The sequence below is a fragment of the Acanthochromis polyacanthus genome, chromosome 9 (genome assembly GCF_021347895.1).
Source record: "Acanthochromis polyacanthus isolate Apoly-LR-REF ecotype Palm Island chromosome 9, KAUST_Apoly_ChrSc, whole genome shotgun sequence".
Lineage (NCBI taxonomy): Eukaryota > Metazoa > Chordata > Actinopteri > Pomacentridae > Acanthochromis > Acanthochromis polyacanthus.
In genome coordinates this window covers 17115608-17329262 of record NC_067121.1, presented here as the reverse complement: position 1 = coordinate 17329262, position 213655 = coordinate 17115608, and the positions used below count along the sequence as shown (strand labels likewise).

At 39.8% G+C, this 213655-nt stretch overlaps 6 protein-coding genes and 1 long non-coding RNA gene across 8 annotated transcripts; 6 read left to right on the top strand and 1 right to left on the bottom strand.

Moving 5' to 3' along the window:
- Positions 1 to 3525: 3525 nt before the first annotated feature.
- LOC110957689 (leucine-rich repeat-containing protein 30-like) lies at positions 3526 to 5031 on the bottom strand. Its single transcript, XM_022203859.2, has one exon. The coding sequence runs from the start codon at positions 4714 to 4716 to the stop codon at positions 3817 to 3819; it is 900 nt and encodes a 299-aa protein (XP_022059551.1). The 5' UTR covers positions 4717 to 5031; the 3' UTR covers positions 3526 to 3816.
- Positions 5032 to 22436: 17405 nt separating this feature from the next.
- Positions 22437 to 40231, top strand: LOC110963555 (GTP-binding protein Rheb). 2 transcript variants are annotated; one of them, XM_051953475.1, is made up of 8 exons: positions 22437 to 22747; positions 24951 to 25022; positions 27472 to 27539; positions 27636 to 27718; positions 27827 to 27883; positions 27984 to 28031; positions 28669 to 28750; positions 40068 to 40231. In XM_051953475.1, exons 1-8 carry the CDS (start codon positions 22696 to 22698, stop codon positions 40092 to 40094), a joined length of 489 nt encoding a protein of 162 aa, XP_051809435.1. In that variant the 5' UTR covers positions 22437 to 22695; the 3' UTR covers positions 40095 to 40231. The 2 variants fall into 2 exon arrangements, with proteins under 2 accessions (XP_051809435.1, XP_022067672.1); XM_022211980.2 differs by lacking the exon at positions 40068 to 40231 and adding an exon at positions 35467 to 36262 and having other exon boundaries at positions 22439 to 22747.
- Positions 40232 to 40387: 156 nt separating this feature from the next.
- LOC110963556 (gamma-crystallin N-A-like) lies at positions 40388 to 43703 on the top strand. Its single transcript, XM_022211982.2, has 4 exons — positions 40388 to 40652; positions 40885 to 41133; positions 41535 to 41680; positions 43362 to 43703. Exons 1-4 carry the CDS (start codon positions 40632 to 40634, stop codon positions 43495 to 43497), a joined length of 552 nt encoding a protein of 183 aa, XP_022067674.1. The 5' UTR covers positions 40388 to 40631; the 3' UTR covers positions 43498 to 43703.
- Positions 43704 to 46782: 3079 nt separating this feature from the next.
- Positions 46783 to 63985, top strand: LOC110963554 (activin receptor type-2B-like). Its single transcript, XM_051953474.1, is given in 13 exon segments — positions 46783 to 47296; positions 49209 to 49416; positions 53148 to 53263; positions 54633 to 54784; positions 54943 to 55086; positions 55619 to 55762; positions 56600 to 56748; positions 58409 to 58523; positions 59597 to 59735; positions 59986 to 60116; positions 60410 to 60469; positions 60471 to 60494; positions 60496 to 63985. Coding segments are annotated over 13 exon segments (1545 nt in total). The 5' UTR covers positions 46783 to 47244; the 3' UTR covers positions 60607 to 63985.
- Positions 63986 to 65353: 1368 nt separating this feature from the next.
- Positions 65354 to 109466, top strand: LOC110963553 (rho GTPase-activating protein 29-like). The gene is given in 27 exon segments (XM_051953476.1): positions 65354 to 65511; positions 66148 to 66417; positions 66419 to 66457; positions 66459 to 66507; positions 68653 to 68688; positions 87409 to 87552; positions 91258 to 91354; positions 91657 to 91729; positions 91972 to 92032; positions 92622 to 92771; positions 97454 to 97518; positions 98615 to 98725; positions 99137 to 99217; positions 100225 to 100392; positions 100529 to 100666; positions 101392 to 101579; positions 102933 to 103102; positions 103481 to 103615; positions 103969 to 104067; positions 104815 to 104978; positions 105151 to 105339; positions 105519 to 105656; positions 105877 to 106109; positions 106674 to 106974; positions 107610 to 108126; positions 108129 to 108527; positions 108530 to 109466. Coding segments are annotated over 26 exon segments (4176 nt in total). The 5' UTR covers positions 65354 to 65511; positions 66148 to 66237; the 3' UTR covers positions 108781 to 109466.
- A 517-nt stretch (positions 109467 to 109983) lies between these two features.
- LOC110963558 (retinal-specific phospholipid-transporting ATPase ABCA4-like) lies at positions 109984 to 165747 on the top strand. Its single transcript, XM_051953451.1, has 50 exons — positions 109984 to 110597; positions 112257 to 112369; positions 112624 to 112717; positions 112877 to 113018; positions 113147 to 113286; positions 113895 to 114022; positions 114221 to 114418; positions 122427 to 122516; positions 125470 to 125707; positions 126528 to 126667; positions 127267 to 127383; positions 128929 to 129126; positions 130783 to 130988; positions 131831 to 132007; positions 132320 to 132542; positions 132811 to 133032; positions 133447 to 133651; positions 133762 to 133854; positions 134595 to 134798; positions 138929 to 139106; positions 139669 to 139800; positions 140088 to 140227; positions 141435 to 141572; positions 141983 to 142164; positions 142368 to 142473; positions 144336 to 144541; positions 145114 to 145168; positions 145444 to 145503; positions 146428 to 146588; positions 146900 to 147024; positions 147267 to 147365; positions 148157 to 148438; positions 148685 to 148717; positions 148822 to 148927; positions 149009 to 149083; positions 149267 to 149436; positions 150592 to 150769; positions 152368 to 152483; positions 152906 to 153053; positions 156048 to 156171; positions 156478 to 156607; positions 156766 to 156886; positions 159994 to 160056; positions 160450 to 160556; positions 161699 to 161840; positions 162128 to 162262; positions 162554 to 162657; positions 162880 to 162972; positions 163950 to 164199; positions 164992 to 165747. Exons 2-50 carry the CDS (start codon positions 112304 to 112306, stop codon positions 165106 to 165108), a joined length of 6957 nt encoding a protein of 2318 aa, XP_051809411.1. The 5' UTR covers positions 109984 to 110597; positions 112257 to 112303; the 3' UTR covers positions 165109 to 165747.
- Positions 165748 to 198146: 32399 nt separating this feature from the next.
- Positions 198147 to 200017, top strand: LOC127535442 (uncharacterized). The gene is made up of 3 exons (XR_007944296.1): positions 198147 to 199464; positions 199571 to 199700; positions 199787 to 200017. It is a non-coding gene; the product is annotated as an uncharacterized LOC127535442 (long non-coding RNA).
- Positions 200018 to 213655: the final 13638 nt, after the last annotated feature.

Sequence of the window (213655 nt, the reverse complement as noted above, 5' to 3'; positions counted from 1 at the left end):
TCCTTGGGTTTGGTATAAAAGTCATCAAAACAACTAAGTTTCAAGGTGGAAATGCTCATTCAGGACATTGGCTGCTCTTTCCATTCATTATTTGTCTTGTAGCATATAAAAATGCTATATGGACATGTTAATAGGGCAAAAATAAATAAAGAAGAATTTTCCCCAATGGGCGTCTTTTAAGCCTTTGTATACAGTTAACTCAAATACATTTCACAATCACATCATCATTTTTGTTTTGTCACATTAAGTAAGCTGCAGAGACACCACTGACTGTGAGTCTCCAACTCGAAGAGCGGTGATAGCCAAAGTGAAACCCTTGCTATTTTTCTTTTTTCTTGTCATGCAACCTTTCTCAAGCTTACTTTTATCACACCCTCAAAGCAAGACACAGACAAGCTGTGACATTACACTGATTGGATGAGAGGAAGTGCCTCATAAATTGATGCCAGGTCAGGATCAAAAGATTCCATATTTAGGCTTTAAAGGTTGTGAGAGTGGTCTGCTGTTTCAGTGACTCACTGCAGCTGATTTCCAAACAACATCCTGAGTTCCTGAATAGGTAATACTGACATTTCATCATGGATAGCCGCCAGCAGCAGGGAAGAGGCCTGTTGGCCCTTGGCAAATCAAGGCTTTTCATATGTCTTCCTGCAGAGAGAGTTTACATCAGTTAAATAAAAGAATGATGAGTTAAATGACACTTTGTAATTGACATAAGTGACAGTATATTGCTTTGTCAATAAATGGCAATCACCTCACCCTGTGTGAGTGGTCTCAGTGTGAGTGAATAAATCACAGAACTTAAGCTGCACTTCAAGGAAATACTTATTAAGTCTCTCCTCGTGTGGCTTCCAGACAACAGTGGTTTGCCTTTTAATTCCATTGTGATTATCCCATGCCTTGATTGTCAAAAGCTCAATATGACATTGATTAGCTGTCCCTCATTATGGGAAGTCACTGGCTGCTGGTGATGCTAAAATGTTTTCTAAGCTTTAATTTATGAATGCAAAATACCAGCCTGCATTCATCCGTTTGTTTCATCTTGCAGTGTCTCATTATAAAGTGAAGTTATTGGAGCACATAGCAATTAAATAGGATCAGCAAATCCTGAAAAGCCCAGTTACCAAAGTCATGACTGATCCCTGGTGTACATCTGACCACCAAGTTAACACCACTGGCTGTACTGTGGGGGATTGCCAAGAGTCAAAAGATCACTTTAATTTGTTTTCATACTGACTGAAAAATGTATGTGCGCTTTACTTAACAATACATTAGAGACCTTATGCATTCCAAAAATATATCCTAATCTTTTGGAATTAAAATACAAATTGTGTCTGTTAGCTACTGATGGGAAGTGTTTGTGACTATATATAATGTTAACTTGATGGTAAATAAGTGACACTAGCAGACATTGTCTTTGTGTTACGTATCACTAAAATAGTAACACACAACACCTGAATTCAGGTCATCTGACTCACATTGAAGCAATATCTTTATAGGTGCTTTAGTTGACAGCGTGTTCCATGCTAACTATCTAGGACAAAGACTTATTCAGGAGGGGGTCATCTATCATGAATGCAAGGGTTGTGTGTGTTTCTGTGAGTGTGAGCATTGCTCAGCGAGAGAGAACGTGTAAGTGGATAACTCAGCTAGCTCAGCAAACACCTCGACTGTTGTAGTAACAGGTACATACCAACAGAGGTCACTTTTTTGTCTGTTCCATGTCCTTGGGGTGACTGGTTAAATGTGACCTTCTGGAAGGTTATGACATAGTGTACGTGTAAGCTTCATTTGAATTCGCAGCTGTAGGTTGACATGAACCCAAAAACAAACCAGACCTGCACCTGTATGTACTCACTATGTCTGAGTAAACACTACGGTTCAAAAGTTTGGGGTCACCCAGGCAATTTCATGTTTTTCATGAAAACTCACAGTTTTATTCATGTGCTAAAATAACTGCACAAGAGTTTTCTAATCATCAATTAGCCTTTCAACATCATTAGTTGACACCATGTAGCATTAGAACAAAGGAGTGATGGTTGCTGGAAATGTTCCTCTGTACCCCTATGTAGATGTTCCAATAAAAATCAGCCGTTTTTAGCTTGAAGAGTCATTCACCACATTAACAATATCTAGACTGTGTTTTTGATTAATTTAATGTCATCTTCATTGAAAAAAACTAAATTGCTTTTCTTTCAATAATAAGGACATTTCTAAATGACCCCAGACTTTTGAATGGTAGTGGACGTGCAGACCACATTATATAGCTGTTCTGTTGTTGTAGTTCAAGCCGAAGTCACTTTACTACAAACACCTTCATGGTATTGTTGCAGAAGTAGCTGAAGTTTGTCGCCATCATGACTGATCTGGCTCCTTTTATTTTTTTAAAGAAAAGACTAAACGGCTACAGTGATTGCTATTCATTCAGAATAAAACTCTAGTCCTATAACCTACACCACTATAATGCAGAATTACTGACATTTATCTTAATATTTTGTACACTGCAATATGGAAGTTGTATTCAAAACAGATATAAAATAGTCAAAATTATGTTTCTCCAGTGTAAGATGCCAAAATTTGAGCATTCATGTGTGCACATGCAGTTTGGACACTCAGTATAATTGTATAAAATATAACACAATGATCATATTGTTTATCACAAATCATAAAATAACTCAACTTTAAAATTTATAGTTTAGTTGTTGATCTGGTCAGCTCTCTCCTGAACATTATCTGTTGCTCTGTTGATACAGTTTCTATGTAATGAGACATTGCTGGAGAAGAATACTATTTGTGCACAGATTTTCAGCTTTGTGCATTGAGCTTCAACAGTTACAACTACAGTGACATCTTTTCTAAATGCTTCACGTTGTTTTCATGAAATATATAGTTTATTTTTGCTTTATTTTAAGTGCCGCAGTAAGTATGTATTATTCTCTAATCTATTGCAGACCTAACCTCATGATTTAATGCACAAGCTACAAATCAGTCCAAACTCAAAGATCTGCTTGTGAGCTTTTAGAGCTTTAGTGTAGAATGTCTCATTTAAAGCATTTAAAATTAATCAAATTAATTGCCCCTCTGTGCTAAATATTTATTTTATTTTTGGAGTACACAATCATATCATTTGTTTTTTCATTGTTTTTAAATTTTTGCTGTTACAATACACAGTAACGTCAGGGGAGCTGCTGCCCCCCAGCAGCACTTGATCAGATAGAGTGGAATAACATTTAATCAGAGACTATGTCCCTGCTGTGCTTTGTTTTGTTTGATTTTTTTTTTTTTTTCAGATCTTAAGCCCCCCTCCCCCATTTTTTCCACTGACTTTTTACACCTGATTCCTATGACCTGAATGCGACAAAGAAAGTGGCGATCTGTAGCTGAACTTAACCCCAGTGCCCCCCTCACTGCCACTGGGCCAAACAAGATCAACTGGCCAGTAATCAGCACCCAAATGTAGACTTGTGAATTTTTGAGCTGAGAGAGTCGTCCAGACTGGCTTAACAAATGTTTAGACATGACACAGCAGTTACTAGTTGTTTATTTATATCCAAACTTTATCTTTTACATTTAAAAAATGGAAAATCTACTTGTCAGGCACAAGAAATCCAAATGTGACGGAACCATAGTTTGTACCATGATTACATAATAATGGTCACTTGCGTTGAGGCATATCTTAGGCAGGCAGTTTGAGGTAACAGCAGACTCAGAGCATGACTACCACGTGCCAAGGGCTTGGCTTGTGCCAACATCCTCTTACGACACTCACTCTTGTAGACACACACACACAACACACATACACACAGGGATAGACCCTCATGTGGGCTTGAGGTAGTTATAGAGGGCACTGAGTCCTCCCTGCAGCACCTCCTGGATAGGCTTGAGGAGGGGGTTATGGATAATATGGAGTCCTTTATCCAGTGGGTGGCAGGCCAGCCGCCCGAGTCTGCTCAGTAGATACATTTCCACTGGGACACTTTGCAGTGCATTAAAGTCAACATTGAGGAGTTCTAAAGACTCCAGGAAGCAAAGAGTCTTAGGCAGTGTGTGTATACTGTTTCCCTCCACGATGAGGATCTTCAAGTTGACCAGGTCCTGTATCTGGTCTGCAATAGTCTCCAGACGGTTGCAGGCCAGGTGCAGGAAGACCAGGCCCTTCATGCTGTAGACACAGGTGGGGATGTGAACGATGCGGTTGTGACTCAAGTTGAGTTTGGTCAGATTGTGCATGGCTGCCAAGCTGCTGGGGAGGGCTGAGATCTGGTTGTTGGCCAAGCTGAGTACCTCCAGGCAGGTGCAGGAGCCCAGCTCCTCAGGGACCTCACTCAGGCGGTTGCGACAGGCAAAGAGTACACGCAGCTTTTTCAGAAGGCCGATCTCAGGTGGAAGGCTGGACAGGTTATTTCCCCACAAGTTGAGAACCACCAGATTGTCCAAAGCACTCAGAGCGGGAGGCAAAGAGCACAGGCAGTTCATGGATAAATTTAACTTTTGAAGCCCTCGAAGCTCCCACAGCTCAGTAGGCGTTTCGTCAAGCCCCCGCATGGCTAGACTCAGGGTGCTATAACCAAAGTGCATTGTAGCGTGTCTACGGATCCTCTCAGCAGCTGAGGACAGGCTGGGCTGGTCGTCTCTAATCGCACTCTTCCTCCTTTGATTCACACTCACCTCATTCAGCTCCTTGTCGGACAAACTGCGAGATTGCTTCCCACCCATCGTCCTCGCAGTGCTGTTGATTCTAGTACTTATATTGAGAAGTCAGCATGCAATTAGCTGAATCACCAACTCTCGAACATTGACAGGATTGCTAAGGATAATGATTTCTGATTGATCTCCAGGGCTCTTGAACAAGTCACACAGTACATCGTCAGTTCCACTGGCACTATAGAGTCTGGAGGTGGAGAGCTCCTGATGTTTGGCAGCAGTCACTTTGAATCCTGGCTGGTTTTTCTCCCCGAGCTGAGTTACAGCCTGCTGTAACAGAGGACTATGGGAGCAGCGTCTCCCAGACCAACTGCCAGTCTTACTGGATTTCATTCCCCAGCTGGTCCTGTCACTTTTCAAGTCCACAGATAGCACCCTGCTCCCCACCCACTATAGGCGGGCAGGGCAGGGGATAGGATGCTGTGTGAGCTCAGTCAGTTGAGGTCATTGCAATGATCTCATAGCCTAACACACAGAAATACACCGGTGCTCACACATGCTGTCACACATGGTACAAAACCATGTTTATTCTGTTAATACATTCTAAGCTACAGCTGCTATCCTTTGTTACAATGTGTTATTTATTACTGAGAATATTAACATGCTAATACTGACTGACCACAATTCCCTTTCATATCTTTTTGTGTCGGCCTGAGCTTTTATACATGTTTTCCAGTTTTTGCTTAGACATGGCATAAAGCAGGCAGCAATGAAAACGCTGAATCATCTCTCGAAAATGTAGCATTTCCTAGATATATGTGTCTTGCCTCCTGCCAAGTGATGTTGGACGAGATGTGGGATGCATGGTAAACACAAAGAGGCAAACAACCATGTACGTTCACACCTACAGCCACTGTAAAGTCACCATTTAACAAAGTAATAAATGTCTTTGGGCTACTGGAGGAAGGGTGAGCATCCTGAGAGAACAAGGGTACAAGGAGAGCATGCAAACCACAACAAAAGACTCAAGTTGACCAGAAGGTTAACACCCAGAATCTTCATGTTGTGAGATGACAGTGCTAACCACTGCACCGTGCTGTGCTCCTCTAATCAAATTATGTCTTTTATAAATCTGTCTAAAATTTTGTTGCATCCAGTATTTTTTTTTTTGTTTTTGCCATCATTTATCTTTGATAATTTGGGCTAGGGGTGCACAATGTTGCATTTTTGCAGATATGTGATGTTGATATTTCCAACTCATTTGGGCCAATTGTAGATACCAATATATGCATTTTTTACATTTAGTCCCTAATTACAGAGAACATTGAGTCTACCGGGCTTTGCAAAAGTTCTGTTACACTTGTTGAGACATTCACGAAAATGAACACAAAGACTTTTTGGTGCAATAAGATAAAACTTTAGGGTGGCCACATTTCTGATTAATATTATCATTAACACATATATTGAAATATTTGGAAAATAAAAAATTATCTTATTGCACCAAAGCATCCTTGTGTTCATTTTGCTTGCATTTTGCAAGTGTAACAGAACTTTTTCAAAGCCCGGTATAGCAGAATTAATGTATTATTATCCTGACTCTTGTCACAGTGTTCCACTGGCAGTTGCAAAAATATATACATTGTGTCCATGGGGCAAAACAAGAAAATGATCTTAAATTACATATTAAATGTGTCATATTTACATCTATGTAATATTTTCAAACAAAATAGTACATTTTTATCTTGACAGGTGTTATTTGTCTGTCAGTGTTCATTTTGGCAGACACTGATTTATCACTTGAAAGTCTTGATTAGCCGATATCAGTGATGATGCCAGTAACATTATGCATCCCTGCTTAAGGCACATTTTGCATAATATTTTCAATGCAGGCAAATTTGGTGTGATGGAGTTTGTTTATATTGCAGAGCTGTTACTTTTCCTTAAGCAAAGAGTGTGAATGCTGGATCCTCTGGGGAAAACCCACACCAACAGGAGAACATTCAAATTCCACTTAGGTTTCCTGAGCTGGCTGATTTTCAGTCAAGGCCTCCCAACTGTGAGGCAATGATGCCAGTTTTTTAGTGCCAAATTACAAGTCTGTCCCAAAGGGTTCTACTAGCAGGTGACCCTCTCTGTGTTTACTGCATGAATTAAAAAGATGACGAAGACGAAGAAGAAGAAGAAGAAGCAGAAAAAGAAGAAGAAGAAGAAGAATGTACACAGGAAGAGCAGAAAGAGGTCAGCTATGTGGTTGTTGTTTTTTTCCAAATGAATATCAACTTCCCCTATATAAATATTTAAACATTAAATAACAATAAAAGTGCTCAGAGAGTGCAGTACTCCACCAAGGTTGCTTAGTTGTTGTATGATTTCTGACAAATTAAATCTTTAAAAAATTGGTCGTCCGCAGCAGTTGGTTTGTAGTGGGATTGCAATCATGTGATCGTCAGCCGGCAGCTGACATAGTGTTCACATGTAATCATAGTTACAGAGACACCATGCCGCTATCTCACAATGACAATCAAGTGGTGCTTGTGTCATTGCTGATTTTCCCTGAAAATGTCATCCAAATCCCTTAGTCCGTTTTTGGGTAATGTTACTAACAGACAGACAGACAGACAAACCAATGCTGATCGTCACAAAACTCCACCGTGTTCCTTGGTGGAGTAATACAGTTTTTCTCCATCACCTTGGTACCTTTCTCAAATCATCCTCTGCATTTGCAAAACAGTAAGTGCATTTCTCAAAACAGCTCGTAAAAATAGCAAAACACCACGAATTACCTGCAAAAGCCAGTCTCTTGCTCAACATTCTTTGTTTGTCTCTCTAAAGTACAGCTTTAGAAAAACAGTCTAACGGAAAAGAAAAGAAATATCCTTGACATATTCTGAGAACTTGTTCAACCATTTTGCATGTAAAGACTCATGTGATGAACTAATGCCTAAATGTTGTGGGAGGTGAGACTATTCAACAGAGACCCATCATAATATATTTTGATCAACATGACTGGAAAGCCTGGAATTTTCAGCTTCTTCTGCAGACACCCCCTCCCCTTTGAGAAGGGAAGGGGGGGTGATCACCATATTAACAGGACCTTTGACTTGCTAATTAGATCATTACCTGCACTCAGCCCTCTCAGGTGCATTGAAAAGGAAATATGTAGTAAACAGGGTTGGGCAGCCTTTGCCTAAACATAAGGAGAGACCAAACAAAGGACTTGAGTGAACTTTTTTTTTATTTCTCAATGAAAATTATTCAAACTTTTTTTGTAGCATTTTTTTATTAGCAATTTTTACACACAAATGGAGATTCTTTTCTACATTTCCGACAGGTGTACTTGTGGCAAATGGCACATTTCTCTGTACTGAGATTTCTGTTGCAACTCTGACGCACTTGGCAGGTTGTCTTTTTCCCTTCAGAAACCCTTTTCATTTCGTGTAGCGCCTCCTTTCTCTCTTTTTCCTGTTCAAGTTCCTGCATGTGTCTAGTTCTCAGTTCAATTGCAAGCATGTACTGAAACTTTCACCTTGACTCGTTTGATCCTGTACATTTGTTATACAGTACATGTGCATTAGCAGCAGCAATGTCCAGGATGTTATAGAATACAGTGATAGGCCATCTCCGTGTTCCGGTGCGCACTGTGTAAGCACGCAGTTTTTGATCCAGCACATCAACACCACATTTCAATTGGTTGTAGTTTGTAATCACATTTGGTTTTCTCTGCAAATCCTCTTCAAGCTATACTTTCTTATGCATCGTGCTGAGAAGACATACACTTTTCTTCTTTTTAGCTGCATAAACTGTTAGCAGGGCACTGCCAGAAGTGAACACCTGTGTTGAAAATTCTTCACGTGCTGTGGTGTTTTTAACTTGCTCTGGAACTTCCCGTTGAATTTTGTTTATCGTGCCAAGCAGAGTTGTATTGCGCTGTAGATGTCTGTTCGCCAGAGACAATGATGTAAAAAAATTGTCCATCGTGGCAGTCCTGCCTCTGTCCAGAAAGGGTTCCATAAGCCGCTCTTCTGCAGCATGGCGTCTTTTCCTAAATAAGGCATGGCATTGCACATGTACTTCTTTCTTGTCCAAGTCTGCTGCAATCTAAAACTTTATTCCAAACTTGTCCGATTTGGATGCAATGTACTGTAGAAAAAGACACTGCACCTTTGTGGGAAATAAATGTTCATCAATAGTTATGTGTTGCCCTGGGTTGTATGACAACACACAGTTCTGAACAAAGCGCCCCCAAATGTCTGAAATAGCAGCAAATTTGTCCATCTGCAAGCATTCGAAACGGGTGTCCTTGATATCGAAACGTAAATATCGCATCAGCTCTGCATATCAGTCCCGGGACATTGTGGACATGATAACCAGAATGCCGAAGTATTTTGACCAGCAGTCTCGCATGGCACCAGCTCCGCCAGTCACTCCTCTGAAGAACAATACAGCGATGAATGCCATCAGCTCGTAGACACTTGTGCTCCAGTCAGGGTTTGTTTTGCGGGCTTTGTGAATTGTGCAGTCTCTGATGGTCAACAGCATGCTGATGTCAAATAGACAGAGGAAGCTTTTGCAAGCGACTTGTCACTTTGCGTCTTACAATCTCTGTCGGTCCTGCATTGGCGAACGATGTCTGAGTTGTCAGAGTTGTCTGAACGGTGCTGAAGTCCTCAATTTGTCGCTGGACCCAAACAGTACCATCTTTTGCTGTCTCTTCTGCTGGCCCAGCCTAAAGATAAGATGAGAAAAGATTAAAACTCTATTGCCCAAAACGGGGAATTGTTTTGCATTTACGAGCATACAGTATACTGTATAAATAAAACCAATAACATGCTACATTATAAAAGCAAAATATGTAAGTACCTTGGAGTTTTCTGTAGCTTCTTTGCTTTTCTGGGCTTTCTCTTCTTTTCTCTTCTCTGGGACTTCTGTTCAGTGCGCTTGCACTTTTGGGATGAGGAAGACTTTTTTCCAGTGTCCCTGCGTTTTTTGCTCTGTGGCCTTTCTTCCTCTTCAACAATTATTAGGTTTTTTTGTCCGCTTTCGTGTAGGTCTCATGTGAACAGGCTGTTCCAGCTGTGAATCCGTTGGTGCTGGCACATCCTCATCAGAGGAGGAGGAGGAATCTTCTTCACTACTTCCAGAGTCCACATCTGGAAGTGCTTGCAAAATAGCTAAGGCTTCCAGAGCACTGTATGTCTTGCGTGGTCTTCTTGCTGCCATTGCTGTTGACTACTTGACTTGAAGAAGTCATCTGCTTTTATAATCAAAATTTCACTCACACACCCACTAACCCCACAAACCAGATACACGGGACAAACAGGTTTTGGGAGACTGCATGTTTCATTAACATATGTTAAAACGAGTGAATGGCTCATTAAGGAACCATTGTGTCACAACAATGGGCTCTTGGGACCTGAGGTCCCGTCTACTGCCCCCCTCTACTCGAAGTTACCCTGCGAAAATTTTTGCAGGCTCAGGCCTTTTAGTAGTTGATAATGTCGGAAACAGCAGATAATTGTACATAATCCTTTGCATGGATGTACCAAAGCATTTGCAACTTATTCATAGAAATGAAAAACTGTTTGTTTTTTTTATGTGCACAAGTGACACAATGATGTGAAGATTGAACAAGTAGTTTTGAGAATTTCAATTCTGATCTGAGAAATGTACCAAAGCAACTGAGAAAAACTGTAAGAACAATATTGTGATACACAAAAAAACACCTTTTAATAAATCATTTAGAAAATATCTACAGGCTGGTAATAAATGCTAAATAAATGTTTTAAAATAAAGTGTTTTCTAATAGTTGTTAAACCTGTAAGTAATGTGAGCTGTGAACGCACAGCATAAATGGTAGAGGTGTAAATGGGACCTTGGATTTGATCCACTTTCCTCAACAGCCTTACAGAGTCTGACCAGGACTTGGACTGGCTTTAGTCATCATTCTTCACCCAGTCCAGTAATCAAACTATGAGGATGACAGTTAGCAGTGATTTCCAACTCTAGGGACTCGGTCGCTCTGCTCTAAACGTGGCTACATCAGCACTTCTGACTGACAGGTTGAACCATGTATTTGCTGAATTGAACAACAGAGATGTTGAGGTGCATTGCATTGCTTGTGCAGCACCTCTTGTCTGGACATTTTTTTTTTTACTAAATGTTAATACCTTTATATCACACTAAGTTTTGTAAAAGTGGCTGACTGGTAGATTTTCTGTGTGTGTGCTCACAGCGAAACACTTAATCACAAAGTCTTTATACAGCCCTCCCGAAAATCTGCACTGCTGATCTTGTGTGTGCCACGGCTAATTTCACAAACAGCAGGATTGTTATATCTTGACATCTTCTATATACATGAAAAATGTTCCTCACTCAAACCCCAGCTGTCAAATATGCAGAAAATCTTGGCTTCATATACATATCTTTCATCATGGGTTAAATGCAGCATCACAATACCTGAAAAGAACTGAAATGAATGGAGAGATGGAGAGACGGAGTGATAGGTAGCTGGACAAATGGACAGAGACAACAATTCCTGGTTCTCTGACAGAGAAATGTCATCATGATATATTTCTCCTTAACACACCTTCATCATAATCTTGTGAGTGAATCTTCATTAAATGTTCCTCTTTTTATCCTATGCTTACTTTTTTCCAAATTAATCATCCCTTCTTGCAGAGGAACAGATGTGTGGAAACAGCTTGAGATTTGAATTACAAGAAAGTGGGATTTGCCATTCCTTTTGCATTCACACAACACCTTAATACAGAGTCCCATTAGTGCCAAATGAGAATGAGTTATTCACTCTGAGAACAGTTACACCCTCCAGTCCTCGGGGTGACAAAAATGATCTCATTTGAGAAAGCTCATCTGGTTATGTGGCACAATAATGACTCTGGATGAGCCACCTTTAGAGACTCCAGTTCAAGATATATACCATTAGTACTTGTTCATTACTGTAGAGGCTTCCGGGGATGACAGATGATATACTGCCTCATTGCCACAGAATGTGCCGTAGGTGTCTCTGCCCTGTTGAAATGTAAGGCATACCTGCCAAGACCTGGGGCTCTTTAGAGTCTATATTGCAGACGCATTACTCCCTGAAGATAGCAAGCACTCTTATTGAAGAAAATGTTCCCTCTTTAGGCAGAATACAAGACAAGATTAGGTCTGAGAGACAAGAAAAATGCATTTTGCAAGGCTTTTGAGCATTCCAGACAAAATTAGTGCCACAAAATGGGAGAAAACATGTGAACGGTGGTAGCTGGCGAGCCACCTGAGCTGATAATCATCTATTATTCAGCAGGTGTGGATGTGAATATTCACACAACTGGACACTTTCTGCTTTCCATTTGTGCACATGTATGCAACTCCCCCCCCACCCCACCCCCCACCCCCACCCCCACCACCACCACCAGCTAATGGAGTCTGTGGAAATGGTCATGCATTTTGTCAAAAATTGAGGATATGTCACACATTTAAATTGTCATCTGGAAATTGGCTGCAACACTGCTCTGCCCAAACCTCCAGGTGACAAAAAGGATCTACTCAGCAATGCAAATTAGCAGGGAGGAAATTTGAGGGAGCGTCCAACAAGTCTGCTTGAAGGCTAAATAGGAGGCCAAGAACATTTCATTTCTGTGTTTCAAATGTTCATTTATTTACAAGATTGGACACAGTGAAGTTGCCCCAGGCTGATTGTGCAAATTATCAGCATGAAAATAAAGCTGGTCTGAATATATTCAAGCATACTTTGAAGACATGTCGGTGTTTGAAGACTACAAACACAAATTCATAACCTTGTCGGATCTTCTTAGAATATTTTGTGAAACACCTCCACTGTGGACCTTGTAATCTCCTAATCTCCCTCCCCCGGCCATATGCCAGGTATCTGTAGTTAGATCTGTAGTGAAGCAGCCAGATTCATCTTGAGATAAACTGGGACAACATGATGAATAGATAATAAAGGCACCCAGGGGAGAGCACTATCCGGGTTAACTCCACAGCATAAACATACCATTTGTAATGATGGCTGGAATCAACAGGGAGCCACAGTGCGCAAAGCTAACTGGGCTCCAAAGTGACCAAATCAGTCGTGACTTTGCTGATGCAGCAGATGGAGAGTACAAACCGATTGTGGCTGTGACAACAACAAGCGGTTTGATGAAGTACCACTGAGTAGCCTAACTGGGTCTCACCTGCTCACTGCTATAGGCCACTGAGTGCTAAACAGAAATGGTTGTACAGTCAGTGCAGTTGTAGACTCTTCACAGGGAGATAAACTGTCACTGCTTTGCAATGCCAGTGAGACTCGCTGGTTGATCTGAAGTCCACGCTTTGACCTTGTCACAGCAGAGACACTGACAGTGATGAAAGTAAACTTCTCCCTAAAAGATGTGTTAGATCCAAAGCCTGACTCCAGTTAATATGTGTGTGGGCCAGACACCATCCACCATGGGGCAATTCCCCTGCTAGGTAGGCTGCTGAGGGAGGAAAACTTCTAGGGTCAGGAAGCAGCCTCCTTGATGCTTTTTCTGGACAAACCACCTTCAACCACAGCACGGGATTATATAGCATGTTACTTTGAGCATTCTCAATCAAATACTAGTACTAATAATAAGATACTAGATAGATAGATAGATAGATAGATAGATAGATAGATAGATAGATAGATAGATAGATAGATAGATAGATAGATAGATAGATAGATAGATAGATAGATAGAAAAAGATATTACTTGTTGTCTTCATTTTTTTCTGTTCATTTTAAGCCTGGTACAACTGAAGGTACATTTTTTGAACAAATATAGAAATATAGAAATGTAACTTGAGAGTTTAATTGAAGAGCTGATATCTAGTTTTTTTTTTGGTTTTCTTGATAATAAGCAAAAGTTCTTACATCAATAGCTATGGCATTGCACTGCCAAAAACAGTGCTTTTAGGCATTCTATGTTTTCTTTTCTGTCTGTTTTATTCACATGATACACACAGGAGTTAGTACTTGATGAAATAACCATTGTTTCTGATGACTGCAGCTATGCATCTTGGCATGCTCTCCACCAGCTTCTGACATTGTTCTGCCTTCATAGCAGGCCACTCCTGTTGCACAAATTCAAGCACTTTTGCTTTGTTTTTGGGCTTGTGGTTCTCTGTTTTGCATTTGATGATTTTCCAAAGGTTTTCAGTTGGATTTAGATCTGGTTATTGAGCAGACTAAGCCAATGGTTCGAATGTTCTTGTTCTCCATCCAGGCTTTAACTGGCTTTGTTATGCGGCAAGGCGCATTGTCTTGTTGGAAAATCCAGTCATTTGACACAAGGAAAGAGTTTTCCAGCTGATGGAAGACGACTGTTTTCAAGAGTTGCCCTGTACCTGATTCACTGGACCTTCACACAATTGCATTTGCCCTGTTCCGCCCATACTGAAACAACCCCAGATAGTCACTGATCCACCCCTGTGTTTTACTGTAGGGGCAAGACAGTCTGGTTTGTTGGCTTTTACAGGCTTCCTCCTAACCAATAAGTTGGCTGGAGTGGGCATCAACTGAAAACTGGATTCATCACTGAAGAGAACCTTAGCCCAGTCATCAACAGTCCAATCCTTGTGATCTCCAGCAAAGAGTAACCAGGCTTTTCTCTGCCTTTTGTTGAAGAAAGGCTTCTTCTTGCCCTGTGTGACTTCAGACCAGACTTCCTTGTCAAACAAGTCACATTTCTCCACAGTGCCCACTCATTTATAAGGTTCCTGGAGGTTTGAAGACGTTCCTGACACAGGAACGAATGAGTGCACGGTCATCTCGTGGGGTAGAAGGACATTTCCTGCCGCAACCAGCTAGCAATTTGATAGTACCATGCTGGGTTTGTTTTTCTTGGCATAATGAATGACTGTCTTGCAGATCTTCAGTTTTTTCGTTACCTATCTTTCACTCATTCCAATTTCCAGCAGCGCCAAGATGGCTGCCTTTGTGGCTTCATTTCTTTTGTTTTAGGTATTATGTGAGAGCTGACAACTTCTAAGTTGTGCTATGACTTGAATGTAAACAGGAAACCACCCTAGGTCGTTGCATCTGCAGTGCTACTCATGACATGAAATGGCCTCTTATATATCCTGGGAATACAATAAAGCCTAAGCATATCAAATAAAACATAAAATATGTAATCAGCTGCATTTTGTGGTGTTCATTGTATTCTTCATGGTAATATACCTTTAGTGGTACCAGGCATTAAAATGAACAAGAAACTGAAGAAAACAAGGGTGGTCTAATACTTTTTTCCATGACTGTAGATAGATTCACATGAATCCACCGTTTTATTTATTAAATAAGAAGGAAATATTTGTGAAATTTTGATAAATTTTCAAATGTGCGATACTGTTCAAAAGCTTGGGGTCATGGGAAATGCCCTTACTTTTGTAAGGAAAAGCTATTTTTTTCCAGTGAAGATAACAATAAATGAATCAGAAATGCAGTCTAGACATTGTTAATGTGGTAAATGACTATTCTAGCTGGAAACGGCTGATTTTTAATGGAAAATCTACATAGAGGTACAGAGGAACATTTCCAGCAACCATCACTCCTGTGTTCTAATGCTACATTGTGTTAGCTAATGGTGTTGAAAGGCTAACTGATGATTAGAAAACCCTTGTGCAATTATGTTAGCACATGAATAAAAGTGTGAGTTTTCCTGGAAAACATGAAATGGCTTGGGTGACCCCAAACTTTTTAACGGCAGTGTATTTCTATGTCTTTTTATTATAAAAATGTTGTGGTTTATCACAGGTGTCACTTTTTATGTTATTTTATATTAGACATAGAAATTCACAGGCTATTTTTGTAATTTTAATTCATGTTTTCATGATTTTCAAAATTATTGAAAAATAATTCCAATTTTTTGTATATTTTCATAATCCAGGAAATTCATTTTCAAACTTAACTCAAGGTTAAATTTGACTTACAGTATAGGCTTTTTCAGAGCTTTCAACTGCATCGCTGGATTAAAGTGTCTCAGCAAATAATAAAATTATCTTTTTTGAAAGCACATTTCATACAGTCTGGCAGGGCATTGCAGTAGTTGGTAAACTAATTTAAGACTTTCCTAACTTTGGCCGTGGTTTGTTGCAGTTACTATACCAATGGTGTTTTCTGAAAAGCTGCCTGGTGCAGCTGAGCAGAACATTAATGGAACTAAACCATCTGTAGGAACAATTCATTTTACATTAAATACATACATTTGATCCATCTATCCATTATCTATACACCGCTTAATCCTCATTAGGGTCGCGGCATGGCTGGAGTCTACCCCAGCTGACTTTGGATGAAGGCAGGGTACACCTGGACAGGTCACCAGTTTATCACAGGGCTACATGTAGAAACAAACAATCACACTCACATTCACACCTATTAGATGAACACCAATTTAGAGTTACCAATTAACCTGAGGATGTTACTGGACTGTGGGAGGAAGCCGCAGTACCTGGAGAAAACCAACGCATGCACAGGGAGAACAATCAAACTCCATGCAGAAAAATCCCGGAAAGGTGGAGACGCGAACTGGGGATCTTATAGCTGCAAGGCAACAGTGCTAATCACAGAACCACTGAGCAGCCCTGTTGATTCATTGTTACGTAAAAAATTAACAAATTTAAAAAATGATTACAGCTGCCCGGTTCAGGTTCACTCAACTGCTGCAAACCTCTTCTGTTCAGATTGATAATCAGGCTGTTTCTGAAGCCACAATCAGGCTGTTGGCAGTTGAGCTTGCTAATTTAAATGGTAGGGCTAGCAGTGGTGACAGACTGAGTAAGTACTGCACAAGGACAGCAGAGCAAAAGAGAGGAACTTTCACGGCCAGTTTGAATCAACAGCTTTATTGCAGAGGATGTGTTGGATGTTGCACTGAGTGAAGTTTACTGTGTGAGTGCCGCAACTGAGTTGTGTGCTTGAACTAGGCTTTGGTTTTGACCACAAGTGCCAGTACAGAGGTTTCAGGGCTGATGATTTTTCTGTTCATGCCACCAGAACTTGAAACAATAGGATCTGACAAGCTCTGTTCAAGAAATTAGGACGCTTGCCAGACCATCACTGCCAGCAAGCCATAAATGTTTCATGTGGTTCTGATATGGTAATCATTGGATCCCTACAATGACATCTTGTGAGAGTTGGATAACGATGGCTGTCTTTCAGGCCTGTGTGACTCTGGACACAGTCCAACAGCTGAGACACAGCCTGAAGTGTGAATCTGTCTGTTAAAAAAGCCACACGCATCCAATGAGTGTATAAAAGTGTCAGTAAGGTGAATGAAAGGCAGGTGGCACCAGACATTGAGCAGCTATTTACTCTCTGGTCAGAAATTTCCAGAAATGTATTCCTGACTTAAATATGCATTCTGTTTCATGAGGTTTGAGAAAGGGTCCAGGTGCCCGTCGGTGGCACAGACCCAGCTGGAGGATGTGGCTGACTGGTGCTCAGGCTGGCATACTAACAGAGCCAGGGGTGCTTTCACAGTGAGTTGAAAGACGCTGGCGCTGGTGCCATGCACGCAGGGTTCAGAAACCATAGCTCCAGCTGCATGTCCACTCGCTCACATAGTTAAAGAAATTACAGACTGGAAATCTAAACTGACTTTTCCTCAGCCACACTCTCTGCGACATGGCTCGTGATAAGCACACTGATTTAAGGACATTAACAATTCCACAAAACATCATCACCTTCAATGCGTGCAAGACTGTGAGATTTAGGGCTAGCATGAAAAAAGACATTTTTAAATCACCGGGGACGAAGCAATAAAAGGCCAACATGTCTAAAACAGCTTAATGTATTATTTCTCTGAGGCTCATGTAAGCCTTTTATTAAAGTGAAACAATCTTGTCAGACACCTGTTGTTCTTGCAAAGGGTATTTATTGTTGGCCTGTGTCAGCACACTGTAATCCCTGGCTAGAACATGACTGTATTACCAGTGTAACCTATTCTTGGTCATCATAATTTCCTGTGTGTGCGTGTGCGTGTTCGTGTACGTGTACGTGTGCGTGTACGTGTGCGTGTGTGCGTGCGTGTGTGCGTGCGTGTGTGTGTGTGTGTGTGTGCGTGAGTATTCACTGATTGCAGGCACCATTTTTTCTGACACCCAGTGTCATGCAGAACAAATCGCCTATTGCTGACACCAGTGATTTCTTGTCTCTACTGCTGAGAAGTGTGTGTGGAGGCAAAACAGTTGGGTCTTACTGACGAGAGTTGGACATTTCTGTGATTAAGTAGTAATGGGCCAGGACGTGACAGGGAAACTGGGGATTTTATCGGTCGCAGGGCAGGAAAAACAGCACAGCCTTGGGCCTGTGTGCTATTTTTGGGAGCAAATATAATTATTTCAAGACTTTTGCTGCCAAAAGTCTCAACATTAGTATTTAAGCCTTCTGTCTATAAAATGCAGTTTTACAGACTTGTGATTGAATTGAGGAATGACTGACATGCATAAGTAACACTAGACTTTTAAAGCAATGAGGACTCTCATTATCTCACCATCTTTACCACGCCTGCCTTGAATTCCAGTGTCTGCATATGGAGCTTAACCCACTAATTGTGGCCTGAGTTCCAATGGTATTGTTGCATGCCAGTGCTTTGGTTTATGGTCTCAGTTATATTAAGATATGGGTATTTTAACATCCATAAAGGAAAACACTATTAGCTGAGATAATCAGGGATGTGTGTAGTCTGATTTATGTGTGAGGCTGTTGAGGTGGAGGATTTGTTATGTCTTGGTATGGCTGACACAACAGGGTGTCATGACCTGGAAATAAACAGTAATTTGACGATGATGTTTCTAAGGCAATCCAAACAGTTACTGGAGTGCTTATGGATAGATCTACGAGACTCCAAGTGGTTGCTGTGTGAATATAACAGTGTTATAGTGACATCTACTGGTCGATGTTGAAATAAGCAAACGAGGGTTCAAACATTGTAGATCAGCTCATTTATGGGTCATTCCAGAATTTTAGGACATTTGGGCTTCCATCCATCCATCCATTATCTATGCAGTGCTTAATCCTCATTAGGATCTTGGTGGGGCTGGAGTCTATCCCAGCTGACTTGGGGCGAAGGCAGGGGACACCCTGGACAGGTCACCAGTCTATCACAGGGCTACATATACAGACAAACAATCACACTGAAATTCATATCTGTGGGAAATGTAGAATAATCAATTGACCTCAGCATATTGTTGGACTATGGGAGGAAGCCGGAGCACAGTCAGAAAACCCATGTATGTACAGGAAGAACCTACAAACTCCATGCAGAAAGATACCGGGAAGGCCATAGCATGAATTGGGGATCATCTAGCTGAAAGGCAAAAGTGTTAACCACCAAGCCACTGTGCAGCCCACATTTGGGCTTCAAAATCAAAAAAAAAAAATTGTCTTTTGAAATTTTCTGCTATAAATTTATCAGTAATAGGTAATAGACTACTAAAGTCTAGATTGGTTCAGCTTACACATCAATGGTACAATTTTTATTCCATGTTTAATTTGTTGTTTGCTAACCCTACTCTAATCACATTAACAGGGTTGCTAATCCATGTAAATGTTAACTTTTTCTCAAAAGTAGAAGCCAGATATTCAGATAACTGTTACTGCTGACCAAGAGGACAAGCTTACTGATGAAAAAGTCAAGAAAAAATCAAAAGAATTAGTCTTGTCCTGATACTATGCATAACACAGTTCCATGAGGTAGAGTGAGACATTCAATCAAGGCTGACAATGTTATGAAAATATGGAAAATAGAAGAGAGGAGAAATGTAAAATGTTCTCCAATTCTGGAATGACCCATAAACATTGTGATTTTGTAAACTCTTATACTGTTGGATAATTGTGTGTTATGATTCAGTACTGACACATATTATTACTCTGATTTTTCTTTTTGACATATCAAAGCTCTTTAAGGACATTTCTGCTTGTATTTAACTGTTTTATTGATTTAAAATTTTCTTGAGAATACATGTTTTTACCTGCAAATTTTTAAAATCCTCTTTTATTTTATCATTGTATTATAATATTTTAACTTAACCCCTTGATGCCTATTGTTGCGAATTTGCAACATACCACTTTCATTCAAACTGTAGCTGAGATAGCTTATCCATTCCCCCAGTGTCAGTTTGTGCATATTCAAGAAGTACCTTGGAACCTTTTGCAAGCACTGGTTTCTCGGTCGAAGTGAGGCCTAATTATTGAATATATGTTCTATGTGTAACAGATAAATTAACAATCTCCATCTATTTTAGCATCAGCTGGAATCCAAAAACACACAAAAAAATTTTTTTTATTTAATTGTAAATAAATTCAGGTGTCAAGGGGCTAAGTTCATGCACATCTCTTACCATCTTACATATTACTGCATCCTTTAGTTTCTTCTAACTATTGCTCAAAACACTACAACAGTTCAGATTCAAACTCCTCTATTGTCATTCAGTAATTAACATCACAGATGTTATCACAGGACCAAACTACGATGCACTCACAGATGAAAACACAGAATAAAACACAGAGTAAAAGGTGAAGGCTATTAACAACTAGAAACAGATGTTATGAATGATATCTACACAATAAATAAAGGATTTTGCACAATCTATACATACAATAAATATAGGACATATGGAAATGCTACAAGATTTTACGGTATATTGCAATAACTATCAGCCTATACATAACGATAATTGATCTATTAGATACTGTATATGTATACACAGTAAGTAATGAATATTGCATATATAAAGATGCTATCAAAAGCTACAGTACATTGCACAGTTCTATTCTAACGTATTGTATGTAGCTGTGTTATGGTGGCTGGGTAAAAGCTGTCCCTGAATCTGCCTGCTTTGCACCTCAGGCTACACGTTTCTATATTTTATGTAATTTCGAGCTTTAGCATTTACCTTCCAGCTTTTGCAGTGACACAATATTTATAATTTCACCTTATACAACTAAGGTATTACTGTTTCGACTACAACCACTACATTTCATAATTTCTTTGTGTCTTTTAATTACTACTCATGTTAGCGATGCAGCTTTTTCAGACATATGCCATTTCAAGGTAAGAGTGAAACCCAGCAAATCCAAAGATTTCCTTTGAGCAGCTCTTTTATTGTTTGTTTATTGTTTATTGTTTATTTCACAATTTTATTTACATTCATATTATATGTTGTTTTTTAAGTTGTGAAAAATGAACTCCCAAAAAGCTCGCGCTTACAGACAGGGGTCCATGTCTTACGACAGTGGGAAGTGAGAGAGAAACAAACTCTCCTCTCACGAGAATAAACTTCTGACAGAACAAGACTCTGGGACACAGGAATCTGCCTCAGCGGTTTAGAATGAAGGTAAAGGGGAGAGAAACAGGATAACAAAACACTGGTAAGGTTGGAGATTCCAGTAGGGCAGATCAGAAATGTGCAGCTCTGCAGTCAGATACCTACAAGAGATTTTGGATCAACTGAGCATTTTTTGAGAGAATTATTGAAATATCCTGATAATAAGGACTTACAATAGTCCAGCCTAGAAGTTATGAATGCACAGACTAATTTTTAAGTGTCACTGTAAGACAGGACATTCCTGATTTTGACAAGATTGTGCCGGTGAGACAAAGCCTCCCTGGGGACTTGTTTTATGTCTGAGATAGGGGCAATATGCTAAACAAAAAGTTTCAGCTACTACACCATAAGAAAGGCAAAATCTGCCCCCTTTTAGCATGAACACTGCATTGTAATTTCCTTCAATCTAGCAAGTGTCATTTTGCACTACTGTGTTTAAATGTTCTTTTCACATGTGTAAAAATCTTTATATACACTACCATTCAAAAGTTTGGGATCTCCCGGGCAGTTTCATGTTTTCCATCAAAACTCATACTTTCAATCATTTGCCAGCATAATTGCACAAGGGTTTTCCAGTCATCAATTAGCCTTTTAACATGATTACCTAACACAATGTAGCATTAGAGCACAGGATCAATGGTTGATGGAAATGTTCCTCTGTACCTCTATGTAGATATTCCATTAAAAATCAGCCATTTCCAGCTAGAATAGTCAGTCACCACATTAACAATGTCTGGACTGTATTTCTGATTCTTCTAATGTCATCTTCATTTAAAAAAAAACGATTTTCTTTTTTTTTAAAAAGGGATATTTTCAACCCTCTGATGCACAACATGAGTCAAAAGTGACCCAAATCCAATGGAAAATGGGTATCTCCCGACTCACACAGTGCATCAAAGGGCATCAAAGTGACTAAAACTTTTGAATGGTAGTGTACTTGTTTATCTTTACTTATTTTTATTACTATTATTTTTCTCTTCTTCTTTCTATAGTTATTTATTATTCTCTTTCCTTATTCCTAGGGTGACCAACAATCAAATCCAAATTCCTTGTTTGTTGCGTATATACTTGGCCATTAACGCTGATTCAGATTCAGATTTTTCTTATTTTGCTGGATTGTTTATGTCTTTGCTATTTTTAAATCGTCGTGTACAATTACTTGGACATTAACTTGTATTGTGTCATTGAAGAGGTCACTGCAGAATTACTACAGTGTGTGCGCGCGGGGGGCATGCACGTGCGTGTGTACGTGCGTGCGCCTCCTGACCCTAAACGTATGAATGACACTGCACCCGACCACCCAGCACGTCATGAAGCACATTGCAGCCAATCACAAATCCGAACCCGCTTGACGAACTGCTATCTCGCCCAATCAGCGTCTTACAAGAGGCACAAAGGTCCGCCTTTATACTACGTGTAGCCAATCAGGACGGAGCAGTAATTACTAATTCATTACATTGCAAAGGGGAGTGACGCAGTTATTGTAGATCTATAGATACTCCATGCTTATTTTTTATGATCTTAAATTCTATATTTTTCAAGTTTTGGAAGAGGAATTCCTGATAATCACAGCACATAAGAGGGAGTCCGGCTGTTATCTGGAGGCTGTATGACTGCTCTCTGCGCCTCTTTCATTTGGATGCCATTCCGGTTGGAGGTTGCGGTACACCCCGAGGACTAGATGCGATAACAAGAACGAGACATGCCGCAGCCGAAATCACGAAAAATCGCCATCCTCGGGTACAGATCCGTAGGTGAGTCCCGACCAGACGGCGCACTAACGGGCAGGAGGAGGGTGGCAGCTCCGGGGCCTCGGATGGGACGCTGGAGATAGATTTCAGCGGCCTTTCGGGTCAGTTTAAGTCCATTATAAGAGCCGCTTACGCCTCCTGTAATAGATTTAAATATCAGGGAGGAGGATCTGGCAGGGATCACCTCCAAATGGGCGAATGAGCGCGACCAGGTGAGACGTGGCCTTGTGATTTGAGCGCACGAGGGCTCGTATAATGTCTGCGGGACGGATATTTTTGCGCTCTTAATGGACAGGTAAGCATCAGTCCCCCTCCTCACCCCAGAGCCTTGACACCGCGTGAAGGCCTGGATCCAGCTGACGCCCCACTCTGCGTTATTGTATCGCATCTAAAACCGAAGGAGCGCAGCTGGTAAAACGGTGGAAGGATGTTGAGGATGCAAAATGGCACACACAAGTAGACCCAGTGGAGGCCCAGCATGCCAACAGCAGTGGTGTAGGATTCTCTTAGAGATGAGTGTTGTGTTCATGGCTCCATACGCTGCAGTGAGTTGCTATACATTTTCTAAACATCTTGATCATGTGGTGTATTTTTGGATTTTTTTTCTTTATTTCTTTCTTTTTTCCTTACTATTTGACACTTTGATTTAATTATTTATTTTGCTTATATACATCCATCCATCCATCCATCCATTCTCTATACACCGCTTTATCCTCACTAGGGTGGAGGGGGTGCTGGAGCCAATCCCAGCTGACTGGGGCAAAGGCAGGGGAGACCCTGGACAGATCGCCAGTCTGTGGCAGGGCGCTTACATATATATATATATATATATATATATATATATATATATATATATATATATATATATATAGAGAGAGAGAGAGAGAGAGAGAGAGAGAGAGAGAGAGAGAGTTCAAAAGTTTGGAGTCCCCTACAAAAGCATTTTTTTGTAACAAATTATAACAAGTGTAGAAATTACAGAGGTGAAAATGAATCCTTACTGTGAAAATATTTAAAGACATTGAACATTGTGCGATATAATATGTCAACAGCTTCAGTAGGACAGAGTTTGGTTTGGTTGAGTCCTATTGTTGATGCACTGACACAACTTTTATGCACTTTTTATGTAGAAATTTTCTACATTTACAAGGCAAGGGGATAACTGAACCTTCTTCCTTAACAGCTCCCACTTTAGTTTTTGTGCTGTGGTGTGTCATGATTAGTACACAAATGTGGAATTGAATGGGAATTTAAAATAATTTCTACATCTTGGCAAGTTGTAATATGCTATATTGTTCAGTTCCAGTTACCTGAGAGTAAATGTTTTGTGTCTTTGTAGCTAAACTGTGATCAGTAAGTTGTGACGTACAATTGCTAAACCAACGCTTAATATTATTTAAAAAATTAACTTATTTGTTTAAGAAATTTCAGGTGGTTCATAATGTTCTGGAAAAAGATATTTCACAAATGTGAACATTGTCAGATTGTACTTTTTTGTACTAAAACAAAGGGAAAAATTTGGAGTGGTGGTTATTTATCAGTTATTACATTCTGATTTTGCAGGTCAGGCCCACTTGAGATCAAATTAAACTTGGCCCCTGAACTAAAATGAGTTTGACACTGCTGGTCTAGACATTGTTAATGTGGTAAATGACTATTCTAGCTGGAAACGGTTGATTTTTAATGGAATATCTACATAGAGGTACAGAGGAACATTTCCAGCAACCATCACTCCTGTGTTTTAATGTTACATTGTGTTAGCTACTGGTGTTGAATGGCTAATTGATGATTAGAAAAGCATTGTGCAATTGTTGTTAGCACATGAAAAGAAAGTGCACGTTTTCCTGCAAAACATGAAATTGCTTGGGTGACCCCAAACTTTTGAACGGTAGTGTATATATGTTAACTTCTTGTGTGTTTTTATTTATTCTTGTTCTTCTTAATATTATTATTATTACTGTTTCAGTCTGGTACAGGTGCTCAACACATTTCATTGTGCGTTATATTATGTATAATTGTGCTTGTGACAAATAAAGGTCTTGAAACTTGAATTTTTCTAATTCATTTTTTCTTTTTTCACCGTGTGTATGAGGGCACTATAGATACTTCAACCAAAACAGTGCAGCTTTTAGTAGTTGACTTAAACGTTCACAGTAATTTCCCCTGCATCTGAATCACAGTTCTTTTTATTGTTTGTCTGTTGCAGGAAAGTCCTCCTTGACAATTCAGTTTGTGGAAGGCCAGTTCGTTGACTCCTATGACCCAACAATAGAAAACAGTAAGTGGGGATTTTTTGAGACGCCGTTACATGCTGGTGCATATGTTCTTGTGTCAGTTGAGTCTGTGGCTGACAACCAAAGCATTAATCACAGTGAATATAATAGATTTTTCTGTGACATCCTGTCCTCAGTATTGTTTCCCCTATCAATCAACTACAAGTTATTTTCTTTTATTTTCCCATTAATACTCCAATGAATCATATTACCATATCTTACAATCAGTTGTAGTGCTATACTTTTGATTACAATTTAAATATAGATTTTTTTAATTGACTATTTTTTTATGGATTTGAGCAAGGTTCATGTGCACAGCATAACTCTGTAACGACCATCCATTCTGATTCTTTGATTGACTAGTTGAGCATTTGTTGCAGGTCTAAAACAATATCACATTAAATTGATGCCAGTTTTGTTAGGACTATAGTCAACCAGCAAAAATCTTAGTCAACTGGCATCGAATGCAAAATAATCTGCACATTACCTCTAGATGAACTTAACTGGTCAGAGAGCTCTACTTGTTAGCCCTTTAAGCCTAAACGAGTTGTAAATAAATTTCAAAAAGTCTTGGAAGACTTGGAAGAGACCAGTTGTCCAGTATCATGACATTCCTGATAATTGCATGATATCTACTGACAATCCCAGCATAAGAATTATTGAGGAATATAATCCAGACAAGTTAGCCTTTTGTTTTTAGATGATCTGGAAGTTTGCTTGTTGAGCTTGTTCATCCCTTTGATAAACACAGCCACTCCATGTCAATTTGTTTAGAGCAGACTCCAAGTAAATGTTCAATGAAGATAAATGTTACAAAGTAGTCTGTTCTTTATGCTACCAAAAATAAAGGTTTAATCCTGGAATGCTTTTGATGTAGTGGCTTTCTCATGAAAGTAACACTACTGATTTTCAAACCAATGAGCACATGGTTGAATGAAAGTGTGTAAATTCTGATAACTCTAATAAGTAATATTAGGATGAAAAACAGTGAATTTCAAGACTGTTGTTGCCCAAAAGGCTGTTAATTTTTTCATTTATTTGTTAGTTAGGGACAGTGCATATTATTGAACGTCTCTTTAGACAGCAATAGACGTAATATAGAACAATGCTAATTTACATCCGCAGGTAACAAAAAACGTAACAGTGAAATATAGGCCAATAGGTCACAATGAAAGTACAATAGGTCACACTTAAAGCACATTACAAAAAGCACACAAAGAAAACATAACATTGAAACATGCGGTGAAACATAGTACCATAGGTCACAATGACAGGACAACAGGTCACAGTAAAAGCACTTTCCAAAAAGTACACAAAGAAGTTAAAGGTCAATGGTCACGAGACTGGTTCTCTTCCAGCCACTGTTTAAGGTGAGTTTTGAACATTGGTAACATGGGACGCTCCCTTACGGAGAGACTACCAGATCTTACTGGCCTCCACAGAAGGGGCATTTTGTCCAAAGGCTGTTTTTCTGTGTGGAACCTCACAGTCCCCTCTAAAGGAGACCCTGGTCCTGAGACCGCTGTGAGCCCTTCTTATTAGAAAGTCATGTTGGGTGGGGCGGGTCCATGTAACACCTTGTAGAACAAACAAGCAAATTTAAAATTTTTGAAATTATGAAAGCTCAATGCGTTGTGTTTCTCTAAGATATCACAAATATGATATGAAATTGGCTTTCTATCGAAGACCTTTACCAATTTTTTATATAGTGATTCTATGTATTTACATGATTCTGCATATTTACACCTGTCAATGACCGATGTTCACCAAAGGGGTGTGACGTTCCCTCTAAACAAAGGTATCCACACATTCAACCACTGAAGGAAAGAACATCTGAGACACTCTTTGAGAAATTGCCTGGTGTAGTGTTCTGCTAGAATAAACCTTTCTCTCTGATTGGGCATCACTCGTTTGGAGAGGCAACCTTGCTTGAAGGCACTTCCAAATTACATCTTGCTGGACACGTATAATTCATCAACCTCTTAAACACACATAATCCCAAACACTCCCGAGATCTGAGTTTAAACTTTACCTTCAGGCTGTTTCTCTTTTCCCTGATATGTTCGCTCGGATACCACCCTACATTTCTCCAATGTGTGGTCTATGTCTATAAATAATCCCTAGATGGTTAACATAAAGTGAAGCGTCAGCGTTGCCAGCGAGATGCTGCAGGCTGTGCATTCCCGCTGTCCCACTATAGATAATACCACCCATCTGTGGGCAGATATTGATATTCCTTCACTGAATGATCTGTGGTACCAAAATGGATCCATAACCGAGTTGTGTCTCGTATGTCTTGAGGTCTGTTGACCATCAAGTAATGAAGCAATGAAGCTACACTTGACAGGATGGTGTAAATGTGTTGTATTATTTGTATTTGTGTCGTCTTGTGCTGTCTCTTTCCAATTTCTGTTAGTTAATCTTAGTCTCACTGGTCTTTTCTTTTATTTCCAGCATTTACTAAAATGATCACAATAAATGGACAAGAGTACCACCTTCAGCTTGTGGACACAGCAGGGCAGGTTGGTCTCACGGCACTATTTATCAGCCTTCCATTCACTTTTATGTAAATATGTGTTGTTCCGTGCTAATTTCTTCATTTTATCAATCTTTTCCAGGATGAATACTCTATCTTCCCACAGACTTACTCCATAGATATCAATGGCTACATACTGGTCTATTCAGTTACATCTAATAAAAGGTACACTCTCCCCTCCAAGAAACAAATGTCTCTTAAGTTCTGCATAATGAGTTAGACTCCTCATGTTTATGAATGCTGTAAAACAAACATTCCCTTTGATTCTTCCAGCTTTGAAGTTGTGCAAGTCATCCATGAAAAACTGTTGGACATGGTAGGAAAGGTTCAGTAAGTAGTACTGCTTCTTATTTTGCTGTCCAAGTCATTCTAAGATATACGTACTTCATGCATAAATGACAATCTTGCGTTTACTTTTCCTTCAATGCAGAGTTCCAATTATGCTTGTCGGAAACAAGAATGACCTACATATGGAGCGGTATGTCGTAGCACACAACTAAATTGTACATTGCTTCAAGAATTTCTGTACACTGTTTGACAAGATCTTGGCACAAATCCAAAGCTCAACATATCTCTCATATTCTCACTCAGACTTAACTACATATGGTAAAGTTGAAAGAAAAGCAATTTTTTAATGAAGATAACAGTAAATCAGTCAAAAATACAGTCTAGACATTGTTAATGTGGTAAAGGGCTATTCTAGCTATTCTATCTACATGGGGGTATAGAGGCCCATTTCCGTCAACCATCACTCCTGTGTTCTAATGCTACATTGTGTTAGCTAATGGTGTTGAAAGGTTAATTAATGACTACAAAACCCTTGTGCAATTATGTTAGCACATGAAAAAAAATGTGAATTTTTATGGAGAACATGAAATTGTCTGAGTGACCCCAAACTTTTGAACAGTAGTTTAGGTAGGATTTGGCTCTCAAAGCTATTGGGTCTGTAAAACATATCTTTGTCTTTTTGGTGTGTAAAACACAGAGTCAATGGAATAATTTCTTACAAAATCAAGTCTGTGTTTTAGTAAGAGTGAACACTGCAGCTATATTCTTGAATCTTTATGTGCTTTGTTCTGACTGTCCTGTTGTCCCTGTGTTTTTTTTTTCTTTAGAGTAATCAGTTGTGAAGAGGGAAAAGCATTAGCTGAATCCTGGAATGCTGCCTTTATGGAGTCCTCAGCTAAAGAGAACCAGGTAAGAGATTGTTATTAAGGGCTATTCATCTTTCTGTTTGAAAAATACCCAATTACCATAACATTTTAGTCTTCAACATTACTTCGTCAAGGAACATGGCAGAGTTATGCGGCAATCGGCATTGGTTTGTCTGTCTGTTTGCAGCATTTCTCAAAAACAGACGAATGAATTTTAATGAATTTTTCAGGGAAAGTCAGAAATGACACAAGGACAAAGTGATTAGATTTTGGCACTGATGCAGTTTATAGTCTGGATCCATGAATTTGATAAGGACTTCTGTATCATTGCAAGATAGCGGCACGGCATCACTGTAGCTATGACTACAAGTGAACACTGCGTCAGCTGCCTGCTGATGACGATCACGTGATTGCGATCCTACTACAAATGGACCACTGCGGACTTATCAGGACTTGATGGGGGGGTGTTTCTGAGTCCCGTCAATTCCCGCCACTCAATACATATTTAGGTCAGATGATTCGGTATCCGTACATAACATACACATGTGTAACACACACCTGTTCTCACCGCAAGGTCATTTTGTTTGTGGGTATATCCATATTTAATGACTACATTCTATGTTGTCGTAATTTCTGATCATCAATAACTATTAAATAATAGCTGCATTTTCAAACAAAAAAATGCTGCATTTCTCACAATGCCATATGGGGGAATGAACAGCCTTGGCAGAGTACTGAGTGCTGAATGCTTTTCTAGTTTGTTTTTACTTTTAAAAATGTCAACAGGCATGTATACACAGATGGATCCATGGAGTTCAGTTCATTTTAGATACCATATGATTTTCACACCCTTCCCACCTGTGAACCCACCCTGAGGCTCATCAGTTATTCTGTTCATGGCATGAGGAGAGTCAGAGAGTTCTTCAATGTGAATGTACAATAGCAGATATCGTTCACACTGCAACAGACAAACCGTTACATTTTAGACTCAAAAAGCATGTAATAGCTGTTGACAGAGGTGGCAATGATAGCACTGTTGCCGTTCTGTGTGGGTTTCCTCCCACAGTCCAAAGACATTCAGGTTTAGTTGACTGACAACTCTAAATTGCTCACAGGCATGAATGTGAGTGTGAATGCTTGTCTGTCTTTATGCGTCAGCCCTGTCATTACCTGGCAGCCTGTCCATGGTGTACGCTGCCTCTCGCCCGGTGTCAGCTGGATTGTCTGCAACCTCCCTGACTCCCTAAAGGATAAGTGGTTCTAAATAATAGATAAATGGATAGCTACAGAAATGCTTTTGTTAATGAGATAGTGACAAAAGTTTCGTGCAGTCGGCCTGACAAAGAAGCGTAGACTCATGTGAGAGACAAGCTAAATTTCAATGTTAGGACATGGAGATTGAAAGACATTTATCACACAGTGAATGAATCATAAAGAGAGGCTATCAAGATGCATCAAATCAATGATCCAGGATTTTTGTAGTTTGACCTAAACTTAGGACTTAAGGTCAGGATTTTTACCACTGTAGTTGTCAAGTAGTTTGTCTCTCATCTGTACCACCCTGGTGTACTCACATATACACCACCGTACTAAAGTTTGGGATCACTTAGAAAGGCCTTTATTTTTGAAAGAAAAGCATTTTTTAAATGAATAAAGCATTAAATTAATCAGACATGCAGTCTAGACATTGGTAATGTGGTAAATGACTATTCTAGCTGGAAACAGATGATTTTTAATGGAATATCTACATAGGTGTACAGAGGAACATTTCCAGCAACCAGCACCCCTGTGTTAGCTAATGGTGTTGAAAGGCTAACTGATGATTAGAAAAACATTGTGCAATTGTGCTAGCACATGAATAAAAGTGTGAGTTTTCATCATAGACTGTATATAAAGACAGACGTAGCATCTGGCTCCAGAATTGAAGCCAACCCGGAAGTGTCAAAAACTTGCAATATCACGCCGTCTGCTAGGGTTGGCTCCAAAAAGCTTTTGCTCCATAGACCGAAATTCATTTTTGGAAAAAAATAAAATTTGATTTTTCTACAGCTCAGAATTTTTTTCCCGTTAGTTTTCATGGTCAAAATGAGAGATCAGGTGGCCAATCTTAAAATAAATCAATACTGAATTTTAAATAAATCGTTAAAGTTGGCGGAGCCTTCATTGACAGTCTCATTGACTGGTCCTGCCCCGAGTTGCTCTCCGGTCCAGCCTGTTTGATGACGCTTTTTACGTCACTGGCTCCAAAAAATCCAAAATGGCGACCAGGAAGTAGCAAAATCCGGGCTTCATTTTCTCGGCGTTGAAACCAACGGGTGACGTCACGGTTAGTTTACACCTGATTTTCATGGAAAACACGAAATTGTCTGGGTGACCCCAAACTTAGGAAAACTGCTGGTTTATTTGTGCTAAAGACTGATCTAAATTTCTCTTCCTCCTGAATTCATGCACATGCTACTTTGTGTGAAACTAAGGAACCTTTATCCATCCAATTATAACTGCTCTATGCTGCTCTCAAAGGCAAGGAGGCCTGTCTCAGCCAACACTGGGCGACAGATGGGGTAGGCTCTGGGCATGTTGCTACTACACAAGTAGACAAACAAACAAGCACGCTCACATTCACACATACTGCTAGTATAAAATAAATAGTTAACCTAACATGCATATCTCTGGACTGTGGGAGGAACTTGGAGAAAACCCCCAGAAGCAGTTAACCAACCTCTGCTTATTAGGCCACCGTTTGCTTACAGGTTTAGTATGTCAGTTCAAGGGAAAAGGGACATATTTTTTGTGACTGCACGACAAATGATACAGGCAGCACTCTGACAGATTGATAATTTAATTACTTTGAAATGTGCTTTGGGAGGACAGATGCATACAGGCGGGAGGTTCATTTAAATGAGGCAGTGTAAAGTGAGATGTTGGTATTTGTTGTAGATTATGTGTGGGGAACAGACATCTCGAAGCTGCATCTGTTTCTGTTGCAACATCAATCTGTTGTCACATTGATGATTTGGCAATGAAATAATGCTAAAAATGTGAATAAATCATATAAATTTTTCAGCTAGTAGATGAATTTAAAATCAGTATAAAACGTGTCTGAGACAGGAACATCAGTAAGGCTGCCTGCATAGATTTAAACATCAGTGTAGCGCATTGCCTTTTGTCCACAGCTTCTTCACACTGCATGGAAAGCTTTTAATTCAGTTCGTTGAACCTGTGCAGCCACCTGAATCCATCAGGACGCATATGTTGATAAGTCTGCAGCTTCTGATACGAGAAGTGCTGCATCAGAGCACACTGCCATCATGCATTAAGTACTGTGTTTCCATTTATTACCTCTCATGACACCGCACTGCTACAAAGCAATCAATCAATATACACATCAGACTGGACTGTTTATGTGGGATTTATGGAATCACAGCAGTTCATTAGTCCACCTTTGTGTTACTTCCTCAAGTCCGACTTTTTTGAAACACACTGGTGCAAATTTTGTCTTACCATTTCACAACATGATGCGACAGCAGCATAAATAAGACTGAAAAGCATACATGTTAGCCCTCACAACCTGTCAGCCAAAAGAAAATCCAGAAATGGTAGCAAAATGTACTTACTCTTCGTGAGGGTTGCGTAGGGGCTGGAGTCTATTAGGGTGAAGGCAGCAGCCACCCTGGACAGGTCAGCAGTCTATGGTAGCAAAATTCATTCATCCATTCTCTATACACCGCTTTATCCTCACTAGGGTCGCAGGGGGCTGCTGGAGCCTATCCCAGCTGACTCGGGCGAAGGCAGGGGACACCCTGGACATGTCGCCAGTCTGTCACAGGGCTACATATACAGACAAACAATCACACTCACATTTATACCTACAGGCAATTTAGAGTAACCAATTAACCTCAGCATATTTTTGGACTGTGGGAGGAAGCCGGAGTGCCCGGAGAAAATCCACGCATGCACAGGGAGAACACGCAAACTCCATGCAGAAAGATCCCAGGCCCAGGCCGGGATTTGAACCAGGGATCTTCTTGCTGCAAGGCAAAAGTGCTAACCACTATGCCACTGTGCAGCCCTATGGTAGCAAAATGTATTACATAATAACGCTTCATACAATCAACAAATGGTACTGGCCAAATCAAAATGAAGAATGCGCACACTGCACGTTGTATATGTGAGACAACAAGGTAGCAGTGGGCTCTGTGTGCAATTCAACAAAACACTTTAAATCAAAGCTACGGAAAGAAAATCAGGAAATTCAGCCTCAGATTCAATATGCAGACAAATGAGGTAAGGGCTGAAGGTGTGCTTTGTATCTTTGTAACATCACCCAGTTTGCCGGTGACTGCAGTGGTTCCCCTCACGGAGCTTTTACCATACATACACTATCGAGCTGCCACACAAGGAGCTCGCTTGCAATCAGGAGCATCTTCTGCTTCCATGCCTTGCCCAGGGACACTTCCACATGTGAGGGGTCTGGGGATTGAAACAACAGCTTTGCAATGTATGGGTAACCTCCTCTGTCACTTGAGCCGCAGCAGCCTGGGACATATATGAGAATAGGTTGGACTGATGCCGTCATATTAAAGGCTTCTGCAGCCGTTTTTATTCTTGCCGCTTTGCAACAGCCAGACAGCAGTATGAGGTCTTGATTAGAGGCCGCTTTCCAGTTGTTGTCCTGCATCAACACATTCAGAGCAATGATCTCAGCGATGTTTCTGACTGAGAGTGAATTTAGTAATCACCAACCTCTGATTTATACTCCACTTCATCCGTTTGGCATTTTGAGCTGTTGAACCCACATGAACCAGAATAGCAGGTGTGTTTGGAGGCGCCCACACAGTCTGTGTTTCTAAGACCTACTGCTTTGCACAGTACAGTCCAATATGTCTATGTTGTGTTTTCAGCTAGTTAGACAGAAAAAAAAATTTAGTCAATCATGAAGAAAATTTTAACAATGGATACACAATGTATCTATGAGAGTGTTTAGAACACAGCATGGCCTTTTTACTCTTCACAACTTGACCTGCATAAACAACACTACACTACCATTCAAAATTTCAGGGTCACCGAGACAATTTTATGTTTTCCATGAAAACTCACACTTTCATTTATGTGCGAACATAATTGCACAAGGGTTTTCTAATCATCCACACACAATGTAGTAGGCTTGAGCGGTATTACAGTAATACCGTATACTGCCGGTGTTTAAAAATAGCAGCGGTATCAGTTCCAATACCGTCATGAAAAAAATACAATGCTCTTATACAGGAGATAAGTGTTATGAGAGTGTGTGGCTCTGTTATGAAAGAGGGAGAGAGAGCAGCGGGTGTGTGTGAGAGAGAGAGGGGGGAGAGCGAGATGTCTGAAGGAAGACGACAGTCGGTTCGGGGAGGAAGAGTGAAGAGGTGTGTAGCTGCTGGGTTAGCGCGACTGTATGGTTCAGCCACTGTTAATTTACAATAAAGGCTACAGTATTCTTCAATAAGGCTTGGCTCCTGGGTCTTTGCCTTCTATGACTGCTGAGGAAGTGAAGGGGGTTAACCTCGAAGTAACAACAGTGTCAAAAAAACCCACAACTTCTGCAGTTTGGGAGTATTTCGGGTTCCAGGCAAACGAGAAAGGAGAGCCGATAAATACTGATGAAGCAATTTGTAAATTCTGCAATCAAAAGGTGATCGCGAGAGATGGAAACACCTCTAACCTAAGGACGCATCTCCGAATCAACCACCCACTAACTGCTGCAAATATTCAATTTCCAAATGTGAAGGCACAAGCCAGTAACAGTAATAGTCACGGTAATACCGTATACCCTGGGAAAATGTGAAAGAAGTTTTGACGGTATCAAAATTTGGATACTGCCCAAGCCTACAATGTAGCATTAGAACACAGGAGTGATGGTTGCTGGAAATGAGCCTTTGTACTCCTATGTAAATATTCCATTAAAAATCAGCTGTTTCCACTTACAATAGTCATTTACCACATTAACAATGTCTTGACTGTATTTCTAATTAATTTATTGTTATCTTCATTGAAAAAAATGTTTTTCTTCCTAAAATGAGGACATTTCTAAGTGAGCCTACACTTTTAACCCTCCTGTCGTCCTTCGGGTCAAATTGACCCGTTTTAAAGTTTTAAAAATGTGGAAAAAATATATATATATTCACAGTGAAAACATCCACATTTTCACAATTTTTAGGAAATTTTAAAACATTTTTTGATGGAAAAAAACCAAATTAAAAAAAATGTTTAAGAACATTCAGAAAAAAAATCTACCAAAATCCAGTGAATTTCACTGTCAAATTTGGGGATTTTTTATTTAAAAAAATAAAACTTTTGAGGGAAACTTTTCAGGAATTTTCTTCCTGAAGATTTTGCAAATTTTTATAAATTTGGTGAAATTTTTTCTCAATTTTTGGACTTTTTTCAGACAAGGCAACAACATTTTTTGGTAAGGACAACACAAGGATTAAATGGTAGTGTAAGTAAACAGCAAATGTACAACATCTGCATTACAAAACTATGTTTGAATCCCTCCAGTTTTCTGATGGATTTCTTATCATGCAGCAGCTAAGTTTCATGTTCAGGAAGTCACTTAATCGGCTTCAGATGAAGTTAGGAGGAACAGTGCTTGACTTAAAAACAATGACATCTCTGTTTTGGCTTAAGCCTGCGAGGCTGCACTGGAGGTTGAAGATTCAAAGTGGTGTGACTGAGGCATGTGACAGTGTCCTGTGTGTGTTACTTGCTCTGTCTCTCTCTCAGACAGCCGTGGAGGTTTTCCGAAGGATGATCCTGGAGGCAGAAAAGATGGACGGCGGCGTGCAGCCAGGAAAAACCTCCTGCTCCATGATGTAGAGCCGCCCAATCAACACATAGGACACTGCACTGGGATATCCCGTTACTTGAAGGCTAGCTGCCAGTTCTCCTCCACCTCAGCTGACTCCACCCCCAGGGTCCTAAATATCCAATACTTTCTATTTATGGCTCTGATTCCACTGTTATTTATTAGTATTTCCTATTCCCTTTTGTCATCCTTGTTTTTCTTTGTGTGTTTGATAAGAAACAAGGATGAGTGGTGGTTCCTTGTCTTATATTTCCCACAATCCACCCCTCCGTCTTTGTGCTCGGCACTGATGCAAAACACAGAACATCATATGGATGTATCAGAAAAAATGTTTTCTTGTTTCAGAAATGATAACTAAGACCAGAGATCGTAGTGGCTTGATGCATCTTAGCTTCTCGTTATGCAGCTTCCATTTAGGCTACAGGCCCTTCTCTGTTTAAATAACACGAGATAAGAGAATTGTCATATCTGCCATGCATATACCCTGAAAATAGTTAGATAAACACAGACATTTCTTCTGATACATCGCCAGCTGTTTGGTCCCTCCAATATACAGCTCTTTTTCTATTTCATCACCATGCAGTTCTCTCTCCCTCAGTTGGTTTTCATAGCAGTTACTGTCAGCCAAAAAAAATCTACATCCATTTTCTAATGTTGAAAATGTTGTACAAATGTTTTTGATTGTAATCATTAAAGCAAAAAGTGGTTATGTAAGCAGGCTGGTTTGTGGATTATTGCAGGAGCAAGGCAAGATGGGTTCATTTAGACCCAGTTTTAAGCAATGATTTGTTTAAAATTGGGTCTGAAAGGTGTTTTAAAGATTGGTTAAAATGACAGTATGCACTTCCTTTTGTGTGTAGAAGCAGAATGGGTGAAATATATTGAAAACAGTGCAAGAGTCAAGTGCAGGGAGGATAATGACGTCATGGTTTTGTTTGTCCAGCTCTTGCAGCATGAATAAATGCTGCAAAGACGTCTTGTTTTTATTCAGGGAGCAGTTATACACATTATTGTAAAGGTCACGAGACTTGTATACAAATTGAATTATTTAAATATTAAACTTAAAGCTACCTGAAAGACCTTTTAGGGTAAATGGTAATAAGGCAACTTTCTGCCTATAAAAGTCTGGAAGGTATTTTCTAATTCTTACCTGAATTTAAATCCTCCAGTTCCTGATATTTTTATGCTCATAGTAGGCTGACTTTACTGACAACATACAGCTGTTAAAATTGAATAAGAAGTGCAAAAGATTTGCTGTTTTATTTGTCAGGGCAAGGGAATAACAGAGTACAGTTGTCTAAAAATAGCTGCTTTTATGCATTCACACCTGGGAGGCCGCCTGCAGCAGCTGCAGTCTGCACGAGTCACTGCTCAAACTCCACTGCAGTACATTGTAATTTTCTTTGATTTTGACAGTGAATTTTACAAGGTGTTGCACAGGTCTTCGCTACAGCACATGATATCAATGTAGGAGTTCATCTTCAGCATTTCGCAGTCTTCCAGTGCCATGCATTTCTGGTAATGGCCACCTAGGAAAGAGAAATATTAAGGTTGAAAAATACACATCACTTCAGTACAGACAACGTTGTCTCACTCTGTAAAATGATGGTTTTTCAATGGTTACTCGAAGCACCATCACCAATTGAAGAGCCTCTTTATTTATGAGATGATTCTTCACGTAATGTACATAATTTATATGAGTTTAAATACAAAATATTAATTTGGTGGCAGGTAATAGCACAAAGTTAGAGCTTTAACTATTGATTCTTTTCATTATAGGTTAATCATTTGGCCTATAAAACAGTGAAAAATCCTCATCACACTTTTTCAGATCTCAAACTGACACCTTGTGATTAGTTGTTCTGTCTGACCAACAATCCAGAACCTAAAATGTTAAATGTATCTCATTTGAAATGCTGCAAATTCTTAACATTTGATCTTTTTGTGATTGACAAGTTCTTTGATTTAAAAGAGGAAAGAACTACTTTAGAAATGTTCTTTCAGACTGTAAAATGAATGATTTGAATTTCTTTTGCAGATTTTCTTAGTTTTGTTCAATTACAGATAACTGAACTCATAAAATCCCAGAAAAGGGTATCTATTTAGATATTGACTGTAAAAATAAATAGATTAAAAAATCCTACATATATCTATATCAAATGCCAAACAAATCTGTATTTTACAAATAATTGATTCTATTACTTAATAATTTCTTTTTTTTTTACTGTGTTTAAATCAGGCAGAAATATCTGCATTTTACAGATATTTTACAAGCATTTGATTCGCAAGCATTTGACAGCTTGAGTCATCTGACAAGCTACCTGACCTGCTGTATAAAAGTCAAATCTTGCTTCATATTAAATTTAATGTATTGATATAATTGTATCCCTTCTTTAAGATAAGATTCACAGAAATAGTTATATAAAACAATATTTACTCTTTATTGTGGTGTATGGACTTTCATTCCTGAGTTATTGTGATAACGAAAGAACTGTTTAATATTTGAGTATTCAGAGAAACTCACGTGGTTCTTTGAGGAAGTTGGCAGCAGCACAGCCATCCTTCCCGGGTTTACATGTCTCTACAGACAGCTCACAGGATCCTCCTGCCTTTTTTGGAACACAGTAGTGGCAATTCAGAGCTTCACCTGAGAGCAAAAACAGAAAAGGGCATGCAAACGTTGTTGGTAAATAAATTCTCTCATAATGCGGCTAATGTAATCAATGTTACAATACATTCTGGGATCAAACAAGTGGTTCCTAAGGTCTCCATGGATGTCACAGGAATAGTCATACTGGATGACACTGTCTGCTGACAATTACCAGTAAGTCTGTTGCTTTTTCCTGTCTTTTCATAGATACACTACCATTCAAAAGTTTGAGGTCACTTTGAAATGTCCTTACTTTTGAAAGAAAAGCAGTTGTTTTCTGATGAAGATAACATTAAATCAATCAGAAATACAGTCTAGATATTGTTCATGTGGTAAATGACTATACAGAGGAACATTTCCAACAACCATCACTCCTGTGTTCTATTGGTACTAATTGATGATTAGAAAACCCTCACATAGTTATGTTAGCACATGAATAAAAGTGTGAGTTTTCATGGAAAACATGACATTGTCTGGGTGACCCCAAACTTTTAAATGTAGTCTCAGTCTGACTCCTACAGTCTGTTTTAAAATGAAAAGAACTGCATTTAAGTCAATGCCAGTCTGACTGAGTACATAAAAAAGAAAGCGGATCTCGCTGTTGCACAGCAGCAGACGTAGTGTTGATACAGTGGAGAATCAGTGACAGACTCACTGGCTGTAAATAGCAGGGCAACAGTTAAAGCCAAGACCACCAGCTTCATTGTTCTGTTTAGCACTGACACCTGCATGAGATAGAGCACAGATTTGATAACATGCACACAGTTTTCAAAATTCCAGATTTCAGTATTGCAGGTCCATGTAAACTGGAGTTTCAAAATGGATTCATACAAGTTCCACTGACTACTGCTTCATGGTGAGATACGATTCAGTTTTTTGAGGTAACTATCTCATGGTTTTAAGGACCTGGTTTTACTGGTAAAGCACAGATAGCTGTGTCAGCACGCATGTGTGCTCATACACAACAATGCAACAAATTCATAACAAAAAATAACTCAGACTAATATGGATTACATATACATTGATGTTAAAGTATATTTCCAAAGGGTGCTGACAAGCTATGCTGTGAAAAATAAGATAACTATACTTATCCAAAAGCAGTCCTCTGTGTGTAAGTACCTTGCTGATTTGACTTCCTCCGTTTCTGTCGATGACTGAGATGTGCTCATTATCTCTCTCTCTCTTTTATTCCCTGTCAGTCTTTGTCCTGTCATGGCAACGCCCCATTAAGAGTAGTATCTCTGTTAAGTCTATTTACTTAGTACCTCACTTGCCCTAGGTACACTGTGTTCAGGGTTTACAGTTTCCCAATGCTCAAATTCATCTATTATGCAAGCGCTGTCCACCCTTTTGCAAATAGTCATTTATGCATTTGTCACTGACTCAAATAAAGGTTTAAAATAGTTGCTTTTATAACTTAAGAGAACAAGAGGGTATTAGTTAAAGGTACAGTTTGCTTTAGTGTGTAGATTGTATCTGACCCACATCACCGTTCAGTCAGTGCTCTCCAGCCAACACTGACACCAGATATGAATTGACTCAGATCAAAGTATGAACCCTGAATTGACTTGAACTTACACTTCACACAAATCCGATGAAAGAAAAGAAAGGAAAGGCAGAGAATCACATGTAGTCAAACCTTTAAAGTAAAATATTGCCACACAAAATTCCATTGATGTTGTGAGAAAACTGAACACACAGAAGAGGCTAAATGATGAACATTTGGTGTGACATTTTTACACATGGTGCACATTTGTGGCCACCGTTTTAAACAGCTTATGTCATACAATACATTCACAGCCTGTTTTGTAACCTGTTCCACATTAAATCGAGAGCGTTTTGATGTTGTAACTGTGATCTTTCTCCCAGGTTTTCATGGATCCAGGTCTAAATTGATCCAGGGATCCTCTCTTGATCAGCAACAGAGAAGCAACAGTGTCCCAAAAGAAATGCCAGAGTTCTATCTGCTTTAATGTAAGATGTTTGGGAATCTGCTCACCCTGCTGCTATTAAAACTCAGTTGTGGAAACCTATTAGGAACACACCTTATTGTTGCTGTTTGTCAGGTCCTTTTAGCTCTCTTTTAACTTTTCCTCTCAGTGTTTGTTTTCCTCCTCATCTTCCCTCATCTGGACGCAACCCAAATATTACTCTGCAACCCTGAACTCAGTGCAACGTCACTCTCAAAGCTCAATCAAAGCAAAATCTCTCTCACTCTATTGTTTCACCCTCCTGAGCCAAACTCCGATATCAGCAGTGGCACATGTAAGGGAAACTGTCCATGTGGCAAAATGTCTAAACCCCTTATTGTTGTGCTTTTGTTGTCTCTGCCTCGCGATACCACCACACTCTGTGTCAGCCATATATATCTGGGAGTCCAAATTTTTCCACCCTTATACTGTGTGAGTAGTTTGGAACAGCTGACAGTGGAAAATGTCTCAGTACTCAGGAAAGGTGAGTACCACAACAAGAATGCAGCCACAGTAGACCTAAACCTACGTAGGTTTCACCAGAAATACGTAAATTCCACAGACATTAACCTTAGTGACATGTCCAGCCTTCTGTTTTATTTCTTTCTTATTTCTTTAATACATATTCTACATTGTTTCTTACTGTCTGTTTGCAACAAAATGTCTTGGCATCAGTTTTCAGTGAATGAATAAAATATTTTGTGTGGTGAAAACAGATTGTGTTCTATGAGGGAAAATGTTTCACTGGGAGGAAGCTGGAGATCTGCAGCAACTGCGATAACTTCCAGGACCGAGGCTTCATGAACAGGGTCAACTCTATCCGTGTGGAGAGTGGGGCCTTCATCTGCTTCGACCACCCAGACTTCAAGGGCCAACAGTACATTCTGGAACATGGAGAGTACCCAGAATTCCAGCGCTGGAATGCCCACAATGATCACATGGGCTCCTGCAAACCAATCAGGATGGTAAGAGTGTGTGTGTGTGAGAGAGAAAGACCCCAGGGACAGACAAATATTTGGCTGGTAAAAAAAAAAAAAAAACCTTGACAGGCTGGCATATGTGTGCCCTCACTTGCGCACATCTGTTTGTCATGCAAATCAAAGTCAGCATACACATTTTGTGTAACTTGGGTACTTAGAACATCAGCTTAAAGAAATCCACTGCATTACTGCTCTTCAGACACTGGCTGCAGTCTATACATATCATCCTCCACATGCATGCAGCCTTTACATTTCTATAGGTTGAAGTGTTTGCACACACAATACAGTCTCTGTCACTTAAAGGAGAAAAACCTTGGTTTGCACAGAAGTGAAGTTGAACATTGTTGCTATGACGCAGCGAGTACGAATGTCATTATCCTCCCCAGCATGGAGAGCACTACAGGATGGAGCTGTTCGAGGGAGACAACTTCTCTGGCCAGTGTGTGGAGCTGTGTGACGACTGTCCATTCCTGCAAGCACAAGGCCTGACCAAGAACTGTATCAACTCCATCAAGGTTTATGGAGATGGAGGGTACGTATCTCTACAGCCTTAGATAGAGTTTGATGTGAGCACATAAGTCTTTTCAACATGGTTCAGTGATGAATTGCACTTTTGTGAAATTTGTGTGATCCTGTGTAAACTGGTACAGGTTTGATCACTGAGATCACAAAGAGCAGGTTTCTCTCTTTTGACCCATGCAGTTTAACTTGTCAAAATGTGACATAGCCAGCTGTGTGGACAAACAAACATTATCTGACGTTCTCACGGCTCTAAGACATTGTCATTTACTTGGAGTAGAAAGCAGATAGGAAATATGGAGAGAAAAATGGGTAGGGTTAGAAAGATGAAGGATTACCTGCAAGGGAAGGCCAGCTAGATTTAAACCAGGGTATTATGGTTTCGAAGCCAATATCTTAAACCTCACACTGAAAATTTAAAAAAATAAATGAAAAAAATAACAGCAACACATATTTCCAGAAAATGTAATCTCGCTACTCTGGATTATTTAACACACTGTCAACAGTTTTAATGGGGACTATTTTGTCACTAGAAAGCAATTCTGGTAAAAACTGTTTATGGTAAGAAAAACTATGAATTTATTTCACATTGTAAAAATTATTTTAACAGATTTTACATGTACACAGAGGTTTTTTTATATATACAAACACACAGAAGAGCACTTTAAAAATATGTGTACAATAGATATAGATTAAGATAAAGAAAAAAGGTTGTCACCACAAAGTGGTTTCTGTTGGATTCTGACATAAGATTTCATTAGTTTTTATTGCCACAAACAAAACTGAAAAATCTTCATGGTGAAATGGTCTGGGGTATTAAGGCACTGACCGTGAACTGCAGTGTCCTCATGTTCAGGTCCAGCAGAGGGCCTTCATTGCAGACAATATTGTGTGTACACTACAATTCAAAAGTTTTGGGTCTCAAAGGCCATTATATGTTTTCCATGAAAACTCACACCTTTATTCATGTGCTAACATAATTGCACAAGGGTTTTCTAATCATCAATTAGCCTTTCAACACCATTAGCTAACACAATGTAGCATTAGAACACAGGAGTGATGGTTGCTGGAAATGAGCCTTTGTACCCCTATGTAAATATTCCATTAAAAGTTATCTGTTTCCAGCTAGAATAGTCATTTAGCACATTAACAATATCTAGACTGTGTTCTGATTAATCTAATGTTATCTTCATTGAAAAAAAAATCTGCTTTTCTTTCAATAATAAGGACATTTCTTAGTGACCCCAAACTTTTGAATGGTAGAGTATATACAGACCACATCATACAGCTACAATAGTCATTTGACATTTTAACAATATCTAGACTTTATTTCTGATTCATTTAATGTTATCTTTGTTGAAAAAAATGTTTTTCTTTGAAAAATAAGGACATTTCTAAGTAACTCCAAACTTTTGAACGGTAGTGTATGTCTTGCTCTCATATCATTTCATGGCATCTCTCTAGTACTGTCATTACTTTACTAAACATATAGCATTCCCAACAATTCACTACATTTTTTTTTAAATGTTTCAAAGCTGGACATCTTAAGCCATATGGATAAAAAAAACTCTAACATTGTATAAGCCAATTCAGACTGAATATTGTCTGAAAATGACACCACTTTGACCTCATATTGATGACTTCCAGTAAGGGTTGCACATATGAAGTCTTAAATGCATTTGTTTTCCAAACAGCTGGGTGTTGTATGAAGAGCCTAACTACCGTGGCCGCATGTACATCGTGGAGAGAGGAAACTACTGCACCCACATGGAGTGGCAGGCAGAGAACCCTAATATCCAGTCTGTTCGCAGGGTGGCAAACTACTTTTAAAAGCACCTCACTATCTTTGGCAATATGACGGCAGGAGAAAGCTCAACCACTGTGGAAAGACACTCCACATTGTCAAGTCATCTTACACTGCGTCTGTGTGACTGTAGAATAATAAAAGATGAAGAAAATGTTGCTCGTTGTTTTATTTTTGTACTGAATTATTCCAAGGCTGAAATAAACTAGTGATCATATGATCCTCAATCCTATTTTCATTTATTTTTCCTCCTTTTGTGCTCACCCTGTGTGCAACTCCTAACTTTACCCTCACATCTCATAGTAGAATTAGCTACAGGCTATGATTCAAGTAATTGCTGTCTATTATACATCATATCTAGAAAACCCTTAAGTGCAGCACTGTACCCCATGCTAATGAATCCATGATCAAGTTACATGAGATAATCTGAATAGCACAGAATCATAGATATTAAACTCATTAACTCGTTTTCATAGCCTACAAAAAAAGAGCTCCAAAACAAAGGCCCAGTCTTTTGACATCCATCCAAGTAAATGTTTCACAATCAGCAGTAAACTATAAAATTCTGTTTCCTCCAAACAAATATAGTATATAAATCAAGACTGAAGGGGAGATATTGCACAGCTCAACAGAGTAGCTCCACTTGCCCTAGGGAACTCTGCTACCACCTAGTGTCATTTATCTGTTCTGCTGTTAGGTCCTGATGCTCACCTTGAGGTTGTCAAATCACAATTACGATTTTTTTTGACAGAAACACACATATACACACACACAAAAAAAACCCCATCTAAGACATGCTTTTTTATGTTTTGGATGCTTAGAATTAAAATACAACAGTAGAAACATAAACTGTCAATCTAAATTCAGGTTGTCCATGTTTCTATCTAGTCTTTATATGATAACTCACATAACTTGATTACCTATACACCCCTTAAACCTCATTAGGATCGCAGGGGGTTGGAATCTATCCCAGCTGACTTAAAGTGAAGGTCTGTGACACCCTGGACAGGTTACCCGTTTATCACAGGGCTACAAGTAGAGACAATCACAAATGCATTCACACCTACGGATTATGTAGAATCCCCAATTAACCTCAGCCTGTTTTTGGACTGTGGGAGGAAGCTGGAGTACTCAGAGAAAACCCATGAGAACATGCAAACTCCATGCAGAAAGATTCCAGGCCCAGGCCAAGATGCAAACCAGAGGGATTTTGTAGCTGCAAGGTGACTGTGTTAACCACCGAACCACTGACGCACATAACAATATGGCTTTGCTCTATTTGCTATATAATGCAGGGCAAGATGTGACACCCTGGTTTAAGTTGTATTTGACAGTGTCTAGAACACTGTGAGCTCATAGATTTGTTCCACTGCATCACCGTCCACTTGCTCTTCAAGGAATGTCACACGTAGTTGTGGCTGGTGGACCTTTAATGATGACTCATGTTCTTTTGCTTCCAACTGTCATGACAACAGAACATCTATCTTTACAAGGTTTCGCTCATGGCCTCTATTGAGTTACAGGGTCAATACAGGATAGCTTAATGAGGAAATGCTTTGTCTTGAGTTACACTCAACAGCACTAGTTTAAGGCCGATTACCAGCCGCTAACAATATTCCTAGGCCATTTGCTGCATGAATTGGCTGAGTGTCACCAACATACCATTAGCCTGGTTGTCAGAGAAAGAGAGAGGGATCTGTTGGTGGGCTTAATGGAACTTTAACAATGTCATTGTTGATTGTTGGTGATGATAGAGTTTATTACTGTGCAGAGTTTTGAAAAACTATGTCTTATATGTTAGAAAGCAAACAAAGTGATGCATTGTTTTTTTTTTTATGTATTTCATTAAAAAGGGGCGATTCTGTCATAAATACACAAACTTGCTCCAAAGGAGGCCTTTCTTCATATGAAAGAGGCTAAATAAGACTGAGAAAAAGAACCTGGACTTTAACTTTTCTAAAAGCACACTATCCTGCAAAAGTTTGAGGTCACTTAGAAATGTCCATATTTTTGAAAGAAGAGCATTTTTTCAGTGCATATAACATTAAATTAATCAGACAAACAGGCTAGACATTGTTAATGTGCTAAATGACTATTCTAGATGGAAACGGCTGATTTTTAATGGAATATCTACATAGGGGTACAGAGGAACATTTCCAGCAGCCATCACTCCTGTGTTCAAATTCTACAATTGTGTTAGCTAATGGTGCTGAAAGGCTAACTGATGATTAGAAAACCCTTATGCAATTATGTCCCCACGTGAATAAAAGTGTGAATTTTCATGGAAAACATGAAATTGTAGGTAGCGTACTTCTACAAGTGTCATGTCTTCTGTGTTGGAGATGTAATGACAGGACAGGCTGACCAATCATTTGACATAAAACACAACACTTTTGTAAATAATGATGATTATCAATATCTATATATACACATATAAAATACTACAGACTTGTAAAATAATTCTCTGTTAGGAAACTGGGAAAGACTCTTGTCATACACCTCCTGCTTTGTGACAAGAATAAAAGGCTTAGTGATGCCTTATATTATAAGCGCCATAATTTGGCTCAGTTTGAGTTGTTTTGCGCTGAATATATTTTAAATTCAACACAGTCTGATGGTGTAATGAGTAATTAGAACGGATACATTTTAAATAGCATTTATTGTATCCTGTAACGCCAAATTAGGTCAGCTATTTTTAGCACTGCCACTTATGCATAAAAGATCATTCAGATAGAAAAAAAACCCAGAATTCAACATACTACTTATGGGGCTGCAAAGGATTATTTGTCACATTGAAATAGAAGACAATGCCGTGGTATATTAAAGAGGAATACGAGCTTATGCATTTAGAGTATCAGTATTCAGTAGCCATTCTGTCGGTCACATTAAATTAACATTAAAATATGTCGATCCTGCCCACATCGGTTTAAACTAATGTGCTCGATCGCACTTAAAATAGGATTTATCGGCGCTACGTAATGTTGTTATTTTTAAAAGGCAATTATAGGCTATTGCATTTTACCTATAACTAAAAATACAATTTAAACCTGAGGCTAAATGACAAAATACGTAAAGTAGGCTATACCACAATATCCTAACAGTGACCACAGAAAGTGCAAGTGTTACAGTCTGTCGCTTGGAGTCGGGACAAATATCCGCGTGGAAAACCCACAACCTGCTCCAGCACTTTCATTTCATCTGATATGTGCGTAAAAATGCGTTAATAGTCGCCATGAGACTGGAATAAAGTCATTTCAGGCGTGTATCTGCGGTGTCGTGTTAAGGTCACTCGCTGGCTGCCTGAATTCCCCCTCTTTGTGTTTACACATCCGGGTTTCCCTGTTTGCAGCCCATTCCCCATTTAGAAGCCATTTTGGACACAGATCAGTAACATGCATGTAAACCCCGACCGACCTCCCGACGCAGCGGTGCTACTATTCAAGTGAATAACCTCAAAAAAGAGCGCTGAGCTTTCGTCTCGGACGTTGTAGCGGCTTCACATTCCGTTTTTTGGGATTCACTTCGAAATGCTGCACGTATTGTTGGACTAAGAGCCCCGGCAAGTCAGTTAATCGCTCCTATCTTTTCTTGCAACATTGTTGCAGCGTCGCGGCTATTGACACGCGCTGTGGTGCTGGTGCTGGTGGTTAGGCTGCTGGAGGGACCGGAGGCCTGTGGTCGGTTTGATCCTGGACTGATGTTTCGGACAAGCTGAGTTTTAATGTTCGCGACGGAAAGCGGGGGATACCTCTGTCCTGTATTTCAAACGGAACATGTCTTTTTCATGGCTGACTTGTTCACTTCTTCTGGGAACTTTATGCGCAGGTAAGCTTGGTATTTGCAACAGTTTTGGTCGAGTCGTTTCTGTGTGTATTTGTCTGCCTTTAAATCCGAGCCTTCGTTTTGTTAGTTGGTTAAACTTTGTTGGCAGTGCTCGGGTAATGTATTCCGGCTGGGCTTTTAGTCTCCCTGCCGTTATCAGTTACATTTTATCACTACAATTGGGAATTAATTAAGAAGTGACCGTTCTTGATGCTGTTATTATTAATATTATTATTTATATTTATTAGGCAGTATCTTGTGCGGGAAAAAATAACCAAAATATGTGTCCATATTTAAAACTGTTGCGTCCCCTAGCTTCATCAACAGTGGCAGGAATAGAAGGCAGCAGCTGCATCAACATCCTGAAACCTTAGAGGATACATCTCCAGTCCTGTTTGTGGTAACAGCCTCAACAGGAACCTTTGGAACACACTAGCCCTGGAAGGATTTTTTTTAAATTAATCAATAGTCAGATTGGAAGAGACATCAGCTGCTGTGTGAAGTCAGGTCTTTATCGTGAATTGAGGTTACTGTTACACCACAGCCTTGCTACCACGTGAAATTGAGCATGAGCCTTGTTTTTCTTTTGTTTGGCTTTTTTTTTTTTGCAGTCCAAATGGCAAGTGTATGTTAAACCAGACATAGTAATACACTTCTCTCCTAGCTCCACTCTACTATTACTGAATAGATTTTTTAAGAAGAACAAGCCCAATAATATCCACTTTGGGTTTTTTCTTCTTCTTCACGAACTGCAATAAAAATTTGATTGGGCCACAGCTGTGTGATAAATAGCGGTATGCCTGATGCCTTTTTGGTTTATAGATTAGGGCTCGGAGTGTACAGTAAGCTGCTTCTCCACAATTCATGTTATTGTGGTGTAAAGGCTCAGTAAGTGACAGAGGGAGGGGGTTGGGGAATGATCTTGTAGTAAAAGTCCTCCCGGATCATGTGACCACAGATATCAGAAATGCCATCTCGGCTCAGTGGAGCATTGAGCATCACTGCTGTGTGTGTTTAATCCTTACTACCTTTCTTATTCCCAACCTTTATTATGAGCATCATGTTTGCTCATTGCATGCATCCCAGTATCCTATAATGAAGTCCATTGTATGGTGCTGGGCTACTAAATGTATGTGTGTGTGTGTGTGTGTGTGTGTGTGTGTGTGTGTGTGTGTGTGTGTGTGATGGGTTGGTGGGGGTAACACTGGGGGATGGGCAGGCTCCTATAGGCAGGGATTTAAAGAGACAGGCACTATTTTTCTCTGTGAACAAAGATTAGACATGAATATCCAAACCATATTGTGAATGACCTGCACGGCATGTTATCTTTTTTAGCGGTCATCACAGATATGTCTTCTGTGTGCTGACAGTGGCGAACATTAAATCCAATTAAAGAAATAATGAAACATTTAAAGAATACAGCACATGGAGATTGACAGCTATTGTTACATTTCAGCATAGTCAGACTAAGTGTTCCCATTTAAAAGCCTGTAAAGAAAAAAAAAAAGGTCTTATCTGTCTTTCCAGATGTGTCTCAACAAAGATACAGGAGTGTCTGTCTATAGAAGGTCCATACTGGTGTGTGCATGCTGTGTTTCTGAACTACAGCGGGGTATATCATTGTTTTATAGCTGTATTTTTCCCCTTCCTTTCTACCTTTTACTCTGTGGAAAGATCTTTTAATTAATAATATTCTGCCGAAATAGTGTTCAGTCACAATTTCTTAGCCAGAGGAACTCCCTTTTCACTACAGAGAGCTCCCAAACTTGGCTTGGTGCCAGAGTGATGATAGAGGTTCTGCTCAGAGATGTTTCTTCATGGCACAGAAGGGATCCTGCACCATATGTCAGTGCTTCCGCTGTTGAGTTTCAATTCATTACGATGTGAGCTGACTGAGGCCTTCTGTCCATCTCAGGGTACAGTCTTGGCGAAGCAGAGACCCGGGAGTGTGTGTACTACAATGATAACTGGCGTACGGAGAGGACCAACCAGAGTGGCTTCGAGCGCTGCGAGGGGGAGAAAGACAAGCGACTGCACTGTTATGCCTCCTGGCTCAACTCCTCAGGGACCATCAAGCTGGTGAAGAAAGGCTGCTGGCTGGACGACTTCAACTGCTATGACAGGTCTGGTCACTGAGTGAGGGCATTTCCACCGTGCATTTATATTTTATGTATCTGGCTTGTACCCAGAGGGACTGGCACTGAGAACAGGAACATCTGTCTCGGTATCCACAACTAGTTCAATACATCCTTTTTTTTTTTTTGCCTTTGCTCGCACTTTCAAAGACAGATGAAAGTTTTGATGCTGAAGCAATTTGTCATGTAGCCATCTGACGGAACATATGACAAACATTTGCTGATTGTAGCTTCTCAAATGTGACAATGTGCAGTGTTTTTTTTTTCACGACACACAAAAATGAATGTATTTTTAGATTTAACCACATGACTTAACAAAGCAAACATTTTTAAAGATATCACCTCATACTCTGGAAATGTTTTGGCATATTTTGAATTAATCATAAGATCAATGAAAAACTATAGATCACAAAACCTTAAATCAACCAAATCTGACCAAAAAAAGAGATGAAGGACATCTTACCAGATTAATTGTAGCCCATTTTCATATTGTTATATAATTTTTTTTTGTGGGCTTCATCTCCAATATAAATCTCAGTACATATTACATGAGTTGGAAATGATACTATATACAAGCCACTGAAATTGTAAATAGACTACTGGGTGCAGGAAGCTCTCAGAGCCCATGATATATTCAGAAATGCATATTCAACTTTCAGTCAGCTTTTTCTGTTTGATCAGTCAATGAAATCACAGGGTATTTAGTTTACAATGATATAAATCACAGAGTTCTGAAAATACTTATTTTTTAAATTTATTTTTAATGTTTATTTGACAGGGACGATGCATACATGTAGCACTTGTAATGGTGGGCGAAGGGCTAGGCTATGAAAGGTTTGGCACTGGGAGCTGTGTGAAAATTAATGAGCACAAGACTCAGATTAGATTACCGGTAATGTATTTAAAAAAAAAATACTTGAATACATCAAGTCCAATGACCAAAATAATAAACCAAAACAATAACAGAAAATCAGATTGAGAATAAATCAAACATTCACCTATAATTCAATAGCTTCACTTTCAACAATCAAAAGCAACAGTGCTATATTCAGTTTGACAATTCAAATAAATTCAGGTGAGCATGGTTCCACTGTCGCCAGTGGTGTTCATCAAAATCAAAAGACAAGTCTATAAACTAGACAAAACAAATGCAACCAGGGTGAATCAATCCTACCACACCAGTGGGGAAGGGATGAGGCTGTGAGGCCTGCCAACAGTGGGGTGGGTGAAGGGGTGAATCTTAGCCAACTGTTTCCAGCTCGTTCCAGGGTAGCTCGCCATCAAATCAAATTCTCCATAGAATTCTAACTTGTTCAGACAGGCTTCATTATTATCAATCAATCATTTTCCATTAATTGTTGCTTACCAACATTCAGCACAGTATAGGTTCAGGTGGGTGACATCCAGAAATCCAAGAGCATGTTTCCAGGGGTGAAGGCCTGTTAGCATCAGTATGACCATTAGCATGACACTAAAAGGCTTTTAACATGTTTAAGCAAAACTTAACACTGGTTTCCAGAGATGTCTGAGGTGATCCTGTTCAAATTTCTGCTGTGTGTGTGTGACTGAATGAAGCTGATATGCTTCAAACAAAGGAATGGGGTGGATTCCAGGTGAGAGAGACTGCTGGTGATTGGTTCAGGTGTGTTGACTGACAGTGAGGAGGTCCAGTAATGTGGAAGTGACTGACTGTAACTGCTTGTGTCCGATTGTGACTAGCAGGTGTCTTGTTCATGTTGGAATCTTGATGGCCAACAATGAACTATTCCAGAGTGACGACAGACTATTGCAGAGTGAGTGTTACATACAACATTGCCACAAAAGGGAAAGTGTGATGTACATAAGACGTCTAGCTTCGGCTAATTTGCAGACTTGGTAAATAACTTGGTAGGAAAGTGATACCGGCAAATATTTAGCAAGTCATTTCCACAAATAGGGATTCATGTTGAGGTAATACTCTGCAACCAGCACAGCTCCTAATTATTCTTTCTGCAAATAGCCAGATAGCCTGCATCAACAGTGCAGAGTACAGCTCAGTAACCACAGCCTGATGATGACAGATAGACATGGTGGCACCAGGTCAGTCAGGATTGTGGAAGCCAGGAGGAGAATTCTAAACTACTCTTTATCAGCAGTCAGTGTAAGGTTGTGTGGCACAATCAAACTTTCCAGTTGTTAATATTCTAGCCACAGCATTTTGAATAGGCTGTACACCTCTGGTGACTCATGAAAGGAAACTGGATTAAAGAGAACCTTAATAATCAGTCCTAGTTTACACATCTGTGTGTTCACAATGTCTGTTTTGTGATGATTAAGCTTCCTTTCTCATATTTATTTACAGCTAGTTGTGATATTGATGTGTACTTGTCGCAAGCTGTTCTTCTGAGTTAAAGTGTGGAAACTGGAGAATTATTAGCTTGTGACTGCGTTAAACATAAACCAGGCTTTTAAAAACTTCACTAGAATGTTTACAAATTGCTGGTTTGGGTGCAGCTTCAAAGGTGGTGACAGTTTCGATAGTAATTGTTTCGCCCTGAGCTGCTGGGTGAAATTGCAGCCATAGAGGAAATATAATGAAACGTGGAAAAATACATTTGTTGCTGCTCAATTTGATCTGAGTGTGAAGCTCAGCAAATGAACAGGTATGGAGCAGGTGAGAGATTTGGAGTTCCTTGACAGAAAAAGTCACACTGATTAATGGTAGCATCTGCAGCTACAGCTGCACATAGGCTTAGAAATCCTGTGAAATAAGAAAACTGATTAGTTTATTCGTATTTATTGCAGAGAATATTCAGTCAGTAACATTAGTTTCACTTTGATTTGGCCACAAATTAAACTGATTTCCTTCATTATGAGATGGTGTCAGAGCTACATGCACGTAAATACAATATCATGTTTAAATATATTAAGTTTGATAGTTTTATTGTGTACCTGTCTGTTAGAATTAGTTAGCAGCATTCATCGGTAAAATAAATACATTAACACACATTTAACAGTTTTCTACCAGAATTCCTGTCTTGCATAATTTCCAGTTGCAGCTTTTAGTACCTTCATATGATAATATTCCTCATTGTTCTCTGTTAAAACAACCTGTTGACTGAAGCAGCTGCACAAGATCGGTTTATTTTGTGGAGAAAACGAGTCAAATGATGCGTTAAATGCTCCTGTTTGTGTGATGAGTTTGAAGCAGAAAATCTGAGTTAAAGAAAGTTGAAAGCCACCTAATACCTGTTAACTCTGACCGAGATTTTAGTTTTTGTTGACTCACACAAAGAAAGCCTGACTATGTTAAACCGTCTTCGTAGTTCAGCCTCTGATCTGCTAAATGCTGTAAACATTAGAAAAGCTGCACCTGTTAAAATAGAAGCATCTCGTCAAATTAAAAATCCCTTAGAATTTATTGATTATAGGTCCTGGTCCATACAGGATGAAGTCCTGTACAGGTCCAGACTCAGACCGTGGTATCTAGTGGATTAAGCCAAGCCTTGATTCAGAGAATTTTGCCTCGAGAATTTTTAGTAGTCGAGTTACTTGGAAAAACGTCAGGAATCGTTTCATTACAAGCTAAAAGACAATAAGAAGACCTGTATCTACTTGGTTTGTAAAGTCTAGATAGCAAAAAGCAAACTATGTCTTTTGAAAAATGGTCTTATTTTGAGAACTGGTTTGGACATTCTGTAATCAGAACACCAATGTGGGTGTGTCATACATTGTTTCAGGCAAGAGTGTGTCTCCATGGAGGAAAACCCTCAGGTCTTCTTCTGCTGCTGCGAGGGCAACTACTGCAATGAACGATTCACCCACCTTCCTGACATGATTGGCAGTGGCAGTCGAGGTGAGTGGCAAATGGGTCCTATATATAGTACAAGCAAAACATGCTTTTCTTCTTTGAACAGTGGGAGTGGAGCTGTGCTGTACAGGTGTAGGTACAACATCATAAGTGTGGTACAGATGTGATCCCTGTTGCACAGCTATTGAATTTAAATGTTGATGTTTAATGTTGCTTTTTTAAATTCCTTGTCAGCTTGGTGTGTAGAAGAGACGACCATTAAATGTTAAACCGAAACTGTTGTTTTAACGTTAAGAAATGACTGCACAAAGGAGGTGCTTTTGAATTTGGCAGTTTTTTGGCAATTAGGTGTTTACAGAATGTGAAGGTATATTTCTTGTCACCGTTATTGGCACTCATAAGATTTACGTGCATTATCTAAAATATCTCTGTTGAAACAGCTTTGGTCCACAGACACAGGTGCTTGGTCCAGACCAGCAAAAGTTGAAAGAATAATCAGTGTCAAAAACGACAGCTGTTGTAACTGAAACACTGCTGTGACGTGAGTTTTGGAAGCCTTCAGATCAGTTTGAAAATGAATTGATATGCAGTATTACTGTGAAGTTTGCTATACATGTAATGGTCAAGTACCATCCTGGATGCTGGGGAGAGGAAAATCAATGTGAAAAGTCTTAAGAGGTTGGTGCAAACTGTGGGAAAAACTGCCACGTAAAACATCTAAAGTGCTTGGGTTTGACCTGGAACAACCTTGCGTCATGGTTTCAATGCTTAACATACACCGCACACTAAACCAGTAGGAGGTTTTGTACAGGCATGACTGATCTTTGCAAAAAAGTACAGAGACAAACTACAATCCCTCTGGGCAAATGTTGTGTGAACAGACATTTATGGCAATGCAAACAAGCAATTTGTTTATTGATAAAGAATTTAAATGTATGAGGAATAAATAATATCAATATTAAGGAAGGATGGCTTTATTACTGTCCAGTCCACATTTTCTGCTTGTTTTCTGAAATTACTTCTTGGGCGATAAAAATGATGTGAAATTGCTTTGGACATCTTGTTAAGTTATTCTAATGACACAAATGCCTTACATTTCCATTAATTTCTGAGGATACAACAAATTCAGGGGTTCCAGTAATGGATTCCAGAAGTGTACAGTAGGGTTATTTGACTAGTATGCATGCGGTATTGATTGCATCATTCAGTATCTTTATGTACATAGCTCAATACTGATTGATAGCTGCCTAGTAGGTGACAAAATCAAGTAGCTTTAACCCTTGACTGTTTGCTACATTTATCAAAACTCTATAATCACTCATTTGTCAATCAAGGATCAAGGTTTGGCCTAGATACCATCTAACCTCATGTCAGAAAGCTGGTGTGCTGCAATTATTCTGTTCCTCCTTGACAGTGAAAATTCGGCCTCCATCCCGAGTGCCGTCCCTGCTCAATGTGCTGGTGTACTCCCTGCTGCCACTCTGCGTGCTGTCCCTGGCCCTCGTCCTGGCCTTGTGGATGTACCGTCACCACAAACCTCCCTATGGCCATGTAGACCTGATTGAGGTGAGAGAGACCATACTCAGCTCTGACTTTCAGTTTAAGTGGTCATTTGAGCAGTAGCAGTGTAGTGCTAACTAGTGGTATTGGTGGTCAGTTTTGTATTTTGTAAGTAGTGTTATACCTTTAGTAGTAGATAACTGTTCCGTTTTTTCGATATTCAGGATCCTGGACCAGCTCCTCCATCCCCTTTGGTGGGTCTGAAACCATTGCAGCTGCTGGAAATCAAAGCTAGGGGGCGCTTTGGTTGTGTTTGGAAGGCACAACTGATGAGTGAATATGTCGCTGTAAAGATCTTCCCTGTTCAGGTGATTAACACTAAATCAAGGCACTGTGCAGTTTCCTGTCAATCAGTTTTCTGTAAAAGATAAATCCTGATCCTGAGGTTATTTGTGGACTGTTGTTGTAACATGCACTGCTGTACACTACTGCCATTCAAACATTTGTTTTCACCCAGACAATTTCATGTTTTTCATGAAAACTTCCTTTTATTCATGTGCTAACATAATTGCACAAGTGTTTTCTAATCATCAATTAGCTTTTCAACACACTTAGCAAACACAGTGTAGCATTATAACACAGGAGTGATGGTTGCTGGAAATGAGCCTCTGTACCCCTATGTAGATATTTCATTAAAATTCAGCTGTTTCCAGCTAGAATAGTCATTTATCACATTAACAATGTCTAGCCTGTGTACCTAATTCATTAAATGGTCTCTTCACTGAAAAAAATGCTTTTCTTTCAAAAATGGGGACATTTCTAAGTGACCTCAAACCTTTGAACGGTGTGAGCATTAAATCAGAAAAACCTACGCGTAACTCTTTGTGCTTGTGTTTGCAGGATAAGCAGTCATGGCAAAATGAGCGTGACATATTCGTGACCCCAGGAATGAGACATGAAAACATCTTGCGTTACATTGCTGCAGAGAAGCATGGAACCAACCTGGAGACAGAGCTATGGCTTATTTCTGAGTTTCATGAGAGGGTGAGAACACAGCTACCTCTATACAGTACACCCACAGACCCACACATACACCCCACCGCAAATTCATGGTGGGATATTGGGCTTCTATATATCGACCGCAACTGCTGGACATTTTCTAATATTGACTGAGCCTTTTATTTACCTAAAAAAAAAGTGACACTACAGTTTTTATTAAAGAAAAGATTTTATCATATACGTCTGATCTGCAGTTCCCAGTACATCTAAAAGCAGTAGAATCGGGCTGCTTTGATTTACACAATTGGGTTTTTAAGCATGTCACGTAAAAATAATTCGGTTTGCATTTGATGTCAAAAACTACAAGGTATTATTGTGCGCTTGCCTCAAATAATACTGCACCGATGAAACGCCTTTAGGCTGCCAGAACATCCTGCTTATTAATCACAGGATTAAGCACTAAGTGCCACAACCACAAACGTGGCATTATGTTTATGTGATGACTTTCAAGGCTCGTCCTCATAGTGCCTTTTTATTCTTGGTAGTGACACAAATGTGTTTAGTTCCAGTTGCCTCAGTATGATTAGTGCATGCATAATCTCTTTTTAGGTCAACAGTTTTGTGTGTATTTTTAATTTTTTGCACTACGATGTATGTATTTGGACTGGTAGTATATTAGTGAATTGTCAAAGCTATTTGACTGGAAAGTGGAAGTGAAATCTGTCTCTGCTTCTCAGTGGATCCGACAACAGTTCTTTGGTTATGGTTGGCTCCTTTGACAATGACCAGCAGTAGAGCTTCTGAGGAATGGATTTAAAGTTTGACTCTTGTGCAGATGTTAATCCTTGTTTGTTAATCTTTTGTGCATTTGTGTGTGAGCAGGGCTCATTGACAGACCACCTGAAGGGTAACACTGTGACCTGGACTGAGTTGTGTCACATAGCAGAGACCATGTCCCGCGGCTTGGCCTACCTCCATGAAGACATTCCCAGCTACAAGGGAGAGGGGCCCAAACCCACTATTGCACACAGGTAGGAAAAGCATAAGCCATTCCTGGATTTGTCTTTAGGAAAACCTGTGGGTTATTTTTGATTTTGCAGTCCTTCCAGGATTTCGCGGGCGTTTTTCGTGATTGTTGCGGCCGAAAATGCCTGAATTCGCGGCAGCTTTTCTAAAAAAATTGCGATAAAAGTTACGATGTTTTAAGCGTGTTTATTGTGATGAAATTGTGAGAGACAGTGACAACTGCTAAAAAGCTGCATTTTTTTCCAGCTTGTAGAACATGTTTCAACACTGTAATTGACAATATTTATTCCGAAATTAATTATTTTGCGTTCCAACTCATTTCCACAAAAGCTGGCACATCACAGTGGGAAATTAGCAGCAGCCAGATACTGGTTTAACATGACGTGGTTGGTAGATTTGCGGCACAAAATGCTAATTTACTATTGAATGAATCATATTCGGACATATCTGTCAGTGGCTTAAAAAAATTAATTTCACATCCTGGCACACACGTGTTCACACACACGCTCACGGCTTGTCACGTCAACTAACAAGAACAGCACTGAGAGAGCGCAGTCCTCCACCAAGACAGGGTGTGTGTTCTGCATGTGTACATACTGAATCGCGTGACCTAAATATGTAGCCGGCGACAGGAATTGATGGGACTCAGAAACACCCCCACAATTTAATCAGTTGTTCCTTGTATCATTTCCGATACGTCCACAGTGGTAGATTTGTTGTAGGATCACAATGATGTGATCGTCAGCGGGCCGCTGAGGTAGCGTTCACTTGTGGCCATGGTTACCGTGCCGCTATGAGATGCTGTGCCGCTACTTCAATGGGAAATCCTTAACAAATCCGTTGATCCAAACTTTAAGCCGTATCACTGCCGAAGTCTAATCACTTGGTCCTTGTGTCATTTCTGACCGACCCTGAAAACTTCATTGAAATCCCTGAGTCTGTTTCTGAATGATGTTGGTAACAGAGGAAGGATTCACACATGCTGATCGTCTTCTTAGGGGGAATAAATAATCCAATTTACCTTAATTCTTTCAGTGCTCTAACAGATCTGGATGCAACAGTTTCCATCATGGTGATTTATGTGGTCTGTTTTCTGATAATTTCAGCCGGTCTAATATGTTTCGTGTTTTTTTTTGTTTTTTTTTAAGTGTATCAATCAATGATTTTTTTTTCTTTTTAGCACGGGTGTAAAACAGTTTAGCTCCGCTTTGGTGAAGAACATCAGTGAATTAATTGTTAATCACGGTCTTCAGCAGTAATTTTTGTTGGTAAATGAGTGACATTAGTACCGCACATGTCTGCATCTTCAAACCATAAACAAGGAAGTGAATTCGGTGACATACGTGCATTAGGTTTGCGCTGGGGACTGCTCTGATTGGTGGAACTCACGGGAGGCGGGCCAAAATTGTGGGAAAGTTGTGGTGATTGGACAAAATTGTAAGGCCGCGCAAAATTCGCGGAGATTGGTTGATTTCGCGTGAATTCGCGCGGTCGCAACATCGCGAATTCCTGGAGGGACTGATTTTGAGTCTAACTTAAATTAGTACTGTGTCCCTTTAAGTGTAATCTAGCAGTTTTACCCTGAAAGTCTGTGAACTAATTTGTGTGACTAAACATCTCTATAATTAGGGCTTTGTAATGACTGTTGTGAAATTCATTCCCCAGGGACTTCAAGAGTAAGAATGTGATGCTACGAGATGATTTAACTGCAGTCATTGGCGACTTTGGGCTCGCTGTACGATTTGAGCCAGGAAAACCTCCTGGAGATACTCATGGCCAGGTAGAAAATAACGTTACAATGTTCTTTCAGTGTCTGCATGTACTCTCCCGTGCAGGTGTTTAGAATTGTCATTTAAATTTCTTTGACACTGACCGTAGGCATCCATACTCTTTAAAAATTTACTTGTAATAGATGACAATTTATGCAGACAATGTGTACATTCTGTTTTTATTTAATGCATTTACATATTAAAAAGCCGTTTTGCATTGAATCAGTGTTTCTACAGTGAGCATGAATTAATAATAATACACTATGGTCATTCCTTATAGAAGGCAGAAGGGTAACTCAGATTAGCTTGGGGACTGCTGCTCTGAGCAGAACAAGCTAATATTGACGTTGTTTGATATTAAAGTGTAGTTTCTCTTTGCTACAATATACCACCTTGTACATTAACTGTGAAGTTGCCAGCAGAAACTGAGTTTTAAAATAGTTAAAACCACATTTATTTTTCCAACAGTAGCATACTTGCACAATAACACATGGGTCGTTCCAGAATTGGAGGACATTTGGACTTCAGACTTTTTGAAAAATGAATTTCTTTTTCAATTTTCTGCTCCACTTTCATCAATAATAGGTAAAAAAAAAAAAAAAAAACTATCAAAGGCTTGATTGGCTCAACTTACATGTCAGTGGTACCATATTTTTCCATTTTTTATTGGTTGTTTGCTAACCATACTCTAATCACAGTAACAGGGTTGCTAATCTATGCTAATGTTAGCTTTTTCTCTGGAGTAGAAGCTAGATATTTAGCTAGATGTTACTGCTGACCAAGAGAACAAACTTACTGATGGAAAAAAGTTAAATAATTAGTCTTATCCTGATAATGTGCACATCAGGGTTGCCTGAGGTAGAGGGAGACTTTTTTTTTTTTTTTAAGATTTTGTCTCAGGACAAGTAAAATGACACAAAACTGCATGTTTTAGTATTTTGCACATGGATTATTTGAAATTTGGTAAGTGGGATGTAAAATGTCCATAACCCACGTACACATCCATATGGTTTTAAAGGTGGTGCCTCTCCCCAAATGCTGTCTTTCATGCACTCATATAAACTTGAATCCATTGTCTGTCCAGGTGGGTACGAGGCGGTACATGGCTCCAGAGGTGCTGGAGGGAGCTATCAACTTTCAGCGAGACTCCTTCCTGAGGATAGACATGTATGCTATGGGCTTGGTGCTGTGGGAGCTGGTGTCCCGCTGCTCAGAGACAGACGGTGAGTCAAACAGTGCAGGAATGCTGCTTCACCCACAAGTGAAAGGTCACTTTGCCTAATAAACAAAGGATTACCCTTCCTTTGTCTGCAAAAGGAGCTTGGTCCAGGGTGCAGTTGATAAAGTTAATCTCTAAATGCAATACGCTAGTTTGGATTCTGCAATGTCTTTTCAAAATACAAATACTTCGCTGTTTACTTGACTTGATTGTTGTGCACTTTCAACACTTTCAACTCTTTTATCCCTCTTCAGTTACAGTTGGTGAGTACATGCTGCCATTTGAGGATGAAATAGGCCAGCATCCCTCCCTGGAGGATCTGCAGGATGTGGTTGTGCACAAGAAGATGCGTCCCGTCATCAAGGACTTGTGGCTCAAACATCCTGTGAGTAACAGTGAAAGAATAGCTACTGCAAATACCTCAGCAATACCAGGATGTTGCACACCCCTGTTTCCAATGAATGAAGCTTGATCATTAGAGGCTAGAGTTCTCAGAATTAGTTTTGTTTTTGTTATTTCTGGAACGTTGTCAGCATGTAATGTCTCGAATCGAGCCCCTGATAAAGTAAGAGATTTTTGTCATCTGGAATTAGTACAACTTAAAAGTTTACCCTTTAATAAATATATGAAAATAGAATTAGAAATCTATCCTCCTCTGACATCTGTTTATCGCTGCAGGGTCTAAGTCAGATGTGTGAGACCATCGAGGAATGCTGGGACCACGACGCAGAGGCACGGACTGTCAGCAGGCTGCGTCGAGGAGCCGTATCAGCCAGATCACCAGGACGATAGGCAGCACTACCTCAGACAGCCCCGTCTCCATTGTGACGTCTGTCATCAACGAGGACCTACCTCCCAAAGAGTCCAGCACCTGAACTGGTGACACCATCCCTCACCTGAGCTCCTGACTTTCATTTTCAAATCCAAACTCAGCGGATCTCTGTGAATATTTAAATGCATAAAAAAAAACGACAACTAGCAACTTAAATGCAGCTGCTATTTTATCCCATACTGGTATTTTTTTGTTGTTGAATGTTTCTTCTGTGTTTAAAGTCAGACCTTACTAACACATCCATCTGCTGTAGTTTGAAGTAGTAATAAGCTATGCGATGGGCACATCCGATAACACCCGTGTGTCAAATCTTAAATGTTGTCATTACCTCATGTATTTTCTTTTGTGTTGGTCTATTTTATTACCTCATAAGTTGTCATCTTTGTTGTTTTTCCTGTCGTGGTCATGATCGTCTGCGGCCAAATGAAATGAACCTTTGCTCCAAACCTCAGACGACGTGCTGCACACCTCGGAGGAACCGTTTTGAGACTGTTAGACAAAATATATACATCTTCCTCAGGGGTCAAAGCTTCTCGATTTTTAAACTCGGAGCGTGCTCTCTTATTTAAACCTGTGAATTCCTCAGAACGAGAGAAGATCAAAAACATCGGAGCACAGCTGTTTTATCAGAAGTGAGGGAGCTGAGTGGGAGCTGAGCAGTTGTACTGGACATTTGGACTTTGTGAAGATTTAGGACAAGCGTCTTGTCCTCGGGGAACTACCTCTCAGGTATCCAGTAGGCTTCTTTGGAACATTTTTCTCTTAAGTTGAGAGCCAAGCTATCCAGCTAGCTATCATGAACATATTCCTGGATTTTTTTTTTTCTCTCAAATTGTTGAAATACAGAGTTGCGCCTTTGCCAGTGACAGGGGCATTGACATATGCTGTCTGGAGTTGTAATGTTACACATTCTTAATTTTAATGGTCCTGTGTGAATGCGTGTATGTGTGAGAATTTGAAGACAAAATGACGTGTGATGGATAGAGAACATGTTTTAAAGTAAGAACCACGGGCAGGTAGTTGGGGGTTTATCCTTGTGAGGGCCATACTTGAGTAAGCAACATGTCTGTTTTTAATTTCCTTGGGTGTTTGTTCAATAGACTCAGTTGGACACCAGTCCCCAGATACCTCAGTCACTGTATGTCATGCAAGGAGAGCTCAAATTGTTGCCTTTGTCCCAAATGCAATGCCATAGTTGTACCATAACATGAATACCATACATTGAATGTCCGTTATGCTGCTGTGACTATTCCAGGATACTCAAGGATTTGTAGATGTACATGTATTCTTTGTTAATATAATGCTAACATGTGATAACTATCCACGATATTATATGCGGCTAGTATTCTGTTTTTGTGTTTATTTTTTTCGACTGAGTAAGCCCTCAGCTGCTTACTCCTCCAGACTGACCTCAGATATTCTGACAAGTACCTCAGGCTTTTTCTACATGTATATCAAGTTGTGTTATGTATTTTTATTGTGTTTTAGTAGTTGAGATATTTTATTGCTGGTTGGGCCTCTTGTCTGTGGAGATTTTTTTAATAGGGCCTGACTAGTTTCATGGTGTTAATGCTCTACAAACCTAAAAGAAGATAGGCAGATTCTTGTAAATATGCGTGTACACACAGTTGTCGAACACTGATCTTTTTTTTTTTTTAAATGCAAATCAGGGCATTACTGTTCTCAATTGACAGAAACAGAAAGGGATTTCTTAGTTCCTCATCTACATATTTAAATCATATTAACAATTAGCCCTGTGATTGTTTCCTTTTTGTTTTTTGTTTTTTGTTTTTTTTAGTGAGGTGGTTGTGTTACTGAATTCAGTAAATAATGGCATCAGTTTCTCTGGATCAGAAGTGTGGGTAACGTTTGCATTAGAAAGCTTGGGATGTACACTGCTGTTCAAAAATTTGGGGTCCCTTAGAAAGCAATTTTTTTTCAATGAAGATAACATTAAATTAATCAGAAATACAGTCTAGTAAATGTGGTAAATAAATATTCTAGCTGGAAATGGCTGATTTTTAATGAATATCTACGTAAGCCCATTTCCAGCAACCATCACTTCTGTGTTCTAATGCTACATTGTGTTAGCTAATGGTGTTGAAAGGCTAATTGATGATTAGAAAAACTTTGTACAGTTAAATCGGCACATAAATAAAAGTGTGAATTTTCATGGAAAACATCAAATTGTCTAGGTGACCCCAAACTTTTGAACGCTAGTGCATATTATCAAGAACACACACAAAAAAGAACCCTACCAGAAGTTTCTTATGGTTTGGTGCTGGGCAGCTTCTGTGATCTGCCACTTGTTTGAAGTCCCTGTTTGAACAGTATTGCCTCAATATTAACCTGCTGATGTGATGGTCAGACCTGTTGTAGTGATAGTTTAGCCACGTTGGACGAAACACAGGCTCTTCCTTTTTGCTTCGATTAGTGCTGTGGAAAGATGGTGATTTTAACAGTGGTCTGTAATGCTTGCTGATGTGCAGTTTTAGTGAAAAGGACATTTAAAAAAAACAAAACAAAATCAATCGATAGAGAACAATGTTTTCAGTGTTTAAAGTCATCGTCTCTGTAACCACATGATTGATGATGCAGCACCATTAGGATTCATGAAAACAGTGGCATGTTCATGATCCAAGGGTCCAGCAATATTAATTATACAGCAATAGTCATTTGAATATGATAGTTTAAGTCATTAAACTCAGCTGTGACTTAGCAGGTTTCTTCTGTAGATCAATAAAGTCCATCTCATTACACCTGGATCATGTTCTTATGGTGAGGACACATGTTGAAGTATCCTAATAGAAGAATGCTATGGGTTGAATTTTTGTGTGTAAGCTGAATGCCCCCCCCCAGGTGCTTTCACAAATTGTGCCAGAAAAACAACAGTCATGTAGGAAAATCTGTCGTGATTGGTTGTTACCTCAAAATGCTGTCTTACATCCAGCTCTTCTGAACAGAAAAAAACCACTTACCTCATGCAGGACCTCGTTAGTAACACTAACATGGAGTCAGTCTCATCTTCAACAAAAAAGAAAAAGGAAAAAAAAAAAGAATTATCAAATATTGTGTATATATTGACAAATGTAAAGGATTTCTTCCGTTTCATGTGTGGAACCTGTGAAAGCAAAATCCTTTTTTTAAATTTTTTTATTATTTACAGTCGGCATATTGTTCATTACTCGTAGGTTGAATGGGTGTTTGACTGAATTGTGTGACCTTCCCCGTTTATGTGAACTCTGTGTGTGTGTGTGTGTGAGTATGTGTGGGGGCAGATGTGATGTTTTAAGTATGTTGGCTGGTTTCACTAAAACAGTATGAATGGTAACTTTATCTGTGAATTGAAATGCTTAGAAATATAAACTAGATGAGAATACATCCATCTTTTGTATATGAAAATAAAGACAAATCCTGATTAACCATGTAAATGGAATTCTTTGCATCTGCTTCACTGTGTTAAAGTCTAATGTGACATAAGTTCAACATAGTACCAAAAGAAACTGCTCACATTGTCAGTGTCAATGTTCTTTAGCTCTGTATGTACACTAGATGGCAGCAATGGTGACAGTAGTTTGGTTTTAGTAATTTATTTGAGCAATTCCCATTTTAAAAAAAGTGCACTGACTTTATCAGAACAATTATCCATTTTCTGGATACATAAAATTTGAATCAGGATTATTGGCTAGCAGTATTTTAATTGAGTATATTGCAGTAATTGTGACATTTTGTGTTTGTTTGCACCACAATCATCACATTTCCTTTATTTTTTTATTTTTTGGCAGAGCATAAACACAAATATTTCCATAGCATACAAGATGGTGTAGTTTACAAAAATAACATAAACAGAGCCACTAGTTTAAAAAAAAGAAAAAAAAAACCTTTTTGTTAGGAGTAAGGAAAGCAAGTAGAATGATTAAAATACAACTTTATGTTCTATTCCATCTTTTGACAAAAATATATATACGGAAACAATGTAATCACTGTGCCAAACAGCAAACAGTAGTATCAAATAAGTCATCACCATTATCATTAACATTAAATAAAATAACTTTGATAAACTCCATAATAACAGAACAGAAAGCAAAGGTGTTATGCACACTAAAAAACAAATGCAGTAATATGGCTTTTTTTTTGTTGTTGTTCTTAATTAATTTAACACTTGAGAAGGAAGCTATTAAGATAAGATAATCCTTTATTACTCCCATGTGCAGGGGAAATTTCCCATGTTACAGCAGCATACATATTACAGTTAGAAATCATCAGCTTTAGTTTAAATGCTTTTTGCGTGACAAAGAACTGAAACAAAAACAAAAGAGTTGGGAAATTCGAAATATCTTTGTGCAATACATATTACAACACAAATATATGGCACCAAGTATTGCCATTATGTCTGATGTTCTGGCGTGATGCATTCATTGGTTCTCCGCACAATGTACATCTAACCTCTGCCGACATGATCTTATAATGTATTCGTCTAATAAAGCCTGATAAATGTTACACATCACAGGCGACGCAGTGATTTAAAACCACAAACAAGTGTTCTCTAAGACTTTTGCATATATATGATAAAGAAATTGTATCATCTGTGATAATGAATATAAAACGTACTCAGTTTCAAGTGAGTGGTGATTTGATACTATATTGACGAATACAATTCCAAACTGTCCGGCAGCACGAGAAGGCATCACCGGTGAGACGATCTGTGGCCAATCAAAGCGCGTCTGTAGCATCATGTGACAAACCGACTCGTAATTACGATTGACTCTGGAGCTGCCGATAGTCAGCTACTTCTCGGTGTACAGTGAGTCAAAGCTGACAATCTTCTGCCTTTGTTGGAGTTTTTTTTTTTTTTTCTAACGGAAATGTTTCGGCGGTTTTGACTGCCTCCACTAAGCAAAGTTCTGTTTGGATACTGTGGCCAGCATGTCAGTAAACTACCAAACAGGTGAAGTTTAAATAGGGTATTTTGGCTGTGTCTACAAAGCAGTTTGTGACCCGGTCGGCTGTATTTTTTTAAACCGGGGAAGCAGCATCACTTTTCACTATAAACTGTCCCGAAAATGAGATGTTGTGGTGGCTTACTTTTCGTTACTATAGTCTTTTTAAATTCCTTTTCTGAGTTTACTACGTCTTAGCTTTTATAATGTGAACTAAATAGTTTTTGTAAAACTGTGTTGACACATAATGGTATGTTTTTCAGACGTACCGTTAGCTATGTTAGCTAATAGCAAAAACATTGCCTAATGTTGCAACAGATATAACGAAGTAAAAAAGGCTTGATGAAATTTGCTGTGGCACAGTAGAGATAATTGAAAGACATTTGAGGACTTTTATTGAAGACAAAACAACTATATATTTTATCAGTATGTGTACCGTAAATGCAGTTGATAGTGCGCATAATTTCCATAAAAAATACAGGTATGAGAATAGAAACGGGTTGAAATGGTTACCATAGCTGTGTGACAGGTTTTTTAAAAATGGGATTATTTGGTAGATTAATGAGTTTGAAGAGTAAAGCCCCACCTTCACGTGCACACACAGTCACACGCCTCATACTCACCCATCATTCTCTGTCTTTCAGGCTTCCGGGCACAAGGGCAGCGGGGTGAGTTTAGGGGCTAGCTGTCCTGCTGTACCCCTGTAAAGGGTGGCAGCTGCCCTGGCTGCTGGGATGCTACGGAAGAGCAGCAGCAGCAGCAGTGGTGGTGTTGGTGGTGGTGGTGTGGCAAAACACACCCAGGGACTTTCACAGCACCTCTCCAAGCCCCTCACAGAACCTCTCTTGGCCGGATCCACCAAGACCTGGGATATGGGCCGCAGCTCTAAGAACCCCAACCCCCTGACGAGCATGGGGGCTTACATCTCGCCTGATGGGGGCACCAGGAGTGGACCCCAGAGTATGTAATGCAGCTGGTGAATGATGTGCGGTGGTTTGCTGAATGTGCTACACAACCTCAAGAACGCTTTCCAGTTGATAAAGGTGAGTTCAGGAGAGCTGGAATGGCAGAGACCTTTGCAAAGCGCTATGGAGGTCAGAGAACCATAAAATGACAGAAATGCCAAAACCCCCTTGGCTACTCCTGTTACGACATTTGTTCTTTAATTATCAGATTCAAAGTACGTCTTGGGGTAATTTGTGTCATAGTGGCTATTGCCAGAGTCTATTAGAGTACAGAGTGCTTTCATTTGTCTACTTCTCCTTCAATTGGGAATTCTTAGGTAAGCTTCAGAGACTTATGAACCCAGAGAATGGTGAAGAATGTTTTTATATTTGCATGAGGATTGAGAAGGCAATATCCATAGCATGATAAGAGCGAGAAAGTTAAAGTTTTTCCAATTGACTAAGTCCTTTATTTATATCAGTTGCATTGCTTTCTTGTCTAAAGAAGCATCTGTCGGTGAATAACACATTCCTGTCTGTTTATAATTGAATTTCTTTTTGTGTGAGTGATGACCATTTGTTGAACTGGGATGTTCCAACGATGCATAGATGGCTGAAATATGTCATGTTATCTTGCATTGGCTGGTTTTCCAAAGGAATAACAAACAGCAGTGTGCTAAACCCACCCACAATTTTTACAGTATGCATTTTGAATTTTATGGTCATTGTTTGTATATCACAACCAGTGCTGGCCCTCCTCTGCTTTAATGCATTCTGATGCCACAAAATGTAGTTGCAGAATGGCTATGTAAACTGCTTCTAAAAAATGTCCAGGAAGAAATAGGAAACTTTGCCCTAGACAGCAAAGCCAGAACCACCTGTGGAGTGTGGATAACACCTTCACTTATTACTAACATGGAGGCATCTGTTAGTGTTGTGTTTCAGCTGCAACTACACTCCTCAACACACCGACTACATACACGCAAAAACACAAGAGGAGCGACATCAGAGCAGAAGCAGGCTACTCCTTCTTCTGTTTTTCTCACTTTGGTGTGAAGGCGTAGCTTTTGCTTGCAGACACAGTCGGACACTCTGCCCACACAAAACCCCACATTACTTGATAGTAGTATAAACACTAATAGTAGCTTGATGTGGTTTTGTAGGGATTATTTGATTTGACTGACCGATCAGTTGCGGTAGATTAAACAGGTCCTGCATCACAAAGTAAAATTATGAAATTGCATGTTTTGTGTAACCAACACTTAAAAGCTCAAAGATGCTCAGTTTAATCACGGAATAAATGTAAAAATCCTCTCAACACCTACGGCATATATTTCTTCCATGTGTCGTAGCAATACATTGTGTCCTGTCACCAAACCTGATTTTGCTTTTTGATATCATTTGTAAGTTCCTTCTGTGAAAGCAAGACAGTTTGTGCCAGTCAGCTTTGCTGCTCCTACACTACTGCTAAAAGACCCCCACCCACCACCCCCACCCCCCACACACACACACACTCTTGGGTCCTACTGTAGGTCAGGCAGTGGGAGTATGTTGTTAAGCCATTCCTCTGGCTGGGGGAGTGAAGCCTCTGTGAGAGAGCCTTGGCGTGTGCTGTGCCTCTCTGAGCCATCACAAAACATCCGGGGTATTTGCCGCTCTTTTAACAATGGTCTTTATTCAGCAGGTGGGATGAAATCATACCGTATGGACCCCATAATGTCATTTGGAATTAGTGGACTATTTTGCTGGTCTCAGACACTGACACATTTAGAATGACAGAGTAACTCATGTTACGATGCCTGCACTTAAGTGGCAATAAAAAGTAAACAATGAGTCTTTTTTATTGGATGAAAATGGTCACAGTATCAGGCATATTAGTCAGTATTTCTAGCTGTGAATAAGCACCAAACAAACTATTAACAGAAAGAAGTTTAAAAAAAAAGTGAAGAATGCATTTTTCAGGATGTATTCTTTAGTCCCATATAGCATACATCCTGAGTATTGCTACTGATGAGTTCAGCTATTATTTGTTTCTTTATTGTACAGTTGTCTCCTAATGACAGAATAGTTTATTGCCTTTGAGTGTTATTTTCTTCTTTTGATATGTTCCAAGTCCGTTTAATCTCAACATTCAAACGCAAAGGTTGTTACACATGATATTATTGCCTAAAATATATGAATTATCTGAATGTTATGGCGTTTAAGCTTTGCTTAATTATGAGGAAGAGCTTTTTAGCTTTAGTTATTTTGCTCTACATTGTCTAATGACTTCATGATGTCACATTCTCATGTGTATATCTGCTTTTATCTCAAATTGGATTACTTTTTTTGCTTTTTTTGCACAGATAGCTCAAGGAGTTTTCAATGTATGGACAAAATAGCTGTCAAATATGTCTAAAATGATTTACAGTAGAGTATGTCTATTTTAAGATAAGTCTAATAGATGAACAAGAACAATAGTAATATAACTACTTTGTACCCCTTTCAGAATAGAATAGAATAGAATCGCCTTTATTGTCATTGTACCGGGTACAAACGAGATTAGGATACCAGTTCCACAGTGATAAACAGTAACAATTTAAAAAGAACAATAATATATGTACATAAATGTGCTACATCAGTAGCAGCATGAGTCTTTCAGGTGTCGAGGAATGTGAGTGTCAAAGGTAACAGACATGAGGTACGTAACATTGCTGGCTTCATCAATCACTAAAGTGACTTCATCCTGTCATTCACTCATGAGTCACTTTTCCATAAATGGTTGTCATGGCTTCATTCAGATATACCCTCCACAGTGGCCAACAGAGCTATGATACGCGACAGAATATGTGTCTTTCACATAATAGTAGACAATCCACCACTGATGTATAATGCACTAATAACAAATGACTAAATATGAACTTGTAGCAAATTACTCACAGCTTAATTTATTTATGATTCCTAAAGATGGAAATTTCCATCAGTGTATGATGATAATCTAACTTCTACTTTATGAACAGTAAAAGAACAGTGTGACTTCATGTTAGATTCTGATCAATTTTATCTGCCTGTCTGGGATAATTTATAATTATAGCTGATTAATGATGTTAGTGTTCTGTGTATAAATGCACACAATTCCTCTTGTTTTGGAAACATTCATGTGGATCTTTGCTGCTCTATTTAGTATACTTAGAGCAAAGACTCCTCAAAATCAGCTGGAAATAACAAACTAGACTGCTATTCTTTGTGTGACAGGTTACCTGTCTAATGTGAAGAAAAGTACAGTGTAACTTACTGATTGGGATCCTGACTTGGACTGATCCTGTCCCCATGTCGAGCATGATTATTCACAAGAAGTTAATGAAGTTAGTGGCACTGTTGTTTCCATGTACACAAATGTGTGCATACTTGAAACACTCACAGGTATGACTGTGATGTTTTGAGATGAATTTTGCTGTTGAAATGTAGTAAAAGCCTTCCTGTTATCACTTCCATAAGTCAAAGAACTGTTTGCTTGTGTGTGCCTCTCCATTATGTGGCTGGGTGCAGTTCAGACTTTTGCCTGTGTTGAAAAGCGATAGAGAATGGTTACTAGGTCTGACCTAGAAAGATTTCCATTGTAACGTTTGCTGAAGAAATGAACAGGTTGCACATTCAGACAGGAAGGATACTTCAGTTGTCATCAGATTCACGTGAAGGATTGCAGATCTGAAAGGGGTTATGAGTGAATTGACTATAGCATGCCTAAACAATGCTTTCATTTGTAAAGTAATATTTGATTTTTAAAGTTTTCCAAACAATCTGTGATGATGATGATGCACTTTGGACGAATTTCTGTTGCATTTCATTAAATCACCCTTTCACATGTGGACCAACACAAATCTCTTGTAATGAATTCACATCATTCTGTGTAGTATTGCCGGTGTGCACTGTGTTTTCTAAATGACTACGGCTAAGCTGAGTTACAGACAGGGCTATGCTTCACTCTGTTTCTGCCTACAGTGTTATTGTTGTGTGATTAGCAGCATGTGTTATGTGTCTTTCACTTGAAAGACTAACAGCGTCGCAGCAACAGGCCTCTCTGTGGTTGAAGGAAGCTGCAGGAACAAAGTAGTGAGGGAGTTGGGGAGGAAGTTAGCAATGCACGTCAGCGCTTCTGTTATTCTTTTCATATTCGGAAAGGTCTGTCACCAGAGTTTCTACGTTGTAGATTAATACTGAAGATTAATACTTTTTGTTTACAACATAATTCCATATGTATTGTTTTATAGTTTTGATGTCTTCAGTAATAATCTACAGTATATAAAATAAATAACTAAAAGAAATTAATGAGATAGTGTGTCCAAACTTGTTAAAAGTTTGGACAGACTATCTCACTTAATGATTTTTCTTTATTTTCATGACTATTTACTTTGTAGATTCTCACTAAAGGCATCAGAACTATGAATGACCACATATGGAATTGTGTAGTAAACAAAAAGGGTGAAATAATGTCAAACATGTCAAAACGTGTTTTCTATTTTAGATTCTTCAAAATAGCCACCCTTTGCGTTGAGTACTGCTTTGCTCACTCTTGACATTCTCTTCATGGCAGAAAAATGATAGTTTAGCTTAATTTTGTTCTGAGAGCTCCCACCTGTTTTTAACTGGAGGCATCATCTGCACACAACATGCTTGGCTGACTGAAACCCACAGGGGACCTCCTTCAGAAGCAGTAAGCTTGCGTGAAATAGACCCTTCACATTCACATCTAAAGCTTCACACCTATAGGTTCCGCCAGGTCAGACTGTGGTGTAGAATTACACTTTCTCTCATAACAGGACAGGACCTTCAGTCATAGTGTTTACAAGAACTGTGGCCTATCAACAATCAAGTGGTCAAAGAATGTAATCCATGTAAAGAATGTGAGGCTGTATGAGTTTTAGCTAAGCAGGTGACCCCTATCCATGTGCTGCTTTTTCCCCAAAATGATCTTCATCCACTTCAAAGGCCCATCAGCACACACTGTTGATCAGTGAGCCTTACATGTTATCCCTCTGCATTATACTCAAAATTATGTTGTTAGTTAGAATGAGATTCATGAACTATAATATTTGAGTTAAATTTCCCCAAATGGTAAATACTGAAGCGTTGACATGGCAGTATTGTAACATATAGTTTTGGAGAGACTGTAGAAACCAACAGCATGACTTATAAATACAGAAATACAGGAAAAAAACAGTCATGTAGTATGACATCAAACCACATAGTAATAGTTTTATTGCTGTTTACCCAAGCACACCTAGAGAGTTTTAAATTCCCATTATTGGCAGTATTACAAGCATGTCATAGTTATAGTACAAGTGTAGTAATTGTGCCGTGCTTCAGGGCCAGTATTTAAATGAGGCATGCAGTAGAAATGTCAGGACATTTTCATTATTTCAGTGTATTCTGTTGCAATAGACAGTTTAGTTGATGGGTTTTAATCAGCATGAAAAAGGAGTCTTCAACACAGAGCTGAGCTGCTGTCCCCCTCCCATCCCCCCAAACTACTGCATACTCTACATTCCTTTAGAACAAATGTTCACTTGTAGCTATAGTGCCTTCAACAGACTAGTGGTAGGTGTGAGGCACATTGACTATGAAGCCTCCTAAAATAATTTCCCATTACTTTGTTGTTTTATTAGCATGTTTCAAAAGGCAATGTAGCCAAGCTTGGTTCTTTTTTCCTTCTTCTATTTTTAAGGACTCTAACAAAAACAACTTCACTGTAACAATGCAGTGTTTTAAACTACACAAGAGTATATGCATGGCTGAATTACACTAGACAAAACTATTACTTAAATTAAACAAATTTAACCTGTAGCCACAAGCTTATATGCTAGGCAATAAGTCTTCTCACCAGTGGTCATTTTCGTTTCCCACTTGTTTTTTGGTGAGGATGAAGAAACAAGTCAACTGCAAATTTCTTCCTAATTTCTATGTTTTTTTTCACAATTTTCAAAGTAACTCAGAGGTTTGTCTATCACGCTAAAACATTTTAGGAATGTGTGTTAAGAAATAGTGTTCTAGCCAACAGGGCTGAACAGGATGAGGTTTTAACTTTAAATGACTCTTGTGACAGCAACAGATAGCCATCAGGATGCCATCTAAAATTCTTTTCCTTCAAGATGTCTTTCCTCAACAGAACCTGGTTTATGTATTTCATTATTATAGCCTCAGGTAGAAAATAGTTTGACACTTATACTGGTCCACTTCAGGATAGGACAAACCTCTTACAGCGTAGTTGCAGATCATAAGGTTAAAAGCTTATTTACTCAATGTATAGTGTACACTGTACAGTTTGTTTGGCCACAGATCCACTGTGGAGCTACCCTACGGAGCTTTTGTCTTCACACAGTTTAGTGCCATGTAGAAAGCATTTACTGCTCTTAAATGAGAAAGAACACGTTTAGCTGACTCACAAAGCCTTCTTGTTCAAGTATGACAATAGTTTTTGTGTGTGTGTGTGTCATCATGACACTCTGATAAGATCTGGCTGTAGTCCAGTTAAACTGCATTGTTCTGCACTGTACCAGTCTGTAAGTTTGATGTCAGAAAAATAAGGATTTGTCAATTAAAGTGTTCAGAACGCATAAAAGTCTACCTTAATGCTGATTTTTGCAGTTGTTTACTCATGAACTCGTTTTTCTCTCTGTTCAACAATGTGTGTACAGCAGTTACATGGCAGTTGGTAAATTTCTGTGCAGCCAATTGAAAAAGATCTGTGTCCTTTATTAGGCTTGTCAGAGTAAATGTCGACATTTATGTTCCCGCTATAACTGTGGAATTATGTCAGTTTTGAACATTTTAAGTTTCATACCCAGTTATTTGTTGTTAAGGCACTACCACTGTGAAGTATTTCTAGCATTAGCTTCTACAAATATATCTCAAACAAATGCCTCTGTGCCAACTGAAGGGCCGCTTGTAGGTGGTGCCTCCAACTGAGAGAAAAGCTGAAATCTAGCACATATTGGTTTAATGGTTTGCTGCTTTTAAGAGAAAGAAAGGGGAGATTTGTTGGGCAGTAACTTTCTCTTGTGATGCTGACTGATTTTTTTGTGCAAGTTTGTGGTCGGGGTGTGTTTCCTGGGGTGGGATTTATGGTTATAGGCTCTGGATGTTTGTGTAGGACATTGGTCATGGCAAGGGGTGGATTACCCATTGGAACCCCTGCTAGCAGGAGATGTTACTGCTGGTGATTAGGCAGCCTGCTGAAATTTACAGCAGTGAGGCAGACTTGCAGTAGAGTAGGGGTCAAGGCATCTAGTGCTGTTTGGTGAGGAAGACTATTGTGAATTTTTTTGCAGAGAAGCAAAAACAACTGATGTTTTGTTTGTGTGGATTTATATGAAAAGACATAAGAAAAACAATTGTGTATATCTCTACAATTTTGTGGCATTCATTCAGGAAGATTAAGGTTCCTTTGCAAATTCATGTCCTGGGAACTTCTGCAGGTTAAGTCACGTTGCAGATATGCATGTTTGGGTACAATACTAGCTGTTCTTTGACTTGAGAGAATTACAACCAGGACTGAACAATCAATCAATTTCAAATAGAGATCATGATTTGAAACAATGCTATTATTTAGCAGACTGGAAATACTGCAATTTAGGATACACACATGGACAAAATTGTTGGTACCCCTCAGTTAAAGAAGGAAAAACCCACAATTCTCACTGAAATCACTTGAAACTCACAAAAGTAACAATAAATAAAAATTTATTGAAAATTAAATAATCAAAATCAGCCATCACTTTTGAATTGTTGATTAACATAATTATTTAAAAAAACAAACTAATGAAATAGGGCTGGACAAAAATGATGGTACCCATAACTTAATATTTTGTTGCACAACCTTTTGAGGCAATCACTGCAATTAAACGATTTCTGTATTTGTCAATGAGCGTTCTGCAGCTGTCAACAGGTATTTTGGCCCACTCCTCATGAGCAAACAGCTCCAGTTGTCTCAGGTTTGATGGGTGTCTTCTCCAAATGGCATGTTTCAGCTCCTTCCACATATGTTCAATGGGATTCAGATCTGGGCTCATAGAAGGCCACTTTAGAATAGTCCAACGCTTTTCTCTCAGCCATTCTTGGGTGTTTTTGGCTGTGTGTTTTGGATCGTTGTCCTGTTGGAAGACCCATGACCTGCGACTGAGACCAAGCTTTCTGACACTAGGCAGCACATTTCTCTCCAGAATGCCTTGATAGTCTTCAGATTTCATCGTACCTTGCACACTTTCAAGACACCCTGTGCCAGATGCAGCAAAGCAGCCCCAAAACATTACTGAGCCTCCTCCATGTTTCACCGTAGGGACAGTGTTCTTTTCTTCGTATGCTTGGTTTTTGAGTCTATGAACATAGAGTTGATGTGCCTTACCAAAAAGCTCCAGTTTGGTCTCATCTGTCCAAAGGACATTCTCCCAGAAGCTTTGTGGCTTGTCAACATGCATTTTTGCAAATTCCAGTCTGGCTTTTTTATGAGTTTTTTTCAGCAGTGGTGTCCTCCTTGGTCGTCTCCCATGAAGTCCACTTTGGCTCAAACAACGACGAATGGTGCGATCTGACACTGATGTACCTTGGCCTTGGAGTTCACCTTTAATTTCTTTGGAGGTTGCTCTGGGCTCTTTGGATACAATTCCAACGATCCGTCTCTTCAATTTGTCATCAATTTTCCTCTTGCGGCCACGTCCAGGGAGGTTGGCTACTGTCCCGTGGGTCTTGAACTTCTGAATAATATGAGCCACTGTTGTCACAGGAACTTCAAGCTGTTTAGAGATGGTCTTATAGCCTTTACCTTTAAGATGTTTGTCTATAATTTTTTTTCGGATGTCCTGGGACAATTCTCTCCTTCGCTTTCTGTTGTCCATGTTCAGTGTGGTACACACCTTTTCACCAAACAGCAGGGTGACTACTTGTCTCCCTTTAAATAGGCAGACTGACTGATTATGAGTTTGGAAACACCTGTGATGTCAATTAAATGACACACCTGAGTTAATCATGTCACTCTGGTCAAATAGTTTTCAATCTTTTATAGAGGTACCATCATTTTTGTCCAGGCCTGTTTCATTAGTTTGTTTTTTTAAATAATTATGTTAATCAACAATTCAAAAGTAATGGCTGTTTTTGATGATTTAATTTTCAATAAATTTTTATTTATTGTTACTTTTGTGAGTTTCAAGTGATTTCAGTGAGAATTGTGGGTTTTTCCTTCTTTAACTGAGGGGTACCAACAATTTTGTCCACGTGTGTATATATACTATGCTGCACATCTAACCAAGGTTTGAAACTGTTGTTGTGATCTAACAAATTCACATTTTTGAGCTTCACTTTGCAATTATATTGCAAATCAAATATCTATAATAAAAATGTCAAATCGATATTTTCCCCAAATTGCTGAACCTAAATGACAACATTGTTTTTGGAGCTTAACCAAATAGTTAATTAATCGAATTGAGTCTTTTTTCAGGAAAGAATGCAGAATTTTGCTTGGTTCTAGCAATTCAAATGTGTACATTTGGTGATTTTCCTCTTGAAACAGATATCTTTGATTTTTAAAGGTTCATCAGGCAAAACAAGCAATGTCAATGTCACTTTTGCGCTCAAAATTTGTGAAAAATAAAAATGTCTAGACAAATTGGATAATCGTGAAAACTTAGATATTAATCAGAATGGAAGTTATTGGAAACTGATGCCCTAGCTACTGTTATCTAATTGAAGTAATACAACAATGCAAAATAAATTTGTTTGTTTGTGTTCCAAAAAGCTATGATTTGGATTACAGTCTGTGCGCAGATTTCTTACCCTGGCAATAGCCAGATTAATAATTGTGTAGTACTTGATAGTACTCCACAATATCAATCTGGGACCGCTCCATGTAAATCCGTTCGGAGGAAAGAGGCACGGATTGGACAATGCAACAGTATGTCCCGCCTCTGACAGGTTTGTTTTTAGCCAATCGCGGGATCTTCACAACGAGCCGAGCCAATTGGTAGATTAAACTCTTACCAAAACCCGTAGGTAAAAAAGCACAAACATCTTTACCATCCAGAAATGCGCAAAGCGCCTCTCGTTGTTCTTCCTTCAAAGAAGCGATACGAGATTCGGCTAAAACTGACTTAATAGCAGCATCTACACGATCGTTGTCCTCTGTTGCCATGTTTGTTTTGATCTACTGGCGCTTGGTGTCGTCTAGAGTGCTGTCGTCTTCACACCCGGATATCCCGCCCCACACACGAATACTGCTGCGTGATTGGCCAGTGCCAACTTGGCTCTGTCCGAACAGTGAAAGCGGGAGCGGTACAAGATGCTTTCTTGAGATATTTGTGAAGTCACAAATATCGTGAGAAATCAACTTGCTGGCAAGGTTACAGATTTCTATTGTAGCTAACACCTGGTATACCACTGTATGTTTATTCAAGCCCAGACTTCACAGAGTATAGTTCACTAAAGCCCCTGTCAGACATGCACTCCAATATGTTCATCTGACGGCAGTTTAACATGTCTGAATGTAAACCTTGGTCACGTTCCCGTAAAAATTACATCATAAAAGTATCACTTTCACGTGACACAAATGTGAACTGAACCGTTACTTTCATAGACAGGCACACACAAGCAACGACACTGTTGTGTGAAGTGATTTAGGAAAGATTTTTTTCCACAATTCAACACCAATATTGATCTGAAAACATCATAGAGGGGCTTAATACATGGTTGTGTAACAAAATCCCAACACACTTTATTTCAGGCATTGTGCTCTATGATTTCAAACCTATTAGGCAACAATATGAAATGTCTATAATAATGAAACCTTACTGCAATAAAAGCAGACACGAATAGCTTGAGGATTAATGATACTCACTAAGAATGAATGTCATCAGAGTGTTTTTCCCCACAAGATGTTAAGAAGAACTAAAATTTACTTTTTCCAACTGTTTAGAACAGTTGGCTCAAAGTTATTTTTATTCCTGCAGCATCAAACACCAGCAGGAACTATTTGTGAGTCTCCAAAGAGAGAGAGAGTTGCACACTTTTGCTCATGAAACCACAGCGTTGGTAACTTAATTAAATTCTTATAATTAAAAATTTTCCCGGACTATGCAGTGGCTCGGTGGTTAGCACTGTCGCCTCACAACTAGACGGTCCCCGCCTTCCCCGGATCTGTCTGCATGGAGTTTGCATGTTGTCTCTGTGCACGTGCGGGTTTCTCCAGGTTCTCCAGCTTCTTCCCACAGTCCAAAAACATGCTGAGGTTAACTGATAACTCTAAATTGTCCATAGGTGAGAATGTGAGTGTCCTTGGTTGTCTCTATATGTAGCTCTGAGATAGGCTGGTGTATAGATACTGGATGGATTAATAAATTATTCCTAGGAGAGCACAGAGAGTAGCTCAGTCTGGACCAGGATCCCACAGCAGGTCACACTCTATCGGTCTACATGTCTTCAGATCAGACAGATAAGATGTCACACAGAATGACAGTTTGGTTTCCTGCTGTTTAGCACTATTTCTTTGTGGTTTATTACAAACCTGCAGCATCAGAGTGTCTCTACAGAGGGAGCAGCGTGTACTTAGAGCAACAGTAGTAATGACATTAATTAGGTACTAATTAAATTCATCCCCTCATATGCCAATCAGCATAAAACAGCCAGCCACACTGTGAACTTTTATTCACCTCAGCCAGGTGAGCTGTCACAGACAGTTATAGTTTATACACTGCAGTTTAATATGTTGACACATTGCTGCCATCCTGAGCCATCAGTTTCACTGTTTTAGAAATCAGAAATAAACTGGTCTGTCACTTGTTTGCACACTTTGATCAGCTGCTATTAGTTCAGAGTGAGTCTGTTATTGCATTATGATGTACTGTACATCACTTGATGTATTTCTTAGTCTCACCTGAATGACACATTTGGTGTGTGTACCGTAGCATTCCTGGGCATTATGGTGGGTATATTTGAAGGAGCCATGAGGAACATTATAAGAAAAGTGACCTATGCCTGAATGAGTACAGTGACGATACTTAAACAGAGTATTGACACCAGCAATGTCCAAATGGGGCTTAATAGTCCTAGAGCAGGTAGCTGGTGATGAAGTGCCTGCTGTTTGCTCTCTGTATGATGTCTGGGGCTCGCTCCGTCTCCAAACAAGGCATTGGAAAGACAGAGAGGTACCCAGCAATGTTGCGTTTGTTTAGACAGAAGGGAAAATTAGTGTTTGGAGATGGAATCCTGACCAAACAATTCCACCTGTTGTAGATCAGGTTGCAGGGAGTTCAGCAATGCAAACAGAGTCTGTTATAGTGAGTACAGTGATGTTTTCTGGCCTTATGGTTTGTGAAAGGAGAGATTTGTGGATAATCCTAATGAAGCTCAATTTGGGAGGAACAGAAAGTGGCCGTTCCCATTCTGAAGGGTTCATTTCGCGTGTTGACTGAATCACCACAGGAAATACTGTGTCACAAATCTGGAATGTGGGAGATGGATACACAGCTGACTGAAAATCTGAGAATTATCTGCTGCTACAGTTGTAAATGTGTCACCCTCCATTCTTCTTTTAAGGAGGAGGAAGAATGCTCAAGGAGAAATATGGCCTCTTTGGTCTTTCAGTAAAACCCTACAGCCATTTCCCAAGCAGCACTGTGTCACCAGAGCTTCCGAGACTTGTTTCATGTTGAGCAGATCGCGTGTCCAGACGGTCGAGGTGATTGCCTGTTGTTATCAGTGGAGGGAGCAGAGGCTGTAACCTCTGTTAGGCCGCCTGAAGATAGGGATTAGATTGGTCTTTCTCTGCACCAGACACAATGGGGTTGAAAATAGGTGAATCTGGAGACTTGAATTTTAAATTCAAAATGAAATTGAATAGAAAGTATTCAGTAAATTTAGAGCTGAATCATTTACTGTACCATTTCAGGCACGTGATGGATTTGCTACAACATCCCAGTTTAAACTGTGATACAATGTGAGCAATTCATTGACTATTCTGTCAAAATATATTCTGCAACTATTTTGTTAATTCATTTTCTGTTTAAGCTACATTTCATGTGAAAGTATTATATATTTGTTTAGTGTTCTAAATATCTATAAACATTTGTTGTTTTTTGTGTTCCTCTTCCTTGTTTTGGTTTAGGAGAAAAATACATGCTGTTGTGATTTGTAGAATACTGAGGTCTTTTATGGTGTAGAATGGAAATAACCCCGACCGAGCATGAAGCGTGGCTGGGAAACTATCCCACCTCACCACTGTAAAGAAAGACACAGCAGATTTGAGCGGCATTGGCGCTGGCAGGGGGTCTTCCTTTAAACAATATGGCCCCGCTCTCTGCCTCACCACTGTTATCTCTACCAAAACAATGGAATGGCCTCCACAATCACCAGCACATTTCCAGTGGCATTTTTGATGTCACTGTTGTGACGAAACCACTCACCACGGATTTTTGCCTTTAAAAATTTAAAGGTGAATATTTTTTTAATCTGGGTTTACAACATGAAAACTTAAAAGTGATCTAAGTAGTCGACACAGACTATGCTGGCATACAAATGGGAATTGTAAGCACATGTGCACACTTGACTTAAAAGGTTTAAATGCCTAATTATATTTTCAAATGTGTAATAAATACATTTCAGTTTGCTAGTGTATGTTTTTATTCCCTAAACCCAGTCTAAGATAGTGACTGTTCTTTATCTACAGATTTTTTGCCTGGATCCATGTACATTTTTTTGTATAGAATTTTCATGCTCGTAGAAATGTGAAGGGAAATATTGCTTAAATAGATACATGAAGCTCTGCTCTCAGTAGTGTGCATGTGGTCTTTGTTTAGTGAAAGTTGCCAACATTATGTTTGTCATTAATTGAAATCGGTGGCTGCTATTTATTTGTTTGTTTGTGCCACTCTGTTAGAGTGATTTAACTCTGCACAGTGCTGCATTTTTGACAGCGGGTAGTGGGTATCAAACAACAGAGGAACAAGGCTTCACCTCTTGTCCAGCAGTTTGGATGAGGACATTCGTCTTTGTTGCCACAACGTCAAAGCTTATTGGTATTTCCTTGCATTTTGTGCCTCTATTGCGGCTCTGAAGACTACATTAGTCTAATTAAATTCTTTTTAGAGGAAAATGAAATGTGTAATCCGAACCTACATTTCTGCTGTGATTCTGTTGCAGTTACTTCAGTAATGCTACACTTGTGTAATTCCCAGGTGCACACCTCATTAGGACTGACTCTTATAACCAGCCCACACACGTCTTTGATAGAAAATACCTTTAAAAGCCAGTAAGCTAGCCATTAACACCCTGATGGCCACAAGAAGGATAAAAGGACAGGGTGGGCGGTCACTGAAGGCTTACTATCAGTGATGGTAGGGAGGAGGACTTTAAAGCTTGTGTTGCAAGGTCCTCGACCTCTCACCTTGGGGCAAGAGAGCAGGTGAGCCCCCTGCTGCAAAGGACACTTTTTTTTAACTAGAAGTGGAAGCAGGGAACAGGGACTGTTCAGTGTCTGACAAGGAAATTGAACCTCGCAGTTAAGCAAATTATTTTTATAGATTATTCAAGAAATGCCTCTCTTTGTCTTGTTAGTAACATTATCTTGCAATTCTTCTCTTGCCGACATCATTGTTATTGTTTATTACTCCGCCAAGGAGGTGGAGTTATTTGACGATCGGCATTGGTTTGTCTGTCTGTCTGTCTGTCTGTCTGCAACATTACTCAAAACCAGATTAAGGGATTTGGATGAAATTTTCAGGAAAGGTCACAAATGACACAAGAACCAAGTGATTAGATTTTGGCAAAGATTTCTGTATCACTGCAAGATAGTGGCACAGTGTCACTGTAATCGTGACTACAAGTGAACACTACATCAGCTGCCTGTGGACGATCACATGATTGCAATCCTACTACAAATTGACCGCTGCAGACCACAAACTTTTTTAAAGATTTCATCCATCGGAAATCAGACAATGACTGAGAAGCCTTGGCGAAGTACTGCGCTCTGAGTGCTTTTCTTGTGTCTCCTGTCATTCATGAAATAGTGTGACAGATGGCCAGGACGTATACCTGAAGCCCAGATAACATCTCTTCTACAGCATTTAACACCAGTTTGTTGATTTAGTATTTGTATGTGCATGAACAAGACAGGAGTGGAAAGAGTAACGTACACTCACACACCCAGGCTCTCATTTTCATTCCCTCTGTAATTCCTTTTAACGTTCCAATAAATTCAGTCTCTCCTCTCACCCTGCTGCTTGGTGGGCTAGCCTTGATGAAGAACAGATGACTTTTCTGTTTCCAGCCAGTGCCCCTGCTTCTTCCAAAACAATGAGCTAGACATGAACTCACCTATTGTCTGGTGCCAACCTGTGGAGCCTCCAGTGATGAGCTTTGATCAGGATAGGACACAGACTGTTCCTCTCCTATTGTTGCTTTCACGTTTGCAGAAGTTCGTTGTGTCACGTTTTTATGCGGATTTTTATTTTGCTCAAACACTCCAATTATCTGTAAAGTCCAACACCGCTTTGAAAAGTTCTGTAGGAATGATAAAAAACGAACAAACAATAAAACATAGAGACCTGGGGCCTCATTTATAAAGCTTGCGTACGCACAAAACAGGGGTAGAAAGTTACGTATGCCACTTTCTACGCAAAGGTTGTGATTTATAAAAATAAACTTGGAGTTAGAATATGCGCACCGGTTCCTGCCCGCGGCCCTTTGCTGCATGTCTTCCCCCTACTCTTCTCCCTGTTTCCTGTCACTCTTTGCTGCGACTATTGAAATAAAAAGGCAAAAAAAGAAAAAAATAATTAAGAATATGTGCACCAATTAGTATAGAACCACTAGCGGAGATGATTAGATCAAATTCGGGAATACAAGGAATAGATGACCAAAAGGGTACTATGCACAAAATTGCGTTATTTGCAGACGATATTTTACTGTATATAACAAACCCTGAAAACTCAGTCCCAGTCATAATGAACAGTCTAAAAAAGTATGGAGAGTTGTCAGGCTACAAGATAAATGAGACCAAATCAGAAGCCATGATGATAGTGGGAAGTTGGCCACCCCATTTGAACAGTATAGCACCCTTCCACTGGGCTAGTGAAGGATTTAGATACCTGGGAACCATTCTAACCCCTATGACCAATCAGTTATATCAGGCTAATTATGGGAAGTTAATTTCACAAGTTAAATCAGACATTGCTAGATGGGAAATTTTACCTCTCTCTGTCTTGGGATGAATAGAGTCAGTTCGAATGAATGTTCTACCAAGATTTCTATTTCTTTTTCAGTCTTTACCCATACAAATACCTGCAACTACCTTCAAGATGTTAGATAAGCTCCTATCAAAATTTATTTGGCAGAAGAAAAGACCCAGAGTTAGGCTAAAAACACTCCTTTTACCAAAACTCAAAGGTGGTCTGGGAATGCCAAATCTTAGAAACTATTACAGGGCAGCCCAACTACGGATATTAGCGAATTGGATTAATAAAGACTTGGACACAGGATGGGTGGAGATTGAACAAAATTCAATCCCAGAGTCTCCTCTCCGATCAATAATATTTTTGGGGAAAACACACTGGAAAAAAATTAAGATTAGAAACATCTGGGTACAAAATACATTGAAGGTGTGGGAAAATGTAAGGACAAGGATGAGAGGACCGAGTTCAATATCAAGGGCTATGTCTATAGCTGATAATATGGATTTTTACCCATCTCTGTGTGATGTGGGCTTTAGAAGATGGGCTGACTTAGGCCTGATTACAATTAACCAGTTAATGGAAGGTGATAAGTTGAAATCATTTGCACAGCTACAGCAAAGATTTGGGTTGCCTGCGAAGGACCTGTTTCGTTACTTTCAAATAAGGCATTATCTAATGACACACAGTGAGTGGGAAGCAATAAAGGGACCACCAACAGGTATCGAACAGTATTTTATTGACATGATTGAAAAAAATGTGACAGCAAAAAAGTATATATCAAGTATTTACAAAATCTTGCAATTGGAGGAGGCAGGAGATACTTCATATATTAAGGAAAAATGGGAGTTGGAAGCTAATGTCATAATTAATGTTGAAGAATGGGAGGAAAGTAACATAACAAGCCATAAGATCACAAACAGTCCTATGTGGAGGGAGTTCGACTGGAAAGTTAAGGTCAGATACTTTAGTACCCCCAAAGTGGTCTCTGAGTTCATTAAAGGAACCTCACCACTATGTTGGAGAGGATGTGGAATGGTTGGTGATCATACACATATTTTTTGGGACTGTCCGAGACTACGGAAATTTTGGGAGAATATTAAAAATGAGATTGTAGTTATTTTAAATGTTGTTTTACCTTTGAACCCTTTGTACTATGTTTTGGGATGTATACCGACAGGTCTACTCTATGGAGACAATTTGTATATCTTAAGGGTGCTATTGTTAATTGCAAGGAAAATGATAACTGTTTCCTGGCGGCGAACTCATCCTCCTACAGTGGAACAATGGACTGGGAGACTGAGACAGGTATACATAATGGAAGAACTAACTGCACAATTGCAAATGAAAAAAGACATTTTTGTACGTAAATGGACACCTGTAACTCGGTACCTGGCTGAATAGAACATTATAGAGATGATAGCTGCCCCTTTACAGTCCCTTGTGAGAGGAAAGAAAAGCAAAAATTATTTTGTGGTATGTTTTTTTTTTTTTTTTATTAACCTATGGTGTTATCTCTTAATTTCTTTATGCCCTTCTGAAGAAGAATTGTAATTGTTAACCAGAAATGTCAAGGAGCTTTGTTCTCAAGGAGTGTTCTAGATTGTACTATCTTGATACTAAATAAAATTAGTTCAAAAAAAAAAAAAAAAGAATATGTGCACCAGTGCGCCAACCTTGATGCTTGCTTATGCACATTTTGGAGACAGAGGGAACGGCAGTGCCGGAGGGTGAAGTGGTGAATTGAAACCAGATTGATCTCAAACCTTTATTGTTATCACATATTAGACTTGTAGAGCCGGATAATCATAAACCCTCATTGTTGTAGATGTTCCTGTAGTGCGCCATTCGGCCTACGACTGTATTTGCAGAATTATGTTCATATATCAAACTTCCATCTTCAAATGATATAGAGCTGTGGGTGGCACTGATTGATTACTAATCGGGACAAGGCATGTGACAATCAGTCCAATCGCTGATCAAGCAGATAAATAGCGGATGACAGTCGTGCGTAATGTGGCACAATGGATGCGCTAGCATTGCTGGAAGTCACATAAATGGTAGATAAGAATGGAGAGATATTTTAGGGATCACGGAGATTTCCTGCCCCATGATGACGACTGGCTAACAAGCCGATTTGGATTCCCTAGAGTAGTGCTCTTGGATCTATGTGCTGAACTGGGCCCTGTCTTAGACCGACCCACCCGCCGAAACCACGCCATCCCGGTACAGACACAGGTACTGACCACTCTGGGGCTTCTGGCGACCGGCTCCTTCCAGCGGGAAGTGGCTGACAGGTATGTGTTTTATATGAAGAATATATGAGGTTGCATTTGTTGTCTAAATCCCGTTTGAGTCTGATATACAGTTAAATGATGTCCTTTAAGTCTGGGATATCACAACCATCCCTCAGCACAATAATTAACTATTTTGGATGACATTATAAACATGACCAGTCAATACAGCAGGCTTCCTTACACTGTGGGTGAACAGCCAACATTAAACAGCAATTTGCAGCAATGTCCGGTTTCCCAAATGTAATCGGCGTAACTGACTGCACTCATGTTGCTGTAAGGGCTCCGAGTGAAAATGAATTTGTCTATGTGAACCGAAAAAATGTACATTCAATCAGTGTACAAATTATTTGTACATCGGACATGATCATAACAAATTTAGTGGCAGGGTGGCCTGGGTCAACACGACTCATTCATCTTGACGCACAGCAGTGTAGGGAAAAGACTGCAGGCTGGCGCTGCTTAAAATGCCGTGGATCAGCAGCTTATGTATATGCAGATACATTCATGAGTTACTTTGCATTGACCGTTCATGGTAAAATGTTGGTGTGTTGTGGGCGGGATGTGAGGTGGATCCACCTGCGCAATCTTCCAGCTGGAGTGTGATTTTAAAAAGGGGAAATTGCATGCCGCTGTGCGTACGCACAGTTTTATAAATCAGAATATTTTTTGGCGTACGCCTATTTCAGATTTTCGGCATAGTCAAACTTTTAGTATGGATCCTGTGCATTCTTTTATAAATGAGGCCCCAGGTGTTGAGTTAAGAAGAAGAGCCTAGATGACCAGCAAAACCCTTTGGTAAATGCATGAATAAAAGAGGTACTCTTCTTCACTGACTTGCCTTTTCCTGCAGGAACGGGATGTCTTTCATAGCAAAATGATTGACAGGATTTAATATGAAAAAATAAGAACAGAGAATCGTGAATGCTTTTTTTTATTTTTTAAAAAAAAATCTTTTCCTCCTCCTGTCACTTTCTGTTTACACTGTTCAGGGCAGATGGCAGACAGCGTGTGTGGCATCGTGTGGGTGAGCGGTTTTCTGATGTCAGTGTTGTGGATGGAGTGGCCCATGGTGGCGGTAGGGTTATGGTATGGGTAGGCGTCTGTTATGGACGAAGAACACAGGTGCATTTTATTGATGGCATTTTGAATGCACAGAGATACTGTGACGAGATCCTGAGGTCCATTGTTGTGCCATACATCCAAGAACATCACCTCATGTTGCAGCAGGATAATGCACGGCCCCATGTTGCAAGGATCTGTACACAATTCGTGGAAGCTGAAAACGTCCCAGTTCTTGCACGGCCAGCATACTCACCGGACATGCCACCCATTGAGCATGTTTGGGATGCTCTGGATCGGCATATACTACAGCGTGTACCACTTCCCGCCGATATCCAGCAACTTCGCACACCCATTGAAGAGGAGTGAGCCAACATTCCACCGGCCACAATCGACAACCTGATCAACTCCATGCGAAGGAGATGTGTTGCACTGCATGACGCAAGTGGTGGTCACACCAGATACTGACTGGTTCCCCCCATCCCCCCGACTAAAAGAAAACTGCACCTTTCAGAGTGGCCTTTTATTGTGGACAGTCTAAGGCACACCTGTGCACTAATCATGGTGTCTAATCAGCATCTTGATATGGCACACCTGTGAGGTGGGATGGATTATCTCAGCAAAGGAGAAGCGCTCACTATCACAGATTTGTGAACAATATTTGAGAGAAATGGTGATATTGTGCATGTGGAAAAAGTTTTAGATCTTTGAGTTCATCTCATTAAAAATGGGAGCAAAAACAAAAGTGTTGCGTTTATATTTTTGTTGAGTGTAAATACAATGTTTAAATGTCACTGTTTACTCACTAGTTTTCTGAACTAGCACATTTCTGTCCTTCAGTATTGATTCTGCTTCACTTGTGGCTACAAAAAACACATAATAATATCTGTATTTATCCTTTTTAACCTGTATTTGAATGTTAGAACCGTGACTGAGAGTTTAAGCTGTCTACAATACACACTTTCCCATTGTACATGGTGTTATTTTCTGCCCGGAAGAAGCAGGTTGCATCACAGTAGTTTCATGCAACTGAGTTTGTCACTGTCTCTCAACCACAACATGTCCTCCTTCCACTTTTCATAGTGGAAACGTAACTACGGACACAAACAAAACATACCACAGCAGGTACTGTTTTATTCGTCTGAGGGAAATTGTATAGATTGTCACTTTCAAGCTATGAAGCTTTGCTATCGTCTTTTGCCCAAAATATTTGTAAAGTCATGTGTGACAATGACAAAAGAAATGCCAAAAAATGATTTGACACTGGCTACCTTTATACTCAATATGCAAAGTATAAAGGTGATTTTACAGATCAAAATGAGCGATTGCAAACTTGGACTGCTTCATTCTTGTTAAAATCATGATACGTACATGACTTCATTTGGCTGACCTACTTTTGACTTCTTTTTTTTTTCCAGAAAGCCTGGAGAGTCTTCAGGAGGTGGTGCAGGAACGGTTGGCAGAATTACTGCGCGTCCTCAAGGCTGTCATTGGGAAACACCAGACCCTCAACTCTGTAGACATCCTAGGAGCAGCTGGCACGGTGATTGCCAAGGTCAAAGGTCAGCAATTACTCGCTTGCTTGGGTGCACACAGACTTGCAGGTAAAGACACACAGGAACCCAGATAATGCTCAGATATACTGGCATGAAATCTTACTGTTACATCACTGAGTCAGGATAAGGCTGTATGTCAGCATTGCAGACCCATGTAGGAAATACCCTTTGAGTTGGCTTGGAGATATGTTTTCTAAAAGGTCACAGTGCAAGAAGTTATTATTCCTCAAGCAACAGATCTATTTCCCCTGCCCTGATGAACAAAGCACGGGAAACTCACAAGTTCATCTGCTAGAAATGTGATCCACTGCAAGTGTATTTTCTTTCTTGACTTGCACACAAGAATTTATACAGTGGAGACGACATGACTGTAATTTTCATTCCATATTTCAGCGGCTGCAGAGGCCTCTTGGCAGACTGCTTGTTGATCAAGCACATCCATGTGTCTTCATTCTTTTTGCTGTGTTGAGAGCTGTCTGATCGTCTGACGCATCACCTACACTGTTTCAACATCTGAGCTGTGACTTACTGTCTATGAATGCTTCAGAATGCGTTTCTGCATTCTGTAGCCTGTTTACTGGTGCTTTGACAGTGTTTAGAATGCAACAAGGAAACAGCAGCTAAGATTTAATCAAAGGAAATATTTGCATTGTTGAGATTAATTCTGAACTTGAATCCTTTAACTTGAGTCACAGGATCGAAGAATGACACGATGACTACCGGCAACCAATTCACACTAACTTACACCTATAGTTTTCTCTCTTTTGTCTATATTTATGCAGCAGTTAAACACAAATTCTTCTTTGAAACCCTGTTAAACGCACATGGCATGTCAAATATCGGAAAATCTTTGCTTAAGTTGATACTGAATAAAGTACTTTTTGATATCACAATTAGGATGTACAAGTGGATGAAGCAGATTGGTCTTGGTGCTGTCCTTATTAAGTGAACTACGTATAGGCCACAGTAAATGCACTTTCTTAGTTAATGCAGTTGTAAAAATACAAGTTACACTTCTTCAGTCATCTCCTTTTGAAGTGTCTGACCTCATGTGGACTCTAGGAAAAATTTTAAATATATTAAAAGAAAGGACTTGTATCAGGTTAATGTTCAGTACCTAGAGTTGGCTGTTGGAATCAGTGTCTCAAACAAAAATTCAACCCCCCAAAAATTTGTGAGTATGAAGGCATTATTATTCATCAGAAAAGAATCTCACCAAGATGTTAATCTACTGGTATGATGAAACTGGACTAAGGTATGAATACACCACCCTACCTCTGATAGAATGATGGTGATACTGCGTATGACAGTGTACAGTGTCATCGTTCTTTTCTAGGAAGGTCTGCCATTTACTACCGCTAAATAAAACTGTTTTATACCTAGTTGATTCAGGAGTTTGCCTGTCCACAAGGGGGTGCCTTACATCAACTCACTGTCCCTAATGACCAGTAGGTAACACAATACTGACACTGAGAGTGGGCCAGTAGAGGACTGAAAGGGAGAAGGATGAATCTTTGAGCCATCAGAGATGAAAAGTCAAAGGCTTGGATGATAACAGGCCTTGTGTGCCTCACTGTCTTCAGAGTGTGTCGTTCCTTTTAGAAGCTTGGTCATTACACCTGGGGCATTTGGACAGCTGCCAAAATTTATTGGAAAAAACCTCCTCCCTACTTCTCTCTGTTCCTCTACAAACACATGGCTGTCTAACCAGTTTAAAATGTTGTCATATCCGTTCAAGGCATTCTTCTGTTATTGTTTTTCATTTTATATGCACTGTGTGCAAATGACAGGAACACCTCCAGCTTCACTTAAGCATACACATGATTTCTTTCTAGATGCAGACTGCTGTTGTTACATGCTGCTTCTTCTCTGTTTGTGTCAGAAAAAATATGATGATTTCACAGGTTTTCATTTGACTTTGAAGAGACCCTGACAAAGTTTCTATTCTAGTCACATTTTGAGAGGGTGAAGAAAATGTTAATTTGTCCCTCCCCTACTGAAAACTGTAGGGCACTGTTATAAAAGATTTTACTTCCTCATCCTTTTGAAATTCTTTCCTCACTTTGCGTCCCCATTTGTCTAGAGAATATGCTTGCGTCCCCATTTGTCTAGAGAATATGCTTGGAGCTGACAGTACGTGTCTTGTATGTGTGTGTCAGCAACATTTTTATGTCCTTAAGCAACCTATTGTAAATTTGTTGTCTTTTTTAGTTTCCCTTACTGATAAAGCTGTCACATTGAAAAAGTTGCTGCTGCCATGACACAGAAATTAAATTTAACAAAACGGAATGATACGCACGAAAGACATTTTTCATGGGCTAATTGTCTTAGTTGTGGCTCAACTGTGAGAAAGCAATGAGGCCTGTACTTGAAGGATGCAGTTTCCATATTTCAGTCACGACAAAGGGGGCCGAGCTCTGGAATCATTGTTATGAGACCCACAGGATGTCCTGAGGAAGAAATCAGTGCAGAGTTGTATGCTAGCATTCAGGGCCAGTGAGGTGCACGGCAGGGAAGCTCGCAGTGTGCCTCCTCTCTTTTGGTGTCGTCAAGAGTATCCCCTGAAAAGTGGGATTGCTGCCCCAACCTAGGATGCCATGACCTTTGTATACTTCTTCATGGGCTTGCAAGAATTTACCCATCGACCACTGACACGGATCAAATTTACTCTGATGAAGAGAAAATGGAAGCACAAAAAGTAGACAACAGTCTGGAAACTAAAACTGTTTAGAGGTTTTTACCCCACACTCTCCAACTTTCGGAAGTTTTCTGGTCCCAGTTACTAGACAATACCAAGAGGCAGAGAGAAAAGGTAAGTGTTGTCATGGTTATCTATAGTGTTACATGTGACAGAACTCAAGCTGTGTGAGTGTTTCCTGTTGCAAGGCAGACAGGAAGTACTCAGCTTAGTCGGATTTCACTGACTGTGGCTTTGGTTCCTCTGATTGCTTTCTGCAAATGTCTTCTTGCTGAGTAAAGTGGTTTCTGTGAAGGAAAGCTGTGTTTATGTGTTCACAAAGATTTGTCAAGCTTAGATGGCCTTCTAAAATCAGAGGATGTCCAGCTGTCAATAGATTCCAAAGCAAAGAATATTTTCCCTTTGTCATGCATGGTCAGTATACATGATGCCCCAGGTGATTCTAGCACATTTGAACAAAGTAGGGAAAATTTGGGATTGTTTCTGAATATTGCATTGAATATCCACCCTTGAAAATCTTTGAAGCTGTTCCAAGGCAGTATTTGAACTCGCTATGAACACATGAAGAATGCACATCTTTGACAACCTCTGCTCTGATGGTTGCAATTTTACAGCTGTTTTCTTAGCTGTTTTCTTCACTTTAACACTCTTGAACCCGTGTAACCGATTAGTGGGTGGACTTTTTGTTTGTTGTCAAGAATGTCAGCACTTACTTAAAACAGCATTAGCCCTTGTGTAGACAACAGCCAACTTCCTTGCAAAAGTCAGCCAGTAAACTGTGTTCGTTGTGGTTTATGATTGCAGAGGGAAAGCAATACACATTGCAGTTTGTTTTAAAAATGCTATTTAGTTTGCTTCATTTATATGTCATCCTTTTGATGTGTTTCCCATGTGTTTCTTCTATTGGTCGTGAAGACCTCATCATCCAACCACATGACTGAGTTTACAAAAGCTGCTGTGAAATTCTATTTTTTTTTATTCTAAAGTTCTTGTCTATTTTGTCATCTTAACAGGCATTAACTTCAAAGAAGTGAACCCAGAAAGCAGAAGCGCTATATTTGGCGAGATACACACGTCCATTGACACTTTGGCATTTACATTCGGCAATGTGTGAGTGAAATGCTTGTTTTTTCCTTTTCAACACCACTAGACTTTTATGATTTTACTGTGTTACAAACAAAAGAGTTCAGTTAATTTTAGACAGCAGACTGAAGCTTGTTACTCTTATTTAGCCTATCATTATCTTGTGTTCTCCTATGTCTGCATAGTAGGTTTGCTTTTTGGTTTTGAATCCATCCTTGTAAATACAATACTTAAGTGTCACTTTGTTACAGTTTTGACCATTTCAAGCTGTACTTTTGACATGTATTTTGTCATATGTATATGTATATATCTCTATATATGCTGCTCAGAGTTTCTGACTTCCTTATGGGAGATGTGGACAGCAGCTCAGGGTTGGGGATCACCCAGACCAGGAGAAGCAGGGTGAGATGCCATTTTTCTTTTCCCAGCTTTTAGGCCAGATATTTTTTTGTCAAGGCTTTATTTAGGAACATGACAGCTTTCAAAAGGGTGCACTTAAAGCAGCAATTTTACCACACCCCTGTTAAAAAAAGCTTCAAAGACTGTACTTAATTGGGGTGTTGAAAGCCCAGCTGCTTCTGATGTCTGACTTTGATTGGATCTTTGCTATTCCCTCCTTATAATCTGAAATGTCTCTTTCACAGTCTTTTGACAACCTCTTTGTGGATCCTGAGGAATATGTTTCAGGGAAAGATGATCTTGTGGGTAAGTGTTATTCATATCCTGTCATTTATCTCTGATGTTAATGTACGAGTAAAATACATTCACTCTGAAATGTAATAGCTGTTAATGGCTTTTTAAAACAAGTTTTTAATGGTTGCTTTTCCGCCCAGGTTAGAACTGGAATGTCAAGGTTGTGAGGTAGCTTAGTGACTTAGGCTTTGGACTCTTGAATGCCTGAGGTAGACCCGCCTTAAACCTCTACTTCCACCCCTGTTATTTCTGCTGCTTTTTTCATACTAGTTGCCTGTTTCCCCTCCTTGTCCACATATCTGACATTCCTTGCCTGGTGAAGAGTAGTTCCATCTGCCAATGGAAACACACAAGGTTTGTGTTGAATGAGATGGTGGGTGGCTAGGAGAGGTTGTACAGTAAAAAGAAAATATTGGCATTAGAAAGATACTGGGCACTTTTATATCCTCCTGCAATGAAAACTTCCCTGACGTCATTGTTTTTTAAGTTCACTTCCCACATGTCTGATGGAATAATAGAACTGAGATGCATCAGTCCAGCAAAGGGATCATTTGGTCATATTACCTGTTTGGTAATTGTGTCTCCTCTACTAACCTCACAGGCCAAGAGGTGTCCCTGTCACGGGAGGAAGAAGTTGACTTGACCCTGCTGAAGAATAACAGTGGGGTGGAGTCTGCTCTACTTTATGCCAAGGCCTGGTCCAAGTACATTAAAGACCTTCTGGCCTGGATGGAGAAACGGCTAGCCATGGGTGAGACATTGACATTAGTGACACCTCACTTGGTTGCAAACGGGACTACTGCATCAGGACATTTTACCTGATAGAATGGAAGATTGAGCCAGGGATGAAATAATGTTTTGTCTCTTGACTTCTGAATCATGATGTAGATTTTGTTTGTGGACAGCTCATTTTGTCTTGGCAGTATGTTCTTGACGAAAGTGATTCATTCCAGTCAGTGTTGAATGAGAGCTGGTTATTTTAATCTGAAGAAATATGTCACCAAAACGTAGAGAATGCTTTTACCTACATACAGTGCAGTGAAAAAGTAAATCCTATCAGAAATGCTCTACTTTTTGCATATTTCTCATGCTTGTCAATTCCAGATCATCAAATTAATGTTTATATTTACTGAAAAACAGACAGAGTTAACCTAAAAAACACAAAATGCATTTTTTAATGACGGTAAAAGATTAAAGATTTATCGAAAACTTGTATCATCCCTGTGAAAAAGTAATTGCCCCTCTGAACCTAATAACTGGTTGGACCACCCTTGGCTATAACAGCTGCAGTTAAATGTTTTGTTACAGCTTGTGATCAGTCTTTTAAATCATCTTGGTAGAGTTTTGGTCTGCTGTTCTCTGTAGAATAGTTTTAATTCAGTTACATTAGATGGTTTTCGAGCATGAGCTGCCGTTTTTCAGGTCTTTCCACAGCATCTCATTTGGACTGAAGTATGGACTTTGACTTGGCCACTCCAAATCCTTAATGTTGTTCTTTTAAGCCATTCAGAGATGGGCTTGATCGTGTGCTTTGAATCATTGTGATGTTGCATAAATCATTTGTACCTGACCTTTAGGTCATGAACTGATAGTGGATATTCTCCAGGAGGATTTTCTGTTAGAGGGTTGAATTCATGGCTCCATCAGTTATGACAAGTTGTCCAGGTCCTGTGGAAGCAAAGCAGCCCCAAACCATCACACCACCTCCACTGTGTTTCACTGTTAGTATCAGGTTCTTCTTATGGACACCAGATGTAAAGGACCCCATCTTACAAAAGTTACATCTTTGACTCATCAGTCCACAAGATGATATCCCAAAAGTCTTGAGGCTCATTCAGATATGGTTTTGTAAATGCTGGACGAACCTTTATGTTCTTTTTGGTCAGGAGTGGTTTGCGTCTTGCAACTCTACCACGAATGCCATTTGCTCCCAGTGTCTTCCTTATTGTGGAATCATGCAGATGGGTCTTAACTGAGGCAAGTGAAGCCTGAAAATCTTATGAGATTCATCTGAATTCTTGTATGAATTTCTGGATTAGATGTGGACTGTACAGTGGAGTAGTGGTTAGCACTTTCACCTTGCAGCAAGAAGATTCCTGGTTCACGTCCCGGCTTTCCCGGGATCTTTCTGCATGGAGTTTGCATCCTCTACCTGTGCATGCGTGGATTTTCTCCGGGCACTCCGGCTTCCTCCCACAGTCCAAAAATACGCTGAGCTTAATTGATTACTCTAAATTGTCCGTAGAGGTGAATGTGAGAGTGATGGTTTGTCTGTATATGTAGCCCTGTGACAGACTGGTGACCTGTCCAGGGTGTCCCCTGCCTTCACCCAAGCCAGCTGGGATAGGCTCCAGCACCCCCGCGACCCGAGTGAGGATAAAGCGGTGTATAGAGAATGGATGGATGGATGGATGGATTAGATATCGACGCGCTCTTGAAGAAATGTTGGTAGACCGGCCACTCTTGGAAAGGATAACCATTGTTCCATGTTTTCTCCATTTGTGGATAATGTCTGTCACTGTGGTTCTCTGGGGTTTATGAGCGATGACTTTGCAACCTTCCAGACTGACAAATGTCAATGACTTTGTTTTGCATCTGTTCTTGAATCTCTTTAGAACGTAGCATCATATGCTGCTTTTTGAGACCCTTTAGCTCACAGTGACAGACAGGTTCTGTTTAGTGATGTTAAGTTTCAACAAGCCTGTCAGCAATCATGTCTAAATGTGGATGGTGAAATTGAACCCAACTGCCAAATGAATTTGGTCATTTGGAAGATTGGTAATTATGGGGGCAATTACTTTTCAGACAGAACAAAAGAGACTGGACTGCATTTTTCCTTCAAAATATAAAATCATCTCAAAACTGCATGTTTTCTTGGTTTGTCTTTGTCTATATTAAAATTAAACTGATGATCTGTAACATTTACAAGTGACAAATATGCAAAAAATGAAATTTCTATATATATTTTCACAGCACTATCTAAGCTTTATTTGGAAAAATCCTAATTGCAGTCGAAAATGTGTCTTTTATTCAATGTGTCAATATATACATGATTATATGCATGCAATAATCATGTATCAACATAGCTGATTACATTAACAAGCAAATATTGCTGTAGAGGGCTACTGGAACGCCACAAAAATCCGTATTTAGTTTGAAGTTATTTTGCTGAAACAGTTTTTTTTTTTTTTTTTTTTTTTTAACTGTTACTTTCATTTATAGTGACTTAATTTCATTCCATCCAATATATAGCGCCCTCCATAATTATTGGCACCTCTGGTTAAGATGTGTTCTTTAGCTTCTAATAAATTCATTTTTTTTTTCTAAATAATATAGAACCACAAGGAAAAAAGAGGAAAATCCAACCTTTAATTAAAGTGCATTTATTCAGTGGGGAAAAAAATCACACATTAAGAAATAATTATTTTACATCACATCCTATGCGCCACAATTATTAGCACCCCTGATGTTAATACTTTGTACAACCCCCTTTTGCCAACAAAACAGCACCTAATCTTCTCCTATAATACATTTTTCTACAATTTCCAGTATGAGAGTATGCTTCTGCAATAAAAAAATAATTGATTTTAAAGCTTTCAACACATCTTAACCAGCCAATAATTATGGAGGGCACTGTAAATGGAATATAATATAATGTGTAATGTGATCAGTAAGTTCTCGTATCACCCGAAACTCATGAATGGGAAATCTTTGTTTGAGGCAGACATTGTGCTCTTATCCAAAATCATTGCTTCACACTGATTAGACATACAGTGGGTCCGGAAAGTATTCAGACCCCTTGAAATTTTTCACTCTCTGTGTCATTGCAGCCATTTCCCAAAATCAAAAAAGTTCATTTTATTTCTCATTAATGTACACTCAGCACCCCATCTTGACAGAAAAAACAGAAATGTAGAAATTTTTACAAATTTATTAAAAAGAAAAACTGAAATATCACGTGGTCATAAGTATTCAGACCCTGTGCTCAGTATTGAGTAGAAGCACCCTTTTCAGCTAGTACAGCCATGAGTCTTCTTGGGAATGACCCAACAAGTTTTTCACACCTGGATTTGGGGATCCTCTGCCATTCTTCCTTGCAGATGCTCTCTAGTTCTGTCAGGTTGGATGGTGAACGTTGGTGGACAGCCATTTTGAGGTCTCTCCAGAGATGCTCAATTGGGTTTAGGTCAGGGCTCTGGCTGGGCCAGAACAACGGTCACAGAGTTGTTCTGAAGCCACTCCTTTGTTATTTTAGCTGTGTGCTTAGGATCATTGTCCTGTTGAAAGGTGAACCTTCGGCCCAGTCTGAGGTCCTGAGCACTCTGGAAGAGGTTTTCCTCCAGGATATCTCTGTACTTGGCCGCATTCATCCTTCCTTCAATTGCAACCAGTCGTCCTGTCCCTGCAGCTGAAAAACACCCCCACAACATGATGCTCCCACCACCATGTTTCACTGTAGGGATTGTATTGGGCAGGTGATGAGCAGTGCCTGCTTTTCTCCACACATACCACTTAGAATTAACACCAAAAAGTTCAATCTTGGTCTCATCAGACCAGAGAATCTTATTTCTCATAGTCTGGTAGTCCTTCATGTGTTTTTTGGCAAACTCTATGTGGGCTTTCATGTGTCTTGCACTGAGGAGAGGCTTCCATCGGGCCACTCTGCCATAAAGCCCCGACTGGTGGAGGGCTGCAGTGATAGTTGACTTTGTGGAACTTTCTCCTATCTCCCGACTGCATCTCTGGAGCTCAGCCACAGTGATCTTTGGGTTCTTCTTTACCTCTCTCACCAAGGCTCTTCTCCCACCATTGCTCAGTTTGGCTGGATGGCCAGGTCTAGGAAGATCCTCCCAAACTTCTTCCCTTTGAGGATTATGGAGGCCACTGTGCTCCTTGAGTGCTGCAGAAATTCTTTTGTAACCTTAGCCAGATCTGTGCCTTCCCATAATTCTGTCTCTGAGCTCCTTGGGCAGTTCCTTCGACCTCATGATTCTCATTTGCTCTGACATGCACTGTGAGCTGTAAGGTCTTATATAGACAGGTGTGTGCCTTTCCTAATCAAGTCCAATCAGTTTAATTAAACACAGCTGGACTCCAATAAAGAAGCAGAACCATTTTGAGAAGGATCAGAAGAAATGGACTGCATGTGAGTTAAATATGAATGTCGCTGCAAAGAGTCTGAATACTTATGACCATGTGATATTTCAGTTTTTCTTTTTTAATAAATTTGTAAAAATTTCTACATTTCTGTTTTTTTCTGTCAAGTTGGGGTGCTGAGTGTACATTAATGAGAAATAAAATTTTATTTTTTGATTTTGGCAAATGGCTGCAATGACACAAAGAGTGAAAAATTTCAAGGGGTCTGAATACTTTCTGTACCCACTGTAAATAGTTCTTTATCCTTCTGTACAATTTCTTTTTCTTCCATTTCAGATATTGAGTATGCTAAAAGTTATGCCAAAATGGCAGAGTCTGCAAAGGCACTGGCCAGTCAACAGGTAATAACAGAAACCTCTTTTTTTTTTTTCCAAGTATCTGTCATTATTATGGAAATTTTACCAGAATTTACGGGGTATTGAGCGCACCTGAATATAAACCCCGCCTACTAAATTAAAAAATAAAATAAAATTGGTAGTGTCTACGGATACGGGTCCGTATCCGTAGCCCACAGGCTACGGGTACGGCACTTTCCATTTGCCAGACAGATACGGACCCGTACGCGAGTCTCGCGAGTCAAGAAGCTGCTAACCACTGCAAACTGTTGAAAGGTAAGCAAAGGTTAGGGTTAGTGTTAGGGTCAGGTTTAGGGTCCGTACCTGTCGTACCGATGCTACGGGTCCGTACAGCTAGCGTCTACCGGGAGTCACGTGACCAGATCTCGCGTATCTGATTGGCAAATGGCAAGTGCCGTATCCGTAGTCCACAGGCTACGGGTACGGGTCCGTACCTCTAGCAACAACCAATAAAATTTGGACATATGTAGGCCGCACCTGATTACAAGCCGCAGATGTCCACGTTGTAACATGCGATATATACACAGAAAGATCTTTTTGAACTTTTAATTAAATAAATGCTTTTTTCTGAACAGTGGCTGTAACACGGCAGTAACACGCATTGAGTCAGTTCATGCTGCCGACGCCAACATGTCACCATGAATTCATTGATGCCAAGCTTACGTGCAGCAGCTCTATTTGCTTCTTCGACAGGCAGATCGATTGCCTTTAACTTAAAAGCTGCATCTTATGCATTTCTTCGTGTGTTTTCTGTGATGAGTGTGTGCAAGAAGCACAAAGTGACTGATCTGAAAAATTTAGTGTGAATATGTTTGATTTAATTCCAACAGTTTCATTGTTGCATTGTGACCTGTTCAGTAATTTCATTCTGATGTGACGAGGTTAAGCGTACTGACCGTATGAAGCCTGCCCGTAAAAATCTATACATTGGCCACATTGTTTTATAAGCCGCAGGGATCAAAGCGTGAGAAAAAAAGTAGCAGCTTAGAGTCTGGAAAGTAAGGTACTTTATATCCTTAGAAAAGGTCATTTTTGTTGGGAAATTAACTGAACATGAATTCCCTCATGTCATTTGTTTAAGGACTACATGCCATTCAGTGACATCTACGTTTCCACATTCAAGAAGGACATTGAATACAACCAGCAGCTTATTCAAACTGCAGTTGCTCTTCAGGCCAATAAATTCATACAGGTAAGAGTAAAAAGAAGAAGTAGACTGTGGAATTGAAAACCTTTTGTTGCTTGGTCATTTCAACATGTCAGCCAACATATTAAAATACTGTTGTTCTTTGCCAAGATGTATGATTTGCAAGAGGTTAAACTACCATGATGAAGCCACAGTCAAATCAGTAATCTATTCCATTTACGGTATGTGAATTTGTACACGCCCAAGAACTTGTCAAAAAAATTTGGAGTCAGACAAAGTTCTGTGGTTTCTTTGAAGGCCTCAAGCCAAGTACCTGCTGATTGAGATACAGACACAAATGTAGTTAAGCCCTTGTTAGCTTCTTGTCTTTAATGTTAAGCTTTTTGAGGAATACACTCAAAAAGTCTCATTTGAAATACGTCGAGGTAATTGCTGACCTTTCATTTTTTTTCTCAGCCTCTTCTGGCTCGCAAGAATGAACTCGACAAGTTGAGGAAAGACATCAAGGAGCAGTGGCAAAGGGAGCAAAAGAAAATGGTATGTAAAAGGTTTAAATGTTACCTGTACCTTTTCAGTAGTTGAAACTAATCAATGTTTCATAGCAAATCTTATGATGTTGCCATCCAGCCAGGGGACTGGATGTGTAAAATATTACACATAATAAGCATATTCAGAATCATGATGTACAATCTGAAAAAAGCACAAAATAAATTAATTTGCATCTTTGGTGATATATAAGAATGAATCTTTATAAGATATGAGTTTTTTCTACCTAATTTGTTTAACTAAGGAATGTTTATTTGCAGATTAATAACAGTCACTTTTTCTCCATGATAGCTCTTGACAGACTTTACTGTGTAATCCTCAAATTTGTATCTGATTGTACTTAACGTAACTTTTGCACACATTACAGCTGAAGAAAAAATTATTAGCCCCTCCTAAGAATTTTTTTTTTTCCAGTTTCCCAAGTGCTGTTAAACAGATAAAGGATTTTTTAACACAGCTTTTCCAATCATCCTAGTTTTATTTTGGATGTTTACATAATTTTACTTTGCACACAGAAACAAAATTATTTCTCAAAAATCAAAAAGTACCAGGGTCAAAATTATTAGCCTCTCTGATGCTAATAATCAAGTTGTGTTTCCATTTCACTAGATAACAGCTTGCAGTAGTTTGTAACAAGTCTCTGACACATCTCCTGAGGAATCCCAGGACAATATTCTTTGGCAAATCTCTCAAGCTCCTCCAGATATAATGGTCTTCTGACATGGATCCTGGTCTTCAGTTGACTCCACAGATTTTAAAGAGATCCAAGTCAGGGCTTTGTATAGGCCAGTCAGTAACGTTCACTTTGAGCTTCTGGAGGTGGTTCTTCACCAGGAACAACATGTGTTTTGGATCGTTGTCATGTTGGAAGACAAAGCAACTTGGGAAAACTTTGAAAAAAACTTAAAATCTCATTGAGGGGCTAATAATTTTGTCTTTAACTATATGAAACACTTTAATCACATGCGCTATGAGGCTAATCTGTGTGGTGTTGGCAGCAAGAGACAGATACAACCTTGCGTAAGGCTCGAACACTGAAGGCCCAGCGGAGAGAGGAGTACCAGAAGGCTCAGTCATCCACAAACCGCTCCCAGGAGGAGCAATCTACTGCCGGGAACAAACAGCTGGAGAAGAAGAGGAGGCTAGAAGAGGAGGCTCTGCAGAAGGTGAGCAGCAGAAAAGCAAAACCAGGAAGATAATTTGTGTCACTGTTTGGTGACACCAGTTATTTGTTGTGAAGAATGAATTCCTGCACAATATAGTAGTGCTTTCACATCCTAATGCTTCCATTGTTATGGGAAGGCGGAGGAGGCCCAGGACCAGTACCAAAGCTGTATGGCTGACGCAGGCGTCAGAAGAATGGATCTGGCCAACGCTAAGAGCACCATCCTCAGTCAGATTCGAGAGATGGTCTTCCAGTGTGACCTCACCCTCAAAGCAGTGAGACTGTATTTAATTTCATTAGTCAGCTAACAAACCAATGAACACAGAGAGAAATATAAACCTATATATACCTATCTCTTAGGTATAATGTACAGTACAATTGTAAACAAATCTGTAGTTCCAGAAACAAAAATTGAAACAAACAAAAATTAGTTTTTGATTTGACTAAAAGAACATTTATTATACAAACTTACTCTGAATGGCACATTTTTAAAGTTTTTGAGTGATCGAAATGGTAACAGGATATAAATTGTTGATATTTTTCTTAAAGTCTTCCATAAGCCGTGTGAATGTTCAGGAAATGTTCAAAATGAAAACTGACCGGTGTTTGGGCCGTGATATTTGTGCTATGTTCTGTGCTTTTTGTGTTTGGCAAGTTTTGGACAAAAACATTTTCTCCTACATTTTACAAGATTTCAGCACGAAAGTTTAATGATGGGAGTGGTTAACCCCACTATGCCTAGTGGACTGAGTTGTGAAATCAGATTTCAGAAAAATTCCAAGTATTAAAAGTTTGATATCACTACTTGATCAGATTCTCATCCTTATGAATACAGACAATGTTTGAATGTTCTTCTTATTGATTCTGAAATATTGAATCAGGAGTACATGCAAGAATATTTGCTATTTATTTTTTAAATGTATTTGCAATCACTAGAATACTCATTTGCTGACTCAGCCATTCAGTTTTATTAAAAAAATCTGTTTGTATTTTTTTTTAGGTGTCTGTGAACTGGTTTCAGATGCAGCAGGCGCAGACTGTGTCATTACCTGCCCACTACCAAACCCTGAGTGAGAGTGCCAAGTTGTATTACCCAGGCGAATGCTTTGCTGAGTTTGTCCGTAGCCTGCCCAAAAATCTGCCTAAAGAGTACCTTCAGTCAGACTCCATCTCTTCTGACAATACAAGGTATCAGAGACTATGAATGCACACTCACCTTCTGGAAACTCTTCCTGAATATTCAGTCAACCAGAAAGGATACTTAGTGGCTTTAAAATGACCATGCGAAACATGAAACTAGCCTGTTCAGAGTTAAGGCTGCTCAGGTTTTGATTATTGGTTCATAGTTTAAAATTAGTCATCACAAGGTAGACTGTTGAACAAGCTGTCATAATCTGACTCTTAGTGTTAACTGAAACATGCCTGATACAAAAACTTGTCTTTTTGCTGTTGCAGTAGTAGTTATTGGGGGATTTTGGGAATATACTTCAGCTGTAAGAGTACAGTGTTTTAAAATATCTTTTTAGTTGTTCCCACCCTTTCCGAAGTTGCACACTTCTTCTTTCAGCAAGGGACTCAACAGTGAGTCAGAGTGGGAGGAAGAGAGAGAGAGGGAAAATCTAGAGGAGACCGAACGTGTGTTGAATTCTTTGCCCTTCCTCAGGAAATCTCTGTGGTGCAGGCTGAATGCAACGGGAATGATTGCAAGTGTGAGAGTTGTGCTCTGGTTTGGAGTTTTTCAAAACACTGTACTTAAGTTGTCATAGCTGTGCCACAATCAGCTTCTCACACACACACTCATTATCACTAAGAAAATAAGCAATTCTTCATAACTTCAGTTTTATCGTTATATCTTAATAGTAAGATAAGTGACATTGTAACACTAATAGTTCCAGTAAAGAGGAAATTCATGCTGAATAATGTCTTTGTGGCTAGAATGTAAATTTAGTACTTATTCCAAGTTTGCACCTCATTATTGTGGAGTCACAGACATTTTTAACATCACAGTCCATGTTTTAGCAGTCTACTGCAGAGACTGATTTCAGTTTCTGTTCCTGTTCTTGGTCTTCTTTTTCAGTCTTGACTACAGAGCAACTGACTTCTGAAAAAGCTGTGATGATTAATCAAAACAAATCAATGGAACCAGGAGTGTATGTCCTCAGTGAGAGGTCTTTAATGAACATAAAGCATAGTGGCTTTTTTTTTAAACATGAAATAATGGATCTTGCTACATATTACAGAGACCTTAGAGACACAAACTGCAAAATACCTATAGTAGAGGGAAATATCATAATAATACCATTGTCATTATTTTCATGAGACTGCTTGTGCTCTTTCTGCCACATGTTTACCAGAAATTGAAAACCAAAAACTAAAATTCTTGGTAAAGTAATGGTTGAGTGACTGGTGTTGATCAACAGTCCTGAAAAACCCCAACAGACACACGCTCTGCAGTATAGTGATGCCAAGCTATGGAGCATTATAAATCTGTCTTCCAGCTAAATTTATGCAAAACTGTGAATGTTGACTTCATTTTTCTAGGTTTGTGTTCAATAAAAGGTCAGTGGGCAGCACTCATTCCTCACATGGCAACCTGTCGCAGGCATCAATCACCTCCTGTGATGTGTTAAGTGGAGATGAAGTGGACAGTCAACCACATCGACCTGCAAAGATTAGTGAGCGAAGGTCCATCAGCAGCACAGACATACAAGGTACATAATCCAACTCACATATCAGTGTCAGGATGTACGATTTTATTTAAAAAAAAAAGCCCAGAATGACTGGTAACGGCTCACAGCAGTCTGTGGGTTCAGGAAGCCTCCAAACATACCTGTGTTTTTGTATGAGCCACTTAGGGACTTAACCTGTGTTCTGAGTCATGGAAATGTATTCAGGACGAAAGTCAGAACAGTTGAAGTTGTGTAATGGTTACTCATCACAAGGCTGGAATATCTATGTGGATGCTTGTTTCTATAAATAACTGAAACTGAAGCTAACAATATCACTAAACAAACAGACACCATTTAGCTGCATTACTCTGCTGTTATTCAGTCTTTGTGTGACCAGTGGTCTGTATGTGATTTTTGCAGCACTGAGAAGCCAAGCTCCACTGAGATCCTGGGCCTCCAGTAGTCAGGGGAGCCAGGGTGGGATGTGTAGTGACTCGGAGAGTGCTGGAGGCAGCAGTGAGTCAAGGTCTATGGACTCCCCTACAGCCAGTCCAGGTAAGAGGATTTTACATGAAACTCTTTTGTAAATTTAGAAAAGTTCTTGATGGTATTTACACATAAAAATGATGAAGACATGAGGCAGGGAACTGAAACATTTGTGCAGATGAGATCAATAATTTTGGAAAAGATATTTAAATGAGAAGAACAGAAGAGAGGCAAAGTTAAAGTTGCACAACTCTGATCAGAATGTATGGATTTTTATTGTGATCTTCTTTTGGTGTAGTTTCCTCACTGCATACTGGGCAACACCTCTCTCATCTTAGTGGACTTATGAAACCCTTTGTCACAATGTAAAGCTATGGAATATTTAACACTGAATTTAACGTGACTGTAATTTATTTGTGCAGGTGATTTCAAGCGAAGGTTGCCCAGAACTCCTTCCACTGGAACCATGTCCTCTGCTGATGATTTGGATGAGAGGGAGCCCCCATCCCCCTCAGACAATGGTGAGTGTCTGTGTGTGTTTGTTTTGTCTTTGTAACTGTGCTTTGTGTATATTTTTCTGCTCAGGCAAGTGTACGCATTTTTATGTATAAAAATGTTGTTCTTGTGTCTACAATAACAAAAAGCTAACCAATGTATCCATTTATGTGACCGTGAACTTCAGGAAAGGAAGGAGAAATTGTTTGAGACTTTCAACAGTGTCATGCATAATACAAAGCGTTATAGTACTAGTCTGTGTCTGTTGTGGATTGTTGTTGATCTTGTTAGTCTTGGTGTGTGGTCTTACATTACACTTCCTGTATCTGTGTTGGGCTCTCCCAGTCAGTAAGTTTAAGCTCTTATAGAGACTGGAAGAAGCTGAACAGGTCTTCGGTTTGACTTATAATATAATTGTGAATTCCAAACTACCGTACATGACTAGGACTAGTCAATTTATGCATAAAATACTTGACAGCCCATTCTGTTTGTTTTACCCTAAGTAGCAAATGTTTGTTTGTTCTTTTTTTTCCATGACACACTTCTGAATTTTTCTAAATTGGGCTGTGAATTATGTACGTGAATCTGTAAATAAAATAAAATGAAAGGAAAAGTGCCTCAAGCTACACTGTATGTTGTATGGTGAGCCCAATAAAAATGCTGTAACATTTCTGAACACCAATGCTCAATTTTTGCTGCGTGTCAATGTCCCTACATTATGATGTCAGCTGCTTAGTTTATTACTTTAATTATTAACTGCTCAAATTTTGTAGGTCTGGCAGAAATGGTGACAGAGACAGCCAGTTCTCCTGGCCCCTTCAGAAATGCCCAGATGTCCAAAGCTGCACAAACCCATAAGCTACGAAAACTACGAGCTCCATCTAAGTGCAGAGAGTGTGACAGTCTGGTTGTTTTCCACGGAGCCGAGTGTGAGGAGGTATATTGCATAAACTCTTTCATCAGCTGTAGAAATGATAGCGGTGTTGTGTAATACGTATTAATAAAGCACGAAAGGCTTAGAATTCTTTGACACAGAAAAAACAAGTATGAAGAAATCTGCCACTTTGTGTTTCTTTGTTGAACATGGACTGTCTCGTTTTATTTGCCAGTGCTCCCTGGCCTGCCATAAGAAGTGTCTGGAGACACTCGCTATCCAGTGTGGTCACAAAAAGCTACAAGGCAGACTACACCTGTTTGGTATCGACTTTGCCCAAGCAGCAAAAAACAGCTCAGATGGTATCCCCTTTATAATTAAGAAGTGCACATCTGAGATTGAGAGTCGAGCCCTCAACATCAAAGTAGGTATTTTTTAGGATTCATCTAGTGCAGTTGTTCTGATTCATTACCTGATATCTTGTTTTGAAATGAATGAAAATTATTATAGCACCATAAATACCATAGTTGGGTTTATATATTTTTCATGTGATTCTGTTATATTAAAGATATCCTGGACTTTTTACTGCTTTTATTCTCACAGGGAATTTATCGTGTGAATGGTGCCAAATCACGCGTGGAGAAGCTCTGTCAGGCATTTGAAAATGGAAAGGACTTGGTTGAGCTGTCTGACCTCTCACCTCATGACATCAGCAATGTCCTCAAACTCTACCTGAGACAGGTGAGTCTTAAATTCTAACTTAGAAATCAGAAAGTTATTGACAGTTAGTGTGTAAGTTCTCCATATTGTTGTATGTAGTACACAAGTACATTCAATCAATACTAAGTTAAACTGATCTTAAGTTTTACTCTTATGTAATTGTAACTGATTGAATTGAACATTTACGTTTTTATACAACATTTTCTACTGGTAAGGACGTAAAACATTGCTGTTTCCTCAGTTACCAGAGCCATTGATCCAATATCGATTCTACAATGACATCATCGGCTTGGCCAAAGAGTGCCAGAGGGTGATTGTGGAGGAGGCTGATAAACCTCACAGCACCCAACCAGGAGAGAACAGTGGGCCAAGCATCCATTTGACCAGAGTCATTTTTAAGATCAGAGACCTACTCTGCCAGCTCCCTGCAGCCAACTACAGGACTCTGCGCTACCTTATTGCACATCTAAACAGGTAAGGGCTCTAGACTAAAATGCTGAGCTATATCATTGTAGGAGCACTCTAGGGGAAAATGAGACCTCCTTATATCACAGAGGAAGCACCAGAACATAAGAACAGAAAACTTATCCTCAGTTCATTCCCTCATTTAACAGATATTCAAATCTAACAGCAGGGCCAATACCTGTGAAAAAAATTTCCGTAACTAAATCATTTAAAATTTATATTACACACATTCTTAGCCTATAAATTACAAGTATTTGTTTACTTAATTGTATAGGTGAGAGTAATTGTAAGCTTTTAGACCATTACATCACAGAAAACGACATTAGTTAATAGCTTCCTGAAACAGGCTAAATATTTCTTTAAAGACTCTTGCCATCAAAGGTGGCTCAATTAAACTTTGCTTGCACCTTTTTTGGGCAACACCCTTTGACCAAGTTTGATTTTATATATTGGCCACTTCTGCTCTCTGTCTCTAATTGTGACTCTGTGTAGCATTTCTCAAAACACAGACCAAGATACTTGAACAATACCCAAAAAAGAGATTAACTCTCATTATCGCTCTTCCTACCACAGAGTCACCGAACAGGCAGAGGAGAACAAGATGACTGCAAGTAACCTTGGCATTATATTTGGCCCAACACTGGTGAAGCCACGACAGACAGATGCCGAAGTGTCCCTGTCCTCCCTGGTGGACTACCCCTACCAGGCACTGATGGTGGAGCTGCTGGTGCGAAACTTCCAGACAGTCTTTGATGTGTCTACTTCACCTGTGTGCGACATGTCCACCACTGTACAGGCATCCCCCAAGCTCCCTCCACAAGAGAAGGTGAGACAGCTTGGCAGACACTCTACCTCCCTGATGGACATCAAAGAAGTGAGTGGCATTTGAGTTGTATTGTTCAGAATGTGACTATACTAGAGTATGAGCAGTTAAGTGAGATAATCTTCAGACTGACATTTAAACTATACCCTAAGTAAGAGATGTGCGGACTTACTGACGACCATTATATCTTACATTTGGTAAAAAGAACTGTAAACCAGTGCCATGATGTACTGGTTAAAAATGTTAAGGAATTCACAGAATTGATAAAGAAAAATGAGCTCCCTGCCCAAACCAAACCTTCCTTTGGAGTCTGCCAATCTTTTGCTGACTGTGGCAAAGTCGAGGGGTTGTAACTAAAAATGCATGCTCATGCCTGCTTTTCAGTGTGGTCGTGGAGTCAGCTAAAAGTTTGTCATTAGCTGCTCTCATGGGCCAGCCTAGGTTTCAAAGTTTTCATATAATATGGAGCCAGACCATGGATGCCCTTGTAGATAATTAGTAAATTTTTTAAATGTATGCTAAACTAAATGGTCAAATAGTAAAGTGATGTTAAAACTGGGGAAATATTACACAACCTCCTACATTTAGTTGATAATCTGGTTCCTGGCTCAAGATAAAATGCAGTGGGTGTTTAGTTTTTACTAATGCTGCATTTGTAATCTGATTGTTAATTATGCCCCTTTCAGAGCGCCAAAGTGTACAAACGATACTCCTCGGTAATCCCATCCTCACACATCCTGGACGAGATGCAGAAGGTCCAACCAGGAAGAGACAGAACAGAGGTCTCTGCCATGGACAGACTCAATGGAATCCCGACTTCTAGTGGAGAAGTTCAAAAGTCAAACCTAGTGTTTGGCCGTCCCAGCACCACCGTCTCGTCCAGCACCATCACAGCACCAAAGGTCCAGCTACGCACCCAGCGCGCCAGACATATATCTCGACCAATCAGCATGCCCCTGGAACGCCTGCCCACTCCTGCTCAGATCAGTGAGAGGAATAATCGAAACACTGCTGATAATGTTGATGCAGGCTCTGTTGAGCGAGACACCATCACTGAAACTATACAGGAGATACCAGAGCCCGAGAAAGCTCGCCAGAGTGGTTCATCCAGGGTTAGCACCTACTACATCACTCCTTTTATTGACACTCAGACTATGCAGCGCAGAACATGGGACAGGAAATACAAGCACTATGATGTTACACCAGGACTGCTATGATAGTAGCCAACCTGCCGTCTACCAGCTCTGGAGTACAGCCTGTAAAGGCCACGATCCCTGTCACTGCTGGCCCAACGGTAACCACTGCCTCTGTGGTCTCTACCACGAGTAGTGTTACCACCATGTTCTCCAGAAACGTCTACACAATGCCAGTCAAGCCTGTTTGGACTTCTAAAAGGGAAAATGACACAGAAAATTCAGCTAGTGAGAACAGCAACTCACCAAACTTTCTACTAACTCTCAGGGCACCAAGGACTCTGCAGCCTCCTCCTGGAACGTTCTACAAGCCCCCTGGTTCCATTATTAACAGAGCCATGACACTTCCAAACTGGACTACTACAGTAACCACTATCACCACCAGCACCACCAGCACCTCCTCACTTGCCCCCCCAGCCATGCCCAGGTAGTCTCCCCATCCCCTGCCCTTACAACCCCCACACAGACACAGCTCCAGTCACAGGATTCCACTGACAGTGCGATTGACCCCGGGGTCTCGACTTCTGCAACCCTTTCACCCTCCCAGTCTCCACTCCCCAGCAGCCCTGACGACCTCAGCCCGAGTGAGACGAAACCCATCTACCAAAGACTGCGACCTCGGAGGGTGCAAGAGCTTGAACACAGAGAGGCTCATTTTGTCTGACACCAAAAAACTTTCAATGTCTGTAAATATTAATGTATCTGTGCCATAATGTATACCGGGGCAAACAGTTTTCTGTACAAAGCCAAGACTGGAAGGAAAAGTGGCCCTGTGAAAAAAAAACCATGAAAGTGTTATAAGTACTAATATATTCAATTTTACATGTAAAAGTCATGGTGTCAACAGTGGTTGCTCTGAGCATTCAAAGCAAGCAAACACTGTCCTATTTTTTTTTGAATAAATGAATGCATGAATTGCCTTGATGTTATGCCAAAGAAAATTTGCCAGCCACAAAATGGATTTCTGTCTGTAAAGAACTGTAAGCCGATCACTTTTCTTGTTTAATGTCTAATTTGTTTCAAAAGTAAATTTTACATTGCGTTAAATTTTAGAACTGGTTTAATTCATATTTTATTTCACAGGAAATCGATGGACGTATTCTTTACACAAGGTTCTTAATTATAAAGAATTCAATGTTTTTACCTTTAATGTGTCCATGGTAACCTGTGTGTGATTGGTACATCTTTTCTCAGTATATAAACCGTATTTATCTGTTTACATTTTTTATATTCATTCATATATACACCAAGCTTGTCACCACAATTTTGTGTTGTTGCATTATTGTGCCTGTAAAGAAAATGACATGCAATAGTTCTTTCTGCAAATTAAAAGTTTATTTTCAACAGTTATTTGTTTTCTGATATATGTATTATTTATGATAACTGTTACACAACTTTCAGTGTCCTAGTAACTATTCTGATCTTTGGCTTTTCTTTGTTGTTGGGTAAATTGAAAAACAAGACTGTTGAGTACCAGACCTGGAGATTTTCTTTATTAATATGACTATTGTTGATTTGTTAGTCATTTAATTTGTTAATTTTCAGATCATACTGATAACAATCTCAATCCTAACTCTCCAGAGCTCAAAGTGATGTCTTAAGATTACTTGTTTATTTAATGTGCATTGCTCGAAGACAGAGACAAGTTTAAAAAAAAAAATTGTAGCATTTGAAAAATTTGCCCTGAAAATCTGTGCTTTTTCCTATAGTGCTGTAGACCCAAATTTACATTCCGTTCATTGTTTTAGTGTATTACTTGTAACTGCATTTTGTCTTTCAGCCTGTCTAGTTTTTTGTTATATTTTTCTGTATTTGTTATTATTTCTGTATTTTGCTTTTTTTTTTTTTTTTTGTCCAGGGCTAAACCTGGTGTAGATACAGCCCACAGCAGGGTCAAGCAGTTTTAATGTACTACTGCTAATGGTTCATTTTCTCCTCACCTAATTAACCAAGTCACCTTTTCCACCTCGGCAAGCTGGTCAGAGGAGTCAGCCATTTCAGATGCATGCATCACAAACCTTGAAACAAACTCTCTTCTCTATTAGTCTGATTAGTTCTTATATGATTAACTGCAAATTGTAGCTTCTTCCACAGGTTCTTAACTGAAAGACGTTCTTCCACAGAGGCGTATAATGACTGTGAAGGGAAATCTTGCTGATGCGTCTTTTGATAAACATCCCTCACTTTCAGTACGGAACAGTGCTTCTCTCCACCAGGATCTTCATTCCCTCTTCAGCAGATATCCCCCTAATTCTGCCTCAAAATGGATGACTGTTGTCTTTTTTTCTGCCTGCCCATGTTGAGCTGGGAGATTAGAGCAATCAGCTTAGGACTGCTGCTGACCTGCAGGCAGAGGAGAGTGAGTGGGCAGCTAGGAGTCATACGGAGCGCTTCTACCTTGCTTAATGTTTTCCATTACTTCAGCTTGTTTGTGAACCTCTTTCTCTAGATGTTGTTTGACTTTTTATTATTCTATAAGAGGTAAGCATCAGAATTTATTATTTAAGTCTTTCTGTTGATAAGATTGAATGTGTTGGATGATCATGTAAGAGCTAACAGGTGTGTGTTGCTAGTTTTTCCTATATTTAAATTCTAGCAAAAGATTATGGCATAGTTGTGGATGACTTTGAAATGTTTTTATTGATTTTGATATTTAGATGTTACTTACTCGTGCAGTAATTTTTTGATATGTGTCTGCCACAACTACTTCTTTTTTTTTTTTTTTTTTTTTTACATTTTTTCTGCCAAGATTGTGCAAGGAAATTCTGTCACGTGTAATTACAGTTTGAGTAATGAGGGGATTTCAGAGAAGTCAGACACATAATGATAGCCTTTACTCTCCTGTTTTAGTCTTACAGTTCCCCCATTGTTTTTCTACACAAGTGTTTATGTCCCTGCATCCTCTGTCTGGCAGTCTGCAGTAATCTACTGGACATGTCACTCTGAACAAATAACTTGTGTTCAACATCCTCTGAAGTTTCATCAGCACATAACCCATATATGCTGTTGACATTTGTTTTTCCTTGTATTTCCAAATTGAATTTGTCTTTCATAATAAATCTGGCAGACAGAGGAGGTCCAAATTCTATTTATCATTCAGGTTTACAGTTTGACATCAAGGTTACAATGGTCTTAATGCTAGTGTTTGAGAGTAATAATTTTAATATTATACCAGCCTGTACTACACCAGTGGGGAAACTCTAAACCTTTTGTCTTCATATGCCTACACAATAAACTGGTAGGGATATGCTCAGGAGCACATCAGCAAGGTGTATGCTTTACCAGAGGTGGTTTAAAGGATGGTCTGTCACGGCCACCTTAAACAAATCCAACTTTAGTTACAATTTTAATTCTAAAGCCAGGTATAGTGAAGTTTAAGACAAGGTCAGTTCAAACTCACATCCAGAACAAAGTCAGTAGATTTGACAATAATGTCTGCATGCCTTTCTTCATGGAGTAATAATTATTTTTATGACTTTTGCTGCTAGTGATGAAATAGTATTGACAGTTGTATCAATATGTAGAAGTTTAAGTATGTTGCTTTTTTAATAAGATTGTGGAAATACATTGAAAAAGTAAAACGTACACTTCCATTCAAAAGTCTGGGGTCACTTAGAAATGCCCTTATTTTCGAAAGAAAAGCTTTTTTCCAATGACGATAACATTAAATGAATCAGTAATACAGTCTAGACATTATTAATGTGGTAAATGACTATTCTAGAAATGTCTGATTTACAATGGAATATCTACATAGAGGTACAGAGGAACATTTCCAGCTACCATCACTCCTGTGTGCTAATGCTACATTGTGTTAGCTAATGGCGTTGAAAGGCTAATTGATGGTCAAAAAACCCTCGTATAATTATGTTAGCACATGAATAAAAATGTGAGTTTTTACGGAAAAGAGGAAATTGCCTGGGTGACCCCAAACTTTTGAACAGTACTGTATCTTTGCGAATGCTTTAGGAAATCATTGGAAAGTCAAGTCCAAGTCTGGTATTAAAATAATCAGCTAGACCAAGATAAGGCAAGTGTTATCAAAACCAAAGTACTAAACCCTGAGTCCTACTGTTCACCAGTAATGTGATGTCGTTTGTTGAGTGTCTCTATGCCATCACTAATAGAGTTGTGTACCTGCAGGTTTATCACAGTCTGATGACCCCTTCTAGGGGTTGAGCTGCAAAGCAATGAAGACAGGCTCTCAAATCCGCCTGTTACTATGGAAAAATTGGACTCTTCGCAAGAGACAGAAGGTAAAATTATTGAGCTTGGACAAAAGTTTAGATAAACTATTCAGCATGATGCAACGTGAAACAACACAACACTGCAAACTACAGCCTCAGAAACTGTATTAGCATCAGTCTGACATAGAAATCTTAATAAAAACTCAACGTATTTATGTTTAAACTTGGTTGCCTTATTTTGTGGCAGCTGCATTGTATCATGCAAGTGTTTCTTGTGTTCTGGTAATATGCTGTATGTGACTGTTTCACCTGTTTCTGTCTAGATTCGCTTCCTGGTGGAGATCTTCTGGCCAGTGTTGTTATTCATTGGCCTGGTGTGGCTGAGGAAGGCCAACCCACTGTACCAACAACATGAGTGTAAGAACAAATTCCTGACTACGATCCATCAGCACCAAAAAGCTAGATTACAACCTGTATCAGCTGGATTTGTTTTTATAGGAAAGATAGCCTTTTGGAAACACTTAAATTGACGTCACAATTCCTCACATGCCCGCCGTGTAATCTCTGTTTCTTCAGGTCATTTCCCTAACAAGGCTATGCCGTCAGCAGGGATTCTCCCCTGGATCCAGGGCATCATCTGCAACAGCAACAACCCATGCTTCAGACATCCAACCCGAGGAGAGTCCCCAGGCGTAGTGTCAAACTATAACAACTCAATGTAAGCATAAAATCAACACTTGTAAACCTTACTTTACCTTGACTGTAATTGGTGGTTTGTCTAAAATCATTCGTTTCCAAAATGTATTTCAGTTAATTCAGTGATTAGATTTTTTTGGTTTATTCTAGATTGGCACGGTTCTACGTTGATGTCCAGGAGCTTCTGCTCAACGAGACGGAGATCCAGCACCTCCAAAGGCTTTGGCAAGAAATGTCATCCTTCTCAAACTTAATGGATACTTTACGCAATAACCCATCTGTGGTCTCAGGTAAAGGGCAAATGGTCAGACAGTAAAACTGCTCATGAGAGTAAAATACTTCCTAAAAAAACATGTTTTTTAGCTCTGTAATTTGAACCTAAAAAAAACTGTTGAGAATAAGTTTTCTTTTTTGTGTAGCCTTTTTAAACAATGTAACAACAAAGGTCTTCATATTTTACCTTTAAAACATTTATTACTACTTCTTAAATTAACCAGACAAAGCAATAGCTGTTCTATAACATATCACAGCAACACAAACATAATCCAGAATCGTGCTTTGTAAACTCTTTAAAGTAGTTTTCCTGTTTTCCCTTTTATTTCCAGGTGGTATTTACATTATTCTCCATTTACGTGCAAAGAAATGATTTAGAACTGGGCCTGAAGGCACTTACAAGAAATATTATTCTCAATATTTCTATCACTGAAATTAGCTTCGCCTTTTGACAGGGACATACGTACAATCACATTTCCTCCTGCTCACTGTTCTCTACCTGAAATACAAAATTGCTGCTATTCCGTCTAAATTATTTCCTCTGAGCAGTTCAATACCAGTTGGGTTAATATTGTTTTTTGGGGATCTGACCTTTCATTATCTTTGTTTTTGATCTTCTGTTTAGGCCGTGGGCTAAAGATAGATGATATTCTGAAAGATGATGAAGTTCTTACGGCCTTCCTGTTAAGAGATGCCAGCCTCTCGGAATCTGTTGTTTACCAGCTCGTCAATGGACAAATACGACTTGAACAGGTGCTGTTTAGACCTATGCTTGGTCATCTTGTCTTCAATATAGTGGTTAAGATGAGTATTTGTAGTGCATCTCTATGTAATAGACACACTGAAGAAAAAGTGTTTCATAAGCTTTTGCAATTACATATGTTGAATCTTTCAAAGTATTTTGAATTACACATTAAGAATACTTTTCATCCTTTAATTTTTTACGTCTAGCTTGCATTTGGTGTCCCAGACCTGCAGCTGAAAGACATAGCGTGTAGTCAGGCCCTGCTGGAGCGTTTTATCATCTTCCCCAGTCGTATGGGACTCCACGGGGTTCGCAACGCCATGTGTGCTCTCAGCCAGCAACGGCTGCAGAAGATTGAAGACGTCCTCTATGCGAACCTGGACTTCTTTAAGATCTTCAAACTGGTGAGTTGAAAGTTCTTGACACAGATGCTCAACAACAGGATATCACACATATGTATCAAAAAACACAGTGGGACATCATATCACTACATGATGATCCTGTATGTCAAATGACCTTTGTCTCAAATGTTGTTTCTTACATCTGTCTATGGGTCATTCCAGAATTGGTTCACATTTTTGAAAAATATACCTTCTCCTTTCCAATTTTCTTCTTCATCAGTAATAGGTAATAAACTATCATAGGCTTGATTGGCTCAACTTTATACATCAACGGCACCATTTCTATTGCATGTTTTATTTTTTTATTTTAATCACAGTAACAGAGTTGCTAATCTATGCTGATGTTAGCTTTTTCTCAGGAGTAGAAGCTAGATATATACACACGTGGACAAAATTGTTGGTACCCCTCAGTTAACCCTTAGGGCCCTAGGGGGGTTTAGGTCCGTTTTTGACAAATTCTGATTTTACCTTTATATTTCACCTTAGAAGCTGTTGATCTTGCTTTGCTTGGTATCTTTTTTTTCAGCACAACCTCACCTGTGTGATTCTATAATTATTTAGACATTTTGATATAATGTATGGACACACTTGACCTAAAATAGCAGAAAAAATACAAAATCCGAGTAGAAAAAAGTTAGATTTTTTTGCTGTGGACACCATAAACATGTGTAACGAATCTTTTTCAGAACTTATAATGTAAATATAAATTGTTTGTCATAAAATAATGTACAAATTTAGCAGTTAACACAGTTCTATACCACTATTTGCACTAAAATGGAGGAATTTTTTTAGGCGTTTTTGCACAACTATTTACAAAATCATGAGGAGTCCCAATAAAATTTTACATAAATGAATTTGTACCATTCCAAAAAGCCTTTTCTGTCCACCACAATCTCTACAATGACAAAAACAATAGAAACAGTCTTTAGGACCACAGGGAGAATCCAGAGTCCTGGTGTTCTCCATTGCTAGAATATGTTTATTATGAATGTTATTATTATTGTTGTTTTATTATTATTATTTTATTTTTATTATAATTATTGTTATTATTATTTATTATTATTATTATTAGTAGTAGTAGTAGCAGTAATATATTACATCTGAAACAAAATCTTCATTTTCTGTGCATCTTTGGTGTCTAGCAGAGAGTGATCTGTGGCCAAAGCCAGTGAAGGACGTGCTGCTCTCCCAAAGAGTTATAACTATCACCTGACTAAAAAAAATTAAAAAATGATGGAAAGTTCCAAATCCGCACTTTGGCCATCTCTCCTCTGTGTATTTCTAGAATATTCCACTCTCTTACAATGAACACAGAGACTGGGGGCGTGTCTGTGCGGCCGCTCCCCGTCAGAGCGTCTCTGTCACTCAGCTCCAAGTTTCTCAGTCACCTTTGGGGAAATCAGAGAACGCCAGGTTTGTGAAAATCTGGTCCACATTTTCCTTCCTACACCAAGCATAACTCCAAAGGTCTGTGTTTCTCACCAGATGCTTTCAGCAGAGAGGACTCTCTGCAGAGTCCAAAGTTCAAAATTTCGCCGCGCATAAAAGACGCTGGAAATAGCTCCGGTGAAGTTCGGTAAAAAAATGTGGCGTTTATTATTGATCATATCTCTGGTTTTACTTGGCCGATCAACTTGATTCAAAAACTGGTAGAAAGTTCAGAATCTGTACTTTCAGCACACGTTTAAAGGGAGACTCGCCGACGCTTCATTTTCCTGCTTTGTTTTGATTACCGCGGAGCAACAAGAAAACGCGCCAGAGCGTCTTTCGGGTGGCAAGGGTTAAAGAAGGAAAAACCCACAATTCTCACTGAAATCACTTGAAACTCACAAAAGTAACAATAAATAAAAATTTATTGAAAATTAAATAATCAAAATCAGCCATCACTTTTGAATTGTTGATTAACATAATTATTTAAAAAAACAAACTAATGAAATAGGGCTGGACAAAAATGATGGTACCCATAACTTAATATTTTGTTGCACAACCTTTTGAGGCAATCACTGCAATTAAACGATTTCTGTATTTGTCAATGAGCGTTCTGCAGCTGTCAACAGGTATTTTGGCCCACTCCTCATGAGCAAACAGCTCCAGTTGTCTCAGGTTTGATGGGTGTCTTCTCCAAATGGCATGTTTCAGCTCCTTCCACATATGTTCAATGGGATTCAGATCTGGGCTCATAGAAGGCCACTTTAGAATAGTCCAACGCTTTTCTCTCAGCCATTCTTGGGTGTTTTTGGCTGTGTGTTTTGGATCGTTGTCCTGTTGGAAGACCCATGACCTGCGACTGAGACCAAGCTTTCTGACACGAGGCAGCACATTTCTCTCCAGAATGCCTTGATAGTCTTCAGATTTCATCGTACCTTGCACACTTTCAAGACACCCTGTGCCAGATGCAGCAAAGCAGCCCCAAAACATTACTGAGCCTCCTCCATGTTTCACCGTAGGGACAGTGTTCTTTTCTTCGTATGCTTGGTTTTTGAGTCTATGAACATAGAGTTGATGTGCCTTACCAAAAAGCTCCAGTTTGGTCTCATCTGTCCAAAGGACATTCTCCCAGAAGCTTTGTGGCTTGTCAACATGCATTTTTGCAAATTCCAGTCTGGCTTTTTTATGAGTTTTTTTCAGCAGTGGTGTCCTCCTTGGTCGTCTCCCATGAAGTCCACTTTGGCTCAAACAACGACGAATGGTGCGATCTGACACTGATGTACCTTGGCCTTGGAGTTCACCTTTAATTTCTTTGGAGGTTGCTCTGGGCTCTTTGGATACAATTCCAACGATCCGTCTCTTCAATTTGTCATCAATTTTCCTCTTGCGGCCACGTCCAGGGAGGTTGGCTACTGTCCCGTGGGTCTTGAACTTCTGAATAATATGAGCCACTGTTGTCACAGGAACTTCAAGCTGTTTAGAGATGGTCTTATAGCCTTTACCTTTAAGATGTTTGTCTATAATTTTTTTTCGGATGTCCTGGGACAATTCTCTCCTTCGCTTTCTGTTGTCCATGTTCAGTGTGGTACACACCTTTTCACCAAACAGCAGGGTGACTACTTGTCTCCGTTTAAATAGGCAGACTGACTGATTATGAGTTTGGAAACACCTGTGATGTCAATTAAATGACACACCTGAGTTAATCATGTCACTCTGGTCAAATAGTTTTCAATCTTTTATAGAGGTACCATCATTTTTGTCCAGGCCTGTTTCATTAGTTTGTTTTTTTAAATAATTATGTTAATCAACAATTCAAAAGTAATGGCTGTTTTTGATTATTTAATTTTCAATAAATTTTTATTTATTGTTACTTTTGTGAGTTCCAAGTGATTTCAGTGAGAATTGTGGGTTTTTCCTTCTTTAACTGAGGGGTACCAACAATTTTGTCCACGTGTGTAGCTAGCTGTTACTGCAGACCAAGAAGACAAACTTACTGATGGAAAAAGTGAAAAGAATTTGTTTTATCCTGGTAATATGGATAACAGGGTTGCATGAGGTAGAGTGAGACATTCAATCAAGGCTGACAATGTTATGAAAATATGAAAAATAGAAGAGAGTCAATAGCTTTGCTCTACTCATTGTTTTGGTAAACTGTTTGATGTTAATTCCTGCATATCATGTGATTTACAGTTTTCTTCTTTTTCTACCAGCTAAAAAGGTGATGCTAACAGGGTTGATTGCATGTTGTGGGACACACATTTCATGCGCAATTATTATTTTTTTAAAATATTATGTTGATTTACACTTTTTCCCCACAATTACAAGAGACATCAATGAAAAAAATCTTATCAAAAAAGGAAATTTCAATTTAATTTTAGGTGGGGGTTTTTTGAGATTCAATTTGGTCATCAGGGCTGTATTACCGTAGTTATAGCTGTGTTAGGATATAGTTTTTTTCATTGAAGGACCACTTAATACTTATGCTTTAGCATCCTCTTTAGACTTTAGAATGTGTGATATCCCCTGTTTTGGCTCGCAGACTGTTTTAGATTTGCAGTACCTTCTGTGACTTCTGAGAATTATTAATGTATATGGAAAGCTATTTAAAAAGCTATAAATACAATCTGAAAAACTTTTCAGACTATAAGAGCTAGCTAGCTAGCTCATGCCTGCAGGGATACATGTGCTTCCAGCCTCAGGCATCACTTATCCTCTCCAACTATGGTTCTTTTCAACATGTATTTTAGTAGAATTTGCTACTAACTACACTACCCTTCAAAAGTTTGGGGTCACTTAGAAATGCCCTTATTTTTGAAAGAAAGGCAGTTTTTTCTATGAAGATAATATTAAATGAGTCAGAAATACAGTCTAGACATTATTAATGTGGTAAATGACTATTCTAGCTGGACACGGCTGATTTTTAATGGAATATCTCCATAGGGGTACAGAGGAACATTTCCAGCAACCATCAATGCTGTATTCTAATACTACATTGTGCTAGATAACTGTGTTGCAAGGCTAATTGCTGGTTATAAAACCCTTGTGCAATTATGTTCGCACATGAATAAAAATGTGAGTTTTCATAGAAAACATGAAATTCTCTGGGTGACCCCAGACTTTTGAACAGTAGAGTATGTCAGACCAATTCACTCTGAAGTCTTTGCAGGAAGAACACAGATTGCCAATAAACACATGTAACCAGTCCTTTACAGCTATTGGTCTACAGCAGGGATGTCAAACTCATTCCACAAAGGGCCGGTGTGGCTGCAGGTTTTTGTTCCAACTAAGCAGCATCACACCAGACGTGACTCATTTAATCAACCGATCTCAGTCTCCAGACAGGTGATTGGTCAGACTGTGTGCTCTAGATACGTTGGAACTAAATGCTGTAGCCTCGAGCACACAGTCTGACCAATCACCTGTCTGGAAACTGAGATTGGTTGATTAAATGAGTCAGATCTGGTGTGATGCTGCTTAGTTGGAACAAAAACCTGCAGCCACACCGGCCCTTTGTGGAATGAGTTTGACATCCCTGGTCTACAGGATTCTTATCTGAACTTTTTCATAATAGCAACTGTAAACACACATGCACATTTTTATTTGAATTATGTTATGAGTGTTGGTTCTGTGTACAAGTTTTTGTGTAATATAGTAGCCAACTCTAGCTAGCAGGTGACTGCCAGATCTGTTCACCCTGCCAGTGGCTTTATTTGGGTCTTGGAGTAAAGCATGGATTCTGTCTCGAACAGTTTACACATGTATTTATTAAAAGCAGGCTTCACAGAGACAGAAAAACAGCCCTTTCAGTGACACCTCTGGTTGTCATCCTTTTAATTTGTTCAAGAAAAATCCCTCTTAATAATTTGTTCTTCTCATTATTTTTATTATTGTTACAAAACTATAAACTCCATTGTATTGAACCCTCTCCTTTGACACCCTATAGTTTCTTTACTATTTGTGTGCATTCAAGAAAAGTCAGGTGACTGGCTCAAGGAGTTCACCTGGCATTATCCCTCTTGGCCTGTTTCTCTAATGGGCTTAGCTTGGGCCTGCCTAGAGCCTGTGAGGTCTTCTGTAAGACAAGATGCTACGCCTCATATAAATACATTACCAACATGTGCCTGTCTAAAGAATTAAGTCAACATAGTCAGCGCACTTGACAAACTTGACTGTAGGACTGAAAAAGTAGGACAGGTGTCTACTTGTCTTTGTAGAAGTCATAGCAATTGTGACAATCAAGAAGTTTAGGTAGATGATTTGTAAATGAGTTCCATAATAAAATAACACTGGCAATGATGAACAATAGCTGACATCTCTTTCTTATTTTGACCAAAGAGTATTTATTCTCTTCTGTTTTATTTAGTGCTTTAGCGTATTTAGATGTCCAAACTAATCTTGTGACGTGGCTTTTTGGAGTACAACATTGGTCGGTCCATCCAGACCGGAATACCTCAACATCTCCTGAATGGATATTTATTTATTTATTCTGTACGTTGTAGGGAGAGAAAATCCGAATGAGGTTGAAATGTTTCAACAATTATTTAACAAACCACTATGAAATTTGGTGCACATGTTCATTTTCCCCTCTGGATTAATTGCAACAAATTTGTTGATAAAAATTTTCTAATGAAAACAATTACTCTGCTAAAGAACGTGGCGGAGTTGTATCATGATAAGCGTACATTTGTCTGTCTGTGCGCAGCATTACTCAAAAATGGAATAATAGATTTGGATGAAATTTTCAGTGAAGGTCAGAAATGACACAAGGACCATCTGATTAGATTCTGGCAGTGATGCGGCTTATAGTCTGGATCCACCAATTTGTTAAATATTTCCGGTTGCGAGATAGCGGCACTGTAACTATGACAACAATTGAACAGTATGTCAGCTACCTGCTGACAATCACATGATTGCGATCCTATTACAAATCTACCACTGCGGACTTATCGGGACTTATCCGTCGGAAATCATACAAAGAACAATCAATTAAATTGTGGGGGTGTTTCATCAATTCCGCTACATATTTAGGTCACGCGATTTGGTATCCGTCGATAACGCACACATGCATAACATGCCTGTGCTCAATCTAAGGTAATTTTTTGTTAACGATTTCCTCCGTAGGAAATGATACAACAATTGAACAGTCTTGTTGGAATACTACGCTCTCTGAGTGCTTTTCTTGTTATTTTCTTGTTATTATACATATTTTTATAAGTTAAAGTAAGAAAAATATACACAAATAGAAGTGATTTAACATATGGCAAAAAATTGATACCAGTAAATTACGTGAAACTGTGTAAAAACTACATAAATGCAAGCATAAAAACACAAATATTAAAGTTTCATTTGTCTAGTGAAGCTGATGCTTGGCCCTCTTATACAAAGCTGTTGTAAAAGGCAAGGGCACTATGCAGCATCCTTATCTTAGTTCTACTCTGGGAAACATTTAAGAGACCAGAATATTTGCTCTAGTGGGATTTAAAAGCTTAAAGCAAAACCTAAGAATGAACTCTAAAATTATATGAGAACCAGTGAGCCTTTAAAACCAGAGTAATTTATGTTTTTGTGAGAAGACATGCTGCCTCAGTTTGGATCATCTGAAGGTTGTCTAAAGTTTTCTTTGGGAGGCCAATGATACTACTTTTACACTACTATAATTGTTAACCTTTTCTTGACATTTTTCAGTAAATATTACAGAAATATGACAGATAAACATCTTCTTGAAGGCTTCATACACTCAGCACATACCCTCCTTGGTTGGTGTACTACAGTAGCATCTTTACATTTATCCCATTAACCACATTAAGTTTAAAGCCCATTACCACACTGACCTCTTGTAACAACTTTCCTCCACTCTTGACTCCTTTCTCCCATCAGCTTCTCAATACCCTCCCTTCCTAATCCCTTGCTTTCTCTCTTTCCCTCTCACCATACTGCCTCCCCCCTTCCTTTGTTCATCGAAATGCAGGCAGAAGGAATGTGAGAGGAAGGATATCTCATGAGTGTGTTTGTCTTGGCGCTAAGCATTTCCTCACTCTCAGCACTCTGCCCTGACCAGGCGTTTTCTAACACCTACTGCTAATGGTTTCTCAAGAACATAAATTTAGTGAAGGAGATTTACGGGAACAATGTTAATGTGGCCCCATATCAAACATCGGATGAATGTCCAACATATCAAGGTTCATCAAATGGAATTGTGCCTTTATAATACATATTAGATCCAAAACGTCTGGGAAAAAAAAAAGATTGGATTGGATTGTTTGATGTTTTGCCAAGTAGACTGCCAATTCTAATTACCATAAAAGAAAGTGTGCATGCAAAAATGATTTCCTTTCGCTATAACAAATATTTCTTAGAAATTTCCAGTGCTTTAAGGTTGTTGTTTACTTAGTTCTAGTTTCTAGTTTCTTGCTAGACATGAATGCCTCAGGTAATCATGGGACATGAAGTACAAACAGCACAGATGGTTTTGACACAAAACAAAGGGCCAGTTGTGCTCAAATCTCTCATTTGATCTATATTCATGTTAGTTATTCTGTATGAATATTCTTATCCAATATATCTTATGACTTTGTTTCCTCAGATGTCTAAGGTTTTGGACAGCAGCTCTGAAGGGATTGACCTGCATTTCTGGGGTCGGGTTCTTAAGGCAGCATCAGAGAAGATCCAACTGGTAAGAACCACAAGGGCCATCAATCCCCTCCACTCCTGCTCTGCTGAACCGCTCTCCCTCTCAGTTCTGCAGGATCACAGGCATTGGTATTTTTAGTCCTGCAGGAAACTCGCCTCTTCCGCTGCTCCCTGTTCACAGAGGATGCTGAGTGATGAGCTCAACAATGTTGGGGTTACATGCGTGTGTTAACGACCTACATGTGTAAATGTGCAAGTGCTGATATGTCTCTGTAAGCTGTAATAAGTGTGTGAGGCTGTGTGCATGCACATTCATGAATGGTGCATGCATGCATCTATGCAGATGCATGTATTGTTAATGAATACATATGAAATACAAATCACAGTGGAATAGAATAGCATAACAATAGAATAACAATGTAGGCAATGTACATATTGTCGAGAAGTTGAACAGAATAGAAGAGACCAAGATGGTATACAGTACAGGCGGCACGGTGCTGCGGTGGTTAACATTGTTGCCTGTCTCCTGGGCCAGTTTTCTGGGTTGGAATCTCAGCCTTCTGCATGGAATTTGCATGTTCTCCTTGTGCCTGCATGAGGTTACCCCAGGTGCTCCAGCTTCCTTCCACAGTCCAAACACATGCTGAGGTTAAATGGTAATTTTAAATTGTCTGTTGGTGTAAATGTGAGTGTGATCGTTTGTCTCTATATGTAGCCCTGTGATGACCTGTCCAGGGTGTCTCCTGCCTTCACCCTAAGTCAGCTGGGATAGACTGTAGACTTCAGCCCCCCATGACCCTACTAAGGTTAAAACATTATATAGATAATGGATGGGTTAATGCTATATGGTGTGAGAATAATGGATGTTATAAAGAATAATTATATACCCATAGAATAGCCAGAATAGAAATTAATACAATATGTGTATTTATATACATTACCAGTCAAAAGTTTGGACATGCCTTCTCGTTTACTGGTTTTTCGTTATTTTCATGGCTATCTACATTGTCCTCATTGAAGGCATCAAATCGATGAACATAAATGGAATTGTGTAGTAAACAAAAAAAAGTGTGACATAAGTCAAAACATGTTTTATATTTTAGATTCTTCAAAATAGGCACTCTTTGCTTTGTTTACTGCTTTGCACACTCTTGACATTTTCTCCGTGAGCTTCATGAAGTAGTCACCTGAGATGGTTTTCCAACAGTCTTGAAGGAGTTCCCAGAGATGCTGAGCACTTGTTGGCCCTTTTGCCTTCATAACGAAATAACGAAAAACAATTCAATTAGAAGGTGTGTCCAAGCTTTTGACTGGTAGTGTATATGTTTATGGATTTGATCTCTACTGCATGGTGAACACACACACACACACAAATGAGTGAGATGTGTGTTTCAGCACGTTCACTGTATGTCCCAAGGGGAAAGTGTATCCCATCGTCACCTTAGCCATGGGTGAGAAAAGAATGAGAGGGGTGGGAGGTAAGGGAGAGAGAGAAAGGGAGCGGGACATTCCTTTGAGGTGACACATCCTGAAGGTGGGACCTTTGTATCACCATGGTGACAGAAAGGCGAGCCAAATGCTCTCATTACCCACCTTTCCTTCCTTTCAGTTCAGTCTGTGTGTGTGTATGTGTGTGTTTATGGGAAATAATAATAAGGACCTGGAAGAAGATAGAGTGTGTGCATACGTGTGCGTATTCACACGTAAAAAATTTGCTTTGACGGGGTGGCAAAGAGTAATAAGTCATTCCAATCAGAGACCTCTGCTGGTGACACCAGAGAAATGTCATACAATCCCTACTCGCAACACCCACTTAAACATAAAACTATGAATATTAGCAACCTCCTCCATATATTATTAGAGAGGAAATGGTACATAGTGGGGAGAGCTGCACTTCCATGAAGCTATTTTTGTTCTGTCAAAAGGAAGATATTTAGTCCACCTTTTGATTATCCTTGTATAGTGCTGTCATGTGTGCAGAAACATCTCTCCAGCATGTTTGCTTATCTTTCAAACTGCTGTTTTCTCATCGTCATTACTCCACCAAGGAACACGGTGGAGTTATGTGACAGTTGACGTACATTTGTCCATCTGTTGGTCTGTCTGTGCACAACATTACCCAAAACGGATGTGGATGAAATTTTTAGAGAAGGACAGAAATGACACATGGACAAAGTGTTTAGATTTTGGGAGTGATGCGGCTTATAGTCTGGATCCAACAATTAGTTAAGGATTTCTGCATCATTGCAAAATAGCAGCACGGTGTCACTGTAGCTATGACTACAAGTGAACAATATGTCAGCTGCCTGCTGACGATCACATGATTGCGATCCAACTACAAATCTACCACTGCGGCCTTATCGGGACTTATCTGGAACAATTGATTAAATTGTGGTGGTGTTTCCAAGTCCCCTCAATTCCCGCCACATACAGTATTTAGGTCATACGATTCAGTGTCCATACATAACATACACGTGCATAACACACACCTGTGCTCATTGCAACCTCAGTTTGTTTATGGGTAAATAAATGGCCATATTCTATGTTGCTGATTGTTGTTGTTTCTGATCATCATCAACTAATAAATAAACAAATGCTGCATTTCTACAAAAAATATGCTGCATTCCTGACAATACTGTATGGGGGAATGCACAAACTTGGTTGATAACTGTACTCTCTGAGTGCTTTTCTTGTTAGCAAATGTTTTCACTAGCATGCTAACATTAGCATTTAGCTAAAGCCACTTCTGTGCCAAAGTAGACAGCCTACAGCCTTGTAGAGTGATGTGACTGCAGAGTGTAGACGGTGGTGTTGACTGAACCCTCATTGTGAGAAGGCCCTTGTCTTTGAATTATGGTCGTGATCCTGTTTGTGGTAAACTTTGTACTTCTTTTCTTTTGTGTGACAGACACAAAAACTGAAGATAGCAACCCAAAGAGAGATACTGTAGGTTGCCATAGAGCATGAATGACCTCGCCTCTCTATGTCTTGCACAGTTGATGGAGCGGGAGAGCTCTCAGGATCTCCTGAAGGTTGTGTCCCCTCTGTTCCGAACTCGAGGTCCTACCTCCTTCAACCAGTTGATGTCCAGTGTGTCAAGCCTCTTTTGCGGATATCCAGAGGGAGGAGGCTCGAGGGTCCTGTCCTTCAACTGGTATGAGGATAACAACTACAAGGTGTTTCTGGGGGTCAATGGCACCAAAAGCCACAGCTATGTCTATGATGATACTGCCAGTAAGTAAAGATTTTTGGACTGCTGTTTAAATATCCCAATTCCATTTTACTTACTGTACTTTATGGTAGTTACCGTAGACTTATAGGATTCCAGTATAATGTAGTATTTCAAAAAAATCTGTTTATTTTATAGCTGCTGAAACACATGATTGTCAAAAAATATAACTTGTCGTGGAGCTGTAAATGCTCACATTTTTTTGAGAGCACTTTAAAGAGTAAGACTGAAAATTTGCTCTTGATCTTCCTAACAGTAGTTGAGAAAACAATAAGGCTAAAAGCTCAATTTATTGTCTTTTTCTTGGCTTTTGATCATACTGGAGTTTTAATTGCTGTTTCGGACAAGAAGTGATGACAAGAAGCTGCTGTAGCTAGATTGTGTAATTCAGCCCCTGTCAATAAAACTACATAAAAAGAGGAACAACTGTTTTTGCTAAGATGCACTTTTTTTTATCACCTTAAGCTATCTCACTGTTTTTCACAGGTAGTTTTACTTTTTCCAGCTGAGTGTCCATTTTACCTCTTTCACAGAGGTTCATATGCTGTTTGCTACATCAAATGCTACAATAATTATATCAGAAAGGTGATGGAAAATTACTAGTGGGCCACTTTTTCATATTTCTAATCTTTTATTTAGAAACTTAGTAAATAACTTCTGAATGGCAGACAGTTGTGAGGAATATAAGAAAGGCTCATTATCAGAATCATTACCCATAATGATCCCTTTTTTCTCCTCTTTTCCATTTCTCCTTTTATCTCTTTTGTCTCTGCATACAATACTTTTTTATTTACAATTTTTTTTTTGACATTTTTGTCTGCTTAGCTCCCTTCTGCAATGGCCTGATGGAGACCCTGGAGTCCAACCCTGTCACAAAAATTGTGTGGAATTCAGTCAAGCCCCTGCTGATGGGAAAAATCCTGTACACTCCCGACTCCCCTGCCGTCCGCAAGATATTAAAGAGTGTAAGAGAGACCACCTCCAGACCGACCCTTCACCTCTCTGCCTTTGTCTGCTCACTTTTTCTCTTGTTCTTCATTTCTTTCAACACACTCAGTATCTGTGTAGATGTAGTACAAACCCCCACCCTTCATTGGAATGAGCTGGCTACTGAAGCAAAGGAGAGAAGTGGGGGCTGGCAGTCTTACTGCAGTGTGAGGAAAGAGAAGCGAAGGGAAAAGTAAACAATAAATTGAATGTGTGAGTGCAGTTGTGAAAGGATAAACAGATCTGTCATATTTCTTTGATTACTCCTCTAACAGATCTCAATTCCAGGGGGAGTTTTGGTCATGAGAATTCAGGCAAATAACCTAATGTGACTGTTGCTACCTGTGTTGTTTTAAAAATATTGCAGTTTAGAGCTTAGACAAATCAAATGTTTGCTTTCATAGGCCTCTTATATATCATCTGACACTACTCTCATACAGTAGAAAAACTCTACATGACTCATTAGCACAAGACAAAGGTATGAAAGGTTAAGTATGCTTCTTGATTGTTGGTGCACTACTCTAGCAATTTTATGTCAGTTCTGAATGGACCTGCATGTGTATTTGTGTGTATCCAGGCCAACACAACATTTGAGGAGCTGGAGAGACTCCGGAACATGGTCAAAGCCTGGGAAGAGGTGGGACCTCAGCTGCAAGCTTTCTTCCACAACAGTGTCCAGATGAACATGATCAGGGTATGAATATTGCACATACCTGCTCACTAATTTTCAATGGAATGGAATGTACAAGTTACAAAAGTGCCACATGCAATAAACGTGAGAATATTTTTATTGTAGTATTTCAGAATATATAATGCTTGGTTTAATTTAGCCTTACTTAATTACAGCATATCCAGTGTTAGAACCAACCATCCATCCATTATCTATACACTGCTTAGTCCTCATTAGGGTCGTGGGGGCGGGGGTGGAGTCTATTCCAGCTGAGTGAAGGCAGGGGACACCCTGGACAGATCACTATTTCATCCCAGGGCAACACATAGTGTCTAACAATCACACTCGCACAGTCTGTTTTTGGACTGTGGAAGGAATCCGAATACCCGGAGAACACCCACACATGCGCAGGGAGAACATGCAAACTCCATACAGAAAGATCCCAGGAAGGCAAGGATGCAAACCGGGGATCTTCTAGCTGCCAGGTGAAAGTGGTAACCACCCAACCACTGTGCAGCCACACTAGCAGAGGTGTGAACATCAAATCATTAAATAGCTTTACGTCAAATTTAGCCCTCAAATTTGACTTCAGTGAGTCGTGTTTCTTCTTTTTAGGCTTGAAAAACATGATACCTTCCTCAAGTCCAAAACAGAAGAATCTTATCTAGGGCAGTGTATTTTAAAAAATGAACTGTTATTACTGGTTTTATGTCCATGTACAGCCAGGATGCTTGCCAGCTTCCAAATAGTTAACATTCAGTTGGCAATGCAATTTACTACTGAATGCTGACTACTGACAAAACTACTGACATTTTGTAATAGTAGTAGTAAGTCGGATTAATCATGTTTATGTTTAGTATTAGTTTGCCAGCACAATGATTCAAAGGCATTTTTTTTAAATTGTCCTTTATATCGTACATACAATGCAGGCAGGGCTGCACAGTTGCTCAGTGGTTAGAACATTCGCCTTGCAACTAGAAGATCCCTGGCCTTCCTGGGATCTTTCTGAATGGAGTTTGCATGTTCTCCCTGTGAATTACTCCGGCTTCCTCCCGCAACATGCTGAGGTTAATTGATAGCTCCAAATTGTCTGTAGGTCTCTATATGTAGCCCTGTAATAGATTGGTGACCTGTCCAAGGTGTCCCCTGCCTACCATTCAAAAGTTTGGAGTCACTTAGAAATGTCCTCATTTTTGAAAGAGAAGTATTTTTTTTTCAAAGAAGATAACAATAAATGAATCAGAAATACAGTGTAGACTTTGTTGTCATGTGGTAAATGACTATTCTAGCTGGAAACGGCTGATTTTTAATGGAATATCTACATAGGCCACATTTCCAGCAACTGTCACTCCTGTGTTCTAATGCTACATTGTGTTAGCTAATGGTGTTGAAAGGCTAATTGATGATTAGAAAACCCTTGTGCAGTTATGTTAGCACATGAATAAAAATGTGACTTATCATTATAAATATGAAATGGCCTGGGTGACACCAAACTTTTAAATGGTTGTGTGTGAATACGGCATATTTATATCACGCATAGTAACTGCACTCTTGTCTCTGTCGCTGCAGGACACCCTGAGAAACCCGACAGTGATGCACTTCATGGACAACAGTCTGGTGGAAACAGACTTTACAACTAGAGATATTCTGAACTTCTTGTACAGTGGTCCAGAAGAGGAAAGGGAGGCAGGAATGCCGAACTTTGACTGGAGGAACATTTTTAACATCACTGACCAGATCATACGGATGCTCAACCAATATGGAGAGGTGAAGAACCTGTCTCTATTGCTGCGCTTCATTTTAGTTCCTATTTTCCAAACCCTACATGATCTCAGGACTATGTGCTCAGTCTTTTTTTGTGTTTCAGTCTCAGTTAAACAGACAAGAACATTGGTCTTCCAGCCACCTAGCATGGCTTTCAAGCCGATTTAACGTCCAGTAGTCAGTGGAGAGAACAAGCCTGCTGTCACTCCCTTCCTTTGCTTCTTTTGTGGAGCTAGTGATAAAGTAGAGGGTAGGTGGGAATGAGTCCCCCCTCTCATGAGCTCAGTGGTGTTTTAGGGTATGGCCCTGAATTGAAACAGACCCCCTGTGCCTGCAACATAAAAGAGGGCAAATCACTCTATCCATCCTTTACGCCTTTCCTCTCGCCTCTCTAATTTAAAAGGAGGCAGGGGTTGAGATTTTGGAGAGAAAAAAAACATTAGTGCAAGCATCTCAATCTGTCCTTTGTCAATGTCAAGTTCAGTGGCAAGACCCTGAAGAGCCCCACAAACAAACCCAGGATTTAGCCAATTAGATATAGCTGTCAGCTAGCATTGGGCCATAGGATAGCTGCTGCAGTTAGCATCAGGTCCTCTCAGTCTTTCAGGGGTATGCATCTCACACTGAAATCCCATTGGAACATGTGTGTCGGTGAGGCTCTTTCCTCTCAGCCCATCTCTGAGTGAACATTGTTGCGTTGTGAATGTATGGTCCCATAAAGATGAATAGGAAGCAGTCTCTGGTCTTTCTTTGAGCGGTCTCAGGGTATTGTGCACTACTGTGAACGGAGACATTAGACACAGTGTACTTGGGAATGTTAGAGAGCTGAGTGTTCATGTGTATGAATGGGTGGGCGTTTCACGTGTCCATTACACACGAGAGACAGTGTATGTGAGAAAAAGACATTGTGCGAGGGTTGTGCTCATGTGTGCTTAGATACATGTATGTGTGCTTCATACATTTTGCTTTCTTGGATGCTTGTGGGATCCTGTTTGTATCTGTTACTGTGGAATGAATATAGTGTCTCAGATTTCCCCATGTCACCAGATCACTTTAGTGAAAAGCATTTCTAGTTAAACACAGAATAATGCATAGGATTTAACTCCACACAGTACGCTGAATCTGTCAGCAGAGCTGGATATTTTTCTGGTGACAAAGAAAACCAGAATTTTAGGACAGACCCCTAATTATTATTTGTCAGGGTGCCATTATCCAAGTATGAGTGTTAAACATAGAGGAATATTTTTCTATAAAACTTGTCTTTTATTTGCTGAAGCATATCATTAACAAATGCATCTTTGCTTGCTACAAAAATCAAAAACAAACGAACAAAAAACCCCAGATTGGAACATAAAAGACTTTGGCTTAATAAAATATTGCAAAATTTTTGAGTTGTTCAGAAAATAGCAGAGCTAAACAAGGGAAAAAAATCGAATGCACTGATGAAACTTTAATCCCAATATTTTCTTTAGATTCCAATACATCATAGTATGGTGGTAAGTGGACATTCTGATGCACTCACACACAGAGACAGTTACAGCAACATTTGTAGAGAAGGACCAAAAAAAACATCAATGCTTCAAAGATGAAAACAACCAAGCACACTTTTTTTATGCTTCTAAATCTAATGCCATATCCTCTCTCTTTCTCTCTTTGTAGTGCATTAATCTGGATAAATTTACAGCCTACACAGATGAGTCTCAGATGATCCATCAGGCCTTATACCTGCTGGAGGAGAACAAGTTTTGGGCTGGTGTTGTCTTCATGGACATGTATCCCTGGACCACAAGTGTTCCCCCACATGTCAAGTACAAGATCCGCATGGATATCGATGCAGTGGAACGCACCAACAAAATCAAAGACAGGTTAGCTAGAGCTGTATAGATGGATGCTTTTTTTCTATAAGGACTACTCAGTTTTGAAATAAAACTTAAGGACTGCTTCTAACAACAAGGTGGACTGCGTTTGACTATGGTTTCGAAGTGTGACAACAAAATATTTTTCTCTTTCAATCTGATACCCAAGGGTGCTGTTTTAAAAAACACAAACCACACAAATTTAGAGTATAAACATTTTTGGCAAAGAACAAAAGGCTATTCATGGGAGTTGGATTGGATCTAAACAGTAACATTTCAAACACCAAAAAAGCCTGCCAGCCTGTCGTTCCTACATGTTTTCATGTTTCATGTTTTCAAAAACCGCTCCAGCTGGCATCAGTGTGTCTTACAAAGTTTATTAGGGGCTCCATATTAACTTGTTACCTGCCCTTTCATCCTCCCACATGCAGCTTTTACATGTATTTTCTTTCCTTTTCATCTCCCATTCATAAGGAGACAGAGTTTGACTAGCCCCTGGGGTGAACAAACAGTTTAAGCTGTTTACAACACACCAACAGGCTATAATGGACCCAGTGGGAGTCCTGCCTCTGTACAATTGAATAATCAGATTGTAAGAGGGCTTTGACTCAGACTTATCCGCTTAAGTAAAAACATTGTGCATGTGGTATGTGTGTGTGTGTGTGGCTTTACAGACTTGTGCTACAGGATGTTTCAAGATTAATAAAATTTGAATGAGGACTGTGGTAGGGGTTATTTCCTAAACAAAACAAAACCTAAATGTATTGCTTGTATCACGGTGTATGTGATGAATGATCCTGAAGCAACATTGTCTCTGGAATTTATAGGCGTCTGTCATTTATTCCTTTCAGGTACTGGGATCCTGGTCCCAGAGCTGACCCTATGGAGGACCAGAGGTACATCTGGGGAGGTTTTGCTTACCTGCAGGACATGATTGAACACAGCATCATCAAGCTTCACACAGGCAATGACTGGCCACTCGGGGTCTATGTCCAGCAGATGCCATATCCGTGTTATGTAGATGACCTGTGAGTTAACCAGTCACCTCATGTAACTACAGACCATATAAGTAGTGGATTTTAGTGTGTCTATAACACTATGCTTTTTGACATGGTTGTCTCAAATGGGAAAATGGGTGGGTAACAGCACTGATTACTTTATGACACAAAGTTTTTCTTTTTTCTACCACTGTACTTGGCAAAGTCCTGCACTTAGCTGATTTGAGATTTCCTTCCTTTTTTCTGTAACATGTGTCACTAAATGCTTTATATTTTTGCAGAGAGAATATGAAATCACTGGCATCACATCCTAACTCCACCTCTGATCCTTCTCTTCTCCAGTTTTATGATTACCCTGAATCGCTGTTTCCCGATGTTCATGGTGCTGGCCTGGATCTACTCTGTGTCCATGACTGTAAAGAGCATTGTGCTGGAGAAGGAGCTGCGCCTGAAAGAGACCCTCAAAGCCATGGGAGTTGACAATGGGGTCATTTGGTACACGTGGTTCATCGACAGCTTTATCATCATGACTGCAAGCACAGCTCTGCTCACTTCCATCATCATGGTGAGAAAAAGTTGGAGTGAGAAGATGAAAGAGGGAGGCCATGATGAAAGGGATTTTCTTTTCACTTTGCTCATGTTTTGGTAGCTGGCTTGGAGGGCCCATGTTTTTAGAGTCTAATGGCACCCTCTTGTGGGTGATGCTAAAAAGATTTGTGGAGAGGAATGTTTTATGCCTAGGGCCAGTGGTTCCTGTTTGAATTTGTGTTTCAGTGCTTCAGGATAAATCACTGAAGGGATCATCTCACACCTCATATCTACTTTTGTCTCAGGTTGGAAAGGTGCTGAATTACAGCGATCCAATCCTTGTCTTCTTCTTCCTGCTGACTTTCACTGTGGCCACCATCATGCAGTGCTTCCTGATGAGTGTGTTCTTCAACAAGGCCAACCTGGCAGCTGCCTGCAGTGGCATCATCTACTTCACCCTCTACCTGCCCCACATCCTCTGCGTTGCCTGGCAAGACCGCATCACCAAGAACATGAAACTGGCTGCAGTATGTTTACTTTTTGTCTATGGAGTTATCTAAATCAAACAAACCCACAAGTACTTCTTCAGCACAAACTATGTAAGAGTAGTACGTATTTAAAATGAAATTGTATATCATTGAGGGGGATTACGCAGGCAAAAAAAATCCCCACAAAACAAACTCTCTGTAAAAACTTATTCTGATAATGGTGCTGTAGCAGTGCTATGATACACAGAAAAGTTATCTGTTTGTACTGTCCTGGTTGAACACATAGAATTGCCTTCAGTTAGGAGAATATATGCAAGTATCAAAGTAAATTTTATTACAGACATTATTAAAACAAAATGAACTAAGTCTCATTACTATAGATGTTGTATTTATTCTGCAAAATTTGTCACAAAACCGAGTGAGCATTCTTTGTGCATCCCTTTGCTATTCCAGAGCTTGCTGTCTCCAGTAGCCTTTGGTTTCGGGACAGAGTACCTGTCACGGTATGAGGAGCAGGGTTTGGGTCTGCAGTGGAACACCATCCAGACCAGCCCATTAGAGAAAGACACTTACTCCTTCCTCACCTCCATCCTCATGATGATGTTTGATGCTGTCCTCTATGGAGTCCTAGCCTGGTATCTGGATAATGTATTCCCAGGTTGGGCTGCTAATATATTATATGATGTACAGTTTGCAGTGTATGTTAATACTTCATAGGTGATATGACTTTGTTAAACGGAGAATTAAAGTATATTTTTTTCTCTACAGGACAGTTTGGCATTGGTCGGCCATTCTACTTCCCATTCCAGCCTTCATACTGGCAAAGTCCTACACCCTCACACTCAGAAATGACTGATCAAGGTTAGTCAACACAAAGGCAACCCTATGAGTCAGTGTTTGTAATTTTTAAATTTGAGTCAGAGCGGTGAATACTTGCAATATCCATTGTATTAAAATGTGTATCTTATGACCAGTGGAAGACTCTTGTTGTCCATTAAATGTCAGTGTAAGATATATAATGAGTCAAGGCCAACACCAGAGTCAGTGTTCTTTCTTGCTACTACCAACACTTCCAGAGCAGAAAATGGAATCAGCTGCTTGGTAAAACACAGACAAGTAGAGAGCACTTTTGTCAGCACAAAATGTAGGTCCTCATTTTAAAGAATGATTATTTTAATCATACTGTGGTTTCTTCCAGCCAGTGCTATGTTAAAATGAAGAAAAAAGTGCACTTATTACAAAAAAAATCTGACTGGAAAGTGGAAACCTACGTAAAACTAACTCTCCACCTTATATCTGAGTTACCTTTTTATCATAGGATAAAATGGCATAGCCTGAAATAATACCCAAATAAATCACATGCGAGAAAGAAACATAGTACATTTCCATGTAATACCACGCAAGCCAAATCATTTTTAAGCCATGTAGCTGCAGGTTGAGAACTGAGATTTCATGTTTTAACAACCAGCAAATAGATTTTTTAACAAATCTGTTTGACACTAATTGCATTGGCTGCAAGATGGAAACTTTTCCCATAAACCAGATAAAACTCATCAAAGAGATCCGAATGAGGAAATGACTGTACAAACTCTTCTCTTTAGTTCCTGAACAACCTGAGCAAGAGAGCCAAGAGAAGGATGTTGAGAGCAGAGGCACACCAGAGACATACACCTGTAACGGCTCAACCAGAAAAACCTGCAAGCACCAAAGTAAGAGAGATCGCCTGGAGAGAGAGAGGGAGCAGATGAAACAGCTACAGGATACTCCAAACCTGGAGGATGAGGCTCAGGATGCAGAAAACGAAGGTGAGGACACAAACACAGAATAGAAGCTCAGTGACTCACTTGCCACACTAAACAGATTAAACATTGAGGCTATGCAGTGAGTAATGCCATCGTTGGATACATGGAGGGAACACTCTGAGGACATCTGGTGGACAGGCAGGGAAACACACCACATCTTCATGACAGAAAAGGAACAGCACAGGTGCAGAGTGAGAAACACAAGAGGACAAATGGTGTTATATCCAAACGTACACTACTAATCAAAATTTTGGACACACCTTTTGATTTAATAGTTTTTTTCGTTATTTTCATGATTATTTACATTGTAGATTCTCACTGAAAGCAGCAAAACTATGAATGAATACACTGAATTATGTAGTAATCAAAGAAGTCTGAAATAAGTCAAAAAATGTTTCATAAGTTAGATTCTTTAAAATAGACACCCTTTGCTTTGATTATTGCTTTACACACTCGTGGCATTCTCTCCATGAGCTTCATGAGGTGTCACCTGAAATGGATTTCCAACAGTCTTGAAGGAGTTCCCAGAGATGCTGAGCACTTGTTGGTCCTTTTGCCTTCAGTCTGTGGTCCATCTCATCCCAAACCATCTGGATTGGGTTTAGGTCAGGTGACTGTGAAAGCCAGGTCATCTGATGCAGCACTCCATCACTCTTCTTCTTGGTCAGACCCCTTACACAGTCTTTAGGTGGGTTTGGGGTCATTGTCCTGTTGAAAAATAAATGATGGTCCAACTAAATGCAAACTGGATGGGATGGCATGTCGCTGCAGGATGCCGTGATAGCCATGCTGGTTCAGTGTGCATTTTGAATGAATCCCCAGTGTCACCAATTTACACCCCCACACCATCACACCTCCTCCTCCATGCTTCACTGTGGGAACCATGCATGTAAAGACCATCCGTTCACCTTTTCTGCATTGCAGGTGGAACCAAAGACCACATATTTGGACTCATCAGACCAAAGCACAGATTTCCTCTGGTCTAATGTCCATTCCTTGTGTTTCTTGGCCCAAACAAATCTTTTCTGCTTGTTGCTTTTCCTTAGTAGTGGTTTCTTAGCAGCTATTTGACCATAAAGGCCTGAACAGTTGTTGTATAGATGTGTCTGCTACTAGAACTATGTGTGGCATTTATCTGGGCTCTAATCTGAGGGGCTGATATCCCTTTGATGCGCAGTGCGGGTCAGGAGATACCCATTTTCCAATGGATTTGAGTCACTTTTGACCTACACACGTGGACAAAATTGTTGGTACCCCTCAGTTAAAGAAGGAAAAACCCACAATTCTCACTGAAATCACTTGAAACTCACAAAAGTAACAATAAATAAAAATTTATTGAAAATTAAATAATCAAAATCAGCCATCACTTTTGAATTGTTGATTAACATAATTATTTAAAAAAACAAACTAATGAAATAGGGCTGGACAAAAATGATGGTACCCATAACTTAATATTTTGTTGCACAACCTTTTGAGGCAATCGCTGCAATTAAACGATTTCTGTATTTGTCAATGAGCGTTCTGCAGCTGTCAACAGGTATTTTGGCCCACTCCTCATGAGCAAACAGCTCCAGTTGTCTCAGGTTTGATGGGTGTCTTCTCCAAATGGCATGTTTCAGCTCCTTCCACATATGTTCAATGGGATTCAGATCTGGGCTCATAGAAGGCCACTTTAGAATAGTCCAACGCTTTTCTCTCAGCCATTCTTGGGTGTTTTTGGCTGTGTGTTTTGGATCGTTGTCCTGTTGGAAGACCCATGACCTGCGACTGAGACCAAGCTTTCTGACATTAGGCAGCACATTTCTCTCCAGAATGCCTTGATAGTCTTCAGATTTCATCGTACCTTGCACACTTTCAAGACACCCTGTGCCAGATGCAGCAAAGCAGCCCCAAAACATTACTGAGCCTCCTCCATGTTTCACCGTAGGGACAGTGTTCTTTTCTTCGAATGCTTGGTTTTTGAGTCTATGAACATAGAGTTGATGTGCCTTACCAAAAAGCTCCAGTTTGGTCTCATCTGTCCAAAGGACATTCTCCCAGAAGCTTTGTGGCTTGTCAACATGCATTTTTGCAAATTCCAGTCTGGCTTTTTTATGAGTTTTTTTCAGCAGTGGTGTCCTCCTTGGTCGTCTCCCATGAAGTCCACTTTGGCTCAAACAACGACGAATGGTGCGATCTGACACTGATGTACCTTGGCCTTGGAGTTCACCTTTAATTTCTTTGGAGGTTGCTCTGGGCTCTTTGGATACAGTTCGAGCGATCCGTCTCTTCAATTTGTCATCAATTTTCCTCTTGCGGCCACGTCCAGGGAGGTTGGCTACTGTCCCGTGGGTCTTGAACTTCTGAATAATATGAGCCACTGTTGTCACAGGAACTTCAAGCTGTTTAGAGATGGTCTTATAGCCTTTACCTTTAAGATGTTTGTCTATAATTTTTTTTCGGATGTCCTGGGACAATTCTCTCCTTCGCTTTCTGTTGTCCATGTTCAGTGTGGTACACACCTTTTCACCAAACAGCAGGGTGACTACTTGTCTCCGTTTAAATAGGCAGACTGACTGATTATGAGTTTGGAAACACCTGTGATGTCAATTAAATGACACACCTGAGTTAATCATGTCACTCTGGTCAAATAGTTTTCAATCTTTTATAGAGGTACCATCATTTTTGTCCAGGCCTGTTTCATTAGTTTGTTTTTTTAAATAATTATGTTAATCAACAATTCAAAAGTAATGGCTGATTTTGATTATTTAATTTTCAATAAATTTTTATTTATTGTTACTTTTGTGAGTTTCAAGTGATTTCAGTGAGAATTGTGGGTTTTTCCTTCTTTAACTGAGGGGTACCAACAATTTTGTCCACGTGTGTATGTGCACCAAAGGGGTAGCTCCTATAAGGTACAGTCAATTCCAGCCATTTTCAGTACAAAAAATTGCTAATATTCTATTTGTAAATAAAAATATGACGAGAAATACAGGGAATATTGGACGCGCGTCGCGAGGTGCATTTCCTCGAAAACGACCGATTCGTGGATTATATACCGACTTCAAGACATGTTTTGGAAAAAATATTTTACTGGCTTGTTTCGTCTGGATGTCCAAGGTTGGATTATGGCCGTTTTTTGTGGAATATTTTTATCTGTGTGTAACAATGAACCTGCAAATGTGAGTCGCGCTGTGTACGTTAAAGCCGTGTATAGAGAACGGATGGATGGATATTCGTTGTTTGTCGGACAAATGTGTTTATATTACCCACTGTGGTAATCACATCTGAAAGTGCTTTATACCGGCGGATTCATGAGAATCTGAGCTTTCCATCGGTGTATAATGTTTCGATCATCGAGTTGGCAGTGTCGTTCTATTTCGAAAAATGCTTATGCAGATATCAAAACGGCCCGCCTGCGGGCCGCTGAACCGCAACGGGGTTTTAACTTGCCATTTCTGAGGCTGGTGATTTGGTCGAACTTATTCTCAGCAGCAGAGGTGACTCTTGGTCTTTCTTTCCTGGGGTGGTCCATACGTGAGCCAGTGTCGTTGTTGCGTTTGATGGTTTTTGTGACTGCACTTTGGGATACATTCAAAGTTTTTGCAGTTTTCTAGACTGACTTACCTTCAGTTCTTAAAGTGTCCAAAGTCTCAAAGCAGAAAAGGTGTTTCTAAGTTCTAGAATGTATTCCTCCAAGGTCTGCATCTGATTTTTATTCAAGGTCAGAGATCCAGAACAATTGGCAGTAAGACGATAAATCATCAATTGCATGAGGGGTTTCATGCAGATTTCTAAAAGTCTGCATTACTGCAGACTTTGCTTAGCTTATACTTCGAACACAGGATCACCAGGAGAAGGCTGGAAGTGTAATTGTGATTTCCAAGGAAAGGCCCCTACTTCTGCTGTAGATAGAAAGAACCTCATGTAATTATTGACATTAAATTGTATTTTTGTTCATCTAAATCTACCAAACTGGATGCCCTCATTTGGTTTAATCTCCATAAATTGGTGGATTAAAATATCTTGGTTTTGAAGCTTCCTTTCACAGCAAATTCCATTTAATATTATTACTTTTTAATGTAGGGTAAATTAAGAATGTAACTATGGCGTATATTGTACCACAATAATTTTTCATATGTTTTCCAATGCAGGCCAGTTGTTCTTTGAGCCTGACCCGGTGGGACTTGTAATGGGGGTGCAGATTCAGGATCTGGTAAAGGTGTTCGATGGACGCTCACGTCCAGCTGTCAATGGACTCAACATCAGTTTCTACGAGGGACAGATCACATCCTTCTTGGGACACAATGGGGCTGGCAAAACTACAACAATGTAAGCTGAAATTAGACTTAAGAAACAATGAATAGCTTATATTTCTAAGTGCTGGGAAGTTACACAGCTTAGTAGCAATTTTATAAATAAATCTGACAGAAACAGACGGAAATTTGTAAAATCAACTAAAACAATTGAACTGTTTGTAAAAATGTCATGCAGTCTTTTGCTCGTGTAGGTAGACATTAAAAAAATTGCTCTGAACTTTATCGTGTTACATTTACACCATGAAACAGGTACTGCAAAATAATTTACACACTACCATTCAAAAGTTTGGGGTCACTTAGAAATGTCTTTATTTTTCAAAGAAAAGCTGCAGTCCCAAACTTTTGACCGGTTGTGTAACTGCATAGCTTTTGCAGCATCCTCCAGGTATTTAAGGAGCTCCTGATCAGGATTTTCCATTTGAAGACAAGAATCAGATCTTACTAAATTCTTCATACATTTGCTTTTTGAGAGACCCTTTTGTGAATGTGGGTTGCAACTCAGAGGTTGACCCAAATGTTGATATCAAATTTTTCATAATACTGATTCTGAATACTTTTTTTCTCTTTTTTTTCAGGTCCATTCTGACTGGGCTCTACCCTCCTACATCTGGCACAGCCTACATTAATGGAAGAGACATTAGAACTGACATAGACATCATCCGTACCTCTATGGGAATGTGCCCGCAATACAACATCCTCTTCAAACAGTGAGTTACATTTCAAATACTCACATCAGTTCAATGCAAATAAGTCCAAAAATTACCTGCTTTTCCAAAGACACTTTGAGTCACAACAAGAAACAATGAAAAAAGGATGAGCCAAAAATTAGTTAATGACTCTTAAATTGAAGACTTTTTCAAGAATCAATATGCAGTCTTCAAAAATACAGTAAACAGTTTTAAAAAAAAATCTTTTACACAGTGGAAAAACAGCCACAGCAGCAGCTTTACACTTTTTGTGTAAACGTGTTACGACTACTCTGTTTTTAATCCAGTCTCACAGTGGAGGAGCATATCCTTTTCTACTCACTGCTGAAGGGTCGAACCCAGGAGGAGGCAGAAAGGGAAGTCGAGGACATGCTAGTGGATCTGGGGCTTCCTCACAAGAGAGACGACCAGGCTCAGAACCTCTCAGGTTTGCCATTTGCCATTCTTTTACCCGAGAAGCTAGATGCTTCCCTACTTCTTGGTTGACTTGCTTTCAAAGTATTTATTGCAGTATGATGGAGCACACATCAAATGAAGCTGCATAGCTTGACCTTTCTAACAATCCTAGTTGCTTGTCTGTGTAATTAAGTGTTATGAGAGGAAATCATTTTGAATTGTCATCCTATTTGTCATAGTTACAACCTGCAAATAGCTCCTTGTTTTAATAACTCATGAACTCATCATTGCATAGATGTGCTGATACCTAGATGTGTGTGTGTGTATGCGTGCATGCGTGTGTGCCTGTCTGTCTGTCTGTCTGTGTGTCTAAGTGACTGAAGGTCTGGTTGGCCTAGACCAGGGATCTCAAACATAAGGCCTACGGGCCAAAATCAGCCTGTCAGAGGGTCCAGTCTTTCCTGCGTGATGACCTTGCACACTGTAAAAATTCCAGAGGTGAAAATTAATCCTTACTGTGAAATACTTATAGAATTGACCATTGTGCAATATAATGTGAGTCAGCAGCTTCAGTACGACAGAGTTTGGTTTGGGGGAACCCCATTGTTGATGTACTGATGCAGCTTTCATGCATTTATAATGTACAAATTTTACACATTTATAAAGCAGGGAGACAACTGAACATTTTCCTTTAGAGTTCTGTCTTTAGTTGTGCAGTGTAGAGTGTCAGGATCACTACACAGACATGAAAAATAATTTCTAGATCTTGACAAGTTGTAAAAAACTATAATGTTCAGTTCCAGATACCTGAGACTAAATGTTTGATGTCTTTGTAGGCACATTGTGATCTGTAGGTTGCAATGCACAAATGGTAAAAGGTTAATATCGCTAAAATTTCACTTAGTTTTCTTAAGAAATTTCAGGTTGCTCATAATGTCTTGCAAAAACATATTTCATTGAATGTGAACGTTTTCAGAATGTACTTTTTGCACTAAAACAAAGGAAAAACTTTGGAGTTGTCGTTATTTATTGGTTATTATGCTCTGATGTTACTGGTCCAGCCCTCTTGAGAACCAAATTGGGCTGCATGTGGAAGCTGAACTAAAATAAGTTTGATGCCCCTGGCCTGGACTGATCTGAAAAAAATAAGGTACTGCGTAAAAGAAGAGCTTGGCCGTGAAGGTGGGGACATTACCCTGAAAATTACCAAGTAAACATCCGTCTCATGCACATTACAGGTGGAATGCAGAGGAAACTGTCCGTTGCCATGGCATTTGTTGGAGGGTCAAAGGTCGTCATCCTGGATGAGCCCACATCTGGAGTGGACCCCTACTCCAGAAGATCCATTTGGGACCTCCTACTGAAAAACAGAACGGGTAAAATGACCAGTTCTGTAGAGTCACATTCAACCCAATACATCCACATTTTTGCACTCCATAATAATATTTTGCCACTTTAGTGTAATGTTCTGACTCTCTAAATGCACATCTTACCCCTGCAAGCACATGCTGTATCTCACCCCTGAGGTGCACTTTTCACTGTTGCACAGAAAACAGGGAAGAAAGAAACTAAATCTCTTGCGGCTTCACAGTTCTCCTGAGGCACTTGAATTAAGTTGTGAACTGATCAGATGGAAAAAAAATTCAACTACACAGTCACAGAAAAAGAAGAAAATGTAGTCAGAAAATCGATATGTTCTAGCGACTGCTGGCAAAGGTAGTTTAAAGCTGAATTTTTTTGTGTGTTTCAATGAAAGCACTTTTTAAAGAGTTTGCTCCCTGTGCAGGCCGTACAGTGATTCTGTCCACACATCACATGGACGAGGCGGACCTGCTGAGCGACCGCATCGCCATCATTTCCAAAGGGCAGCTGCATTGCTGCGGGTCCCCCCTTTTCCTCAAAAACTGTTTCGGAGTAGGTTTCTATCTAACACTTGTGCGCCGCATGAAGGATCTCAGGAAGAAGGAGGTGAGGTTAAAGTTTTGTGCTCAGTCAACAAACTGCAATGTTTTTCATCACTGTCTGTTCCTGCAGTACAGAAATACTTTCCAACACAGACACACAGAAAAGAATACTTGATTTTCTCTCACTGAGGCAAGGTTCACTTTTCCATCAGGAAATACTTTTTTTTGCATTGTTAAAGGTGTCCTTGTCTTTTTTATTTCTGTCAGAATGACTGTGACTGTGCCTCTGACTGCTCTTGTTCCTGCTCCATCTGTACAAGATACAAAGATCAGTCTCAGAATCAGTTCCAGCATCTAGACAGAGTGCTAGATGGTAAGTGTGTACTGTACATTGCTTTCATCTGCTTCCTCGGTTTAGAGTCAAAATTCATTTTTATAATGCATTTCTGGAAAATGAGGACATTTTGGCCTGTTTGGGGGTTAGCAGTTGGTTTTCAGGTTAAAGTTAAGATCGGAATTAAGTTTAGGGTTAGGGTTATTTTTACATATTATTTAGTAAGAGGTTTAGTTAGGTTGGTATGGGAAGGAATTTATCTTATTATAGTTACGATGATTTGAAGTCTCTCACCAGTCTTTGATTTAACACCTAAAAGCTCATCTCTGTGCATCAGAGTTACAGTGGTAGCCAATACTTTAGACCGAAGTACAAAACTGAATGTTATTGCATCAAACTATTCCACACAATCTTGACATATTTATTGTGAATTACCCAATCAAATTCACATTTAATAACATCACAATTGAAATTTTGTTACACATAACTAAAGAGAAAGAAAATGTTTTCTAAATTCCAGGTGGTCTACACTTATGACTGTTTTTTTGTGCTTCAATATGTAAAGAAAATTAGTCCTAAATTGAGCTCAAACCACATTTTTATTTAACAACTACCAATAATATAGTCTATGTCAATAATTTGTAGGGTATCCCTTCTGCTTGATGACTTCTTGCAGCCTGCGAGGCATGGACTCTACCAGTTTTCTGCAGATGTCTCCAGTAATTTTTGACCAGGTTGACTGACAGTCTTCCCACAGCTTCTCTTCATTTTTTTATATGAGTGGACTTGTCCCGATAGTGATTAAGGATTTCCCACAGGTTTTCAATGGGGTTCAAGTCTGGAGACTATGGTGACCACTCCAAAACTTTAAACTTTATCTTGCTCAGCCACTACTTGGTCTTCTTTGCTGAATGCTTCAGGTCGTTATCATGCTGGAAAATGCCTCGCTGATGTCCCAATAGCTTCTTCATACTTGGTAACATCGACTTCTGCAAGATGTGAATGTTCTGCTCTGTCTCCATGATGCCTTCAACTCGATGTATACGACCAACCCCACCTGCTGACATGCACCCCCACACCATGATGTTGCCCACCTCTACAAGTACAACATGAGAGCATCAGATGGCACAGTGTATGTTAGGAGAAAGGCAGGAGAGGGTGTCAATCCAAGAAACTTGCGTGGCACAGTGAAACATAGAGGTGGCAATATCATGGTGTGGGGGTGCATGTCAACAGGTGGGGTTGGTCGTATACATCGAGTTGAAGGCATCAGCAAGACAGAGCAGAACATTCACATCTTGCAGAAGTGGTCTTTAAATATCGCTAAACTCTAACCTCTTCCAATAGAGTCACACACACCTAAAACCAGTGAACACATACTAATCTCCCCTGTGAAATAACTAAGACTTGTCCAATTTTGAGTGTTTCCTTACTACCAGTAAAAAATTGAATGAGAAAATCTCCTCAGTGAGTCCTTCATGCCACTGAAGGCCTTCACATGTCTAGCACTACAAATACAGTATGTGTATGTGCAACCTGCAGAGTTGTTCATACTTGTGTGTGTTTGCGCTTGTTGAAATGAAATTTGCATCACAGGCCCACTTTAAATAGCAAAAGAGACTTAAACAGAACAAATTCACATTTATAATTTAATGGCAGTATTGACCCATGAGCTTTTTCCTCCTTTTCTGCCTGAGGACACACAACTTAATATGCAACGCTATGGAGTTGTTGAAGTACTAATTTGCTCATGCATTTCAGTGGTTGAATAATAATGTTTGTTTTTTTTCATGCATCTCAAGCAGTTTCCCTTCCTTTGTCCTTATCTTTGTTGCTGCTATTTTGGAAACACTTAGCTCTTCAGCAGCTCATCCATATGTGATTTTCTGTCTTCTCCCCAGGGGACATAGACAGCATCACTAGTCTTATCCACCACCATGTCCCCGAGGCCAAGCTGATTGAGACGATCGGACAGGAACTGACCTATCTGCTGCCCAATAAAGGGTTCAAACATCGAGCCTATGCTAGTCTGTTTAGGGAGCTGGAGGAGACACTTTCAGATATGGGTCTGAGTAGCTTTGGCATCTCAGATACGTCTCTAGAGGAGGTAGGGACGTCACCACAGTAACGTCTGTGTCACTTCCTTGCCTCTGTTGCTCATAGTGAATCCAATGGCTGCTCAGATTGTTGGGTTTTCTGTTCTCTTTAATTTGTAAGGTCTGTACCTTACTGTGCTAAGCGCTTTGAGAATGCATATGTTGTGAATCTGCACTATATAAATAAAACTTAATTGAAAATGTAATTGAACTATGTAACCTCACCATGTGTATTCAGGCCTATATTATGAATCAGATTTTTTTTTTCTGCTTTGTGCATACTGATATGATGAATAAGTCAGGAAACATAGACTGTTATCAAGCTGAGCACAAGTATACATAAACATAATTATTTTCCTTCTATTACCTTTAGAGTCCCAAAACAACTACCCTCATGGAAAAGCTCTCTCTTACTGAGTACTTTCTGTCTGTTTCTACTTCCCTATTGTCTTGCTGTACTGTCAGAATGTTGTATTTATGCTTAAGTTTAAAAAAATTATACTACTTCAACACTTCAAGGTAGTGCTGATATTTAATGTGTGAGAAGTTTTGAAAGCTTAAGGAAGTTCTTCTTTCTGTCCAGATATTCATAAAGGTCACTGCAGACGGAGAAGCAGCAAATAATGCCACCACAGCTGGTAAATACCACCACTGATATTCTCCATGGCCTTTTCCTGGAATTGAGTTTCTGACCCATTGCCCAGTCTGTCTAGCATGTTGTTAATCCCTTTGCCTCACACCTGTTTTATGGTGTTTTTGTTGTTTATCCCCAGACTGGATTATACAGCTGTGACTTGAACAACAGTTACTGTACTTGTCTAGACATTGCATGTGATGTGGTGCATCATGTGTCTGTTTTAGCCCTCTAGTTTGTATTTTGTGTTTCATTTTTGTGTCTTGCTCCCACCTCCAGAACAGTGGATGTTACAAGAAAGAAAAAATGGCACCAAAGTGGGTGTAGAGGGAAATGAAGGTCAGAGAGTGAAGAGCCACTGGACAGACCTCTGACAATATAGATGCTTGCCTCCTTTTTTCCAATGAACATTCAGGACCTGGGTCAATTACATCATTTTTTTGTAAATTAAACTGTGTACAATTCCTTTTTCATGTGGGTTTTATCATATAAGGGCTGTTTTGATGTTATTCTTGTTCTGTCCAACCTTTTCTATGATGTCTAGATTTTACTGTAATATGTTTGTTAAGCCAAACTGTTCTGTACTTCCAAGCAGTTTGAGTGACCCATGTCTGGGATGTTCAGTTTGTACTGTACAAGAAAGCAGGCGGATTTACTATTTACACTACCGTTGAAAAATTTGGGGTCACTCAGACAATTTCATATTTTCCATAAAAACTCACACTTTTATTCATGTGCTAACAGAATTGCACAAGGGTTTTCTAATCATCAGTTAGCCTTTCAACACAATTAGCTAACACAATGTAGCATTAGAACACAGGAGTGATGGTTGCTGGAAATGTTCCTCTGTACCCCTATGGAGATATTCCATTAAAAACCAGCTGTTTCCAGCTAGAACAGTCATTTACCACATTAATAATGTCTAGACTGTATTTCTGATTCATTTAATGTTATCTTTATTGAAAAAAAACTGTTTTTCTTTCAAAAATGAGGACATTTCTAAGTGACCTCAAACTTCTGAATGGTAGTGCATATTGCAGCTTGCATTTACTATTCTCACCCAGGACTGCTTCAGCTTCATGCATTTATACTTGCCTGGCACTCAGAAAAACAAATCTCAGGTTTGAGTGCTTTACTGTGTGGGACACTCAGCAGTAGAGCTGACCCACAGCCTGTTACCACTGCCCTTCTTAGAAAATATTGTATCTTGCATATGTGTGTTTTTAGTTTAATACTTAGTGTTTGTATTTCTATTGACCATAGAACATAATGGAGTGAATGGCACGAACCACGCATCAGATAGCAGCGCAGGAAAGGGCTCCAGGCAGGTGAAAGGTGCCACTCTGATTCTGAAGCAGTTCCATGCTCTGCTTGTGAAGAGGTTCCACCACGCCACACGAAGCCAGAAAGACTTCTTGGCACAGGTACCTCATGTAACAAACATGGGAATGCACTAATGACTGGACGGCCGGTATAGGGATCAATGTGTGCTACATATAGACTGAGTACAGACTGGGATATACTGTTTCCGAGCACCTCTGGGTGACATGTGAGAGACGACACAATTTGTGCTAGACATTCTATAGATGCAATGAAAAAAATCCTTGGTGACAAGCATATTTATTTTCCTTTATTGAGCCTTAATGACGCAAATTTGACTGGATGGATTTGCAAATGTGTGAGCATGTGTCTGTGTATTTTTGAAAAAAACATTTTGTGAACTGTGTAATTCCAGATTGTCCTCCCTGCCAGTTTTGTCCTGATAGCGCTGATCTTCACAATGATTGTTCCTCCGTTTGGGGAATATCCCAGTCTGACTCTGACTCCCTGGATGTACGGACAACAGGTCACCTTCTTCAGGTCAGCCCTCATGACACAGACTCCAAAATTATTGTTTGACATCATAAAATTTGTGACACCATTCTCAGATTGGCATCGTGGTAAGAAGCCCTGGTGAGGGAGTTTACATTCAGCAATGATCTGTCAGCATATGAAATAAATCTTTGTTTAGCTAACAGGGATTGATGGTGAGGATTTTGCTGATATTTCTCCAGTTTCTTTGACCTTATCTTCTTTTGTGTTCTTTTACGTACCATTTTCAGCAATGAGCAACCATTTGACCCCAAAATGAAACACTTTGCAGAGCGCTTGTTAAATCGACCAGGCCTGGGCACACGATGCATGGAAGGAGAACCACTCGGGTGAGTATTATGACTAGAGGTAATATCTTAACTATCCCACAACTGATGCATTCATTCACGTGCCTCATCCTCTGCCTTGAAAACATTTTTTTTAAAATTCAGTTTCAATTCAACTTTATTTATATAGGATAATGGATTGTGGCTGTTGGAACTGCTGATGTAGAAGTAATGGTTTGGTTTAACTGAGTGTAAGAAGTTATTTTAAGCACAAAAAAGTTGCAGAAATTAGCTGAGTTTCTGCTCAGCCAGACGCGACTGTCACTGACCTGTCAGCTGTTGCCACGAATGAAAACCTGTGGCTGTGATATTCCATTCAAGGCTCCTCAGGCTCTGACATAAATAGTTTTTAACTTAATGCATCAAACACTAGAACATAGTATTGATTTTTAGAGCTATCAACTGTGTATCAACCTGACTTCTGCACAACACAACTGATGGTCCCAACCCCAATTAAGAAGGCAAGAAGTTCCACAAATGAACCTTGACAGGCACACCTGTGAAGTGAAAACCATTTCAGGTGACCATGTCATGAAGCTCATTGAGAGAAGACCAAGGGGTTGTAACACTGTCAGCAAAGCAAAGGATGACTACTTTGAGGAATCTAAAATATAAAACATGTTTAGAGTTATTTCCCTATATTTTGCTTCATAGTTTGGATGTGTTCATTATGCATTTACAATGTAGAAAGTAGTAAAAATAAAGAAAAAACATTGAATGAGAAGTGTCCAAACGTTTTACTGGTAGTATCACATCAGCGCCCTGATGACGCTGTGTTTCTCCTCTCCCTTTAGACTGCCTTGCAGTAATGGATCCTCAGAGTGGGAGTATCCTGATGTCTCCCCTGTGGTCAGCAACATCTTACTGAGTCCTGAGTGGAATCAGAGAAACCCATCCCCCTTGTGCCAGTGCAGCAGCACTAAGAAGCTGACCATGATGCCCGTCTGTCCTGTCGGCGCAGGAGGCCTACCCCCTCTCCAGCGAGTAGAGGTCACAGGAGACACCATGCTGGATCTAACAGACAGGAACATCTCTGACTACCTGGTCAAAACCTACCCCACTCTCATAAGACTCAGGTAGAGCTCAGTATAGTTTAGTTTTGCATTCAAGTGGTATAAATAAGAAAAGATTTATGTGTCTTCGCAACTCTGGAGATGATGATGCTGTAAACAAAAATCACAGAAAGATCTTCTTTAAAGCTAAAAAAAATCCTAATCCTAATTAATGCTTCGAATGCTCCGTAAATAATTCTGTTTGACGAGTATTTTTACACAGTTTAATTAAACATTCTTCTTGATGATATTCTAAATTTTATTTCACAGTTTGAAGAGCAAATACTGGGTGAATGAACAGAGGTAATAATTAGTCTTTTGTGTCATTCAGTATTCGTCTCTGTGTTGTGAATATTATTTAGACGAGTTGAAGTGGGATTTTAAATGTAAATCTTCACTGTTATTAGATATGGAGGTCTGTCAGTAGGAGGACAACTTCCCATCCTGGATGTGAACCCTAAGGACATCCAAAATGTTTTCCATCAACTGGGACAAATGCTCAACATCACAGGGGTAAATATTCTGCTCTTTTTCATTTGGATACAAGAGTAAAGTGTCAAATCTTTCAGGTTAAATGAGCACTGTTGTTTATAGGGTTACTACAGTGGGCTTGCACTGAGGGAGATTGGTCCTTTCTTACGATACATGGAAAGTGAATTTAATATTAAGGTAAGTGTGAACTGAATATAAATGTGTTTTTCTTTACAAATAGTAAATCAGATTCAGAGTTGCTTTCCACTTAAAGTGTAATGACGGTTATAAAGAAGGTTATCTTTCACCCACAGTATGTTGTATCAGGATGATACTCATCAAGCGAGGCATTTCTCTGTTAATTCTGCTCTCCTTTGTTAGGTGTGGTATAATAACAAAGGCTGGCATGCCATGGTGGCCTTCATGAATGTGGCTAACAATGCTATTCTAAGGGCCTTCCTTCCGTCATCTGCCAAACCTGTCGAATTTGGCATCACTGCCATCAACCACCCTCTGAACCTCACCAAAGAGCAGCTTTCTGAAGTCACTGTGTAAGCATTACCTTGTATATTTTTTTGTTTGAATTATTTAACCTGATGGATTCATCCATCCATTATTCACAAATCGTTTAATCCTCATTAGGGTCGCGGGAGCTGGAATCTCTTCCAGCTAACTTAGGGTGAAGGCAGGGACACCCTGGACAGGTCATCAGTCTATCGCAGGGCTACATATAGAGACAAACAATAACATTCACATTCACACCTATGGACAATTTAGAATTATTAATTAACATGAGGATGTTTTTGGACTGTGGGAGGAAGCTGGAGTACCCGGGGAAAACCTATACATGCACAGGGAGAACATGCAAACTCCATGCGGATAGATTGGGAACCAGGGATCTTCTAGCTGTGAGGCAACCGTGCGAACCTTGAGCCACCATTCGGCCCTGTTTTGTACATTAAAACCACAATTGTGATGCTAGCAAGAGTGCAGGGTATTTTTTACTGTTGTGTTGGGTGATGTGGAAAAGACATATTCTTGAATATTATTCAGTTCTTACCATCCACCAAAGCCTTAAATCATCCATCCATCCATCCATTCTCTACACACCGCTTTTTCCTCACTAGGGTCGCAGGGGTGCTGGAGCCTATCTCAGCTGACTCGGGTGAAGGCAGGGGACACCCTGGACAGGTCACCAGTCTGTCACAGGGCTACATATACAGACAAACAATCACACTCACATTCACACCTACGGGCAATTTAGAATAACCAATTAACCTCAGCATATTTTTGGACTGTGGGAGGAAGCTGGAGTGCCGGGAGAAAACCCACGCATGCACAGAGAGAACATGCAAACTCCATGCAGAAAGATCCCAGGCCCACCCCGGGATTCAAACCGGGGATCTTCTTGCTGCAAAGCGAAAGTGCTAACCACTAGGCCACTGTGCAGCCCAGCCTTAAATCAGTTCAGCTATAATAACATACATCACAGATTTCTAAATTAACATGGTTCCTTGTACTAGACGTAATAATAAACATTTTTTTTCAGTTAGACAATAATTTTTAACCTTGTTTCTTTAATATTTCTATACTTTGGGAGACTGCAAAACAGCTTATTCTGAAAGTATTATGGCATGTTTAGTCTTCTAATGGCAAAATCACAGAGCAGAATACACCACACTGACTTTATTCATTTCCTTCTTCAGGTTGACCACTTCAGTAGATGCCGTGGTGGCAATCTGTGTTATTTTCGCCATGTCCTTCATTCCTGCCAGCTTTGTCCTCTACCTCATTCAGGAGCGAGTGACCAAAGCCAAACACCTGCAGTTTGTCAGTGGGGTCAGCCCTTTAGTTTACTGGGTTTCCAACTTCTTCTGGGACATGGTAAGTGAATTGAGGTTTGGATCAATGTGAGATGGACATCACATACACTACCATTCAAAAGTTTAGGGTTACCCAGGCAATTTTATGTTTTCCATGAAAAACTCACTTTTATTCATGTGCTAACATAATTGCATAAGAGTTTTCTAATCATCAGTTAGCCTTTAAACACCATTAGCTAACACAATGTACCACTCGAACACAGGAATGATGGTTGCTGGAAATGGGCGTCTGTACCCCTATGGAGATATTCAGTTAAAAACCAGTCACTTCCAGCTAGAATTGCCGTTTACCAAATTAACAACATTTAGACTTTATTTCTGATTCATTCAACTTTATCTAAATTGAAAAACAATGTTCTTCTTTCAAAAATGAGGACATTTCTAATTATGCTTTTCCACTAGCACCTACTTGGTTCGACTCTACTCGGTTTGTGAGTTCTTCCTTTCGGACGTAGAACCTGGTACCAGGTACTATTTTTGTACCTACTTGGCCAGAATTCCAAGTGATCTGAGTCGAACCGATAATATGATGTCTACAGAGTGCAGGGCCACTGATTGGACAGGGAGGGATGACACATGAGAGCGACTTCCTTCGCGAAAACCAAACCCACCATTTATTAAAAAATTGGTAACAGCGACAGTCCGCATTGCTCTTCACAGAACAGGAATCTGACAAAAAACCATAGACTAAGCAGCAGGTATGCCATCGCCTCGATGTCCTCCATTGTTGTGTTGCGTTTGTGCTGCACACAAATGACGTTAAGGGACTTCCAGGCCGCCGTGCTATGACGACTCCACCCATGATGATGTGGTACTCAGTTCTAAAGGAAAACAACCTAAACCGAATTGAGTCGAGTCGAGTCGAGCCGAGTAGGTGCTAGTGGAAAAGCGACTTAATTGAGCTCAAACCTTTGAATGATGGTGTATTATCACTAAAACCTCACTTTCTTTTATATAGAAGATAAGTTCCATAATGACAAAAAGTTTTTCAGTATGAAAGATATTACATTTGTGAACAAGAACAGCATTCAGAGAGTGCAGTACTCCGCCAAGGTTGCTCTGTTGTTGTATGACTTCTGAGGGATGAAATTTTTAAAAATACCTGCTCCGTAGCTGTCGATTTGTAGAAGGATCACAATCATGTGACCATCAAAAGAGAGCTGACGTACTGTTCACTTCTTGTCATAGTTAGTGATGCTGTGCCGCTATCTCGTAATGTCACAGAAATTTTGAACAGTCCGTGGATCCAGACTATAAGTCACATCACTGCCAAAATCTAATCACTTGGTCCTTGTGTCATTTCTGAGCTTCACTGAAAATTTCATCCAAATCCGTTGCTCCATTTTTGAGTAATGTTGCGAATAGAAAGACAAACAAACAGGTGGACAGACAAACTATCATCACATTACTCTGCCACATTCCTTAGCGGAGTAATAATTAATGCCAATTATTATGGGCAATAATGATGTCTTATTAGTAGATAGATAAGATACTTCAAGCAGTTCGATGTCTTAAATTAATTCTTACATCTTGCTGTTTTTTTTTTTAATCATTTGAGAATTCTGTCTTTGTACTCACTTTAAGCGTTTGTTCCTCCAGGTAAACTACTCTCTCAGCACTGCAATGATAGTTGGCATTTTCATGGCTTTTGACAAAAAGTGTTACACATCATCATCCAACCTGCCAGCTCTGATAGTGCTGCTTCTCCTCTATGGGTAAGCTGGTGCTTCATTTAATTAAATTCAGTTTTGTTTTGCTTGTGAAAAATGGTAAAACACAAAACAGAATAATAAATGATTGTGCTGTTCTGATGGTTATAATGTGAGCGCACCCCAAGGTTCTCATTAGAATGCCTCACCAGTGAAGAAGAAACAAATATGTGACTGAATGACAAAAGAATTGAATAACTGCACTTGTCAGGGCCCCTCTCCTCTCTGCCCTGTCAGCTGGGGTTTCTTCTGCATGGGTGTGCAGGAAGGGAATGTTGCTGATCATTCTAAATCACCTGCGTAGACAAAACAAAGAAATTCATTGAGAACAACATGCATCAAACAGAGATGACATGAACTGATGCATACAGAAATCACTGATCTAAAACAATGTATGTTTATCTTTTCTCAAACTCACCTGCCTTTAGGTGGTCAGTGACACCAATGATGTATCCTATGTCCTACGTATTCAGCATTCCGAGCACTGCATATGTGTCTCTGTCCTGCATCAACCTGTTTATTGGCATCAACGGCAGTGCCATCACTTTCATCCTGGAACTATTTGAGAACAATCGGGTAAGGACATATTGATTATAACATACTGCACAGTCAATAAATGTCTTGTTGTTCCTAAATGTTACACTGCAGATGGTGCATATTTGAATTCACGCTTAACTCTGACACCAGGGTTTGTATTTGGACGAATCTGCTTTTCAGTTTAAGTTTAGCTGTTTTACAACACTTATATTACTTCTGGTGTGAGGCACCGTGTGCAGTTCAGGAATATTGGTGTTGAACCTCATCTGCAGAAAAATACTAGAATCTCAATGGTTGCATAAAGACAGATAATTAAGTGAATCAGTGGTTACAGATACAAATTAAACCTACAGTAGTTTATTTTTTTGACCACTTAAGACCAGCATGACAGCTGTAACAACTCTGAAATGTTGCTGATCATTCAAAATCTGTTTTCCTTTAATATGAAACAATGCAGCATTTAAAGGTTACAAATCTGTATTTTGTAGCAGCAGATGTTAATATCGATATTCAGATTGTCAAAAAAGTTGACAAATGAGGCCAAATGTTGCTCTTCTTTTATAAAAATAGATTTTGCCAATTTCAAGTGGCCAAAAAAAAAAATCTAATAAATTAAGTGCAGCCTGGAGTCTGTAGGTCATTAGAGAGCGGATAAAAGTGCAGTAGTATGAAGCAGCATCAAGACCAGAGGGGACAAGACAATCAAAATTAGTTTGACTCAAGAAAATCTAGCGTGTGAGAAGACACTGGTGCTCTTTCACAGCATGGTAGAAAAAGCATTAACAGTGGCTCAGTAGTTATGACCTTTCCACATGTACATGGGCATTATTTGAAACATTGCTCTCTGTGTTACATTGACAGAGTTTTTGGCTTGTGATATTAGAGTTTGTACTATCATCCTAATTTTGTGCAATGGCATACGTGACCAAAATTGATAACAGTACTTTACACATAAATGTATAGTTACTCTTTCTATATGTCAAGGCTGATGTTGATTACATCACTTCAGATTTGAGGTCTTTGCACTGGCTTCTGGTCTCTCAGAGGATAGACTTTAAAATACTTTTGTTTGCTTATATAGCTCTGAATGGTTTAGGACTCAGGTATACCACTGACCTCTTTTTACCATATGAACCATCCTCAGGTCCTCTGGTACAGGGCTGCTCTATGTCCTGAGTGTGTGAACCAAAAATGGAGTAGCAGCTTTCAGTTTTAATGCTCCACATATCTGGAACAAACTTCCAGAAAACTGTAGGTCTGCTGAAACTCTCAGCTCCTTTAAATCAGGGATAAACACTCATTTATTTACTGTTGCCTTTGATTATTGCCTGTCTTAATCCCAGCACTGCATTGTAACTTTTGAAGTGATTTTATTTGATTTCTCATTTAATCTTACTTTTTAATGTCTTTGTTTTTATCATCATAAAATTTCATGTTGATTTTATTGCTTAAATTATGTCACACGCTTTTAATGTCTACCTTTTAATCATCTTTGCAATAAATTTCTTTGCCATTGTAAAACACTTAGAATTGCCTTGTGCATAAATTGTGCTGCAGAAATAAACTTACCTTGCCCTGCTTCTTTAAAGATACTGATTGGCCAGTGTGCTGTAAGTTTAGGGTTATATTGCTGCTTATTGTTGTTGTGGTGCACCTTTGAAAGTGCTTCAATTTCGTTTTTGCGTTTTTTGCATTTTCATGTGGATAGAGATTCATTTTGATTACAGAGGAGGAAACAAACACGTTTAAAAAATACCCATGTAGGGCCTAAGTCAAGACAGTGACAGTGAGCCTGAAGACACCACACTTGAACCCTGTCATTTCAGTACGTATACTGAATGCAGTCACATCTGTTCCTGTGCTTTTCCTACTCTGACATGTCAAAATGTCTTCTCTTAAAGGTATATCTGACAAAAACTATACAGCAAATTTAAACTGAATAGAAGGTGCCTACACAAAGACTAGTAATTCACATGGTGCAGCTGGGACAACATGAGGAGTGAAAAGCAGTTGAGTCATAGAGTGCAGTGCAGGGGTACACTGAGGGTTACAGTTAGACACCTAAGGAGTGAATCTGAACACGTAAGACAGCAATAACAACTGCTAACAGTCGCTCTGTCAAGCGTTTCAAGAAAGAAAAGAGAGGAGGAGGAGTAAACAGAAGGACGTGGTCAGGGGACAGATGCTGCTCTCATTGTAACAGGCGACTTCCTGCTCAGTGAAGACAAGGAAATAGTGTTTGCCACCTGTTGCACATCTGCACTCGTCTCTTCTCAGCTCTCTGATGAATCCCACAACACATGAGTCATGAGAGAACCACTGGAGGTGGGAGTGAATAAGTGTTTTTATGCAAAAGCACAAAACTCGAAAAGAGTTTGTCTAAGCATTTTTGACCAAGTAAGAATCACTTTGCTTTAGCCAATACATGAAGAGCACTGAAAAAAGGTTCAGCGTTGGATCTTGATGTTGTAATAAGGGTAGGGGTGCATCCATGTGTGCAAAAAAAATAAGACACAACAGGGATTATTGGGCAAAATAGAGGTTTTTGTTTCATCCATCCATTATCTATATACTGCTTAATCCTCATTAGAGTCATGGGAGGCTGGAGATAAACAAACACACTCACATTCACACCTACGGACAATTTAGAATCACCAATTAACCTTAGTCTGTTTTAGAACTGAGGGGACAAGCCGCAGTACATGGAGAAACCCACGCATGCACAGAGAGAACATGCAAACATGCAGAAAGATCCCAGGAAGGCTGGGACGCAAACCAGGGATCTCCTATTTGCAAGCCACTGTGCAGCCCGCTTAGATATCATGCAGTTCAAAACATTTATTAGATATGATGCAAGTATTGTCTGACAAATGAGATATTTAGCACAGTACATCTCATCATGTAATCCAAGATGTTTCTCCTGCAACATGATCACATATTGTATCTTACTAACTTGTTTCTGTATAGAAATGTTGTCTCAGGGAAAAGTGAGCTGAATATAAAATGAATGTGTGTGTGTTTTTGTGTTGCCAGTCTTTGCTGATGTTCAATGAGTGCCTGAAGAAAGCCCTGCTGGTCTTCCCTCACTTCTGCCTGGGGCGAGGACTGATAGACATGGCCATGAACCAGGCTGTTACTGATGTTTATGCCAGGTTTGGTAAGTTCTGAATACATGGGTTATGACTTTAGTTGATAAAATTCCATGTTACAAACATTTTTAAATGAAAATGTTCAACAGGACTGAACAGAATGTACTCTTTTGGTTCATTATATAGTAGTCTGCACCCTTAATATCACACTGTATACAATTTTGACCAGCCCAGCCTGAACTGTGTCATAATCCTGAGAGAAAGTTAAGCTCTGTCTGTTACAATTAACTGAGTCTGTGCGATATATGAAAGTTTTATTTTTACTCACTGAAGAATGAGTTCCTTTTTAATACAGACTTTATCTCTGTTTCCAGGTGAAGAGCACACACTGGACCCTTTCCAGTGGGACTTTGTGGGAAAAAATATTGCCTTCATGGCAGTGGAAGGCTTTGTCTACTTCATTCTCAATCTTCTGATACAGTACCGGTTTTTTCTGGACCACTGGTAAGAGCTTGACACACCAGCTATTCTTTGGAGTAAAGAAAAATAAAAACGGAATCATTCTTTCACACTGAGTCAAAACTTAATGATTGCCAGTTACAATAAGGTGCACCTCAGTTGTAGTTGAAGCCTTCCCATGGATGTAGTTCTTTCCCCTTCAGGTTATCGGACTGCAAGCAAACTCAAATACAAGATGAAGATGACGATGTGGCAGCAGAGAGGCACAGAATTTATGATGGAGGGAGCAAGACAGACATTCTGCAGATGAAGGACCTCTCTAAGGTAAAAATCACTGACATGTCTGTGATGTCATCATGGTGTTGCAGTTTAGACTGTAGCAGTGCACGTATTTTAAGCTCCTAGGTTTTGTTCAAGGTCATGATGAAATATAATTTCATTAGTTTTAATTTTCCCATTTTGTTTCATTTTCAGTTATTCTTTTGTTCATATTCATAGAAGCATCCCATTGAACATAATGTTTAACACATAAGAAGCAGAATGCATAAGTCACAAAATAGAAAAAAGACAGAATAATTTAGAAAAATGCAAAAAAAAAAAAAAAAAGGACAGGGGGGCACAAAGATACAGGCAAAACAGCTTACAAATAGTGTACACTACCATTCAAAAGTTTGGGGTCACACACAATTTCATGTCTTCCATGAAAACTCACACTTTTATTTATGTGCTAACATAATTGCAAAAGGGTGTTCTAATCATCAATGAGCCTTTCAGCACCATTAGATAACACAATGTAGCATTAGAACACAGGAGTGATGGTTGCTGGAAATGTTCCTCTGTACCCTTCTGTGGATATTTCATTACAAATCAGCCATTTTCAGCTAGAATAGTCATTTACCACGTTAACAATATTTAAACTGTATTCCTGATTGATTTAATGTTCCCTTCATTCACTTTTCTTTCAAAAATGAAGGCATTTCTAAGTGATCCCAAACTTTTGAATGGTAGTGTATAAGCAAACTCCTTACAGTGACTGTACATAACATTTATTATGTTAAATTCACTTTGAAACGATGTCATGTTTGCCAAACAGTCGTACTCAAAGTTTCCACATACTTGTAAAAAAACATGTACATCATGACAGCCTTGAGACGCCAATGACTCTCATAACTCAGTTTTCTGTGATGGAATCTGAAACACATTTCACTTTCATAGATTTATTATAGGTCTTCTGAAAATATGACCAAATGGTCTGGGTCAAAAATATACACACAGCAACAGTACAAAGCTGCGGTAATAAAATTGTCTTTGTGTCATGGCCTCTTAGCTTCTAATGACTGATTACAGTCGACTACATCTGCTGACCCCTCTGAGACAGTTTAATTAGGGCTCATTTGATGCATTATTTAGACTCAACCACAAACACGACAGTGAAAATTGTGAGAAGCTCAGCAAAGATCTAAAAAGCAAATCACTGATTTAACCCTCAAGCAACCAAGCTATTTTAGCGACTAAAATGACCGACTGGGGTCATTTATGACCCCACTATATTTTACACAGAAATATGTCTACTTTAGTGCCTCTTTTTGTGCTTTCTTACCTATTCCACGCCACTGCATTTTAAGATGGATATTCTAAAATAACCTTCTGTAATTATTCATGGATTTTAATCATTTTTGACTGAGAGCTAAAGTAAAACCATATGAACAATATGATGCATTGTAAGAACGCAATAACATTTATTTAGACACGCTTTGTCTGCCACTTCTTTTAAAACTTTTCTCCTTTTGTTTCCTCAATAGTTAATCAAAAGTACATAAAAACAAAATCTACACAAACATCTTGTCTGTATGTGTGCAGTGTAACATGCAGAGAAGTATTTAGATTAGGGGTGGCTGTGGCTCAGGTGGCAGAGCCCTTCGTCCAATGCAAGACACTTTACCCACCTTACCTCCAGTGCTGCCACTTACACTGGTATATGAATGTGTATGCTGTGTAATGTTGGTGGTGGTCAGAGGGGTTGTAGGAGTGGATTGGCAGCCAGTCAGTCTGCCCCAGGGCAGCTGTGGCTAAAAATGTAGGTCTACCAGCTATAGTGCACTGCAAAACACTGAAATATAGCAATTAGAGGTTAAAAATAAATAAATAAATAAAACTAAGGCCGACAATAGTGAAAAACCTATACATCTTTCTGGGGTCATAAGTGACCCCAGACAAGTTTCCATTATCCTTGTCACACCAGCTGGCCGATCTCTACAAAAAACTATGAGCAGCTGTAGGACAAGTAGATTGACAAATTCATGGTAGGAAACATTTTTTGGATAAAAGATATAAAAACGGCAAATATAATTATATGGCTGGGGTCATAAATGACCCCACTCGGTCGCTTGAGGGTTAAACAATTCAGGAAAGTCATTTGGAGAAAATTCAAAGCAGCTGTAGATCCCACAATCAACTGTGCAAACAGATTCTTCTTGTATTCTTTTCTTATTAATTTATTCGGGTTCAAGTTGTGTTTTCATTATAATGTTATGTTTGACAGAAATATGAGGAGGAAGACTATAGTGAATATGAATAACACAGCAGACAAGCAGAGGAAGATAAAGAAATGGAGAAGCCATCTTGTGATAGGGTCACATCAACCACGATGGCCATCAATAAATTTCTCCTTTGTGAGATTAATAAAGTCTATCTTATCTTATCTTATCTTACCCATGAGCAATTTGTACCCATTTTGTTTATTTATTTATTTTCCCTTATTAATCCCCCGAGGGGAAATTCTGATTTTCGCATATCCCCCCATCTGGGGGGGTCAGAGTGCAGGGTCAGGCGTGGTACAGCGCCCCTGGAGCAGGAAGGGTTAAGGGCCTTGCTCAAGGGCCAAACTGTGGCTGCATCAGGGTTTGACCTTCTGATTAGTAGTCCAGAGACTTAACCGTTGTGCCACCACTGCCCCACTGCCCCACTGATTTCATAAGTACTCAGTAGACGTGGGTCTGGCAACATCCATCTTTGAGCTCAGCCTTCATTTTCATCCCAACTAGACCTGAAAGCTCTGGCGTTATATCTGACACAACTGTGGATGCTATAATGTTGAGAAAATCTGTTCACAGACTATAAACATCTGCTATTTGTGGTCGTTAACACTACAGCAACACACATCTTGTTTTGCTATCCTCGTGTTGGTTACTCACTAACATATTTCATTTCATAACTCCTTACCTTCACCATCCCAGCTGACCCCCTAAACCTAAGTCTCACCTTTATCCTAACACCAAATCTTAATCCTGAAAAAGCAGTTAGCTTAAAGGTGGGAATAACAAACATGTATGCAGATACATACAGAGTGAGAAGATAAAAACAATAGCATTTTTGCTATTGTGGCTGTTAATGAAGAGAGTTCTCATTGTCTCCCTGCCCTTTCTGCACAGACGTATGTGGGCAGGAAGAGGGCAGCTGTGAACCGGATTTGTGTGGGAGTCCCTGCAGGAGAGGTAAAGTCACTTAGTTCATTTGCATCTAATTCCACTACTCTCTTGTCTGTTTGCCATTAATTTTCTCTTTTTGTATTTGTTCAAGCAAACCTACAGACTGATTTAGCTTTCAGCCAGAGTACTAGAGATGCACTACAATATGCTATACAACATACAGAACTGTATTTGATCTGGTCTGTTTTATCTCAGAGTATTTGTTATTTTTCTCACATTCTTTTGTCAGTATATGAAAGTACATCGACTTCTCTTGTCAGTCTAGATAAGAAAATTAGAGTGTTTGAGCCATAATGATGTTGATTGGCATTCTCTATAGTTGTAAGTTCATTTCAGCATTTCATTTTCAGTATTTTATTTGTCCTTGTATTGAGAGCTTGGTTGTCTTTTTTGTCTTAGTGCTTTGGTCTCTTGGGAGTCAATGGCGCTGGAAAGACGACAACCTTCAAAATGCTGACTGGTGACACTGACGTCAGCTCTGGGGAGGCTACTGTGGCTGGTTATAGGTACATAAAGCTCAGGCAAAATAATGTCCCTGGATAATAAAACTCTCTCTTCAAGGCTGCATGGAATGATATTTACATATATCAAAAAAATCCAATCTCTTGGTTTATCACTGCAGTTTCAAATGGGTGACAATCAGAAACAGTTCATGGAGTTAGACAATCCCTCTGTTGTTAACTGTGTGACAACAAAATGGACCTGATTCATTGAATTAGTATCTGAAGTCCCACATCTCATATAGTTACACTATATTTCAAAAGTTTGGGGTCACTTAGAAATGTCCTAATTTTTCAAAGAAAAAACATTTTCCAATGAAGATAACATTAAATTCATCAGAAATCAAGTCTAGACATTATTAATGTGGTAAATGATTATTCTAACTGGAATTCTAGCTGATTTTTAATGGAATAACTACATAGAGGTACAGAGGCCCGTTTCCAGCAACCATCACTCCTGTGTTCTAATGCTACATTGTGTTAACTAATAGCTTTTAAAGGTTAATTGATAATTAGAAAACCCTTGTGCAATTATGTTAGCACATGAATAAAAGTATGAGATTTCATGGAAAACACGAAATTGTCTGGGTGACCCCAAACTTTTGAACGGTGGTGTATATAATCATGGCTTGGGATCTTCCTGTGTGGAGTTTGCATGTATGAGTTTTCTCTAGGTCCTCCAGCTTCCTCCCACAGTCCAAAAGCAGGCTGAGGTTAATTGGTGATTCTAAATTGTCTGTAGGTGTGAATGTCAATGTGCTTGTTTGTCTCTCTGTGCAGCCCTGTGATAGACTGGTGGCCTGTCCAAGGTGAACCCTGCCTTAAAAAATCTTGACCCTACAACTTTGACTATGCAACACTGCTAGGCACTGACGTCTGAGATGACAGTACTTAATGGCAAACATGTCCAGGAAACTAATATATACAATTGGCAAAAGGATTATATGTCACTTTTTACGATGTTTTTGTTCTTATTTATGCTTTTTTTTCAGATATATCAGCTTCCTCACAGCTGTAGAATGCAGGCTTAAATAATCACTGTAGAGGTCTAACTCCATTCAGACATTGTTTGATGTTTTGTTATTCCTACCATGTTTTGTGCTCATCAGCTCACTGCAGTGACTGGCACTTTGTGTCTTATTTTGTAGCATCCTGACAGAGATTCTGGATGTTCACCAGAATATGGGCTACTGCCCACAGTTTGATGCCATCGATGAGCTCCTTACCGGCAGGGAGCATCTCTACCTTTACGCTCGTCTCAGAGGAGTACCTGAGTCAGAGATTGCCAGAGTAAGTAGGACTCCAGCTGCTGTACGTAATGAATGGTCTAAGGACGTTTAACTCTGCTACCCAAATGACAGGTTGACAAAACTCTAGACAGAGAGCTTCTGTTTTGTCGATTTTGTGTTGTACTCTATGTCCTCTTTACTGTTACTCAGTATTTACTAATGCTTGTTTTGTCCTTTTAGTTTTGCTCTATCATGTTGCTATAAAGGCTCGGGTAGCAGTGGGGATCCCATTCTAAAAGGTCATTTTTGGATTGAAGTAGACACTAAGCACAGCACTTCTCCCTGCAGGTGGCAGAGTGGGGCATCCAGAAGCTGGGGCTGACAGAATATGCAGGCTGTTGTGCAGGCACTTACAGTGGAGGCAACAAGCGCAAACTCTCCACTGCTATTGCAATGATTGGTTGCCCAGTTCTGGTGCTGCTGGTGAGTTAGCCAATGATGAAAAGCTAATTAGTCCATTGTTTGGGTTTTTGGGTTTTATGCAGGGATTTGTCAATGAAATGGTCTATGGATCCAGATGGGAAGCCATATGGGTTCAGTCAAATCTGGCCTCGAATGTTTTACACATTGGCAGGAAACTGTGCAGTTCAATTCAAATTAGCATAACTCTGAGATCTTTGCCATATGCTGATAGAGATAAGGATTTAGTCTCTGTTCGTATGGAATTATGTGCTCACAGACTAAAGTTTGTTGTTTGTGGTTGTGTGTATTTAGGACGAGCCCACAACAGGGATGGACCCACACTCTCGGCGCTTTCTATGGAATGCCATTATGAGTGTCATTCAGGACGGCAGGGCCGTGGTGCTCACATCACACAGGTTCAGCATCTAACAATGAAACTTATCCACTGCACACATTTTCTGCAGCAGCTGACCAAACACAGTTTACTGTTCTGCCAACAACTGTTGATGAAATCATGACTAGATTGGTATTTGCTTGATTTTACTACAAAGATCTGTGAAATGAGGATTTATTGCTCGCAGACTTGAAGCAGCAGCAGTAGAAATAAAGATGGATTATGTTTGATTGTTTTCCACCAGTATGGAGGAGTGTGAGGCTCTCTGCACTCGACTGGCCATCATGGTCAATGGGACCTTCAAGTGTTTGGGTACCATCCAACATCTCAAATACAAGTATGTTTGTGTCCAGCATTCTCATTCACTGTTATGATTCTGCTGAAAAATCTGAATTAATGCTGTCAAAAAATTAAAGGATTAAGTTGCCCCAGTGACTGTAACAACTAAGAACATGTCAGACGTGGTCAGACAACATATATGATCTATTTTTTCTAGCATAACCAACCCTGTGGTTTCTCAGTAGTGTAATACACATTCAGACTTTGACTATGCCAATAACCTATACTCATAATGTTAAGTTGTACAGTTGCTTGTGGGCTCAAAACTACAGGTGCAAGAGTCACAGGGAGGATTTTTTGATTTGCCCTACCACACAACATGCTTTCCATTCCTTCTGATCCATATCCTTCAGTTTGTATGTCGGTTCAGTGCCAGTATAGAGAAACGCTCATATTAGATGCTACAGAAAGGTGAGATGATGTGACGTTCTACCTGAAGCAATGAGTGCTTTTTGATTGTTTCAGAAAAATCTGATCATTAGCTGTATCCAGCAGCTGGTTGTGAGCTGACCTGCAGCTCCTCTGCCTGGCTGCTATGGTGAACCCATGGGTGTATATGGTTACTGCTTAGACTTAGAGGGGATTTAGTTTAAATAGTGGGAGATGAACACATAATATCAGTTTCACCAAAGATTTAGCACTAAGATCTGGTAGTGTTAACAACCAGCAGCTGGATACAGTCAGACATCAGTCTTTTAAAATCAATAATGAGCAATACATCCAAGTGTCACGTGGTCTCTCCTAAACTGGATGGTTAGATGGTTAGAACTAAACTGGACCAACACAGCAACTGTTCAAATCAATCAGAAGGAATCTAAAGCATAAGTTAAGGAGCATAAAAGTAGTTTTGCTGTGACCTTTAAGAAGGTTTGTACAAAACTTATTTGAGTTTTTGATCCAATACAGAGTCACTGAGTAATTATGTCAGTTATTGAAAAAGGTGTAATGTTAATATACTGTGTTTCTTTGATACAGATTTGGTGATGGCTATGTAGTGACCATGAAAATCAAGGCAGCTAAAGCAGGCTTGTCTCCAGAGTTGGAGCCTGTTGAGAGCTTTATGGAGAGCTCCTTCCCTGGGTGTGTTCAGCGGGAGAAGCACTACAACACACTGCAGTATGAGATCGCCTCATCTTCCTTAGCCAGGATATTTCAGCTGGTGGTGGCCAATAAAGACAGGCTCAGCATTGAAGACTACTCTGTTTCCCAGACAACACTGGACCAGGTATGAATGAGAGACAATACAATAATGAGAAATGTGTTTGATGGACAAGAAAAAAAATGTAATTTAAAAAAAATACATACGTACATATATATAGTAACAAATATTTGCATTGCTGTATGTATATTTTTGACTGAAGCAGATTTTTTTTATATTTCCATATAAGTAAAGTATTTCCTATAATAAGTAAAGTGCTTGTTTCTGCACCTATAGAAGGAGTTGTAGTTGGACAGACAATTGTTGGTGTGCTATATATTAGGATGTCTTCATTCTAAATATTGTTGAGGTTGGGGACTCTTTGGTGTCAAGAAAAAAAACTGTGAAGAAAAAGACCGAAAGGAAAAACAAATATCTCTACACTAAAGCACTCTTTGGATTAAATTATCTTGTCTATATTGGCATGTTCTAGCTGAACTACTGAAAAGGTGCCCACCCACAGCAGGTTTTGCCTTCTTCAGGGCATAAAACAAATGAGCAGAGGAAGGTAATCATTGTCACCCACTGCCGGCTTATCAATGACCTGACGCTCACATGACTCAGTGTGTGAATGGTGGTGAAAATGACTGGGCAAGAATGTCAGGATTGCTCTAAATGTGGCCCAAAAAATGTGTCATGGACCACCTCCCCTGTTTAGAAACTTCTCTCTCAAACCTATGACATAAATACATTTACACAACAACTGCATGTTTTAGTATTTTGTTCATGGATTGTTTGAAATTTGACGGGGCAAACGTAAAATGTCCTCCAATTCTGGAATGACCCTACTATTTAACGATAAATTTGTCTGTTGTTCAGGTGTTTGTCAACTTTGCCAAGCAGCAGACAGGAGAGGATGAGGACATCACGTTACACAGGCGAACGGCAGGCGGAAGAAAAGACATCAAGATCGCCCCAGTTAAGAGGAAAACATGAACAGTCAGGTGTAAATGTTCAAACAATGAAGTCATGTTACTCTGCAGGGGAGCAAACTAACACGACATGTTCCAAAACTCAACCCCAAATCTTTATTTTTCCACTAGCCAAATTGCTTTTTTAGAATAGAGACAAGTGTGGCCAGTTACCTGCCAAAGTCAATGGTGGAACAGTTTCATTTCCAGCCACAGCCAAACTTTACAAGCCCATGGCTGCAAAAGGGATTCATTTTTTGTTGATTTAATCTAAAACCAAGCTGTCTGACTCATTTCTACAACTTTAAACAGTGTTACTTTCAAAAACAGAAACTGATGTAAATATGTTGTTCTGCTGAAATATAGAAAAGAACGATTTTTGTCTTGACTGGCTGGCTCGTATAAATATGTACATATTGTATGTGTAATGAATACTAAAGCACCCTAGAAGCAATATTTTTTTATTGTCTGCATTAATGCACACAACTCATTTTCATCTACTGTGTTTAAATGAAACATAATTTAATGTTGGTTGTCTGAACACAAAGCATGTGTACTATTGGTTCCATTCTTATCCAACACCTGTTTAACATGCTTTAAACAGTGCAAACTTTCATAATGTATATGTGTAGTGCTGGATTTCTTATTAAATATTTCAGTCCTCCATGACTTCTCCTGAAGCTACTTGATGCTATTGAGGGTTCTTTGGAGACAAGAGTTGAAAAGCTTTTCACTGTGCTGCTGCTGACCTACAATAACTCCACTGACCTCCACTGAAAAGCTAAGAAAGCGACTACAGATCAGTGGAGTGGCTGAAAGACAGCTTTGCATCGGGGGCCAAGGCGACACTGTGTTGACTGGCTTGTCACAACCTGGATTTATCTGACACACAGTCCAATTACTGTTCTCCTGCTGCAAGTGGTGTTGGCACTGCCTTAGGCCGCCCACAAGCCTGAATTTCATCGGTTACCTCAAAGCCTCAAAGAATATGGATGATGACACCGTGCAATTCTGAGCTGCTAATGAATCCTCTGGTGGGGATCTCATGCTCCTTTTTGCCCATATGGTCACCTGGATGAAGCTGATGAGAACAAAACAGCAGTGTGGGAGAAGAAACGAGTCATACAGTAAGAGGGAGGGAGTGTTTTGCATGCTGCTGAATACCGAAAAAAAAAACAGACAAAAACACTAAATATTTTCTATATGTTAGAACCACGTTTTTGAAATACAAAATCACGTTGACAGCACTGAGTATATAGTGTTAAAATACAATGAAATTTGTGTGCTTGTAAGACTAAAGAGAGCAAATACTACAGTCTTCACATAGTTAAATCAAATCAAAATATACTTAATTAATCCTAAAGGAAATTGAGGCATCCCACAGCGCATTACACTACAAATATACAATAAGGCACAGTGAGGTATAAAAACAATATGAAATACAATAAAAGATAGGACAGTCTGATTATAAGTCCAGGTCCACCATCCCTGCTGGAACGAGAACTTAGTGAGTCTGTCTGTGGAGCATTTCAGCGACAGTAGCCTGCCTCTGAACATGCTCCTCTGTCTGTGCACAGTGCTATGTAGGGGATGGTTGGGGTTATCTATGATGCACGGCAGCTTGTTCAGAGAACGTCGTTCAGCTACCGTGACCACAGAGTCCAGCTTTCTCCCCACAACTTTGCTAGCCTTGTTGACCAGCTTGTCAGGTGAGTTCCTGGCCCTGGTCTTCACATTCCCACCCCAGCACAGCACAATGTAAGAACAAAGAGCAAGCTAACTAGCAAGAGTATAAACTTCATTATTCAAAAGTAGGACTGGGCACATTAACGCATCATTAACACATGAATTACTTAACGCTGACAATTATTTTGTAGAGTGTTTACACTTTTTTTTTGTAATATTGTTATAATGGACTGATATTGTTGTTGATGTTGAGGTTTCAAATTTTATTGTTCAGTTTGATATTTACCTAAAGTCAGTGAACGTGCCATGTTTAGTTAGCTTACTTGTGACTGGCTCATAGTCACCAGTAGTGTGTCTGGAGCATACACTGTATAATAAAGATTAGTTGTTCAACAAATAAGAAGCTCCTCACTGCATCAGCTTGGGTTAAATAAATTGTTGCAGCTGAAACATATTCATCACTGCAGTATTTGTCCAAGGGAAGGCTCTTACCTGTTTGCTTAGTTAAATCCAGGTGGCAACTTTTTTTTTTTTTTGGACAGGCATTGTATGTCCCACCTCTTGATCAAGACCACTGCAGTGATATAACCAATGTTACATAATTCACCAGTAAGTGGTTTTAATATTGTGACTGATGTGCTGAACTTCTTCAAACTGTACACCAATGTCTCATATACTTTTTTCTATGCAAAGTAACAATACCTGAATGAATATTAAGTACAAATACAGTTCTTCCTCCTGAAGTTAAAAATACTTAGTTGCAAGAAACTAAATGTCATACATGACTGAAAAACCCTCCTTGTGTGACAATTGAATGACAGACAATTGAAAAACCTTCACCATGTTTTAGTTCAGGTTAATCATTTGACTGTTAATTCTCAATAAATCCTCTTTGCAATCTTGTTTTCAGTGTGGCAAGAAGTCACTCCAGTGGAGCTGTTGCAAAATTACTGTGACTTCAAGTTTTTCACTCTTATTGTTTTAATTTACCTCTTCTCCATTATACCTATCAGCTAAATGCCTGAAATTTGAACGTAATGAAGTTTAATGAAATGTCAGCCTTATAACGACAGCCTAAAATAACTAACGGAACAACACCTATGAAAGCAGAATGAAGTAGATGTGACCTTTGAATATTATACACACGTGGACAAAATTGTTGGTACCCCTCAGTTAAAGAAGGAAAAACCCACAATTCTCACTGAAATCACTTGAAACTCACAAAAGTAACAATAAATAAAAATTTATTGAAAATTAAATAATCAAAATCAGCCATCACTTTTGAATTGTTGATTAACATAATTATTTTAAAAAACAAACTAATGAAATAGGGCTGGACAAAAATGATGGTACCCATAACTTAATATTTTGTTGCACAACCTTTTGAGGCAATCACTGCAATTAAACGATTTCTGTATTTGTCAATGAGCGTTCTGCAGCTGTCAACAGGTATTTTGGCCCACTCCTCATGAGCAAACAGCTCCAGTTGTCTCAGGTTTGATGGGTGTCTTCTCCAAATGTTTCAGCTCCTTCCACATATGTTCAATGGGATTCAGATCTGAGCTCATAGAAGGCCACTTTAGAATAGTCCAACGCTTTTCTCTCAGCCATTCTTGGGTGTTTTTGGCTGTGTGTTTTGGATCATTGTCCTGTTGGAAGACCCATGACCTGCGACTGAGACCAAGCTTTCTGACACTAGGCAGCACATTTCTCTCCAGAATGCCTTGATAGTCTTCAGATTTCATCTTACCTTGCACACTTTCAAGACACCCTGTGCCAGATGCAGCAAAGCAGCCCCAAAACATTACTGAGCCTCCTCCATGTTTCACCGTAGGGACAGTGTTCTTTTCTTCGTATGCTTGGTTTTTGAGTCTATGAACATAGAGTTGATGTGCCTTACCAAAAAGCTCCAGTTTGGTCTCATCTGTCCAAAGGACATTCTCCCAGAAGCTTTGTGGCTTGTCAACATGCATTTTTGCAAATTCCAGTCTCGCTTTTTTATGAGTTTTTTTCAGCAGTGGTGTCCTCCTTGGTCGTCTCCCATGAAGTCCACTTTGGCTCAAACAACGACGAATGGTGCGATCTGACACTGATGTACCTTGGCCTTGGAGTTCACCTTTAATTTCTTTGGAGGTTGCTCTGGGCTCTTTGGATACAATTCGAACGATCCGTCTCTTCAATTTGTCATCAATTTTCCTCTTGCGGCCACGTCCAGGGAGGTTGGCTACTGTCCCGTGGGTCTTGAACTTCTGAATAATATGAGCCACTGTTGTCACAGGAACTTCAAGCTGTTTAGAGATGGTCTTATAGCCTTTACCTTTAAGATGTTTGTCTATAATTTTTTTTCGGCTGTCCTGGGACAATTCTCTCCTTCGCTTTCTGTTGTCCATGTTCAGTGTGGTACACACCTTTTCACCAAACAGCAGGGTGACTACTTGTCTCCTTTTAAATAGGCAGACTGACTGATTATGAGTTTGGAAACACCTATGATGTCAATTAAATGACACACCTGAGTTAATCATGTCACTCTGGTCAAATAGTTTTCAATCTTTTATAGAGGTACCATCATTTTTGTCCAGGCCTGTTTCATTAGTTTGTTTTTTTAAATAATTATGTTAATCAACAATTCAAAAGTAATGGCTGTTTTTGATTATTTAATTTTCAATAAATTTTTATTTATTGTTACTTTTGTGAGTTTCAAGTGATTTCAGTGAGAATTGTGGGTTTTTCCTTCTTTAACTGAGGGGTACCAACAATTTTGTCCACGTGTGTACATGCAAATACAAGCACAGTAATGAACTGACAGCTGCAAATGACATTATGGAGACTTAATATAGGAGACATTTGCTAACGTGAATAACCTTAACCCAGAAAGGTTTTTTAAACCAGTCTTCTGTACCATATGCTACATAGACTAAGGTGCAAAATGTAAACCAAATACAAAAATATGCTGTAAACAACAAATAATCCTTTAACTGGCAGTTTATAAGTCAGCTCCTGAAATGCCGTTTCATAGTCAGACTCACTGGGTTGTGAGACATAATTGATGTAGCTGCAAACCCCTTCAATGATGCCAGTTAGTAGAAGAAGAAGAAGAAGAAGAAGACAAAATCAGCACTCACAGTCTGCACAATAGTTTTAGAATGTAATTAAGAAATGACTGATCTAATATATGGTCTTGTTTACCGCTTGTATTTAAAGTCAGACAAATATACAAGAAAGATCTCTGCATTATAACAGGTCTCTGAAAACATGATTTAAACCTGTAAAACGACTTCTAAGGATGTCCTTAAGCAACCTCTGCTGTGATTAAGTAAATGGCCCACACACTTTATCATAAAAAGGGCACACTAATTTTACATGTCAGTTGACTAGTCAGAGGGAATGTTAGTCAGCCTGTAAAAACAGACGTATATTGTCTGCCGTGACTCTGGGGGAGCTTTGTCACTGCAGTCTGGTCTGGGATACTTCAATAATGATAGTAATCTCATTATGATCTTGGACTAAAAAGCCTCTTCTACATGCTGTGGAAGACATGGGTATTTGCAAAGCAGCAACAGTCTAAGAGAAGGTGTCCTTTTCTTCTTTGTGCAGTCCTCCTACTATATGAATCTATATGAATGTAGAAAACTAAACCACTTGAGTAACCATTTAATGTTTTCAAGATGTACCTCTTCAGACTGTTAATTATTTATTTATATTTTTGTTTAACATGCTCTTAGTCACTGAGAGAAAATAGAAGGGGCAAATTCCATGCAGAAAGATCCCAGACCGGAACACGAACCTGGGATCTTCCATCAGCAAGGCGATGGTGCTAACTACAAAGCCACTGTGCAACCCTATGATGTTACATGGCACACAATATGAATTTGACTTATTTTGCTGTTGAAATGTACATTTCTCTGTTTGCCCAAGGATCAAATTATTTGTCACAGTATATCTACCTCATATACTTTACGATCACGTGCACCTAGGACAGAATAATGAATCGATTCAAGCTGAAATCATGAATTGAAGCAACTGAATTAGGAACCTGCTGCGATTTCAAATTAGACTACATGTAATGCAACATGTCTGTACAGGGTTTGAGCTGTTTTATTGATATTCATGAGATTCATGCCATCCAACATGGTGTCTAATGAGGTAATGTTTCATCCCGTCCAAAATGTATTAAACTAGGAAAATTGAGATGAAGCAAAAAAAAAAAGTTAAAAAAAGCATTGCAAATCACATCTCATTATCCATTAGAAAAAAATGTTACTACATTTTTTATTTATTTATTTTTAAAATAAATGTTTAATTCAATGATATTTTTCAAAAGTCATTAAATGAAATACATATACATGAATATATACACACAACATAAAGAAAATTTAAAGGTGATGTCCAGGTACCTAGTCTGTAAGTTTCAGTTATGATAGCGTTAGAGGCAGACTATATGTGTTACGACGTGGGTGTGTTGTGAACCCAGGTGCAGACATAGTTGACAGGTAGCTGGGCATGATAATAATAAAAAGTTTATTTAAACAAAACTGTTACAAACTGAAGATGGGACTGAAACGGCAAAAAACTAAACTAAACTGTGGCAAACGACAATGCTACAAAAGGTACTTACATACGAGGGAACGAGGGAATCTTAAGTATTCCACTACACATGATTCAGTTTTTTTTCATGAACCACATAAAACACATTGCAAAATAAAAACAACAGCAATTTATTCGTAACTTGAGAGCAATAAAGTTACTATTTCAACAAAGTACAATATCAGAATAAAGCCCTGTTTATTTGCCACTTAAAAATACTACTACCACTACCATTGCCTTCAATAGCGGACACATTTGTGAATATAGTTAGGAAAATAACTATCAAAAAAAAATAAACAGAATGCCACACTTTTTACATTTGCATTGCAGAAATTTCATTTTACAAAATGCCAACAAAAAACATTGTAACAATCTGTTTCGCTGGCCATCTCAAAATCAATAATCTAACAATGTTAACACGTATTGCCATGGTGGGTGGCATGGCTCAGTGCGTAGAGTGGCCATCTTGCAACTGGAGGGTTGCTGGTTTGATCCTTGGCCCGTTGTGTGTGTGTGTGTGTCTCTCTCTCTCACATATTGCTCTATAGTAGCTCCAGTACTGCTCATTTTCTTTTCCAGAGGAGAAATAAAGGAGCCATTAAAAACACTGCATTGAGATTAGCAAGGTATCTCAAGTATGACTCCCTCCTGTCTCACCTATTTCTCCTAGTGAATTTTAGGAGAAGCATATGAGAAACATTTGAGACAAAATAGAAACTAAAATGAGGCTGACATGAGAATCTCAAATTTGTCTCCTGAGCTGTAGAAGAGCAAGCTTTGAGCAGTAAAATTTTCCTCTGGGAAGTTGGACTTCTACATGAGAGCCAGTGGCGTCATTAGGCCTCTTTTAGAGGGGCTTCAGCCCCCCTAAAATATTCTTAAGCCCCCCTAAATAGTTTTATGTTCATTTATTTTAAAATAAAGTTTTTTGGTTTTTCTTTACAAAAAAGTGCTGACAAATTCAATATAATGTGGCCAGAATATGAGTTTAAATAATCACATACCCAGTCATTATTAACTTAAATATGATCATACTGTAAATCTTAGTTTCCCTTCACTTCATAGTGGAAGGTAGAGAGTCTGAGTCGGTGCGTCATTATCCAATCCATTCCACCTGTTCATATAGACTGGTTCCATTTTCTAGAAACTAGACACCCCAAGGCATTTCTCTTCAGGTTATGTCATGCTGCATTTTTTTAATGTTTATGGTATGCTTAACTGATTTCATGAATATGACAAGCTAAATTTTGCCTCAGTTGGCCTTGGCAACGGACGTAAAAACATGGCCGACAGATGAAATGCAACTTTAGCACCCAATGGTATTATGACATACATAATAATGTTTTTTTTGTGTGTGTGGTAGTCCAAAAATGTATAATTATCATTAAAAAATATGTATCCATGCAACAGCAATGATAGGAAAAGATCTGAGTGAGCTCTGATGGGAAATAGGTGCTGTTGTACATGCATTGTTAACAGTTTATTGTAAGTAACAACGGTTGCTCACAATGATTTGCAACCATGGGTTGCAATTTTGCAACATTTATTTAAAGCTGTCTGGCTGCACTTATTTATGACTGAATGTAGACAAACACTACATATCCCAGCACCCCACACTCTCAACTGCAAAATTGCAAAATTTTTGGCGGAACAGAGACAGGTGGCACAATCATATATCACCGAAGTTGTTACACCACATTTACCAGCAAACAACACTTATCCAGACTTGCCAGAAGATCACAGACTGCTTCTTCTAACCAGCCTTCAACAAGTCAGACCCAAACACCTGTAGAGAAAATGCCAAGGAAGTCTTCAATGCTGAGAAGTTCTGTAGCGCCAATGAACTGGAAACTGTGCATGCTCTGCCAGGATTTTAGAAGTTACAGGGACATGGTATAATGTGGCCACTTTCAACACAAGCAAGCGTATTCTAGAAGCCTCTAAATACGACCCAGTAATTCATGTAAGACTCTCTGGAGTTTTTGACCTTATTGCATCAGAAGGAAAATACCATTTGAATTGCTACAAGAAATTCCTGTAGCGAACAGCAAAAACAAAAGAGTCGGCTGATGAAGAAGCAGGCGTGGCTATGGAATGGCTGATTTCAGAGCTGAAGAACGCAGCAAGGAAAGCACAAGTTCTTGATTTGTCAGAGGTATGGAACTACTACTGTGAACTGGTGGAAGAAATGGGAGAGACAATACCTCAGTCGTTCATCAGCAGAACGTCAGCAAAAGCAAACTCTACTTTCAAATTTGTGGCTTTTACAACTGTGTTGCACTACAACAACCTGAAAGACAGACCTCGCTTGTTCCTACAGGATACGGGGATTTTCCATTGTCAAAGTTGATGTCTGATGAAGGTGACATCTTCCAGATCCCCAAGTACAGGGCCACTGATGAATTTCTTGAGATGATCCACGTTGCAATGAAGCTCCGCTCTGACATACTGTTACATCCAGTTTGCAAATGCTTGGATGTCAGTGAGGATAAGATGATATCATCACTTCCTGAATCCCTGTTCATGTTTCTGAGATTGATGTTTAGCGGCACCACTTTGCTAGAAGAAGATCATGAGGTTGGAGATGAAGACCCCAGTGAAAAGGATGCCAGAATCCAAAGACGTATCCTTAGCATTGGCCAGGATCTTGTCTACAATGTCTGTGGTGGCAAGAACATAACCCCAAAACACATTGGGCTTGGGAGTGCCCTAAACCAAGCAACAAGATCAAAAGAGCTCTGTGTTCTCTTTCACAATGCGGGACATATCCCTCATTAAAAGAATATCCTGCTGATGGATACTGCTTTGGCAAAGAAAACTCTGGAAGCAATGAATCCTGAGACTGGTGCTGTTGTACCACCAAATTTGGTACCGGGCAGGTTTGTGTAGTCAACATCCAGCTTCAAAGAGGCCCAGACATTCCACAGGAACATCATCCCACAGGAAAAACAAAGTTCTCTCCTCTCAGAAAGCTTAAACAAACAAACTAAGAGCCCCAAAGTGGATTTTTATGGCTTCAGAGACATCTGCACCTTTCACCAAAAGCCTCGTAAAATTCATTTACGGTGACCTGTGATCTGACTAGGAGAAAACCCCCCCCTTTTTCAGACTCTCACATGGATTGTTGTATTTGCATGTTTTCTTGTATTCCTACCTTCACAGAAGACACTAAGACCCCTTGCAGAGAAGTGGAAGGGGACACAAATGTTTCACACCTTCCTAAATTTGCATCTAAAGGACTGTTTATTCCCTTTTGGTTCCTATCCTTTGATTAACTGAACTCATCTGCACAGACGCCATGCAGTCTCCCTCCCTCACGATCAGATACTGAGAGTCATAAATATCTAAGGACCTTTCCGTCACCCCGGGAGGGCTGCAGAAAGACACTCAGCCTGTTGGATGCCAATAAGGACTCTCTTTCTAAAAATCATGCTTCTGAAATTTTGTTTGTGATTTTGAAGATATCAAAGTTGAAATAATAAGTTGTTATATACAGTATGTTAGTCCAACTCCGACGTCTCTAGCATATTTCTGTCCTGAGATATTAATTCTGAAAGTTTATTGTCTGCCTAACCCATTTCTTCCACAGTTCAACATTGCCCCCTATTGACGTCGGAATGCCATGACATTATCAAGGATTTCACTGAAATTAATCATAAAATTGTGTTTTATACAGGTCGAAAAGAGTTGGAAATTGTTTATTTACCTCCTTATGTACACCATGTTGTCTTATGTACACTGTGACCCACATAATCATTAGATAGAGTACACAAACCTATGATTAAACAAATAACTCACATATTTTTAGTAGCTAGCATGTTCTATCGTGTTATACACTTTGATTGTGTTAAAAGTAGTGTCCTGGATTATGACAGAGTAAACAGATCGTTTTGTTTGCGCGCTTTAATATTTTTAATTCACTATCTGATCAGCTCTCATCTCCCATCCGGAGCCCACAGGGAGGGGGGAGTCCTCCAGAGTGTCAGACTCGCGCCTAAACTTCTAGGTCCCCTCCTCCTCTAGCCAAAACTATAAGAAGCTTCACGTTTCTTTGTTCTCTCTCTTTCGCCTTTTTCGACTCTTACGATCTTAAACTACGCTAAGCGAATCTTCCCTTTTTTCCTTTAGGCGCGCCCTGTTTGTTCTTTTTCCACTTTTCAAACTTCGCGGTTATAGAGGCTGGCTCTCTGTTAACCACAACTTCTTATTCAATTTTTCTTTTTGCTCAGAATAGATATTTTTGCTCATCTCCAACAACTAGATCTACAATTTTGTTTTATCTGCAATTTATTTTTGATAGGAACCAATTCGATTCTGTTCCGTCGCTTTTATCATTCCCCGCTGAAGAGTTCCAGTCTGTGCGGTCTCACCTACACCTGACCGGCCGAAATAGAACGTGAGCCCTCAGCCGTCGAGATCATTATTTTTGACCAGTCGACCCAGAAGAACGCAGGCTGTTCCAGCCCTCGCCACCGTCAGCTGACTACCAGACGAACCGGGTCAAGCCAGACCCCCCTGGGACACACGGGATTCGAAGTAGACAGGACGACGAAGCGTTGCCATAGCAGCCAAACAGCGCAGCTCCCGAGCCGACTCTCGAAACCAACGAGTGTCGTTGCCACAGCAACCCGTCCCAGTCTCTGAGCTTCGTGTGATCCCTCTTCTCCAACGCAAAGTAAGACCAGCTGACGTGTGATCTAAGCTAATGGTTGATGTCAAAAATAATAGCTTGATTTAATATTAATCACTCCGTTTAATCACTTACCGTCGTTCATATTCCAAATTATTAAACTCCTCGATAATTTTTCCACGGTCTGATTACTCAGTGCCATAATCTCAGATTAGAAATACAAACATAAATAACCTACACACACACACACACGCACCTACACACACCCACAGCATTTATTCATTCCATATTTGTCACTGTATTAATCCCTGTGTTTATCATTATATTGGTTAATAAATATCTTTCATTTAGACCAAAATTACAGTCTCTTTTGCGTTTATGTGTGTTGACTGGGGTCAATGTTTTTCGAGGATTCTCGACATTCAGATATTAGACTGACTAACTGATCAAATTTTCAATCAATTAATAATATTGTTATTAAGATTGATTAATATTTGTCCTGACGAGACGTCAGGTGGTGCCCCGATTAATAAACTATCAACGAGTGCAGACTTATTAAATTAACGTTTAATAAGGCAATATTGCTACATTTGTGTATTTCACATGTGACAACATCGATATCAACGACTCCAACTTGGACGGCAAAAACAGTTTTCATGCTATTCAAGTTGCGGCATGGCAAAGAGGCCCAGAGGCTGATATGGGCTTGGATGATGTGGAACCCTCACAAGAAACGACTCTTGATGTTCCTGATGCCATGGAAGACATCATGCCTGCTGGTGTGACTGAGGGAATTGCAAAGCCCAAAACAGTTGCTGAAAAAGAGTGGTTTCATCAGTCTACGAAGAAGTGCAATCAAGCATGTCTAGCTGCAGCGAAGGACATGGCGTTTTTTTGTCAAGAGGGGATGGACACACTTCAACCAGGTCAACAGTGGTATTGGTGTGTCTCCAGAACTCACTAGTGTTGGCTATTTGCCAATTGTTCAATCTCCAGCTCATGACCTTGACACACTACACATTGTTGTCATGCGTTGTAAGCAAGTAGCCAATCAGCTCGGCCAGCACTACATTGTCTTGACTGTTGATGAAGCATTATACTGGAGGCTCATGGAACTGAAATGGACCAAGGCAGAGTATCAAGACTTTTTGGTTGTTAGATTAGGGGGTCTCCATACGACCATGAAACTCCTTGAAGTCATTGGGAAGCATGTACAGTCATCCGGCCTTCTGGAAGCGTGGATTGAAAGCAACCTGCTTGGACCAAACACTGCAGAAATCATGCTGGAACATCTTCAAAGAACACCACGCACTCCTGTCAGCTCTGGGCAAAGGTAATCTCACAGAACAAACTTGTGCTAATGCAGAGGCCTTTATCTGCAAAGTGTACCGAGCAGACACCCTTGTTGGGTGGACGATTTCAGATCTGTACTCTTTGCTCGAGCCCGCCCTCTGGAAACCCTGCCCCGAACACAGGATGCCCTTTCTTTTCACATCAAGCGAGCACATCATCAGACATCAGTGTGGCTACTAGCTGACATTCAGCACCCTGTGCTATCTCCACCAGAGACCATGGGATGGAACATTGAATGTGGCGTCCTGGTTCCAGTCCTGATGTCACTACCCTCAGTTCCAGAGTCCTGCATAGCACTGATATGCTGCAGCTGCACAACCAACACGGTCTCACGGGGATTCGTGAAACTGTTACGTAAATTTTTTGTTTCTTTTTCGTGCGCACCAACACGATTTCGTCATGTTTTTCGTGCCGCTCACCACGAAATGTTTTTCGTGTTGCTCACAACGAAACCCGCTGTGGTAATCACAGCTGAAAGTGGTTTATACCAGCGGATTCATGACGATCTAAGCTGTCCATCGGCGTATACTGCTTGTGTGATCGCGTTTGCGGCCGCCGGCCGCCGGACATTCTTTAAATTCCTATGCAAATTGGTAAGTGTACCACCGGGTTATGGTTAGGTTATGGTTAGGTTATGGTTATGGTTATGGTTAGGGGTATGGTTAGGGACGATGTCATGCAAAATATAGCGTTGGATTCGCCATGGTTTTACATTAAAAATATAATACACACATTCGTTTGAAATACGTTCTGGGTGGCACGAAAAGTCCGCCGTTTAAAATACATTGGTGTGCATTTCGTGGTGAGCGGCACGAAAAACATGACGAAATCGTGTTGGTGCGCACGAAACCGAAACAAAAATTTACGTAACAGTTTCACGAATCCTCGTGAGATCGGGCTGGCACAACACAATGCAGTAGGGCCAAGTGCAAGTGCAAACCTTTCATATACTGATGCATGTAAGTGCAGCATGGGTAAAAATGAATGCATGAACAATTAATTTTACATGTTTTGGTGATATAACTGTTCAAGACAAACTGTAATGACTGTAATGAGCATCTTTTTTTTTAATATGTACATATCAGTTTTTGCCATTGTGTTGAGCTTTCAGTTGAAGTATGGACCCATAACTATTTCAAGGCCAGGGAATATGTGTGTTTTTGTTTGGATGTGAATAATTTTACTGAAAATTGCTGAATTAATGGGTGGTTCTTGAATCATTATTGTTGTAATAAAGCCTTATTGTTCACGCAGCCGCCATTTTGAATATTTAGTTATAACTCACAAACAACACAAAAATTCATCTGTCATATTCCAAAAATGGATTCAGCATACCCAAATCCTTCAGGAACAGTCAATAGAACATTGCTGAAGAGAAATGCCTTACACTCCTAAAATAAGCCCTTTTCTGGGAAATGGAACCATGCCCACATCACTGAAATCCAGTCCACATTTTCCCTCCAACCTAGGTTGCTCTTGGTACCTGCAGCATGTGTTTACCGGGAGGAGCACACAGAACCGACTAGAGCCCTGTAATGTTAAATTTCTCCTTTGTGAGATTAATAAAGTCTATCTTATCTTATCTTAGAGCAGTGCTACGAGAAGAACGTGAACAAGAATGGATATACGAAATGTTTTCAGGAGAGTAAGTATTCACCATTGCTGATAGTAACAATAAGTTAGCTCCAGCCCCCCAGCTAACAGCAGAAAGTCCCATGTAATTAATGAACCAAATGCTCCCTGTGTGACAAATAAAAACCTGGCTTCACACTCTGTAGGAGAGAGTCCCTGTACAGGAGGCAGTGTGAGATGCTGCTACTTAGCTAGCTAGTTAGTCTGAAATGCACTGTGAAGGTTCTGGTTGTTCATAGAGTTAGGTATGCGCTCTTATTTTTATTTTTTTAACCATATGCTATCTTTGGGGTGACTTCCTTCTGGAGCATCAGCTCCAGCATCAGATGCACACAGTGAAGCAGGAGCTTATGGGAATAATAAAATAAAAGGAGATTATGGGAATAAAAAAAATAAATAAAAATAAATAATAATAATAATCACTCTACCACCCCTATTGACCTGTAGGAGTCAGGGCAGAGGAGCAGAAAGAGGTGGAAAGGTGAGTCTAAAGGATTTCACAGGAGAGAGTAATTTGTGATGCAGACAGTCTTGGATTTTTATGGAACTTGATATGAATATGAAATATGAAACATTTCAGTCCAGGTGCACCATATAAAACTTATTTAAGTTGAGCTTTTGTTGAGGAGAGTTATGATTGGAACTTGGAGATTGCCAAGAGAAAGTTATATAAGCCTAATTAGCCCGACCCGAATATACGTCATAAATAAATAAATAAGGTCACATTATTATACACCATTATGGGATAATACTATAACCTTAGTTAATTTATGCTGGTAGAGAGTACATTGGACAGTTATCTGGTTCATGTGATAGACCTTGCAATAGTTGAAAGAAAAGGAGAAAAACATAAACCAGGTCAAACTATCAGGATTTAGACTGTTACCACAGCTACCATTGTAACATAAAAATGTTTGCTGCCTATCACCATCAGAATAAACTATAGAGGGTATGAATATGATGTAAAAACATGTCTGTTTGCATTGTACCATTCCATCAGCAGCAAAACCAGTGGGATTTTCTGAAGTTTTTGTTGAAGGTTCAATTTAAATTGTGCACAATTTAAATGTAAACAGAAAATGAAACCTTCAGATTGCACATTGAGTGGCAAATTAATAGGAAAAAAAACATTGGTTTTCTGGTTTTGCTGCTGTTGCCATGATGGAACGCTAACTGGCATCTTTTGCTAGTTTTGGACCTAATATGACTACCTTCTATAATGCTCTGTTTTCACTGCTTGGAATGAACAAGACTAAGACCAGAAAGAGTCTGGCTCTAGAGGGACCCGTCTCCTCTATTATGACTATTAAAATGGCTGGTTTGGAGCCATTCCATGAATGGGAACCAGAGATAAATATGGCTTCAGAAAAGGCCACCAGGGAGGACAACATGACTCTTCTTTTGAAGAGGCCCTCAGATGCTACAATCTCTGACCTTAAGGAGGAACTGCTACTTTCACTCTGTAACGAGATGACGGTTGGCTGTAGGGTACATCATGGTCTTTGGAATCCCAGAGGAGATGACAAATCAGATAAGAACACTCTCTTAGGATGGGGGTCTAGAACCCACATCAAACTGTCATTTTGGACATTGGACAGACCCAGAACTCTCTCCTCCTTCCACAGAAAAACAACCCCCAGTTTCTGGAGACATGGGGACACATGTATTTCTTTGTTCCTATCCCTTGCAGCAAAGGACACCCAGACCTCCTGCAGAGATGGAGCTCCCTGCAGAACATTAACACCTCAGAAGAACCATTTGAAAGACAATGACTCTCACTTTATGCTGTGAATGTTTCTTTTAATCAACTTTCATGCCAAAACTCTTTCTCCCCCCTCAGGAATGCCATGTTGCCTCCTCTAAGCAGGATCTGATAAGACAGGTTGTAAAATTTTACGACTCTCCTAAAGAAGTAGTTGGAGACTGGTACCAACTTTTTAAACTGAAAGAGAACATCCTCAAAACTCATATTTCTGAGATGTATTTTGTGTTTTCATGATTACCAAAGCTGTAGTGAGATGTTGTTGTGCATTACTTCCAAAGATGACACCTCTATCTCTTATAGAACCCAAGTTACTAAATGTCTTGTTTAATCCAATTTCTTCCACAGTCCCACAGTGCCCCCTACTGATGACAGAGAACACAATAACGTCGGGGTGAATCCCAATTATTACCTCCGCCAGGAGGTTATGTAATCACCGGAGTTTGTTTGTCTGTCTGTTTGTTTGTTTGTTTGTTTGTTTGTCTGTTAACAGCATAACTCAAAAAGTCATGGACGGATTTTCACCAAATTTTTACAGGATGTCCGGAAGAGCGGACATCTCTCAATTGTCCTTCGACCTTCAAAAAAATCCTGGATCCAGACGGTGATCTAGATCACCTCCAAAACCTAATCGATTGTTACTTTTGCTCTTCCGTAGCCTAGCCGCGCTCGACAACCCACGGCAACGAATTTAATTCTCTGCCAGGGTGGGTCTAATTACCCTCCATAAGGCTCGAGGTTGGATGCTCCTAAAACTGGCCAGACGAATCACCATGAAGTGTAGAGTCAGAAGGCGGGCGTAACTAAGTGACGACAGAGGCGCGACGATTCTGACAGAAACAACCGGAAACAACTAGCCTAGCCGCGCTAGACAACCCACGGCAACGAATTTAATTCTCTGCCAGGGTCGACAATAAAAACGACAACAGTCGTTAAGCTCCATTAGCACCGACTCTGAATAATCTTTCTGTTAACATGTCTGTAATATACTTGAGCTTCACCCATTGACTGAATAAATAAGGCTTCACTGCACTCCCACATCCTCTGATTTCCGGCGCTCTAGGAGCCTATTTGTTGCGCTGATTGGTTGTATACCTACCCAATTGCTGCAGAGTGATTTGATAGACAAACTTTTAGCCCGCCTCCCTCCCTGTCGAGCGTGCCTAGACCCTTGCGTCTTCAGAACATGGGTCTAGCGCGGCTAGGCTAGCTCTTCCAGACATCCTGTAAAAATTTGGTGAAAATCCGTCCGAGAGAGCAATCCGAGAGAGCAGTGACCGGAAGTTAGCCGACCTAGCGGAAGTGCTAATGAGGTCTGCTCTAGCATGGATTACTAACGTCACACATGTCGCTTTTAAAATAAATCTTCTACAAGACACAGAGCTGTAGCTCCGTTTCAGTGTGAGCTCTAATGTTTCTCTGTGTGACTGTGTCTGACTTCCCCTAATAAAATCCTCCTGTTCACTGCCAGCTGCAGCCACAGATATATCTATCGATTCATGTCTACCTCCCGTCTACTGATTCATGTCTACGGTCCTATCTACTGATTTATATCTTTACTCACTTGTCTGGTCCGATGCAGTCTCCATGATGACGTTTCATGAGTCAGTGAGAACCAAGTACTGACAGTTACGTACTGAGAAATGGTCACTGTCTTCTTATCGCAAAGGTACTAAGCTGCTCGTCTTCACCTCCGGCATCAGGAAACGTCTTCAAAGCTTCTTCAAATCCAAACAAAATACGATGGAAACATCAAACTAACGTCATTGGTGCATTCAGGTGCAGTCCGACAACGAAGTTGATTCAGTGATGTAAATTTCCAACAAAAAAAAAATTCTGGGGAGGGGGGAAGATCCCACGGAAGATCTACCACTCAATTGAACACTTTCACATTTTTCCCGTCTTATATCTGTCCCCTTATATCCCTGCTACTTAATGGGAGAACTGAGCTGCAAGTTGTCCTGTCAGTATTTTGAATCATGGTCTGAATGGTGTCGTGGTCGTTCGCAAGCACATTTGGAGCTCATTGGTCAGTCTTGTACGATATTTAGTTTGGATTATATTCATAGTTGAAAAAACTGCCTCATAACTGTATGTTTAGCCGAACATAATCAGCATGTGCAGGCCTACTTTCTTCTCGGTGTCACGTTATTTGTCTTTCTATCTACTCTGTCCTCTTGTCTGTCCTTTTCCTCTAAACTGTTTTCTGAACGCTGAGCTTGCTTAGTGGCTACAATGCAGAGATTTCATTGACTGAGTAGCGTCATGTGGGATGTCTGAATTCATATGTAATTAGTCTGTGTGTTTCCTGAGCTGATAACCAACAACGTAAACACTAGAAAAGCTGCGCTGGGATAATAGAAGCGACCCGTGAAATTTAAAATGTCATTACAATTTACTGATTACAGGTCCGGGGGAACCTGTTGACCAGCCCCACTAGACACCGGCCCACCGGGACAGTGCCCAGTATGCCAGACGACCAGTCCACCCCTGGCTGTGGCCTCTTTCAACATAATAATGCACGTGCCACGAAGCAAAAATGGTTTAGGAATGGTTTGAAGACCACAACAGCCAGCTTGAGGTCTCCAAATTCATTCCCCAGATCCCAATCCAATCTAGCTTCTGTGGGATGTGAACATGTCCGATCCATGGAGGCCCCACCTCACAACTTACAGGACTTAAAGGATCGGCTGCCGACATCTTGGTACCAGATACCACAGTACACCTTCAGGAGTCTAGTGGAGCCCATACCTCAACAGGTCAGGGCTGTTTTGGCAGCAAAAGGGAGACCAACACAATGTCAGGGAGGTGGTCATAATGTTATGCCTGATCGGTGTATATAGAAGCTGTATGATAACAAATACTCTGTTTTAGTAAATTCTGTGACTTCTGTGGTTATTCATGCAAGGATAAATCTTCCTTTTGTTGATAAGTTGTGTTTTTCATGGAAAACTTAGTTCAGTCCATGCAATTGTGAGACATGATGTGTGTTGTTTTTTTTTTGGAATATGCCTCTTTTTTTCATTTTAAACACTTAATGCTTAAGTATTTTTTTCATATTTTTTTTGAGAGCCAGAGATACTTTGGGTCATGAGTTTAATTGGGGGCATAGTAATAGTCAGAAAAGGTTCCTGGTGTTTCTATGCTGAGAGTGCGCACAAAATAAACTTCTGGATGAAAGACAAAGTTATTTTACAAGTTGGAACTGAAAAGACAAAAAAAGTTGCTTTAAAATTTGTCTGTGTGCTGTGCACTGTGAGAGATTCATGTTTACAGTGACAGGAAACATAGTCGTCATTTCTATCGACACGAGAACTAAAAATGGCCCTCTTTCAACACGTATTCAGCATTCAATCACTGTTCATTCATGCAGCTCGTCATATAGAAGACATGGTCTTTATCCATAAGTGCTGAGCGGCACAGAGGTCAGATACATACATGACTAAGACAAAGCAGCTTTCAAATCAACCTTTGAATTGTGTAAAGCTTGTTCCTGCAGTTCTCTTCTTCCTTTCCCTTTCTCCCCTTCTTCCATTCTGGGATGTGCTCTAGCAAAACCTGACTGGTCATTTGTACCTATGTGACTGAAACGTGAAGTTTTGAAAAACTTGGTTTTACAGGACAACTTTAAGACACAAAACTGACATTTTAACCATATTTATCCTTGACTCCACAGCTGACATTTCATCCGTTTTCATCTCTTACTCAACAAAGGAGAGCTCAACAGCTTCAGCATTTACTGTACACATCAAGTGATGATTTCGCTGCTTTCATTTTTTTTAAAAACTGAGAGTTTGTCTGCTTTCAGTAATTACACCCCAGCTGACATCTCAACTCCTTTCAAGTCTAAGGTCTTCACCTTTGCAAGAAAAAAAGAGTAATATCATAACTTCTACTGTTCATGCACAATTTCCTTTAACCCATTTTCATGCTTAAACATCAACTGACTTTAAATGACACAGCTTTCAGTTCATTTCAGTTTCTACAGCTGTCATCTCCAGCTCAAATTATCACATACACTCTGACAATTTCATTTCCTTTAAGTGCTTTAATTTCAACAGGGTCCTCAAATCCTATCCATGTCTTTGCTTCAGCTTTATTTGTGATGGAAATTCTTGTGAGGAGCTATAAGTAGGTAGATGAAATTGACTCTGGAGAGCCAAGATTGAGATAAAAACAAAAGTGTGAACTGAGTAGAATTAGACCAAATAATGATCCAACTAAGCAGCATTTGGGTCATCCATCCCTGTGTATATTACTATTCACAGAGCTCATCTTGTGCCCAAACAAGGTCAGTCTTCAGAACCCAGAGTCTGCTCATACCTCCATGGCCCTGGCTGTGGCAGACAAGGAACTATTGTTTATTTCTAAATGGCCTGTGTGTGGCCTTTGGAAACACCAATCTGACATCTTATTTTGAATAAGGAGTCAGTGGAGTCAGAGTGACCTTTTGGCAAACTGTCCAGAGAAGTGAAAGCAGAAATCCCCTAACAGCATTATTCACTTAAATCAACATTTTAGCTCAATTCAGGGTTTGCACTTCAAAAGAAACTTTAACTTCTACCAGCATTCACATCGCAACTACCATTTCAGCGTCTTGCACTCACATTTATCTAGCAGCTATTACTGATAATCATGTATTACCACAGCGTGAATACAATCTGACAATAGGGAAGATGTTGCTGATACTAATGAACTAACGGAGAGTCATCCCCTACTCTGCAGCTCCCCTCAGTTTTATACAGATTTCTAGTGAGTGTTGAGTGTTCAGCTCATTGTTAAGCACTCAGGCCTGTTTGGCTTTACTCTCAAGAGCCTCATATTGTTGTTTTCAGTCAGACTAGGAAGTCAGTAACTAGCTGGTGAAGATTGTGGAGTAATTAGAAGCTGCAGACAACCAAAAGCAAGACTTAAAACTTAATGAAATAAAGACAGCTCCAAATGAAGAAATTCTTCGCTAAAAAATTGATCTGCAAATAAGCAACCGATTTACTGTCAGTGTTGTGGTCACAAATTGTACGAGTAGCCCCTTTTGGATACACATACAACCAAACATCTGTCAAGTAAAATTGCTTTTTTGATTGCACTGGTGCACCTGATATTTAGCAGATCTGTTTCTTGGTGGTTGGTTCACCCAGGTCCAGAAGATCACTTGGGGGTCTCTGTTTAAAATTTCTAAAGTCGTCATCTTCCTATGTAAAGTGCTTTGATATGCCTTATGTTCCAACCCGGTCTCACGGGGATTCGTGAAACTGTCACGTAAGTTTTAGTTTCGGTTTCGTGCGCACCAACACGATTTCGTCATGTTTTTCGTGCCGCTCACCACGAAATGTTTTTCGCTGTGGTAATCACATCTGAAAGTGGTTTATACCGGCGGATTCATGACGATCTAAGCTGTCCATCGGCGTATACTGCTTGTGTGATCGCGTTTGCGGCCGCCGGCCGCCGGACATTCTTGAAATTCCTATGCAAATTGGTAAGTGTACCACCGGCTTATGGTTAGGTTATGGTTAGGGTTATGTTTAGGGACGATGTCATGCAAAATATAGCGTTGGATTCGCCACGGTTTTACATTAAAAATATAATATACACATTCTTTTGAAATACGTTCTGAGTGGCACGAAAAGTCCGCCGTTTAAAATACATTGGTGTGCATTTCGTGGTGAGCGGCACGAAAAACATGACGAAATCGTGTTGGTGCGCACGAAGCCGAAACAAAAATTTACGTGACAGTTTCACGAATCCTCGTGAGATCGGGCTGTATGTTCTGAACTGGCTCTGTACAAATGAATATAAATAGAACTGAAATGATCTGGGGGTCTCGGTTCTTGTCCCGGCTTGGGGTCCTGGCATCTTTCTGTATGGAATATGCATGTTTTCAGGGACGTGACCAATGTTGATTGGTGATTCTAAATTGTCTGTAGGTGTGAATGTCAGTGTGATTGTTTGTCTCTCTGTGCAGCCCTGTGATAGACTGGTGACCTGTCCAGGTGGCCCCTGCCTCCACCCAGAGTCACCTGGGACAGACTCCAGCCCCCCACGACTCCACACAGGGTCAAGTGGCTTATAATAATGGATTAATGAATTGAACTAAATTGAATTGCCACTCACAACAAATATATTCTCACACTGAGGCCAACATTATGCATCTATTGCAAAGAGTGTGACCAAATCTTGGCGGGGAACATAAGCTTTTCTGTTGGAGCATCAATGGTTTGAACTGAAATACAGTGAAATTTACCTCTGTTTACAGTACAAGAAAAGAAGCACTACCTTTTACTAACTTTAAGTCCAAGATCATCCTTCTAAAAAGTCAAACAGTTATCTGCACCTGCATTACTGTTTATAGTCATTTGCATAGTGTGTTTACTCATGTGTGTGAGAACTAAAGGTAACGCTCCATAAGGCATGGTGAAAGATGTTGTGTGCACCTAAAGTCTGAGCTGCTGCACCTGCCTCTTTCACTTAGGTACAACAAGTGTTAAAAGCACACCTGGTTTCCTATTCTTATTTTGGGATGCAGAGTTTTCACATAGTAAACACAACATAGCAAAAGGTGGCTGACTATGTACACTTATGAAGAAAAAAGGTCAAGTTCTGTAAAACTGCCCTGTGCCATAGTGTTTGTTGACAAAAGTCAGGTGATGTCAAGTATGGAGTTAACACAAAACTTAGCCAAATGTTCTGGTATGATGACTAAATGTACTGAGATGGTCAAACCTTTACAGTAAGCATTTATTCTTTGCAGGTCCAGAGCTGTAGAATCAGACAGCTAGGAGAGGAACACCATCAATCCAGTCCTTACTGAGCAAAAGCTCAGCTGTTTTCCAAATTAGCCTAATCATGGCCTTTTCCCTGAGAAGGCAGGACTCATCACTCATTTGTCGGTAATCGATCAGATACTCTACTGACTGAATCAAAGGTTTAGATGGAGATAGACTGTGGGATTTAGTGAGTATTATATATCTCAGAACTCAACAGCTGGAATTAAAGTTTTATGTTGTTTTGAAAATGTTTTTGTCCTACCTGTGACCCAGACTCAACTATATGAGGGCAGTAGGTTTATGTCTTATGTCAGTGAAGCAAGGCATCTCTGCTGAGGCATCTCTCTGTTGTTGACTCAGTTCTGTGCCCTGAAACTTCAGGTGGTTTTTGAAGTCTGGGGGAAGTGTGCATTCATAGAAGGAATAACTGATCAAGTGTGCTTTAAAGTGCCTCAGCTAGCCTGCATCTTCTCGCCTGTACATGTGTGTTCTTGTCTCGATAGAAGCTGCAGGAGCCACCACAGAGAAATCTCGAACAAATATTTCTCATGCAACAAAAAATGTATTTGTGAAATTCCAAAAACATAAAAATAAAATATACTGCTGGCTCAAACTTCCATTATTCAGACTTTAACATTCACGCTGGATTCTCCTGGTAATTTGAAGAAAATTGATGGCAAAATAGCTGTGAAAAATAATAATTTGTATACAAATTACATGTTTTTCGTAACCAGTCCTTACACAGTTCTTTGTAGTTATCTTTAGCGGTGCTCTGTACTCGCCAGAATGCGAGACACTCGGTCATTTGCATTTAGAGTGCACACTGTCCATAAAAATACACAACCTCAAAAAAAACCTCACTTGGGACTAATGGAAGAAGATGAAGTTTGATGCTGAATTGGTTTCAGGAGGCAAAAAGGGACAGAATAAAGTTTCTAGAGATGGCATCAGTAAATACATAACTTGAGAGTAAGTTGCTGTTGTTGCTCTTGGTAGGTGTGGGCCTCAGGGACTGAAATCAGCCAGCCCTAATCAATAATAGAATGGAGTCATCATTAGTTTGCCATTTCTGCACTCTTGCTGATGTGAATACCAATTTCCCAACTGTGAGTGTTTAGGCCATCCCATACTGTGGCACACTGTTAATGTTTTCACAGGTTTGGCTGTCAGTTTAATGTTCTCCCAAGGTGTCTCATCAGCTCAGCTTGGTATACAGAAATTCAAAATGCTAAGACAAGACACACTTGCTTTTCTGAAGCCATGATTACCATACATCTCAAGCCAAGGTGCAGTGGTGATATAGTACACCATTAGAGATATGACAAATACATTCATTAGCTTCCTCATAGCACCTCAGCTCCGAGCTATGACTCCCCAGGGAAAGTGTGGATAAGTTTATTGTTGCCTCTAGTGGCAGTTGTATCGACCCTAGGGGTAACAGGAGAAGATGATTGAGAACGATGGATCAACAAAGCTCACCTTCAAGTGCTATTCTTGGCCTAATGATTATCAAAAAGGTCTAGGACTGTTACGTCTCCCCTGCAGGTTTTCAGATGGAAATTTCAAAACTTCTATTTTCTGTGTTTCAATGTTTGCAACCAAACCTTGCATTTATTTTTAGAAAGAAGAATTTAAAGACAAATGCTGTAGATCTATGAAGCTGCCTTTGTTATTTAAAGGCGCCATATGATTAAACATTTTTTTTGTTGTGTTTATATGTTTTGTGAACTAGGAGGTGTAAGATTAAAGCTGTGAGAATAGGATGTTTTACAATGATAATAAATATTAACTGAGGATGCATTTTTAAGAACTTTTCATTTTAGTGAGGATGATTCCATCAGATCACATGTAAATCACCATCGTCCCAAAACAGGGATGTGATGCTGGAGGTGCCACAGTTACATACCAAGTTGTCAGCAATTAGCCCACTAATATCCAGTTTTCTCTTTCATTTAGCCAAAAAGTTCAAATTAACACTATAAATAAGAACCTCTACACCACCTTCTGACTGACAAGTGAGGAAGAGTAAGCTGACCACAGTGTATCAAACAAAAACAGGATGTATCGGACGTGGAATGATCAGCTGCCAGACAAACATCAAAGTATTAAAAAAAACTGTACTAAAGTTGTTTTTTCTAACAAAAATTAAAGAAAAAGAGCACTGCTTTGACTTTCATGTTGTCTGATGCAATGACACGTTATATTGCATGGCTTGAATCCGTGTGAAATATTCAGATTCTGTGTGCGCATTAGACACCTTAGGAAGTCTGAACCATAAAAGCTATGGTGGAAACTGAACTATGAAGAGTTCCCTTCTAAAGGTCAGCACACCTCATTTATAGAGTATAATTTAGTAATTTGCCTGAGGAATACGTTTGAATATCTCATGAATGCCAAATTGATTTAATTTTAGATTATTCAAAAAAAGAAAAAGAAAAGGCAGAGCATGTCAGGAAGTGTACAGCAGGTGCTCGACATGCACACATCCACTAAATATTACATATTTTAAGGTAGTAACAATCAAATAAATTCCAGATGATAGTAGCTAAGTGACAGCTTTTAGAAAGCTGATGTACATATCCACAATCTGCTTCAATCTGCCCAAAACCAGCAGATGTCTTTCACATAAAACGCACTACTGGCTCTGTCAAAGTAAAGGTTTGAGACTTTTAGAAGCATTTGCTCTCTTGACTGTTGTCTGTGCAGTAGGTGTAAAGCTGGGGGTAGGAGACAATCAGCCGAACTTAGCATAAAAATTGCAAGATGTGGAGCTTTCCTGACTGCAAAAATCAAAAACACACAAAAAAACTCAGTCACTGTTGTGTTTATGTTGTCGGTAGTGTATTGATTAACCATGTGCGACAGTCATCCATTTTTCAGACATCAGATGTAGATCCTCTAGGGGTTGGCTGGATGCAACAAAATAACCAGATGGCATTGATTTAGGTTAAGGGATTTATTGCTTAGTAGTAAAAGGGAACGGAAAAGTGACAATAAAACAAGACGAGTGGGTGTTGCTAAAACAAAGAACGGAATAAAACATAACAAAGGCTAACAGAGTTTGTAACTGAGCTAAACACAAAGAAAACAACTAAACTCCCTAGCCAAACAGAACTACAGAAGCAACACCCACCACCAAGAACAAAAACTAATACAAAAGGTGTACAGAACAAACTAAACAAAACTGGTGCCTCCGAATAAGTGTACATACTGAGCATAGTTCACAAAAGCTCAGTATACGAATTGGCTTCTACACGTAATTGGCCGACTACAAAAGTGGAGCCTCAGTCTCCACTGACACGTAGGCCTCCACACTAAACAAAAGCCGCCAACAGAAAGGTCGGAGTTGTCTGGGCACAACCACAAGTGCTTCCAGACCGAGAGACCACACAGAACAGTGATACAAAGCCACAATACACAAAGAGAGCACCAGGGTGGACTGGTCAAAGTACCAGCCACCAAGACTAATGGCGTGGTGGGACTTTATAGTGAGCAGGTGTGGTGCCTGGCTGCCTCAGGTTGGTCGGAGGAGGAGGAGCTGGAGGGTGGCCCAGTCAGGACGGCCGGAGGGCGGGGAGAACCAGACGGAAGTGCAGGTCGTCATCAGCTTCGTCATCAGCTGAAACGGCTGACAGCTGGAGCTCCAAAAGGCTCTGCAACAAGCCACAGCTGAACCCACACACAAATTTCTCCCAAACAAAAGGCCCAATAAAGCACCACCTCAAAATGAACGGCACACCAATACTGGTGGCCGTAACAAAATGGTATTGTGTCATTCAGACACAGTTACCTTTATATTAAAGTTCCTTAAAGCTTCATGTAGAAAGACAATGGACCTCATTCATGAACGCGTTCGTAGAAAAGCGTTCAAAAGAACGGCTTTAAGAACTCCCAAGAGAAAAGTACGTTGGATTCACGAAGCGTTCTTGACAAGCCAAATCTGTTCTTAGGAGGGAGATGCGCCGGATTCAAGAACAGTCTCTACGAACACCCTCCCCTCTCATTAACATGACATTTACATTGTATTGACTTGTAAATGTAAAAGGTACACCCTCTAAACTTCCTTAAAAGGCAGCAGCAAGAGAGTGTTTGAGACACGTGAGCACTGGAGTGCAGGTGAAACTCCGCCCACCAGAGTGATGGTCATTTCTGCAGATGACAGAGCTTCAAACAGCCAATAAAGTCTGACCTGAGACAGCTAAACTTTTATACTCAGAAAGGGTGTCTGTCGTAATAAAACACCCTCTGCCTCTGCTGCAGTGACAGGTAAAACTGCCCAGGCCATGTCCGCCTTGTCTCCCCGGTCAGTGCGCGCGTGCACACCGGGGCATGTGCACGTGGCGGCGGTCAGCATGGTGGATATTACGCTTACGTTGCAATAGTTATTGCGCGTGCACGTCATAGTGGTCATTGCGCTTGTACCTCCCACAGACCTCCAAACACGTTAATGTGACCAAGTGCAGCTTCAGATCTAAAATCTGATTTTGAGTTTAACTGGCACTGAACTATAAAACCATTGATCACTAAAATTCACTTGAATAAATCTAGTTTTAAATTAAATAATTTGTGGTAATATTTGAATCATTTTAAGAAAGAAATTCAAATTTTTGGATCAGTTTTGACTGTAACAAAATTCTAAAAGTACAGATTTTTTGTGTGTAAGAGTCCTCCTGAGTGTTCTTAGAATTTGTTCTTACTTTTAAGAACAGGTCAGTTAAGAACACGTTCGTGAATGCCAAAAATCTTCTTAAGAAGGCTCTAAGAACAGATTTGTTCTTAAGAACGCTTCATGAATGAGGCCCAATGTTCATATGATATTTGTCATGCACGCAAAATTGAACATTATATCAAGTAGCATAATCCATAATAGATCACTAATAAACAAAGACTAAATTGGAACTAATATCAACGACATCAAACTGTCCAAATAAGTAATAGCCAAGCATATTTATGACACTGAACATTCTGTCCATGTTTGAAGATAATCTAATCAATACTTACATTAGTACTACATACCGTATGAGGACAGCTGTGATGGAGATCAAGACTCAACCAGAGGACAGCTTCTATGTAACATATGATTACTCTGCCAAGGAATACAATGGAGTTATGTGACTATCGGCATACGTTTGTTTGACTCTGTGCAACATTACCCAAAAATGGAATAACAGATTTGGATGAAATTTTCAGGGAAGATCAAAATTTTCAGGGACCACTTCATTAGATTTTGGCAGTAATGTGGCTTATACTCAGGATTTAAAGGTTTGTTAAGGATTTCCACATCACTGCAAGATATCAGCATGGCATCATTGTAGCTATGACTACAAGTGAACACTATGTCAGCTGCCTGCTGAAGATCACATGATTGTGATCCTACTACAAATCCACCTCTGCACATTTCTTGGGTCTTGTTCATCGGATATTTAAAACAAAGGCTGAGCAGCCATGGTGTAGTACTGCGCTCTCTGAGTGCTTTTCTTATTTATGTTATGTTAACTGCAGTTTAAAAACTGGGACTGAGAATCAGGACTCAGATGAAATCAACAAATTGAATTGAAATGCTACAACTGAATGAAAACCTGGACTATTATCGGTGAATTATACTAATCTAACCTGTTAGTCCCTGACATTCATGCGGACAGACTCCTGTTTCAATTTAAAAAAAAACAAAATGTGCAGCACTTCGGCACCTTTCTTCTTCGGTGGTGTCTGTGTAAAACAATGTCCAACATGCAAACAGCACACCTAGCGCCATGAAGCACGAAATGCAGGTGTAAATCAATGGGGTGCTGAACATAGCATAGTAATATTCATAGCGGGAATAATAGATAATAATAATAATAGGTAATAGAATATTCTGAAATTAGGCTCGACTGTAGACAGGTATTTTGCAAACACTGTAAATACACACATACACTAATATATGTTAGATAATAGCAGTAAAGTCAATTATTTTAATAATTTGAAGAGAATATATTATTACGCTATATATACATATATAAACAAAATACTGACTAATGAACACATATTTCTATATAAAACAATATATATATAATATCATTTTCTGACATATCTTTTTTAATATATATGTATGAATTATACTGATAGTCTATATGTGATTTATATAATAATTTTCTCTGATATATAACTTTTATCTATTATATATATATATGTGTGTGAATGATGTTGATACTCCATTTATGATTTATATCACTTCTATCTATTGTTTTATATAAGAATATGTGTTCATTAGTCAGTATTTTGTTTATATATGTATATAGACCATGTTGAAGTTTGGAGACTGGAGAACACACCTACTCAGTCAAAGGTTAGGTACCATCTGGCCCCCTGTTGACCTAGGAGGCTGAAATTGTACATACCGACTCACGGGGGGGCTCTAGTACTTGTGGTTAAGATTTCGTCCTGTTCGGGCAAAAAATGAGGGTGAGGGCCTAATTCCATTGGCAGAAGGCTCTCAGGGTCGAAGAGTCTGACAAGGGTTAGGGTTTTCCTAACATGAACACTTGGTCAGATTTTTCTACTGGGACCCTGGGGCTGATCTTTTACTATGTTATACTAGGCTATATTTGGAGCTGAACTGTGGTGGTTTGGTGTCTCTATGACCTTCCTGTGACCCCTGGCGCAGGGTCAAAATGTCACATTTTTGGACATTGAAGCACCATAAATTGGTAATTTTTGCATCAAATGAGCTGAAACTTTTAGGGATGATTCAGGTGACCTTGGTGAACAATTGATTTGAAGCACAAGTCTCTAGGTCGTTCCTGGGGCTACTTCCGGTTTGGGAGGGGCTAGCAAAACAGTTCCAGTGGATTTAGATTTTAGATGTTTCAGAGGTACCAGATCCCAGGTTTCAGCTCTCTGAGTGTAACAGAAGTGAAATGAGAGCAAAAGAGTGACATTTATGAAAAAATTTGTTTTTTTGGCCCTCATTCCTTCTTCAGGGCCCCTGGAGGTCTGAAACGTGCATGAGCGTTCACATTAGCCTCTATATATAGAACCTGTGCAGTTTGGTCCAAATTGGTGAAGGAATGTGTGAGATTTTGACCTTTTTAGCCCGTTTTGAAGCATTTGGACATTAAAGGGTTAATGGTCGAGTGAAAAACCGGCCGTGCTCGGGCCCCTTTTGAGCTAACTCTCTGAAAAAAAAAATATGCAAGGTCAGGGCGTGGTCTAGTCGGAGTGTGTCCGATTTGGTGTCACTAGACCCAAAAATGACAGAGCAGGAATTTTTTTTTTACATGTTTGAAGGCCTCAGGCTTCATCACTGATAGCAGGCCTCACTGCTGAAAAAAGTGGGTTCCCATGGGGCTAGACCCTTGAAAACAGATACAATGCTTCATGTGACTGCTCTGAATAGTCCCACACAATATCAGACTTGAATTCCACTGGGAATGACTTTTATGATACTTGATATGTTGCACAAAATGTCTCCTTCATTTGAAGTCTTCTTCCCCGAAGCTGTCAGGCTACTGAACAGGTCTCTGTAGACTCTGTTTTCATATCATCACCACCTCTCCCCAGCAAATACACATGCATGCACACATCCCCACATACACACACAAGCATACACACATGCATACACACCAGTGATGTGTGGTCAGAGGAGGCAGGTGAGGCACAGCCTCACCTGTCATCATGACAAAAAAAAGAAAAAAGAAAGTGTACATAAATAAATATTTTGCTGCAAACGTCATACATGTAGCTATGATACAGGACAAATGGTTCGGCATATTCATTAGTCAGTATTTTGTTTATATATGTATATATAGCGTAATAATATATTGTCTCTTCAAATTATTAAAATAATTGACTTTACTGCTATTATCTGCTTCTCTAACATATATTAGTGTGTGTGTGTGTTTACAGTGTTTGCAAAATACCTGTCTACAGTCGAGCTTAATTTCAGAATATTCTATTACCTATTATTATTATTATCTATTATTCCCGCTATGAATATTACTATGCTATGTTCAGCACCCCATTGATTTACACCTGCATTTTGTGCTTCATGGTGCTAGGTGTGCTGTTTGCATTTTGGACATTGTTTTACACAGACACCACCGAAGAAGAAAGGGAAACAGGAGTCTGTCTGCATGAACCCAGTGGGTTTGGGGTTGTCCATGAGTTTGATATCTTGAATCATGTTAAAAAGTTTTACAGCAGTCCGTTTTTTCATATGTTTCAGTGAGGAGAAGAATAGAGACATTTTTTTGTGAAACATATTAAAAATAGGTTTACATTTTAGAAAACTGCATTTGTGTATGAAAAATTTCCCTAGTATTATAATGCAGCGGGCCGGAATGGAACCAGGACCACTGCGTCGGAGACCAGCTCCTGTACATGAGTCGCCTGCTTAACCCTCTCAGCTATATGGGCATCGGATACCCCGTAAGCAAAATTATTTAATAAATACCAGCGCACCGGCCCTTCGGTCAAACGGCCGAATGACGTTTACACAAATTTTGGCCCAAAGCCACATCTAATTGCCGACGCCTGCATTACATTATAAATATGGGACGATGTAATGCAAAATATAGCGTTGGATTGGCAACGCTTTTACATTAAAAATATAATACACCTATTCGTTTGAAATACGTTGAGAGTGGCACGAAAAGTCCTCCGCTTGAAATGAATTGGTTTGAATTTTGTTGTGAGCAACACGAAAAACACTGGTTTGAATTTCGTTGTGAGCAACACAAAAAACATGAGAAAATCGTGTTGGTGCGCACGAAAACATAGATTAATTTACGTGACAGTTTCACGAATCCTTGTGAGACCGGGTTGGGAAGACAGACAGGACTTCAGCTTCTCTTAAGGATTTGGAGAGAGCTGTAGAAGAAGTAAAGAAGGGGAAGTTCATATGTCAGGTGAAGATCCACAGAATAACTTTTCAGCCCATCAGGTCATATATGAACAAATGGAGACAGATCTTACATTATATGAGATGCAAAATTTTAAATTTTGCTTCAACATAATTGATGGCACAATTTACCCCCAACATGTTTTCTGAAAAGACTCAACTAACTCCAAGTTTGTTCCCTTTGGAAAGCCATATTCCTCATATACAATGACTACACCAGTGTTTCAGCATTTTACATGAACCCAAATTTATCCACTGTGTGCTTTCTTTACAGTAAATGACAGTTAAAAGTTTAAAAAATAACTACATTACTTATTTGCTGCTTTTTTTTTTACATTTAAACAAAGTAGTGCTGAGACTGCTGTCAGAATGTGACTACCTTGATTTCAGTGTCTTACGGCTTTCAGCAGGACAACAGGACTACACTGAAACTAGCAGGACATTGAGATTAAACTCAACATCAACCTGTCAACAAAGTCCAAAGAACCCAATATTTTTGAGGTAAGCGACTTCACTGTTCTGTTTGATGAAGCAAACACCAGAGGAAACATTCAGAAGGCAGTTTTAAAAATGTATTTTTCTACAACTCTGTCCAATTTGTAATGAAATCTGTGAGTCAGAACAGGATGTAACACTCAGTTTTTTACTTGTCTTGTAATTTTTAACATCTTGTTATTAAACAGTAAGATCTTAGCAGTGTGGAAGGGAAGGGATGTGTTCAGGTTTGGTCATAACCGGATAAACTGGACTAAAACTAACCAGTACTCCTGTAAAGAGCAGTACAAACATTTTTGTTAAGACAAAATTTGGTTTTAAAGCTGAAAACTTGGAATAATTTGACTATAACCATGACCAAATGCATAGATATGTTGGGATAGCAGGATTTTTCTACTGGGAAATATTCATTTTGGAGTATATAATGATAATCTGATGTGTTGATGTGAGCAAGATTTAAGGTCACTTTTTTCTGATAAGTAAATTAATTCAGTAAGTGTAATAAGTAAGGTAATAGCTCGTTCTGTTTCCTTAACTTGCAACATGGAATCCAAAAATGAAATTGGATTATGCTATCCAGCAATATTTTTGTTTTTGGTGGTACAACTTGTCATATCTGCTCAATCAGTTACTAAAGTTCATCACATTTTCTTTTTCATTTTTGTGACCAAGCATTTAATGTTAAAAAATATATATTCTGTATGTTTTGTTTTGTATTATCCTGGCATGCAAGTACAAAAGTGTCAGAAAATATCATTGGTTGATTTCTGCATTATTGTTTTTTTGGGGTAATGTGTGCTCAAAGATGAGACTTTCAGTGACAATTTCAATTAGTTTTTAAATTTCAATTCACCTGTTATCAGAGATTATTTCATCGACTTGCCCTGTAGTTGAAACTAGAACTAACCATAAAAAATCATGCTTTATCTGTATTAGTTCTTGAGATACTAAATAAAAATACTGAACAGATTTCTAAAAGTTAGCATTTTTAATATATTTGAAATCTATTTTATGTGAGAAAAAATCTGTCAAATGAGACATGGTTGAGCAGAAAATGTTCTAACAAATGAGAGATTTCAACAATTTATAACAACATTACTCAGAATATGTCACTATAAGTTATTAAGTGCAGATAGATGAGAAAAACAGGGCCAGTTTTAGTCATTTAAAATGCCATTTTCAAAATTAAACTATGCTGAGAAATTTTAAATTGTTTTTAAACTCATTCTAGAATTCATGACAAACACAAAAACTCTGAGTGGAGACACCATTTCAATTTATTTTATTGAGTTATTTATTTGTTTATTGAGTAGTTTAGTGAAACCAGCTTAACACCAAACTCAGAGACATCCACATTTCAGCAAAATCTAGATAACCAAACTTTTGTGAAGTAAGTAACTCCACTCTTCTGTTTAATGAAGTGAACACTTTGGAGTTTCTGAGGAAACAGCCATGTAGTTTTGCTGCAATACTGTCCAATATGCCTTATAACACAATTCAGAACAGGTTGTAACACTCGGTGCTGTTGTTTTATGATAACTGGTTCGATATTTAGCAAATATGATTGAAAACTGAGATCACAGAACAGTGTGGTAGATTACCAATGATTCAACAAGACATCCATAGAATATGGTTCTCTTTTGTGTCTGTTTCGCTTTCAGTCTTCTGGGACAAGATAAAAATGAACTTTCAAAGTTCATCCTCATCTTCATCCTCATCCTCATCCTCATCCTCATCTTCCTCCGAGGGGAGTATCACCTGGCAGGGTTTCGAATTGACAACAGGCTACACGGTGGTGAAAGAACTGAGAGATGGAGGCTTTGGAAGAGTGCTGGAATGTGTGAAAAACAACACTGAAGAGCACGTGGCTATAAAGATGCCCGTATCGAACAATCTCGACCATGAGGTAGGACACTGATTTCAGCTGAACAGTGACATAAAAAAGACATTGTTTTAAAAAGAGGTAGTACCACTACAAGATTCTGAGTAGTGGTACTGGTCATGCTATGTACTTTTTAGTTGTTAAGAAGAACTGATTGGACTATGTTGCTCAGCAAACATATTGTGTCTCCACAGGCAGAAATCCTGAAAAAGCTCATGAGCCACAATTCAAAGGAGTCCAACATCATTGAATACAAAGGAGACGTCTTCTTCGAAGATATGCGGCTCCTGGTGCTTGAAGAATTGGACATCGACCTGTGGGACGATGTGGAGAATTTAGCACAGCCAATGCGACTGGAACACGTCCGTACAGTTATTCAGCAGGTGTGACCTTCTATTGTCTCCTTATATTTCTCTCCTTCAGTAGTGCTGGAATCAACATCGGTGGTTCATTAACCTTGACAACTTCTACTTTTATTGTCATCTGACACATTTCTTGAACAAACTCCTGATAAATGTTGTTACTTGCAGATGGCTGTCGCTTTCAATGCAACAAAGAGTGCTGGCATAATCCACTGTGATGTGAAGGAGGATGACATCATGATGGTGGATCACGTGAAGCAGCCCTTCAGAGTCAAGCTCATTGACTTTGGTTTGGCCAAGTACAGATCCGAAGCCGAAGCAGGAGAGCTATTCCAAGTACTTGAATATAGGTATGAAATACTGATACTTTTTAAACAATGAGAAATCTTTAATTCAGTGCTGTCTCCTTACTGTCTACTGTGTCACATCTTCATTTGATGTTTTTTCTACATTCAGAGCTCCAGAAATCACCCTGGGCCTGCCGTATTCAGAGGCCATCGACGTTTGGTCCTTAGGCTGCGTGATGGCCTGGATGATGACTGAAGATAGTCTCTTCGGATCAAACTCAGACTCAGAATACTGGACAGTGAGTAAATTACTGCAGCTGAAACACATTAGAAGCCGTCACAGGATTAGCTTCAGGTCTAACATGGCGTTATGTTTTGTTTGCAGCTCCGACGCATGATCCGTCTGCTGGGTCTGCCACCGCAACATCTCATCGATGCTGGCCTGAGATCACAATTATTTTTTCAGAAAAAGTCTAATGGTTTGTGGCGGCTGAAGGTACAATACTCCTACTGTGATTTTACCTCTGACCTTTACTCACTCAATAAGATAAAGACTTTAGTAAGCATCATTGTTTTCTTCTTTCAGACACCTCGAGAGTATTTTGAGACCGATCTCGTCCACTCCGACCCCACAGTTTACAAGTTTGACTCTCTGGATGAAATGAAAACGGTAGGTAGTTTTGGAAGCAGCGGCTAGTTGCTGAAAAGTCCCGTTCATTTATGGTATTCACATTTGACGGTGGAAGGTGATTTGACCACTGTTGGACTTTCCAAATGTTTTCTGCACCAGGTGTATTCTGAGACGGACAACCCAGCAGAGGCTGATGAGAGGAGGGAGTGCATCGAGCTGCTGAAGGCGATGCTTCAGTGGGATGAGGACGACAGAATCACCCCCAGTGGTATCCTCAACCATCCTTTCATCACCAAAAACTACCTCAACAGCAGCTCCCCCACCAGGAGTTGGTAAGTGTGTTTCTATTTACTTTGTACACAGGTTGTGAGACATTAGCAGCCCAGCAGGTGACAAAAGACTGATATGGACTTCTGTTGATTTCCATGTTTACATTCTCTGCTTGTCGGATGTAAACCCAACAGTGTATGTTTCCTTTTTTAGCCATGAACCTAAACCCTCCACCAGCAAGTTCATCATGGTTAAGCCTGCAGACCCTGAAAACAGAATTAACCTGACAGGCTTGCCTGATGAGGACAATGACCTTAAAAGCAGTGAGTATGAGGACAGTGACGATGCTGACACTGCTGAAGAGACTGAGGACAGCGAGGATAGTTATGATGATGAAGACACTGAAGTCAATGAGAAGGAGCAGAGAAAGACAAAGAAGAAGAACTGCTTCCAACGTGTCTTCTCTTGGATTAAGAAGAAGTTCTGCTGCTGCTGTGTGTCTGATGTGATGAACTGAGCAGCACTGATGGACTGGATTAACATTTCGGACTCACAGTTCCAGACCTCAGGATCCTTCGCTGGATTTATTGTTCTCTTGTGTTTTGATCTCATGAGTTTTCCGTATCCCGTTCTCAGTCTTCTTTCCCCTCACCCCAACCGGTCGAGGCAGATGGCCGCTCTGTCTGAGCCTGGTTCTGCCGGAGGGTTCTTCCTGAAAAAGGGAGTTTTACCTCCCCACTGTCGCCAAGTGCTTGCTCAGACAGGGAATCCAAAGGAAATTTTGGATTTGTTGGATTTCTCTCTATAATTTTGTCTTTACTTTTCTCCTTGAAGTGTCTTGAGATCACACATTTGAACTTGTAAATAAAATTGACTGAAAATGAATTGAAAGGGTCACCCAAAAAGTGTCTGGATTTTGGTCACATGGTTGTTGCTCAAAACTGCCCTGAGTCAGTCATGGCTTCTCAGTTGCCGTGCAGAGCAGAGAATCTTTGGGTTTCTTTTTTTACAAATGCCATCGTTAATTTTGGTGAATTTTTAAATTTGACATTTTAAATAAAGTGACTACAATGAAATCTGACAATTTGAAGCTTATTTTCAAGATGTTTTCTCTATGTAACCACGCAAAACTGATGGTATTTATTACAAACAGTCAGAAAGTTGAACCACTCTTTCCATTTTTATAGTTTCTGGCTCTAAAAAGAGTGTGCATTTTGAAGATTTTTTTAAAAAGAAAACATGCCTTGTAAACAAAGTGGTATTACAAGGGTTTAAAGTGACCAGCACATCTCATTGCAATGAGTGATGAAGTTATTTTTCCTGCACTCCACAACTTACAAGTCTCCCATAACTATCAATCTTAATCATTTGTAATCCTTTACATTTTCATTGTGTAGTTAATTTTGCAGAGCTCATTTTTTGCTCAGATGGTCAGGCATTTCCTCATGGAGCTAAAATAGAGACAGTATTGGTTGTCATTAAAAAAAAAATACCATTGAAAAAAATTGTCATTGAAAACATCATTTCCTCTACTATAGTCTTGAAGGTCGGACTTCTCCAAACCAAAGAAAAATAAATTACAAATCTAAAACAACCACATTTTCAAAGCAAAAAACATTACTATTATTGAATTTTTTGGTTATCCACTCATTCATTTTGCTGTCAAACTACAGTTCCAGTAGTTTCTCCTCTGTTTTCTTTTTTTCCACCATGTTTGTTTGCTGGGTCACTAGAAAGCAGGTGAGGTGAAGATAACCATGTTAAGAGCTTCCCAACAATCTTAACCCTTCTAAACCCAAACATGGACAGATGTTGACCTCAAACCTCTGAAAGTCAGGCCAAAATATCTGCCGTACTTATTCAACCAACCCAACCTGAATCTGGCAGAGACGGCAGTGAAGTTAGTTTTAGCCAGAACACCAGCAGCTCTAATGCTGCTGACGTTACAGCTGCATCCAGGGGCACTGCCAGGAATTTTGGGCCCCATGAAAAAAAATTAAATTGGGCCCCCTCTGTGCTGCTGCGCTACCGTTGTTACCACATCTCGAGGACCTAACTGTCCCATCAAAGCTTTACATGACTCTAATTAAAGGCTTGCAACTGTCTTTCTTCTTGTAGTTCTATACTAGTACTAGCAAGATTTACTACTGGTGATTTGTATCATCCAGTACAGACAGAAGGTTATTTGTTTATTCATAAATCATTTCATAATGCTCATGATGTGATAAAAAATAATTTGTTGGAATTTATGTCATTAATGAATATTTCATTTTCTTTTTTGTAATGGTGAAAAGAGCAAGATTGACAGAAATCCTCACAGACTCCCTGCAATGATACTAACTGACATGCCAATGTGAGTAGCACAGTGTTGCTCACCTTCTTCACTGGGGCAGGGAGGGTTGATGGTATGGGGAGACTGGGGTGCTGCTGACTCATCATCATCAGCTGCTAAAAGGGGCAGGGACAGTGATTTAATATGAATACTTCCTAAACGTTTCCCTGCACTGACTAAATGTTCATAAAATGTAAGCTAACACTAATCTATAGCTAGTTGGTTTATTTCACCATGGACATTAGTCTAAACCAACAGGCTAAATTCACAGACTGCAGGCTACTCACCTTTCTTATTGAAAAACTGGCTCAGAGATCGTACACCTTTCTTTTCTCTCTCCTCTCTCTCTTTCCTTTCCTTCCTCTTCTGGTAACCAGATTTTTGTTTTTTTTGACAACATTGTGGCCACACAGCAGCGACGTCTGTTTGGCGCATCTCCTGTCTGATTGCAATTAAGCACCGTTAGTGAGTGACGCTAAAGCGGACCAAACCCTTTCACGCAGATACAGGGGGGTGGTCAGTCAATGTAGATGTTTACTTTTTGTCAATGGATATTCAACTTTTAGTGCAATAAAAACATAGCGAATATGAACTGTATTATATTTGAAACACACAATAGTAAAATACTGTGCTTAATATTAAGTTTAATAATTTAATTTTTTTCTACATATTTTTGGGGGCCCTGTCATCCATGGGCCCCTGTCATCCATGGGCCCTTGGAATTGTCCTAACTTTTCACCCCTATACGGCGTCCCTGTCTAGAGCCAAGATGGATCCTATTCTGTCCTGTTGAGCTTGTTGGTGAATGCAGCGAAGGATCCTGAGGTCTGGAACTGTGAGTCCGAAATGTTAATCCAGTCCATCAGTGCTGCTCAGTTCATCACATCGGACACACAGCAGCAGCAGAACTTCTTCTTAATCCAAGAGAAGACACGTTGGAAGCAGTTCTTCTTCTTCTTTGTCTTTCTCTGCTCCTTCTCATTGACTTCAGTGTCTTCATCATCATAACTATCCTCGCTGTCCTCAGTCTCTTCAGCAGTGTCAGCATCGTCACTGTCCTCATACTCACTGCTTTTAAGGTCATTGTCCTCATCAGGCAAGCCTGTCAGGTTAATTCTGTTTTCAGGGTCTGCAGGCTTAACCATGATGAACTTGCTGGTGGAGGGTTTAGGTTCATGGCTAAAAAAGGAAACATACACTGTTGGGTTTACATCCGACAAGCAGAGAATGTAAACATGGAAATCAACAAAAGTCCATATCAGTCTTTTGTCACCTGCTGGGCTGCTAATGTCTCACAACCTGTGTACAAAGTAAATAGAAACACACTTACCAACTCCTGGTGGGGGAGCTGCTGTTGAGGTAGTTTTTGGTGATGAAAGGATGGTTGAGGATACCACTGGGGGTGATTCTGTCGTCCTCATCCCACTGAAGCATCGCCTTCAGCAGCTCGATGCACTCCCTCCTCTCATCAGCCTCTGCTGGGTTGTCCGTCTCAGAATACACCTGGTGCAGAAAACATTTGGAAAGTCCAACAGTGGTCAAATCACCTTCCACCGTCAAATGTGAATACCATAAAAGAACGGGACTTTTCAGCAACTAGCCGCTGCTTCCAAAACTACCTACCGTTTTCATTTCATCCAGAGAGTCAAACTTGTAAACTGTGGGGTCGGAGTGGACGAGATCGGTCTCAAAATACTCTCGAGGTGTCTGAAAGAAGAAAACAATGATGCTTACTAAAGTCTTTATCTTATTGAGTGAGTAAAGGTCAGAGGTAAAATCACAGTAGGAGTATTGTACCTTCAGCCGCCACAAACCATTAGACTTTTTCTGAAAAAATAATTGTGATCTCAGGCCAGCATCGATGAGATGTTGCGGTGGCAGACCCAGCAGACGGATCATGCGTCGGAGCTGCAAACAAAACATAACGCCATGTTAGACCTGAAGCTAATCCTGTGACGGCTTCTAATGTGTTTCAGCTGCAGTAATTTACTCACTGTCCAGTATTCTGAGTCTGAGTTTGATCTGAAGAGACTATCTTCAGTCATCATCCAGGCCATCACGCAGCCTAAGGACCAAACATCGATGGCCTCTGAATACGGCAGGCCCAGGGTGATTTCTGGAGCTCTGAATGTAGAAAAAACATCAAATGAAGATGTGACACAGTAGACAGTAAGGAGACAGTGCTGAATTAAAGATTTCTCACTGTTTAAAAAGTATCAGTATTTCATACCTATATTCAAGTACTTGGAATAGCTCTCCTGCTTCGGCTTCGGATCTGTACTTGGCCAAACCAAAGTCAATGAGCTTGACTCTGAAGGGCTGCTTCACGTGATCCACCATCATGATGTTATCCTCCTTCACATCACAGTGGATTATGCCAGCACTCTTTGTTGCATTGAAAGCGACAGCCATCTGCAAGTAACAACATTTATCAGGAGTTTGTTCAAGAAATGTGTCAGATGACAGTAAAAGTAGAAGTTCATCCCGTCTGTCTTTACTGTCCTTTTCCTTGCGCCTACACGTGGCGTCCTTGTGTGTGTCGTTTCTGCAACGACTGCACCATGTCTTCTGTCGACATTCTTTTGCTCGGTGGCCTTTGATTCCACACTTGAAACACACTATATCTGTGTCATCCTTGTACCGCTCACGTGTGTTTGTTTTGGCGGGCCGCCGCCCAACTCGTCCATGCGTCTTCATCCCACTGTCGCCTGACTCAGTGTTTAACTTCTCAGTTGCTTCAAAACTTCTTAGCTTAGTCTTGAAATCTGTAAATGTGATTTTCTCATCTGAATGTGCTACATGTATCGCGAATGGTTTAAAACTTTCGGGCAGTCCTTTTAATACCATGGCCACAAGTAGTCCATCTCCCATAGTCTCACCTGCATTCCGCAGTGCTGTGATGGCTTTTTCTGCTCTGATGATGTCGTCCGTCACACTTTCGTCGGTTCCCTTCTGAAGCGACGTGAGCACGGTGTACAGGTTAATTATCCGTGGTGTTCCCTTCCCAGCATAATACTCTCTTAGTATTTTCAGAGCCTTCCTACCATCATCTGCTGCATCTCTCATGATGAGTGAGAGGCTTTTGTCGTCCAGCATCTGTATTAGCTCAGCATAAGCGTTAGCATTATTCCCTGCATCCGTTGCTCTTTCGGGGCTTGTCGTCGGCTCCCCAAGCACGGTCTTCTTTAGTCCCAACAAGTGTAAATGTCTGAGCATTTTTGTTTCCCATAACTCATACTTTGCCTCATCTCCATCGAACGCCAGGCGAGGTCTGCTTACTGCTCCCCGATCCATTTTACTGTTTAGTGATAGCGGTTAGCTCACCACTCTTCTACACTGGATAAGCTGGCTTCTCCTTTTGTCCCCCGAACGTCTCCTGGGCCCATAACCTGTTGAGATCAGCGGTCTATCTGACGTTGCATTCGGGAGAATAATTACGATGAGATGAAACACTGAATTAAGCTTCAATGGGTGGCACATTTATTTAGCGACTGCCGCTTCTCGTACAGCACTGAATAGTAACGACACACAGACGTTGGCGCGCAGCATGTGACATCATAACTTGGGTTGCCACATCGGCTCAATACAAGTATCACACCCAAAATACCATACAGCAGTAACAGAACACCTTAATAAAGAATACATCACAGCATTACACAAAATGAGGATACATAAATAACGTTATCACTTAACACCAGTTGTGTGCCTAAATGCGAAATATTTATTTTTTAAAATAGTTTAGCAGCGTGACAGAATATTTGTGTGAGTGAGTCAATAAGTTCCATTTTATCTATAACTGTAACTGTAACTGAACAACAAATAATAATATTAAAATAATAATAACACAATATTGTAATAATACAATAATAATATCAATAATATCAATCACAGCAATGTGTAGAGAGAGACAGAGATCGAGAGAGAGACAGAGACACAGACAGTGAGAGTGTGTGAATGAATGTATGCGTATGAGAGAGAAAATGTGTTAGAGTCAAAGAGAGAAAACAAGGGTGTGTGAATGAAGGAGTGGAGGAAAGTGTCTCTATCCTTACTGCTACTGTCTCCCTGCTGCTTTGTTCCTCTTTTAATGCTGTTGTCTTCTTCTGCTTCTCTCTCCCTGGATGTCCATGTGTCTCTATCCTTACTAGTAACAAAAAAGTGTAAATTGTCATGAAAATAATTCAACTCAATAAAACTGAGTTGCTGCATCCTTGTAAATAATGCACCTACTCTTTTAAGATGAGTCAGGAAGTTAAACACTGATAGAATAACACCAGGTGTGAGCCGGCAAATCTGCCCCGCCCTGTCAAACTCATCAGGTTTAAAATGTTTGCTGCAGAGCACCGACTCATCACTTGCAGCAAACCCCACCCTCCTCAGAGCGGCTTCCCACTTCCTCCTCAGCCGAAAGTCTTTGGGAAACCTACATGGAGTAAGAATAACAGACAAAAAAGTAAATAAGTCTGTACACAACAACCAGCGGCGGCTGGCCAATTCACCTTATTCAGCTCCGCCCATTTTCCAACGGGCGGGACTTCCTGTTTTGAGTAGCACTTCCGGTAACTCGGTCATGGCGGTGTTTACAACTGAGAAAGTGATGCGGGAAGAAACGAAAACCTCTTTAAAAAAACAGAAATGGATCAAGTCTGCCTCATCCGCGACTTATTACAGAGTGGGAGGATGACATGAAAAAGTGGCCACAAGTCATGTTTGGCGATATTTTTAACTATTTCGTGTTGTCTCTTGGCATTGATTGCTCGGCTATGAGGGATTATAAGAGCACTGAAGCCTATCAATATTTGCACAGTAGTAAAGTCGGCACTGTTCTGTTACATCAAGAACGGGAATATACATTTCTTAAAGCTAATGTCAGCCCGAGTCAGGCTAGTACCTCCTCACACATGGCGTGGGTGTTGGTGACAGCTGATGGAGTGGTGGAGACGCTCCTGTATCGCTGGGTTGGGACAGTCCTGCAGTCACGCTGCTGCGATATTATGGAAGGTATGTTGATTTGAATAAAACTTAATTTGATTCATGTATATACAATGTGGCTGTGCAAACGGAGGTTGGTATTGTCATTTCTGAAACAGCTCCTGCATTTTACTGTGTTATTAGCCCTGTCACAAGCTAATGCTAATTCCCTGGAGCAACAAAAAACTGATTCTGACCAAACCGCAGTCACAACAACGTTTCAAAATAGCAGGGAGTGTCTTTTTACCTCACTGATGGCATAGCTAGGTCTTTAGTGGAAACTGAACTTTGTTAGAATCGCTGTAGCTGCGCTGACAGTGACCGATGCGAGCTGTATGTTTACATAGCCATGAGCTGGTCCGCAGCATTCAGATCTAACCTTTCCGTGCTCTAAACAATTCTGAGAGAGAGAAAGCTTCATCTTTCCCCAGTTGTTGTGGCACCCACGGACAGCGCAATTGATGCCAAACATGTTAAAATCGCTTAAAAGAACAGTTAAAAGTAGCTACAGTAGCGAGAGGACTCGATGTTGTTGTAGGGCAAAGACGGTCAATCGGAAGTCGCTCTCAAAAATGGCGCCGCCCTGCCTCACTTCCTGAATAAGGTGAATAGAGGGCACTCGGGCGCCCCCCCGTGGATAACTGTGACACTGTCAGTCACAGTGACAAGAGGAAGACTTGGCTAGTTGGATCTAGTCATGCAAATGCTTTATATTGCTTCCCATGTTTGCTCTATAAAACGGCTGGGAAAGACACGGCATGCACTGTTTCAGGAGTCAGAGATATGAAACATTTATCCGAGAAAATAAAGAAACACCAGAGCAGGAGGGCACATATGGAGAACGCCGTTAAGCTAACGATGCTAGGCAAAGCTAACATCGCAACCCAGCTAGATGAAGAGATGAAGAGTGACACACAGTTACACACTGAACTGTTCTGAAGTGGCCTCCAATGACCCCTGATCTGAATCCTACTGAACATCTGTGGAAGGAGCTGAAACATGCAGTCTGGAGAAGGACAGCCTTCACACCTGAGACAGCTGGAGCAGTTTGCTCACCAGGAGTCGACATGTGCAGAAGTCTCACTGAGAGTTACAGAAATCACCTGACTGCAATGACTGGTTCAAAAGGTTGTACAACAAAATATTAGGTTAAGGGTACCATCATTTTTGTCCAGGCCTGTTTCATATTCATACAAAGTAATCTTCAACAGAAGAGTACTGTCTGTATAAACACACACATTTATTCCCTTGACCAGATTTTTCTTTGTATAAAGTTTACCTTATCACAACACATCATCCAGCAATGTATTGCACTTAGTAATTTTTTGATATTTTGTCTAAATAGTATGTGTTTGCTTATATAATCTGCTTATCATTTTCTGGCTTGTTTACCGAAATGTTGAAATCATCAAAATTGTTGCAGATTGTATTTTTCCTTGTTTGCCAGTTGAAAAATCACTTAATTGTTGCAGTTCTGATCAGTTAGTAACATTTAGCTTTATCATAAATTACTGTACAGTATTTTTCTGTTCTAGTATTAATTTCTAACACTCAACATAATACTTGAGTCGTCAATTCAACACTAATGCACTGTTTCATGTGCTCAGCTGTATGGATAATTGATTGCCAAAATTATGGTTACGCAATATGTTGTGCATGTTTTGTGCAAAAATGCCTCAAGTTATTAATATTGGCATTAAATAATTATTATTTCACAGAGCACTGATATCCTGCCGTTTCTGTTCAGTTGTATCGGGATGGTTACTGAAACTGACTTGATGGCACAGCCCCACCTAGAATATTTTTCACCAGCCGCCACTGACAACAACATATCTAAAAATAAATCATGCCACTAAATGAAGGACAAAGAACAGAAGTAGCCAGTATACTAGAGACCAAAGCTATTTAACCCCTTAGGACTAAGAGGAGGTGCCTCAAAAACAGGGCTCAGGGACTAAAAGGTTAATTTGATAAGTATAGCCTTGTTTAGTAACATTTCAATTTTGTGAGAGCAGTCCTAAAGAATTGCCTGAAATCCCAATCATAAAATGGGTTTAGAGGAAGAACATAGATGGTAATCTATATATATGAGTTAGGCTTTATAACTACTATTGGTAGTATTGGTGGTATTAATAGTAATGCGACTACTACTAGTAGTAGTAGTAATACACCAACTACTGCTGCTGATACTGTCTTTGCTACTGTAACCCCTGTTAAAACTCCATTTAAAACCCCATTAATAATAATAATTAATAATATATCTGTTGCTTCTATATATTTTGCACCCTCCGGGTTGTCGCGATACTGGACGCCGTCTCGCGGTAACTTGAGTGTCACCTGATGCACGTGAGTCATGTGACTATAGTGTTTTTAATCATGGCGGGCGCATTCAGTGGTAGGCATTGGGGAAACACCTCACTGGGCTTTTACAGGTCAGTAATGCTGCAAAATAACTCCTCTAAATGATTTGTCTGTATATTCTGTGCCTTACCTTTACACGCTTCTAATTGTAGATGATTATGAGCGAGATCTGCTGTCCATTACGAACGCGATGTGCAGTTAGATCACCTCGAGTTGGTGTGTGTTTGTTTGAAGCTAACTGCTAGCTGTGGTCCGTCTATTCTTAGCAGCCAATGCTAGGCTCGGTCAATGCTAACTAATGTATTTTCAATGAGCAGCTGCTCGCTGTCTGTTGCGCTGGCAGTAGCACGTGGATATTCATATTGTGGTTTGTACTGTCATTGTTTTTACGCACAGTTACTCACTTAACCACAGTTCTATGAAATGTGTTTTATTGCAAATGATGAATGTTAATATTTATAGTGTCAATAATACACTGTACTCATTTATTAGTAGTTTAAGAGCTCTTTAGATAGATATTTGTGTGCACAATTGAATGATTAACTCACTGGTCCTGTACTCACACAGGCCGGGTTTTTTTTAAGATTCCAATGAACTACTAACATATCGATGGCGAGCTGAGCCCAGGAACCAAAGCCCTCGAACCAAAGTCTTCAAATAAAGCTCTCAGATCATCTGGTGCGGTAGGAGCTGCACAGCCCATATCCTCATTGCACTCACTCCACTCACTCAAACTAGTTGCTTGTTACCAAGCAATATGGACTCATAAAGACTCTTTAAAGACATTTGTATTCTACTTAAGCCTACAACAAGTCGGTACATGGATTTTGATGTAGTTTGGATTTGAATTATTCAACCTGTTTAAGCAATTGCATTGTAAACTTGTTACCTCTTTTACTATGGTCATGACCGAATTTCACTGTAATTACTTTGCACTTTCAACAAAATAATAACGTGTTTACCGTTAACCCTTTCTACTGTCTTTTATTATACTGATCTACAACCTCTTGGAGCGAGCTTAAGTCTTCTCTGCTAGTCTGATTAATCATCTAGGCCAATGTACCAAATTATTATAGGAAGTCAATCTATATAAACCTTTCCCACTCTAAAATATTTTGGGTGTTTTGCCTAGTAAATTTAGTGTGAGTGCTACACTACTACAACTTGTAATACTATTACAAATGCTGATGCTACTTCTACTTCTCTAACGGATATTTATACTACTACTGCTGCTGCTTGAACTTTTGGTATTACTACTACTGCTGCGTGTACTTTAGTATTACTACTACGGCTTGTACAGCTATACTTCTTCTTTTCCTTTCAGCTTTTCCCTTCAGGGGTCACCACAGCGAATCAATAGCCTCCATCTAACCCTGTCTGCTGCATCCTCTTCTCTCGCACCAACTACCTTCATGTCCTCTTTAACCACATCCATAAACCTCCTCTTTGGTCTTCCTCTAGGCCTCCTGCCTGGCAGTGGGAAACTCAGCATCCTTCTACCAATATATTCACTCTCTCTCCTCTGGACATGTCCGAACCATCTCAGTCTGGCCTCTCTGACTTTATCTCCAAAGCCTCTAACATGTGCTGTCCCTCTGATGTACTCATTCCTGATCCTATCCATCCTGGTCACTCCAAAGAGAACCTCAGCATCTTCAGTTCTGCTACCTCCAGCTCTGCCTCCTGTCTTTTCCTCAGGGACACTGTCTCCAGACCAAACAACATGGCTGGCCCACCACAGTTTTGTTAACCTTTCCTTTCATTTTAGCTGAAACTCTTCTATCACACATCACACCTAACACTTTTCTTCAGCCGTTCCAGCCTGCCTGTACATGCTTCTTCACCTCTTTTCCACACTCTCCATTGCTCTGGACTGTTGACCCTAAGTATTTAAAATCCTCCACCTTCTTGATCTCTTCTCCCTGTAACCTCACTCTTCCACTTGGGTCCCTCTCATTCACACACAGATACTCCGTCTTGCTGCGGCTAACCTTCATTCCTCTCCTTTCCAGGGCAAACCTCCATGCCTCTAGCTTCTCCTCCACCTGTTCCCTGCTCTCACGACAGATCACAATGTCATCTGCAAACATCATAGGCCATGGAGACTCCTGTCTAACCTCGTCTGTCATCCTGTCCATCACCATAGCAAACAAGAAGGGGCTCAGAGCTGATCCCTGATGTAGTCCCACCTCCACCTTGAACTCCTCTGTTACTCCTACAGCACACCTCACCACTGTCTTACAGTCCTCATACATGTCCTGTTCCACTCTAACATACTTCTCCTGCCACTCCAGACTTCCTCATACAAAACCACAGCTCCTCTCTGGGCACCCTGTCATAAGCTTTCTCCAGATCTACAAAGACACAATGCAGCTCCTTCTGACCTTCTCTGTACTTCTCTATCAACATCCTCAAAGCAAATATTGCATCTGTTGTACTCTTTCTTGGCATGAAACCATACTGCTGCTCACAGATGTTCACCTCTGCCCTTAGTCTAGCTTCAACTACTCTTTCCCATAGCTTCATTGTGTGGCTCATCAGCTTTATTCCTCTGTAGTTGCCACAACTCTGCACATCTCCTTTGTTCTTAAAGATGGGCACCAGCACACTTCTCCTCCATTCCTCAGGCATCTTGTCACTATCTAAGATCCTGTTGAACAACCCAGTCAAAAACTCTACTGCTACCTCTCCGAGACACTTCCATACCTCCACAGGTATATCATCAGGACCAAGTGCCTTTCCACTCTTCATCCTCTTCAATGCCCTCCTCACTTCATCATTACTAATCTTGCTACTTCCTGGTCCACAACAGTCACCTCTTCTACTCTTCGTTGTCTCTCATTTTCCTCATTCATCAACTCTTCAAAGTACACTTTCCATCTTCCCATCACACTATTGGCACCTGTCAACACACTTCCATCCTTATCCTTTATCACCCTAACCTGCTGCACGTCCTTCCCATCTCTGTCTCTCTGCCTTGCCACCTTTACAGATCAGTCTCTCCCTCCTTACTGTCCAACCTAGCATACAAGTTATGGAAGTCCCTTGTTTGGCCTTTGCCACCTCTACTTTCACCTTATGCTGCATCTCCCTGTACTCCTGTCTACTCTCTTCAGTCCTCTCAGTGTCCCACTTCGTCTTAGCTAACCTCTTTCTCTGGATCCACTCCTGCACCTCCTCATTCCACCACCAAGTCTCCTTATCTCCTTTCCTTCCAGATGACACACCAAGTACTCTCCGACCTGTCTCCCTGATCACATTTGTTGTAGTTGTCCAGTCATCTGGGAGCACCTCCTGACCATCCAAAGCCTGTCTCAACTCTTTCCTGAAAGTCATACAACACTCTTCCTTTTTCAGCTTCCACCATTTGGTCCTCTGCTCTGCCTTTGCCCTTTTCATCTTCTTCACCACCAGGGTCATCCTACACACCACCATCCTATGCTGTTTGGCTACACTCTCATCTACCACTACTTTGCAGTCACTGATCTCCTTCAGATTACACCGTCTACACAAGATGTAGTCTACCTGTGTGCTCCTACTTCCACTCTTATAGGTCACCCTATGTTCCTGCCTCTTCTGGAAGAAAGTATTCACTACAAGCCATTTCCATCCTTTTTGCAAAGTCAACCACCATCTGTCCTTCTGCGTTCCTCTCCTGGATACCAAACCTGCTCATGACCTACTCATCA

Excerpts from the sequence above, each read along its gene's own strand:
- LOC110957689 (XM_022203859.2), bottom strand. The coding sequence starts at position 4,716 with ATGGGTGGGAAGCAATCTCGCAGTTTGTCCGACAAGGAGCTGAATGAG.
- LOC110963555 (XM_022211980.2), top strand. The coding sequence starts at position 22,696 with ATGCCGCAGCCGAAATCACGAAAAATCGCCATCCTCGGGTACAGATCC. Across the intron at positions 27,719-27,826 it reads TCAGTTACATCTAATAAAAG|CTTTGAAGTTGTGCAAGTCA; the intron begins GTACACTCTCCC and ends TGATTCTTCCAG. Across the intron at positions 28,751-35,466 it reads CCTCAGCTAAAGAGAACCAG|ACAGCCGTGGAGGTTTTCCG; the intron begins GTAAGAGATTGT and ends TCTCTCTCTCAG.
- LOC110963556 (XM_022211982.2), top strand. The coding sequence starts at position 40,632 with ATGTCTCAGTACTCAGGAAAG. Across the intron at positions 40,653-40,884 it reads TGTCTCAGTACTCAGGAAAG|ATTGTGTTCTATGAGGGAAA; the intron begins GTGAGTACCACA and ends TGGTGAAAACAG. Across the intron at positions 41,681-43,361 it reads AAGGTTTATGGAGATGGAGG|CTGGGTGTTGTATGAAGAGC; the intron begins GTACGTATCTCT and ends TTTTCCAAACAG.
- LOC110963558 (XM_051953451.1), top strand. The coding sequence starts at position 112,304 with ATGAAGACAGGCTCTCAAATCCGCCTGTTACTATGGAAAAATTGGACT. Across the intron at positions 142,474-144,335 it reads TCTAGACAGAGTGCTAGATG|GGGACATAGACAGCATCACT; the intron begins GTAAGTGTGTAC and ends TCTTCTCCCCAG. Across the intron at positions 148,718-148,821 it reads TACTGGGTGAATGAACAGAG|ATATGGAGGTCTGTCAGTAG; the intron begins GTAATAATTAGT and ends CACTGTTATTAG.